We start from the raw sequence: 288,358 nt of genomic DNA, 5'->3' as shown, positions 1-288,358 counted from the left end.
AAAGGATTACTCAGATGTATATAATATTGTATTAGGTGCTTGACTTAGTATGAATGGTCTAACTTAGATTAGATTAATCCTATCTAATAAAAGAGAAACATGGTAATTGGCGTACGACCGCTACCCTTCCCATTGGCTAATCAGCAAGATATGCAAATTAACTGCCAGCCAAGATGGCGGCCAGCAGCCAGGCAGCTTGAAACTAACATGAGGCTTGCTTGCTTCAGTGGCGGAGGACTCCAACGTTCCCGCCTGCCGCTGCAGGCCTCTGAGCCTGCAGTTTGAAACATAGTTACAAATATAGAAGCTAAACAAAACCCCAGACACCTGCTTTAGTCCGCTGGGCTTCAGCCAGCAGGATCGCAACATTGTAAGCAAAGGCCAGAAACCTACTTCCAGCAGCGGAGGCCTAAGAGCTGGAGCCAAGCCTCAAAGCTAAAGCTGGCCCAGAATAAAAAAGAAAAAAAAAGAAAAAAAGGAGCGGTTGGGAGCTTCAGTCACCCCCAGCCTGAAAACAGCCCTCAGCCCCTCACCCAGACTGGCCAGGCACCCCAGTGGGGACCCCCACCCTGAAGGGTGTGTGACCAGCTGCAAACAGCCATCATCCCCTCACCCAGGCTGGCCAGGCACCCCAGTGGGGACCCCCACCCTGATCCAGGACACCCTTCAGGGCAAACCAGCCGGCCCCCACCCATGCACCAGGCCTCTACCCTATATAGTAAAAGGGTAATATGCCTCCCAGCACCGGGATCAGTGGAGCCGCGAGGCCTCCCGGCACCGGGATCAGCATGACAGGGGGCAGTGCCCAAACCCCCTGATCGCCCTGCGGCTCTGTGTGTGACAGGGGGTGGGGCCACAACCTCCCTATCCACCCTGCTCTGTTCGTGACAGGGGAAGGCGCCCCAACCCCCTGATCAGCCCTGCTCTGTGCCTGATAGGGGGAGCTCCCCAACCCCCTGATCGCCCTGCGGCTCTGTGTGTGACAGGGTGCGGCGCCCCAACCCCGATTGGCCCTGCTCTGTGTGACAGGGTGCGGTGCCCCAACCCCCCTCCCCCCAAGGGCCCTGCTCTGTGACGGGGTAGAGCCATAACCTCCCCATCGGCCCTGCCCTGAGTGTGAGAGTGGCGGCGCCCCAACCCCCTGATCGGCCCTGCTCTGTGCGTGATAGGGGGCAGCGCCCCAACCCCCCTGATGGGCCTTGCTCTGTGAGTGACAGGGGGCAGTGCCCCAACCCCCTAATTGGCCCTGCTCTGTGCGTGACAGGGGGTGGCGCCGCAACCTCCCCATCGACCCTGCCTTGAGTGTGACAGGGGACGGTGCCCCAACCCCCCAATCGGCCCTACCCTGAGCGTGACTGAGGGTGGCATCACAACCTCCCAATCGCCCTGCTCTGTGCATGACAGGGGGCGGCGCCCCAACTCCCCAATCGGCCCTGCTCTGAGCCCGACCAGGGGCTGCACCTAGGAATTGGGCCTGCCCTCTGCCACCCGGGAGCAGGCCTAAGCCAGCAGGTCGTTATCTCCCAAGGGGTCCCAGACTGCGAGAGGGCACAGGCCAGGCTGAGGGACCCCCCTCCCCCCCAAGTGCACAAATTTTTGTGCACCGCGCCTCTAGTATTAAATAATGATGTTTCCAATATGATATGTAGAATTTGCATTAAAACAATAGAAGAAAGAGATGAAGGCAATCCAAATGTCCATTGCCAGATGAATAGATGAGAAATGTGTCTTATATACACAGTGGAGTGCTGTGACGCCTTAAGAAAGAAGGACATTGTCACATGCTACCATGTAGATGAACCTTGAGGACTAAGTGAAATGAATCAGTCACAAAACAACAAACCTGTATGGTTATATGAAGTATCCAAAGTAGTCAAAATTGTAGAAACAGAAAGTAGAAAGGTGGTTCCCAGGCTGGGAATAGGAGAGAAGGGGAAATTAGTACCTCATGGGTATAGGTAGGGTTTCAGTTTTGCAAGATGAAAATGTTCTAGAGATCTGTTGCAACAATGTGAATACATTTAACACTACTGAACTTTACACTTAAAAATGGTTAAGATGGGCCCTGGCCGGGTATCTCAGTTGGTTAGACCATCATCTCTCTACGCTAAGGTAGTGGGTTCAGTTAGGGCACATACTAGAATCAACCAATGAATGTGTAAATAAGTGAAACAACAAATCAATGTTTCTCTCCCTTCCCCTCTCTCTCTAAAAAGAAAAATAATAATGAATTTTTAATGGTTAAGATGGTAAATGCAATGCTATTTTTTTTTAATCACAAAAAAATAATAGAAGAAATAGAAGTGGGTAGAAGTATATATTGAATAAGTTGACCAAGAGCTGACAATTGCAGAGGCTGTGATGAGTATATAAGATTCATTATAAAATATATATATATATATATATATATATATATATACATGTATACACATATATAAGTATCTATAATAAAAAGCCCAAAATTTATTTATTTATTTATTTATTTTTTAAATGTAAAGTCTTTTTATTTTTTTTAAATATATTTTATTGATTTTTTTACAGAGAGGAAGGGAGAGAGATAGAGAGCTAGAAACATCGATGAGAGAGAAACATCGATCAGCTGCCTCCTGCACATCTCCTACTGGGGATATGCCCGCAACCCAGGTACACGCCCCTGACCGGCATCGAACCCGGGACCCCTTAGTCCGCAGGCCGACGCTCTATCCACTGAGCCAAACCGGTTTTGGCAAAAAAGCCCAAAATTTAAAAGTTCCTTACTTCTGGGTAATATTTTCTTAACATCATTTATAATCACACATCAATTTTTATCCAAAATTCAAATAGTTTTTCTCTTATGAAAATTTTATATTTTAAATGTTAACTGTCAAAATATAAGGGAAAAAACCTAACCTAAACAAATAAATTAAAAAAAAAATACAAACAAAAAAATCTGGCAGTATCTTGACAACAGATATGACAGTAGAAAAAAAATTAAAAATCATCTAAAATCCCACCATCCACTGGAAATATTTTGGTGTATATCCTTCCAGAATATTTAAATGAAAAATAGATTTTAATGTCAGTTTGTTACCATCAGATTACAAGAACCCATACTTAACTAACACATCATATGGAAAATGACTCTTTCCTTGTTTATCAAGAAAGTCTTTCAACAGATGTATAAATTATCAATTACACAATATACAAAATTATGTGTTTATATATAGGCTTTTTTTCTTCTTTTTGGAGGGAACCCGAAGCTTTCATAAGAATTTCAAAGGATACCGTGACTGAAGTGGGTTGAGATTATATATTCTATTCAAACAAGCCTTTGCAGCCAGTCATTTCTTCATTAAGAAAAAAACTTGAAGGCCTTTTCAAAAATTTTAATTAAGGCCCTGGCTGGATAGCTCTGTTGGTTAGAGTGTCGTCCCACTTCACCTAGGTTGTGGGTTTGATCCCTGGTCAGGGCACATACAAGAATCAACCAATGAATGCATAAATAAGTAGAACAACAAATCAATGTTTCCCACCCTCTCTCTCTCAAATCAATAAATAAAAAATCTTGGGTGAGTGGAGGTGGAAGAAGGTATATATGGGAAATAAATGGTTATGAAAAAAAATGAAGGGAAAAAATCTTTAAAAAGTAAAAATAAAATTGTAATTCAACATTGAAATTAATAATACACATCTTTACCAGGGAAAATAATCACCTAATGCCAGATTTTATTTGTTCTATTACCAATAATTTCTTCCTTTCTCTAATAAAAAGAAGCTTGGTTTTTTAAATGTTTTTAAGATTGCCCTGGTCAGTGTGGCTCAGTTGGTTGAGTGTCGTCCCATGCACCATGAGGTCAGTGGTTCAATTCCCAGTCATGGCACTTGCCCAGGTTGTGGGCTCCACCCTCAGTGGGGGGAATGCAGGAGGCAGCCTATTAATGTTTCTCTCTCATCCATGTTTCACTCTTTCTCCCTCTCCCTTCCTTTCTCTAAAAAATCAATAAAAAACATATTTAAAAAAATGTTATTAAGCCCTGGTTTGGCTCAGTGGATAGAGCATCGGCCTGTGGATTGAAGGGTCCCAAGTTCAATTCCAGTCAAGGGCACATGCCCTGGGTTCGAGCTCGATCCCCAGTGGGGGGCGGGGGGTGTGCAGGATTCTCCTCATTGATGTTTCTCTCTCTCTCTCCCTCTCCCTTCCTCTCTGAAATCAATAAAAATATATTTTAAAAATGTTATTAACATTGATATACATTATATAAACTTAAATGCTTTTGTATTTTTCAGGTAACTAATGTTTTATTGTGTTCATGCACTAATTTGTTGTTAGCAATTACCCTAATACTTTAATAAAATATTCCTTTAGGTGGTATTGAGTAAAAGTTCAATAAGAGAGTGGAACATCATCCATGAGCTGCCTCTTGCACACCCCCGACTGGGGATCGAGCCCGCAACCCCGGGCGTGTGCCACGACAAGGAATCGAATCAGTGACCTCTTGGTTTCTGGGTTGACACTCAAGCACTGAGCCATACCAGCCAGGCATTTTTCTTGAATTACTTAATCCAGCAAACCTTACTCTTTAGCTACACTATTAAAATAATATACAAATTTCATATTAAATGCTGTTCTCTTAGTAAATAAAAGTTAACTCCATTATAAAATGTTTTGTTATTGCATAGAATGGTTATATAACAACTTATCATTTCTTCCACTCATTTAATCATTATTCCACATCATCAAAGAAGGCAAAACAGGCAAGGAAAACTTGACTAGTAGCTGAAGCTTTGCTTCAGATCCCAAAGTGGAAATGCCAATAGGCTAAGACTTCATGGGGAAGGCTCCTTTTTCCAAAGCTAATAAAACTTAGAGACCTGCACATCAAAACCACTCAGATGGACTTCTCTGAAAGTATCTGCTTTAACGATCTTCAAGGGCAACTACCAGCATCAGTAGAAAAGGAACCAGAGAACCGTAGCTTCCAGGGTTTCAGTGGAGGGCTTGGGGACAGGGTGGGGAGAGCTGCCTCTTGGCTGTGTCCTACAAATCACATGGAACGTCAAACATGTACCTTGCCCGCGTTCAGCAAAGGTTACCTTGGCCCTGCGGCTCCCCCAGCAAAATGGCAAGAATGTTGTCTGGACCTTGTACAGAGCCGTCAAAACCAGCGGTCTGCCTCCTTCAGGGTGAATGAAGTTGTTGGACACGGAAGGCTTCCACTTAGAGGCAGAATGCAATGGGTGTGGTGAGAAAGAATACGCTCTTTGGCTGAATCTCTAATGTTACTGACATGGGAACAAGTGACTCTCAAAATTAACATCTCAAACAAGTACGCCTCTCCTTTTTTATTCTACTCCCAGCAAACGGATACCCATCAAGCCCTCCCGAGAGGAGAGGGGAGAGAAGTCAAGATCAATAAGCTCAGCGGTGGTGAGGCATCTGTTTCAGCACAGCCCGCGACATGTGGCCACTGCCTTTCCCAGACCAGCACGTCTGAGGTGCAAGCAGAGAAACAAAAGCGCCAGGGATGTGCTGCCTGATGGATCAGCCCAAGTTTCCCCCGGCTTTGTCCTGCCTGCGAAGAAAGGAGGTGGCTTTAGACCAGCGGTTCTCAACCTGTGGGTCGCGACCCCTTTGGGAGTCCAACGACCCTTTCACAGGGGTCGCCTAAGACCATCGGAAAATACATATATAATTACATATTGTTTTTGTGATTAATCACTATGCTTTAATTATGTTCAGTTTGTGACAATGAAATTGGGGGTCACCACAACATGAGGAACTGTATTAAAGGGTGGCGGCATTAGGAAGGTTGAGAACCACGGCTTTAGACAATTGTATAGAACTAGCTGAGTCAAGTGAAGAACAAAACAAAACTATACTGCAGGCTACCTGAACTCTTACCTTGTAGATTTCAGCCACTTCAGGAGCAGTCAATGTGCCCTAACATTTTCTTACTGAGAAAAAAATATCTGGGGGCATCAATATTCCCCCAAACAACTTAAAAATACTTATAAAACATATTTTCACATGAGAAAGGAGACAACTGCTTTATGTTTACAAAAAGAAAAAAATGGATTTTATATCTTAAATAGAAAAAAGGAGAAGCAATCCTGAGCCCGCCAGCCTCAGCCGGCCCGCAGTGCGTTCACTAGTGACGTGTACCACCCGCTGCTTTCCCGGCATCAAGCCCACACTTTAGTCCGAGTCTCTCCAGCCGCCGCAGCCAGCCCGGTCGCTCGGCCGCCCCGCCCCTGCAAGGGGAGGAGCCACGGCGAAGCGATTTAATAGGGCTGGTTGGACCCCGGCCCGCGACCTGTCTGAACCAGGAGGCGTGGCCATCCGTAAACGGGGGCCCAGGAGGCGGGGCCATCCGTAAACGGGGCCCAGGAGGCGGGGCCATCCGTAAACGGGGCCCAGGAGGCGGGGCCATCCGTAAACGGGGCCCAGGAGGCGGGGCCATCCGTAAACGAGGGTCCAGGAGGCGGGGCCATCCGTAAACGGGGCCCAGGAGGCGGGGCCATCCGTAAACGGGGCCCAGGAGGCGGGGCCATCCGTAAACGGGGCCCAGGAGGCGGGGCCATCCGTAAACGAGGGTCCAGGAGGCGTGGCCATCCGTAAACGGGGCCCAGGAGGCGGGGCCATCCGTAAACGAGGGTCCAGGAGGCGTGGCCATCCGTAAACGGGGGCCCAGGAGGCGGGGCCATCCGTAAACGAGGGTCCAGGAGGCGTGGCCACGCCGCCAGCGGATGTGGAGCTCCTCGCGAGGGCGCAGGGCGACCCGGGTCGACGGAGAAAGCCGCTTGCAGGGGCCGGGCCAGGCCTGTGCTGGATGAGTGAGCGAGCAGCGCGGAGCTGCGGCCCCACCTGCTAGGCCTCAGGTACGCGGCACAGCGGCGGCGGGGCCAGCAGCCTGACTGTGGCTCAAGAACCGGCGCAGAGAGCATCATGGCAGAGCAGGTGGACCTGAGCCGGGCCCAGGTGTGCGGGATCCTGCGGGAAGAGCTGTACCGGGGTGATGCCTTCCATCAGTCCGAAACACATATCTTGATCATCATGGGGGCATCGGGTGACCTGGCCAAGAAGAAGATCTACCCCACCATGTGGTGGCTGCTCCGGGATGGCCTCCTGCCTGAAAACACCTTCATCGTGGGCTATGCCCGCTCTCGCCTCACGGTGGCTGACATTCGTCAGCAGAGCGAGCCCTTCTTCAAAGCCACCCCCGAGGAGAAGGCCAAGCTGGAGGAGAGGAGTTCTTTGCCCGCCACTCCTACGTGTCTGGCCAGTACGATCAAGCAGCCTCCTATGAGCACCTCAATGACCACATAAACGCCCTCTGCCAGGGGTCCCAGGCCAACCGCCTCTTCTACCTGGCCTTGCCCCCCACTGTCTACGAGGCCGTCACCACGAACATCCGAGAGACGTGCATGAGCCAGACGGGCTGGAACCGCATCATTGTAGAGAAGCCCTTCGGGAAGGACCTGCAGAGCTCCGACCGCCTGTCCAACCACATCTCCTCCCTGTTCTGTGAGGACCAGATCTACCGCATCGACCACTACCTGGGCAAGGAGATGGTCCAGAACCTGATGGTGCTGAGGTTTGCCAACAGGATCTTTGGCCCCATCTGGAACCGGGACAATGTCGCCTGCGTCATCCTCACCTTCAAGGAGCCCTTTGGTATTGAGGGCCGCGGGGGCTACTTCGATGAATTTGGGATCATCCGGGACGTGATGCAGAACCACCTGCTGCAGATGCTGTGTCTGGTGGCCATGGAGAAGCCGGCCTCCACGGACTCGGACGACGTCCTTAATGAGAAGGTCAAGGTGTTGAAATGCATCTCAGAGGCGCAGTTGAAAAATGTGGTGTTGGGCCAGTACGTGGGCAATCCCAAGGGGGAGGGCGAGGCCACCAAAGGGTACCTGGACAACCCCACGGTGCCCCGGGGATCCACCACTGCCACCTTCGCAGCTGTTGTCCTCTATGTGGAAAACGAGAGGTGGGATGGGGTGCCCTTCATCCTGCGCTGCGGCAAAGCCCTGAACGAGCGCAAGGCCGAGGTGCGCCTGCAGTTCCGCGATGTGGCCGGCGACATCTTCCAGCAGCAGTGCAAGCGCAACGAGCTGGTGATCCGTGTGCAGCCCAACGAGGCCGTGTACACCAAGATGATGACCAAGAAGCCCGGCATGTTCTTCCACCCCGAGGAGTCCGAGCTGGACCTCATCTACGGCAACAGATACAAGAACGTGAAGCTCCCCGATGCCTATGAGCGCCTCATCCTGGACGTGTTCTGTGGGAACCAGATGCACTTTGTGCGCAGTGACGAGCTGCGGCAGGCCTGGCGGGTCTTCACGCCGCTGCTGCACCAGATCGAGCGCGAGAAGCCGCAGCCCATCCCCTACGTTTATGGCAGCCAAGGTCCAGCGGAAGCAGATGAGCTGATGAAGAGAGTGGGCTTCCAGTATGGGGGCACTTACAAGTGGGTGGCACCCCACAAGCTCTGAGCCCTGGGCCCCTCCCCACCCCCTGTTGGTTTCTGCCCCCCCCCCCCCCCCCCCCCCCCGCCTGACCCCACATGGAGGACTTCGGGACCATAGGCCTCAGCTTCACATTCCCGGCATCGGGCCCAGCTACATTCCTCAACCACCGACACTCGCGCTGTGACCATCCCTGGCCACCACTGGCCCCACCTGAGCCAGCTTCTGTCTACGGGACTGAGCCCGAAGGGAAGGAAGAAGAATGGCCCTTCCGTTTGTCCCAGGCTCCTCCTAGGACAGGAGTCAGGGACGAGGGGGAGGATCAGTGGGTGGGCCTCACTGGGCCAGTGGCCGGCCGACCCCTCCACTGGCTGTGGGCAGGCTCCTCAGAGCCCGGGGAAGGGCGCCAGCGTGGCCATACCAGTGTCAGGGCCAGTCTACATTCCTCATCACCCGCTGGAGGGGACTCCATGCTGCCCAGCAGTCGCCCATGTTTTGAGCCCCCTGACTGTCCCTGTGCCCCGCCAGGCCAACTCTGCACTCCATGGCCCACCCGCATAGGTGTCCCTCTTGCTACTAGAAAAGCAGAAGCAGCAGGTGGGATGCTCCACCTCCGCCCTTCCCATTAAATCCACAAACACACCTGGGGGGAAAAAAGAAAAAAAGAAAAAGGGAGTGACAGTTACATGGTGTTTATTTAATCAGGGGAAGAGACTCATCACTGTGACATCCGGTATTAGTTTTCTATTTCTGTGTAACAAAATGCCACAAATTTAAAACTCCATGGCTTAAAAACACCATTAACTCACAGTTTGTAGGTCAGAAGTCCAGGCACAGGGTGGTTGCATTCTCTGCTCTGGGTCTTTTCCAGATACAGTATCTGCGTGATATCAAGATATCAGCAAGTGCCCCGTTGGCGTGGCTCAGTGGTTGAATGCCGACCTATGAACAAGGAGGTCACGGTTTGATTCCTGGTCAGGGCTCATGCCCATGTTGCAGGCTCGATCCCCAGTGTGGGGCATGCAGGAGGCAGCCAATCAATGATTCTCTCTCATCATCATCTCTCTCTCTCTCTTTCTCTCTCTCTCCTTCCTCTCTCTGGAGTCAATAAGAACATTTTTTTTTTAAGATGTCAACAAGGGCTGTGATCTCACCTGGGCTCAAAGTCCTCTTCCAAATTCACTGGGTTTGGGGCAGGATTACTATCCTGGCAGCTGTAGGACTGAGAGCCCCATTTTCCTGTCGGCTGTGGACTGGGGACTGAGTTCAGCTCTTCCTAGCCGCCCTTCTACACACACAGTTCACAGAATGAGGAAACATGTTGCTTTCTTCCAGGCCACCAGATGCATTTCTCTCATTTCCCCTCCTGAGATTGGCTCCGAAAATCCTCTGCTTTCAGAACGCTCATGTGATGTGGTTAGGCTCACCAGCATAATCTCCCTTTCTTAGGATCAACTGTGTCATAGAACATAACTTCATCCGACAGGAAAATCCATCCCAGTCCCAGTGCCAGGAGGATGCGGGGGGTGTCCACCAGGGACTGAAGTCTTGGGCGCCACCTGGGAGTTCCACTGGCCTGACTTGCTTTCGCTACACCTGTCACTGGAGGAACAGCTGTACTTAAGGAGCAGGAGGAAGAAGAGGACCCTGAAAAGGAGATAGAGATAATCAGTCAGAGAAAGACTGGGAGGAACTGAAAAGTATGATTGACTCACATGAGAGGCAGGATAGCATGATGATTAAGATCATGGGCCCTGGAGCTGGGCAGTTGCTCCACCATACACCCACCAGCTGTGTGCCTGCCTTTGTTCTAGGGGCATTGACACTTTACAGTCACTTATCTGAAAGGGCTGCCAATGGCAATAGCTATCTCACAGCACTGTTGTAAAGATTAAATGAGTAGATGTATGTAAAACTGGTAGATAAATGTCTCAGAGAAAAATAAGCACAGTATAGGAGTTGACCAATATTTGAAAGGATTAAATTACTTTTGTATAATACTAGCCAGTCAAAAATATGATTGTCATTCTCACTGGAAAATGAAAAACAATTTTTTTAAGTCCTCACCTGAGGACATGTTTCCATTGATTTCAGAGAGATGGGGGGGGGGGGAGGGGTCAGGGAGAGAAAGAGAGAAAAACATTAATTGGTTACCTCCCATAAGCACTCCAACTGGGGATGGAACCAGAAATCTAGGCATGTGCCCTGATGGGGAATTGAACCCACAACTTTTTGGTGTATGGGACGACGCTCCAATCAACTGAGCCACCTAGCCAAGGCAAAAAGTTATTTTTATATCATCAGCTCCCACCTAGCACAGCCCCAGTGACATAGTAGACCAGCGGTTCTCAACCTGTGGGTCGCGACCCCTTTGGCAGTCGAACGACCCTTTCACAGGGGTCGCCTAAGACCATCCTGCATATCAGATATTTACATTACGATTCATAACAGTAGCAACATTACAGTTATGAGTTAGCAAAGAAAATAATTTTATGGTTGGGTCACAACATGAGGAACTGTATTTAAAGGGCCAGAAGGTTGAGAACCACTGCTTTGGTATGTGGGCCAACACTCTAACCACTGAGCCATTGTCAAGTATTAGGTAGCTAGCCTAGTTCCTTTTCCTGTATTAGCTTTTATTGTTGAAGCTCAAAAATGTCTAAACGTCTCTGGTATCAATGGTATGTGAAAACATAAACTACAAAGAAAGAGGTTATTATGGCATTAAAATTCCAGATACTCTGAGATTCAAACTCTTTGCAATGTCATAATATCGTAAGAGATATTGGGAAGGACAGAAAGTACGGAGAACTCACTCTTGGTGCATGTCAGAGCTACACACGGTTCAGGGTCCAGAAAGTCTAGAATGCTGTTGCACTATTTTCTGCTGATAAACACGGGAGGGGCTAGAGAAAGCGTCCGAAGGTTGAATATCACAGAAGTGAGTCTGTTGTTTGGAACACAGCTGCCTGCTTAAACTTGATCTTTAGACACTAGCTCACACTCTACCTGTTGACATTTTGTGGCCTTACTACTGAAGAGAAGGCTACTTTGAGAACAGTCTTAAATCTTCCATGTATAAATTAGTGCTGTTTGCATTTACTCTCAGGGAGGTAGCTTCGTCCACCTTTAAACAGAAAGAAAAGAAATGAAATATCTTAAAGAAAAATGACCTTTTAAGTATGCCTACATAAAAATAGAAATTTTTAAGAGGCATGGGATGAAAAATGGACCTGAGTATTAAAACTACATTAATATGCTTGAGAAATAGAAAGACAGGTAGTTTTTTCACTTGACTGCTGCTAATGCCAAACCAATGTTTTTAATATTAACAGCATTGAGAAAATGTGAAATAAAGCTGTGAATGCTCATGTCAGTCACGTATTTCCACCTTATTTTTCTACATTCTTTTTTTTTTTAATTCTCGCCCAAGAATATTTTTTCTATTGATTTTTTATTAGAGAGAGTGGAGAGAAGGGGGTGGGGGGGAGAGAAACATTAATGTGAAAGAGACACTTCAATTGGTTGCCTCCCTTATGTGACCCGACCAGGGTTGGGGATTGAGCCTGCAACCGGCTGAGGTACATGCCCATGACTGGGAATCAAACCTACAACCGCTCAGTCCAAGGACCGATGCTCCAACCACTGAGCCAAACTGCCCAGGCTGTTTTTCTACATTCTTAACAGCCATTCTGCATCAAAGCAAAAATAAAAATAAAAATAAAAATCCTTCTTGTGTTTCCAACTTTTCATCTTGGTTTGGAGGTTCTCCAGGAGGCATTTCTTGAAAGCAGGCTACTCTCAAACTTTAAAAAGATGCTTGAAAGATGTTGTTCATTTTTTTTTTAATAAATCTTTATTGTTCAGATTATTACAGTTGTTCCGCTTTCTTCCCCCCATAGCTCCCCTCCACCCAGTTCCCACCCCACCCTCTGCCCTCCCCCCCCCCCCCCCCGCCCACTGTCCTCATCCATAGGTGTACGCTTTTTGTTGCCGGGTCAAAGGTCATACACATGGAAAATGTAGCTATTTCCATCCACAACATGTCCCTGTGTTCGGAAAGGTCTCTCACGACTTGTTCACGCTCTACTCAGAAAGGGTACGGAGACACGTAACGGCTTTTTAAAATAATGTGTCCTCTTATGTTTAAAATGAGGATTTCGCTACCAAAAGTGAGGAGAAAGCAACACTACAGCTGCTCTCGACCCTCTCGCCCTTCAGGTGATAGTTGTGCGTGGGGATGCAAGCTGGTTTGCGAGCCGTTGACGAAGCTGTCTGGGCGGCTCGCCTGGTTCGCGGTTCCGCCGGCTTCCCAGGGGCCATCACAGCCTTGCAGGGGCCGTCTCAGCCTCACGCAGCCTCACCAGGGCCATCACAGCCTCGCATGGGATGTCACAGCCTCACAGGGACCGTCGCAGCCTCGCATGGGACATCGCAGCCTCGCAGGGGCTGTCGCAGCCTTGCAGAGGGCGCCGCATCCCACATTGGGGGTGAAGGTGCGAGTCAGAAGCTCCTCTTGCTGTCTTTCCTGCTGCTCCCTTGTGTATCGCCGATGCTGTAAGATTCTGAGAGCAGTCTGCAGGTGCTGGACATCATACTTTAACTGGTCATCACGAAGTTTGGCATTCTGTCTTTTGTTGCGAGGCTCCTTGCTGGACAAAATCTCCAGGTGTTCTAGCTGGCTGAATATCTGGTATGCTTGCTTGGATTTCGTTTTCTACTAAGTGCACAGACTGCTTGTCTGCCGTCTCCCGGCGTCCATGTGAGACTGGATCTGGTGGACCTGCTTGTGCGTTTGCTGGTACAGAGGTTCCATGTTGCCGGCCCAGCTGGGTCCGGCTCTGGCTTCCTCCGAACCTGAGTCTGCTTCTTGAGTGTGTCCCTTATGGATGCGAGGAGTTGAAATCTGCAGTTTGTTGGGTTAGGCTGCAAAAGCGCAGGTGGTTCCTTTTGTGCCACTGGCACAGCTTGGGTGGGGATGTAAATTGAGTAGGGCGGGGTCTCAGAGAATCACCAGGGTGGAGCAAACAGCAATGGTTGTCGTCAGCATTTCTACAACTCCTTGCCTCTCTGCGACTCTGCATCTCCGTGTCCCCGAGTGCCGCGCCCCCACAGCAACAATGATCCCTGCGAGCAGCTCTGCGAGAAAGCCACCCTCGCTCTCCCACCCACTGCAAGACAGTCCTACCTCTCCCCGTAGGGGTCTGGGACCTCAGAATCTTGCCCCAAACAAGCTCAGTGGATTCGAGAGCTTGTATCCCCTTCCGATTGAAAACAAATGCGCATCCAGTTGCAGCCTGCCTGGTGCGCGCCTCCGTACCTCTGTTCTTGGCGCCTCTGCACCTCCTACTCAATCTCAATGTGCTTCTTTCTTTCCTTCCAGTTGTAGAACTTCCACTGGGCCAGCTTTCCCATGGTTCTGGATGATAGCTGTTTTGTCTTATAGTTGGTAGTTTCAATGTTGTTGTGGGAGGCAGCACGCACAGGTCTATACCTTATGCCACCATCTTGGTTCCAGATGTTGCTCTTTGTAGTGTCGTGAAAGGAGATGACTGAGTATGGCGAAGGAAGGAAAACTCAGCAATTCATTGCACATGCATTTGTTGAGCACCAACAATGTAGTAGGCAGTAAAGCACCACGTAGCAATTTCGAGCTAGTGGTGATTTTAGCTATGCCCCTCTGCCCAGAATACTTTTCTCAATGATTCAGGTTAAACCCTCTAGAATCCAGGAGGGAAGGAGAAGGGAGAATCCTTATTTGAGACAGACTTTCATGGGGCGACAGTGCTACTCCTCTTGGGGATGTAATATTATGTTCTTCAAGTGTTCTGGAGTGAAAATGAGCATGGGCCTCCGGATGGGTCCCACCGAGGTAACAATGCCCACAACTCCAGGACATGGAGACAGAGCAACTTCTCTTCACCCTAGATCAAAGTCCTCTTTCCTGAGATAAAATTGCCGTGATGTTTCTTGGCCTGTGTTTCTGGAAAAGAAGAATTCTTTTCAAATTTTGACACCTGCTGACTTTTGTAGAGAAGATGGTAAGGTTTTAACAATTATACTTTTTCCTCTCACAGTTTGTAAACTCTTCTCTGTGATGCAGGGGCGTGGACACCTGAAATGCCCTTTCCCCAGGTTGGGATTTAGTGGTGTGGCTGTTACTTGGGGCATCCCTAAATGAGTGGCAGGTGCTATACCTTAGCCAGTGCCATCTCCCAAGGCCCTTCGTTTTTCAGTAGGGTGGGCTAAACCCTGGAGCAGCAGCCTGAAATCCACAGAACAGGCTCAAACCGAGATTAGGACACTGAGTCACAAAGCCACAGTCTCCTCAGATCCTTTTGGGGGCTTGCAGGAAAGGAGTAGAGGGAGGACAGGAGCATGGCTCACCGATTTAGCTTCAGCTGGCAGCTCCCTCATTTCCAGATTACAAGAAACACTACACACTGTTTTGTCTCTGGATTCAAGGCTGATCAAGAGCATTAGTAACCAGAGCTTTCATGCGATGCTTTGACTGAGCTAGGGCATTGCAAAATGTAATACCCTGCTTTTTTGTAAGCAGTTGCTTGCTATAGCTTCAATTCCAGAGTGCATTGTTTGTCCACGTACCCTGGTGTTCCTAAAGTAACGGTTTAGATGAAATGAGGGCCAACTGCTAGCATAACTCACCTGCAAGGCAGAAGAAACCTCTGGAACACGAAGGCAGTTGGCATCTTCCACGGGTGAAGGGGAGCTCTGAGTTTCATTTATAGCCTTTGGGTGATCATTTAATACCGCAACTGTTTAACCATAAAGGTCAGGGATTCAAAGACATCCTTCAGGCACAATCTTATTTCCATATTTTCATTATTACTTCTTTCTAATTTTGCTTTTCTCTTGTCACTGAAAATTTGAAAATTTTAAAATTAAAAATGTAATAACTATCCATTTTCTCCCTAAAAATACACATCTAGAAAGAGATCTAAAGATTAGATTTCATCAAGCCTTTTTCATAGATTTTCATTTATTTATATATTTTTTATAAATGAATGAGAACAGCAGATGACAGCTGTTGTGTTTTTGATTTGTAAATCATGTCCTCTTCTAGAAAGTCACTGGCATTTCTTCAAGGACCAAACTGATGCCAAATTACTTTCATGTGTATCAGCTCATGTATTATGTAAATGTTCATACCTGTAATACAAAAATATATCAACTTTCTCTTGTATATTATTCGTCACTGTCTAGAAAGAATCAGATAAATTGTTTTCTAAACTCGAGACATTCTTCAAGGCCTTAAGAAAATAGGTGCCAACTAGACATGCTAACAAAGAATCTGACAGAGTAAAATGTAATGGCAATTAAAATCACTATGATTTATGGAAAATGTGATTCTCAAAAAAAATTACAATTTTTCTAATCTTAAAATCTTGTTTAGTTTGATTCAGTTATTCATGAATGCTCAGCATTGATGTTTCAGTAAGCTTGTTACTTTAAGAAATGCCCATTTCCCTGAAAACCTCTTGATTTGAGGGGAGAGTGTAGGTTATATTATGCAATCAGTTCCCTCGTGATCATGGATAGGGAGGGGGAGTCAGAGAGAAAGATGAAGGATGACACTTTTTTTATTGGCTTGAGTAACGGGAATAATGGTTTGGAGCAGTTTTGGGATAATATCAAATGCTTAATTTGACAGTATTACCTTGAAATGCCTGTTGGCCATACAGGCAGAGATATCAAGAAGGCATTTGGATATGTATCTGATGTTCAAAAGATTCAGGCTGAAAATATAAGTGTGGTAATAGTGACTGATATTGAATGTGTGTGTGTGGATTAGAAGATGTTGGTAAGGTGAGGAATAAGGGTCAGAAGGAAGGGCACAGGTATACTGCTCCAGGTTGTTAGAAGTGCCATTTTCTGTTAGGAAATACAGATAAGATAGAGAGATATTTGGTTTTCCGTGTTTTTATTATAGACATTTATTTAACTTGAACTGGAGATAATCCAGGAGTCTATGTAGTCTAATTTGATCCTTTTATAAGTGAGGAAGCTGAGGTTCCAGAATGGCTAGCTTGAATTAAATTAGGTAGCTATAGAGAAGACTATAAAAATAAAGGCACAGCTCCCTAATTCTGATGTTGACCAGTCATCCCTAAACATAAAAAGGAAAAACAAAAACTTGAGTGGTCACATTGGCTCTAAGGTTAAGTGGGAATTCTTATCTATTTGGGGGAAGGATGTGATGTCCAGTGTGGATTAAGACTCTCCCAATATTTTCAGGCTCAGCATTTTATTTTATTTTTAAATCCTCACCTGTACATGCCCTTGACCGGGAATTGAACCCGTGACCCTTCAGAGCTCCAGGGTGACAGTAAGGGCTCAGAGGAAGGCTTTATGGTGTGTCATTGGAGCCTGAGTTTCTTGCCAGTCAGGATTTCCTTATCATGCAAAAGAGCAAGCCATCTGTCATTAAGGTCCTAGTTCAGGACCATAGTAGTTGACATAAGAAATCTTCTTCCTTTCACCCCAAGACAATGTACGCAAGCCACTGATTTTTTTTTCACTTTTATTTGTTTGTTTATTTATTTTCTTTATTAAATTATTACATATGTGCCCTTATCCCCACATTACCACCCATCCCCTCCACTCATGCCCTCACCCCCCCTGTTGTCTGTGTCCATTGGTTAGGCCTATATGCATGCATACAAGTCCTTGGGTTGATCTCTTCCCCTTACCTCCACCCTCCCCTACCTTCCCTCTGAGGTTTGATGGTCTGATCGATGTTTCTCTGTCCCTGGATCTGTTTTTGTTCACCATAGCTAAGATTTGGAAACAGCCTAAGTGTCATCAGTAGATGAATGGATTAAAAAACTGTAGTACATTTACACAATGGAATACTATGCTGCGGTAAAAAAGAAAATTCTTACCATTTGCAACAGCATGGATAGAACTGGAGAGCATTATGCTAAGCAAAATAAACCAGTCAGAGAAAGACAAATATCACATTATCTCACTCATTTATAGAATATAATGAACAGCATAAACTGATGAAGCCTCTGATTTTTGTGTGACCTTCAGAAGCAACCCCATTAATGGCTGCAAACCTGTTGAGAAGTAGGTTCAGAGATAAGATTAACTTCATTCAAATGACAAAAGTTTTCAAACTTAGAGTCATAGCAGTGATTGCCTGATGTTGGTGAATTGTAGCAAGCTTTTTAGAAAAATGCAAAGAACACAGCAGGAGTGAGCAGGAACCAAGAGGAACCTAAATTCATCATCCACCTTCCCGCAGAGTGGGGCTCCATCTCTAAGGTTCCTCTGGGTTCCTGCTCACTCCTGCTGTGTTCACAGCTATTTCAAGTCCTTCAACAGTGCCTGCTGCACAGGATTGCTGGGAGATTGAATGGCAAACTGTGCCTTGTATGTGGTTAACATTCAATAAAAAGAACTGATTACCATTCTGTCAGTCTAATATCCAAGAAGCATTACTTCACCATAATGGTTAAGGCTAAAGTTCATCCAAGTGCTGATTTCAGACAGCTGTGTGTTAAGAGCCAAAACATGTTATGAAATGTGGAAAGTTATCAGTGCACTTTGAACCTCGGTTATCTCACTGAAGTTTCACTATCCACTTCCTCCTAGCCTTTCTCCTAATGGTTCCACTGCGCAAACTGGAACAGGTATAACTTAACTAAAAGAATAATCAATTACATTTACTTCAAAATGAGTTAGAAGCTGACTGTACAGACTTCTAGTGTCATTCTCATAGACTAGAGGCCTGATGTACGAAATTCTTGCAAGGCCGGGGGCCTCTGCTGCCTCTGCCTCGGCCCCCACCCACTGCAGCTTTGTCCAGAAGGAAGGACATCTGGAAGGATGTCTGGTCTAATTAGCATATTATGCTTTTATTATTATAGATACTCTAGTAGGGTGCTACTACAGTATGACAAATGTATGGAGAGGAATCGAAGTCACAGTATTCAAACGGAATGATGATTTGGAAAGCAGGCATTTTTACTGAGATGTGTCTTTACTTCAACTAAATGTTGAACACAGCCCAACAGTAATTGTGTTTTGATTCTCTATATTAGAGGAAGGGAGTTGATGGACAAAAGGGAGACATTTATGTAGGAATGATACCTTCTGAAATTCTTTTATGGTATAGAATCTATAGAATAACCTTCCTTAAACAGACTGTCATATGGTCCTTAGAATCTGCAGTGGCATTGATATTACTTGTTCAATGAGTGTTTAAGATAGCACCTGACATATGTTGAATAAATATTAATTCCTGCTTATAAAATGGATCAAAATCTTTTACTATGAAGTGTCTGAACCTAAATGTGTTTCATTTGCTACATTTCACAGGGATCAGTTACTCAGGTTTATGTTTTCTGAGTATGAACTTTCTGATATAAGAACAAAGTTCTTCACTTCATATGTATGTTCTTTACTTGATGTGTCTAACACAGTCTTGAAAATATTTTTCTTTAATAGAAATCCAACAAACCTACTTATTTTTTCAATTTATAAGTCTGAACTTATATTACCATCTCACTGAGTCTCACATCTGAGATATTTCCAGACACTACAAAACAAAACAAAAAATAAACAAGACCTCTGAGTACATAATACATTTTCCTTTCAGTTGAAGATTAAGCCATGTTTTATTCAAAACACAAAGATGGAAGCACCACAAGTTTAAGTTTGATCCATTTATTATTTGGTCACTTATGGGTACATCCTTACATTTCTCTACCTGAAATCCCAATGATGTTTTTTTTATTTGCAACATGTGTCCTCCTCCAGTTTCCCTGTGCTGAAATATTTGTCATTGAAATATGAGGTATCTCTGAGGAAACAGTGGTGATGTGTAAGATGAAATGTTTAAACATTTCTTACATCACGTAAAAATTCCTTGTGAAATGCTACTATAGTCCTTCATTATATTTAAAGAGCTTGAAATTTCCATTTTATGTACAATAGGGAAAAGAAACACGTGAATTATATAAAAATTTAAGTGTAATTAAAAATAAAATGTATCTTAAGCATTTATAGTACAAATTTTGCAAAACTTCACATGAACCACGCAATCTTAGAAATTATTGTAAAACTGCTTTTGTTCTTTTTTCTCCATTTTCCATAAGGCAATTGCTCAGGTATTTTTCTCTTTGTATTATATAAAATTAGCCTTCAGCTAAAGAACAGTGATAATAAATGAGGACCGCCAGAGCCTCAAAAGGTGATATTGAAGGGGAAAAAAAGGTAAAAGCAGAAGTTCAAACATTAAAATTCTAATTAACATTGGATGGAATCAACTTAAACCTGGTAAATCAATTTCCAAAAAACCAAGTACTTATTCTCCTTTACTTTTATATCCAATAACTGCGTCAAACCTAACATTGATCTTCCGTTTTAAAACTGCCAGGAAACGCTCAGGAAAGATCCTAAAAGAAAGATATATATATAAAAATATAATTACTATCAAGTGCATTTTTAAGATATCTTCTCTTAAAATACTTTTATCATGCATCATGTCCATGTTCATTTTAAACAAGATTAAGAATTTTAACACATAGTCACTGCTACATGTTCTTTCCAATTAAATCCATTTTCTTTTCATTAAGGAAAAGAAAGGTTTAACTCTTTAGAGTAGAAGTGACTTGAAATATTTGTTTTTAAAAATAAATATATTCTATATTTTTCAAAAGATCTGTGAGAGGTGTATAGAACTGAATAGTTGAGATGCTAAAGGCTTTATTAAAAAAAAAAAAAAACACACACCTGACATTAGAAAAGAAGTGAGAATAGGAACTAATTTTATACTTTACAATCCAGTATATTATCAAAATGGCCCACTAAGAGACTGGGGAATCAGAACTGCTCAATAAAATGCAGACAATACACTTGGTTTTCAGTATAATGCTGAACAAGTTATTTAACTTTTGAGTTTAAATTCCTCACATGTAAATGGAAAAAATTAACACCTACCCCACTGTGTTATTTGAAGATTCAATGTGTTAATATAAGATGCCTTACACACAGTGATAGACATCCAGTAGGTCTAATTTTTTTCTCCCCACTCTACAGTTAAAAACATTGAGGAACAGGTCATATTCCAATGAGTCTGAGAGAAACTAAAGCGACTATGTAAGTCAGTAAAACTATATACAGACACCTGCCTGGATGGCATTCAAATACAGTTTGGAAATTGAGCACTGAACACTCATAGTCAGAGGAAAATCAGGCAATGGTAATAGTGGTAATTATAAAAGTAACAATGATAGATAATATTTATTGAGTATTTACAGGGTACTTAATACTTTAAATGCCTTATTTTATCTATTCCTCATAACCCGACAAGTCTTATTGTTGCCTCCATGTGACAGATGAAGAAACTGAGCTTCAAAAAAGTTCATGTTCACGTTGCAAGCAAGTCACACAAACACAGCTTCGCCTAACTCCAGAGCACAAACCTTGAGTCTCTGTGTTAAAGGTTTAGGAAACAGAATTAGCTTATTCAATCAGCAAACATTTTGATGCCTGGAATGTGTCTATCTACTCTTCCAAGTGCAGGGGATATAGTGAGGAAAACAGGCCAAATTCCTTCCCTCACAGAGTTATATTCTAAAGCATTGTAATCACTGAGTGTCTACTTCGGTGATGTGACAAGTCGAATGCTAAACACCTCAAAGGTTTTAACTTGTTTACCCACCAAGGAGATGCTCTGGCTTTACTACCGAAACCTGTAAAGTATGTTCAACCATAGTTCCTTAGCAGAAGGGGCTAAAACCCTGACATCTGCCCTAATGCTTTTGGTCTCTTACATTTTTTTCTGTCTCTAGGTCTGCAGTTCTCAAAGTATGATCTTTGAACCAACTGCTTGTGGCAATTGCCTGTTAAAATACAGATTTCTGGGTCCCAACTCAAACATCCTATATTAAAAACTCAAGAGGTGAGGAATCTATTTTTTAAATACATATGATATTTTAAATTTTCTCTTAGAGAGGGAGGAAAGAAACATCAATTGGCTGCCTTTTGCATGTCATCTACTGCGGATTGAGCCCACAAGCTGGGTATGTGCCCTGACCAGAATCAAACCAGTGACCTTCTGATGCACCGACCAGGGCAGGAATCTATTTTTTAAATTGACTTCCCCAGTGATCCTGATACCCTACTACGAGGGAGAAGCTGGACTCTAGGAATAGGAAGAGTATTTTTGTTTTTTTTTTAACCTTAGCCGCCTCTTCCGTTTCCCCTCATTACCTGACCAGCCTCACTGTCACACAGCTTTCCCAGATGAGTGATGAGACAATGTTTATGATGAGGCATTCTTTAAACCAAAGCGTTCCAATCTTGACATTACATTAGAATTACCGGGAAAGTGTTGTATCTCTCAGACACCAGGCCACACTCCAGACCAATTAACTCAGAATCTTGGGGAGTAGGTCTCAGGCACGAGCATGTTTAAAACTCCCAGGTGAATTCCAATGTGCACCTAAGTTGAGAGTTACTGCTCTAAAGAAATGCTTTTAAATCTAATATGCATGCAGATCACCTGTGGATCTTATTAAAATGCAAATTCTGATTCAGGAGATCAGGATATTCTGTATTTCTAACAAGCTCCCAGGTGATGTGGATGCTGCTGGTCCGTGGACCACATCTGAGGTAGCAAGGCTCGAGGACCTCTACAATTATTTAGCAATTCCTGTGCTTCAGTATGATTTTGCACAAAAATAAGGGCTCAATGATTATCTGTTGTATATTTAAATCCTATATAATAAAAGGCTAATATGCAAATTGACTGAACGACGGAACGACCAGTCGCTATGACGCACACTGACCACCAGGGGGCAGACGCTCAACACAGGAGCTACCCCTTGATAGTCAGTGTGCTCCCACAGTGGGAGGGCCGCTCAGCCAGAAGCTGGGCTCATGGCTGGTGAGCACAGCGGCGGTGGTGGGAACCTCTCCTGCCTCTGCAGCAGTGCTAAGGATGTCCGAATGCTGTCAGTCAGACATCTCCCAAGAGCTCCTGGACTGAGAGAGGGTGCAGGCCTGGCTGAGGGGACTCCCCCCGCCCCCCCCCGCAAGTGCACAAATTTCATGCACTGGGCCTCTAGTGAATAAATAAAACTTAACTATGGTCTCCTCCAATATCATTGTCCTATTATGTACTAATGTTTAAAAATAGTCTTTCTTCATATTTATTCATTTATAAGACTTCCAAAATATTTTTAAAAATTAAATATAAAAAAATTTAAAGAAATTTCTTTAAAAAAAAACACATGTAAAAACTTGTGGAAGCCCTGACCAGTTTGGCTCAGTGGATAGAGCATCGGCCTGCAGACTGAAGGGTCCCAGGTTCAATTCTGGTCAAGGGCATGTACCTTGATTGCAGGCACATTCCCAGTGGGGAGTGTGCAAGAGGCAGCTGATCGATGTTTCTTACTCATCGATGTTTCTAACTCTCTATCCCTCTCCCTTCCTCTCTGTAAAAAATCAATAAAATATATTTTAAAAAAACCCAAAAAACTTGTGGAAATTATTCAGTTCATTTACCCAATTGCTACACTAATCTTGCTTCAATAACTAACAAATGTAGTTTAAAAATTGGTGGATTCTTTAAACCTATTATTTTTGTTAATTCCATTTCATTGTACTCTACAAAGATTTGGTCTTAAATCTGAGTAAAAACATGTAGGGTGAATATTCATAATGCTGGCAAACATAACTGTTGCTTACCTTTCCACCACTGTTATAGCGCTTATAGAAGATGGAACAAAAATCATTTTCTGGTTTGTCAGAACTCCCTTCATCAGCTTGCTCACCACTTCCTCAGGTTCCAGGGTGGGTCCCAAACTGAAATCAGAAGCAAATCATTTCACAGAGGCTTCAGCTTTAGTTTAGTGCTAAACAAATACTTATGTTACTATGGAAACCGTAACCTAACTGACTTGTGGCATCTAGCCCATTCTAGATACTCAAAGATGGTAGCTGCTTTGGCCCTAACAACAACAACCATTTACATAGTGTTTATCATGTACTGCCCACTGTGCTAAACATTTTCCACAGGTTATCTCCTTGAAGTTTTACAACACCCTATGAAGGAGAGGCTATAGTCCCTATTATGCAAATGAGGAGTATAAAGGTAACTAAGACTCAAAAAATAATTTAGCTAGATTAAGACTGATAAATTCACTTTTAAATCTTTAGAAGCTTTGAGAAAGAAGTCAGACACCATTATGCAAGTGTTATTATATACTAAGATGTTTTAGTGAATAATTTCTTAAGTGTCAAGGAATTAAAATACAGGAATGTGTCCGGCTCTGGGTCCTTGATGTCTATATGGAACCCTAATATGGCTTTGATGGTCTAACTTCACCACTTTATTAGGTCTTTCTTTCATTTCCAGAGTTTTTACTTAGTTCCATGTTACATCTTCACTGTGTAATCAACCACCCTGGTATATGTTCTACTGAGTAGCATGCAATCCCTAAAAAGTGACCTTTGTTATCTGGGTGTTAGAATAAATGCACTTAGGATGGAGTTGCACAAGAGTTTGTCCTGAGTCTTTAACATTTTACTAATGATTTAGAAAAAAAGATACATAATTAAATAAACTTCTCAAATTTGCCAATGTCACCAAACTGGGTGACTAACATTTTGGGGACACAGATGTTAAATTTTGTGATTAGTTAAGAGAAGTGATACAAAAAGAATTGGATGAGATTCCTTATGAACAAATACAGAATAGCCCATTCAGACAGATAAAATATGCAGTAAAGGTGGGACAAATGAGAAAAGTAGTATTGTACCCAGCCGGTGTGGCTCAGTGGTTGAGCTTTGACCTATGAACCAGGAGGTTGCAGGCTTGACCCACAGTAGGGGCATGCAGGAGGCAGCCTATCAATGATTCTCTCTCATCATTGATGTGTTCTCTCTCTCTCTCTCTCTTTTTCCCTCCCTCCCTCTCTCCCCTTCATTCTCTTAAAATCAATAGAAAAAGTATCTTCAGGTAAGGATTAACCAAAAAGAAAAAAGAATAAGGCGAGGGAGCTCTTTATATATCAACACAGAAAGCTAACAACAGCATATTGGTTTTTATTTTTGTGTGTGTACTTATGGTATTTTTCCTTTTTAGTAAATTTTATTTTTCAATTATAATTCACATTCAATACTATTGTGTATTAGTTTCAGGTGTACAACATAGTGGTTAGACAATCATATAGTAATTTACAAAGTGTTCCCCCCAATATTTCCAGTACCCACTTAGTGCCATACATAGTTATTACAATACTAGAGGCCCAGCGCACGACTGAAATCGTGCGAGGAGGTGCCTGCCTCCCGCTATGCGAGGAGGCACCCCACAGGCCACCGCAGGAGTCAGGCGGGACTGGTGCCACAGGCAGCCGGGACCTGTGCCTGACTTCCGCCCCAGGCCCTCCTGGCCCCCCAGCTGTGTCCGCTCTGGGCCCCGGAGTCACCACACCGGCTCGGGCAGGCCCCCCTGTCTCTGTCTCCATCTCCACTCTGGGCCTCACCTGCGTGTGCAACCTCCTCCTGTCTGGTTGTGACCCATTACGGTGTCCTGGCCTAATTTGCATGTTACCTCTTTATATATATAGATTATTGACTATATTTCTTATGCTGTATTTTACCTCCCATGACTACTTTGAAACGACCAATTTGTACTTCTTAATTCCCTCATCTTTTTTTTAAATATATATTTTATTGATTTTTTACAGAGAAGAAGACAGAAGGATAGGGATTTAGAAACATCGATGAGAGAGAAACATCGATCAGCTGCCTACTGGGGATGTGCCCACAACCAAGGTACATGCCCTTGACCAGAATCGAACCTGGGACCTTTCAGTCCGCATGCCAACACTCTATCCACTGAGCCAAACTGGTTAGGGCTCCCTTACCTTTTTAACCCAGTTTGTTTTCTTATATTCTTTAGTTCCACATATACGTGAAATCATGTTATTTGTTTTTGACTGACTTATTTCACTTAGCATAATACCCTCCAGAACAATCCATACTGTTGCAAATGGTAAGACTTCATTTTTTTATGGCAAGTAATATTTCACTGTATATATGTACCAGAGCTTTTCTACCCACTCATCTATTGATGGGCGCTTGGGTTGCTTCCATATCTTGGCCATTGTAAATAACACAACAACAGCATATTGTTAAATAACAAGGGCAGCTTACAGAATAGAATGTATGTTTCCATGTATCAGAAAAAGAAATGCATTAAATTAAGAAGTGTAGACTCTTAAATTGGGAAGCTATAATTTTCTTAATTCTTCCAAGTTACTATTTGTCCATAAAATGAGCATAGTATACTTATCTTGCAGAGCTGTTAGAAGGATTAGGGCAGGGTTAGGCAAACTATGGGGCCAAATTTATGAGAAGTAATTTATGTAAAGTATCCAGACCTAGTAGGGTACCTGTATTTAGTAGGCCTTCAATAAATACTTTCAATAAAATGATCTCTTGATATCCAAGTTCATTTAACAAAAATAATTCTTAGCAGTCAAAAATTAGTCAGAACACCTGATTACACTTAATTCCAATAATATAGTAAATTATAAATTTATAAATAGCAAACTAGTTTCTCTATAGTGTTCTAGATGTGTAAATATAAGAACCAACAGCTCTGGCTGGTATGGCTCAGTTGGTTGGAGCATCATCTAGTACACCTAAAGGCTGCAAGTTCAATTTCTGGTCAGGCACATACCTAGGTTGCAACTTTGATACCCAGGGGGACTCGTACAAGAGGCAATTGATTGATGTTTCTCTCTCACATCAATGTTTCTCTCTCTCTCTCTCTCTCTCACTCTCTTTCCTTCCCTCTCTTCCTCCCTACCCCTCTCTCTGCCTTCCTTTCTCTCTAAAAACAATAAACATATCTTTAGGTGAGGATTAAAAAAACAACAACAATAAACTACACCTTTGATGTACTTTAAAGGAGAATTTCAGTTCCAATATTAGTAAGACACAAATTATTTTGAATAGTCATTTAGAGGTTGATTCAGTTTCGTTCTTTCAGAAAGGTTGTCCTCTGTGCAAAAAGGAAAAAGTTTGGTCTGTATCTCAGTTCTGCTACTTTTACAGGCAAGTTACTTGATCTCTCTGAGCAAAATGTTGTGGTGAGGTTTAAGAAAATTACAGATTTTCCCAGCTGGTGTGGCTCAGTGCTTGAGCATTGACCTATGAACCAGGAGGTCATGGTTTGATTCCTGGTCAGGGTACATGCCCGGGTTGCAAGCTTGATCCCCAGTAGGGGGCGTGCAGGAGGCAGCCAATCAATGATTCTCTTTCATCACTGATGTTTCTACCTCTCCCTCCCTCTCCCTCTCTGAAATAAATAAAATTATATTTTTAAAAAAGAAAATTACAGATTTTATTTAGTGTACAAAATATAAACTAGTAAGATCTGTCTGTCCTCGAATCAGAGCTAAATTTCTAGATTAAAACCAACTTCACCTTAGGCAACCACTCTAGTATCTGGTTATCTTCAAAGGGGTTCATGGGGCAGGACCAAGCCCCAGACCTTTTCTTAGCCAGGTCATATTCCTGTGACTCGGTTAGAATCCTGTGGGCTTCTATTCCTTTCCCCCCGCCCAACCCCCCACCCCTCCAGCAAGCTTCCCAGTTATTTTTCAATTGTACTAGTAGAGTTTTGCAAAAGAGGGCACCCCAGCCCAGACCTACTGACACCGAACCTGCATTCAGAAGATCTTCGGGAAAACTGAGAGGTACATTCAAGTCTAAGCTTTGTGCAGCCCTGTTCTGGGGGCAAGGGTAAAAAATCCAATTATAATTTTTAAAAATATGCTGTCTGTTTTTAACTGCTGAAGGACAGTTTGAGAAAAACTTGACTCAAATATATTATTTTAGTACCTAAATTCTGAAATAATGGAGGAAATTGGCAAATTCTATCCTTGGGCATGATACCTCTTCCTCTGACACCCCCTTTCAATTTAGTGAACTATTTGAATTAATTTTTATTGAGACATAATTGAGATATCCCATGGTGTAAGTTTAAGGTGTACTACGTGCTGATTTGATATAGTTTCATATTGCAGTATGATTATCACTGTAGCATGAGCATAATTATGTCATGTCACATAATTATTATTTCGTTTTTGTGGTGGGGACAGTTAAGATCCAACTTCTTAGCAACTTTGAAGTTTTTAATACAGTACTGTCTATAAACATAATGCTGAGGGAAGTGAGCAGTTTAGTTACTGTTTCTAGAACCCCACTTGTGATATATGCTAGTTACATACAATTTAGACATTTAATCTGTACATAGGGAAATGTCTAGAAGGATGTTCATCGAAATGTTGAGTAGTTTCCACTGTATAGAAGGTTTTAAGAAATTTCAAAACAAAACCTTTTTATTTGTACATTCCTGTGTGTTGGAATTTTTTTAAAAGTATACATTATGTTTAGAAAGACATTAAAGCTATTCCCAAAGACAGGACACATTAAAATTAACCTCAGAGCAGATCCTTTCAATTTTACTTTTTAACTAAGGAAACATGATAGTCTGGTACTTCATTCAGAAGATTAGCTCTAGATTACCAAAGGAAAGTGTTTCTCACAGTGTGGTCCTCATTTATCTCCATCAAAATGACCTATGGAGCTTGTTAAACATACACAGTTCCAAATCCCCAACCCAACTACTAACTACCCCATCCCAACCAAACTGAATAAAAATCAGCATCCCTGGGGGTGGGTCCTCTACATGGTTCCCAAGCACTCATGTTGAAATGTGTACCTACTTAAGTCAGGAACCACTGCAGCAGTTCTCAACCTGTGGGTAGCGACCCCTTTGGCAGCCGAACGACCCTTATACAGGGGTCGCCTAAGACCATCCTGCATATCAGATATTTACATTACGATTCATAACAGTAGCAACATCACAGTTATGAAGTCGCAACGAAAATAATTTTATGGTTGGGTCACAACATGAGGAACTGTATTTAAAGGGCCAGAAGGTTGAGAACCATTGGCAGTGATGGCGAACCTATGACACGCGTGTCAGAGGTGACACGCGAACTCATTTTTTTGGTTGATTTTTCTTTGTTAAATGGCATTTAAATATATAAAATAAATATCAAAAATATAAGTCTTTGTTTTACTATGGTTGCAAATATCACAAAATTTCTATATGTGACACAGCACCAGAGTTAAGTTAGGGTTTTTCAAAATGCTGACACACCGAGCTCAAAAGGTTCGCCATCACTGGCTTAGGGGAAGGAAAAAAGGGAGGAGTAGCAGGTTCACCTGTGTCATTCATACGAACACTTGTATACATTCTCTCCCTCTTTCTTTGTCTCTACACCTGTTTTCACACAATCAACAGAGGTGAAATTGAGATGAGCTAAGCTAAGGGCATTGAATACCAGGTATTTAAAGGATTAAAATACTGAAGAAACCCCACAGAATGGCTCATTCTCATGTAATCGCCAACCTTTTTATCTCCATTTCTGTCTCAACTTACCTGGTACTTGGGTTTTTGATGAAGCCAGTGTTTATGAAATTAGGGCAGAGACATGATGTTTTGACTCCAGTTCTTCCTAAGGCCACCAGTTCATCAGTCAAAGCTCTGTGAAATCCCACAGCAGCAAACTTGCTGGAACTGCAAATACACAGAGAGAGGTCGCTGCATTTTCAAGAAATAACTCAAGAAAGCTGCTCCTTCTATGTAATTCAGAGATCTGTTTTCCTTAGTGAAGTGCGGCCCCCTGCCGAGAAGCGTGTCCAGCACCTGGATCTCAAAAACGCCCAGCCCAGACCTACTGACAGAATCTGCATTCAGAAGATCCTTGGGGAAACTGAGGCACGTTCAAGTCTAAGAAGGCCTGGCGGGTGTGGCTTGGTGCTTGAGCATTGACCTAGGGACCAGGAGGTCACTGTTCCATTCCTGGTCAGGGCACATGCCCCGGTTGAGGGCTCAGTCCCTAGTGGGGTGCATGAAGGAAGCAGCTGATCAATGATTCTCTCCCATCACTGATGTTTCTGTCTCCCTCTCCCTCTCCCTTCCTCTCTGAAATCAATAAAAATAAAAAAAGAAGCAGTGACTGCACCCCAACATCATTTATCAGAGTGACATCTGAGTAGATTTAAATGTTTTGTTAGGAAAATTGGTAGGGTGCTTGTTTTGTTGTTGCTGTTTCCATAAAATTTAATGACACTGTAGGCTGCTCATTATTTAATATGTTCATGAAATTCATTGGAAAATTTTCCTGCATTCTTCCTTTAAGGCTCAGCTGGACTTCCTCAAAGAGGCCTTTCCTAAACCGTGGTCTAAATTATTTCCCCATCTATACTAATAAAAGGGTAATATGCTAATTAGACCGGGAGACCTTCCGGACGTCCTTCTGGACAAAGCCATGGTGGCGGGGCCGAGGAAGAGGTGGTTAGGGGCAATCAGGCTGGCAGAGGAGGGCAGTTGGGGGTGAGCAGGCCAGCAGGCAGAGTGGTTAGGGGCAATCAGGCAGGCAGGCAGGTGAGTGGTTAGGAGCCATTGGTCCCAGATTGCGAGAGGGATGTCCGACTATGGGATCGGGCCTAAACCAATAGTCAGACATCCCCCGAGGGGTCCCAGACTGGAGAGGGTGCAGGCCAGGCTGAGGGACACCCCCTCCCCCCCACCATGCATGAATTTTGTGCACTGGGCCACTAGTTATATAATAATCTTCAGTTTTCCATCAGAGCACTTTTGGAAAGAGAAAGGGCATTAATCATATTTTAAGTGGACATTATGCTTCCAGTTAGATGTTTAAAAAAAACAATTTTATTGAGATATAAATCACCTACCATATAGACCCATTTAAAGTGTATAATTCAATAGTTATTAAAATATAACATTAATTTTAAAAAAATATGTAAACAAATATATATAACAAAATTTTAAATTTTAACCAATTTAAAGTGTGCAAAGTTCAGTGGTATTATCAGATAGATTGTTTTTCTATAAATCTGTATGGATTAACAATTATATAAAGTAGCTGTAAATTCTTATAAATTAACCTGTGCTTTGGAAAATACAAAGCTGTGGAAAGTTCTCTTTAATTTTATTTTTTATTGATTTTTTAGAGAGGAAGGGGGAGGGAGGGAGGGGAGAACAAAGAAAAAGAGATAGAGAGATGTGAGAGAGAAACATTGATCAGTTGCCTCACACCCTGACCAGGGATTGAACCTGCAACCTGGGTATATGCCCTGACTGGAAATGGAACCTACACCTTTGGGTGTACGGGACAACGCTCCAACCAACTGAGCCACAACTGGCTGGGGCCCTTTTTTTTTTTTTTTTTTTTTTTTTGAAGCTTAGATAAATATTTAAGGTTTAAAAAGAAAGATTGCTAGATTAAATTATTTAAAATGTAAATCTTCTCTACCAACCTGCCGGACTCGTAGTTGAATGGATGCCCTTCTGGAACTGCTGGTAGCTAACTTGCCAAAGAGAAGGAAAGCCTGCCTGAGACTTTAATCACAGAGGCAAAAAAGTCCTCTTTGGCCTGGGCCAGTTTAAGTTTTGTGTTCCTTGCAGCTGAAAGAGTCCAGGCACGGCACCTTAGTTGCCGGGAGCCGGTCCATCCTTGCTGTTTCAAGGGACCTGGCATATATGGCATACTGTTCTTGATATGTTTGCTCACCTTCTTGGCACTATGTGTTTTGACCAGGGTCACCTCTCTGAGAAAGGTTGTTTCCCCGGGTAGGGATTTTCCCCTGAAGTTAGGGAGGGAATAAAACCCCTTAACTAAGTGCCAGGCAGGTAATTAATCACTTTAACTATGAACAATCATGCTTAAGCTACATAATCTTTACTCCCTGGAATGGAGATGGGAAACACCCTAACCTTTGGAATAGAGATTGATAGGATTGAATCAACTGGTATAAATACAGATGTAACAAGACAACAGGACACAGAACTTAGAAGACAGAACCTGGACGTGGAACCTGCACGGAACCTAGAGACAGAACCTAGAGTGGGAACATGGCGAAAGATCCTGGACAGAAACTGGCAACAGAACCTAGAGACAGAACCTAGCGAGAGAACCTGGCAGAAGAACCTAGAGACAGAACCTGGCGATAGAACATGGCAAGAGAACCTGGTGACTGAACCTGGCTGGAGAACCTAGCGAGGGAACATGGCTACAGAACCTGGCTGGAGAACCTAGCAAGAGAACATGGACACAGAACCTGGCTGGAGATCCTGACCAGAACTTCGCTGGAGAACCTACAGAACCTGGCAATAGAACCAGGCAAGAGAACCCAACCATGCTGATCAACTGAACGCTGCCTCCGAGTCATTCCTTCTTCGCCGACTCCGTCCACACCTTTGGGGACCCCTGGACCTGCTGGGGTTGGACCCCAGTACTTGGTGACGGCAAAAACATCAGGGAAGGAGCCTGGACCCTTAAACTTTGCAGAGGAGAGTAGACCTGTTAACTCCTACTTTTTGTGTGACAGAGAAGTAATTTATCTTGCTGAAATCACTTTTATTTTGAGCCATTCTATTTCATCTGTTGAACTGGTAATCTAATTAAACAAATGGTCACCAAAACCAGTAACACATTTTAATTAGATTTTGATATGATACTGGGGAAAGAGCAGCAGATGATAATCAGCTGAGAGGAACTTCAACCAGGTTTCTGGGTAGAGAGCACCTACCTGAGTTTCCCAATGAAAAAATGAAATCAGTCTAATGAAAAAATATAATCCTCTCAACAATAAGGGGAAAAATGTAAAAAATATATAAATGTTAAAAAAAGAGTCCAGCCCTAGCTGGTTTGGCTCAGTGGATAGAGTGTCGGCCTGTGGACTAAAGGGTCCCAGGTTCGATTCTGGCCAAGGGCACATGCCTGGGTTGTGGACTTGATCCCTAGTAGGGGGCATGCAGGAGGCAGGTGATCAATGATTCTCTCTCATCATTGATGTTTCTATCTCTCTATCCCTCTCTCTTCCACTCTAAAATATATATATATATATATATATATATATATATAAAGAGTCCAGACAAATGGACCCAACAATAATGGATAAATTAAATAAACAGTTGCATACCATGCAGGAATTGAAGATGATGTAGCACATATACATTTATTAACAGGCAAAAAGTTCATTTTAAAGTTTTAAAAAAGCAAGATCATGTATGTAGGTTTTTTTTAATGCATGCCTATATATCTGCATTGAAAATGCTCTAACCAGGCCAGTGTGCTCAGTGGTTGAGCGTTGGCTCGTGAACCAGGAGGTCTCAGTCTGATTCCTGGTCAGGACACAAGCCCAGGTTTCAAGCTAGGAGGCAGCCGATCAATGATTCTCTCTCACTGATGTTTCTATCTCTCCCTTCCTCTCTCTGAAATCAATAAAAACATATTTAAAATAAATAAATAATTAAATAATTAAATGCCCTAAAAAATTATAACAAATGCTTACCAGGGTTTTTTCTGCATGGTGAAATTATCAGTATTTTTTTTTTTTTTTTTTACTGAAGTGTATTTTCTGATTTTTTCTTAAGTGAATCAAGAATGCAGGAATATATTAAAACTCAGAGTTAATGATCTTAAATGTGTTAAAATAATTTTATGGTTTTGAACTTTAGGTTGAGTGTGTTTTTTTTCTGCACTTTGTAACAGTATATCAAATTTCTTATTCTTAGTAATCTGAATTAGTATTTCTTATTCCAAATTACTTTTTTAAATAACACTTCATTACAAGCTAATGATCAGAACTCAGTTTCACCTTGTCTTCCCACATGCTAACTTTCATGCTTATAAATTGGCTATTTGAATTGACAAGATGTATTCGCCAGAGTTTCGCAGCACCAAATTGCTTTCTTTTTAAAAATCAAGACACTTTTGGACAAAATACTTAGTGAGCAGCAAAACAACGTAATCAAAGGATTAACCTCTCTCATCATGAAGTCAGTTTTTCCATCTTGCTTTTTTTTTCACATTAATCATTTTAAAACTGTTGAACTATAAATCCAAAAGAAATTGACTTTTTTTTTCTAATATAGGTGATTAGAGCTGTAATAGATGCCTTTGCCATGGCTGTAGCAACTCAGGATAATGACAGCTGAAGGCTGGATTACAGGGCCTAAAACAGGTAATTCTAGGTCCCCTCTTATTTCATTCTAACAAATAGGAGCAGAGCACATATGACTCATTCCACTAGGGCAGCGGTTCTCAACCTGTGGGTCACTACCCCTTTGGCGGTCAAATGACCCTTTCACAGGGATCCCCTAAGACCATCCTGCATATCAGATATTTACATTACGATTCATAACAGTAGCAACATTACAGTTAAGAAGTAGCAATGAAAATTATTTTATGGTTGGGTCACAACATAAGGAACTGTATTTAAAGGGCCTGAAGGTTGAGAACCACTGCACTAGGGCAAAGCATTTTGGAAGCTAAAATGAGAGGTGGGTCCTTACCATTTGTGTGAACAGAGAGAAGTGGAATTGGAACAGAAAATCCATAGGAACCCTCCTGTTATTGAACACTTGCAAAATTCCAGATACTATGCATCCTGATGAGTTAGTTAGTTGCTATGGTTAGCATTAAGTTATGGATGAGGAAAATGACGCATATATAAGTTGAGTAACTTGCCAAAGGTCACAGCTAGTTAAGTGATTAAGTCAAGATTCCAAACATCATTATTCATAGTAATCATGCCCTGTAAACAATACAAATGTTCATCAACGGTGGTAGGATAATAAATTATTGTCCACTTATATGATGCAATACTAGACGGGCAGAAAAGTGATTACACTACAGCTACCAACAACAACATGGATAAATCTCACATAGTGTGCTTCCATGTATATAAAGATAAAAAATAGGCAAAAGTAATCGATGGTATAACAAGTCAATATAGGAGTTTCCTCTGGGAAGGAAAGAGGAATTGGTGGTTGGGAAGAGGAACTTCTGTCAAGTTCTGTTTTTGACCTGCATGGAGGTTAAATAGCTGTGTCCACTTCGCAGTAACTCATTGAGCTGTACACTCATGATTTCTGCATTTTTATAAGTGTATGTTATACTTCAGTTTATGTTTTAAAAAGCAGCATCTCAGTTTAACCACCCAATTGGTGATAACAACTGATAAACATTGTTTTCTGCTGGGTGAAGTCTTCTGTGTGTCTCTGTGAAAGCTCTGCCATTGATCTGATATTGAGCAAAAACCAGAGTCAACTGAATTTAAGATAATTGTGGTCAATAAGGATCACAGACTGCGTCTCAGGCCAGTGAGAGCTGAGGGTCCAAACAGAGCCCTGCAAGCACAGCACAGGTCAGTCCCCAAGCTGGAAGTGTACAAGCCACCCGTGTAGCTGCAACCTGCCTTTTAAGGAGCCCAAATGGCGCCCCTGTGTGAATTAGGAAAGGCCACTTCTCTTCTCAAGCTATTTTACTGCCTATACATCCGGAAAATCATTCAAGTCTAAAAGGACCCGAACGTGAGCCGCGCCCCCTAGAATTGTGTAGCGCACAACTTGCACAACTGGGTATGTTGTTCCTGCTCCGACAATACCTGGTAAGAACCTTTACTTCTGTTGACAGCACCATCACTAGTCACCACAATAAATCTGTTTCTCACACAAAGCACATTCTCGCTTGACTTTCACTGTAAACCTCAGTGGGGCAGAACCAAATCAGAATCAGAAGAACGACAATATTTACTATGGCAAGGGAAGGAGGAAGCACAACAGGCCCTGTTGCGTTCCCTAATTAGCTGGAACTAAGACGGAATTTGGCAGGACGGTGGCATGTCATGTGCTAGCTTAGCAGCAGCACTGGCGACTGTCTTTCATCAAGGAAGTAAATGCATATACAACCGTGTTAGCCCTTGATGGTAGGGGACAATCTCCTAACTTAAAACTGACTCTGAAAGAGGTAAGACAAGGACTGTAGATCTGTTCTGTGGCTGCCTCAGCAGTTATTTCATCTTTTTTTAAAAAAACTCAATCCATGTCTATATTTTATTTTTTAAAACTATTATAAAACAGACAAACGGTCAGAAAGGAAGAAAGAAAACATAGATGAACAAAAAGAATAAAATAAAAACCATTTTTATTGCCATTACCTAAGATTAACCACTCTCTAGCTGTGGTTAGATAAATGGTTTGGTATATATCTTTGCAAACTTATGTATTAATTTTCTTTGTTGTTAAGCCTCACCCAAGGACATTTTTCCCATTGATTTTTTTTTTTAAAGAGAGAGTGAAAGTGAGGAAGGGAAAAGAGAGAGAGTGAGAGAGGGAAAGAGAAACATTGATGTTGAGAGAATCACATCAATTGGTTGCCTCCCATACACTCCCTGGCCAGGGCTGGGGATTAACCTGCAACCCAGCCACGTGCCCCTGACTGGGAATCGAACCTGAGACCCTTTGGTGCTTGGGCTGACACTCTAACTACTTATCTACACCAGTCAGGGCTAAAATGATCAATATTAACTTCTGTTCATGGTATTGCTCTTATTTTATAATCCCTTGCTGCTAAAACAGGTAAGAAATGTTGAAGCAGTTGGCTTCTATTTGGATAATTTCCCTGTAGCCACCTCTAGAGTGGTCAACATAGTAGAGGGTTAATGGTTGATAATGTTGTTGCACAAGAGACTTTGTGCAACAAAGCTAAGCATAGCAACCAACGAAAAAACACATGTTCACTTACCAGTAAGCCATTAAAAAGGGAACTGTAGTATGCCCAGCTGCTGAAGCCACAGTGACAATATGGCCATGATTATTCCTCATCATCGCTGGAAGAAATGCCTTGGTGGTCTAGAAATAGTTATTATAAAACAGAAAAAAAATTTATTTCTGATTTGCAGACCCATTGGGAATATTTTGAAACAAAGATGCATTCTGTTAACATTGTTCCTGACATAAATTAAAATACCTAGATTAAATTGCCAAATGTGGCAACATAAGGCAATTGGATAGGATGCCAGATTAGAAAAATTAAAAATACTGAAAACTTTAAGAATCCATTTCATTTAAATTGCCAACAACTTATGTCCACTGGTCCTCCACCTTTTGTTAATGATATATTCTATCGTAATGTGAAATTGTTAGGAAAGAGTTTGCCGTAAAAATATTGAAGTGAACAGCAATCTTCCAATAGTCACTGAATGATCCACACAATACTTACCGAGGACCTGCTATGTGATGGGGATTCAGCAACACGTAAGACAATACCATACATTCCAAAAGAGGCAGGAAGATAAGCAAATTCCTAAGTCATTAAAATACAGACAGGTGTACCCTGGCCGGTTTGGCTTGGTGGATAGAGCATCAGCCTGCGGACTGAAGGGCCCCAGGTTCGATTCTGGTCAAGGGCACATGCCAGGGTTGCAGGATCAATCCCCAGTAGGGAGCGTGCAGGAGGCAGCCGATCAATGATTCTCTCTCATCATTAATGTTTCTCTCTCTCTCCCCCTCTTCCTTCCTCTCTGAAATCAATAAAGATATTTAAAAAAAATACAGATAAGTGTCAACAACTTGAGAATGTTAACATAACATAATACTGCATTTTGACCAACTAACTCCAATATTCTTTTGAGATTACTCATCCCAAACTCCCATCCAAGAAAACATTCAGGGGCCCTTTAAGGAACTGGCTATTTGGGCAGTAGACCCCTCAGAAACTGTGTGTGTGTGTGTGTGTAAGACCTTGAATGGTGAGTTTCATAATAAAGTTTGCGTTTGGGGCCAGGATATAACGGGAGGCCTGGGTCTCATAAGAATCAAAAAGCAAACTGGGTTTCCCTTTTATAGAACCACAGCAGGTAACTTAGAGTATCCCTAATCCCTTCTTCATCTTTAAACAGACAGAGACATGAGAATCTAGCTTAGAATTAAAGCATAAATACCACCTGAGGTTTATTACTATTTAATATTATTAATATTTTTGAGGGGGGAGGAAAAATAACTGATGAAATTTGGTTGTAGCAAAAAGGAAAATGATCTCACCCTAGCCGGTTTGGCTCAGTAGATAGAGCATCAGCCTGAGGACTGAAGGGTCCCAGGTTCGATCCTGGCCAGGGGCACGTGCCCGGGTTGCGGGCTCTATCCCCTGTAGGGGGCATGCAGAAGGCAGCCAATCAATGATCCTCTCTCATCATTGATGTTTCTATCTCTCTTCCTCTCCCTTCCTCTCTGAAAGCAATTAAAATATATTGAAAAAAAAGAAAAAGGATTTTTTTGTATATTATCCCTGGTACCTAACTAAAACTTTAGTACTGAGTTGATATGTCCTTATCTCTAATGAAAGCTTCACTTTAAACTTAGTCTTTGAGTCTTACAAGAAGACTCAAAGAAATTGTAAAAGAAATCATACTTACCCAGAAATGTGCAAGTACATTAACTTCAAAAGTCTTTTCAATTTGAGGGTCTTGTGTAGCAAACAAATCTGATGTATAGACCACACCAGCATTATTTACCAGAATGCTAACATCTCCAACTTCTGTCTTCACCTTCAAAAATAAAATAAGAAAAATATCTGCATCATTAAGAAGTATGCAGGTAGGTTTGCATGCAATGATTACTTTAAAAAGTGTGTGTGTGTGTTTTTTATTAGCTGTGGGAGAAGTATGTAGTTTTGAATCTATGTGCCAACATGAAAAAAAAAGAACCTTTTAATATTAGGTACTTAATTTCAAAATAACTCTGCTTGTACATTTTCTTTTGCAATTTAGTCTCTTGACTTTGCTCTATTGATTATAGCTCTGGAAGCATTTGGCTAACAAAAACATAACCAGTGACAAATAAGCAGCTTTATTTTTTAAAATACTACTTTAAAAGGTAAGAAAAAAAAGGTTAATTAATTGTCAAGTGCAGGGACTATTATGAGGAACTCTGTAAAACTGATTACACCATTTAACTACATCCTCTATTCATTTTTATGGTCACTCCATTCTATTGCTCTCCAACCTTTCTCCATGAAGTTGCAGTAGGCTTAAGGGCTAGCAATGCAAGAATATCTTATTCAATATTTCAGGCTGCTTGGTGGATGGAACCATAGTCACAATGCAATTCGTTATACATTGTGTTCCAAACAAAAGCAAGCCTCTATTAATAGAGCTATCCTTATTTAGATATTGCTGTGGTGTCTTGGGGAACTGAGACAACTAGCCTATTAAAAGCTTTCACATATGTAATTGCTATGCATTTTACAGAATTTCACTATCTGATTTAACTCTCACAATGATCCTATGAGATAGCAACTCTAAGTATGCTCATTCTACTGAGAAACATGAAACCCAGAATGGCTCACTTTCTTGCCAGAGGTCACATGGAGCTGGGACTCTCCCAGATATTCTGACCTCAGAGACCATGACACATCTCAAACCTCAAACAGAGGGCAAGTCAGGAGGGTGAGGCCCATCCCCACCCCAGAAGGACATCAGTTCCTCAGACAGACTGAGTTTCATCAGGTTGTATTAAATTGTTAGAGTCAAGCTAAGTTATTTTGGTCCTTAATCAACACATTTTTGTACCTATATCCACATCTCTAGCACAATAGGAAAATTGTTATTTCGAATAATGCTCCTAAGTTATGAGAAAAACAGGACACTCTCTGTGATTGAATTGATGAAGCTGCTGTAGTGCCTCCAAATTAACATGACTCAAACTATAAATTACTGTTTCATATTGCCAAAGTATTTGCTCAGACCCCCTGATCCTTCCTTCATCCTCCTCATCGTCACCCATTGTCTCCCCCCACGATGAGAATGTTGACTTGAACATTTCTTAATAATGAAAGCGAGCCTAGAGTTTTATTGTTTAGGTGGCGTAAAAGTATCCTGATATCAAAACAGCCACATCAAAATAGCTACCTCCAAATATCTGGTAATCATACGTCACTGTGTGTACTCTGTTTAAACACACAGTGAGTTCATCCTAGGACAATTACAGTGAAAACACTATGTTTTAAATACATGGAATGGTTTCAAATAATAAAGTTATCTCTCCCAGAAAAGCCTATTCCCAAATGAGTCTGGAAACGAATGTGTTCCCTTTAGTAACTAGCATTCCTAAATCCCCTTAATATTGGCTGATAACAAAGTTATATAGATTATATTGGTGGTTCTATTATTGTTAGCAGAGGTAGCTAGATGTTCATAAAGGTAAGGAGCAAAAGGCACCAGACCTTATTCAGCCCAATAAACCAGGGAGCTGACACGGGCAACAAGCCTGCCTGCTTCACTAGGAAGTTACAGCTTCACACACTCCCCGGGGTATCCTCTACCCTCCGAGACCGAGTACCCCCAAGCAGGCCCCCATTTCCACTGGCAACATCACAACACTAATAACTAATTCTGACCAAGTGACTACTGAGCACCAGGTATTGTTCTAAAAACTTTACAAATCATTAATTCGTTTACTCCTCATAATAACCCTATGAGGTAGGGATTGCTGTGATCCCCATTTTATAACTGAGGAAAGTTGGGCGCAAAGAGGTTGGGTAACTTGCCCAAGGTGATAAAGCCAGTATTAACGGGAAGAGCACTCACCTCTATGAAGGAAAATCATTATTAATGTAAGTAAACCCGTTATTGTGAGGAATGCAGATGTTTCTTACCCAAAGGCCTTGATCTTACCATACTCCCTTCCCGGAAGGCCATTTCCCACCATTAGCCTGGGTAATGTCTACAGATTCTACTGACCTAGGGAAGGCCTAACCAACAATAGAGGCATCAGTTTGAAATAAAAGATTATAATTTAAAATAGAAGTGAAAGATGTCCTCAGAACTAAAATTCAAGAGGTTCTCAAGTCTTGGAGGAATCAGAATATCCAGGGGTGAGGTCCAGGAAGGTCTATTTTAAGGAATTTGCCCAGGGTAATTTTACTGGCCTTCCTACTATCACCACATTTGGTTAACAAGCATATTTATGAATGTGCTCAGAAGAAACCCCATTATATATAGCACAGCTCAGTTATGTATAGAGGAGGCAAATACTGCTTTATAGAAATAGGTCTATGCTCGAAGACTGATGAACAGTTATCCTATCCTCCTAACTGAGTTCTTTGACTGGAGTTCAGAAGACTCTGTTAGTGATTCTGCAGTGTCACCCAAGGATTTACTGGTATCAGAATCAGATGGTGAGGAGTGGGTGCAAGGGTACTAAACATTCAAATTCCTGGGCCCAGCCCTCGACCCACTGAAAGAAAACTTCTGGGGTGTCTATTTTTATTTAAACAAGCTCCCTGGAAGATTGCGTAACACATTAACGTCTAGGAACCTCAGTTCTGGGCTTTAGTTCTGGGTCTGCCACTAGCTAGCTGTACAACTTTGGGCAAATCACCAACCTCTGTTAGTTTCTCCTCATCATGACTGGGTCATCTCCAAAATCCCTCCTAGCCCTGTCACAATATGATTCTAACCAAATGTGAAATGTTACCTTCTTTGCCGAACTGTAAATATCTTCCCGGTTGCTGCAGTCTACCACAAAGGCATGCGCTTGTGCACCCAGTTTCCTGCATTCAGCAGCTGTTTCCTCAATTCCATGCTAGGAAAAGCAACAGAGAGGCAGGAGAATACAATAATGGTGAGCTAATTATATCAACAGCTGAAAATAATTAAGGAGAGTCAGATTCTTTGAACTGGGACTGGGCAAGAATTCCATTGACACATTTTTGACAATGCTTTGAAGAGCTTCTTTTAGTTGGAAGTGAATTTAAAGCAAGCTTTGAAAAATAAGATAAAAATCTTAAAATACTAATTTTGTATTATTAATTTTACATTGTGAATATATATATGTATATATATATATATATATATATGTATATTCCATATTAGGCTTTAAAAAATAACACTAAGCTTTTTTTCTTCTCTGTCACTAAAAGCTACTCATGGACGTCAATTTTCTGGCTGCAAAATAAATAAGGAGTTAACTATAATTCATTCATTCATTCATTCATTCATTCATTTCTCCAACATTTTAATGTGTAGGTCATATTCATGATGCTTAGAAGAACCCTGTGGACACAAATATGAATGAGTCAGAGTCCTAACCTCAGTGAGTTCAGTGTTGTAGAAAAAAATAAAATAAGTATAATAATTAGGTAGAACCATACGAAATTCTTATTTTTAAATTTTTTTGTTAATCCTCACCCAAGAATATTTTTTTCCCATTGATTTTTAGAGAGTGGATGGGAGAGGGGGAGGGAGAGAGAGAGAGAGAGAGAGAGAGAAACATGTATATGAGAGAAGCACATTGTGCCCAACCCAAGCTGGGGATTGAACCTGCAAATGAGGTACTTGCTCTTGACCCGGAATCAAACCCGCCACCCTTTGGTGTGTAGGCCCATGCTTTAACCACTGAACCATGCCAGCCAAGGTGAAACTTTATAATTGCTTTAGAATAAAGGATTGAATATTGGCAGTCTCATATGGCTCAAACTAATATATTGTGTAAGTATATTAACAGAGCTACATAGAGTTACGGGGCACGCAGAATTCCAGAAGAGGAGGTACCTGAGTTGGGTCTTAAGAGTGAGTAGAACAGCTATGCAAAGAGAGGGCAGGGCACGCCAGGCAGAGTGTAAGGAAAGGAGAAAGATCCTCTGGGAAAGCATGAGGAGATTGGTGATGCTGGGTCATAAGGTTCAAGGCCAGCGGGAGCCCAAATTAAAGGGCATTATATGTCATAGTAAGTGTGCCCTATTTGGCATATACCGTGTGGCAGACCTTGTGCTTTGTGTGCATTATCTAATATAATCCTTCCAGCCCTCTAAGGTAAGTACTATTATTTTATCCATTTTTCAGAAAAGGAACCTTAGGCTCTAGGGCAGCGGTTCTCAACCTGTGTGTCGAGACCCCTTTGGGGGTCGAACGACCCTTTCACAGGGGTCGCCTAAGACCATCGGAAAACACATATAGAATTACATATTGTTTTTGTGATTAATCACTCTGCTTTAATTATGTTCAATTTGTAACAATGAAAATACATCCTGCATATCAGATATTTACATTACGATTCATAACAGTAGCAAAATTATAGTTATGAAGTAGCAACGAAAATAATTTTATGGTTGGGGGTCACCATAACATGAGGAATTGTATTAAAGGGTCCCACAATTAGGAAGGTTGAGAACCACTGCTCTAGGGAGTTACCCAGGATATTGGGTAAGTTATCCATGAAGAAGTAGAGAAGTCAGATGAGTCTGTCCACACCCTACCAGACACTTCCTTAACAGCACCAGACTAGGCTGGGCCTAGTTCGTATTTTTCATTTATATGTAATTATTTAATGTCTATTTTCCTTACTGTAGTAAGGGCATCTGACCCTGCTCCTGTTTGACCTGTGTTCCTAAAATCTAGGCAACAGATACTCTGGAAATACTTGTTGATAGCTCTCTCAATTAGCCACGCACTGGGTTGGCCTTGCCAATCATCTAGCTCAACATCCCATGAATTCCTGTTTACAGCATGGTAACTAATGGTAAGGTATGGCATTTCAGGCCAGCAGGTGCTTCCAGGAACCTCTTTGTACATCAATGACAGCCAAGTACAAGTTAAGATTTTAGCCCTGGCCCATGTAGCTCAGTTGGTTGAGCATCCTCCCATGCACCAAGAGGTCACAGCAGGCCCGCGGGCCAATCCCTAGTAGGGAGCGTGCAGGAAGCAGCAGATTCATGTTTCTCTCCCTCTCCCTTCCTCTCAAAAATCAATAAAAAATATATATACATATGTAAATATACATATAGATACATATATAAATATATATATATTTACTTTTTTTTTGAAGAACAAAAGGTAAGATTCTAAGTACCCCTCTCTTCCTTAAGCCTAGTCTGGTAAAAATTACATTCAAGTTTTTCTTTTTTGTTGTTTTTAACTAAAATGTGATTTTTAAGAAAATATATTTTATTGATTATTTTACCTAGAGGAAGAGAGAGGGATAGAGAAGTAGAAACATCGATCAGCTGCCTCCTGCACACCTCCTACTGGGAATGTGCCCGCAACCAAGGTACATGCCCCTGACCGGAATTGAACCTGGGACCTTTAAGTCCGCAGGCCGAGGCTCTTTCCACTGAGCCAAACCAGTTAGGGCTAAAATGTGATTTTTTAAAAAGTACTCTTGGAAATTACTATGGCATAGTAATGTTTCCTGTTGGGTATCTTAAACCCACTTACCTCAGTTAACTGCAGGTAGGATTTTTTTCTTAATAGGTACAAACCTCTTACTCTTTTGTCATACTAGCTAAAACTATTACTTTTTCCATATGATTAAGATTGAGGGGTCAGTGAAATCAAGTTGAGGAGGAAATTACAAATGACTTTCAGGGCAAACGTGAGCATCAATTTACAATGTCAAATGGGCAGCAACTGAGAATCTTATCCGAGTCTAGGTCCATTTATCACATGATCATAAACACATTAATTAATCCATGTTTCCCCCCCATCTATAACTTGGCAATAGTAATTTGTTCTACCTCCTTCACAGAGAGGCTGTAAGGGGTTGTTGCCTGCAACATGCACACATGTCCACAGGTTACAGGTACCAGAAAGGAAGACAGTAAAGCACCATTATTACCTTATTTATATCCCACAGAACCAGTTTGCTTTTAAGTTTGGCAAATTCATAGGCCGTCAGTCTCCCGATTCCATGCCCAGCTCCCGTAATCAGGACGATTTCTCCAGTGACTGACTTCCTCTTCTTAGGAATAAAAGACTTCAGGAGAGATTCTAAGATGAAGACGAGCAGTAAAGGCAGAAGCAGGAGGCAGTCCAGAACGAATTTTATCATTTTTGTTGCTGCGAGGACTGGGTATGTTTACCAATCACTCTAAATTGCTGAGGGGGGGTGGGAGGGTTGTTCCGTCTAACCCTAGGGAGAGTAAAAGCCAGAGCAAGGCAGGGCTTCTTTATCAAAGAGAAACAAACAACCCTGAAACCGTTCCTTCCGCTGGGCTGGGCTTGGTCAGGTCCTTCGCAATTGGCTCGGACTGCAGCGCGGAGCCACTGCTCGCCGGCGCGGAAATCTGGGAGGGACAAGCCGGAGGAGAGCAAAAGCCCAAGTCGTCTTTCACCCACTCCCTCCCGACCTCCCGAGCCCGAGGGTTCGTAGCCGCCTGTTTTCCGAAATTGGATGCATTCCTCTTAAAGTTACAAGGGTAATTGGCAGGGTCCGCAGCCCAGATGCTTCTTTGAAATGTGATGGTTGCCCATTACTACTAGTTAGCGATGCAAATATCGTTGTCTGTCTTAAATAAATGAACCTGGGGGAGGGCCAGTCGTCCTGCTCCCGGCTGAGAAATGATGCTGCATCACGTTTTAGTTTGGAGGACAGAGGAAAACTTGTCCTTTCTTGGGACAACAATAATCAAGACCCAGGAAATACCAGGTCATATTAAAGGGGATTGTTTCCACAAGGAAGAGCTGTATATTTGCCAGCGGTTTTCAACTTGTGGGTCGCGACCCCATTGGCGGTCGAACGGCCCTTTCACAGGGGTCGCCTAAGACCATCCTGCATATCAGATATTTACATTACGATTCTTAGCAGTAGCAACATTACAGTTATGAAGTAGCAACGAAAATAATTTTATGGTTGGGTCACAACATGAGGAACTGTATTTAAAGGGCCAGAAGGTTGAGAACCACTGGATAACCCCTTTCACTCACCCTATTAGAATTTGTGAAAAAAACATATGTTACGATTTAGGAATTGTATATTTATCCAGGTTAATAAATCACTGCCCACAGAATGGGTAATAAACTAGAAAGAAAATTTTTGTCTCAAAATTGTAATTATGTGAGTATTCAATATGTCACTGGTGATAGTTGTTTTTTTTTTAATCCTAGTGATTGGTTATTGAAAGAAAAGACCAAACTCTGGGCTTGTGTGCAGTAAGAGCTTAATATCTCTTGCATGTATTTTTTCAATTCCGTTTTTGACAGTAATTTTATTGGGACTTTTTGCAATACATTACAGTCTCTTCTTAGGAAGAGACTTTTGTCAGGAGGGGAACTAAAGGTTACCCTTTTATGTTTAAGAGGCAGGAAAACCGCAAGAAATGGAAGTTGCCAACGAATTCATACTCCTTCCTCTTACTTCAGCAGCCCTACACTGTGAGAGGGAGGAAGGGGTTGTGACAGTCCTGCTAAGGCAGAACACTGTGGAGTTCTTGGAAGTTCTGAATCTCAACTGCAACTCTTTCTTATGGCCCCCAAATCCAAGTTTACAAAGGTACATGCATATCAATAGAAAGTTTCCAGTTTCCAGAGCTTTTTTCTCCATCTATTATTTCATTTGATGTTCAAAGAGCCTTCTAGGAAATACAGAAAAAAAAGTTTTTCTCCTTATTTTATAAATGAATAAATCAGTTAGATTGACTATTAAAGCTCCCACAGCAAGTAAAAATGTGAAGCTAGATACAGGGTCAGTACTTATTAAACTTTTTTTGCCCAATACCTATAGGAAGAAACCACATTTTCCATGGTGACCTAGTACATGTATGTGTTTGCTTTTGGATATGTTGACTTTACTATATACTGAGGCTCAGACTATTTTTTCTATTAAAAATTCGTATTAAGTAAAAACTGGGTAGTTTTCACTCACTAAGTTGACCAAGGAAAGAATCCAAGAAACATTCATCCCTGAATCCCAAGTGTGTATGTGACTTCACCTCCCTGAGCATGTGTTCTAATTTGTAAAACTGGGATGCTACTAGTACTTACTTACTATACAGGATTCTTGTGAAGTTCAAAAATGTTAACATAAAGCACAGTACTTTATCTACTGTTCAACTCTATATAAATTATAATTAACACTAATATAATTATAATCTGAATGGTTTTGTGAGTGATGATTAGCTACTGATCTGATACAGTGGTAAAGTACATGACTTTATTACAGTATATTCGTGGTTTTAAAAATACCTGTTACCCTGGCTGGTGTGTCCCAGTGGTTAGAACATCTGCCCTCACACTGAAGGGTCTTGAGTTCAATTCCCCATCAAGGGCACTTACTTGGGTTGCAGGTTTCATCCTGGCCCGGATTGGGCGTGGGGTGGGGCGGGGGGGGGGGGGGGTGGAGGGCAGTTCTGCAGGAGACAACAAATGTGTCTCTCTCAAATCAATGTTTCTCTCTCTCCCCCCTTTCTTCCCTCCCTTCCACTTTCTAAAAATCAATGAAAATATATTCTTGGGTGAGGATTAAAAAGAAAGGAAAAGAAAAAAATTTAAAAATACCTTTCATTAGGAGAGTTTAACATGTTTTATATGTGCAACATCTTAACTTCATGCTGCCTTCCCACCTATTGAAGTGGCATTAAAAAGAATAAGGGGTTCCTCAACAATGTTTTGAGCACTTACTATGTATGGCCAGGCATTATGCTGAATGTTCACATAACCTACACGGGTCACTTTATCCTCTCCATAACCTTAAGCAGTAGGTTCAGTTAGGAACTCTGTTATACGAATGAAAAAATAAAGGATTAAGAGAAATTCAGCAAATCATCTGAGATCATAGTATAAATGGTAGAGCTGAATTTAAGCCTAGGCCAATATGACTGTGCTAGATTGCCTTCTTTCTTAGGGCAAAAAAGAAAAATTAATCCAGTTCTAAATCACTGTGAAAATCCAAAAGGATCAAAACTCCCACTATTCATAACCCCAACAGCATTCATAACACCTCCTTCTCATGTGATTAGATCGCTTAACTGACTAATTAGCAGGCAACAGAATGCAGCTGTTAAAACAATGAGTTTTAATTCCTATCAAGGGTTTTATTAGTTACGAGAGGCCCACTACACGAAGATTCGTGCAAGAATGGGCCTTCCTTCCCCTGGCTGCCGGCACCGCCTTCGCTCTGGCCTGGAGCCGCCTTCCCGCCTTCCCACACTGCCCAGAGGCCCCGCCCCTGGCCGCTCAGCTCCTGTGTATGTAAATTAACCTGCCATCTTTGTTGGGTTAATTTGCATACTCCTGATTGGCTGGTGGGCGTCATGAAGGTATAGTCAATTTGCATCTTTCTCTTTTATTAGTGTGGATGTGATATCTGGTTAATTAATGACCCTCACCTGAGGTCTTAGTTATTTCATCTGTAAAATGGATATAATAATAACTGGGTGTGGGGGGGAAGCAGGTAAGAGATCAACCAAAGGACTTGTATACATGCATATAAGCAAACCAATAGACACAGATACAGATACTAGGGGGGTGAGGGCATGTGCGGGGGAGGTGGGGGTGGGTGGGGGGAGGTCAATGGGGAAAAGGACATATATGTAATACTATATGTAATACTTTAAACAAAACAAAAATAAATAAAAATACTGCTAAAAATGCTAAAAAACAAAACAAAAAACCCCACCAAACAAAAAGTAACAGCTTGGTTTAGTAAGGGAGATATTTAAACGGCACAGAGCATGGCATCTTACATACAGATGTGCCCGGTGAGTGGTAGCTGTTACCATGGCGGAACTGGTCTTCTGTAAGGCTGTGGCTCGATAGCATCCTAGTGGATTCAGGACAAAAGGCCACCCTACTTAGCAATTGCCCAGCCATTCTTCTCCCCATTGCTCTAGAAAACGCTGAGGAAGCACATCCAGAAGTGATAGCTGAAGGAGGAACTTCAAAGAGCTCTCCTGTCATCTGGGATAGAAGCCTCCACACTTGGCTCTGTAGTCTGGATTTGAGAGCTGGAGGGACTTAGATGTTAGTTTGTCCAGCCACATCTGGTTTTTCTTTTTTCCAAGTAATGAATCTATGAATTCAAAGTAATGAGGATATCTGGTTTAAACATGATTCAGCAGGGCAAATATTAAAAACGCACAGCCTGACTTTTGTCTGACTCCTCAGATCAACGACGTTTAGTCCATTTAGCTGTCTATTACAGAGGTGACTTAAAAGCCTCTAATAAAGGCTTTCAATGCCATGTCCTGGTTAATCAATAGTAGACATTATCAATCAGTTTTCTCCTGTAACAGCTGAGGTTGTAGCTTACTCTTTCCCTAATTCCCTCCTCCCTCTACATACAGGGTATCTCAAAAAATGTATACAGGTTGTACACACGTTAACAGCTGGTAGCTCAATTGATGTTGCCTTTCAGATTTAACCCATTGGAATTAATAATTATTCAAAGAGTGTATACATTTTTTGGGACACCCTATATATTCCCAATATAATTATGTCATTATCTTTGCTACTTTTATAAGGTTATATTTTAAACGTTTACACTTTTTTTTTTCTTATTCCAGCAACTACCTGCTGAAATTATTGGCTTCAATTTTATTTATTTATTTATTTATTTATTTATTTAAAATATATCTTTATTGATTTCAGAGAGGAAGGGAGAGGGAGATAGAAACATCAATGATGAGAGAGAATCGTTGATCCGCTGCCTCCTGCACACCCCCTATGAGGGATGGAGCCCGCAACCCAGGCATGTGCCCTTGACTGGAATCGAACCCATGACTCTTCAGTCTGCAGGCTGACACTCTATCCACTGAGCCAAACTGGCTAGGGCGGCCTCGATTTTATAAGAGGAGGGTATGCCCTGTTCTTTTCCTTAGCTGCCCATTTCTACCTTCCAGCTCCCATTTTCTGCACATTTACTTTCACAGTGCCTGGACTGATAATATGTACTTCCCATTTTGTAACTGTAACATCTCCTGTGCTTGGTCTATTGGTTGACTCTGAAAGCTGAGTCAACAAATAGCGTTCATATTCTTAGGACTAAGGACAGTAGCCTTCCTCAGCGTGATGCTGCTCATCGGGCTGGACCAGAGGAAATCACTGCCATCTCGAAACTGTTCATCACTGACTGGCCTTTGTGAAGCTACGGCGGCAGCATCGTGTCAGAGCAAACGCTCTGCAGTTAGGGTGGAGTTCTAGCTCTGTTACACTCTAGATGTATGAGTTTGGACAGGTCATTTATATTCCTTGTGCCTCAGTTTCCTTATCTATAAAATATCAGTAAGTACCCTGTAGGATTGTCAAGAGCATTAAAAGAGTTAGTCTTTATCAAGTATTTAAAAAAAATGCTGGTCCGTTGAAAGTATATGAATTTCCAAAAAAAATCAAAGACTGGCTTGGCTGGTGTGTTTCCGTTGTTGAGTGTCGACCTATGAACCAGGAGGTCATGGTTTGATTCCCAGTCAAGGCACATGCCCCAGGTTGCAGGCTCAATCCCCAGTGTGGGGGGTGCAGGAGGCAGCTGATCAATGATTCTCTCTCATCATTGATGTTTCTATCTATCTCTCCCTCTCTCTTCCTCTCTGAAATCAATAAAAATATATTTTAAAAAAATCAAAGACTGGCTTTCTCATCTAAGAGGCAAATCTGGAAGTAACTAATGCTGCAAAAAGTTGTTCCAACAAAGTTATTCTGTGCCATGGCCCCTTGCTTTTCTTGGAAGATTTTTCAGCTGTTATAAGATTGTTATTTAAGGGGCCTAAACTCAGACGTTCCCACTTTCTCTATTTAGAATTGAACAAAGATACAATTAGCTCTCCACTGTCATTTTCTCTCATAATCTGCTTTATCCCACATTTTCTCATTTTGCAGGCTATGGGAAATGAAGCAAAGGTCCTCATTACAAACTGCACTGCAACATAAAATGCACAAACTGTCATTTTTGAAAGTAGGTGAAGATCCATTTAGAAATCTCAGGTCATAGGTTCATTTCTTAATTCAGTAATTCATTTATTGAAAAACAAAGAATTTTACATAATTTCTTGGGTACATTTTTGAATTGTTTTTTGATTTAAACATAAACATTAAAACTTATCCATAAAAATGGCCCTTTTCTAAAACAAATGAATAAAAAAAAATGCCATTATTATACTGCAGAAAGGCGGAAAGGAATTCTTTTTCTTTTCTGAATTCTTCTTTTTCTTTATTCCCTTAAGAAACTATTTTATAAAAAAAAAAAAAAAAGAAAGAAAGAAAAAAAGAAACTATTTTATTACTAAAATACTATTGAGGGGTGACTATCAATTCTACTTAATTCAGTTCAACAAATGTTACTACGCATTCTGTGTGCAAGGCACCATGAGGGATGTGAAGCATAGTTTTCTGCCACTTACCAACATTGTGAGGCGATTTCATCACTGTGCGAACTTCATGGAATGCATTTACCCAAACTACTGTACTCCTACGCTACATCATATAGCCTATTACTCCTGGGCTACAAACCTGTACAGTATGTGATTGTACAACACAACGTGAGATGAAATCAAGTACAACAGAAAATGATGCAATCACGAGACTGTACACATGAGACTGCTGCCAGAGCAACACAGCACACTGTTACAGCAAACATTGAATAAGTAGAAAGAATACACATTGAATTAGTGCAAAGAATACACACCAAAAATAACCATAGAAAGTATAGAACAGTACGTATATAAATCAGTAATATGGCCATTTATTATCATTATCAAGTATTATGCACTGTATGTGATTGTATGTGCTATACTTTTATACGACTGGCAACACAGTAGTTGTGTTTATACCAGCATCACCACAAACACGAGAGTACTGCGTTGGTCCTACAACATTTAAGACAGCTGTGAGGACATTTTCTGTTATGTGTATTTTACCACAATAAAACAACAAAAAGAAACAACTACAATGTCACTAGAGGATAGGCATTCAGCTCCATTAGAATCTCATTAGAGGCCAGCATTTTATATTCAGTCCATCATAGACCAGGTTTTTATGCCCTGCAGGACTATAGAGAAAAAGACCTCTATCTCCTTAAGATTCTGCAGTCTAAGAGAGCACAAACCAATATATTACCCCGGGAAAACAAACACATATTTGAATAGAAACTGAAAGAAAAAAGTGCTATGGGCACATAAGGTTTACTGGAAGATTGGATTTGAATTGTGTGTAGAGGGTGTGTAGGATTCTAATAGGCAGGGTAGGGCATTGGGAGGGGCATTTCAATTCTCTCCTAAATCCAACTAGGGAAAAAAATTGTGTTGTTCCATGTAAGAAATCTTCATTTTCAACTATTGCATTCTATTTTAAGATCATTAAACTCTTTTAAAACCATTCAATATCAAGTTGACTTGCTTCATCAACAACTAAGCAGACTGAAGGAACTCCCACCCAATTGGGAAAGAAAGTGTATTGATATTCCAACCTGGAGTTTTTAAAAATTGTGCTTCATTACTGATTAATGGGTCAAGGAATTGATTTTGTTGTGAAATCAATTTAGAGGGTCATACCAGTATTAAAAAATACATAATATAAAGAAAATACCATATGATATAGTTCTGGGTAAGTATTCTGGTGAAACTTTTATATCAGTTTCATAGAGGTAGATGGGGTGGAGGAATGTGTGTCTCTGTGCATGTTTGTGTGTATGTGCACCTGTTTATACTAGTTACTTGAGAAGCAACAGAGCAAAGTGCTAAGAGAATAGACTGGAGCCAGATTACCCGATGTTGAACCCTTACTCGCCAAATACTGTCTGTGACTGTGTGCAAGTTACATAATTATTTCATCTTAGTTTCCTTGTCTGTAAGAGGGAAGCTGATTTATTGTCTAATTGTGATTATTGTGAAGATTAAGTGAATATTGTGAAGAAATCTTACCTAATAATAGACAAACATGTAAATTGACTGTACCTTTGCTACACTAACCAGCCAATCAGGAGAGTATGCAAATTAAACTAACAAAGATGGCGATTAATTTGCATATGTAGGCTCCAAGTGGTGGAGCGAAGCCTGGCGGCCCCGGGGGCTAGAGGCCGGCAGGAGCAGCGAAGCCTCACGGCCCCGGGGCCAGCTCCGGCCGGAGCCCAGTCAGAGCGAAGGCCTGGGTGCCGGGTGCCGGAGGAAAACCAGTGCCAGCAGCCAGGGGAAAGGAAGGCCTATTGCACGAATCTCTTTGTGCAACAGGCCTCTAGTAATATTTATAAAATGCTCTTAATAGAACTTGATACATGGTAAACTGTACATGTGTGACCAAGAGTCTCAGGCAAACATTTTGAAAGCCACTATTTTAATTAACTTTAAATTAACCCAAATCCTTTTTTTTTGTTTCAGAAGCATTTAAAGGAAACTAAGTTTCATTTATTGCACTGCCCATGAACCTATTGACACTATTAGCCAAACTTTATTTACCCAGATGTTTTATTTTTTTAACATTTTCTTGTAATATATTTTTCCTTTTTTTAATTTCAAGAAAAACGATTTTAAATATAATAAAATGTTACATGCAATAAACATTAGTATTTCAAGAAAAACTATCTTAAATATAATAATGTTACATGTAATAAACATTAATATCTCAAGAAAAATGATTTTAAATATAATTTTACCTGGATGTTTTAGTTATTTCCTTTTCGATACTGTACTCGGCTGTTTCAAATCAGTGCAACGACTATTTTTGAGGATCTTCTCTGTGCCAGGCACATATTTCTCTTTCTGAAGACTCCTTCTCTATTTCTAACTCCTTCACGAAATTCTCTTTTACTTTTATTTCAACTCAGTTCAGCAAGCATTTGAGTTTCTGTACGTGCAAAGCAATAGGTGTGGAAATATTAATACTTAGAAGAAGCAAACAGTCCAATGGGTGAAACACATTTGCAAAATGATGAATGCTGGGCCGTGTAGAAAGTACTATAGAGCCTAAGGCTGGGGTCAATGGACACTCCCAGTAAGCAGTAGTCACTTCTCCCTGTGCAGGCTGGGGAATGCATCACAGGCAAGTTAAATAGGAGTCCGGCACATTCATGCGGAGGAAGACAAGGGAGAGCGCTTGCAGCAGGTGGCATTAGGTGTGCAAGGGCAAGATGAGTGTGACATGGCATGTTCTGGGAACCATGTAAGATTCCAAGGCGGGGAGATGGGAGAATAGACAGAGGAGATGGATTGAGGCCAAGTCTTGGAGGGCTTTCTATGTTAAAGACTAGAGTAGGATACTATCCATTTGGATATCAGGAATATTGATACATTTTAAGCAGTAGGGTAATCCTTCATTCATGTAACATATTACTACACACTGCCCTTTGCCATGACTGAGATAGGTTCTGGGCTTAGGAGGGCGGAGCGACACCGTAGCAGAGGTTAAGAGCACTGATTTTGGAGCCACATTCCTAGGGTTGGAATTCTGGCTCTATTGTGACTAGCTTCATGACTTGGACAAGTTAGTCAATCCCTCTGTACCTCATTTTCCTCACCTACACAATACAGATAAGAATAAAATCAAACTTTTAGGATTGCTGTGAGGATAAATTTATTAATATACAGAAAACACTTAGACACTCACTATCTGTCCTTTCAAATCTCTTATCCTAGTGGACAATGTAGAAAATGAAGTAATAATTCATATGAAAATATAATTACAAATTTGCTATTATAAAAATTATATGAAAGAATCAAGAGAGTAACAGGGAAGGTTGGAGGGATGCCTTCTTTATTTAGGGTGGCCAGAGGACGTGATATTGAATCTGAAGAATCAGTCAAACACTCTTTTCTCTAGACCAGTGGTTCTCAAACTGTGGGTCGCGACCCCTTTGGCGGTCGAACGACCCTTTCACAGGGGTCGCCTAAGACCATCCTGCATATCAGATATTTACATTACGATTCTTAGCAGTAGCAACATTACAGTTATGAAGTAGCAACGAAAATAATTTTATGGTTGGGTCACAACATGAGGAACTGTATTTAAAGGGCCAGAAGGTCGAGAACCACTGCTCTAGACATTTAGCTCAAGCCCATAACTTCAGTTTCCACCTCTCTGATTGTGTCTTAGTCTGTTCAGGTTGTTGTAACAGAATACTGGGAGGCTTATATAAACAACAGAAATGTATTTCTCACAGTTCTGGAGGCTGGTACGTCTAAGATCAAGGTGCCAGCAGATTTTGCACCTGGTGAGAACCTGCGTCCTGGTTCAGAGATGGCTGTCTTCTCTCTGTGTCCTCACAGGTCAGGGGGACTGAGGGAGCTGTTTTGTAAGGTCACTAATCCCATTCAGGAGGACTCTGCTCTCATGATCTAATCACCTTTCAAGGCTCCAACTCCAAATACCATCACACTGGAGATGGAGTTTCAACCTATGAAGGTGGGAACACACAAATATTTGATCTGTTGCACAGTGACTCAGAGATGTACTGCTTTGGACTTGACCTTTCTCCTGAACTTTATACCTTTCATCCAACTTCCTGTTGCACATTAATACCTTAAGCTCTCTCACAACCGCATGCTCTAACTAAACTCTATCTTCTTTTTTTTTTTCATATATATTTTTTTATTATTAGTTAAGGTATTACAAATGTGTCCTCATCCCCCCCTTTAACTCCCCAACCTCCCTAAACTCTATCTTCTTAAAGACTAAGGAAAATGCCATTCCAACAACTTATTTTCCACTCATATTTTTGCCCAAACTCTAAAATGTGTAATAACGAAAATTAGCCAAAATAACATATGAGCTATGAAAAAATATGGAAAAGCAAAGTCATCTAGTTAAAAAACTACTACTTTATCAAAAGGTTAATTTCATTATGTAACTATATAAAAAGCTCACTTTTGTTCCTGGGTTTAGGAGGCCTCAAGGATGAGAGAGTAGAGAAGCGGAGGCAGCTTGATGTAATGTACTATCTTTAAAATATTTTATTTCAGGATCCATAGAAGTAAATATGTTTTACACTGCAAGTCACACATTTGTGCAAGTGCAAAGGCCCTGAAGCAGGATGTGCCTGGCATGTTTGAGGGAAACACATATGGCATTTGAAGTCAAACTGGCCTGGGCTTTCTGACCCTGTACCTACCAGTCAAGGCCTAGGACAAAGAACTAAATATTCGTTTCGAGGTGTTTTGTTTTGTTTTATATTTTTAGCTTGGAGACAATTAGATTTAAAAAATAGTTTTTAAACTTTATGCTTCAATTAATTAATGTTTAACTATGTCTTTGGGAGTTTAACTATATATATAAAAGGCTAAGTGACTAGCTGACCGGCCACCGGCTGACTGGAAGGTAGGTATGACACTCACTGACTACCAAGGGGCAGACACTCAACACAGGAGCTGCCGAGTGACAGTAACTTTGCAGAATGCCCTCTTGCACTCCGGGACCCTTCGGGGGGTGTCGGAGAGCCGGTTTGGGCCAATCCCTCCAGGCCAGGCTGAGGGACCCCACCTGCCAAAGGGGCCCTGCTCACCCCGCAGAAGCCAGGGAGGGACCGTGGGAGGTTGGCTCAAGGGGGTGTCTGGCTCATCTCACCCAGTCCTGCCCCACTGGCCACCTTCTAATTTATTTCCTTTAAATGTGCACGAATCTGTGCACCGGGCCTCTAGTATTAAATATAATTAACCATGTTGATGTTTAATATGCTTCAAACCCACTCTCCCCCCACACCCAGATATCACACATTATCCTGGAGATCCTGGTTATCCAGGCCTCTGTTTTGCCCTCTGGTCCATATTTTAACCCTCAGTGGAGAGTCAGTTACTTAAGGCCCAGTGAGTCCCAGTAGGTTCATCATTTGTGATAGGAATACCATAACTCTAGTGTGTACAGTGCACCTCCTCCCTGGGAAACTGTTTGAAAGAGGTGTTTACTTTGTGGCAGGTTTGTTTAAAACTCATCTCCTTATTCTCCAGTCACACCCAATGCTCAGGGTAGTGCAGGTGCATATCTTTCATTCAGTCTTCAGCGTTTTCGTTGTGATTTTTTGTTAGTATAAGTGATTAAGGAATGATATTTAAGTGATTTTCTTAATAGTAGGGCAGCAAATAACATTTGAATAGTATCTGGAAAGATAACCAAAATTTTATTCTTTTCAAAAAATAGTACATTTTTATTAACCTGGAAGAGTAAATCTAATTCAGTGCCTTATAGTATAAAGGTGATGCGACTATGTTGATTGAATCAAGGAAAGGAGAGTCAAATATGTACAAAAGGTAATAATTTTTAAAAAATATATTTTATTGATTTTTTACAGGAAGGAAGGGAAAGGGATATAGAGAGTTAGAAACATCCATGAGAAACATCAATCAGCTGCCTCCTGCACACCCCCTACTGGGGATGTGCCCACAACCAAGGTACATGCCCTTGACCAGAATTGAATCTGGGACCCTTCAAAGTCTGCAGGCCGATGCTCTATCCACTGAGCCAAACCGGTTAGGGTGGTAATAATTTTTAAGAATAATTTCCGAGTTCCGGAGAACCAAGATGGCGGCATAGGTTAACGCAGGAGTTTGCTGCTTTGAACAACTACTTCAAAAGTGAAACTAAAAGACGGAACGGACATCACCCAGAACCACTGGAACGCTGGCCGAGTGGAAGTCCTACAACTACGAGGAAAGAGAAACGCATACGGACACTCACAGGAGGCGCAGTGCTGAAGTCAAATTCTGAGGTGCGGAGTGCGTGGAGCGGGCTGGCGGCGGAGGGCGCGGTTGGCGTTTTCAATTGGGAGGGAGTCGCAGACTCTGAGCTCCAGATACAGGCGAGTCTTTAGGGACCCAGACTGAAACGGGAGAAGCGGGACTGCCTGGCTTCGGTCAGAGCGAGTGCAGCTTTCTCTCCGAGGTTTGCAGCAGGTGCTGGGACTCAGAGAGGCAGAGCCACTGGGAACAGGACTGAGAGCCGCCATAACTGCTCTCTCCGGCCCACCCTGTTGATCCTGTGCGACCCGCCCCGCCCAAGCCCTGCACAGAGGCATTTGCCGGATAGCCTCAGGCAAAGGCTGGATTAGCACCTCCCTAGAGGACAGAAGTTCTCTCACTGAAGACACAGCTGATTCTCATAGCCACTTGGCCTGGAGGTCAAACCCTCCCTGGAATTAGCTACAACAATCAAGATTTAACTATAAGACCACGAACAAAGACCACTAGGGGGTGCACCAAGGAAGCATAACAAAATTTGGAGACAAAGAAACAGGACAAAATTGTCAATGGAAGATATAGAGTTCAGAACCACACTTTTAAGGTCTCTCAAGAACTGTTTAGAAGCCGCCGATAAACTTAATGAGATCTACAAGAAAACTAATGAGACCCTCGATGTTATATTGGGGAACCAACTAGAAATTAAGCATACACTGACTGAAATAAAGAATATTATACAGACTCCCGACAGCAGACTACAGGAGCGCAAGAATCAAGTCAATGATTTGAAATGCGAGGAAGCAAAAAACACCCAACCGGAAAAGCAAAATGAAAAAAGAATCCAAAAATGCGAGGATAGTGTAAGGAGCCTCTGGGACAGCTTCAAGCGTACCAACATCAGAATTATAGGGGTGCCAGAAGATGAGAGAGAGCAAGATACTGAAAACCTATTTGAAGAAATCATGACAGAAAACTTCCCTCACCTGGTGAAAGAAATGGACTTACAGGTCCAAGAAGCACGGAGAACCCCAAACAAAAGGAATCCAAAGAGGACCACACCAAGACACATCATAATTAAAATGCCAAGAGCAAAAGATAAAGAGAGAATCTTAAAAACAGCAAGAGAAAGAAACTCAGTTACCTACAAGGGAATACCCATACGACTGTCAGCTGATTTCTCAACAGAAACTTTGCAGGCCAGAAGGGAGTGGCAAGAAATATTCAAAGTGATGAATACCAAGAACCTACAACCAAGACTACTTTATCCAGCAAAGCTATCATTCAGAATGGAAGGTCAGATAAAGAGCTTCACAGATAAGGAAAAGCTAAAGGAGTTCATCACCACCAAACCAGGATTATATGAAATGCTGAAAGGTATCCTTTAAGAAGAGGAAGAGGAAGAAAAAGGTAAAGATACAAATTATGAACAACAAATATGCATCTATCAACAAGTGAATCTAAGACTCAAGTGAATAAATAATCCAAGGAACAGAATGAACTGGTGATTATAATAGAATCAGGGACATAGAAAGGGAATGGACTGACTATTCTTGGGGGGGGAAAGGGGTGTGGGAGATGCGGGAAGAGACTGGACAAAAATCGTGAACCTATGGATGAGGACAGTGGGTGGGGAGTGAGGGCGGAGGGTGGGGCGGGAACTGGGAGGAGGGGAGTTATGGGGGGGAAAAGAGGAACAAATGTAATAATCTGAACAATAAAGATTTAATTTAAAAAAAAAAAGAATAATTTCCACAACTTTAAGCAATAAAACAAAACAAAAAAAGAAAACACAAAGAAAAAGAAAAAAAGAATAATTTCCACAGTAATGGAAAGTTTTAGCAAACAGTGATCTATAAATCTGATGGCCAGTAAGAAAACACCCTATAAGGAAATTGCCTAAGTTTGTGCTCTGAGGAAAGTATGTCAACAAATTCATCAATGGGATGATAAAGTTGTCAAACCAGATATATGTTAAAGCAGTTGGTCTGGATATATAGACTTCTTTTTTGCCTCATAAATGAGACCTGAATTTGAATCTGGATTTCTTATCTAAGAACTTATATACACTATGCAAACTGTACAATTTTTAATCCAGGATTTTTTAACAAAAATACGTTTTATTGATTTTGGAGAGGGAGAGGAAAGAGAGAGAAATACCAAATGCCAGAGAATCATTGATTGGCTGCCTCCTGCACACCCCCCCCCCCCCCCCCCCCCCCCCTGAGGATTGAGCCTGCAATCCCAGGCATGTGCCTTGACCTGGAATGGAATTGTGTCCTCCTGGTTCATGGATCAACGCTCAGCCTCGGGGCCAAGCTGGCCAGGCTAATCCAGGATTTGATAAAGGTTGGCGTTTACACCCTGCCCCAGAATTTAATGCTGATTTTAATCCAATTTGCCTACAGTTTTCTGTAGCTCAGTGACTCAGCATATACCTTGTACTGAGAGAAAGAGGTTCAGAATCGTTCCTATAGTCGCCTCCTTTGTTTTGTTCTAACTTGTTTTCCTCCTCAGGCTACTGTGAATATTCATCAAACCTTGATTCATTTAACAGGAAAATATCCCTCTATAGAAAGAGGAGGAAGTAAATAAAAGAGCATACAGGGTTATTTGTCCTTGGTTGTAGCCCTGAGAATTACAGTGAATTTGCTTAATTCAATTCCTCTTTCCCACTGTTGAGCAGTCTACTTCAGTGTAAGCAAAAGCACTCAACACTATTCCATTTTGTCGCCTTTATTCTCCGCAGCCTTCCAAGCCGCGAAGGGGTACACCTTGGATTTTTCCTGGAGCTGCCAGGGCCCTTTGTTTTATGATCTCTCCTGTGTGAATCCCAACCCTTTGTGCCCGTCGGGCCCTTCCAGGGTTTGGAAGAACTTCACTTCTGCAATTACTTCCTCTTCCTCCCGTAGGAGTTGATTTTTAAATTGCAAATAGTTCTCTGCCTGTAAAGCAGGGCCTCCTCCAGAGCCCTGGGGGTCAGCTCTGTGACGTTCTTACGAAATAAGTATCTAACCATCCAGGAGGAAACATTTTTCTGCTATGTTGAGTAATGAGATTCTGTGAATTAAACAGACTAAAAACAAGCAAATAAATAAACAAAACAACCCCACACACAGACTAGCAAGAGAAGAGGCAGGAGTCCACAGAAAAATGTGATTCAAAGAGGAGGGTAGAAATAGCGTTTTAAGAGGGAAAGGGGTGTGAGAGAAGGATACTCCTGGGTAAACAAATGGCTTTTAGGTGAAACAAATGGAGCCTTAGGGAAATGCATGGGGATGGGATAGTTTTGTGACAATGTCTGTGACCATCTTCCCTAGTTGTGAAACTCCCAAAACTCCAGGTGAGAGGACTTATGACTGCTGGGTTTTGAAGGAGGCTCTGGTTTTTAGTAGATAAGGGAGTTACAATTTAAAAAGCCCTTTTTGGTTTGGCTTAGCCTGGTTGGGGGTGAGGAGTGGCTAGCAATCTGAATCCATGCCAGCAAGTCCAGTGTACATTCTTGATAACCTATAATTAAGTCATTAGAGTGGGGCCTTGACTTACGAGTTTAATTCGTTCAGAGACCGAGCTTGTTAAGAAGCTCGTTAAGGAGCTCATTAACTCAAATTACTCTGTCAACTCAGTGCGAAAGGAGAGACAGCTAGTATCTCAAGAAACTCGTTAGTTGGGACACTCACAAGTCAAGGCCCCACTGTACCTCTTTCCCAGAAACTGGTCTCGCAGAACCTGTTAAAGAGGCCATAAAACTGTGAACAGTGCACTGCCCCCGAGGGAGGGTTATTAACACTTTTAAAAATCTGCAGACATGAGACCAACACATAATAATGCTCAATATCTAATGGTAACATTCTAATGTGTTACAGGTAAAATAAAACTATATACCCATGCACTATTTGAATGTGGATTCCTCAGAGTGACTACCAGCAATTTGTCTATTTTCCCAAATAGGCCTGTGAAGCAGGGGATCCCTCGGGGGTGAGGACGACGGGGCCCCAACGCGCTAGGGCGTCTGCATGCACGACCCGGGGACCAGGTTCATTGACGCAGATCCGTTTAATTGAGGAACTACAGGGGTATATATAGCATGAGGGGACCAATCAGAGGGAGACACGTTGCTATAGGCGACCAATCAGAGCGAGACACTTGCTATAGGCGACCAATCAGAGGGAGACACATTGCTATAGGCGACCAATCAGAGGGAGACACGTTGCTATAGGCGACCAATCAGAGGGAGACACGTTGCTATAGGCGACCAATGGCTGAAAGGCTGGGGTACTATGCATGTGGCTCTAGGAGTTAGTTCAGGCGGGCATTGCTACTTCCTGGTGTGCCAAGGAAGCATGTCATGGTGGAGTGTGCTCACACCATTGCAACAGCCACAGCGCTGAGACATACTTCCTGAGCTCTACTACATCTCCCCCTTCCTTTCTAATTAGCGCCAAAGCAAAGGAGTTGTCACTACTCAGAAGGAGATAGAAGGGTGGCCTTATAGACGGGCAAAAGGAGTAGCAGAGGCACGTGCCACTGGAAACTGGGAACACTAACTGGCATGCGAACGCCAGGGTGAGGTATCACAGTCCACAGTCCTTATCTGTGTGCACCCGTGCTATTAGCTGTGATGATAGCACACATTAATAAGAATAATGTTCCTGCCGATGGGTTCCCCTCTGGCGCCATGCGCGCGGCTTGGTCTTGTAGAGCCTTGATGTCACCCCAGGTGATGGGGTGAGCCCGTCGGTGTCTAGGTCGTCTCCGCCGTCGGGGCTGGTTCTCTTCTATGGTCAGGTCCTCCATTTCCTCCACGGGGGGCGATGGTGGCGATCTACGGCTCATCGCTGGTGGTGTAGGGTTTGACGTCACGAGCAGGGATCCACGCGGGACTTTTGTCGCCTTCTGGAAAAATACAAGCAAACCCTCTCCCCTGGGTTAAGAGCGGGTCGGGGCCTTTCCAGGCTCCAGTGAGTGGGTCTCTCCACCAGACCAAAGGAAGAGGTGTTGGTATGTCCCGGAGTCCTCCCCAATGTTTATACATAGGGGTTAATCCATGCTCATCAAAATGAAAATAATTGAGGGTAGTTAAGGCTTGGGTTGTAGGGTAAGAACTAGTTTGTCTGCTTCTGCGTTGCCTAGGGAAAGTGGGCCTGGTAGGCCAGTATGAGACCGTAAGTGTTGGATATACCAGGGCTGTTTATGGTTCTCTAGGATGTCCTTTAAGAGTTTGAGGCTCTGATCTAGCGGGGTATCTTTAGCTCTTAAGGTGGAATACCCTATATTTTTTGCCGTATGCACTGCGTAAGCACTATCTGAGAATAAATTGACTGGACTATTTTGACAGTAGAGAAGGGCGTATATTATAGCTCTGAGTTCTCCTACTTGTGCTGAGCCTTGATAAGTATATCTAAGGTAAGTGGGGTTGGTGGAAGTTTTAGGGGACTTTATTATTGCTGCACAATAATGCTTCCCCGTGTCAGTGAAGGCACTGGGTGCCCTTTGAGGGACCCGTTGACAGTTGAAGGTGGAATGCGGGAGTTGGTGCCCGTTGCAGCAGCTGTTGACAGTTGACGGTGGAATGGGGGAGTTGGTGGTGCCTTTTGTGAATCCCACCGACAGTAACAAAACCATGACGTTTTGGGAGCTGAGCCCAGGGTGGAGGGAGGGATGGAGACAAGGCTTCCGGGCGACGGGGACGGAATGTCAGAGAAGGGGGTAACGGTTTTTCCTCGTGGACCTCAGCGGGTCGAATCCTTTTCAAGACCTTCTCCCAAGTGGAGGGGTCCCAAATGGGGGCCTTGATTAACCACAGATTGGACTGTAATAGATACTCCCAATGAGTTTGGAGTTCCTTTTCAGAGACCTTAACTCGCCTGCTCTGCAGTAAGGCGTGGAGCGCGCGCTTGTGGCGCTCTCGCCGAAGGGGGAAAGTTTCCCATTTTACTGTAGAGGGTCGCTCACCCGTCCAGCCATTCCGGGGGCCCCACGTTCGGGCGCCAGATGAAGCAGGGGATCCCTCGGGGGTGAGGACGACGGGGCCCCAACGCGCTAGGGCGTCTGCATGCACGACCCCGGGGACCAGGTTCATTGACGCAGATCCGTTTAATTGAGGAACTACAGGGGTATATATAGCATGAGGGGACCAATCAGAGGGAGACACGTTGCTATAGGCGACCAATCAGAGCGAGACACGTTGCTATAGGCGACCAATCAGAGGGAGACACATTGCTATAGGCAACCAATGGCTGAAAGGCTGGGGTACTATGCATGTGGCTCTAGGAGTTAGTTCAGGCGGGCATTGCTACTTCCTGGTGTGCCGAGGAAGCATGTCATGGTGGAGTGTGCTCACACCATTGCAACAGCCACAGCGCTGAGACATACTTCCTGAGCTCTACTACAGGCCTGCACATGGAAACGGGGGTGGGGGTGGAGTGCAGTGCTTGCGGATGTGATGTCCCCATACATCTCCTGGGGTGAGAAGGGAAGGGGACAAATGGCCAGGGTTGGGGTCTCATGAATGAACCCTAGTCTCTGCCTCAGTATGCCTTTAATCAGGACAGGAAAAGCTTGATGGCATGAATGGGGAATCCTGTCTGGTGTTTCCTTCAGAGCAGTGGTTCTCAACCTTCCGGCCCTTTAAATACAGCTCCTCATGTTGTGACCCAACCATAAAATTATTTTCGTTGCTACTTCATAACTGTAATGTTGCTACTGCTAAGAATCGTCATGTAAATATCTGATAAGCAGGATGGTCTTAGGCGACCCCTGTGAAAGGGTCGTTCGACCCCCAAAGGGGTCACAACCTACATGTTGAGAACTGCTGCTTCAGTGGGAAGAATACTGGGGTCTTTCTCCAAAATTGGTAGACAATGTCCACATGGGACTGGTTTGGGCTCAGGGAAAGAATATGAGCTGGAGTTCCCCAACCCTTTCTTAGTGACCCTGCCACATGATCCATATATTCCTAGCTCTTAAGGAGTTTTATTTTCCTCCATGTGCTAGTATGGCACTTTGATTTACCCCCTCATTAAACACTAATGTCCCACTTTGGACATTGTTTCCTAGTAATCCTAGACCAAAGCTACAAAGAGAATTCCAGCTCTCTGAGAAGCTTTTGACTGTTCCACACACAATCTCAATAAATATTCCAATGGCTGGGGTCCAGTGGACTACCAAAACTTTACTAGTAAAATCTGTGTTGAGACTAATTAGAGACTTGGCCATTAAAGAACTTTACATTCAAAAAGGGCATGCAGATTCTGAAAGGGGAGGAGAGGGTCTCTTCAGAGAGAGAATTAAACTTCTTTTAATTTATAACTTGCTCAATTAATTTATATTTGACCAGTGGTACAGGCCAAGTGGCTGAGTCATTGTGAGCTAGCAGTCTACCTTTAGCAAGCTATCCATAAAGATGGAATAATCAATTATATGCAAATCAAATTTTTTTTGTACCAAAGGAAAGCCCTTTAGGAATGCCACTGTATTTAGAAATTCTTGTGCATTTTTTTTAAAGGAAAACCTATGATTGCTGGAAGCTGGTCCATCCTTGCTGCTTGACACAGTCGCTGCAGGGAAGAAACATCTGCACAGCATATGTTTCAAGGGACCTGGCATATATGGCATACTGTTCTTAACATGTTTGCTCCCCTTCTTAGAGCTATGTGTTTTAACCAAGGTCGCCTCTCCGAGAAAGGTTGTTTCCCCAGGTGGGGATTTTTCCCTGGAGTTAGGGATTAACAGGACTAAGGAAGGGAATAAAACCCCTTAACTAAGTGCCAGGTAGGTAATTAATCACTTTAACTATGAACAATCACGATTAAGCTACATAATCTTTACTTAGGATAATCTCCTTCAGTTACTTCCTTGTAGCTTAACAGAACAATAGAGTAGTGACCTTGGAATGGAGATAAGAAACGCCCTAACCTTTGGAATAGAATGGATAGGATTAAAATCAACTGGTATAAATACAGATGTAACAGGAGAATAAGAACAGAACCTGGCTGGAGAACCTGGCTAGAACTTGACTGGAGAACCTGGCTATGCTGATCAACTGAACACTGTCTCTGTGTTATTCCTTCTTCGCCGACTCTGTCCACACCTTTGGGAACCCCTGGACCTGCTGGGGTTGGACCCCAACATCTGGCACCCAATGTGGGACTCAAACCCATGACCTTGGGATTAAGAGTCCCATGCTCTTCCTGTCCTGGTGCATGGTGGTCGGACGAAGGAATTGTTGGAAAATTTTCTCGGAGGTAAAAAATGTTGTTAGCCCAAATAAATTGAGATTCTCAGGGAATGACAGAGTTTCCTGGAGGAGGAATGGAGGCTCAGCATGTTACTCTGTGCCTGACAGAGGCAGTAACTAGGGCAGATGCTGACAATTTAGAAAATATGGAAGGTGTAAGCTTACAAGCAGTAACACTTGCAGATGGTTCTACCACTTATATACAGCACAATTCTAAAGATGGAAAACTCATAGATGGCCAGGTCATTCAGTTGGAAGACGGTTCTGCTGCTTATGTTCAACATGTACCCATACCTAAAAGTTGGGACAGTTTACGTCTAGAGGATGGCCAACCCGTGCAGTTAGAAGATGGAACTACAGCCTTTATTCACCATACCTCCAAAGATAGTTATGACCAGAGCGCATTACAGGCAGTTCAGCTGGAAGATGGCACCACGGCTTACATCCACCAAGCAGTGCAAGTCCCACAGTCTGATATCATCCTACCAATTCAGGCTGATGGTACAATGGCAGGTCTGCATACTGGGGATGCCACGATTGATCCTGAAACCATCAGTGCTTTGGAACAGTATGCAAAGGTATCCATTGATGGAAGTGAAAGTATAACAGGTACTGGAATGATTGGAGAAAATGAGCAAGAGAAAAAAATGCAGATTGTCTTACAAGGACATACAGCAAGAGTAACTGCTAAATCTCAAAAGAGTGGAGAGAAGGCATTTCGATGTGAATATGATGGATGTGGAAAATTATATACAACAGCTCATCATCTTAAGGTTCATGAGAGGTCACACACCGGAGACCGGCCTTATCAATGTGAGCATCCTGGCTGTGGGAAAGCATTTGCAACAGGTTATGGATTAAAAAGTCATGTCAGAACTCATACAGGAGAAAAGCCATATCGGTGTTCAGAAGATAATTGTACCAAATCCTTTAAAACTTCAGGAGATCTACAGAAACATATCAGAACTCATACAGGAGAAAGACCCTTTAAATGTCATTTTGAAGGCTGTGGTCGATCTTTTACAACATCAAGTATCAGAAAAGTGCATATTAGGACACACACAGGAGAAAGACCCTATTACTGCACAGAACCAGGATGTGGAAGGGCATTTGCCAGTGCAACCAATTATAAAAACCATGTGAGGATACACACAGGGGAAAAGCCATATGTGTGTACAGTCCCTGGGTGTGATAAAAGGTTTACAGAATATTCTAGTTTGTATAAACATCATGTTGTTCACACTCATTCCAAACCTTACAACGATAAACACTGTGGGAAGACATATAAGCAGATCTCCACGCTGGCCATGCACAGACGGACTGCCCACAACGACATAGAGCCAATCGAGGAGGAGCAGGAAGCCGCCTTTGAGCCTCCGCCAGGTCAAGGTGAAGATGTTCTTAAAGGGCCCCAGATCACATATGTCACAGGTGTAGAAGGGGATGATGTTGTGTCTACACAAGTAGCCACGGTAACCAAGTCTGGGTTGAGTCAACAGGTTACACTCATATCCCCGGATGGGACTCAGCATGCCAACATATTTCAAGCTGACATGCAAGCCATTGGCAGTGCCATCACAATGGTAATGCAGGATGGCACGCTCATCACAGTCCCTGCTCACGATGCAGTCATCTCCTCAGAAGGGACACACTCTGTTGCTATGGTAACTGCCGAGGGTACAGAAGGGCAGCAGGTTGCAGTTGTGGCTCAGGACTTGGCAGCACTCCACACTGCATCGTCAGAAATGGGGCACCAGCAGCACAGCCATCACTTAGTAACCACAGAAACCAGACCTCTGACCTTAGTGGCAACATCCCATGGTACCCAGATTGCAGTTCAGCTTGGAGAACAGCCATCTCTGGAAGAAGCCATCAGAATAGCATCCAGGATCCAACAAGGAGAAACACCAGGGCTGGATGACTAATCCCGAGAGCAATAAAGCCAGGGGAGCCTTTCATCTTCAGGCAGCAGAGCTCCAGGAAGCCTGGGGCCCAGGAAAATGATAACTTTTCCATTTCTCAACACTGTACACGTTTTTATGCAAGAGTGGAGAACATTTTATTCTTGACACTTTTGTGTGTATAACCCTTGGAATAGATTTCCAAATTGAGTCATTATGTACAAGGAAGTATGAAATTAGAGCAATCCAGTAAATTTTCACATTACTCTTTTATCACATTGCAGACTCCTAGAGTCTTTATGTAAGACAGTGAAGTCTTACCAAGACTTAGGGTGGATATTTAACTTACTGTGATAAAAAATAAAATAAAATAAAGGCTATATCTAAAATGTCAAAGGTTCTATATGTCACACAATCATAATTCCAAAAGCCATCATGGATAATAAAGAATGTAAAGCCTTTAAATATTTCCCCCGGTTAGTAGAGTGTCTGCAGCTTTTGTTCTACTGTATATTTGTCTGTTTTTATTTTTGTCTCATGGTTTGAAGACTGTTCATTAAGGCTTCCATTCCTGTTAATTACCAGCTCTTCACGCTGAAATGCTAATTATATTAGCACTACATTGGATTATGTATAAAATTACAAAGTTTGGTTACTTAAAATTAAAAGGCTAAATCCAGCCCTAACTGGTTTGGCTCAGTGGATAGAGCGTTGGCCTGTGGATTGAAGGGTCCTGGGTTCGATTCTGGTCAAGGGCATGTACCTTGGTTGCAGCACGTCCCCAGTAGGACGTGTGCAGGAGGCAGCTGATCGATGTTTCTAACTCTCTATCCCTTTCCCTTCCTCTCTGTAAAATCAATAAAATATGTTTAAAAAAAAATAAATAAAAAGCTAAATCCAGTAAAAAAAAAAGAAAAAAATAGAGAACCTGGCAAGAGAACCTGGCTAGGCTGCTGATCAACTGAACGCTGTCTCCATGTCATTCCTTCTTCGCCAACTCTGTTCACACCTTTGGGAGCCCCTGGACCTGCTGGGGCTGGACCCCAACATCTGGTGCCCGAACAGGATTCCTCTAGGTAAGCCCCCCTGCACTCGGGATGGATAGGACTCCACCGTAGGGTGCTGCAGACACCCCTATAGAGGATAAGTAGGGTAAGAGGGTGGATAGTACAGAACTTAGATTGAGAAGATGGGCCATACTGAGTCTAAAGAAAGAAGACTCTGTATTGATCTTTTAACACATATGTTTGCTACCAGAGGAGTTAAGGTTACTCCCAGTCAGACAGAATGTTTTATACAAGAAGTCTGTTCATGGTTTCCTGAGGAAGAAACTGTTAATTTAGAAACTTGGACTGAAGTAGGAGAGCCATTAAAGACTTATTACAGATACCATGGATCTGAGAAGGTCTTGGCAGATACTCTTTCCCTCTGGAATTTAATTTGTGACACCTTGGCACCAGAGGCAGAAACGGTTGAACTTTCTCAAACTTTAAATAGTCCCTCGGCTCCACCTAGAGAGAACACATCATTATTGTCTCCAGTTCAATCTAAGAGCAATTTAGCTATGCCTACTGATTGGAAGGAGAATAAATATCATAAACATGACCCTTGGTCCTTTCCAGTCAGTAGAGAGGAGAAAAGCCCTCCCATTCAAAACAGGCTCCCTAAATTAGAAAGGAAGCCTGTGGCTCCTATGAGCTCCATGTCTAAATTTCAAAGGGCGATAAGAGAAGCTGAAGCTAGTGGAGATCTTGAATTCTCACTCTGCTTCCCAGTCGTGTATGAGAGTGAGTGGGACGAAAACCCCACCTGGGAGCCTATACCTTACAAAATACTTAAAGAATTAAAATTGGCCTGTTCTGAATATGGACCTCTAGCTCCTTACACTCAAACCTTGGTAGAAGCCCTAGCCAGTAAATGGATGACTCCTTATGATTGGTCACAGGTTTGTAAAGCCTGTCTCTCAGGAGGCGATTACTTATTATGGAAAACTGAATATGATGATCTTGCTAAGAGAGCTGTAGCCACTAGCAAAAATTCCAGAGGAGGAATAACCCTAGACATAATATTAGGAGAAGGTGATTTTATCACGGCTCAGGAGCAAATGTATATGCCAAAGAGGCACTTATTAAAGTAACCGGTTGTGCAGCAAATGCCTGGAAATCCCTACCTTGTACAACAGGAAAAACAATTACCCTTAGAGGTTAAACAGAAGCTCAAGGAACCGTATCAGGATTTCCTTTCTTGCCTCATACAGGCAGTCAAGCGAGTAATTACTAATGAAGAGGCAGCCGATATCCTAATCAAACTACTGGCTTTTGAAAATGTGAATAATACCTGTCAGGCTTTATTAAGGCCAATTTGCAGAACAGGAACTATAAATGATTTTATAAAACAGTGTGCGGATGTAAGTCCAGCATTTATACAGGTTGTAGCTATAGCTGCAGCCCTCAAGGGGGAGACATACCCTCAATATGTACAGGGCACAGGACAAGCCAGCAATAATACAGATAATAAAAGAAATATGAACTGCTACTCTTGTGGCCAATCTGGGCACTTCAGCAGAGAATGCCCAACTAAAAATAATAATACTCAGGCCAGATGGCGAGCTCCTCAACAGCCTGGAAATACATCAGGGAATAATATTAATCCTCCAAAAACTGTTTGTTCCCGATGTCAGAAAGAATTCCATCGGGAAAAGGAATGTAGATCAAAATACCTTAAAAAATGGTCAGCCTTTAAACTCTACAAACCACTCCCAAGGAGGTTCTATCCCATCACCTCAATCAGGAAACTTGAGAGGAGGCCAGCCCCAGACCCCTGCAATAAAAGGGGCATCAACCCTCAACCCCTTTGCAAATTTCCATCAGTCAGCGACCTCTTCAGGGCCACCCAGGCAGTGCAGGATTAGACCTCTGTTCCACCACCCATGCAATACTAACCCCAGACTTACCAGTAGCAGCCATTCCTACAGGAGTGTCTGGGCCGCTGCCTGAGGGAACTGTAGGTTTAATATTAGGACGGAGCTCCACTTCATTACAGGGGATCTTAGTCAATTGCAACAGGTTCCCTTTAACTTGTACACTGACTCTCAATATATTGTTAAATTATTTCCTCATATTGAGACCGCCTCTCTCCCACAAGGAAGAGCAGCCATTTTCTCTTTGTTAACTCAGCTACAAACTTACATTCATAAATGAGAAAAGGCTTTCTGTATTGGACATATTAGAGCTCATTCCTGCCTACCAGGACCCTTAAGTGAAGGAAATTATCAGGCGGATTTACTAACTCACCCAGTAGTTTGTACAGCTCTAGAAGAAGCCCAGTGGTCTCATGCCTTTCACCATCAAAATGCTTCTGCTCTCCGTCTATATTATCGCATATCTATAGAAGCTGCTCAAAGTATTGTGCGTGACTGCGGCCATTGTCTTACTCATTTTCCTAGCCCTGCTACTGGAGTTAATCCAAGAGGACTTAGACCCTGTGACTTATGGCAGATGGATATTACTCATGTCCCATCTTTTGGCAAACTTTGCTATGTGCATGTTTGTATTGATACCTTTTCTCATGTTATACTTGCTTCTGCACATACAGGAGAAGCCTTTAAGAATGCAAGTCAACATTTATTCCAATGTTTTTCCTACCTAGGAATACCACCAAGGGCACTTAAAACAGACAATGGGCCTGCCTATACCTCTAGAGCTTTTAAAAACTTATGCTCTACATTCAGCATCGCACATACTAGAGGAATACCCTACAATCCTCAAGGCCAAGCAATAGTAGAAAGGGCTCACCAAACTTTAAAAACACAAATTAAAAAATTACAAGAAAATGAGTTTAAATATTCCTTTCCTCATCATGTTCTACAACATACTCTATTTGTAATTAATATACTAAATGTAGATTCTGAGGGAAATTCCCCGATGTACAGACATTGGAACCCTGATCTAACTAAACCTAAAGCCCTCGTCAAATGGAGAGACTTGCTTACAGGAGCCTGGAAGGGACCTGATGTGCTTTTAACCTGGGGGAGAGGATATGCTTGTATATTTCCACAGGACGCAGACTCACCTGTGTGGATTCCAGACCGTCTAGGCTAGTCCGACCTTATGTCTCACCACCCTGTGTCTCTGCCTCACCCTCCTCATCCCCGGTATCATCCATATCAGCCGACCCAGAGGGCACAGCTGACTCCTCCCCGGACAACGACACCACCATCAAGCGCTGCCCTGATGGACCCTTTGATCCAGCCATTCAACGGGCTGACACTTCAGGAAGCCCCGTAACCAGCAACGCCACCCGCTAGCCATATCAATGAGGGCAACCAAACCACCGACTTGGGGACAGCTGAAATCCTTGACTGGAGAGGCCAGCAACCTTCTACAAGGCTCCATGTGCACTCCATCCACTATGTTTATTGCTATACTCGCTATCATTGCTTGTCAGTCTTCTTCTGAGTCTTAAACAACCCAATCCGAGAGGTGGCCCCTGATTTACACGCGCTGTCATTTAAAAAATAAAAATGGGGGAATTTGCCCGAAGCCGGTCTATCCTTGCTGCTTGACACAGTCGCTGCAGGGAAGAAACATCTGCACAGCATATGTTTCAAGGGACCTGGCGTATACGGCATACTGTTCTTAACATGTTTGCTCCCCTTCTTAGCGCTATGTGTTTTAACCAAGGTCACCTCTCCGAGAAAGATTGTTTTGCCAGGTGGGGATTTTTCCCTGGAGTTAGAGATTAACAGGACTAAGGAAGGGAATAAAACCCCTTAACTAAGTGCCAGGTGGGTAATTAATCACTTTAACTATGAACAATCATGCTTAAGCTACATAATCTTTACTTAGGATAATCTCCTTCAGTTACTTCCTTGTAGCTTAACAGAACAATAGAGTAGTGACCTTGAAATGGAGATAAGAAGCACCCTAACCTTTGGAATAGAATGGATAGGATTAAAATCAACTGGTATAAATACAGATGTAACAGGAGAATAAGAACAGAACCTGGCTGGAGAACCTGGCTAGAACCTGGCTAGAGAACCTGGTTAGAGAATCTGGCTATGCTGATCAACTGAACGCTGTCTCTGTGTTATTCCTTCTTCGCCGACTCCGTCCACACCTTTGGGAACCCCTGGACCTGCTGGGGTTGGACCCCAACATATGATTGCCTAAACGCCCCCTCTAAATAGTTGTGCCATTTTACATTCTTACCAGTATTTGTGTAGACATTTTCCCCTCCGCCCCTGTTAATATTAGGTGAAAGTGACCTGTCCCTTTTGATAAATTCAAGTTAATTCTTAAAAGCAAACAAGTAAATAAGATATTGAATTCAATATAGAAGATGCCCACCCCAAACTAGTAACAAATGAAATGCATATATACTTCAACAGATAGAAGAAATGGGAGGTAGGGATAATTATGGAGATAAAATCCAGATAGCTCTTATATGCTTCCTTGCAGCATTGCTACATATGCAGTAGTTTTTGATTTGATGTAATTCCATGTTTTTAAGTTCTTTCTCTAGCAATAACTATTGATGCGAGGCTAGTTTGCGACCTTATGGAACTCACTGAAAGGAAAAAAATCACTGGCATAAAATGTGGAAACAAAATGTGTTTTGTTCTTTAACTAGCCATTAAATAAATTTTGTTTCTTCCACATAACAACTCTAACAGAATATCAATGGAAACTTTGGGAAACACTTATTTTCAATTACAAAAGAACATTATTTGAATCCTCTTTCATGAAACACACAGTAGCATTTGCAAAGGTCTCCTTGAACAACTTTCTCGTCTAATTAAAAACCCAAGAGTCAAGAAGGCCTTCTTTTTTTTTTTTTTTTTTTTTTTAATAAATGTCCCATTAGAGAATGCTTTTTCTTTTGGGCTTTTTGAATGTCATGACATGTGCAGTCCCACCCTGTAACGATGATTACATTCAGAACTTGCTTGGCTCTTTGTACAATAGACTACATTTGATTCTTGTTTCCTGCCTCGCTGATGCAAGCTCAAGCTACGCTACAGATATATTTATTATGTAGCTATAGCTGCACTATAGCTTGTGAGGACAGTTATTGCATGGACTATTGCATAGAGTGTGGTTGGGAAGACTTTTGAGGAAACCTGTGCAGAGGTCTCACTGTGGTAGTTCTGTATCTCTTGGAATAGCCCTGTAGCTTCACTAGTATAGTAGTGAAGGGAGCAGGTAGGGAAGAGAGAACTTGATTTACTGAGCACTTATATGTGCCAGATATCCTGCTAGAAGGACTGCATAAGGGTTTTTATATTTCTCTCCATTTATGTCTAATGGGCTCCTCATCTTCATTCAGATCTCAAGCCTTACTTTTTAAGTGGAGCCTTCCCAAACTTGACATCTCCCTTTCATAATTCTCAGAGCATCAGAAACCTCCCTTCATAACACTGATCACAGTTACAATTGGACATTTATTTGTGTGATTATTCTACCAATGTTTTTCTCCCCAACCAGGCGGTAGATTCATGAGGGCAGTGCTCTTGATTGGTTTTGCTCAACATTGTATCTGCAGTACCTACCACAGTACTTACATGCATCAGGTGTTTAAAAAATATTTATTGAACAAATGTCTGGTTAGGAATTTGAGTGTATAGTCAGACAGACTTAAATTTGAGTCCTGATAAGGTAAGGCTGAATAATGACCCCAAAGAAAATCAGGTCCTAAACCCTGGAACCTGTCATGTTACCTAACGTAGAAAGGGGTCTTTGCAGATGTAATTAAGGCCCTAGATAATGTGAAGATCATGAAATGAAATCACAAGTATCCTTATAAGAGAGAGTCAGAGAGAAGTGACACAAACAGAAACGGGGAAGGCAGTGTGACTACTGGGAGCGATGCAAAAGCACTGTGGCCACAGCCCTGGCCGCCAGCGGCCACCAGAAGCTGGGACAGGCAAGCAAAGGACAGTCCCCAGGAGTGTGGGCCTGATGACAACCTGATTTGGCACCATAAACTGAATTAAAACTTCTGGTCGCCAGAACTGTGAGAAAATAAATTCCTCTTCTTTTCCACGACCAAGTTTGTGGTAATTTGTTACAGCAGCCCTGGGAAATACACACACCTGACTTTACAGATTATTAGATAGGCTGTGTGTTCTTGGGCAAGTTACGTATTTAACTTCCGGAGTCTGTATCCTCGACTCTAAAGCAGGGACAATTACAGGAGCCCTCGGGATGAAATGTGGCAATAGGTGTAAAGAATAATTGTTACAACTTTTGTTAGGCATTTAGCAAGAGTTACCTTCTTTAATTCTCATAGCTCTAGGATGTTGAGTACCCTATGTCCTCATTTCACAGGTGAGGAAACAGGCACAGGGAAGGTAAATAATGGGTCCAAGTTACATGGTCAAAGTAAAAAAATATGATGAGAATAATACTTTTGAAATATTTTTAGATGTGTTTTTTTTTAATATTCTGTGTATCTTATTGCCCTGGGACACCCCATCCCTTGACATAATAGTTTCAGTGTTTCAAGGGGGAGAACAGATATGAATTAGAACAAAGAAGTGACTGTCAAATGGGAATGCTGAGTCTCTGGCACAGGATTAATCTTGAAAGCTAGGCTTTGTCAAGGGAAACAGGGTTTTTAATTTTCCTTCAATATGCATTCGCTTATTAAGAAACAGAACTGGTAGGTATGAAGTCTCCTATGATTGAAAGAATACAAAACATAGAATAAAAGCCTTGCCGTAAGGGAACAGAAAGAAGGAAGCTGGTTACTTCTGAACCAGAGGGTTATGGGGAAGAAGTGAGAGATGGCAGTAGCGGAGTAGTCAGAAGCTAGTTAACCTGACTTTTCATTCCAACCTCTGGCCTGTTGTTGCTGTTTATCCAGTTCTAACTTTAGAGTATCTACCTTTCTACGTTGTGAGGAATAAAGTTTGGTGGAGGTTTAATGGCTTTTCATTGCACTTGGGATAAACTCCCAATTCCTTACCATGGCCTTGAAGACCTTAAATGATTTGGCTCTTGTGCCAAAATTTTTACATAAAATAAACCCAACCACAGTAGTGTAGCCAAACAGGGGCTCTCTTCCCCACCCCTCATTAGCCCAGAAGCCACAAAAGACTCCAGGCTCCTTCTTGCACTCCATTCTGCCACCCACGTGTGTGGCTGGTCTTTATGATCTTAATATGGCTGCCCCTTCTCTAGGAATTGTGCCCTCATTTACAGCAGGAATAAAGGAGGGAGGGCAAATGAGCCAGTCTCTTTTCACCAGGAAAATAATAGCCTTTCTAGAGACCCACACAGGAGGCTTCACCTTCCATTCAGGATGGTCAGGGAGGGTCATATGGCCCCGTTAGCTGCAGGGAGCACAGGGAGATCATTTTTTCACTGGACACATTCTACACAGGACAGAGAAGAAGGGAGAATGGGTAAATGGGCATGGGGAAGCAGTGAATTGTGTCTGCCATGCTTCATCACAGATCGTGCCCCCCAGCTTTCTACTGTGCTTTAGCACATTGACTTTCCCATTCCTTGATTATGGCCAAGTCCTTCCAACCATAGAGATGTTGCATGTAGAGTCCCCTCTGCCTGAAATGCTCTTTCCACAGCTTTTCCAATGACTTGCAGTGTCATGTCTTTAGGTATCTCTCAAATGTGTTCTCCTCAGAAAAGCCTTCTCTGACACCCCTCCCCTATAATCCCAAGTAGTCACTGCTGCTTGTCATTTTTTCCCACAGAAAGTTGTCTGTCTCCTTCATAGCACTTCTCCTAATCTGCAATTCCTAGAATATTTACAGTTTATGCCCATCTCCTAGAAAGTAAGCTTCATGAGAGCAGGACCTTATCCATCTTGTTCACAACTGCATTCCTGGCACATAGGGCAGTGCTTGGTAAATAGTAAGTAATCAGTAAATACTAGTAGTTGTATCCTATATAATAAAAGGCTAATATGCAAATTGTCCCCTCAACTGGGAGTTCGACCAGGGGGTGGGACTGGCTGGCCAACAGCCTGCAGCTCCCCCCACCCCCACCAGCCCTGCCCCTGGTCCCTCCACCCCCGATCTGGGGCGAGGCTGGCCAGATCCCACCCATTCCAGTAATCGCATACACTGCTTTCCTATTTAAAAATATGTATTTCTCAGTAGTTTTTGCTTGTCTCACCAACTATTATGATACCCTTTTTGAAGTTGGTATGTGGCTTCTAAATAAAAAATAAATTAAAAACAAATAAAAAACAAAAGCCATCACTTAAGTTCTGATGACACCCATTTAATTTGGGATGTGAGTAAATGGACAGTTATATAAAACAGTAAATATTTTGAGATGGCATTTTGGTTCTGCCCAAGAGTGGACTGCAGCACATACTGGGTAAGTTCTAGCAGACCTGGGAGTACAGTCTGTGAGGGGAGGAATGCAGGAGACCCAGCTGTCTGAACTAATAGTGTTGCAGACCCATGCCATGGACTTGGTTTTGTTTGCATAGTTGTGTGGGTCTTTAAACTAACTCCACTCCAACCTCCCTTAAGGAATGTAGAGTTAGAAGACTAGGGTTCAGAGACATTCCCATAACTCCTTTCTGTTTTTCCCAATCTTTGAACAGATGTTTTGTAACTCACTGCCTTACCTCTCTCCTCCCTAATGTCAGCAGACTTTAAAATGAGCTGAACCTTTTATTTTTAAAAAAATATGTTTTTATTGATTTTAGAGAGATATAGGAAGGGAGAGACACCACCTATACTGACTGGGAATTGAACAGGTGACCTTTTGGTGCATGGGAGGACATTCAACCAACTGAGCCATAATGGCTAGGGTGAAATGAGCTGAACCTTTTAAACAGAACCTACCTAATACCTTTCCATCTTAAGCAGAGGTTGATGGTTGTTGACAACATTGACATCAACACTATCTGACCAGAGAAAGCTAAATCCAGATATTTTTTAAAAAGCAAGTACAACACACACACACACACACACACACACACACACACACACACACACGTACACTGGAGAGGCCCGGTGCATGAAATTCGTGCAGGGGGGGCGGGCGGCGGTTGTCCCTCACCCAGCCTGCACCATCTCAATCTGGGACCCCTCAGGTCCAACTGCTGGCAGTTGGACATCCCTCTCACAATCCAGGACAGCTGGCTCCTAACTGCTCACCTGCCTGCCTGATTGCCCCTACTGCTTCTGTCTGCCAGCCTGATCCCCCCTTAACTGCTCCCCTGCTGGTGTGATTAACACCTAACTGCTCTCCTGCCAGCCTAGTCACCCCCAACTGCCCTCCCCTGCCAGCCTGGTCACCCCCAACTGCCCTCCCCTGCCAGCCTGGTCACCCCCAACTGCCCACCCCTGCTGGCCTGATCTCTCCCCCAATTGCCCTCCTCTGTTGGCCAATTTGGTTCTGATTGGTTGGTTTCTATGTCAGTCAGTATCAAAAGTTGTGCCTCCTAGGCAGCCATTGGCTCCTCACAGTTGACCCATGATTTGGCTCTGATTGGTTGGTTCCTATGCCAGTCAGCATCTCTGGGCCTATCAATGGGGCCTGATCAGAAAGGCGAGGCTGATCAGCAGCTTGGGTGGAAGCCTGGAGAGAAATGGAGGCAAGTGCTGATCAACAGCTGCCACAGAGGCTACAGATCAGACCCTGCTTCTCTCTTCAGGCCTCTCTCCAGTTCTGATTGGCAGTCCCTTCATCAGTGGGTGCTGGGTCACCATGGCAACCCAGCACTGACTGCAGGACTTACTTCCAGTTGGTTAAGCCAAAAGCAAGTACATTTTAATAATAATACTTCACTATCCAAAAGAACTATCAAAGATAAAGCTGTAAAGACACATTTAATTCAGTAATACCACTGCATGAGGTGAATTCTACTTCCTTGAAACGGAAGGCTGGAGACATGTTGAAGAGTGGAGTGTGCTAAGGGCAAGGCGCTGAGGGGTGTTGAGGGGTGTTACAGGGGTGGGTGGATGACCTATGTGATAAGGCCGTCTGGGTTTGTTAATTGGCGCTTATCGGTGGAGAAACAAATTTTTATTTTTAAAGCAGGAGGCAGTTGTGCAAGTGGAAGAAAGGTGCCCCTTAAGTTGGACCCTTATCCTTCCGCCCGGGGCTGGGAGGTAATACAGAGCCATATTCCCCTGAATGTTTGCTTTTCAAAGGCGGGGGCTCTCAGGTCCTTGAGAAACAGTTCTGGGTGGCCGATTTGCAGCACCAAGGGCAGAGAAAGGATTTATAACAGCAAGCCTTCTACAGAAGGGTCCTGGGCCTCCCTGCCAATCACCAGGAGTGCTGCGATTGTTGAGGCTGGCATTGAAAGCGGGGGTGGGGGTGCGGAGGGCGTGGGCGGGTGTTGTTGCTGGGATCCTCCCAGGGACGCCGTAAGCTGCTGGAAGCCGCAGTGGAGCTTGGCCACGTCCCCAGGCGCAGTGGTTTGGATGGAGTCGTCACACGACAAGAGTTCTGCAGTCTTCAGAGCTGTGCTCCTTCAAGTTGGATGACTCTGGCTCTTAAAATAGAGGTTTCATAATGTCTGTCGATGACACACCATTGTAACATCTCATTATGTACTTAAAAGTTAAATATTTGCCACATTCATAAGATAAATCCTGGTTTGGTTACAAGTTGTTTTTCCAAATTTCAGTTGGGCAGTTTATCTGATTTTTTTTTTAAGGGGCTCTTTTTTATTCATTTTAGAGAGGGAGGAGGACAGGAGAGGGAGGGAGGCAGAGCATCCACCGGTTGCCTCCGGTGCGCACCCCGCCCGGATGGAACCCGAAACCCAGGTGTGTGTCCAGACCCGGATGGAGCCAGCGACCTTCCGGTGCCGGGACCACCGTCCCACGAACGGGGCCGCCGGCCGGGCGGCTGGTCTAATTTCTGCCTGGGCGTCGCCCCTTCGATCCTGCTCCGGGCCGAGTGCCTGTTTCACAGATGGCTTACTCCTCCGGTTTGTCAGGATCACCCCGGGCAAAGTGTTGCGAAATGTAGCGACTGCAGCGCATAACTGGTAAAAAAGTAAGAGAAGAGCGCCAGCCCCGCTGACCGCACCCCTGGCCTCCCTCCCTCCCTTCCCTGCCGCCGCTTCCCCGGATATGACTAGGACGCGCGTGACTCAGTACATCAGCTGTTTGGAATCCTTCCTGCCCCCCAAACAGGGCAACAAGCTCCTCCTAACCCCCTTCCCTTCTTTCTCTCTTCCCCTTCCACTTCCTCGCCTTCTTTCACTCTCGCTATTCCCTGCCCCGCGCCCCCACGACGCCTGCGCGGATTGGGAGATCCGAGAAGGCGCGCGCGACGCAGCCCGACGGTCTTTGCTTTGCGGCAAAACCGTAAAGCGCCATCACGCCCCGGCGGTCCCGGCTCCGGCTCCGGCCTGCTGTTTCCCGGGCTGCGGGGGCTGGGAGCTGCGGCGTCCGCGGCCGGTCTGGCTACTCTCACCCCCTGGGGGAAGCGCCGGACCGTTATTTTGGGAGGGCTCCTGGTCCCCTAGGGCTTATGAGATTAGAGTCTAATCATTAGACCCAGCGACTCCCTCCGGGAACGGGAGGGCGGCCGGGTCCTAGTGCCCCCTGGCTCCCGGGGCCGGGGCTGTGGGGTGGGCGGAGGCTGCGGCCCACGCTGAGAGCGACCTCGCCGCGTGAAGCCGTGCGCGGGGCGCTGATGGCCGGACGCATCTTGGAGAGGACTTTAGCCACCGTGTCTCTCTCTGTGGCCTTGGCCTCTGTGACTGTCAAGTCCTCGGGCCTTTGCGGCATCCCGGAGTGCAGGTATCGCCCTCCCTCCTCGTGCTGGCTCCTCCCCAGGCCTTAGGTGCCGGTGGGAACCAGCTTCCCGGCGGGCGGCTTCTATAGGCTTTGCTGGCGGCTCGGGTTTTTCTTTTTTTTTTTTTTTTTTAATATTTTTTATTGATTAAGATATTACATATGTGTACCCTCTACCCCCCCTCTCCCCGGTCACCCCCTCACCCCCCCGTTGTCCGTGTCCATTGGTTAGGCCTATATGCTTGCATATAAGTCCTTTGGTTGATCTTTCCCCCTTGCCCCCACCCTCCCCTACCTTCCCTCCAAGGCCCGACAGTCCAATCAATGCCTCTCCGTCTCTGGATCAGTCCTTGTTCATCAGTTTATGTTGTTCATTATATTCCACAAATAAGTGAGATCTTGTGGTATTTATCCGCTCTCCAGTTCCATCCATGCTGTGGCAAATGGTAAGAGTTCCTTTTTCTTCTTCCTCTTCTTAAAGACTACCTTTCAGCTTTTCATATAATGCTGGTTTGGTGGTGATGAACTCCTTTAGCTTATTCTTATCCGTGAAGCTCTTTATCTGACCTTCCATTCTGAATGATAGCTTTGCTGGATAAAGTAATCTTGGTTGCAGGTTCTTGCTATTCATCTCTTTGAATATTTCTTGCCACTCTCTTCTGGCCTGCATGGTTTCTGTTGAGAAATCAGCTGACAGTCGGATGGGTACTCCCTTGTAGGTAACTGACTGTCTTTCTCTTGCTGCTTTTAAGATTCTCTCTTTATCTTTTGCTCTTGGCATTTTAATTATGATGTGTCTTGGTGTGGTCCTCTTTGGATTCCTTTTGTTTGGGGTTCTCTGCGCTTCCTGGACTTGTAAGTCCATTTCTTTCACCAGGTGGGGGAAGTTTTCTGTCATTATTTCTTCAAATAGGTTTTCAATATCTTGCCCTCTCTCTCCTTCTGGTACCCCTATAATTCTGATGTTGGTACGCTTGAAGTTGTCCCAGAGGTTCCTTAGACTATCTTCATATTTTTTGAATCTCTTTTCTTTTTTCTTTTTCGGTTGGGTATTTTTTGTTTCTTTGCATTTCAAATCTTTGACTTGATTCTTGGGATCCTCTTGTCTGCTGTTGGAGCTCTGTAAAGTATTCTTTATTTCAGTCAGTGTATGCATAATTTCTAATTGGTCCTTTTTCATGACCTCCATGGTCTCACCATACTCCTTGAGGGATTCATTAAATTTATCGGCGGTTTCCATAAAATTCTTGACAAACCTTATAAACGTGGCCTTGAACTCTATATCCAGTCGTCTGGCCTCCTCCGTTTCTGCCAATTGTGACCTGTTTCTTTGTCTCCGCATTTTGGCTGCTTCCCTGTGTTGATAGAGTGGCCTGCGCGCCAGGTGTCCTGTAGGGCCCAGTGGCTCAGCCTCCCCAGTTACCTGGGGTGGACACTCTTGGTGCACTCTTGGTGCCTCGCTTGTTGTAGGATCACTGGGAGGAATTGACCTCCAGGCCAATTGGCTGTGGGAAGCAGCTGTGTCTGAAGTGGGAGAATGGACCCCTTCTGACCACTGGGTACAGTGGCTCCTGGATCTAAGGAGGTGCTAATTCAGCCCCTGCCTGAGGCCACACAGCCGGCCACGAAGAGGCTCAGCTGTGAAGCAATGCAAGCCGCTGCGGGGCCTTGGGCCTTCTCTTGGAAGTTCCGGGTCTGGCTGGCCCGGCTGCAGTTAGGTAATTATCAGGTTGCAAAGGGCCGGGGCATTCACATGCAAAAGCCTCTGCCGCAGCCTGGGTGGGGCGGGGTCTCAGGGAGTCAAAGGGCGTAGAAAGAAGCAATGGCTGATTCTCCACGCCCGGAGTCGCGCGTCTCAGTGTCCCGGCAATGGCTGCAAGCACCTCCGAGGGAAATCTGCCCCCAAGTTCGCCCGCTGCCGCCTGAGAGAGCAGCCTCTCCCCGTATGAGACCTGGGTCCCCAGAGACTTCCCGGAACCGGAGATCAGAGCAGTCGGGAGCTTGTGATTCAAAAAGACAGCCGCGTCCTCAGGTGCCACCCCCTTTCCGCGCGCGCGAGCTGCCGCCGTACCTCTGCACTCAGCCTCCGCAGCTCCTCTGGCTCTCAGCGTGCTTTTCTTTTCTTCTAGTTGTAGAAATTACACTCAGCCAGCCTTCCTGTTGTTTTGGACGATGTTTGCTCCGTCCTTTGGGCTAATTTTCAATTGTTGTGGGAGGCGACTATTTCCCGGTGTTTATCTATGCCGCCATCTTAGTTTCTCCTCGGGTTTTTCTAGTTGCGTAGAGACACGCTTTCAGAACGGCTCAGAATGTGCTTCTCGGCCAGCGGTTCTCAACCTGTGGGTCGCGACCCCTTTGGCCGCGGAACGACCCTTTCACAGGGGTCGCCTAAGACCGCCCTGCATATCAGATATTTGCATTACGATTCGTAACAGTAGCAACATTACAGTTATGAAGTAGCAACGAAAATAATTTTATGGTTGGGTCACGACATGAGGAGCTGTATTTAAAGGGCCAGAAGGTTGAGAACCACTGTAAGCCTTTTGAGGTAAAGCTGGTGCCGTCCTTCATAAGTCACCATCGTTATTGTCCCCAGAGCGTTTAAATAGCACTTGTTGGGGTGTGGTGCTGTCCTGTGCTATTTTCTTCTGGTTAATACTTAAAAACATCATTATTCAAATGAATACATGCACACGGTTTAAATGCGTGGCCCGTATAATTGGTGTACAATGGAAGCGAAAGTTGTCATTCTTCCTCTGAACCTCACTGTAAATAATGTTTGTATGTATGATCTACCTCTTTCTTGATTTGTCAACTCTGGATAAATTTAGGGATTTCTTGTGCCTCACACTGCCTCCTGCTTTTATTTTACTCTTTCCAGGTTTTTATTCTTCGAGTCCATTGTTCAGGAAACACACAGTGGCTACTGAATTATCATTCAAACTTAAGACCTGTGCATTCTGCTAGCCATCTCCATGGAATTGTAAATGTTGACAGGAACCTTTTCTTACTCTTAACTACTCTCTTTAGTGGAAACCTTTTCTTATTTTATAAACATAAAAACGTTTTGAAACTATAAAAATGATAAAAAATTATCTTTTTTCTCCTGAATTATCTGTTTTGGGTACGTGGTTCTATTACCATTTGGTTCTTTTTCCTTTTTTTTTTTTTTTCTCAAACATCTAGTGGACACTGGTTATCTACTTATATTTTGACACCAGTTATTCATCTATATTTTAATGAACATTTCAAATATACATTAAAATGTAGATAATAAGCATTGTTTTCTCTGAATGGGAGGACTGATTGAATATTGCCCCATGTACCAGGGTGCCTAGACTGAAAGGTTTCAGTGTGTGGGATAAGGTAGCAGTTGGACAGGCTGGGAAACTCCCTCCTGCCCTTTTCCCCTAGGGTTTACGCTAGTGGAGCAACTTATTTGCTGAGCATAGCTGCTTTAACTTTACTTCCTCAGTATGTTGTAGAAATAGTAAGCCCCAGTTTCTATTGTGCTAACACCAATCTATAATAATAAAAGCATAATATGCTAATTAGACCGGACAGCTGGATGTCATTCTGGACGTCCTTCCGGAGGAAGCCATGGCGGTGGGGGCCAGAGGCGGTTAGGGGCGATCAGACAGGCAGGCAGAGTGGTTAGGGGCGATCAGACAGGCAGGCAGAGTGATTAGGGGCGATCTAGCAGGCAGGCAGGCAAGCGGTTAGGAGCCAGCGGTTCCAGATTGCGAGAGGCATGTCCAACTATCTGGCAGTAGGACATCCCCCAAGAGGTCCTGGATTGCGAGAGGGTGCAGGCCGGGCTGGGGGACCCCCCATGCATGAATGTCGTGAACCGAGCCTCTAGTATAAAAGACCTAGTTCTTAATTTTCTTTAACTTTTGGCGTTATCCTAATCTAACTGTTGCTGACTGTAAGGGAGGGAAGAGGACTGATTTTCATGGTTACTGTCCCACTGTCCATTTAGGACATTTGAACCCACTTATTTCAATCTTGAAACCTCTCAGTGTCCTCTTGTAGAAATGGCATCTTTTCCTCACCCTTTTGTAAATATTCTCAAATATGACTTGCTCTACTTTGGTTTGTAGGTCAGTATCATTCCACCTACTTGAAATCTTTCTGAAATTGGTTGAAATCTCATTCACTGGTGGTGTCCTAGTCTCTCTTCTTGCTGTGGATGTTGTTGCCTTTTATACATCTGTCTACCTCTTCAGTGGGATTTGGGGAGGGAAGGAATAAACATCTGTGTTCCCTGGAAGTCACATGCTGTTTTTGATAGATGCCACTAGAATAATGTGAAATTGCTTGGCAGCTTTTCTTCATTTTTATAATGCTGGGAATCCTAGGGGAAGCAGAGTATATCTAAAACCTGTGACTGCTTACTGGCTTGGAAGAAAAAGCCAAAAGTTAAGCCAACAAGTATGTGGAGTATCTTATATTGCAAGGCATCCTGGAAGAGACATAAGAAATTTAGCATTTAGAATTTTACTACCCTTTATTAATTTGGGTAAATCCAGAAAGTCATAGTTTTGTAGTTGGTTTTTTAAAAAATATATTTTTTATTGATGTCAAACAGGAAGTGAGGGGAGAGAGAGAAACGTCCATTGGCTGCCTCCTGCATGCCCTCTAGTGGGGTTTGAGCCTGCAACCCCAGGTATGTGCCCTGAATGGGAATTGAACCATGACCTCCTGGTTCATAGGTTTACGCTCAACCACTGAAACACACTGGCTGGGCTGTAGTTGGTTTTTGTGGTTTGACTAGATGCAGTGGTTCTCAACCTTCCTAATGCTGCGACCCTTTAATACAGTTCCTTATGTTGTGGTGACCCCCAATTTCATTGTTACAAATTGAACATAATTAAAACAGTGATTAATCACAAAAACAATATGTAATTATATATGTGTTTTCCTATGGTCTTAGGCGACCTCTGTGAAAGGGTCGTTCGACCCCCAAAGGGGTCGCAACCTACAGATTGAGAACCACTGAACTAGAGAGTTGCAAATGCCTATTTTCTAGAAAAAATAAAGATAGTATATAAAGATGTGAGTGCTTTCAAATTTTCCATCAGGATTTATCAGCAATGTATGGAGAATGGTGTATATTTTATTCCTGTGACTACATATAAATATATATGTGAGCTAAAAATGAAGTTGAGCCCTAACTGGTTTGGTCCAGTGGATAGAGCTCTAAACAATAAAGTCCATTAAAAAAAAGGGGGGGGGGGCAGATAGTAACCTTGGCTGCTTGCTTCAATTCAGAGACAGATACATGGAAAATAAACTTGATCTTATTAAAAGAAAAGTTGAGAAGGCTGAGAAAGGATAGTGTTTCAAGAAAGAATGATTTGAGTATCATAGGATTAAAGGAGGTGTGGGGGCCCTATTGAGAGTATGCCAGATGTTCAAGGCCACTCTGAGCATGGGAATCGTAATCAGGGTGTCCAAGGACTATACACAGGTACAAGGATGCAGAAATCTATGCACTGCGTAAGCATGCTCTTCTATAACCCAGATGATTGGTATCACTATATATAAAGAAGCCTCTTTTGTCTAAGTAGTATAAAGTTGAAACTGACCAGCCAGTACGAGGCTGCATTATCTGCTGGGTACAGTGACAGCTCGCGGCTGCTCAGATAATGGCTGTAGGAACAGAGGCTGCTGCTACTGTGTTGGAAAGATGTATTGTTACCTAGCTGGTGTTTGGCTATCTACTGTATAGGACTTAAAGAACTGTTTTGTCTGGTGGCTCCTTGTTAGCAATGGCTACTTGGGCTACATGGCCACTGGCTTCTACAATAAAGATTCTCTTATACACCCACAACTTCTCATGGCTTCTTCATCTACCACCCAGGGTTCAAGAATGTCCAGCCCCTGGCAGAGGGGCTCAGACCCAACAATTAGTGTAGTAGGGCAGGATCAGGACCTGTGCTTCCAACAGTGGTGCAGCAAGTAGAGAATAAAGGAGGAACCTGCTCTGACAGGAGGTCTTGGGAAAATTTTGATGAAGGCTTCTAATAGTTTGGCCAAAATTATCCGCTATGATTTGTGAAGGTAAAAAGAAAAGTGAAGGTTGTATTATGAAGTTATACGAATTTGTTGAAAACAAAATACTTAATTCTGTTCTAAAACTTAGTGTGTGTGTGTGTGTGTATGTGTGTGTATACACACACATATATGTATATGGTTATAACCTAGCTTATTTAACTAATTTAAAATTTTAAAGATGAAGCTCTAATCAAGCTCCTTTTCACTAATTAAAACAAAAGTTTGGTTTCTACACAGCATACAATGTTGAGCTACAACAGACATGCTCCCTGTTCTCCATTTGCTTAAAATCAGGTGGCACCCTAATAAATGTAAAATCCCAATTGTGGTAATTCCATGAAAAGAATAATGGAGCTCTGATAGCACACAGCAGGGGAAACTTACTTCTCCTAGGGAGTTAGGGAGATAGACTACCCTGAGGAAGTGAACCTTGATCTGAAGGATGGGTTCAAATTAGCTAGGTGGAGGAGGAAGGAAAGCTATAGTAGGCAGAAATAACAGCGTGTGGCTTTCCATATTGGGAGGGAACATAGAAGCTTTTATGTACTGGGGTCAGCACAGCAAAATCATAAAGAGTTGAAGAGGAGTGTGGTAGGGAGTCCTTGAAATGCAGGTTAAGAATTTTAATATTTCTTCATGTAAATACAATGACATACATTGACCAAATACATAAATATGATCTTTTGTTTCTCCTTTTCTTTGGTGTGTTTGAGTATTGTCTCTCTCTCTCTCTCTCTCTCTCTCTCTCTCTCTCTCTCTCTCTCTCTCTTTCTCTCTTTCTTTTGCTTGCTTTTCTCCTTTCTTCTGTTTCCTTTCATATCTCTTTTTTCAACCTTTTCCCCTTTTCTCTCCCCTTCTCCCCTTTTCTGCCACCCACCTCTTTCCCCTCACCTTTTGTTCCCCCTCAACTTCCCTTTTCTGTCTCCCTTTCTCCTCTCCCTTTTTCCTTCCTCTTCTTTTCCTAGTCCCTCCCCTTTTCCTCACCTCTTCCCTTTTCCTTTGTCTCATATCTGCACTATATTCTCTAATCCACATTTAGAACCTGATAATATAGATTCTTTTACATTTTTCTCATTCTCATATAATAAATAGTATAGACATTTGTAGTAGACAGAATAATGACTCCCCAAAGATGTCCACAGTCCTGAAACCTGGGCATATGTTGCCTTACATGGCAAAAGAGACTTTATAGATGTGAGTACGAGTTTCAGAAGGGACGAGTGTCCTGGGCTAGCTAGGTGAGCACAGTTTAATCATGAGTCTTTAAAAATAGAGAAGTGTTCCCAGCTGTGGTCAGAGAGGGCTATCACTACTGAAACGGTCAGAGAAAGATTCAGTTGGTGCTGGCTTTGAGGATTAAGAAAGGGGAACATGAGCCACAGAATGGGGTGGCCTCTAGAATCTGGGAAAGGCACAGAAAAGGCCTCTAGAATCTCTGTAAACGGATGCAGCCCAGTCAGTATGCTATGTTGATTTTTTTTGTTTTTGTTTTTGTAATTAATCACTATGCTTTAATTATGTTCAATTTGTAACAATGAAATTGGGGGTCACCACAACATGAGGGACTGTATTAAAGGGTCTTGGCATTAGGAAGGTTGAGAACCACTGGTATAGATTGATGGTAGCCATTCTGACAGCTGTGAGGTCATATCTCATTGTGGTTTTAATTTGCATTTCTTTTTTTTCCCAAGTTCACTTGAAAGTATTTATTTATTTATTTATTTATTTATTTAAATTTCTTAAAGTATTCCAAAGACTATTACACATGTCTCCTTTTTTCTCCCCCTTGACATTCCCCCAGCTTCCCCCACCCCCCTGTGTCTTGTGTCCATTAGTTATTCTCATATGCATGCATATAAGTCCTTCGGTTGATCTCCTACTCCCCCCAACCCTCCCCAGGGTTCCCACTGTAGTTTGACATTAGCTCAGTGCCGCTCTGCCTCTGTATCCATTTTTGTTCATCAGTCTATAATGTTTCTTATTATCCATAAATGAGTGAGTTCATGTGGTATTTTTCTCAGCTTCCCAGGGGCTGTCTCAGTCTCACAGTGGCCATCCCCGCCTCACAGGGGCCGTCCCCGCCTCACAGGGCCTCCAGCCTCACGGGGGCCGTTTCAGCCTCACAGGGGCTGCCTCAACCGCACAGGGGCCATCTCAACCTCACAGGGGCTGTTGCAACCTCACCGGGGCATCTCAACCTCAATGGGGCCGTTTCAACCTCACCAGGGTCGTCCTGACCTCACCGGTGCCGTCTCAACCTCACTGGGGCATCTCAGCCTCACCGGGGCCGTCCCAGCCTCACCGGGCCGTCTTGACCTCACAGGGGCCGTTTCAACCTCACCGGGGCCGCTGCAACCTCACCGGGGCCGTTTCAACCTCACCAGGGTTGTCCCTACCTCACCGGTGCCGTCTCGACCTCACCGGTTCTGTCTCAACCTTCTCGGGGCTGATTCAACCTCACAGGGGCCGTTTCAACCTCACTGGTGCTGTTTCAACCTCCCCAGGGCTCTATGTTGATTTTAACCCAGTGAGACTTGTGTCTGATTTCTAAATAACTATAAAATAATAAACTTGTATTTTATTGAGGTATAATCAACAGACATATCACTTTTAGTGTGCAATATGATACAATATTTGTATATATTGCTAAATGATCACCACAATAAGTCTAACACCTGTTCCTATATATAGTTACAGAAATTTTTTTCTTGTGATAAGAACGTTTAAGATATATTCTCTTAGCCACTTTCTAATGTGCAGTACCATATTATTCACTATCGTCACCAAACTGTATATTACATCCCCATGACTTATTTGTTTTATAGCTGAAAGTTTGTACCTTATGACTCCTTTCACTCATTTTGTCCCCGCTCCCCATCACCAACCCTGCCTCTGTTCTTTGTTTGAATTTGGTTTTTGTTTTGTGTTTTAGATTCCACACATAAGTGAGATATAATATTTGTCTTTCTTGTCTGCCTTATTTTACTTAGCAAAATGCCCTCAAGGCCCATCTATATTATTACACATGGCAAGATTTTTTTTTTTGATGGCTGAGTAATATTACACTGTGTGTGGAATATTTTCTTTATCCATTTATCTGTTAATGGACAGGCACTTAGGTTACCATATCTTGGCTTTTGCAATAATGCTGCAATGAACATGGGGTTGCATACATATATCTTTCAAATTAGTGTAAATACCTAGAAGTGAAATTGCTGGATCATATGGTAATTCAATTTTTTAAAATTTAACATTATTGTTGAAAGTATGGTAGTTATATTTTTAATTTCGTGAGGAACCTTCATATTGTTTTCCCTCCTGGCTATACCATTTTATATTCCCACTAACAATGCCCAAGCATTCCCTTTTTTTCATATCCTTGACAACATACTCATTATTTCTTGTCTTTTGATATTAGCCATTCTGACATGAGTGAGGTGGTATCTCATTGTGATTTTGATTTGCATTTCCCTGATTAGTGATTATGAGTACCTTACATGTATCTTGTCTGTCTGTATGTCTTCTTTGGAAAAATATCATGAAATTTTTCCTGTGTTTTTTTCTGAGAGTTGTATTTTTTGATCTTATGTTTGGGTCTTTGTGTTGGGGTCCAACCCCAGCAGGTCCAGGGGTTCCCAAAGCTATGGATGGAGTTGGCGAAGAAGGGATGACACAGAGACAGTGTTCACTTAATCAGCAGCCTAGCCAGGTTCTAGCCAGGATCTCCAGCCAGGTTCTGTGTTTATTGTCTTGTTACATCTGTATTTATACCAGTTGATTTTAATCCTATCAAATCTATTCCAAAGGTTAGTGCCTTTCTTATCCCCATTCCATGGTTACTCTATTGTTCTATTAAGCTACAAGGAAGTAACTGAAGGAGATTATCCTAAGTAAAGATTTTGTAGCTTAAGCATGATTGTTCCTAGTTAAAGTGATTAATTACCCGCCTGGCACTTAGTTAAGGGGTTTTATTTTTATTTATTTATTTTTAATTATATCTTTATTGATCAGATTATTACATTTGTTCCTCTTTTTTCCCCCCCATAACTCCCCTCCTCCCAGTTCCCACCCCACCCTCTGCCCTCACTCCCCACCCACTGTCCTCATCCATAGGTGCACAATTTTTGTCCAGTCTCTTCCCGCATCCCCCTCACCCCTTTCCCCCCCAAGAATAGTCAGTCCATTCCCTTTCTATGACCCTGATTCTATTATAATCACCAGTTCATTCTGTTCATCAGATTATTTATTCACTTGATTCTTAGATTCACTTGTTAATAGATGCGTATTTGTGGTTCATAATTTGTATCTTTACCTTTTTCTTCTTCTTCCTCTTCTTAAAGGATACCTTTCAGCATTTCATATAATCCTGGTTTGGTGGTGATGAACTCCTTTAGCTTTTCCTTATCTGTGAAGCTCTTTATCTGACCTTCAATTCTGAATGATAGCTTTGCTGGATAAAGTAATCTTGGGTGTAGGTTTTTGGTATTCATCACTTTGAATATTTCTTGCCATTCCCTTCTGACTTGCAAAGTTTCTGTTGAGAAATCAGCTGACAGTCGTATGGGTATTCCCTTGTAGTTAACTGACTTTCTTTCTCTTGCTGCTTTTAAGATTCTCTCTTTGTCTTTTGCTCTTGGCATTTTAATTATGATGTGTCTTGGTGTGGTCCTCTTTGGATTCCTTTTGTTTGGGGTTCTCTGCGCTTCCTGGACTTGTAAGTCTATTTCTTTCACCAGGTAGGGGAAGTTTTCTGTCATGATTTCTTCAGATAGGTTTTCAGTATCTTGCTCTCTCTCATCTTCTGGCACCCCTATAATTCTGATGTTGGTACGCTTGAAGCTGTCCCAGAGGCTCCTTACACTATCTTCGTATTTTCGGATTCTTTTTTCATTTTGCTTTTCCAGTTGGGCGTTTTTTGCTTCTTCGCATTTCAAATCTTTGACTTCATTCTTGCGCTCCTGTAGTCTGCTGTTGAGAGTCTGTATAATATTCTTTATTTCAGTCAGTGTATGCTTAATTTCTAGTTGGTTCTTTATCACAACATCGAGGGTCTCATTAGATTTCTTGAGGATCTCACTATATTTATCGGCAGTCTCACCAGTCTTTTTGAGGACCTTACTAAGTTTATCGGTGGCTTCTAGACAATTCTTGAGAGACCTTAAAAGTGTGGTTTTGAACTCTATATCCTCCATTTCTGTCAGTTGTGTCCTGTTTCTTTGTCTCTGCATTTTTTATGCTTTCTTGGTGCACCCCCTTGTGGTCTTTGTGCGCAGTCTTGTTGTAGTTAAGCCTTGATTGTTGTAGGTAATACTGGGGGGGATTTGACCTCCAGGCCAACTGGCTGTGAGAATCAGCTGTGTCTGCAGTGGGAGAACTTCTGTCCTCTAGGGAGGTGCTAATCCAGCCTTTGCCTAAGGCTATCCCGCAAATGCCTCTGTGCAAGGCTTGGGCAGGGCAGGTCCCAGGGGATCAACAGCGCGGGCGGAGCGAGCAGTTATGGCTACTCTCAGTCCCGTCACCAGAGGCTCTGCCTCTCAGAGTCCCAGCAACCGCTGCCAACCTCGGAGAGAAAGCTGCCCTCGAGTTCCGACCAATGCCAGACAGCCCCGCTTCTCCCGTTTGAGTCTGGGTCCCCAGAGACTCGCCCGGAACTGGAGCTCAGAGCCTGAGACTCCCTCCGGATTGAAACAGACAACCGCGCCCTCAGCCGCCAGCCCGCTCCGCATGCACCTCTGCACCTTTGTATTTTCCGCACTGTGCCTCCTCTGAGTCTCGGTATTCTTTCTCTTTCCTCCTAGTTGTAGAATTTCCCCTCAGCCAGCCTTCCTGTGGTTCTGGGTGATGTCCGTTCCGTCTTTTAGTTGTATTTTTGAAGTGGTTGTTTGAGGCAGCAATCTCCGGTGTTTACCTATGCCTCCATCTTGGTTTCTCAGTTAAGGGGTTTTATTCCCTCCCTAACTCCAGGGAAAAATCCTCAGCTGGGGAAACAACCTTTCTCAGGGAGGTGGTCCTGTTTAAAACACATAGCATCAAGATGGGGAGGAAACATGCCATATACGCCAGGTCCCTTGAAACATAAGCTGTGCAGATGTTTTTTCCCTGCAGCGACTTTGTCAAGCAGCAAGGGTGGACCGGCTTTGGGCATCTTTGACCCATTTTGAATTAATGTTTGTATATGCTGCCAAGTAAGGGTCCATCTTCAACCATTTGTAGATATCTAATTTCCCAGCACCACTTGTTGAAAAGACTGTCTTTCCCCACCGAATGTTCTTGGCATCCTTGTTGCAAAATCATATGACCTTATGTGTGAGGGTTTATTTATGGGCTTTTGGTTCTATTTCATTGGTCTTTTTGTCTGTCTTTATGCCAGTACTACACTAAAGCTTTGTAGTAAGTTTTAAATCAAGAAGTATGAGACCTCCAACTTTGTTTTTCTTTTTTCAATATTGTTTTGGTTATTTGGGGACCCTTGTTCCTAATCCTGGAGGAAAAGCTTTCAGACTTTCATCAATAAACCAAAAAACTGTGGTCATTTCATATATGGCCTTTATTATATTGAGATAATTTCCTATTATTCCTATTTTGTTGAATGTATTTATCATGTAAGGACATTGAATTTTGTCAAAGGCTTTTTCTGCCTCAGTTGAGATGGTCATTTGTTATTTTTTTTTTCTTCATTCTGTTTAAGTGGTATATTACATTGATTGATTTTTGTATGTTAAAACATTTTCCACTCCAGAAGTAAATCCCATTTCCTCACGGTGTATAATCCTTTTAATGTGCTGTTGAATTTTGTTTGCTACTATTTTGTTGAGGATTTTTGCATTGATATTCATCAGGGGTATTGGTCTATAGTTTTCTGGTAGTGTCTTTGTCTACTTTTGATATCAAGGTAATAATTCTGGCTACATAGAATTTGGAAGTATTTTCTCCTCTTCAATATTCAGAAGAGTTTAAGGAGCATTGGTGTTAATTCTTCTTTAAATGTTTAATAGCATTCACCAGTGAAACTATGTGGTCCTAGCTTTTGTTTGTTGGAAGTAAATAAATAAGGTTTTTGTATCACCTTTTAAAATTATTTATACAGCCCCATTCAAATTTCACCACTTGTTCTGCAATTTTATTTTCCTTTATGGTTTAGGAACCAACCCAGGATCAGTGAGTGCACTTAGTTTTCAGCATTTTGAAAAACCCTAACTTAACTCTGGTGCCGTGTCACATATAGAAATTTTTTGATATTTGCAACCAGAGTAAAACAAAGATTTATATTTTTGATATTTATTTTATATATTTAAATGCCATTTAACAAAGAAAAATCAACCAAAAACATGAGTTCGCGTGTCACCTCTGACACGCATGCCATAGGTTCGCCATCACTGGTATATTTATATTTTCCAGTTATTCCTCCTTTGTGCTATTTTTGTCATACACTTTATACATGTGTGTTAGATTGTAGGCTGCTCTTAAAGTACTTATTTCTTTATGTATACCTAAATAATAATCTTTTACATTTGTTCTTATGGTTGAATATTCATAATAAACTTCTATTCCCCAACGTTTGTGCTAATAAAAGTAAACTTCTGTCTTTTTTTCTCAACTAAGATAAGTGCAGTATAGCCAGGCTGGCGTCGCTCAGTGGTTGAGCGTTGACCTATGAACCAAGAGGTCATGGTTCAATTCCTGGTCAGGGCACATGCCTTGGTTGAGGGCTCCGTTCCCAGTATGGGGTGTGCAGGAGGCAGCCAATCAGTGATTCTCTCTCATCATTGATGTTTCTATCTCTCTATCCCTCTCCCTTCCCTCTCTGAAATAAAAATAAATAGATAAATAAAAATAAGTGCAGTATAGGTTCCAATTAATAGAGTTTAGGAATATTTTCCAAATTTTCATATTTGAAAATAATCTTTCATATGTGTTGAACCTTTATACTAATATTCATCAAATTTGAATTTTCTGAATTTTAAGCCTTTGAAATTGAAAAGTATGTTTTGGGGTCTTTGAATTATACACACACACACACACACATATACATATACATATGTATATATATATGTGTATACACACACATACGTACACACACACACACACACACACACACACACACACTAGAGGCCCGGTGCACAAAAATTTGTGCACTCGTGGGGGTCCCTCAACCCGGCCTATGCCCTCTTGCAGTCTGGGACCCCTCGGAGGATGTCCACCTGCTGGCTTAGGCCTGCTCCCTGGGGGATCGGGCCCAAGCTGGCAGTCAGACATCCCTCTGGCAGCCCAGCAGCCCTTGGGGGATGTCCACTTGCCAGCAGAGAGCAGGCCTAAGCTGCAGTCGGACATCCTTAGCAGTGCTGAGGAGGCGAGGCTCCCACCACCACCGCTGTACTGGCAACCGTCAGCGTGGCTTGTGGCTGAGCAGAGCTCCCCCTGTGGGAGCACACTGACCACCAGGGGGCAGCTTCTGCATTGAGCATCTGCCCCCTGGTGGTCAGTGTGTGTCATAGTAACCAGTCATTCCCAGTTGTTCTGCTGTTAGGGTCAGTTTGCATATTACCCTGTTATTATATAGGATAGAGGCCTGGTGCATGGGTGGGGGCTGGCTGGTTTGCCCTGAAGGGTGTCCTGGATCAGGGTGGGGGTCCCGCTGGGGTGCCTGGCCAGCCTGGGTGAGGGGCTGATGGTTGTTTTGAAGCTGGCCAAGCCCCCTCCCCCGCCCCTGTGGGGACCCTCACCCCATGGAGGTTTGGCCAGCTTGGGTGAAGGGCTGATGGCTGTTTTCAGGCTGGCCACACCCCCTTTAGGGTGGGGGGTCCCCACTGGGGTGCCTGGCTAGTCTGGGTGAGGGGCTGAGGGCTGTTTTCAGGCTGGTCAAGCCCCTTGGCGATGGAAGCTCCCAGCCTCTCCTTTTTTTCTTTTTTCTTTTTATTCTGGGATTTATTTACCTTCTATAATTGAAACTTTGTAGCCTTGAGAGGAGCTCAGAGCCGGCCAGGGCAGGTGGGAGGGAAGCTTCTTGCTCACTCCAGCTCCGTGGCCACAGCCGGCTGAAAGCAGGTATCTGGGGTTTATTTACCTTCTATAATTGAAACTTTGTTGCTTTGAGTGGAGCTCAGAGCCCGACATGGCAAGCGAGAAGCTTGGCTTCCTCCATCATTGGGGCAACCAAGCCTCCTGCTTGCTCCAGCTCTGTGGCTGCCGGCCGCCATCTTGGTTGGGTTAATTTGCATATAGGTGCTCTGGCTGGTGGACGTGGCTTAAGGTGTAGCGAGGGTACGGTCAATTTGCATGTTTGTCTTTTATTAGTGTACACACAATAGAGGCCCGATGCATGAAATTTGTGCAAGGGGCTCAGCCCTCGCATCCGTGACTTGCGTTGGCCCTCGCAGCTCCGGCGTGCCTTGGCCCTTGAAGCCTGGCTTTGTCTGGAAGGTCATCTGGAAGGTCATTTGACCATCCGGTCTAATTAGCATATTATGCTTTTATTATTATAGATACATATATATTTATTTATTTAAAATATTTTTCTTTTTTCCCTCTCCCAGAAGCTCATTTTCATCGTGTGGGTTTCATCTTAACTCCAACATCATGTCTGGTTCTAATGGTGCTAAAGAGAATTCCCACAAGAAGGCTCGGACATCTCCTTACCCCGGTTCAAAAGTTCAACGCAGCCAGGTTCCTAATGAGAAAGTAGGCTGGCTTGTTGAGTGGCAAGACTATAATCCTGTGGAATACACTGCAGTCTCTGTCTTGGCTGGACCTAGGTGGGCAGATCCTCAGATAAGGTGAGCAAATTAGCTGGCATTGCTGGGTTGTAAGACTGTTATAGAAAGTAATGGCTGTATTTGTAAATTATCATTTTGACAGCTGAACTATTTTTATCTAGTGCCTGATTTTATTATACTTAGTTTCCACATTTGCTTGAATTCTTGCCAAAGCTAGATAGTCCATATTCATTTATTTTTTTGAGATTTCAATGATGATCATTCTAAGTGGGTCTATTTTGTTACTGAGTATTTTGTTTTATGAAATGACAAGTAGTGTCTGTTTTCATTTGTTCTGTCTCAGTTATCAATAGAACATCTTTTGTGGTTGTTTTCCAACATAGCTAGACTTGTGTTTGAAGAGGGGAAAATATTTTTCAGAAATATTTTCCAAATTACTAAGAATGGCGTGATGATAAAATTAGAGCAGTGTAAAAAAACAGAAAAGGGATTGATAAAGGAGAGAAGGAGGAAAGCAAAATAATTGAGCAAAAAGTGCTTTGACTAAAGTCACTAAAGTGCTACAGTGACTCATATTTTATACTTATATTCCTTTTAGTAAATACAGTGATAAGTTTTAAAAAATTTACTACCTTTGATCTAGGCACTGCACTAAATGTTTTATAAGCATTATTTTATTCTTACAAGTATTCTGGAAGGCAAACAGGGTTATTATTTCTACTAGTTTTGGGACCCTTTTATATATTTGATGGGTGAATTTATTGTAAATCATAGTCCTCTTGAGACATCATTTAGTCAGTTAAGTAAAAAGTTTTGCTAGTTGAATAGATCCAGTATTAGTTCATTAGGTTGTTAAACTTTACCACTGTTGTCATTTGATTTTGACCCACAGTTTCCTTATTTTATCCAAAGATGTGTTTGTAACTTTGTAATAGTACTTGGAATATGAATTAATAATAAAGCTCACCTGTGGAAAAATTACTAGCTTTAACTTGTTTCATTTCCCGGATTTTAGAGGATGCACATATATATATGCATTATAAATACACATTATGCACAATTAAAATTAATGACATTGGCAGGGGTTCTATATAGTGTAAATAGAGGAAGATCAAATACATTTTCTTATTTTTCACTCAATTTTTTAACATTTGAATATATATCACCATCTAAATTGAGCTTTATTACTAACGTTAATGCGTTAATAATAATCAAGTTTGTACTTTTTCTATTTTAATGGTAAATTTTTGGAGCCCCAAGAACATTGTAATTCTGGTTTTATAATTTTATAATTTTAACCACTTAGTTCTTTTTGTTTGTGTGTTAGGTGGAAGATTGGTTAGAAGTCTTAAATGTTTGGATTATTCAAATTGGAAATTATTCCCAAAACAGAGTACAAATATTTTGTGCTCACTTACTGGAATTAAAGCAAGAAAAAAGTGAAACTTATATCAGAATTGTCCAGAAACTATCCACTGCTATACAATTCTTTATTCACTGACAGTGCAATTATGTCAGTGATTTCATAATGGGGAGGAAAGTAGTTTACTTATACCCATTTTTAAAATGTTTTTGTTGAGGTCTGGCATAAATGCAGTAAACTACAAATTTCTTAAGCGTGCAGGTGTAGCTCAGTCAAATTTTATGTTTATGTAGCTCTGTAGCTAATACCCAGATTAAGTTCTAGAACATTTTCAGCATTCCTATTTTAATTTACATTGTATTTATTATGAAGCTTGTGGGGTAAATTCACTGTTTTGTGGGTTTACTTTGATAAAAATTACAGTCAGTGTACATTTGAAGAAATTAGAGACATCAAGATACCAGAAGGAGTCTTACTTTTAGAACCACATAGAAATCATTAAATGCCATAATTTGCCCCCAGACAGTTCCTTCTTACTAATAGTAATACAGTGGGGCCTTGACTTAGGAGTGTCCCGACTAACGAGTTTTTTGAGATACCAGCTGTCCCTCGGCTGATTTTTTGCATTGAGTTGTTAGAGTAATTTGAGTTAATGAGCTCCTTAACAAGCTCGGTCTCGGAACGAATTAAACTTGTAAGTCAAGGCCCCACTGTATAGACTTTTTGTAGCATGTGGGAGGAAGTCAGTTCTTCTGCCATGAGTCCTTCACAGTTTGATTATGTTACACATCCTTGTATTGAAAAGTGTTTTGGTTAACAGATTTTTTTTTTCTCAGAAACTGTTTTGAAGGAGTCAGATGGATTTATAAATGAAAACTAAGTCTTAAAATTTTTAATTTCAGGGATACTACTTATTATAAATAACAGGTTGGCATTATTAAGCTGTTGGTAGTACTCGACTATTATTTCTTATTTTGCATCGGTATTCTCGTTACAGTGAAAGTAACTTTTCTCCCAAGTTTAATGAAAAAGATGGGCATGTTGAGAGAAAGAGCCAGAATGGCCGGTATGAGATTGAAAATGGAAGACCTAGGTAGGTACTGGGAATGGAACTTTTTATAATAGTGGGTCTTTAAAAGGTAGAAAATATAATGAACAATTATCAAGTGCTTGTATGTGCCAGACATTGTACAAAAGAATTTATATATGTGATCTAATTAAATTGTCGCAATAACTCTGTGGGTTGATATTTCTAGTTCCATTTACAGATAAAGAGAGAGAATGTTAAGTGATGTTGCATATAGTTCATAAGTGGCAGAGGCAGGATCTGAGTCCATCTTTTTGTAACTCAACCTTGAAGGTAGAAATAATTGAATAAGTTAACAGAGAAAGGATTGAAAATTGTATGTTATGTAATTATTTATTAAATGTGATAATGCCTTAAAGTAAGAATTATCCAAACATAAGAGTAAAAATAAAAATAACCCAATAATGTAATATCAAAAATCTTTGTATACTTTTAAAAAGGATTTTTCTACACAACTCCAAAAATTTCCATTTTCTTTAAGAAGGCATTATAAAAGTTGAGGAGAAATGTAAAAATTAGCACACCCCAAATAAAACAAAGGGAGGCTCACAGTTTTGTAATCATGATTCTCACCTTGCAAAAATGTTGCAATTTGTGTTCCTAGTTTCTCTAGGACAAGGAAATTAATAGTTATGCTCCTCTTGCTGCAACCTGGTCCTTCAGTTTTGCTAAATTCTTTCTTTGCTTATAACTTATTCACTTTTGTATGTTATTGGATCTTTTTTAAGTCAAACTGTCCTTGTATTTGACTTATTCCTTAGGTTCTTTTCTTGGTAAAATATATTAAAAGAGACGTACACAGATAAAAGGATAGGCAGCAAAGCCAAGTAGCATGTTGCTTTAGTCCAGACTCTTGGACTAATAGAAACCAACTCTAGTTTGCCTAGAGCAAACAGTGAGATTTATCTTTAGTCTAGGCCCTATAGGATCATTTCAAGTGGCCCAAAGTAGAATTATTGTCACCTGGCCAGGTGTTTTGTCTTTCTTTCTTTATCTGCATGTCTTGCTGAAATATTTCTAAGTCCAGTACAAAATAAGATAAAAATTCATTTAATTTTAATAACAGACCAGAATAAGAAGAGATGGTTGAAAGAAAAATTTTGGCAAGTTATTTGCTTTTATCTACTAGGAGGACAAAAGATACAATGTTACAGAGGTTAAAATTGTGGATTGGGGCGTTTTATTGATGCATAATGATGAAAGTTGAACATTTAAGGAATATTGATTGGAAGAAAAACACTCAGGCATGAGTTAGGTTTATCTGACAGATTTTGTAATATTGGGTTGTGGCATTAGGTTAAATGGTAAGTTGCATTTTTATAAAATAGTTTTCTTTAAAAATTGAATACTTGAAATTTTGAGATGTTTAATACTACTGCATTATATGCTACAAAATACATATTACTGGTAATAAAAATTCAGAACACACTGAGGGAAAAATGGACTTCAAAATGTAACAAAAAATATTTTAATGGAAAGGGTTATAGGAGAGTGGAGTAAAAAAAGAGGCTGATGAGAAAGTGAAGAGAAATGTGAGCGTCCTGAATAAGTGGTCATTGCTGTAGAGATAGATGGTTAGGTGCAGAGCATTTTATCCTCCAAGATTTAAGAGTCCAGTAACGTTTTAGTTTGAATTTAGGAGTACAGGTGACAAGTTCTTATATCGTAGAACAGCTTTGGAAATGATCCTGCTCCTGGATCAAGTCCAGAGCTGAAGACATGCATGAAGAAAGTTCAGTAACAATCCATGTAAGGCAATATGTGCTTTCAGTACAGATGTGTGATAGTGCTACTGAATTAGGGAGGGATACTATTTTCCTTTTATTGATCTTACTACCTTTTATTGAGTCATATCAAGTTAGGTTAAAAAAGATGAACCCATTTAGTTGATTTTTCTTTTTTCTTTTCAGAAACCCTGCAGGACGCACAGGATTGGTTGGCCGAGGGCTTTTGGGGCGATGGGGCCCAAATCATGCTGCAGATCCCATCATAACCAGGTAAGAACTAAAAAACATTTTAATAGCAGAGAGCTAAGTGATTGAAAAAATACAGACTACAACCATGTGTTTACATATACAGATATAGGTGTATGCACATATGTATACATGTATTATGTGTTTGTATATACTAGTATACATGTTTATATATGTTTGTATATACACGTTTATATATGTACACATACAAACATACATATGTACACACATAAAATCTATATGTTAAAAGGACTTTATGTAAAATTACAGTGATGTGATATAAGTGTGAAGCTGTAGTTTGTTGTATGACTAGGTTAGGCATTATCTAAACAAAGTTAATTGACCAAGATATTTATTGAGCATCTATTTGTTCTCAGAATTGAGTAGGTGCTTTGGAGGATATAAAAAAGTATAACAGTTCTAAATTTCTGCTCCCTGTCATTAAAGAGCTATGGCTTCATTTGCAAGATGGAAGATATGAAATAAGAAAACATGTCTAAGTAACATGGGTGATACAGGATGCTTTAGAGCAGCGGTTCTCAACCTGTGGGTCGCGACCCCTTTGGGGGTCGAATGACCCTTTCATAGGGGTCGCCTAAGACCATAGGAAAACACATATATAATTACATATTGTTTTTGTGATTAATCACTGTGCTTTAATTATGTTCAATTTGTAACAATGAAAATACATCCTGCATATCAGATATTTACATTACGATTCATAACAGTAGCAAAATTACAGTTACGAAGTAGCAACAAAATAATTTTATGGTTGGGTCACAACATGAAGAACTGTATTAAAGGGTCGCGGCATTAGGAAGGTTGAGAACCACTGCTTTAGAGAATTAGAAGATTGCATGTGGGCAGGATGATGGTAAACTGGTGTACCTGAGAATGGCGTTATGAAGGAGGTAGATTAGAGTTGAACTTGAGGCCTGGATGGCGGACAGGAGGAGGTCTAAGAAAAAGCCTTGTAGTAATACCTATTTGAGTATTGAGAGACAATGAAAAGACCAGCATGGTTAGATTCTTGTAGGAGAATAGTGAGTGGTACATTAAACTTAAAATTAACTTTTATGCAATTCTCTTGTGGAGAATATTAAATGCCAAAGTTAAGAAATGTGAACTGGAGACATTGAAGGTTTCATAACAGGGAAAAGGCACTCTCTTTCCGAGGCAGATCTATCTGGTAGGCTAAATCATACACTGAAGGTTCCTTGGTGAGCAGAAATCAGAATAAAAAAGATGAATCTAATGTTTAGATGGACTTAGCATAAGTTTCTAGAAATCATGTTTCTAACACATCTGGAATTTTCTTTCATCTCTGTCATTCTTAAAATTATTTGTTCTTATTTTTTAGGATTTCTTCACTGACCAACTCTCTTCTCACATGTAGTTGTTACTTTTCCTCTTTAAGTAATGCAAATAATCTCAATATTCTTACTTTTTTAGTTTTGATATTTTAAGGGCCTTTCCTTCTCATAGGAGACTTTGTTTTTCTCTCATCTGAGATATAATAATGATTTCATAATTTAACTCTAGGAAAGTAGCTTATTTTTCTTATTTTCAGGTTATCGGAAGGGGTACCAATACTCACCCCATCTGATTCTTTTACTTGCCCTTTCTATTCCTCTGCCGAAAGGGATCTTAATCTTAGTCCTTTATATTGCACCTCAGTTTTATCTTTCATCTATCCATTTATCTATCTTCCATCCATCCATCCATCCATCCACTCATCTAACTACCTACTTACCTACTCCTGGATCAAGTCCAGAGCTGATTGAACCCAAAACCTATCAACATGCCTATCTATTCATCTAATTTACTTTAGAAACTACAGTTTAAATGAGATAGGAAGAGTAATATATTCTTATTAATGAATATAAATAAAATAATGTAAGTATTAATGGCAGTATCAGTTTCTTCCTAATTTTGGTGAGGCTTGCTAAAAGCAGGAAGGTGTGAAACATTTGAAGGAGGAATGCTAATAAGGGGACAAGAAGCAGCAAAAGAAGCCAGAGAATTGAAAGTTAGCCTCTAATTAGCTTATCTTTATCTGTGGTAGACCAAATATGAGCTCTGATTAAACATGGCAATTCTATGTCATGTTTTTTGAAATGTAGACTTTATGAGCATAACTCTGCCATTACACAGATGAGAGAACTGAAGCCTTAGAGATGATGGTCCAGGCTATAAAAGAGCCCACAAGTGGTGACATCTAGCTTTCAGCTGTACTCCTAGGTTGATGTTCTTTGCTGTGTCAGTAATGCATATATTAAACGATGAGCTCCTCTAAATAGAGGAGTGGTTGTGGGAAGGGAAGGAAGCAAAGAATGAAAGATGTTGAAAAATCAACAAGACTAAACAAATTATTAAAAATATAGCTCTACTCTAGGTATTTTGCTAGGTGTTAATAGTTTTTCCATTTGTTTCTGACAAAATTCCTCAAAGAAGGTATTAACACATCTGTTTTGTATACCTGAATGGAGACTCACTGAGGGTAAATGACTTGCCTAAATCTTATAGATCTGAAATTTGAATCAGGTATTTGGCTGTAAATATTGTGCTTTCTCTCTCTCTTTTTTTAAATCCTCACCCGAGGATATGGTTGGTTGTTTTTAATTGATTTTTTGTTTTAGAGAGGGGGGAAAGGAGAGAGAGAGACATCAATGTGAGAGAGAAACGTTGATCTGTTGCCTTTCGTAAGTGCCCCTACCGGTGATTGAACCCACAACCTAGGTATGTGCCCTGATCCAGAATGGAACCTGCAACTTTTTGGTATACAGGACGACATTCTGACAAAGTGAGCTACCTGGCCAGGGCTACATTCACTTTCTTAAACACATTTTATTTATTTTTTTATCCAGTGAAAGATATTGTAAATAAGTAATTTTTTTTTTAAAGCAACAGACTAGGAACTCTCTGTGTTGAACACATCATTTTATTTTACAACTTCGTTTCTCCCTTGTGATTTGTCTGTCTGGCATCCTTAAAAACAGATGTGACCTGGTGGTGTGGCTCAGTGGTTGAGTGTCAAGCTATGAACCTGGAGGTCAAGGTTTGATTCCTGTTCAGGCACATGCCTGGGTTGTGGACTCGATCCCCAATGGGAGGTGTGCAGGAGGCAGCTGATCAGTGATTCTCATCATTATTATTTCTATCTATCTTTCCCTCTCCCTTCCCCTCTGAAATCAATAAAAATGTATTAGTTTAGTATTAGAAGTTCAAAATCTTTCTCTTTGCCTAAGGGAGTTATTAGAACAATTTTTGAAATTGGGTGGAGGGAGGTAAATGTGGTGAGGGTAGGACAGGGGAAGGGGGAAGATTTATCAATATCTCTGGGGAAGAGGCTGTGGTTAGAAAAAGTGCATTCTGAAATTACCATAGCCTTGATACTATTTAAAAACACCATATACAATTCAAAACTTAAAATGAAACTAAGGATAGAGTGAGATATTTTTTAAATAAAAAAGGACCATAAAGATTGAGAATTACTACTTTTGAGAACAGCTAAATCTGTATCATATAATCTGCTTTTCTGATAACTGTAAAAAGCAAATATTACCAGATCTTTTATACTACTTGTAATTCTTAAAAAGGATCCATGGACTTAAAAACAAAAAACTTCTGTGACCCTTCCTGTAAATTCTGTCCTGGTTTTAAACTTATTTTTTTGGTTGTATTTTAGTACTGTAAAAACTGTTTATATTTTGAATTTTCATTATGAAAGTAGACATATTTCTAAAACAAAATTATTTTTTGGTAAAAAAAGCTGATTTTGAGGTAAATTTGTGTGTACTCTGTTATAAAGAGAAATACATCTTTATAACTTTGACTCAAGCTTGAGCTAGAATCTTGGCTTTTGTTCTAAATTGGTTATGATCGTACATTACTATTTACAGGTGGAAAAGGGATAAAAGTGGAAATAAAATCACCCACCCCATTTCTGGGAAAAACATCTTACAGTTTGTTGCAATCAAAAGGAAAGACTGTGGAGAATGGGCAATTCCAGGGGTGAGCATTAAATCAAATTAATGTTTCAAATTCTGTTTAGTTTTATTTGCTTTATTTACCACAAGATCATTGTGTATGGACCTTTTCTACTCCACCTATCCTCCATCCCTCACCACTTCAATTAGTAATTATTTTGTCATTCATCACTGCAATGAAATGTCATTGTCAGTAACAACTGTAGGATAATACATACAACAAGGCTGTTAGAATCTGAGTCTGCATTTGAACCCCTTGGGAAAGAACATGGACTTTGGTGTTAGACCTAGGCTTGTATCCTGGTCTTTCCACTTTTTTTTTTTCTTTCTGGTCTTTCCACTTTGAGATGAGTGATATGGAGTTCTGACCTCATCTACACTAATAAAAGACAAAGATGCTAATTGATTGTACCTTTGCTATGCCCAAGCCATGCCCACCAGCCAATCAGAGTGACTATATCAAATTAACCCAACCAAGATGGTGGCCAGCAACCATGGAGCTGGAGCAAGCAGGAGGCTTGGTTGCCCCAGCGATGGAGGAAGTCAAGCTTCCCGATTGCCCCGGCCGGCTGTGGCCTCCAAAAAAGGCAACAAAGTTTCAATTATAGAAGCTAAATAAATCCCAGATACCTGCTTCCAGCCAGCATCCACTGGGAGCTTGGGTGACTGGAGGCCGTGGCCAGCCTTCAGACAGCCATCAGCCCCTCACCCAGGATGGCCACACCTTCATGGGGTGAGGTTCCCCGCTGGGGGGCTTGGCCAGCCTGCAAACAGCCATCAGCCCCTCACCCAGACTGGCCAGGAACCCCAGTGGGGACCCCTACCCTGAAGGGGCTGTGACCAGCCTGCAAACAGCCATCAGCCCCTCACCCAGGGTGGCCACAACCTCATGGGGTGAGAGTTCCTGCTGGGGGGGGGGGGTTGGCCAGCCTGAAAACAGCCATCAGCCCCTCACCCAGACTAGCCAGGGACCCCAGCAGGGACCCCCACCCTGAAGGGGTTGTGGCCAGCCTGAAAATGGCTCTCAGCCCTCACCCAGGCTGGCCAGGCACCCCAGCAGGGACCCCCATCCTGAACGGGCTGTGGCCAGCCTGCAAACAGCCATTAGCCCCTCACCCAGGCTGGCCAGGCACCCTAAGGGTGACCACCCCCCCTCCCTGGAGGGGCTGTAGCCAGCCTGCAAACAGCCATCAGCCCCTCACCCAGGCTGGCCAGGCATCCCAGCGGGGACCCCCACCCTGAAGGGGCTGTGGCCGGCCTGAAAATGGCCCTCAGCCCCTCACCCAGGCTGGCCAGGCACCCCAGCGGGACCCGCACCCTGGGCCGGGACACCCTTCAGGCCAACCAGCCGGCCCCCACCCATGCACCAGACCTCTATCCTATATAATAAAAGGGTAATATGCAAATTGACCCTAACAGCAGAACGACTGGGAATCACTAGTCACTATGACACACACTGATCACCAGGGGGCAGACGCTCAATGCCGGAGCTGCCCCCTGGTGGTCAGTGTGCTCTCACAGTGGGAGCTCTGCTCAGCCACAAGCCAGGCTGACAGTTGCCAGTACAGCGGTGGTGGTGGGAGCCTCTCCCGCTTCCTCAGCATTGCTAGGATGACCGACTGCAGCTAGGCCTGCTCCCCGCTGGCAAGTGGACATCCCCCGAGGGCTCCCAGGCTGCCAGAGAGATGTCTGACTGCCAGCTTAGGCCCAATTACCTGGGGAGCGGGCCTAAGCCAGCAGGTGGTCATTCCCCAAGGGGTCCCAGACTGTGAGGACACAGGCTGGGCTGAGGGACCCTCCCGAGTGCACAAATTTTTGTGCACCAGGCCTCTAGTCTTTATAATAAAGATCATCTTATCTACTTCATAGGATTACTAGAAATAGCATGCAGAGCAGTGGTTATACAGTAGGTACTCACTAATTTGGGTCCCATCTCAGAAATCAACCCCTACTCCAAGCCCGAGGTAAGATTTTTAGCATTTTTTGTTGTTGAATTGTGATAACTTTAGACATAGTAAACTATATAACTTTTATTACTTAATAATTCTTACAGTTTTAAAATTTTCCATATCAGCAGGAAGAGTGTACTTTGACTTCACATCAGTGGTATATATTTTTATTGATTTTAGAGAGGAAGGGAGAGGGAGAGAGAGATAGAAACATCAAATATGAGAGAGAATCACACCCCACACTGGGGATTGAGCCTGCAACCCAGGCATGTGCTCTGACCAGTAATTGAACCATGACATCCTGGTTCATAGGTTGACATTCAACCACTGAGCCACCCCAGCAGGGCCCAGTAGCATATTTTAAGTGACTTTTAAAAAAATGTTTATATGTGTGGCAGAGAGTTTTATATTTAATGCCCTAATGTTAAATGGAGATTTTTTTACAAGAGGATGACTTTTTATACACATACTCCTATTTGCAAGAATTGTTTTTTCTTTGTAAGATAAAAATGTAATGGAAATGAATATCAGCTGACTGTGATGAAAGCCTAGGCCAGCCCTGGGCAAACTATGGCCCGCGGGCCGGATCCGGCCCGTTTGAAATGAATAAAACTATTGAAAAAAAAGACCGTACCCTTTTATGTAATGATGTTTACTTTGAATTTATATTAGTTCACACAAACACTCCATCCATGCTTTTGTTCCGGTCCTCCGGTCCAGTTTAAGAACCCATTGTGGCCCTCGAGTCAAAAAGTTTGCCCACCCCTGGCCTAGGCTAATTATTACAAGCCGAATAGTAAAACTTTGCTCATACTGAGTATAAAACGCAATAATGATTTTGTCATAGGATTTTATATTTTTATTCTCATTTGAAATTCCAATTAGTCAGGCAATTGTTGTCACTGATATCATTTTGAGAGTCATTCATCTAATCAGTATATTTTGTCATCTAACAATGCAGACATTGAGGATGCAACAGAGCAACATGAACAAACATCCCTGTCCTCTTGGTGCTCACACTGTAGTGGGGGAGACAGATAACATAAGATAAATAACTAATTATATCTTAGAAGGTGATACATTTTAAGGAAGGACACTAGGACGTGTTGGAGATTTTGCCATTTCAGACAGAGAGGTTAGAGAAGGTCTCCCTGAGAAGACCTTTAGTAAAGATCTGAAGGAGGTGAATGCGTGAATTATGTGGATATCTTGAGGAAAAGCATCTTGGACAGAAGTAATATAGCAGGTGCAAAGTCCCTAAGATGAGAGTATGTCTGGCATGTCTTAAGAACATTGAGGAGGTCAGTGTGGCTGGAATGGACGATGGGGAAAGTATCAACTTTCTGTATTTTTTCTTGCCTCCAGGCCTGCCTTCCTTAGCTGGAAAGGAGTCTGATTCGCTCAGTTTACCATAGGCTAACCTTGGTCTAATTACTGTAGTCAGATATATCTGAGATACCCTGATAGGCTGCTTCTACTAGAAACACATGGTTTAGGGAAGAATATATGACGGAAGAATAGGGATCATATTTATGGGCAGATAGACCAGTAAAGATCCATGCATTACTCAGTAAATATTTGTTAGATAAATTAAAGCTTATTACTTTTCTTACTTTTTTTTTCTTTTTAAAATGTGCTCTTAGGGAATGGTGGACCCAGGAGAGAAGATTAGTGCTACACTGAAGAGAGAATTTGGTGAGGAAGCTCTCAACTCCTTACAGAAATCCAGTGCTGAAAAAAAACAATTAGAGGAACAGTTGCACAAACTCTTCAGCCAGGAACATCTAGTGGTAAGAAATGGTGGGTCCCAGGAAGGAGTTAGTCCTATGCATTAGTGAGACTTTCTTAAAGTTCACCTGGAAATCTGGTAGATCATTCTCTGAATAAAGTGAAATATTGTATGTTTGTAATACCTGTTCTTAAAATAACTTAAAGTTGTAGTACATCTACGCTGTAAATAGATTTATTTTTATAGCCCAACTTTAGTTCGATTACCTCATCTATATATATAAAAGGCTAATATGCAGAGTGCCTCCGCAGGAGTTCAACTGGGAGACTGGGAGTTCAATTGCTCGCTATGACGTGCGCTGATCACCAGGGGGCGACGCAGAATGAAGGAAGGCCCCAGCCAGCAGCCAGGGAAGAAAGGCCCCGGCCAGCGGCCAGAAGGCCCCGATTGGCCCTGATCACGGGCCAGGCCTAGGGACCATACCCATGCACAAATTTTGTGCGCTGGGCCTCTAAATTATTATAACAAATTTTTTTCTCTTAGTTTTTGGTTCAGACTAGGTGTGAGCTAATGTAATACTGAGCTCACCCATCCAACAGAAAACATTAATTTTTTTTTTGCATGAATTCAGCTCTTTTGAAAGGACATTTACATTTGAAATTATGTTATTCAGGGCTTCTCTAGTTTATAACCATTTAAATCTCATGTCTGTTTTGTCTACATATCCTTTGTAAAAATTTAAAAATCACCTTATAAGGTATATGTACACTAATAATAAGGAAAGGACCGATTTTCTTTTTTTTGTTGGCTTTTTTTATTGCTTTGTTTTCTTTTTAGAATTAGGATTTCTTAATTATTTATCTGTATCATCCAGTTCACATTTGTGTTAGCTAGATCCAAATATTTTCATGTATTGATAGTTTAAATATTAGTCTTTACTAACTTTACTTATATATCTCATTTAACAGATACTTAAATTATAAAGACTTTTAAAAAAACCATATGACCCAAATATTATTGTTACTAAATTCTGAAATTAGAATCTGAGGTGTTGAGGGTTTTGTGAATTTTAAAGCTGCCTCAAAGGTTCTTGAGAATATTGTTCTTTGGGAAATTTAAAATAAGCATAAGGAATGCTATATTAAAGGTGTTAAGGTATTTATATTTTTTTTATTGTGGTAACACATAAAATTTACTATCTTAACTACTTTAAGTGAACAGTTATCTATACTAATAAAAGCCTAGGTGGTCCTCTTGCCCTCGTAGGATGCCTTCATGTCATCACAAGATGGCCGACAGGGAAAGGCAGTTGTGGGCAATCAGGCCAGCAGGGGAGGGCAGTTAGGGGCGATCAGGATGGCAGGGGAGGGCAGTTGGAGGTGATCAAGCTGGCAGGGAGGGCAATTGGGGTCAAGATCAGGACGGCAGGGAGGACAATTGGGGGTGACCAGGCTGGCAGGGGAAGGCAGTTGGGGGCGATCGGGCCTTCAGGGGAGCAGTTAGATGTCAATCAGGCCTGCAGGGGAGCACTTAGGGGTGATCAGGCTGGTAGGCAGGTGAGTGGTTAGGAGCCAGCAGGCCTGGATTGTGAGAGGGATGTTCCCCAAGGGGTCCCAGATTGGAGAGCGTGCAGGCCGGGCTGAGGGACACTCCCTCCCATGCACAAATTTTGTGCACTGCGCCTCTAGTGTTAATTATATGCATGTTTCTTTGGAACAAGATATTTACATTGCTGTTTTTAACGACAGTTAACACGCTTTTGCTCCACGAATTCCTGTTTCACCCTACACTTTTTTTTGTCTGCCTCCTCATAAAAATAGATATATAAGGGATATGTTGACGATCCTCGGAACACTGATAATGCATGGATGGAGACAGAAGCTGTGAACTACCATGATGAAACAGGTAATTTTACCTATGTTTATTAAACTGACTGAGTTAGAGGATCAGTCTAAGTCTAGCAGCCTTCTAGGGCATAATTAAATCTGGACTATTTTAATAACTTAAACCAGTCAACTACTAAGTATGGGATTATATTTAAAATTGTTGATATTAAAAGAATACATAGAAAAAAAGCCTTGCCCCAGCTGTTTTGGCTCAGTAGATAGAGCATCAGCCTGTGAACTGAAGGGTCCCAGGTTTGATTCCAGTCAAGGGCACATACCTTGGTTGCAGGCTCTATCCCCAACCCTGGTGTGGGAGGCAACCAATCAACCTGTCTTTCTCACATCGATGTTTCACTCTCTTTGTCTCTCCCCCTCCCTTCCACTTTCTCTACAAAAAATAAGTCAATAGAAAAATATCCTCAGGTGAGGATTAGCAGCAACAACAAAAAAGAAAGCCTTAAAAGTATTTTCTTTAATCCATTGGTAGTATATAAAATTAAGATTGAATTTATGGACTAAAATTATGTGCCTTAAAGTTATTAAATTATATAGTGTGAATCCATTTGTATAAAATAAAAAACAAAAGCAACTGGAGATTTGGGTAGGAAGTATGGCTAGGATAAAATAACTCTGATTTATATCTGTCTTACTGTTTGAAATAATTTTATAACAAGCGTGTTTCAACATAAACATAATTCAAACCTGTGGAGAATTTTTTGTGAGTTTATTGGATCCAAACTGACAATTGGCAGGAAGCAAAGTCTTGGCGGATTGAAAAAATGCTCTGGAAAAGTGGCATTTTGATAGTAATGTTTCATACATTACTATCAAAAGAGGAGTTGTAAGTGGGTTACATGAAACTTGTTGGTTATAGATTAGGGATTGGGAGGAAGCAAAGTGGGGGAAACCTCCAGGTGAGAGCACTTATTTTTAATTTATTAATGTAATTGATAAATATTTTCTTTTTTTTATTTGGTGTCATACTTAGAAAATTCCACTTATCCTAAGCCTATAAAACAAGTCACCAGTTATTTTTTTTTCACATTTTAATCCCTAATTGCTCTGGAATTTATTTTGATACAAGGTTTCATGCTTATTTAGTATGAATTTTATGATAATATTCTTGCTTTCTAAAGAGAAAAGCTTTCTTACTGGTACCTCCACTTAAAATTTAGAAACTTGGTTAAAATTTGGGCATTTGGAAAATTTGGAATATCCTAGTTTTTAATTCACTTGGCCACTTAAGACGATGATTGTTTACTTATTTTTAGTAAGAATACTTGAAGATACAGTTTTTCTGAAAAAGAAATGAATAAATGAATTACTTTTTCTTGGTGATGTTTTTTCTTTGGTAACCAGGTGAGATAATGGATAACCTCAGCCTCGAAGCTGGAGATGATGCTGGAAAAGTGAAGTGGGTGGACATCAGTGATAAACTCAAGCTTTATGCTAGTCACGCTCAATTCATCAAACTTGTGGCAGAGAAACGAGATGCACACTGGAGTGAGGACTCTGAAACTGACTGCCACGGGTTGTAGCTCACAGCCTCATGTAAGCCAAAGGCCAACAGAGGAGCATGTACTGCAAAGAAGGCAGTATCACAGAACTCAAACGAGCAAGCAGGGTTGGTCACTTGGAAATTATTTTATTCACTTTTAAAACGATTTTTTTTTCATGTAGAAGGTTTTACATCAGAATAAAATTAGTAAATATGGTGAAATATAACATGGTATTTTCTGCTTTCCAGTCAAAAGAAACATAAACAATCATATTTTATATATATTCAATTTAAGCATGCTTTTAACCAAATTTAAACAGCTTCGATGCTCTGAAGAATTGTAATCTGAATAAAGATAAATTTCTGATGAGCCCTGACTTCTGCTTTCCATTTGGTTCTTGTTTGTCAGTTTTTTTTTTTCTGTTCCCCTTGCTCTTCTGTGGTCTGAAGGGTGTTCCTGCCACATCAAATTCCTTTAGGAGGAGCACCACCATCATGCAGTGTGAATTATCTTTTAATTATTGGCTTAACATCTTGCTTTACATGTACTTGTTGAAGCTGATTTAACAAATGGAAACTTTATTCTTGTCTTTAGAGCCGTCAGTTTTATGAGGAAATTTCAGCCCTCTTTTAATTAATAAAGATCAATAAATAAGAGCTGATATTCTCATTTTCAAAAATTCTGAAGTAAAAATATGTCCAGCTTGGTTAGTGTGTCTCAGTGAGCATCAACCTATGAACCAGAAGGTCAGGATTCGATTCCCGGTCAGGGCACATGCCTGCATTGCAGGCTTGATCCCCGTAGCAGGCTCAATCCCCAGTATGGGGCAAACAGGAGGCAGCCGATCAATGATTCTCTCTCATCCTTGATGTTTCTTTGTCCCTCTCCCTTCCTCTTTGAAATCAATAAAAATATATTTAAAAAAATATGTCCAGGACATTAGTAATTTGAATTAATACGTGTATTTATTTTATTCCACTGTAACTACATGTTATAAATGAATTAAAATAGATGTTTAAAAAGGAACTGAAATCAGACAGACAGAGGGAAGTCTTTGGGGGTCAGTGCTTTTGTTAGGTTAGGCATATTAAGGACTGAAATAGGCTTTTGAGGGACTCACTGTTAATATAATTCTCAGAGAAAAGGAAAAGAGATGGTGTTTAGGATGCTCTTGGGAGCAGGGAGGAGGAAAGACAACAACACTGCCTTATCCCATGATAGCAACTCCTGCCAACCTGAAATGGGGGTCTGTCTCAATTCCATCTTCATTCTAGTTGGACTACAGATGGGCATTTGACGAAAAGGAGGTTTGGGGGTAGAGACATGGTTGTTGTCTTTTCTTTAGACCATCATTTGCTTAATCTAGTTCCCTTAATATAAATTTATGTTGCTATGGAAAAAGCTCCTAGATTTATTGAATTTCAAGTCCCGCCTGCGGTTGCCTTGGCAGGGCCAGACCAAATGATTTTTGCAGGCCTTATGTGGCCTGTGGGCCTGATCCCCTCGCCCCCCGCCCCCCTCCCTGCACACCCTCCTGCTGCTTAAGACATTTGAAAACAGTATTAGGCTTACTCTGTAGCTAGAGGACAGAACTAGGGCTCAGGTAAATCACACAGTTTGGGATTCTCTCCCCCCACCCCCCTGCCCGATTTAGTGTAAAAACTCCTTTGGTGGTAAAACTGGACTGATCTGACTGGCAGGAAGCTTTTTCTCCTCGAGTGTGACTGTCAGTTTTGCTGAGAAACATTAGAATGTTTGGTTTCCAGATGCTTGCCTTGAACCCCCCTGGAAGAGTTACAAGGTTTATGTACAGTATTAACTTTCTAAAATCTGTGAAATTTGGGGTCAGTACTTTTGTTAGGTTAGGCATATTAAGGCTTGAAATAGGCTTTTGAGGGACTCACTGTTAATATAATTCCCAGAGAAAAGGAAAAGAGATGGTGTTTGGGATGCTCTTGTGCCTGAAAAGGATGACATTCTCATTGATGAGGGATAGGATGACCTGCTCCCAGCATGAAAGAGTCTGATCTACTTTTACTGTTTGGCAGGAAGGAATTGCTTCTTTCTGGCACCATATAGAATTCTCTAAAATTGAAATGGCTTACAAAAGCTTTTGAGAAGGTTTGAGCAATTTTCTCAAGAATGGCATTTACTTATGTTTGATAGTGTTTTTTTGTTGTTTTTAAAGATTTTTTTATTGATTTTTTTTTTTTTTTTAGAGAAGAGAGGAAGGTAGAGAGAAATATTGATGTGAGAGCAAAACATCAATCAGCAGCCTCCTGCATGCCTCCCACTGGGGATAGAGCCTGCAACCCGCCCTGACCCCTGACCGGGAATCGAACTGGCAACTTTATAGTGCACCGATGTCACCCACCCAACTGAGCCATACTAGCCAGGCTGTTAAACAGTTTTGATACATTTAAACTGACATTAGTAAAGATACTAGTTTATATTAATACTTTATTTAAAGAATTACTAAAGCACATGGTCTACAGATAAATTTTTTGTGGCACTTGGGAGTTTTCACTGGAAAATTTCAAACTTTGCGAAAAGATAAAACTGCTATTATAAATTATAGATTGGATCTAAGTAGATAATCTTCTGATAACTGAGTATCCAGCACCATCTATAGTAGAGAAAGACGGGATTAAAATTTTAGTTTAAGACATTTCTGAAGGAGTACCTACTACTATATCACTAGGCAATATTGGTTGTGTATTTTTCTTTTTTAAATTTTAGATATAAGGAATATTTTTGTTTTTTAGAGACATTTAAATACATAGTAATAATAGATGCCATTGATTGAATCTACACTATGTCACTTAATCCTCACAGCAGTACTGTGAAGTTAGGTAGTATTATTCCCATTTCACAGATGAAAATGGTATTTAAAACGAGTGCCCCAGGTTTATTCACTAAGGGATAGAACTAGGTTTGAATCCTGGTCTGCCTAGTTCAAAACTTACTCTCCGTCTACCACATTCCCAACTAAGGTTAGGAAGCTTTTATGATTTAAGTATACAGTTTGGACTTCATCTATTACTTAGCAGTAATGTTACCCATATGTAATACAGTATGGTTTGTGACTTAAAATTAAAGGCCATATCTGATTTGACTAGCATTGTTGAAATGGTTTGCGTAATTTGGCCCAAAGGCAATTTATTTAATAATATCTTAATCTAAGGATTATTAGTGTTTGTCTTGCCAGCAGGTATTTTTGAGATTAGAAAGCATTTGAAATTCAAATGGAAGCATATGCTAAACTTACATAAGAGCATAACTATCTAAAAATCTAAATATTTGGTAGCTAATTTGAAAATTCGAACCATGTTTAGAGGCTAAATGCTACTTTGTCTTACAGTATAAGGGCTTAAGTGATTGGTATCTGTGAAGTTTAACAAACTGATTTTAAAATACATACTTTGAAGAAATCATTAGTATTAATTTGATTTTGTTTACATCTACTTCTGTTATACTAGAGGCCCGGTGCATGAAATTTATGCAAGGAGGGGGGTTTCCTCAGCCCAGCCTGCACCCTCTCCAATCGGGGACCCCTTGGGGGATGGCCGACTGCTGGTTTAGGCCCGATCCCTGTGTCCTGATCCCTAAACCAGCAGTCGGACATCCCTCTCGCAATCTAGGACCACTGGCTCCTAACCGCTCACCTGCCTGCCTGCCTGATTGCCCCTAAACCCTCTGCCTGCTTGCCTGATCACCCTGAACTGCTCCCATGCTGACCTGATTGCCCCTAACTTATCTCCCTGCCAGCCTAGTTGCCCCTAACTGCCCTCCCTGCTGGCCTGGTCGCCCCCAACAGCCCTCCCCTGCCAGTCTGATCTTGCCCCCAGTGGCCCTCCCCTGCTGGCCTGGTTGCCCCCAATGACCCTTCCCTGTGGACCCAATCGCCCCCAATGGCCCTACCCTGCCAACCCAATCGCCCCTAACTGCCCTCCCCTGCTGGCCTGATGGCCCCTAACTACCTCTGCCTCGGCCCCCACCACCATGACTTTGTCCAGAAGGAAGTTGGACATCTGGAAGATGGCCAGTTGACCTGGTCTAATTAGCATATTACCCTTTTATTAATATAGATTATATAGGATAGGATTGCAAAAGTGCCAGGGTGGGGGGCCTTTTTCATCAGGAGGAGATGCTGTTGGCAGACAAAAATACATAATCCCTATATCTGGACTGATAGCCAGCCATATGCACTATACTGCCAAACCGGTCATTAAAAAATTGAACCGCTTTCTTACACCTTACACCAAACAGCTGTTGCCCTTAAAACCCCTCCTCAGCTCCCACCTTAGGTTCTTCTTTCACAGTTCACCCAGATTAGGTTCTGATTGGTCGGTTTCTATGCCAGTCATCATCAAAAGCTCTGCCTCCTAGGCAGCCATTGGCTCTTCTGGGAAATCCAGAGTGGCCCTGCTGACAGCTGTCTCTCTCTCTGGGCCTCTCTCTGGGCCTGATCCACAGCCTCTGCAGCACCTGCTGATCAGGCCCTGCCTCTCTCTCTGGGCCTCGCCAGCAGCTGTAGCAGTTGGTGATCAGGACTTGCCTCTCTCTGGGCCTGATCCGCAGCTGCCACACCTGCCTCACCCCGCCCACCCTTCCCCTCCCCCCCTCCCCCCCCCCCCCCCCCCCGTCACCCCACCTGCCTGCCTGCTGCCTGCCTGCCTGCTGCCAGCCTTGTGGGCCACCAGGGAGGGACTGAGAAGTGCTCCATGCACTTCCTGGTGACCTGTCATCTGTCTGGTTGTTTAGGTTGTGACAGCCCTAGGCTATTATTAGTATAGATCAGTGGTTGGCAAACCATAGCTCGCGAGCCACATGCGGCTCTTTGGCCCCTTGAGTGGGGCTCTTCCACAAAATACCATGTGCAGGCGCGCACATATAGTGCGATTGAAACTTCGTGGCCCGTGCGCAGAAGTCGGTTTTCGGCCTGGGTGAGCCTGTTTTGAAGAAGTGGCGTTAGAAGAAGTGGGGGTACGTTCGCTGAGGTCGACCCCTCAGATTGAGGACGTTTTTAGCAAAGGCCAGTTTAGGAGTACCCTAATCTAATATAATAAAAGAGAAACATGCAAATTGACCACACCTCTGCTACGCCCCAAGCCACGCTCACCAGCCAATCAGAGCGATTATATGCAAATAAACCCAACCAAGATGGCGACCAGCAGCCACGGAGCTGGAGCAAGCAGGAGGCTTGGTTGCCCCGGCGATGGAGGAAGTCAAGTTTCCCGATTGCCCTGGCCGTCAGTGGCCTCCGCTCAAGGCAACAAAGTTTTAATTATAGAAGATAAATAAATCTCAGATACCTGCTTCCAGCCAGCCTCCACTGGGAGCTTGGGTGGCTGGGGGCCGTGGCCAGCCTTCAAACAGCCATCAGCCCCTCACCCAGGATGGCCACACCCTCATGGGGTGAGGCTCTCCGCTAGGGGGCTTGGCCAGCCTGCAAACAGTCATCAGCCCCTCACCCAGACTGGCCAGGCACCCCAGCAGGACCCCCCCACCCTGAAAGGGGTGTGGCCAGTTTGAAAACGGCCCTCAGCCCCTCACCCAGGCTGGCCAGCCACCCCAGTGGGGACCCCCACCCTGAAGGGGCTGTGGCCAGCCTGAAAACAGCCATCAGCCCCTCACCCAGGCTTGCCAGGCACCCTAGGGGGGCTCCCACCCTTAAGGGGCTGTGGCCAGCCTGCAAACAGCCATCAGTCTCTCACACAGGCTGGCCAGGCACCCCAGCGGGGACCCCCACCCTGAAGGAGGTGTGGCCAGTCTGAAAACGGCCCTCAGCCCCTCACCCAGGCTGGCCAGGCACCCTAGTGGGACCCCCACCCTGATCCTGGACACCCTTCAGGGCAAACCAGTTGGCCCCCACCCATGCACCAGTCCTCTCTCCTATATAATAACAGGGTAATATGCAAATTGACCCTAACAGCAGAAGGACTGGGAATGACTGGTCATTATGACACACACTGACCACCAGGGGGCAGACGCTCGATGCAGGAGCTGCCCTCTGGTGGTCAGTGTGCTCCCACAGGGGGAGCTCTGCTCAGCCACAAGCCAGGCTGACAGTTGCCAGTACAGTGGTGGTGGTGGTAGCCTCTCCCACCTCCTCAGCAGTGCTAAGGATGTCCAACTGCAGCTTAGATTTGTGCCCCCCTGGCAAGTGAACATCCCCCGAGGGCTTCTGGGCTGCCAAAGGGATGTCTGACTGACAGCTTAGGCCCAATCCCCCGGGGAGCGGGCCTAAGCCAGCAGGTGGACATCCCCTGAGGGGTCCCAGACTGCGAGAGGGCACAGGCTGGGCTGAGGGACCCACCCGAGTGCACAAATTTTTGTGCATCAGGCCTTAAGTTAATAACAATGTACCTACCTATATAGTTTAAGTTTAAGAAATTTGGCCCTCAAAAGAAATTTCAATCATTGTACTGTTGATATTTGGCTCTGTTGACTAATGAGTTTGCCGACCACTGGTATAGATTATTAACTTACCAATACATACACAATCTGAAGCTATTAAACTCTTAAAATAAAAATACTGAAAATGTATAATAATGCTAGAAAGGAGATTTCACTAACCTTATAGAACTTGTGGCACAGTAGTGAGAGAATTATTACTGAAAAAATAAATGATACAGATTATAGTTATTATATGAAGGTAGTTTTTGCCATAATTTTTTCTTCTCCTCTACCCACATCTCCCATATTAGGGTTATTTATTGCTGATGGATTAGCATTGGTATAATCTTGTATATTAGGAGGTAGAGAATAATGTGATTCTGTTATACTGATACATTGAATCCTCAATTGTCTTTTTTGCAACACAGACTTAATTCCTCCCACTCGGCTCCTGATGGCCTGATGAGAATATTAAAAGTGGTAGGAACCTTAGCCAATTTGGCTCAGGGAATAGGACCTTAAAAGTAGTAGGAGCCTTAGCCAGTTTGGCTCAGGGAATAGAATGTTAAAAGTGGTAGGAGCCTTAGCCAGTTTGGCTCAGGGAATAGAATGTTAAAAGTGGTAGGAGCCTTAGCCAGTTTGGCTCAGGGGGTAGTACGTCGGCCTGCTCAAGGGTACGGACCTTGGTTGCATTGATCTCCAGTCCTGGTTAGGCCTATGAAGGAGGCAACCAATCCATGTGTCTCTCTCACATTGATGTTTCTCTCTGTGTCTTCCCCTGCCTTCTACTCTCTTTAAAAATCAATAGAAAAATATCCTCAGGTGAGGATTAACAATAACAAAAAAGTGGTAGGAAACACTAAATAAGCACTCTAGGGCAGTGAAACTTGTTAGAAGTAAAATGGGTGAAATCCAATTCCTTTCTCAAGATTGGAATTGAGAGTATTTTGATTCGTAGGATTCTCTCTAGGTAGCTTAAAATAAGCATACTGTATATAATTTTGATTGACATTAATTCAGATATTTAAAAAAGGGATACACCTTTTTGGTCTATGTTTTTTGTATATATTTTAAATGAAAGCAAACTTGGGTGAGACTCAAAGTAGAGTTTCAAGGTTTGCAGCCTTTCCACCAAGCGAGCTGATGCTTGTGTGTTAAGGAGAGGTGCTGCCTTGCCATCAGGCATTCTGAGGTTTGGTAATTTCACAGCAGGCTTTGCTTACTGCTGACATGATTGTCCACAAGACAACAATAAGCTTGAGGTAAAATTTACTGATTGAAATTTCTTAACCTAATATTGCATATATTTCTGTAAAAGGAAGTTTTGTTAAATACCATGGGAATTATGAAAAGAATACCTTTTAGTCCTGCAGAAATTATGATCTAAAGATCTTGGAGGAAATTGAGTTTATAATTCATGAGCTCCAATTTGAGTAAATCAGTTGTGTGATTCTGCCATATGTTTTTACGGTTCTTAAGAATATGCTTACCTTTTCTGAGGTTAAATGTCACTTACTTTTATCAGTATAATCATAGAAATTGAAGCCTTACCCCAAGTAACCCCTAAAAATAAAAAAAAATTTAAAAATATTATCTTAAATGTATTAAGTAGATTTTTAGTTTATAAAAGCTTAAAAATTAATATGAACTTACCAGGAGTTGGTTCAAAATAGAACTGATTAACTGTGAGAGAAGAAAAATCAATGATCAGTGCTATCATGGATTTATTTTAACTTAGTACATACATAAGCTAAAATATTTTCTATATGAAAATGTTTTTAATGAAAAATTAATTCCTTTTTACTGCTTAGTTTTTTATTTGCATGATGTAAGTTTTTAAAATGAGAATGCAATATCTAGATTCAAATTATCTTAATTCTGTCAACTATAATAAAAAAGTGGAGAAATTGGTAAAAAAAAAAAAAAGCCACTTGTAATACCAGCAATAGTTTAACATCTTGGCTATTTAGTGACTTGCTTGTTTCACTTAATACTGTTGGTATTAAGAGATGATAATAAGCAGAAAAAAAAAACTGAACAAAAATAAATTCCCTTAATTCACAGAACTATTTTCCTATAACTGCCTTGTAACTGTATTCACTATATCTAAAAGATACAAAATTGATGTGAATGGTTAATAAACTCACTGTGTACACTTCCATACAAGTGCTTACTTATATTACGCAAATTCCCCGTGTGAATGATACTGGAACCGACATTTTAGGACAACTGTGAGTACTTTGCACTGAGGGTTTGCTTACACAACCAGTTTCACTGGAAAAGTATTGCTTTGTAGCGTCCACGTGGTCACTCTGTTTTAGCAGTCTGGCAGCTTGCTCAAAGACCGTTGGCCTTTTGACCAGCAAGGCAAAGCTCTCTATTTGCAGAGCTGCCAGGCTCAGCACTGTCTTGACTTGTTCGTGACCTGAGTATCGTTTGTTCTCTTAGGATGCTTTCTCCTGCTCCCTGACTTAAGTAGGATCACTGGGAGAAGAAAAAAGTATGACCATGAAGATACAGCACTTTCTATAAATTATTCTGTCAGGATTCTTTCCAGGATGGGTTGTGGCCAACAGTGCTTTTAAAAAAATTCAGCCGAAACCGGTTTGGCTCGGTGGATAGAGTGTCGGCCTGCGGACTAGAGGGTCCCAGGTTCGATTCTGGTCAAGGGCATGTACCTGGGTTGCGGGCACATCCCCAGTGGGAGATGTGCAGGAGGCGGCTGATCGATGTTTCTCTCTTATCGATGTTTCTAACTATCTCTCTCCCTTCCTCTCTGTAAAAAAATCAATAAAATATATTTTAAAAAAATGTCAGAAAAACAAAATATAAGTAGATGTTAAGAGTTCAGATCTACTAGTAGGTAAACTGAATGAGTCGTGTCTGAGGAGTCAATATTTTCACTGGAGGGGACCTTGGAGCCAAATATATACATTTACCTAAGGTCATGTAGATAATTTAATTGTAACAATGAGATTAAAATTTAGACTTTCAAATCACAGGCCAGTGCTCTTTTAGCCATGTTTTGATAGAAAGATGAACTTGCTAATTTTTGTAATTACCAATAATTAGTCATTGAAGGTAGTTTCTTAAAACGTTTTTAGTTAGAGATATTTTCCTTTTGGAGCTAGACAATAATGCTGCTTAAACAGAATGGATTATGGGAAGAACACTTAGGTATTTGAACTCAAAAGACTTAGGTTCTTTTTCAGTTGGGCTCAGAGCTACCTGCTTGACCTTAACATTTCTGGGACACTTCAATGTTCTTCAAGATGGTAGACTTTAAATAGTCTATATTGAAGGATCCTGAAAATTTTATCTTGTAATTTTGGCCTAACTTTCTGACATTATTACAAAATACTGCATGTCCCTGATTCTATGGTACCATGATTATAAAATGCACCATTTAGTTAATGAGAGCATTTTGAAGAAAAAGGAGATTCTAGATGAAATCTTGTATCTGCTGTGGTATGTGCCTTGATTTCAGAAGATGTTTAAGTGTGAAAAGTATTTTTTAGACCACGACATAGAATTTTTAAATATCTTTTGTAACTCCACGTATTTATCCTGTGTTTCTGTAAACCAAGATTCTGAATAACTTATTGTATCAATAAAAGGCCTCCTTAAAAAAGTTGAATGATGTGCAATTCAGTAAAAAATTTTCTGTTGGGATTTAGACTTGATAATCTTTAATGTATTAATGTTTATGCTAATGCTTTGTTAGGAGAAATAATCAAGTCTGTTTCACCTCCTCTAAAGCAACTTATTTTGTAACTATTTAGTCTCATGACTCTTCACTTTCACCCTCATCAATAAGAGATGAGGTTGTTTTGTTGATTTATAGTTTGGATTAATTGAGTAAATGAATGTAGAACTGTTTGCAGGCATTGAGTTTTTTTTGTTTTTGAATTTAATAGCCATGCTTTATTTAGTTTCCAAATGAATTGGAATAATAAAGATAGTAATATTCATGATGAAGTGGCTCATCATATGTAGGGTATTGAATGTATAAAACCTATACATTCTATATATATAATGTGTGTATATATATATATATATATATGTGTGTGTGTATATATATATTCTCTCTATATAAAACCCTAATATGCAAATAGACTGAATGGCGGGACAACCAAACAACTGGTCGCTATGACGTGCGCTGACCACCAGGGGGTGCACATGGAACATGGTGGGCGTCAGCCATGGTGGGATGGTGGAGCAGGTGAGTGGGGAACCAGACCACGGTGGGGTCTGGTTGCTGTCATTGGGGTGAGCCTCTGGTGGTTACTGAAAATTCTTTGCTCCCACACACCACGGTCCCGCTGGGCGCTAGCACCTGCTGCCAGCTGGGCCCCGCTCGCACCCACTGCTGGCACCAGAACCACTGCTCGCATCCATTGCGAGCACCCTGAGGGCTTATCCACCTCCCCCTGCTCCTGAGGGGCTATTGGGGCAGCAGCCACCGCTTGCACCTGCTGATGGTGCTGGCCCCAATTGCTTTGTGCCATCAGTGGGTGTGAGTGGTGCTGGTGCTGTCAGCGCACGGGAGTGGCAACGGGAGCAGGGCTGCCTGCAGACGGGGGACCAGGGGCTGCAGTGGGAGAGGCCGGCAGGGGCGTGGAGGATGGGCCAAGACCTGCCACTGTGCCCACTGCAGCCTCATGGCTCACAGTTCCTTGCAAGGTGCACAAATTCGTGCACTGGACCCCTAGTATTTTTATAAACTTTATGGATTAACAGACTAGAATATATTTACCGCTATTATGTCATTAGGTGTCAGGACCTAAAATAAAGAAAACAATCAAATAATCAAGGAGGTGTAATTCAGCATTTTATCTATCTTTTTTATGTTACACATTTTATATTAGCTTGATTAAATGGAAACATGCTTTTTAGAATTCTTAGCATTACTAAAATTATGGCATTGAAATTTGTATTTGCTAATATTTTAAGTAAATCCCTACAGCCAACTCCCCCATTTTCTTTTGTGAGCTCCAGATGTAGTAGGGACTTTTAGGGAAGATCATTAAACTTATGCTTACTGGGTTGGAAAAAGGCTATATTTTGGGATTACTTCTTTATGAGAAAAAACTTTAATGTCATTTCCTATAATTTTAGGAAAGATTATTGTTATGTACATAACTTACTTTTTGGTTTGTGACTGAGTCAGTCTTGTCATTTGTAATTATTCCTCATTCAATACAATCCCTCCAGAAGTAAAATTTAAATCAGCGGTTCTCAACCTGTGGGTCACGACCCCTTTGGGGGTTGAACGATCCTTTCATAGGGGTCGCTTAAGACCATTGGAAAACACATATATAATTACATATTGTTTTTGTGATTAATCACTATGCTTTAATTATGTTCAATTTGTAACAATGAAATTGGGGGTCACCACAACATGAGGAACTGTATTAAAGGGTCGCGACATTAGGAAGGTTGAGAACCACTGCTCTATATAATCAAGAAAATTTCAGGTCTTAGGTAGTTCAGTTTTCAAGAGTATGCGAGATTTGTACATTAAAGGACTTGAGTCAAACAAAGTATCAATAACTAATGAACCCTGTAAGAGAATAATAACCATTAATGCTTATATCAAATTCTCTGATTAAATTGAAATAATTTTCAAGTTTTGTTTTGTATTCATTTAAATGGGAACTTTAAGTATAATTACCTGATTTGGATTATATGGAAAAGGAAGAGGAATTGGAATCTACCAAAAAAATAAAAAAAAATAAATGAGTTGCGAATAGAATAAAATGTGAACATTTTGCTTTGGCTTTTTTTCTCACTTATGCATTCATTTTCTCATCCATCCAGTCATCCATCCATCCAGTAATTATGGAGCAGTTATGTGCTGTCAGAGAGCCCACCTTCTAATTCGTGGAGGTTAGATTCCAAATCTTCATAATTTTTTTCTTTCAAGAGGTATGCTTATTTTGCTTAATTAGTCAAACCTAAAGCCCAGGAATCTGTTCTACATGTTGATAATTCTTGCAAATCTATCAGTTTCTCTACATTCATTCTTTGCCTGATATTTTTTTTCCTGTTCAGCCATTTCATATAGGAAGAGGACACAAATAAATCTTTCCTCTTCAGATCATGGCAATTTTAATTACCCCATAAGCACAGCCACTAAGATCTATTATTAGGAGAAAACGTGGCAAAGGGGAAACTTTGCCTGATAGTTAATACTACTCTGCCACCTGGTGGAAGGAAGAGTTTCCATTTCAAATACCAGTGATTTTTTTTTCCATATAGATTTACACTTAATTTTATAATAGAGATGATATAGACATATCTCTATAATTTTATATAGAGATTCCTATATTCTAATTATAAACCAAGACTTTAGAATTTTGTATTAATTTAAAACAAATCTTACTGAATGTCAGCCCAGAAAGGGGAACAATGCACCTAGATTTGACTAGAATAAAAATAATTAGCAATTAATTAAAATGTAAGTACTTAGAAATTTAGTGGCTAAGATTCAGTTAGGACATGTGAAAATGTTTAAAAAGGATGTTCCAGTGCGGACTGTAACTTTGGTGACAAATTTCCAAAAGCCTACTTGAAGTTGAGAAGTAAACCATTTGAAATTAAATACCAGCAAAGGGAAGGTGTTTGTTACATTTAGATATAAAAACAAATTTACACAGAATCGTATTTATGTTTTAAACATATTTTTAGGTGATAAACAAGACATTAAGCAAGATGCTATCTTAAAATTTGTGTGAACTTTCCAAAACATCATTGCTTAAATACTGTCCAAATTTAACGTTTCCAACTTGTGTTGCAGCCCCATTGTACTGGTCATTCTTCCCCCAAATTGCAAGGTCCTTCTTAGGTCTGTCCCAAGCACTGTGGTTCCCTCTCCCTCACCCGCTTCTCATCCTGGCTCAGATGCCATCTCCCTGTGAATGAAGTCTTTGATCCACAGCCGAAGTCAGCTTTGCATTTGCATCTAGACGCACTTATCAAATCACAGTGTCTTGTTTTTCATTTATGAATTTCTCTTCCTCATCAGACTGTGAACTTATACTCTTCTGTACTTCCAGCCCTCACTATAGACCCCATTAGATAATAGACATTCAGTAAATATTAACCGAATGAATGCTGTTGGCGTCAATAAAAGTATTACATACAGAATAAAGGCAGTTCTATTATGTATTTAGCATTGTTCCGACCTTTATTAAAAAGTGTTATAAGAACTCAGATATTAAAAAGATGAGAGAGGGTCCGATAAGAAGAACAAACCAATTATATTGTTTGACCTGTGAGAAAAACTTAGGAAGAGCTGGGGGGGAAAAAAAGCTTTGTAGAGAAAAGAAAGCAACAATCACCTTTCTTAACAAGGTGATTAAGAAAAAAAAAAAAAAAGAATGGGTCTTATAGAAAGAGGGCAGTATTCTCTTCATGGAGAGTAACTAGCCTCATCATAGTTTAAGTAACTCAGTATAAATACTTTCTTGATGGCAAGAGGAGGAGACTGAAGATTTAGGGGGAAGTTTGCTAGTCCCTTGTCACACTCCACCACAAGCTATGTGGGGAGGGGAGTGTGAGTAGCTGATGCCTGGCAACCTTGTAAAGCTTCACATTTCTCTATTAAAATTTGGAAATTTTTATCATCATCATCCAACTAATAAGTATTCTTCACAATTTGAGATTTCCCAAACCCATACTTACTGGGGGAAATTGTGGAGGTGGGAAAAATGGGATCTGAGGAAAAAATGGTAGTCCTGGGGGTGGGTAAAAGCTAAATCTCTGTAAGAAGAAACACGATGTCAGTGATTGCAGACAATTGCAAACTTATTTTATTTTTTTAAACTTTTTTTATTGCTTAAAATATTACAAAGAGTAGTACGTTTGTCTCCTTTTTTTCCCCCTTGACCTTCCCCCAGCCTCCCCTACCCCGCGGTGTCTTGTGTCCATTGGTTATGCTTATATGCATACATACAAGTCCTTTGGTTGATCTCCTACCCCCACACCCCCTACCCCCAATTGCAAACTTTTAAAATGATGAACATGCCCTTTGAAAATACAACTAGAAGTTTACCTGATCACTGGAACTGCCTCCAGATTGTTCGAGCTTGTAAAAACAATAACAGCAACGAGGTGAAACAACATATGTGGCAAAACATTACTCATTACAAAGAGGTTTTATTCTAACTGAGGGTAGGTACCAAGCTGCTACTGAGCATGATACTCATCAGTAATGTAGCTTCACCTCTGAAATAAAACACGGCTGAGTATCTAATAAGGAAAAGTTGAATTAATTCTGCCCAGCGATCAGAATGGAAATAAGTCTCTTCAGATTAATTAATACTACATGCCTCTTTTTCTTTGAATCAACAATGTTCTCAGCATCTGGAAGTTAAAAGTGAAGGGAGTATGGAAGTAGAAGTTCAGATTTGGTATCCCCAAAAACAAATTTTGAAAGCTCCCTCACTTCTCTGAAAACCCCTCTGTTAAAAAAAATGTGCAGGGAAGAGGGTTTCTTGCCTACTTGGTGTCCTACATATTCAGACTATAACAGACACAGGTTAGACTCATAGGTCTCACTTGGATAGATGTAGAAAGCACGGCTATAGTCAACCTGAGACAGTTTGGGGTAAGGGTATCCTACACAATACAAGCGTGGTATGCGAATTGTCCCCTGGACAGGGAGGTCGTCAGGGGTTTGACCAGGGGGCGGGGCCAGCCAGGGAAGGGAGGGAGGCCCCAGCTGGCAGCCGACAGCCACTAGGGACACTACCAGTGCATGAATTTTGTGCACTGGGCCTCTTGTTATAAATGAAACTCAATTCAAACTGTGTAATTAAGACCTAGGTCACGCCCTAGCCAGTTTGGCTCAGTGGATAGAGTGTCAGCCTGTGGACCAAAGAGTCCCGCATTCGATTCCGGTCAAGGCCATGTACTTCGGTTGCAGGCTCCTCCCTGGCCCAGGCCCTGGTCAGGGCTTGTGCAGGAGGCAACCAATCGATGTATGTCTCTCACATCGCTATTTCTCTCTCCGTCTTTTCCTCTCTCTTCCACTTTCTCTAAAAATCAATGGAAAGATATCCTTGAGTGAGGATTAAAAAAAAAAAAAAAAAGACCTAGGTCACTGCAGAATATTTGTTCTGTCTTGCTAAGTTTATTTAAGAGTTTCCTGTGCTCCAATTAGGACTCTTCAGTGCTCCTGCATTTTTATCATTCTCCGCAGGTCCTGAGGTCGCTCTTATAACTCACTTTACAGACTGGGAAGCCACGGGTTTCTTCCTCGCTCAAGGTCATGCACTTAGCAAATGGCACCATGCAGCTGGGATTCGTATTGGGAAGACCCTTGTGCTGAGGGAAAAACGGGACGTGTCTGGGTCTACAGCATTGCTGGACTCCACGATCCTCTTCTGTGAAATGAGAACATTTAGGAAATGCTTTCTAACCCAGAAATACTGTCTCTAGAATGGAAGTAGAGTGACAACTGGTGGGGAGTACTCACAGGGATGGGCAGAGCAGTGGCAGTGCTCAAAAGGCCAGCCAGGATGAGAAATTCCATTCTGAGGGAGGAGTCTGGAATGAAAGGGTGAGGACAGTGGTCGGCAAACCTCAGCTTGCGAGCCACATGTGGCTCTGTGGCCCCTTGAGTGTGGCTCTTCCACAAAATACCACGTGCGGGCGCGCACGTACAGAGCGATTGAAACTTCATGGCCCATGCACAGAAGTCGGTTTTCAGCCTGGGCGAGTCCATTTTGAAGAAGTGGCATTAGAAGAAGTGGGGGTATGTTCGCTGAGGTCAACCCCTCAGATTGAGGATGTTTTTAGCAAAGGCCAGTTTAGGAGTACCCTAATTAATAACAATGTACCTACCTATATAGTTTAAGTTTAAAAAATTTGGCTCTCAAAAGAAATTCAATCGTTGTACTGTTGATATTTGGCTCTGTTGACTAATGAGTTTGCCAACTACTGGATTAGGAGATCATTATCAGGTTGTTGTTGTTTTTTGCCTACCTCCTATTCCCATTGTAATAGACTGTTTAGTGAGAGGAGTTGAAATCCTGGTCAGGCTAACTTCTGCCTCTAGATTCAGGCTCTGTAAGCGCCCTAGACTGTGCTTTAAAATGCATTGAATGCCTTTAGATGAGACACACATTCTCTGGTTCATAGCATTGCATTCCTACTCTTCCTCATAATCTATTCCAGTGGTTCTCAAACTTCTGGCCCTTTAAATACACAACCATAAAATTATTTTTGTTGCTACTTCATAACTGTAATGTTGCTACTATTATGAATCGTAATGTAAATATCTGATATGCAGGATGGTCTTAGGCGACCCCTGTGGAAGGGTCATTCTACCGCCAAAGGGGTCGTGACCCACAGGTTGAGAACCGCTGATCTATTCTGTTCGGTCCCTGAAGTTATTTGAATTTGTTATCTCTACCCACAGATCTTCAAACACCAGTGTTATATCATGCTTAGTATTGGGGATGTACCTTTACTGGCTCAAATGAGATTCCTTATGTAATATACAGATAAATCCACCTTGAGCTTCTATGAACCCTGTGAGACTCACCATGGTCTGGATGCTGTTACTGACAACTTTAATTTCTCAAGAAGGAAAGGATCTGGAAAAAATCTTGTGAGGCATAATGGGTTGGCAGACAAAAAGCATAATATGAGTAGATTCCATAAAGCAAATCAATGTCGTCTTTACTGGCTAGTTGATTCAGAAAGCAAACCTTTTTATGTTCCTCAATCACACTTAATTTAAATGAACTTACCTTGTGAGTTTCCAGCCAAATAACTGAACTCTAGAATTGAATTTTGGAAGAAAAAGAAACTTCATCATGTTCTTATTAAGACTTGTCCCCAGGATCTGAAGCAAGATGAACCTCTTTATATATAAGTCACTCTTCAACTATTTCATATGTACTTGAAACTGAAATCCGATTTAACTTTGTGCCATTTTATTTTGTCTGAATTTAAGCAACTTATCCCCCTCTCCCTCCTTTCCCCACATCTCTCCTTTGTAGTTTTCTTCCTTAGATTCAAACCCTTGAATTTCTTTTTTCTTTTGTCAACTGAAACTATTAGAAATCATTAAATTCTCCAACACAAGAATATCTTACATTCTTTTACCTAGTGCAATAGAATCAACCCAAATGACACTGTATGTCTTTTTAAAAAATTACCTTTGCTTCAAATGGCCCTCGGAGCAAGAATTCAAGGAGCAGTGTGATCTCCTAGTACCTCTATGCCCATCTAGTATTTAAGCTGTATTACTAATGCCTTCATGGGTATGGGCAATATGAGTCATAAATTTCAAAGCTAAAGTGAATAATTGTTTCCAGACTAGAAACTCCAACTCATAAAGTCTCTCAATTGCACAGAGATAGGATTAGAGACTGATTACTGAGAAAATAACTTCATCCCTTTGGTTGGGATTAGGGTAATGTCTTTATCACAACCCACAATTAAACACTGTGACCACCAAGAATATTAAAGTGCTTCTACAATATGTCATTTAGGGCAGTGATACACATGGGAGCCTGAACAGATAGAAAATGTTAAGCTTCTAAAATTTTCTATTTTTAGATAATATTTTTTATTTCAAAATAAAACATTTTTAGTAAATATTTAGGTAGTGTCTTCAGCATTAAAAATCACTTTTCACTATTCTAAAACATGCAAAACATTTAAAATGATAATTTAGGTCTAATTAATACCACTAAGTACAATTTCACTGTTCCCAGCAAACTCATGAATAGAAACTTGTTTTGTAATTAGTTAAGACCTCTCATGACATTTCTTTAGAGCTACATACAAAAACATTCTAAGTTTGGGATAATTTCTAAAATTATTTCCCTCATTGGAAAAATCTAATAAATAATAATTAGATTTTGACTAATCAAATTGAACTTAATTACTTAGACATGACATGGTGTGATGTGCTCTGCTTAAGAACAAGTGACTCACTGAGCTAAGAAGAGAGAGAAATAAAATTTTGAAGTTAATTAGGGAAGATTATCCTGATAAAAACAAACTCTGCCAGAAGTATCCTACAGATAAAGTTCTTAGGGGCACATTCTCTCAGTGACTATCAGAGATAAATCTCTTACCAACAACAAATTTCTGATTGTTGAAAGAAATGATCAGAGATAATTGCATTGATGTCTTTTCTTTCATGTAAGAAAATATGTAAAAAACCATTTTATTTTCTTTCAAATATTTAAAGTAGAGTAAGGGTGATAAGGTCTTTCAGATCCTACAAACTCTATTATGGTGGCTTTTATATTTTTGCAATCTAGCTTTTACTGTAATAATAGTTACCAAAAATGAGCTCAAATGAGAACACACTTTCTCTTAAGATAAATGTTCTTGCTTCAATTTACAGTAGTGATGTTTACCTCTGATTCTATTGGGCATCAAAGCAATTCAGGAATCTCCACTGTCCGTGTTATCTTTACACTATTTTGAGGACATGAAATGTGTAGAATTTTTACAGGGCCACCCTCTCTCCCAAAAAACACATGGACACCTGCATAAAAGCTAAAGTTAGTTGTATCAAGCAGTGCATAATCCTCTACATTTTCAATTGAATCGATAAAGAACACTTGAATTCACTTGTTCCCTGTTTAAACTTACATTATGACAAAGGACATTCATGAGCAACTACCATTTAACAATTGAACATTAGTTTCCCATAGGAAACGTCTCTCCCAACCATGTTCACACTTGTATTTTTTTTTAACTAATAGGGTCTAGGAAGCACAATTATAATTTGATATGAAGCCTGAGCCCTGGGCTGATCTTTCACATATAGTTCTTTAAATAAATGACTGGAAAAAAAACTTGAACAAGTACTTGGATTTCTATGGATTTTTATTAGGGTAGTAATACATGGAAAATAATACACGTTCACAACAAAAGGGCATTGTTGCATTTTCTCGACATGCACATGGTATTACAGACAAAAGGACGTATCTCATAAATTGATACAGTGTGATGAGTTAAACTGTTTACAAACAGCATACAGCATTTTGCTCATATCAACTTCACTTAATGTTAAAGTCTTATTTCCAACATCAATGTTAAATGGCTGGTGCATAGACAGTTATCAAGCAATTACTCATTGTCTTCTCAGACATGCAAACATTCGGCTAAATATAAATCTACACGTATCGCAGCTGCATGGATTTCAGAAGTGGTCAGCAGAGAGGAGGATGCTGGGAAGTTTGAGTTCTTGCAGATCTTAATTCAAAACAGGAGGTTTTCATCTATGTCTTCTGTAAAAAAGCGAAAACAAAACAAAGCACAGTTTTAGGAAGTAGCCAGAGTAGTACTAGAAACAAACAACATTGGAGCTGAAGGATTAGAACAGGCAGCATGATGGTTCTCATCCTGGGGAGGGCATTGGTCACCTGTGAAGCTTAAAAAAATATATAATTTCAGGCTTCATGCCTGGCTTCCTGAATCAGAACCCCCAAGGGTGGGCCAGTGGCGTGTACATTTAGAAAGCTCTGCAGGTAGTTCTGATGGAGGGTTGAGAACCACTGATAGAGGATGTTGCAGGGAGGCCCAGCCAAGTAATGCCAAGTATACTAATCTGTAAGGGTTGTTAAGATATAATGGAAATAAGTGGAGGTCCAGTGACAAATCAAATTTCCAATCGAGTAATTGGAAAAGAACTTGTTGCTGCACCTACAGAAGAAGACAGACTGCCCCTTACCAGTATGGCCCTCCCTCAGTAATTGTTGCAGACTAAGCTACTACCCTGTCTGGGGCACCAGGTAATTCTCCTGCCCAATATAAATCTTCCTCTCACTCCAAGAGTGGGAAAAATGATGAGTTTGGTATATTTCTTTGGAGCACTGGCTTCATTTGTAAAATTGGGATAATAGTTTCATTACTTATAAACTAATTTATATCCTATATAATAAAAGCCTAATATGCTAAGTGTCCAGTTGTCCGGTTGGCCGTTCAACCAATCAAAGCATAATATGCTAATGATATGCAAAGGCAGTTCAACTGCTCACTATGACATGCACTGACCACCAGGGAGCAGACAGTCAACTGGTTGACCAGTTGCTATGATGTGCACTGACCACCAGGGGGCAGACACTCCAACCAGGAGGTTAGCTTGCTGCTGGGGTCCGGCCAATCGGGACTGAGTGAGACGGGGGTTGGACATGCCTTGGAACCTTCCCACTGTCCCTCCCCGCTGGCCAATCTCCTGTGTCCCTCCCAGCCCCAATCGTGCACCGGTGGGGTCCCTCAGCCTGGCCTGTGCCCTCTTGCAATCCGGGATCCCTTAGGGGATGTTGGAGAGCCAATTTTGGCCCAATCCCACAGGCCAGGCCAAAGGACTCCACTGGTGCATGAATTCGTGTACTGGGCCTCTAGTTTGTTTATCTTCTTGAATATATCTTGAATAGGTTTCTAATATATAACTTGAATGTGTTTATTTTTCATTTCCCTAATGTAACTGCCCTAGTTCAAGCTCTCATCAACTCTTGCCTAAATCTACCACATCATCTTCTCAACTGTTTTTTGGCTTCTCCACAATGCAACCAAAAGAATCTTCCTTAAATATAAACCCAATGAAATCACTCCCAATGAAAACACGTTGGTGATCCTCCAGGACTCCTAGGGTGATGTCTTTAACTGGTTTAGTAGGACCTGCATGATCCAACTTGTTTACCCTATTAGTCCCACTAGGAAGGCTTTCCTGAAGATTAGTGTGGATATATGTCAATAAGTACACATACACATGTTATGTCCTGGGCAGTAAATAAGAAGACTCCACCACCTCTTAAATGAACCCCTTTTTGGACATAGAAGGAAAATGAGACCTGTGGGGGACGAGTGGCATACCCTAATTCACAAAGCCAGTTAATGACAGAGCTGGAATATTTGAGCACATTTAGTTCACATCAAAGGCCATTAAAATTCAGGAAAAGTCTGGCTAAAATTATCATGTCCTTCTGTTGATTTCTCAGCCCAGAGGGAAGGAAGGATATACTTATAAACTGAGACATACCTGTTTTTGCTTTCCCTAAATGTATCCCAAAGCAGTAACTTGTTTACTGGTTCTGACTGAATGTTTCATATGTGCTTTATTGGCTTACTGTGTGATAATTCTTTCCCTTCTTCATAATAACGTAATCACAGCCAAACCACACTGAACAAACAAGACCATTAGGAGCTTTGCAGTCACTGGACTTTAAGCTCTTCCTGCTCCTCCCAGACAGCCGCCCAGCCCAGAGCCTGAGGGAGCCTACCTGCTGAACAGTGGCCACAGTTTCCTTAAATAAACGGTCTCTGTTCATATTCGTCTTTTGCTTTCTTCTTTAAAATCAAGTGCCATCTAAAAGGGCATACACAAGTACGTCCTGCCCCAGCCACGTTATTCCCTCTCCAGAATGGTGGGTGGCAGGGGGAGACACACACACACACACACACACACACACACACACATCTCAATGTGAGAGAGAAACAAGAGAAACATCAGTTGGCTGCCTTTCACACGTGCCCCAACCGGGAATCGAACCGGCAACCTTTCAGGGTACAGGACGATGTCAACTAGCTAAGCCACTCTGGCCAGGCTAACTAGAGGCCCGATGCAGGAAATTTGTGCATGGGGCGGGGGGTTCCTCAGCCCGGCCTGAGCCCTCTCACAATCCGGGACCCCTCACTCCTAACTGCCCGCCTGCTCGCTCCTTACTACTTGGCTCACGGCTCCTTAGCGCTGCTGCACTCGCCAGACATGAGCCCAGCTTCTGGCTGAGTGGCGTTCCCACTGTGGGAGTGCACTGACCACCAGGGGGCAGCTCCTGTGTTGAGCATCTACCCCCTGGTGGTCAGTGTGCGTCATAGCTACCAGTTGTTCTGGTCCTTTCGCTGTAAGGGTCGCTGGGCTTTTTTATATATAGATAACTAATTCATCATATTCTCAGCTCTTTCTAATTTCAAGGCATTATACATGTGCATAAAGACTACTTTAAAAGTGAAGTTCACACAAATTACCTCTTTGGGGGAACTTCTTACCTTTGAGGAACTTAATTTACTGCTTGGTCATATGTTATTCTACATGTATGTTGTGAATGTATGTGTAAAACTTCAGCCTTAAGGATTTGATCTTCACTGTTCATTTACATTGTAAGCAGTTTTGATTTCCTATTTTTAAAAACATCTTTCAGCCCTAGACGGTTTGGCTCAGTGGATAGAGCCTTGGCCTGCAGACCAAAGGGTCCAGGGTTCGATTCTAGTCAAGGGCACGAACCTTGGTTGTAGGATCCGCCCCGGCCTGGGCCCTGGTTGGGGTACGTGCAGGAGGCAACCCACCGATGTGTTTCTCTCCCATCAATGTTTCTCTCTGTCTCTCCCTCTCTCTTCCACTCTCTCTAAAAAATCAATGGAAAAATATCCTCAGGTGAAGATTAACAACAACAACAACAAAAAATCTTTCAAATTTTGATAATTGAAAACATGCTTGCTCATAAAAATCAACTCTAACTTAGGAAAAGAAAAGCAAGTAGATTAAGACATAACCTAGCAAAACAAATGTCTAAATTTAAATTCCTCCACTGTGGGAGTAAAGAAAAACACTCTTAATTTAATTTTTTTATTTTTGTCACTGAAGATGAAGTAATGGGTCACTTTTGGGTTAAAGGAATACTATTGGGATACAACCTGTGATGTAAGACCCAGCTCTTGTTGGTGTGTGGGTGATGAATTCTGAGATTCTTCTGATGTCTCCCATCGGCAGAAGCAGGCTGGCTGCTTTACTCTTCACATATGATTTTTTAAAAGTTTGGTCCAGCCTGGCTGGTGTAGCTTAGTGACTGAGCTTCAGCGTATGAGCCAGGAGGTCACGGTTTGATTCCCAGTCAGGGCACATGCCTGGGTTGTGGGCTTGATCCCCAGTGTGGGATGTGCAGGAGGCAGCTGATGAGTGCTTGTCTCTCATCATTGATGTTTTTCTCTCTCTCTCTCTCTCCCTCTCCCTTCCTCTCTGAAATCAATTATATATGCAATACCCAGGTTAAGGAAGGATATCAAATCCTTTTCTCAGAAGGGCAGCCTTCTGAGATTTGCCACAACTCTCTGGGTTCACATCATTTTATTAGGCTTAACCAACTGCTGAGACCTCAATGCAGGTATCCTCTAAATATTCACACTTGCTACTCTTTGAGCATCATAAAGGGAGTAAAGATAACCTTGCCATGAGAGTACTTTCTCTGAAGGAGTCCTGCCTGGGATGCTGCCACCTTGCAGTTTCTAGGTTTCGATTGGAACACACAGCAGGCCGTCTCTATGAGGGCTACAGGGCTTAGGTTACAGCGGTTCTCAACCTGTGGGTCGCGACCCCTGAAAATACATCCTGCATATCAGATATTTACATTAAGATTCATAACAGTAGCAAAATTACAGTTATGAAGTAACAACGAAAATAATTTTATGGTTGGGGGTCACCACAACATGAGGAGCTGTATTAAAGGGTCGTGGCATTAGGAAGGTTGAGAACCACTGGTAGAGAATGATGATGAATTTACCTTCTTTAATTCCAAAGCAGTGGCCCCATTCCTTCAGGGTGATGTGCTTATCCTTGTTGGGGTCACACTCATCAAAGAAGCGAGTGATGCAGTGTTCCATGGGCACCAGAGATGCTCGCAAAGGAGCAAGCTCCGAATGTGTCAAGACTCTGCAATGAAATTCATGGCAGCCTATTAGCTGAGTAGCTTGTGTGTGAAAGTTAACTCTTAGAATCACCAAGGGTGTCTTCCTTCCACAAGATTGCTGACTATGCCAAATGAATAGTATGCTCATGAAAAGTTGCAAATGAAATAAACTATCTTTGGGTAAGATAGACAGCTTTTGGGGTGTCAATTCTTAAGGTTTCCCTTTTCATTGAAAACTGCCCTTTCCCCCATTCAAATTTGTAGGGGTGCACCCCAGAGATCATGTTTCTGCAAACTGGCCCTACCTGATTGTTCCAGATGTAGCACTTGACCCAAGTTGGGCCAATCAGATTATCTTGGGACTTTAGGATCAAGAGTGAGAGAATTAGAAGAGTCTCAATGGGAAACGTGTGAACTTGGGAGCTGGGGTGTGGCCAGACTCTATTATTTTCAAAGCAGTTTTGTGTTTAAACACCAAACCACCTTTATTTGGCATTTCAGTCTTCTAGACTAGAACCGGGAAATCCCCTAAATCTGTTAGAATTCCCTTTGTCGAGATAACTAGACATTATAACAGGAAAGTGACCTGGTCATGGGAAGGTAAAGAGTTCTTACCTGTCCATAGGATGTTGGTCAAGTTCACTGAACTGCCAGTGTACAGGATACACATACATGTGGTAGTTTTTCTTAAAGTCCCTTAAGAGAAGGTCAATGGAATGGTCCCCAGCCAAGAGTCTCTTTTCATCCAGGTAAATTTTCTTGACCTGGAATTAGGAAGGGAGAAAGAAATGTCATCAAATTATCCCTTGCTAAAGCTTACTTGAAGAGCAATGTAATACCATGACGGAGGAAAACAAGCCCAGGCCATTATATGAGACCAAATGAAATGCCTTCTAATCAACAATAGCCTTTCTTTTTTCTACATAGAATAACAGCCAACAGTAAAACAACTTAAGTTTTCAGAAGAAATTTGTCCTTTTTGATTTTTTTCTTTTAACTACATAATGTTTATTGCATTCCTTAAAACTATGAGAAGATTTTAACTGATTTAGGCAAAATTGTTGATCAGTGAGTGAAAAGCCCACTCGTCCCCCGTTGGCATACTCCATTCTTAATCCTCAGGGTATTGCCACCCACTGCCTGCTCAGGCGCAGTGTCGCCCTAGTGCGATACTGTTTGTCCACCCTGCCTGAAAATTCTGTTTTGTTTCTAATGCTCTCATGGCTCTCTGTGATGAGGTATTAAAGAGAGAGGATAGAAATTATTTTTGGGGAAATGTGTGCAAAACTCCTAGCTTGTGGTGTTACCCGTTATATCACTGAGTAATTGGAAGCAATCAGAACAGAACTTCTAACCATTCCCATGACCGTATCTACCAGCTTCCCTCCTGATCAGTGTGCATGAACTTCCTGTGCTCCTAATCTAAGCCCTCCCCTCACTGGTGCCCAGAGCCCACCCCTTCCCACCCCTCCTCATCTACTCAGGATAACCTATGGCAGTTGGGCACCTTTCCTTCTTCACTGGCTTATTTCCAGAAACACAGGAGATCCTCCACCATCTCCCACTGGGAGCTGGAACTCTTAAACTTACATCCCCCTCCAGCTTCCACCCTATTTCACTGTTTTCCTTTGCAGCAAAATCTCTTGAAAATATTGTTTATACTTGCTGCTTCTGTATCCTTCCTCTTATTCTATTTTGAACCCTGTCCACTAAAGCTTTTTTTCCTCTCCATTCTGCATTAACAGCTCTTGTCAAGGCCAACTATGATCATCACATGCCAGATCAATGGCCAACTCTTAGTCCTCCTCTTACAACCTATAAACAGCTTTGACACAGTTTAGGTGCACCCATCTTCTTGTTTTATTTTTTCTTCATAGCACATTCCATCTCACCTGGCATATTTTATACATTTGCATGTATGTTCATATTTGCATATGCGAATATATACATATGCATGCACAAATCATATATTTCAATACACATGCACATATACACTTATTTGTTAAGAGTCTGTCTTTTTGCCTAGAATGTAAGCTCATGAAGGCAGATATCTTTGTTTTGTTTATGTGCTGTATCTCCAGCACATAAATCAATTCCAGCTACTGGAATAAATTTTTTCTGGGACCTTCTGGAATCAATATTCTGCACATTTTAATATTAATATATTACTGACATTGTGAGTAATGAATTCTCTTATACCATAAATCTATGTCTGGCCTATGAGGGCAAAAAGACATTTAGGTTTAAATAATATGTCTGGGCATGAATATATAAATGCTGAATTGAGGTTCAGCTTGCTTAAACAGAGGTTGCTCTAGGTATGAGTTAGACAGCTCTCCCTCAGGCTACTGCCCTTTGCATTGGAATGGGGTGGTTTAGCATGTCCCATACCTTGTGGCATGAATGGTCACCGCTACTATTCCATATGTGCCAACCAGACTGGGGAGGCAAAGTGGGCTTTTGCTATACGCTTAGGGAGGTAACCCCCTCCCCACCTATGCCCTGACACCTCTTTTCCTCAGGCCTTCTGGGCAGACACGTAGGGAGCTGATCTGTGCATAACTTACTTTATTTCTCTGCTTCTCATTTAAATATCCAGCATGTTCAGGGTTAGGCTCATAAAGTTGCATGAGGATATTCTTGAGCCAGTCTCTCATTCTTAGAGGGAACTGAGTCACTTCAAAGTCCGTACAAGTAGGAATAGCTGTTTCAAGCAGAAAGTAAATCGATGTTAACCTTTGGGTCTTACTCCTGTCCTATGGCAAGTCCTCAGAACAGGAAGCGTGGCGACTGACAATACCCTCCTGGCCCAACCACCACAACATGGCCCTTAACCCTGGCGGCACAGCGGCACTGCCCCGGGTGTTGAAGAAACCTATCAGATGCCAGCTTCCACTCAAAGCAATTCTGATTTGATTGCTCTGGGGTGGAGCCTGGCATCAGGATGTTTCACAGGCTCCAACGGTAGCTTAGATGTGCAGCCAGGGCTGAGATCCGCGTCTCCAGAACCGGAGAGCTGGGACTTAGAGATGGAGGACACGGCTGTTTATCAGGGGAAAAGAGAAAAAGCTAGAGGTTAGCTCTTACTGTGGTCACCATGCGGTACTTTGAAATCTCAGTGGCTTCAAGGAACCAACATTATTTTTTTCAGTTCTGCTGAGATATAATTGACATACAACACTGCACACATTTAAGGTGTGCAGAGGAACGACTTGTCATGCACCACATATTGTGAGATGATTCCACAGTAAGTTTAGTTAATATCCATCATGACCTCACATAGTTACAAAAAAACATTTTTTTTTTAAGTTGTGATGAGAACTTTCAGGATTTACTCTCTTAGCAAGTTTCAAATATGCCAGACAGCGGTATTAACTGTATAGTCAACATTGCATCGACGGTTTCCTTCTTGAGACCACTGCAAGCCCGGAACAAGTTGGCAGGAGGGCTCTCTGCTCATGGCAGTCTCTCTGGGCCTCAGCGCGATGGAGACGCCACCTCTCACCACAGGGAAAAGGGAGCGGGGAGAACCACACAGCAGTTCTGAAATGCTGCTGCCCAGAGCGCACACGGGTGATTTTTGCTCAGATTTCCTTGGACAAAGCAACCGATATGGGTACATCTAAAAGCAAGGGGCCTGAGACATTTAGTCCCCTCCTGGGTCTAGGAGAGGAGAACCGGAAATATTAGTGAGCACTGCTGATGTGGAGAATCACTTAGCGGTGAGGAGATCCAAAGACAATTGAGAATATCCTGGGAAAGGAAGACGATTAAAAAAAAATACAAAAAACTTCTGGAAGAATATGTTGTCATAAAAGTTCTTGGCAGAGGCTTAACTTGACTAGGGAAAAGGACAAATAATTTAGCAAAATTCCAATGATTCATCTCAATTATTAAGTGGATAACATTGTATAGTGGTTCTGAACCCCAGCCACATATTAGAATTGTCTAGGTTACTTTAAAAAAAATGAAAAAAAAAAAAAAAGCCAAGGTTACAACCCAGTTCAATAAAATTGAAATCTCTTATGCTTAAAGCTTGGGCATTCTGCTTTTTCTTCTTCTTCTTCTTTTTTTTAAGTCTCCCAGGTTGGTTTTAATGTGCAGCCTGGGTTCAGGACTATAGTAGCTTTCTCCTGTTTGCATACGTATGAGCACATGTAAGTATGCTGTTCAGATATGCACAGATCCACCCAACCCTCTGAGCAATGGTGGCTGGTGGTAGTGACGGACTCTTACATTTGCAGGCTCCGAAATAATCCAGCTGCAGTTGGTGCCCCTTTTTGGTCCCCTCCAGTCTGCACTTAGTAGCAAACAGATGGCAGGAGCTGGCATAGGTCTGGTTGTCAGTGCCACAAACCTAGGAAAGACAAGCATGAGAAAAAACCCATGTCCCCGAACGCTCCCTGGGAAAACGCTCAGCTCCTTGAAGCTCACTGCGCTGGGCCCCACAGGTGGTCAGGTAGGCGAGGCTATTAAAATGATAACTCTCCCATTGGGCACAAAAAATGACCATTGAACTTCAGATAAGCTCAGTAGAATGAAACTGAAGATGTTCCAAGGATAGAGTGAATTTTAAAATGATTTCTATAGACCAGTGCCATTATTACCTTTCTAGGGCACAGTTGAAATTCTTTGATTTGGCTGCCATTTGTTCCTACTTAATATTAATTCAAATATTAGATGATAACCTGGGCTTTTAGCTTTTTTTTTTTTTAACAAAAAATTTCAATAGCTTCTTTCATTTAAATCACTAGTTGGTGTGCCTTAGAGACCAGTTTGTAGAATGCTTACCTGGTCAAGGAGTCTTGTAGGAGGACAAGTCATTGGATCTTGGCAAACACAGTGGGGTTTTCCCTGTTGGTCAGCCTTGCACATGTGCCCTCTTTTACACTGGAAGTTCATGCAAGAATCTAAGATAAAAGTTTGGATAGAGTAAGCTAAATTGAATATATAAACTCAAATTCATCCAGATAACAAGCTCCACTTTCATTAATAAGAGAAAATTTGGGAAAACTTCAGAAACCATTTTAATGTCAATTTTCAGGTCAGGTCTTCTGGCATAGATTATGTTACACAATAGTCTAGATTTTTCCTACATTTTTTAAATTTAGGAAATTTAGGAAAAACAAACAGCTCTCTTGGCCCGCCTGCAATAGTCATAGTCTGAAGTCTATAGTGCAATTTGTTTAGAAGTTAAATAAGCCATGAGAATTTTGTTGTGTTGAAATTAAAAATATTTGTGATTGGGAATTAGGTTTTTATTAAGTATGGGATCTAAATTTCCTAGTAAGTTATGGATTTAAGAATCAAGAAGGTAGAATTAATTTCTCTCAGAAGCAAAAGGATTTAGATAAAATGAATTCTAAATTCAGTAATATTGCAATAGGACTTCCATTTGGTAAACACACATACTCATAGCTATATAGTAGTCCCCCTCATCTGCAGGGAATACTTTCCAAGACACTCAGTGGATGCCTGAAACCATGGATAGTACTAAACACTTTATACTATGTTTTTTTCCTATACATACACAACTATGGTAAAGTATAATTTATAAACTAAGCATCGTGAAATAGCTTTAAGCTACTATTGACCTTCTGGCAATATGTCAGCCGGGGGAGGGGGGGTGGAGATCATTGGTTTTGGGAGAGCCTGGATCATCATGATGATATTGATGGTTGGATGTCAGGAGCAGATGATGTTCATCATTGGAAAAATTTGATATTTTTGGACTGATGTTGACTGCAGATAGCTGAAACTGGAAAGCAAAACTGCGAATGGGGTAGACTACTGTATATGAAATGTGGGCAAGAGAATGTCTACAACAGGCCCTGACCAGGTAGCTCGGTTGGTTAGAGCATCGCCTGCCTGATATGCCAAGGTTTCGGGTTAGATCCCTGATATGTGCATACAAGAAGCAACCAATGAATGCATAAATAAGTGGAACAACAGATTGCTGTTTCTCTCTCTCTTCATCTCTCTCTCTCTCAAATCAATTTTTAAAAAGAGAGAGAGAATGTCTATAATTTATGAGATCATTTCCTTAGGGAGAACTGGGGAGAGGAGAATTCTGTGAAATAAAGGGATAGGGGTAGCCCAATATAGCCGATTCCATCTCTTCCTTGATATAGTCACAAACAGCCCATACTCACCAACATCGTATACTCTAATGTTGCCTTCAGTTGAACTTTCATCTTCATTCAGTGAGCTCTCTGCTTTTTTGGCCTTTATAATAACAAGAGGAGAAGGTTAAGTCTATTGGCAAGCTGTTACCTATTTTGTATTTCTGATGTGCATACATTCACTGAGCTTTTCATATCCAAATCACGTCAGATCTCAAAAAGAGAAACCAGTCATAACTGTGGAAATAGACAGCAATCCTCTGAGAACAGGAGCTATTTCCATCTTCCTGCACTGGATTCAGGCTCTATCTCTGGGGATTACGCAATAAAAGTTGGAACTAACTAACATCAGGAGCAAAGTTGGAACCTCCCCGTGGGATTGGGAAAAAAAACAGTAGAAATATAATATCATCGTGCAATTCTGTGGGTAAGACATGTTACCTCAGTAATCTCTGTGAAGCTGCTGGCAAAGGTTCCTTACAGTTTCTAAAGTGTAAGAAAATTCCTCTTAGAATGGCAGCAGAGCTCTCAGAAATCGAGGCTGTTGACCTTGCCCACCAAAAGCTGTCAAGACTTCCTGGTGGGTGGCTGCCAAGGTTTTGCACTGAAGCTCCAAATGGTTAAACAACCAAGTAACAATATGCTTCCCCTTACCCGACTCTCACTCTGCTGTCTCCCCATTATCATTTTGTGCCTGTTTGCTTCATGAGGTTTGTAGCTGAAGTCTTTGTTCTTCATCTTTATAACTAAATCAACAGACATTGCTGGATCTCCTGTTATGTTAGAGGCATTTTGCTAGAAGCTGGTAATCCAACTTGATAAGACCTGACACCTACCTGCCCTCAAGGCATTGGAGCAGCAGTTGTCAGTGTCTCCCACCCCTCACATCTGTCAGAGTTTACCATTCTAGTTAGCTCCAGGGACTTCCAACAGCCAGCATCTGTGTCTTTGTGGCTTCAAAACTATGGAATTCTATTTAGCCTGCTCAAAGAACAGACTGCAAGTTGTAGGGAATTAACACCCCTCTAAGCCTGTATAAACCAGGTTCCTTTGATTAGCTTCCTTTCCTTTCCTGTGTCACTTCTCCACTCCTCTTTGTTCCCTGAACTTCTAAAAAAAACCAAAACAAAACAAGACAAAACAAAAACAACAACCCCTCCCCCTTCCTACCCCCTCCTCCTCTCCCCCCTCCCCCACCAACACACACACACACACACACACACACACACACACACACACAAACTGCACTAAGATTCAAGGTCTGCTTCTAGGGGAACCAAAATAAAATAGTCATTTTCAGCCTAATAATGGAGATGCAGAAGAAAATAAGGAACTGCAATGTATTTAGTAATGTACTGATAGAGGTAAGCATGGGAGACTGGGAAAGCACAGAGAAAGGTCATGGCTGCTTCTTGATGAAGCTAACTGCTTTATCAGGCAAGCATCACTGTAAATAATCTCACCCCTTGGGATTCTCCAGGTTCACTGGCATCTTCATTCTCATTCTCAGGAGCTCTTTCTCTTTGCTCCTCATTTGTGATGTGATAGCTATCGGAAGCAGCCCTTTCAGCCTCCTGGAAGGCCTCGCTTGGCAGGAAGTAGTCGTCACGTGCACTGTGCCTGGGGCCATCATCACCACCACCAGCAGCCGGCTCTGCAAGTAAAGCCTCAGAAACAGTCTTCTTCTCCATCTCCTCAGGGTCGCTGATAACTTCAAGGCCAGCTTTTCCCTCTTGGCTCTGCCATTCAGTATCTTGATTGTGCTTCTGGATTTCTGATGCAGTTTCCTCTTCCATTTCTTCACTGGAGTTATCCTCTTCTTGTTCTTGGGGACCCTCCTCAAATTCATCTTTCTGCATCTTGCTTCCTTGAGTTGGTTGGCTGGACTCTTCCAAAATATCATCAGGTCGGGTAGTGTCTTCTTCCTGCTTGCTGGTAGCATGCTCCTGGGGAAGTTCTCCCTCCCTTTCCTGGTTATCACTGTGGGTACCAACTTCGCTTGGCTCTAGTCTCATCCCTTCCTCGTCTCCATTTGGAATGTTTGGATCCTGCTCTTGGTTTTCTTCATCACCCAGGTCTTCACCATGTTTGCTGCTCCTGTTTAAATGATGATGTGAATCAGGTATAAGCTGTTCTTGGTTTTCCTCTGTGTTTGTGATGCTTTCTTGTTGGTTAGAATCAACAGTGGGACTAACATCAGGAGCAAGGAAATCAATATTCTCTGGGAGTTTTTCCTTTTGAGGCTCACTCGTATCTTCTTTTAGGTCCAATGTACCTCCAGCGAGTGCGTCCTCTAAATTCTCACTTAAGTCACTTTCACGTTCCTCTTGATCCTGTAATCCCTGATCTGCTGACTGGTCATGATTTTTCTCCTTTAACTTTTGTACTGAAGATTTTTCAGCCTTAAAAGAAAAATGTTTATTTTGAAACAAATGATAATTTATTATGTACCTCACATTTATAATTCATAAAGCCAACATTTAATATTTATTATTCTTTGTTAATGTTATGACATGTAAACTTACATTTATAATGTTCTTCATATTCTATAGCTACAAGTTTTACCTGAATTTGAATTTTGTGAAATGAAACAATTATATAGCACCTCAATTGAAGGAGTAAAACTCATTAATTCTCACAATTCTTCTAGTGATCGGAGGCAATTGATATGATATAAAAAATTAAACTGAGATGAGAATGAAATAATCCCTTTGGCCATGCTTTGAAATGGAAACCTTTGGAGAATTTGGAAATTATCTTAGCATATGTGACTTTTACCTTATTGTCGGGCTGCTCTTCTACAGATACTATAGTATCCTTTTCATCTTCTGCATCTTCAACCCCTGAAATGGGCACCGTAGTGTCGCCAGGTGTTACTAACAGTTCAGCCTGTTGGATGGAACTCAAGGACTCAGCAGTTGGTTGGGAATGGTCAGATAGGAACCTTGCATTTGTCTGAAAATTAAAAAATTGGTTTGTGTTATTCATGTATAGATGCTAACGTTTAAAATTTTTAGTTAGTCTGTTATTGTCATCACTAGAGGCCTGGTACACGGGATTCATGCACTGGGAGGGAGGGTGGGGGGCATGGAATGCGGGGATTGGCCTGCTGTGGGAGTGCCTCTCATCCCGGTCAGACGAGTGGCTGTGGACCCCCACTCTGAGCAGCTGCTCCCACTATGGGAGCACACTGACCACTAGTGGGCAGCTCTTGCATTGAGCGTCTGCCCTCTGGTGGTCAGTGCGCATCATAGCGACTGGTTGACTGGTTGTTCTGGTTGTTCTGCCATTCAGTCTCTGGGCTTTTATTATATAGGATTATTAATAGCAATAGACTTCATTTCAAAAATAAATTAAAAGATATTCTCTAGAATTTATAAGGATACAAGCAAGTGTCCATAATATAATCTTAAGTGAAAACAGAATCCCAATCATGTTTAAGAAAAAGTTATACATGCAGAGACTGGGTGAAAATAAAGTTTCAATAATAATAAATTTTGAGTTTTGGAATTACTTTCTGTGTTTTTCAAACTTTTACAAAACAATTATACTTTATAATTTTGAAAAATATTGTTTGTATAGCAGAAAGTTGAGGTTAAATTAAGTTAACCATACGGTATAGCATTGTACATTTGCTTAAGTTAATTACTCACTGATAATTAGAAGAAAGGCTGTAAACCTTTTATTCAGTATTTGTTTACTTCCTTAACATTATCAGCCTAAATCCATCAAGAAATCATTTAATAAAAATAATTTAATGTCAACTAATTAAAAAACGGTGGAACAGAACACCAAGTCTAGTAGGGAAGAGTAGCTAAGGCATATTGTTTCCACTAGATGGATGGCTCTGTCTATTTCTAGCAAGATCAGAGGCATGCTCTGGCCAGTGTGCATAGTGGTTAGAGCACTGGCACATGCACTGAAGGATTTAGGTTCAATTCCTGGTCAAGGCCATGTACCTGGGCTGCAAGTTTTATCCCTGGCCCCAGCAGAAGTGCATGCAGGAGGCAGCCAATGGATGTGTCTCTTTCACATCAGTGTTTCTCTCTCTCTCTCTCTCTCTCTCTCTCTCCCTCTCTCTCCCTCCCTCCCTCTCTACCTTCCACTCTCTCTAAAAATCAATGGGAAAAATATCATTGGGTGAGAATCAACAACAATAACAAAAACAGATCTGAGTTCAGAAGCCTGGTTGGAGAAGTTGACTCACCTATTTACTATCTATCTGTAGTTTTGTTCCTCTTTAACCTGTCATCTCTCAAGGTGAAGTAAGCAGAAATATCAGGATAAGGTCAAGTACCCATCAGTAGATGAACGAATAAAAAAAGCTGTGGGACATTTATTCTATGGAATACCATGCAGCTGTAAAAAAAAAAGGGATCTCTTATCCTTTGGGACAGCATGAATGGACCTAGAAAATATTACACTAGGTGAAATAAGCCAAACTGAGAAAGAAAAATATCACATGATCTCACTTATGTGTGGAATCTAATGAACAAAATGAATTGACCAACAAATAAGACCCGAAGCAGGGAGGCATGGAACAGACTGACATACCTCGATGTGAGGTTGAGAGGATGAGAAGAGATAAACCAAAGAGCTTACATACTTACTAGAGGCCCGGTGCACAAAATTCATGCACAGGATGGGGGTGGGGGAGAGTCCCTCAGCCTGGCCTGCACCCTCTCGCAATCCGGGACCGCTTAGGGGATGTCCGATTGCAGGGATCAGGCCTAAACCGGCAGTCGGACATCCCCTTTGCAATCCAGGACCACTGGCTCCTAACTGCTGGCCTGCCTGCCTGCCTGATCACCCCTAACTGCCTCTGCCTGCCTGTCATATCACCCCTAACCACTCACCTGCCTGCCTGATCATCCCTAACCACTCACCTGCCTGCCTGATCGCCCCTAACCACTCGCCTGCCTGCCTGATCAACCCTAACTGCCTCTGCCTCTGCCTCAGCCCCCGCTGCCGCAGCTTTGTCTGGAAAGATGTCCAGAATGACGTCCGGAAGGTCGTTCGGCTGTCCGGTCTAATTAGCATATTATGTTTTTATTATTATAGATATGCATAGCCCATAGACACGGGCAATAGGGTAGTGAAGACCTGAGGGAGGGATAGAGGCTGGGAAGAGGGGGGCAAGAAGGGGAAAATGGGAGATATATGTAATACTACCAACTATAAAAAATACATTAAAAAGATAAGGTCATGTATATTAAAATATGTTATAAATTTTAAGGAGTTACCCAAGTGAAAAATTACTATGGCTAGTAGCAATAGCATGCAGTGGTAATAATACAAAGTGTCTGGTATCTTAGGCAGGTAGTCTCCATGAGTCTTTATTAAAGAGATGCTGTGGACACTCAGATGTCAGGTCAGGTGTAAGTGCTAGTATAAGACTCAGATTCTATTTGGATGGACTAATCTTTATTCCATTAGCAGGTCCTGCAGTACTGATTGTGCAATATAAAGAAAGGCTGGGAGTACAGGATTCATTTTAGATTTGGTTTGCTCTCCTGCTTCTTATTACCAACGAAGAAGAAGGATAATATGTTTTAAAATTTCCAAAGAAGCTATTTGTAAGAGGGAAAAGGAGAAAGAATGACAGCCAGGCTGGTAAGTTGCTGGCAGGGGCACCACGTAAGCCAAGGCTGGAGGAGATTTTAGGCTTGTTAGTGGAGGACTGCTCCAATTTCCTCTCCAATTTCCCCTCCTCAAAATGGAAGAGATGCACAAGAACACGGCAGCTTCTTTCCTTTCAGAAGTTTCTTGAAAATGAAGTTGTTTTATCCTCAGGCTCACATCTATATTTTAAACAACGCACCCTCTGGATATCTGCATGGAATTTGTAACCACACAGAATCAGCCCACTGACTTCTGGAGAACTCAGCAGCAGGGGGAAATGATACAAGATTTCTAATAGACAGGGCTATGAGAAGGTATTTTGAGCATTTTCTAGGTCTGTGTGATAAACAAATTGTCCTAGAAAAGAAACATCTGGAACGTGTCTCTATGCAGGCAGGTCATTCAAACACTTCTTTCAAAGCCTACTTTTGAGGCCCGTTTGCGTAGCAGCAGCAGCTTCGAAGGCAAAACACATTTTCAGGGGAAAACAATGCTTCTGTGGGAGCCCCTTTTTGTGCCGAACATAATTTATCCCTTGTTTGTCATTTCCAAGGACAATGCATAATTTCAGCTGGAGCAGCTCCACACTATTTACACAGGACTCTTGGCTGTGGTCATAGATTGTTTCCTCAGAGCTGCCCGGTCTGGTGGCACGGCGTTTGTCTTTGCTGACACGCCTGTCAGCCAGAAGCTATTCACTCGCTGGGATCGCGTCTGAGAGGGAGGGGCAGCAGGGACAACAGATAAACTTCTTTGTCTATGTAAAGGAGCCCTATTCCTCCATTCGGTGAAAAAGAAAAAAAATACACAAATCCTTTTGTTTGGTTAAGGATGGATGATATGGCTCTTTGGGGGACATTCAAATGGTCGCCAGCCATGGAGAATATATATATATCTTTTATTTTCCACATTATTTTGAGGCTGCTGATATGTGTCAAAGGATTTGATTTGTACAGCTGATTTATTGCTGTGTGAATGGTGGGGCCAGTATATGTGACTGAAAAAAAAAGATGCTTTAGTGCTGTCTATTTTCAGTGTGTTTATTTGAACAACTCCCTAAGGACGAGTTAAGAACTGATTTGTGGTTACCGCACCATTTCCTGTCCCTAACCCCTTGGTTCCTGTTTTTATTACAGACTCAGCATTTCTCATCCAGGTTGTATTTGACCTTGAAGAAAATGTGCCCTCCACGATTTCTCATACGAATTTCTTAAATTTCTCATGCTAATGTGATGAGTTTCCTGAGGAGCATTTATTTCTCCCTGTGCTCTTTTGTATTTGGGCATATTTCCTGCCTAATAAACTGATAATCAGCACTTTCAGCTACGTATATAAGACATCTTACAGAATCTGTTAGTTCTGAAAGAAATATATATATTTAAAGTACCGTATCTCAATTTTCCTAAGCATCCATTCCTCACTTGGGCAAAAAATATGTAATGTGACTAAAACAAACAAAAAAGTTGTAAGCCACTATATAAGAACATTTTCTTTTTAAAAAATTGCCTTTATTTATTTTTGAGAGAGAGAGAGAGAGAGAGAGAGAGAGAGAGAGAGAGAGAGAGAGAGAAATTGATGTGAAAAAGAAACATCAATCAGCTGCCTCCTGCCCCTTGCCAGGGATTGAACCCAAAACCCGGGCATATGCCCTGACCAGGAATTGAACTGTGACCTCTCGGTGTGTGGGATGACCCTCAACCAACTGAACCACATCGGCCAGGGAAAGATCATTTGCTTTTAAATGGAGGATTTCTAAACTAGTATCAGGAGGAAGAGATGTAATAACAGAAAAATAAATTTACCGGGATTGCTGCTGCAGTTCCCAAAATGTACAGGAAAACAAGCACAGTCTTCATGCTTCCAAGACCTGTGAACCAAGAAGATAATTAGTAGTGGTGGGTAAAGTTTCCTTACGTATGAAAGGCTAAAAGATAATCTTAGCAAATATTGAGCGTGATACCGTCCTTTGTATTTACAGGTGATTGCTGTCTTTGTGGACTAACGTGTCTGCAAAGACAGATTAATGACAGTTTTGACCCAACGGTGTCCCTGTGAGGACTCCTTGATTTTTTGGCCCAGCTGTATTGGTGGAAACTGTCTGTGCTTATGACTGTGTGTCCTGGAATGAAAGCTTTATGCAAATCTCGGGTCTTAAGACTTGCGAGTATTCAAAGTGCAGTTAGCAGTCACAAAGTGAAGAAATAGGGTGTGAAAAAAAGTCTCTTTGGTGGTAAAGAAACCCACACATTCAGGGAAGAGTTTTAGGCATGAGACATCGTACTGCACTAAAGGGGCCACCAACACTCACCTAATTTAGAGGTTTCACATTGGCAATCTGTGCGCTGGTGGTGGCCTGCAAAGGGGTTTGGTTTGGTAGGCACTGTGCATTTTAAATTAGTATTGAAAACTCTGGAGGTTTCATGTAAAAGATCCACATATGCAGTTTCTCTTGAACTATTGGCCCTCTCGGCAACAGCAGGCTCTCATGGCGACAGTTGACTAGGTCTGAGTAGACTGTCCTGTGTAAGGGACGCTGACATTTGTATCTGGTTTGTTTCACTTTTGTTACTTGCTTGCATTTTTTGAGTTCAGTTAGTTCCAAACTAACTTTTTCAGTTTAGAGATGAGACAAGTGAAACAAACAGGCTAAGTAAATTGGCCTCTAGGTGAACTCTCTTAAAAGGAGTGGGCAGTCTACAATTTCTTACACAGTATCCTTAAGCCTGGTAATCTGAACTCTGAGATTCACGATACAGTTTTTAATCGCTAATAGAGATTTTCTATCTCTGAAACTCCCAGAAATAGTAGATAACTCTTTTAAATTACTTCTTGCAATCATAGTTTTATACCTACATGTATTACAGAACTTTAAATGACATTAAATAAACCTTTAATGAGGTTTAAAAAGAAAGTGAGTAGTTTGATAGTTACCTCAATATTTTAAGCTAACATGCTTAAATGGATATTTAAAAGAAGGTCTGGGGGCTGGGAGTGCAGTGGAGGGGATCAGTGGGGGAAAACAGAGGGACACCTGTAATACTTTCAACAGTAAAGATAAGTTAAAAAATATATATGCATATGTTTTGTCTATCCCATTTAATCAACAGAGATTTTTGTTTCTTCATCTGATTTATATTTTTCTTATTATTCTTATTTATTTATTTTTTTTTGTAAGCATAGGAATTACTACAGGTATTTGATTTTAACTTCATTAGCAAATAATGTTTAAAAAATGTATTTTTATTGCCCTACCTGGTTGGCTCAGTGGATAGAGTGTCAACCCACAGACTGAAGGGTCCTGGGTTTGATTCCGGTCAAGGGCACATATCTTGGTTGCAGGCTTGATCCCTGGCCCTGGTCAGGGCATGTGCAGGAGGCAACCAATTGATGTGTCTTTCCCACATCGATGTTTCTCTCTCTCTGTTTCCCTTCCTTCCGCTCTCTCTGAAAAATCAATGAAAAAATATCCTCAGATGCGGATTAACAACAACAAGAATATGTATTTTTTATTGATTTTAGAGAGGAAGGGAGAGGAAGAGATAGAAACATCAATGATGAGAGAGAATCATTGATCGACTGCCTCTTACATGCCCCCGACTGGGGATTGAGCCTGCCACCCAGGCATGTGCCCTGACCAGGAATTGAACCGTGACCTTCTGGTTCATAAGTTGATGCTCAACCATTGAGCCGCACAAGCCGGGCAGCAAATAAAGTTCTTATTGAAGAAAAGGAGGTTATAGGTGTGAGCACAGAAACACGCCAGAAACAAATTAGAAGTCATTCTCACCTATCCCACTATTTGAACATCCCGAGGTAGACCTGGATTAGGGAACAGTGCTTTGAAAGGATGGAGAGAAAAGCTGCACATAGAAGGTAATTTGGGATGGAGTATGGAGGAAAAACGCAAATCGTGTATAACCTTAAATAATAATCCATTCTAGTTTTAATAAAAATAACAAGTACTCTGCTTGGAGAGTTTAATTCCCCTAAAGGCCGCTTCTGAAAATGACTATTCATTACTTAAGTAGAAATTCAGAGTACTAACAGTGAAATGTGTGTTACATCATTTATACCTTTAAATAAACATTATGTAGAACTAGTAATGGTGTATAACAGATACCAGATTGTATTTCAAAGTGCCTTGGGTTTATCAGATTTATAACTGGGATATTATCTTAGTTGATTATTATTATTTTTTTTTATTATTAGTTAAGGTATTACAAATGTGTCCTCATCCCCCCCATTAACCCCCAACCTCCCCCCCACACACAAACTCATGCTCCCATCCCCCCGTTGTCCATGTCCATTGGTTTGGCTTATATACATGTATACAAGTCCTTCGGTTGATCTCTTCCCCTTACCCCTGCCCTCCCCTACTTTCCTTCTGGGGATTGATAGCCTGATCGCTGTTTCTCAGTCTTTGGGTCTGTCCCTTTTCATCAATCTATGTTGTTCTCTATAATCCACAAATGAGTGAGATCATGTGGTATTTATCTTTCTCTGACTGGCTTATTTCACTTAGCATAATGCTCTCCAGTTCCATCCATGCTGTTGCAAAAGGCAAGAGTTCCTTTTTTTTTACCGCAGCATAGTATTCCATTGTGTATATGTACCACAGTTTTCTAATCCACTCATCTGCTGATGGGCACTTAGGCTGTTTCCAAATCTTAGCTATGGTGAATTGTGCTGCTATGAACATAGGGGTGCATATATCCTTTCTAATTGGCGTTTCTGGTTTCTTGGGATATATTCCTAGTAGTGGGATCACTGGGTCAAATGGGAGTTCCATTTTTAGTTTTTTGAGGTAGCTCCATACTGTTCTCCACAGTGGCTGCACCAGTCTGCATTCCCACCAGCAGTGCAGAAGGGTTCCTTTTTCTCCACATCCTCTCCAACACTTGTTGTTTGTTGATTTGTTGATGATAGCCATTCTGACAGGTGTTAGATGATAACGCATTGTCGTTTTGATTTGCATCTCTCGTATAATTAGTGACTTTGAGCAGGTTTTCATATGTCTTTCTGCCTTCTGTATGTCCTCTTTCGAAAAGTGTCTATCTAGGTCCGTTGCCCATTTTTTTATTGGATTGTTTATCTTCCTTTTGTTAAGTTTCACGAGATCCCTGTAAATGTTGGAAATTAAACCCTTATCGGTGGTATCATTGGCAAATATGTTCTCCCATGTAGTGGGTCTTCTTGTTGTTTTGTTGATGGTTTCCTTTGCTGTGCAAAAGCTTTTTATTTTGATGTAGTCCCATTTGTTTATTTTCTCTTTATTTTCCATTGCCCTAGGAGCATTATCAGAGAAGAAATTTCTTCGGCATATGTTTGCGATTTCGCTGCCTGTGTATTCCTCTAGTATTTTTATGGTTTCGCGTCTTACGTTTAAGTCTTTTATCCATTTTGAGTTTATTTTTGTGTATGGTGTGAGTTGGTGATCTAGTTTCATCCTTTTGCATGTATCTGTCCAATTTTCCCAACACCATTTATTGAAAAGACTGTCTTGACTCCATTGTATGCTCTTGCCTCCTTTGTCGAATATTAATTGGCCATAGTGGTTTGGGTCGATTTCTGGGGTCTCTATTCTGTTCCATTGATCTATATGTCTGTTCTTGTGCCAGTACCAAGCTGTTTTAAGAACAGTGGCTTTGTAATACAGTTTGATATCTGGTATTGAGATCCCACCTACTTTGTTCTTTCTCAGGATTGCTGCAGCTATTCGGGGTCTTTTTTTATTCCAGATGAATTTTTGGAACGTTCGTTCTAGATTTGTGAAATATGCCATTGGTAATTTAATGGGGATTGCATTGAATCTATAAATTGCTTTGGGTAGTATGGACATTTTGATGATGTTGATTCTACCAATCCATGAACACGGTATATTCTTCCATCTGTTTATGTCTTCCTCTATATCTTTTTTCAGTGTCCTGTAGTTTTCAGCATATAAGTCTTTTACCTCCTTAGTTAAGTTTATACCTAGGTATTTTAATTTTTTTGGTGCAATGGTAAATGGGATTGCTTCTGTAGTTTCACTTTCTGTAAGTTCACTATTGGTGTAAAGAAATGCCATGGATTTCTTAGCATTAATTTTGTATCCTGCTACATTGCCGAATTCATTTATTAAGTCTAATAATTTTTTGATGGAGTCTTTAGGGTTCTGTATGTACAGTATCATGTCATCTGCAAATAAGGACAGTTTTACTTCTTCTTTTCCAATCTGGATGCCTTTTATTTCTTCTTCGTGTCTGATCGCAATGGCTAGTACTTCCAGTACTATGTTGAACAGGAGTGGTGAGAGGGGGCATCCCTGTCTTGTTCCTGTTTTTAGGGGGAATGGTTTTAGTTTTTGCCCATTGATTATGATGTTGGCTGTGGGTTTGTCATATATGGCTTTTATTATGTTGAGGTATGCTCCCTCAATTCCTATCTTGCTGAGAGTTTTTATCAAGAAAGGGTGTTGGATTTTGTCAAATGCTTTTTCCGCATCAATTGATATGACTATGTGGTTTTTTTCTCTCAATTTGTTTATGTGATGTATCACGTTTATTGATTTGCGGATATTGTACCATCCTTGCATCCCTGGGATAAATCCTACTTGGTCATGGTGTATGATCTTTTTGATGTACTGCTGGATCCGATTTGCTAGGATTTTGTTGAGGATTTTGGCATCTATGTTCATGAGGGATATTGGCCTATAATTCTCTTTCATTGTATTGTCTTTATCTGGTTTTGGGATTAGGGTGATGTTGGCTTCATAGAATGAGCTGGGAAGTGTTCCTTCCTCTTGGATCTTTCGACATAGTCTGAGGAGGATAGGTTTTAGGTCTTCCTTGAATGTTTGGTAAAACTCCCCTGTGAAGCCATCTGGCCCCGGGCTTTTGTTTGCTGGAAGCTTTTTGATTACTGCTTCGATTTCCTCCATAGTTATTGGCCTATTGAGATTTTTAGATTCTTCCTGGTTAAGTTTTGGAAGGTTGTATTTATCTAGGAATATGTCCATTTCCTCCAGGTTGTCTAGTGTGTTGGAGTAGAGTTGTTCATAGTATTTTCTAACAATCCTTTGTATTTCTATGGGGTCTGTTGTTATTTCTCCTCTTTCATTTCTGATTTTGTTTATTTGGGTCCTCTCTCTTTGTTTCTTGGTGAGCCTGGCTAGAGGTGTATCAATCTTGTTTATCCTTTCAAAGAACCAGCTCTTGGTTTTGTTGATCTTTTGTATTGTTTTTTTGTTCTCTATGTCGTTTATCTCCGCTCTGATCTTTGTTATTTCCTTCCTTCTGCTTACAGTGGGCTTTTTTTGTTGCTCTCTTTCTAATTCTTCGAGTTGTAGAGTTAGGTCATTTATTCTCATTGTTTCTTGTTTCTTGCAGTAGGCTTGTAGAGCTATGAACTTCCCTCTCAAGACTGCTTTTGCTGTGTCCCATAGGTTTTGGATTGTTGTGTTTTCATTGTCATTTGTTGCCATGATGTTTTTTATTTCTTCTTTGATCTCACTGGTGACCCAGTCGTTGTTTAATAGCATGCTATTTAGTCTCCATGTGTTCGATTTTTTTGGATTGTTTTTGTTGTAGTTGATTTCCAGTTTTATGCCTTTGTGGTCTGAGAAGATACTTGATATGATTTCAATTTTCTTGAATTTGAAGAGACTTTGTCTGTGACCCAATATATGGTCTATCTTTGAAGATGACAAATGTGCACCTGAGGAGAATGTATATTCTGTGGCTTTGGGGTGAAATGTTCTGAAGATGTCAATTAATTCCATCTGATCTAGTGAGTCATTTAGGATTGATGTTTCTTTGCTGAGTTTCTGTTTAGAGGATTTGTCCAGTGGCGATAAAGGGGTGTTTAGGTCCCCTACTATGATTGTATTGCTGTCAATCTCTCCCTTGATCTTCTCCAGAAGATTTCTTACGTATTTGGGTGCTCCTATATTGGGTGCATATATATTTGCCAGAGTTATTTCTTCTTGTTGGACTGCTCCCTTTAGTATTATGAAGTGGCCTTCTTGATCTCTTTTTATGTCCTTCACTTTGAGATCTAATTTGTCAGATATAAGTATTGCTACCCCGGCTTTTTTTTCACTTCCATTGGCCTGAAAAACCTTTTTCCATCCCTTCACCATCAGTCTGTGTGCGTCTTTTTTTCTGAGGTGGGTTTCCTGTAGACAGCAGATATATGGATCATGTTTTCTTATCCACTCATTTACCCTATGCCTTTTGACTGGGGAATTTAATCCATTTACATTTAAAGTTATTATTGATAGAAACTTGTTAGTCGCCATTTTTGTTCTTTACCGCTGCGTTCCTTCTTTGTTTCCTGTTTTTTCTATTTACAGCAGACCCTTTAGCATTTCTTGCATTGCTGGTTTGGTTGTAATAAACTCCCGTAGACCATTTTTGTCTGTGAAGCTCCTGATTTGACCCTCAATTTTGATTGATAGCCTCGCTGGGTATAGTATTCTTGGATTCAGACCCTTCCTTTGCATGACTTTGTATATTTCATTCCATTCCCTTCTTGCCTGATGTGTTTCTGTTGAGAAATTGGTCGCTAGTCTGATGGGGGATCCTTTGTAGGTAACTTTCTGTCTCTCTCTGGCTGCTTTTAAGATTCTTGTTTTGTCGTTGGTGTTTGCCAATTTAATTATTATGTGCCTTGGTGTTGGTCTTTTCGGGTTCATTTTGTTTGGGACTCTGTGAGCTTCTTGGATTTGTGTGAGTTTTTTCCTCCCTATATCAGGGAAATTTTCTGTTACTATTTTTTCAAACAGGTTTTCTATTCCTTGCTCAGTTTCCTCTCCTTCTGGCACCCCTATTATTCGGATGTTGTATCGTTTAGCATTGTCCCAGAGTTCTCTTAGGCTCTCCTCCTGCTTTTTAATTTTTTTTTCTAGAAGCTGTTCTGTTTGGGTATTTTTTTCTACCTTGTCTTCTAGCTCGCTGATGCGGTCCTCTGCTTCTTCTAGTCTACTGTTGATGCTTTCTATTGAGTTCTTTATGGCAGTGATGTCGTTTTTCAATTCTTCATGGTTTCTCTTCATTTCCTCTTGGTTCCTTTTCATTTCCTCTTGGTTCTTCTTCATTTCCTCTTGGTTCCTACACATATTGTTGAATTGGTCTTCCATTCTTTTCATCCACCTTATGGCCATTACTCTGAATTCTTTCTCTGACAGGTTGCTTGCCTCCATTGCCTCCATTTCATTTACTTCCTTTTCTGATGATGCCTGTTTTTCTTTCATATTTGGGTTGGTTCTTTGTTTCACCATGATTTCTCTTCTCAAGGTGTTTGGTTATGTAGTTCTCTCTCTGCTGCGCTGATTCAAAGGCACAAAATACAACACAACAAGGCACAACGTACAAGGCAACAAACTAAATGCATTCACGATATTAATAACCCCAAATAAAGGTGACCCCCTGAGCGAAGAGAATTAGGGGATAAAGAAGAAAAAAGAGAAAAAGATTAAAGAGAAAAATAAAAAACAAAAAGGAGTGCTGAAATGAGATTGGGAAAAGGGAGAGAAGAAAAAAACAAAAAGGCAAAAAAGAATAGTAAGAGAATGAAATAGAGGTGGGGAAGAGGCTATTTGTATGGGGAGAGCAAGGGATTGGAAATTAGATATATAAGTAGGGTGAAATTTAGACAGTGGGTAGAAAGAAGGAATAGGTAAAATCCAAAGCAAGAATAGGGTAAGAGAAACAGGACAACAAAAGGGGAAAAGTGAGGAAGAGAGTTTTGGCTTAAGGGTAAATGTGAGATAGAGAGAGATGATGCTAAAGGAACGATGAAAATAGAGTGTAGAACACTAATCACAAAATAAAATAAAGAAAAATAAAAAAAAATAGTAAAAAATAAAATGACACTTGAAAAAATGGTAAAAGGATAGCAATAATACTGGTTAAAAAAAGTAGTAATTAAAAAGGTAGAATCAGGTGATGAAAAAAATAAAAAATAAAAAATAAAATAAAATATGTTCTTAATGAAATGGTGAAAAAAGAATTAAAAAAAATATATATATATATAAAAATATTCGGAAGTGAAGGTGCTTCAAATCTTCCACTCTTCTTTTTGGCACGCCTCAGTCCTGCCAGGCATTCAGGGGAGTGTTGACCTTCCCTGCGATACACTGTCCCTCCGTGCAGTAAACCACAGACCTGACTTTAAGGCAGGTTGTATTTTTTTTACCAGACTGCCTTTATTTGTGATCGCAAAAGAGACAGTTCGTGGCTCTGCCTCTGGGTGGCAGTGTGTCTGGATTTACCTCCAAGGCTCTAAGTCCTCTCTATCAGTAGGGTTTTGTTTTTTTTGTTTTTTTCCTCTATGGTATTTGGAACTGATTCCGGAAAGACCACTGCCCAGAGCTGGTTCCTTGCCACTGTCCGCTGTTTCCCAGGCTCCCCAAAAAGAACTTTCCCCTACAGGCTCTGTGAATGGCCCCAACTGGGGAATCCCATGCACTGGGTTTAGTAATCAAATGCACGGATCTAAGGGGGACTGTAACAAGAGCCTGATAGTTGTGCGAATTCGCAAGCCTCCACCTTCCAGGTCTGCGCACAGTCTCCGCGCGCAGTCTCCGCGCGCCCACTCGCCCCTGGCACCAAGCAGCCAGCAGATTGGCAAAGTCCAAGGCTGCTCCTTTACATCCAGTCCAGCTATGGGCTCATTTTTAGCGTTCCCTTCTGCCAGAAGCCCTGTGGGGCCCCTTCCCCGCTTGCGGGTCACGCTGGTCCCAAAGGCTGCGGACTCTGTGGGGCGCAGATTCCGCCCCGCGCGCGCAAGCTCGGTCCTCCCTCCAACCCGAACTGCAAACCGCACCTTTAGGGGATGTCCAACCTTTCCGTGAGAAGAAGCAGTGCTCGTCTGAGTTCACGCAGTCACACTGCTTGAGATCCCTTGTTTCCAGGTTAGTAGCTGGTCTCTGGATGCCGGCAACGACCACCCAAGATGGCGCAGTCTCCGCTCTTTAGCTGGCGCACCAGGAGAGGCTTCAGCCATAGTTTCCAACTGTCCTTTTTTTTCCCTGGGGGTTCTCGGTCTTTCCTAGCTGCAGACAGTCTCTCAGCTGAAAATCCTCTGCCTATTCGGGCTGAATGTTACCCGTTTCAGCTGCTCACCCTTATCTGCTCCAGGACAAGGCACAGGACACGTCCGCTTATACCTCCGCCATTTTCTCCCCCCCTTAGTTGATTATTTTAACAACTTCACTGATATGGTAGATGAACAGGCCTAGAAAGGTTATGATAGGTCACACTCAGGGTCAAAGAGCTGTTAAGAAGAGGAATTGGATTGGAACACAGCTTTCCTGGCTCCTGTTCTGGTACTCTCCCAGCTCACTTGTAAATAAAGATCACCATTTACCTCTTACAGAAAGATGTTGGGAGTGAGAAAAACAACAAATAAATAACCCCAAACCAGTATTGGAAGAAATTCAGAGTTCACTTTGAATTAAGGAGTTCCAAGCATTTTAAAGTTTAAGGTTTTTGCTTATGTGGCAAATAAATATTTTTCTGCATTGGGGGTAATAAAAGGCTGATCATAGAAGATTGGCTGGTTTATTTGATAGCAAAAGTCCCTTTCAATAATGCTTTTTAGTCCAAACAAGGTCTTTGCATAGAAATTAAAGTTCCCTTGAATGAAGAACATGTCTAAATAAAAGCTTGTAGCATGTTAGAAATGGTCTTTGGGAAAGTTATGTATGTGGATAGACCAGTGAAAGACTTACTGGGAGGAAATAGCAATATTAAGGTGAGAGGTAGTCAGGGCATTGAATTTTGGCTGTGGCCTTGGAAATGGAGAAGTGAAAAATAAACTCAGTTTGTACTGGCCCCTGAGAGTCAATTTTAAATTTTCAGAAATTTAATTGACTATTAAATAAAGCCATTATTAAAAATTAAATTACACACACATATATACTTAAATTAATAATATCAAACAAAGGAAATAAATACTCAAAACTCATCACTTCACACGTATTATGCTACATTTTACTGTTACTTACTCTCTTATGGTTATTTATGCCTGTTGTATCTGTATGTGGAAATACTATATAATGTGCTACTGCGCATCTGTTCCCAATTTTGTTCAGTGATGTCATGCTAGTAGTTTGAAATTAGCCATAGTGGGAGGATTATACCGTGGAAATCATCAAGTGCTGCTCAATTTCTCTCCATCCTTCCCCAAAGCTGATTGCTAAACATTCATCAGCATATTAAGTTGTACACTTGAAACCTGTATGGTTTTGTTAACTAAGGTCACCCAAATAATCTCAATTAAAAATATTTACCAGCATATCAATGGAAAATATTTAAAAGCAGAACAGATAAGATTTAAAAACCACTTGGATATTGTTGGAAGAAGAGAAGGAAGGGTCTTAGGCTATCACATTTCTAATTTGGGCAAATGGGTAAATGGTAGTATTAATCACTAAGATAAGGAATTAATAAGAGGAGGATTGGGTTTTAGGAGAAAGGTGATGAATTCGTTTTGGACTTGTTGAATTTGAGCAGAGCTATACTTGAATAAGTGCGTCTGCAGGTAGGCATCGAGCGGGGGGTTAAATATATATCTTGGGTGCTGTGGGCATGAGAAGCTATATAATGAGTAGAGCAGAAGGCCGAGGCCAGAAGCCTGGTGAGTGAAGACCATTAGGTCCATTAGAGGATGGGAGGGGCTAACGATACAAAGGATGAGAGACAGGAGTTTCACATAAGAAAGAGAGTGTTAAATGTCCCAGAGAGGCCAAAGTAAACAAGGCCAGGAAATTACCCCCTGCGGTGGGAATTACAGAGGTTACTGGAGAGTTGTGGGAGAGGAGTTGTGGGGCAGTAGTGTTGGGAGAGCCAATCTGTAGTGACTGAGGAGTAGGTAGACAGTGATGAAGTAAAGACAGCGGGTGTGAAGATGGCTGTCTATGAAAGAAAGGAGAGTAAGGGGAAAGTGTGATCACAGGCAAATTTTATTTGTATTAAAATGTAGTCATCCAAGTGCTTTTTATGCTTACAGGAAAGCAAAAGAAACCCAAATGAGCCCAGCTGGCATGGCTCAGTGGCTGAACATCAACATATGAACCAGGAGGTCAGGGTTCGATACCCATCAGGGCACATGCCCGGGTTGTGGGCTCCATCCCCAGTGTGGGGTGTGCAGGAGGCAGCTGTTCAGTAATTCTCTCTCATCATTGATGTTTCTATCTCTCTCTCTCTCTCCCTCTCCCTTCCTCCCTGAAATCAATAAAAATATATTAAAAACAAGAAAAAAAGAAGCCTACATGAAAAGATAGAGGAGAAGAGAGGAAATGTGGTAAGCAATGATTGCCCCAGTGACCCACAACTCCTGGGCGGTATGCCCTGGACTTTGGCCTTGGCCTTGTGACTTGCTTTGGCCAATGGGACATTAGCGAGCACCTTGCCAGCAGAGGCTTGGCAAGCACTTGCACACTAGAATTTGTCCTCCTGTGAAAGCCACCCGCCATGCTATGAAAAAGTTTGGACTACTGACTAGCTCAGGCGTTTAATGATAAGCAGCCATGCAGAGAGACCACTTGGGATGGCCCAGCCGCGGCTGAGCTCCCAGCTTGCTGGAGCCACGTGAGTAGTTCCAGACAAAATCAACAGAAGAACCACCCAGCTGAGTCCAGTACAGACCACAGAATCATGTGTAAATAAGGGAGCTGGTTTTAAGCCATTTAGCTTGGGAGTGGATGGTTATGCAGGAATAGACATCTGAAATAGGGGAAAACAGCGAAGTTGCCTGAATCATTGTGTAGCTAATATTGCACAGCAGTTCATGACATAAACTCTGAAACAGAACTTCCTAGACGCTAATACTGAATTTGCATAATCCTGAGTAAATTATTTAGTTTTTTTTTAAGCCTCAGTTCTTTACCTGTACAGTGATGGTGAGGATAAAGTGAGGTGATAGAATCTCAGTAAGCCCTTGATAAATATTTGCTGGTCTAATGTTAAAGCACAGGTGGAAGGTTTAACTCTGAAGAGAAGGAGGGATTCTTACTTTCTTTTCTTTTTTTTTTTTTTTTCCAGAATACACAGAGAAAAGCTTAACTGTAAGGATGTGTTGAGACAAGGCCCCAGGGATATCAATTCATTCAGTCAGACGTGGCTACTCCTGCCTTATATTTATATAGCATTTTATAGTTTATAAAATATTTTCTTATATGCTGTCTCATTTGATCCAATAAGAAAAGGAGAGTAGATAACATTTAACTATAAGAAACAGAAGTTTGGAGAACGTAAATTTTTACTTGGCTCAATGTGCAAGGGTATGAGGTGAGCAAGAACTAGACACCACACGTTGGACTCAGAACCCAGGGTTCTCACATGGTTCAGCAGAACAAGCTGCAGACTAGAAATCAGAGGTTTTGACTTTGGGCCCTGGCTTTACTAAGTACTACTTTGAGCAATTACTTAATGTCTCCAAACCTCATCTATAGAAAAGAAATGACAATTCCTTCCAGTGTCTAAGGGAGCCAATGAGGTGGGGGAGCTCTTTGTAAACTCTGAAGTAACACAAACATATAAGCGATGATTATTCCATTGCTCTGCCTGGTGCCTCTCATTAGTGTTATCACTATCGTCACCTACGCCGTGTAGTAAGTGACGAGGGAAATGAACCTTTAGTGTTCCCTTGCTTTTGCTCCTCTCTCCTTTCATGTCTTCTTCCCCTTGCAGGGTTTCAAGCTGCCCAGGCCTCCTAGGTACATAATATTTTCACATTTAATTCACTCATTAAACAAACTCACTTGCCTTATATTTCATGCATTTAAATTCCATTTTTTAAAATATATTTTATTGACTTTTTACAGAGAGGAAGGGAGAGGGATAGAGAATTAGAAACATCGATGAGAGAGAAACATCGATCAGCTGCCTCCTGCACACCCCCCACTGGGGACGTGCCCGCAACCAAGGTACATGTCCTTGACCGGAATCGAACCTGGGGCCCTTGAGTCCACAAGCTGACGCTCTATCCACTGAGCCAAACCGGTTAGGGCTAAATTCCATTTTTTAAATATGCATCTCATCTATACTTAGAATATAAGAATGTTCCTGAATTAATGTCTTTCTAGTCTCAGGTAAGAGGTATTTTCACCGTGGCTTTAGCCCAAAGGAGCTATTAGATAGAATGCTGAGAATCTTGGCATAGCTGTGGGAGAGACATATTAATACAAAAAGTATTGGGTTTGTCCCATGACCTTCAGTGGCCAGCTGTGCAGGGTTTTTGAGAGTCAACCTCAACATTTCCTGCATGGCCCCTGATCATATACTGTGTCCCAGGATGGAACTATTTTCAGGGGTCTCATGTTTATTTATATTTCCCTCTGGTAATTGAAAACAAGACTTACAGACAGAATATGGTTGTCACTTAGAATGATCCAAGTGGGAAACTACCTCAAGGTGTCAATTATAAAACAGATGCCTGCGTTGTATTTTTGAAGATAAGACCTTGTGGAGCAATCCAATACCTAGAATGGAGAAGGCCTTGAGTTTCACATTGTCCTTCAAACCAGTCACTGGGCATTTCTGTCTCATGAGCTAATTGTATTTGCCACACACACTGATATAATTAATTTCCCGGCCTTTAGCTTCTTATTTTAAGAATTGAACAAATGTGCTGGGAAACAAGAGATATTTTGAAAACAACTGTCATACTGAAGTCTACAAGGAGGCTTAATTAGCTGATGCTTGCAAAGTACTCTGAAAATGAAATCCATGACGTTCTTGCTACACTTGATCTTAGCCAAAAGGCCGAGAAGCGATGATGACGTTCTTGCTAAGTATGATGAATATAGTTTATTCTTGGATTAGTAAAAAGTCATATACAGTATGTCCCCCAAAATATATATACACTTTAACAGCTGATGGCTCAAGTTTGAAAAAGAAATGTATTTTAATAAACACTGCATTTATATATTTCAAGACATTCAAATTTGGTGAGCACTTTCTACAAAAGCAGATTGTTATTTCTGCAGAAAGAGCAAATAAAATTCTAGGAGAAAAATGCAAAAATTAGACACATTTTATTTATTTATTTATTTATTTATTTATTTATTTATTTATTTATTTTTGGTTAATCCTCACCTGAGGATATTTTTCCATTTATCTTTTAGAGAGAGTGGAAGAGAGGGAAAGACAGAGAGAAGCATCAATGTGAGAGAAACACATCAACTGGATGCCTCCCGCACACGCCCTAGCCAGGGCCCAGGCCGGGGAGGAGCCTGCGACCACAGTACATGCCCTTGGTCAGAACTGAACCGATGACCCTTCAGTCTGTAGGCTGATGCTCTATCCACTGAGCAAAACCGGCCAGGGCAAAAATTAGATACATTTTAAAATGCAGGGTTATTATTCTTAAAGGTTTAAACATACAGTGTTTATGTGAAATTAGATAAATATTATTTTGCCCAAATGTATGAACTTATTCAAAGGCAGCGGCATAGCTGAAAGAACATTTGGTATAGGACTGGAAGATCTAAGTTCCAGACCTGAGCTACCTTAAGCCAGCCAAGAGACTTTGGGCAAGTGACTGGTTTCTTTATCCACACAACAGGAAAATGATAGTACATTTTCTATTTATTTAGGGTTGTTTTGAGATCCAAATGTGATCATATAGTCATTTGGTAAATTTTACCAACTGTAAAAATGAATTGAAAGATATCATTTATTTGAGACACTCCTATGGCAAAAAATGGCATAATAACCCAAATAATTACTACTTTGCAGAGACTTGAATTGATTTCTTTATTTGGTAATTTAGTTATTTCTTTCTTTCCTCTGCACTACTGTTTCTTTTCATGGGTAGAGAGAGGTTAAAGGTGAGAGATGGTGGGGGAGCTCTGAGGAGAGCCTTTTCCTTCTGTTAGGAGCAGAGTGCCAAACATCAAACTTTCAGAGAACCTCACCTGGAGTTCTGAAAGGTGACAGCTAAACCGCCTTTCTTCAGTATGGCCTTCCTGGGGGAAGCCAGGATTTGGAATTTCAAATGCCGGGAGTTCTTCAATTGGCTGGAACCATATACCACCCAAACAAATGTCCAGATGGAGCATTTGGCATGGCTGAAATAGTTTTCCCATTAAGAACCAAACGTCACGACCATCAACTCTACCCAAGTCATGTGGGTAGCTGTCTGGAGACAATTTTGAACATTTCCCCTTAAACATGTGTAAACTCTCTGGTACAGCAAAGACGGCTGTAAGTTCTTCACTGCTCTTGCGTGGAGGTGGAGTTGAATTTCCCTTCCCTTGAATCTGGACAGGTCTTAGTGACTTAGTCTGTCAAATTGTTGCGACAGAAGTGATTTCAAAGGTTGGTTTGTAAGAAGCCTTGAAGTTTTGACCTGGATCACTCGCAACCCTTATTTTGGGAGCCACAGGCCACTTTGTAAGAGACTGGAATGCCACAGAAGACACTGTTCAACAGTCCCACAGATCCCAGCTTTCCATCTGTCCTCACAAAGACACAGGACGTGTGAGTGGAGCCACTTCAACTCTCTAGAGCAGCTCCGCACCTCTGGGTGACCTGCCCAAACTCCTGACCCACAAAATCCCGAGACATTATGAAACGGTTGCTGTTTTTAGTCACTAAGTTTGTAAGCAGCAATAAAGAATTGGAATAAACATTAACTATCTTGAGTGAAATAGTACTTAAGTATATTCTTTAGTAGTAGAATCACTTATGTTCATCAAAGTCTTATTTTATTGAAAAAGTAGGTTTTTATCATTGACTGTTTAATATGGTAGCTAATGTGATGGCTTAGACTAGAGTGTTTGAGATTTTAGTACATGCCAGGTACAATGCTAAGCACTTCACCTGTGTACATACATGTATTCCCACCTGTCACCTGATCTCCACATCATGTCCATCCCGTGAGAGCTTCTTGAACATCCCTCTGTGCCACGGTGCCCAGTCATGAGTGACAGGATGTGAGAATTTCAAATGGATGGCTTTCCAGGGACATTCTCAAACATCTCTTTCTCTAGCTCAGGAGAAGTTCTACATTCTCCTCTTCTATAATGTGTAATTGAAGGATTACTTTAATTATATTTAGAGGATCCCCATGACTTATCTTTGGCTAGATTGTGCAATAGCTGTGTTTTCACACTTCTTCATCATGCCTTTCCGAATTCCTCATCGTATTGTACTGCTCACCACTACTGACCTCGCTGGATCCCATTTCACAACTCCGTATGGAATGTGTTCATGGAGGCATACTCTGATCTCTCCCTCAGGCATTTGCTAGCCCTTCAGAAAGTCTCCGTCACACCCTGCCCTGTGGTGTAGACGAAGAAATTATTTTGGTTATATTTATTTTTCTTTGCTCAAATTGTATTATGGTATATGTCCTCTCATTTCCTCTCTATCTGTGAAGGCAGGATTTTCTCCCCCTCTCCTTTCTGTGTATTCTTTGGAGAACAGGCATTTGAGTATGGCCAGACATGGATGTACGACGAAACTAAAAAAGGTCTCACTTGGTACAAGCTCCTTACAAAGCCCTGTACTTGATTTTGATTTTTTCCTATTTTTTTTTTTTTAAAAAGAGAACCCCACACATTGTGTAGATCCTGTTCATAAATTCTGAGTCCACTCCTGAGTAATGCTAACCTGAAGGCCTGTAGCATTTGCTGCAGGACTTAATAATATCTGAGTGATTTTCTGCATAGTATTAATTGCATGACAACTCACCGTTGGAAGCCTACTTTATCACTGAAATGACCAGAAACATTAATCTTATTCTTTTTCTGCCAGCTCTCCTCTATACCCCCTAATTTATTTTATTCTCTACCTTCCCGGAATTTCTTTTCCCTGAATGCCAGGTTCTTAGCTTTCTCTTCTGACTGCTCTTATTCGAATGTCCCTTATTTGTTAAACTCTGCCAACATAAAATAAAACCTCTTTGGATTCGGTGGAAATTGTCTCTCTTCTTTTTTTAAAATATATTTTTATTGGTTTCAGAGAGGAAGGGAGAGGGAAAGAGCTAGAAACATCAATGATGAGAGAGAATCATTGATGGGCTGCCTCCTGCATGCCCCCCAGTGGGGATCAAGCCCGCAACCCGGGCATATGCCCTTGACCAGAATCAAACCTGGGACCCTTCAGTCTGCAGGCTGATGCTCTATTCACTGAGCCAAACCAGCCAGGGTGTCTCTCTTCTTTTGTTAATAGAGCAAGTTGGTTGTTAAGTTCTGCTAAAGTTGGGAGAGGAATTTCAAGTGCTTTCAGCTCTTTGAATGCACGAAGAATTATTTACTGGGGTAGTTGTCTCCCAGGATTAAGAAAAACAGCAAATCATACCTAAAAACAGTTCCAAGTAGCCTCATTCTCATGGTGTTGGGACCCATGGGGAACAATGGTGGGCTTTGATGAGTAGTTCTTGTGTGAACCACTAATGAAAGCACTCAGTCCAGGCAGCAGTCCCTCCAGGATTCAGCACGCGGTGGGCACTTCTCATTTGCATTGGTGAGGGGCAACACATTGCAGAGGAGAAGCAATCGGGTGCCCCAGTGGTGCAATGTTACTCATTACCTGCCTTTTCTGAAAGAAGCAGAAACAATAAACCCTAACGGATTTCACCGCTGGGGATTGAAGAATTCTTTGAAAATAGGTTGGAAAGGCTAAGCTTATTTATGCCTGACAGGGGTAATGCTAGAAAATTCATTAGAGCAAGGAGAGGAGACAGCTGGCCTGCAGCTGGGAATCCTGTCTCTCCCACATGGGGAAGGGAGTTTCTCTTTGTATATCTAGATATTTTTCATGTGTTCCCCCAGATTCACTCCACATCCACTCTCCAGCCGTATCCATCCTGAGCTGTCCCGGGGCCTGTGTGAATTGCATAATCAGGTTCTCATGCCTGAAGGTTTATGTTGGGTCTGGCCAATGGGGAGATATTTGAGGAAAGGAGATTAAATCAGAATATGTATTTCCCCAGCTCCTTCTCTGTGACTGAGTCCCTCTCCTGAAGGTCACAGCCCCTCTCAGTGACCTCCACGCAACATTTTCTGTCTGGGTTCAGAAATTGCTCCCATCCCTGGATCCTACAAGCTTAACTCTTACTAGCCTGTTCCTATAGCCCCTTGTAGCTGTTCCATATCCTGCCTACACCTTGGTAAATAATCCTTTAATTACACTCTCCTCCAATCTTTAAATTTTTTTTGCCCGGATCTATCATTTCCTTGCGGAGACCTGGACCAATACCACTCTTGATTCAAAGTTTAGGATTCAGGGTTTGAAAATTTTCAGATCTCCTGCCAACAAAGCTGCCTCCTGTTCCTCAGTGCTGCCCTGTTTCAAGTCTTTCTATAGTTGCTGTGGGACCTACCTGGAACCCTAGAGATGGTATCACAATTATTTTAAGACAAAGACATTTGAGATTCAACAGATGCAAAAGGAAGTTTTTTGGAGCTTCCCCTATTGCACTAAAAGTAGAAACTTCTGAGAATTGAGAACTGCCGTAAATTTCCTTTGGAGCGGCATCTACTCCCAGGCACAAGAACACATGAGAAAACCTACTGTGAATCCCTTTACAGGGGAAGTTTATGACTCAGAACAAGACAGAAAGACCATCTATACATCTATGGAAAAACGTCACAAACTCTCTTATCTCCCATTGGGTCTAAACATCCATTTGTATTTCCTAAAGAAATATTCTTGTTCTTTCCACAGAAGCCGTTTCTCCTCCCTCCCTTTCCCCTACTAAGTTAGATATATAAGCATCCAACTTTAACAGTTTAGGGAATTAGTGCTTTTGTTGGCTCCTATGGGCATTTGAATAAGTCATTTTCTTCTGTTGACCTGTCTCTTGTCAGTTTAATTTGCAGGGCTCAATTACTGAGCATAAGAGGGTAGCGGAGAACGTTTTTTCTTACCGACATTGCCTTAGTGGGTGCACATTTTCCTTTTTAAAAGGAGCATAACAGGCCTCATCTTGGGGAAAATCAAAAGCTATAAGGCATTAAAATGTGATCAGCACTCAGTGAAGATGCTTTCACTGATATAATCACAAGGTTTGAAGGTGCTTGGAATTAAAGAGATTTAGAAGGAGATATGGGCAACCAGCTCTGAGAGCATTTTGTGTTGGAAGAAGGCATGCTTCACTCAATGGTACTCCCATTTCTCCTTTCATGCAGTCCTCTGCAGTATGAGGAAATGACTCAGCACAGAACGGTATGACACTGGATTAATCTGGAATCTTGGGAAGTAAATTAGTCTCTCTGTTCTTTTCTCTTCCCAACCCAGAGGGAACTCAATTCATTAGTGCAATTTGACTGAATATTTTAACATTGTTCTAAAAGTACCGGGTTTGGGTGGTTAGTCTTAGAACATGTAGAAATTTGTCTAATCAAAAGTAGTCTAACGAGCCAAATTGAAACAAAGCTGTATTTTGGGTAAATAATACTATGCAAGGCAATCTGTTGTTAATTCTTTTTGGACAATGACTAATTTTGTTTTCATGGCACTAAAATGTGCACACCACATTTAAAAACTAGGCTATGAATCCCTAGAGATATTAGCCCTCTTATCAAGATGCTGGGAAGCTTAAGGGGAGTCAGCCACCTCCAGCCATAACCACAACCTCAGACCTTACTGTGGCTGTCATCCACACACATGGGATTTGAGAAAAAGAAAACAACAAAGAACCAAACATAAGGGAAGCATGGGCTAGAAATTGTTTTCAGATCACAAGAAGACATCAATTAGATGTTTTTATCAGTGAGCTGCTGCTGGTACTCCACCCGCCACTTCTCCCTTGCATTTCTAAGAAACTACTAAATGCAAGATCACTAGGAGTACCAAGCTTTAATCCCAAACCTTCCCCAATTGAAACAAATCTTCTAGTATTCCTCTACCTATATTTTAAGAAATTACTGAAGGGGGATTCCAAAATGGCAGTGGAGTAAGTGGAAGCTACTCTGACACATTCCTAGGCCCAAACTGGAATTACAACTAAAATACAGAGAAAGCATCCTGAATAATCAATTGAAGACTAGCTGGAAAGAACCCTGATAACCAAGGAGGGAAAGTGGAGACCACATAGAAACTGGTAGGAAAGGCAGAGGCACAAAAGGGCTGGCTGGACTCCCACAGACAGCAGCTCAAGTTCTGTAGGGATATCTCAGCTGTGGGGGGTTCCCACTGAGAGCTCTGGGGTCTAAACCCCAAGCTGGGTTCCCAGTCCAGAGCACCAGAACTGAGAAAGGTGTCCACAGAACATCTGGCTGTGAAAAGCAGCAGAGTTGCTGTCTGCCAGAGAGAGATGGATGGAAATGCATGTACCCTCTTAAAGGGCCAAGGCAGAAAATTTCATGTGCAGCCACTCACCTTGGGTCCAGCAGAGAGAGGACAGAGTAAACTGGAGCTGTGTGAGCAGAAGCCAGGGTTGCAGGCTCTGGGGTTAGAGCATGGAAGGTGGACACACTGGTTTACTGTGCCAAGTCATTTCCTCATACTGCAGAGGACATCTTTCTGACCTTTACCATCTAGGCAGCTTTTGCCTGGGGGTGAGGATGAAGCAATTGCCCACCTTATTGGAAAAACCCTTGCCCCACTCTGTGGAGTTTCTGAGGCCCACTAAGAGACTGGGAATAACAATCAGCCTGCAGGCAGAAGCAATGACCCTATCCTGTTGGGAAACCTCCCAGTCCATTCTGTTGTTGATAGCCTGAGGCTAATCAGGACTGAATAACAATCAGACTATAGGCAGAGGCAGGTCTCTGGAGGCTTTGAATATTTTCCTGATCTAATCTGGGGCCCAGGGCTAGGACAAGCAGACCTTGGTGTACATCTTGGTCCTTTCCAAAGGCAGCCAGCCCCAGCAGAGGGAGACAAAAGCTGTGGATTGCTGATTGCTCCAAACAGGGTACTCAGGAACAGTGTCGGACACTGGGAATCAGAGCAGATCTATCTAATACATAGACACAAACTCAAACAGGCAGCCAAATGGGGAGACAAAAAACAATCCCAAAATGAAAGAACAAGAGAATTCTGCATAGGAAAAGCTAAATGAAATGGAGATAAGAACTTTAGCAGACATAGAGTTCAGAATAATGATGGCAAGGATGCTCAATAGTATGAGAAAATATATAGTAACTATGAGGAATGACATAGCACTAATAAAAAACAGTGGAAGGAATACACAGAAGATTCGGGGAAGCTGAGGATTGGATCAATGAATTAAAAGACAGGATAGAAAAAAAATCATTCAATCAGAGAACCAAAAAGAAAGTAAGAATTAAAACCAGGACAACTTAAGGAAGCTGTGGGACAACATGAAATATAACAATATTTGCATCATAGGAGTACTAGAAGTAGAAGAAAGTGAACAAGGAATAGAGAATGTGTTTGAAGAAATAATGGCAGAAAACTTCCCTAACCTGGGAAAGAAAAAGTCACACAAGTTCAGGAGGCACAGAAAGTTCCAAGCAAGAAGAACTCAAACAGGCACACACCCAGACACATCATAATTAAAATGCCAAAAATTAAAGATAAAGAGAGAATCTGAAAGGCAGCAAGAGAAAGCAGTTTGTTACCTACAAAGGAGCTCCCATAGGCTGTCAGCTGATTTTTCATCAGAAACTCTTCAGGCCAAAAGGGAATGATATAAAGTATTCAAGGTAATGAAAAGCAAGAATTTGAAACCACTATTACTATATCCAGCAAGGCTATCATTCAAAATAGATGGCAAAATAAGAGCTTCCCAAGCAAAAAAGACTAAAATGAGTTTATCACCACCAAACTAGCACTGCAAGAAATGCTAAGGGACTGCTGTAATGAGAAGAAGAAAGAGAGAGAGAGAGAGAGGGAGGGAGAGAGAGAGAGAGAGAGAGATACAGAATTAAAATGGCAATAAATAAGTACCCATCAATAATAACCTTAAATGTAAATGGATTAAATACTCCAATCAAAAGACATAGAGTAGTTGAATGGATATAGAATCATGACCCAAATATCTATGCTGTCTACAAAAGAACCACCTCAGAACAAAAGACTCACACAGGATGAGAGTGAAGGGATGGAAAAAAGTTTTCCATGCAAATGGAAATGGAAAAAAAAGCTGGGGTAGCAATACTCATATCTGACAAAATAGACTTCAAAATGAAGGCCATCACAAGAGACAGTAAAGGTCACTACATACTACTAAAGGGATCCATCCAACAAGAGGACATAACCCTGGTGAATATATATGCGCCCAATATAGGAGCATCTAAATATATAAAAATACATCTGGAGGACATTAAGGGAGAGATAAACAGCAATACAGTCATAGTAGGGAACTGTAACACCCCACTGACTTCACTGGATAGATCTTCCAGACAAAAAATTAACAAGGAAACAGTGACTCTAAATGACACACTGGATCAGATGGGTTTAATTGACATTTATAGAACATTTCACCCCAAAGCTGCAGAATATACATTCTTCTCAAGCATACATGGGTCATTCACAAAGATAGACCACATGTTAGGACACAAAACAAGTCTCTATAAATTCAAGAAGACTAAAATTATATCAAGCATCTTTTTAGATCACAATGGAATGAAATTAGAAATCAACTACATTAAAAACACTCAAAAACATTCAGACACATGGAGGCTAAATAGCATGTTCTGAAACAATGAATGGGTTACCACTGAGATCAAGAAAAAAATAAAAAAATTCCTGGAAACAAAGATGAACACACAACAACCCCAAATCTCTTGGATGCAGCAAAAGCAGTCCTGAGAGGGAAGTTCATAACACTACAAGCCTACCTCAAAAAACAAGAAAAATTAATACTAAACTATTTAACCCTATAATTTAAAGACTTAGAAGAGAACAATAAAAAAAAGCCCGGAGTGCCTGGCCAGTATGACCCAGTAGTTGAGCATTGACCTATGAACTATGAGGTCACTGTTCAATTCTCAGTCAGGGCACATGTCCAGGTTGTGGGCTCAATCCCCAATGTGGGGCAAGCAGGAGACAGCCTATTCTCTCTCATCATTGATATTTCTCTCTCTCTCTCCCTCTTCCTTACTCTCTGAAATCAATAAAAAAATATATATTTAAAAACAAAAGAAAGAAAAGCGTAAGTAGAAGAAAGAAAATAATAAAGATTAGAGCAGAAATAAATGAACTAGAGACTAAAAAAACAATACAAAAGATCAATGAAACCAAAACCGGGCTCTTTGAAAATATAAACAAGATTAATGAACTGGTAGCTAGACTCATCAAGAAATAATTAGAGAAGACCCAAATAAATAAAACGAGAATGAAAGCAGAGAGGTAACAACTGACACCACAGAAATACAAAGAATTGTAAGAAAATACTGTGAGTAACTATATGCCAACAAGCTGGATAATGTGGATGAAATAAACAAATTCCTAGAAAAATGCGATCTTCCTAAACTGAATCAGGAAGAATCAGAAAACCTGAATAGCCCAATAACAATAGGTAATATTGAAGCAGTAATAAAAAAACTTCCAGCAAACAAAAACCCTAGTCCGGACAGCTTCACAGGGGAATTTTACCAAATATTCAGTGAACTAACACCTATCCTCCTGAAACTATCCCAAAAAATCCAAGAGGAAGAAACACTTTCAACCTCTTTTCATGAGGCCAGTATTATCCAAATTCCAAAACCAGATAAACACACTACAAAGAAAGAGAATTACGTACAAGCCAATATCCCTGATGAACATAGATGCTAAAATCCTCAACAAAACATTAGCAAATAGGATCCAGCAATATACTGAAAAGATCATACACCATGACCAAGTGGGATTTATTCCAGGGATGCAATGCTGGTACAATATTTGCAAATCAATAAATGTGATATAACACAGAAACAAACTGAAAGACAAAAATCACATTATCATATCAATAGATGCAGAAAAAAATAAACAAAAATCCAACAATCACTTTTGATAAAAACCATCAGCAAAGTGGAAATAGAAGGAACATATCTCAACATAATAAAGGCCATATATGACAAGCCTACAGAGAACATCATACTCAATGGGCAAAAACTAAAACCACTCCCCCTAAAGACAGGAACAAGGCAGGGATGTCCACTTTTAACACTCTAATTCAACATAGCACTGGAAGTGCTAGCCATAGCGACCAGATAGGAAAAATACATAAAAAGCATCCAAATTGACAAGGAGGAAGTAAAACTCGCATTATTCGCAGATGACATGATATTGTACATAGAAAACCCTAAAGAAGCTACCAAAAGACTAGATTTAATAAATGAATTTGGCAATGTAGCAGGATACAAAATTAACACCCAGAAATCGATGGCATTTTTATACACCAATAATGAATTCTCAGAAAGATAAATTAAACAAATAATCTCATTTATCATTGCAACAAAAAAATTAAGATACTTAGGAATAAACTTAATCAAGGAGGCAAAAGACCTATACTCAGAAAACTATAGGACATTGAAAAAAGAGATAAAGGAAGATATAAATAAGTGGGAGAATATACCATATTCATGGATTGCTAGAATTAACATTATTAAAATGTCCATACTACTCAAAGCAATCTACAGATTCCATGCAACCCCTATTAAATTACCAAAACCATATTTCACAGATCTAAACTCCAAAAATTTATGTGGAACCAAAAAAAGACCCCAAATAGCCACAGCAATCTTGAGAAAGAAGAACAAAATTGGAGGGATCACAATACCAGATATCAAGTTATACTACAAAGCCACTGTAATCACAACAGCCTGGTACTAGCACAAGAACAGGCATATAGATCAATCAAATAGAACATTGACCTAAGCCATTATGGACAATTAATATTTGACAAAGGAGACAAGAGCATACAATGAAGTCAATACAGTCTCTTCAATAAATGGTGCTGGGACAGATACAGGTAAAAAAAATGAAACTAGACCACCAACTTACACCAAACACAAGAATGAACTAAAAATGGATGAAAGACTTAAATGTAAGATGTGAAACCATAAAATCCTAGAAGAAACAATAGGCAGTAAAATCTCAGACATCTCTCATAGCAATATGTTTTTGGCTACATCTCCTGGGGCCGTGGTCGGCAAACCATGGCTCGTGAGCCACATGCGGCTCTTTGGCCCCTTGTGTGTGGCTCTTCCACAAAATACCACGTGCGGGCATGCACGTACAGTGCAATTGAAACTTCGTGCCCATGTGCAATATATTTTATTGATTTTTTATAGAGAGGAAGGGAGAGAGATAGAGACTTAGAAACATCGATGAGAGAGAAACATCGATCAGCTGCCTCCTGCACACCCCCCACTGGGGATGTGCCCGCAACCAAGGTACATGCCCTTGACCAGAATCGAACCTGGGACCCTTCAGTCCACAGGCCAACGCTCTATCTGCTGAGCCAAACCGGTTAGGGCAGTTGTTTGGTCTTTGTAAAAGGTTGGGGAATTCTCTTGATTTAACTTGAGAGTTAAAAATGATTCCAATGTGCTAAGAGAGTGTGAAGATCTAACCACACCATGTCTTGAAAGCAGTCACAGGTTTTCATTGACCCATACTTAAGATTCAATTTTTCTGACTTTTGTAGATCTCAGGCCACGTTCCTACTGGGTCCCTATTATTTTATTATGAATGATTAGTAACTCAAGTGGAATCAAGTATTTAAAAATACTTTGCTTTCAGAGCTATTTGAGAGTCACTCTCAATGGTAGATTCTTATCCCCCTTTATTTACTTTTATTAACAGTACAGGCATAGCACTTTTATTTAACCTAGGATAAACTTCAACCTATTAAAACAACAACAATAAAATAAAACATTTACCACTTCTCACTCTACTCATAAATAATGTATTAGTTGACTGAATGCTCCTTCTAAAAATTTTGCCCATTTTTTGGGGGGAGGATAAGCTGCAACTCTGGGTTTCATACCTATTTAGTGGATTACAATGATTGCATAGCCGTGATAGAGATGTGATTAGTATGAGGTTACTAATTTTATTATTTCAGCAATTATAGACTTATGCTATGTCCTTGTAAAATATGTATTTCCATAATTGACTATTTTGATAACTGTCTCCATTTTTCTCAATTCAGTGTTAGAGATTTTGGGAGACACTTCTCCCAGCAGCACTGCATTTCTTCATTATCCTCAAGCAAGCAGATTGGCTGAAAGGGTGGCACAGAACATTAAAGATGTCAGAAACAGATTATAGGAGGCTTAAATAACTCACTACCTTTTTTTCTTATCTAACACTACATTCCAAGTTCAATAAGAGAAGTTATCTGACTGAATAAAAAATGGGTGTGCAGAGAGTGGTTCAGAATTTGTTTTGCCCATTAAATGAATCCTTGAAAAATCCTCAGAAAAATTCCGCATTAGATATGAAAGAATTCTTCCTTCTTATGGGAGTGGTGGTAGCAATAGATCATGACCACTGTTTCTAAGCCAGGCAAGCCAAGGTCACTGCAACCTTTCTGTCTAGTTGCCTCGGAGGGAAGGCAGAACACAGGCACATCCCCTGCTTGAAACCTCTTTGTTTTGCTTCCTTTTACATCAAAAGGATTGGCTCTGACCATGGGAGAGGTTGTAATAGGATTTTCACCCTGACAGGAGGTTGTAATTAGATTTCTCAGCAGGCCTACAAGTTCTGTCCCTGGAAAAATAAGGAAAGGGGCCTGAATATTTTTCCTGTAGCTGGAGAGGTAGCCCAGGCAAGCGTGCAGAGATTGGTCTGAAAGGCACAGGCAGAAAGGGCTACGTGTGTGTCCAGCACCTCCAAGACAGAGTGCATGGCCCTTCAGGTGGGGGTAGGAAAGCCGTGCATGTAAGAGCAAATATTCCTTGGACATTTCATTTGGTAAGGAACATAGGATATTTCTGTGAATGAAACCCTCTGATTCCTGGTGTCCTAAAATTTCTATCTCCCAGAGAAAGGGAGGGCACTTAAAGTTTGGAACACCTTAGAACATCACTCTCCATCTAGATTTAGAAGTGAATTTGCACACAAAACCCCAAAATAGGCTTTGTGTAATCTGGTTCATTTTGAGTTCTTATTTGTAACTAGAGGCTCAGTGCACAATAATTTGTGCACTCGTGGGGGTCCCTCAGCCTGGCCTATGCCTTCTTGCAGTCTGGGACCCCTTGAAGGATGTTCACCTGCTGGCTTAGGCCTGCTCCCTGGAGAATCGGGCCCAAGCTGGCAGTCAGACATCCCTCTGGAAGCCCGGCAGCCCTCGGGGGATGCCCACTTACCAGCAGGGAGCAGACCTAAGCTGTAGTCGGACATCCTTAGCGCTGCTGAGGATGCAGGAGACGCTCCCACCACCACCGCTGTACTGGCAGCTGTCAGCCTGGCTTGTGGCTGAGCAGAGCTCCCCCTGTGGGAGCACACTGACCACCAAGGGGAAGCTCCTGAATTGAGCGTCTGCCCCCTGGTGGTCAGTATGTGTCATAGTGACCAGTAATTCCCAGTCGTTCTGCTGTTACGGTCAGTTTGCTAATTACTCTTTTATTATACAGGATAGAGGCCTGGTGCATGGGTGGGGGCTGACTGGTTTTCCCTGAAGGGTGTCCTGGATCAGGGTGGGGGTCCTACTGGGGTGCCTGGCCAGCCTGGGTGAGGGGATGATGGCTGTTTGCAGCTGGTCACACCCCCTTCAGGGTGGGGGTCCCCACTGGGGTGCCTGGACAGCATGGATGAGGGGATGATGGCTGTTTGCAGCTGGTCACACCCCCTTCAGGGTGGGGGGTCCCCCCTGGGGTGCCTGGCCAGTCTGGGTGAGGGGCTGAGGGCTGTTTTCAGGAGCTCCCAGCCTCTCCTTTTTTTCTTTTTATTCTGGGATTTATTTACCTTCTATAATTGAAACTTTGTAGCCTTGAGAGGAGCTCAGAGCCGGCCAGGGCGGGCAGGAGGGAAGCTTGGCTTCCTCCATTGCCAGGGGCAACCCAAGCCTCCTGCTCGCTCCAGCTCCGTGGCCACAGATACCTGCTGGCTGAAAGCAGGTATCTGGGGTTTATTTACCTTCTATAATTGAAACTTTGTTGCTTTGAGTGGAGCTCAGAGCCAGCCATGGCAGGCGGGAAGCTTGGCTTCCTCCATCATTGGGGAAACCAAGTCTCCTGCTAGCTCCAGCTCCATGGCTGCCAGGCTCCATCTTGGTTGGGTTAATTTGCATATAGTTGCTCTGATTGGCTGGTGGGCGTGGCTTAAGGCATAGTGAAGGTATGGTTAATTTGCATGTTTGTCTTTTATTAGTGTAGATTGGTTCCATTTTAGTTTCTATAATAATTTCTACAAGTTTAAGTTAGAATAAGATTAGGTCAGAGTAGATTTTTGTATTTGATTTCTAGTCAGTTTCTATAGCTTTTAAAGAACATGAATATAATTAATTTAGACCATTAATTTAAATTTACATATAATATGGTAAATGTTATTTTTGAAGTTCTGCATGTTGCCTTGCCACTTAAATCTACTTACCCTAACAATCTGTCTCCACTGAGCACTTTGTGTCTCACTATACCTCTTCTCTCTCTTTACTTTCCTTCTCTTTCTTTTTCTCTCAAGTGTTTAAAAAGCTGTCTGACCACTGAACTTGAGTGGCCACCCATGCCTCCAAAGGGAGGAACAGGCTTGGGGGCTATTGTTTTTCCTCTCTGTATTAGCCATATCAATGACTCCTAGGACATTTCAGTGCTGGGGGTTATCGCTCCACGTCCTTCTAATTGAATTTTCCTCATTTTGCCTGAGTTCCTCTCCAGTCATTGGCTCCTTGGTTGGCAACCTCAGCCAAACTTGCAAGTCCTCCTCCTTTCCTTCTGGACCAAGGTAACTTGCTTCAGCATGTTTGGTTTTCAAGGCAGATGGGTAGTACTTAATTGTTCATCCTATCTGGTCTCAAGGTGAAAGACATACCACATACCCTAGAAGAAGGAGAGGTTTCCCCCATTATTTTATTTTTCTTTCCACTATTGGCATATCACTTCCTGGAGTATGTACATTCACACTTCCAAATAAGGACAGGTATCTTCTGTTGAATTCGTTTATATCAGAGGAAGCCTGTAGGCTGCTATTTTTAGTAATTACTCTAACTATGAAAAAATTTTCTTTCAGGGAAATGTAGTAAACAAAATGATTATTTTAAGTGCTTCATAGTCATCCTTAAACAGACCATTCTCCTTCACCCTATCTTTATATGATAGCCAAAGCCTTCGGTATCAGAGAGAAAATCCTTTAGTCTTATTTTGGCTAACTTATACCTGTTATTACCTGATCTGGAGTTAACACTGATGCTTTAGGGCTTTTAGAATATTAATGAGTCTCTAGGGAGAGCTTTACAGCTTGGGGTTAAAGTCATCTGAAGGATTAAAAAAGATGCTCTTCTATTTTGAGTTCTCGGTTGAGTCACCACTATCTGACATCAAGATGTCCAGCCCTGTGTGTGTATATAATACACTCAGTCTCAAAGTACAGACTTTTCTGGAGTTCTGACCTTCATTCTTCCTAACTGAACCTTTCACCATGGGGGTCTGAGCTAGCGTTAAACATGGGTCATGCCTATAGGAACTTTAACTCTAACCAGAATTCAACAAAAATGGTAAAGATACACATTAAATCAAGGAAAGGATAAATATCTATAGTGCTCAGGTAAGAGGACATTATGGGGAGTTGCTTGGGGTCTGCATTTCTCACTACTTTGCCCTTTGTGCAGAGGAGCTGACCTTCTCTTTGTTCCTGGAATAGGCCATGACCCCTCCTGCTGCAGGGTCTTTGTGCAAAGTGTTTACCCTCTCGGAATCCTCCTGTCAGCATCCACTCACCCCAACTACCACCACCCAACATATACCCACCCCCACACCACAGAGTTAACCTTGTTTAACCTTTGGATCAAGGAAAGCCATCACTGACCTTGAGCAGAGGTCAGGCTCTTCACATACTTAGAACAAAAGTGCTTTGCCTTCTTAGCACTTACCTCAGTGTATAATTATATAAAATGCACATTAGATATAATTTGAAAATTTTCACCCCCTAAAATCACGCTATAAAAAAGAGGGACTTGTTTTTATATTCCAGTCATTCTGAGGTCTCTCACATTAAAGGCCATTTTCTCAAGTACTTCATTTTGAACAACAAAGTACCATTTCAAGAAAACAGCCTAAGATGATCTCTAATAATGCTTATTTATGTTCTTAAGATGGTCACCATGACAATAAAAAAGGAGATAAAGATATTGAAAGCAGTTTAGTAATTATTCTTGAGGTATGACTTCATTGCAAATGTTGGAACTGAACAATTTTAGAAAGCCACACTTTACAGACTACAGTGGATTCAAATAAGCCCTTTTTAAAGAGCCCTGGTAAAAGCGACCGAGTAAGCAATTACATGGAGAGATCCTTGCCAGGGAATGAGAATGCCTGCGTGGGGATCCAATGTGCGGCGTCAGCAGCTTTCCAAGATGTGCACTACAAACAACATCCAGAGGATTGATGACATACTTGCGTGAAATAAGTACAGAGAGTGGATCCAGTGAGCAAGGCACTGATGTTAGAGTTGCATATAGAAAGCTTTAACGAAATTATTTCATGAAATATGAGAATGTTAATCAGGATGAGAAGCATCTTTTTTACTCTTTATACATGTGGGGAAAAAAAAACCCATTTCTTTTTTTTCTCTTTGGGAATTCAGTGGTTCACATTTATACAATAATGCTTACGAGGCCTTCGTTTACAACTGGGAGAGTCCAACTTGGAAAAAGCCATTCTTATTAGAGTTAGACCTCATGATGAAAAATATTAAGAGAACTACTACACTCTGAGCAGTTAAAGTCACTATTATTTCAGTTAATCCTACAATCTTAAGAATTTCCTGTTATCTCCATTTAACAATTAGGGGGAAGTGAAGCTTGTCAAGCTTAACAGCCAACCATTACCACTGTTCAGATACTGTTATAAGAGCCTCACATACACTATCTCATTCAATTCCCAAGATGACTTTATGACTATTGTTATCATCGCTATTTTACATATTAGAAAACAGAGGCAAAACCTAGAAAGTATGAGGGCCAGGATTAGAGTCCAGGCCGCCTGCCCCAGAATCCCTCTAGATAACCACCATACTGTCACACGTCGTGAAGTCGGGAGGAGGCGGTGGGAACTGGGAAAATGGATTTATTCCGGGTGTGAAGGATGTGCTATGAAGGGAGGTCATTTTTCTTTCTCTTTCAGTGTCTTCCCAGTTGTTTTTCCCTTGCACGCCACAGTAAACTGGTCGCTGTTTTAGTAGTTTCCTTGTTCATTTTCTTAACATCTATTCATTGAATCTTTAAAGGAAGCTTTTAACTGCTGCAATTGGTATACATAACATGGTTGCATAATAGGAAGGAAACAAGCCAGGACTAGAGACTACATTTCTAAAGAAGGATTTTAAAGCAGGCTAAGAGTTATTTCACAGAGTGGTCACGAAACTCGAGTCTCTCCATACCCTTTCATTGCTATGACGACAGGCGGCTCCTGCTACATGTAGCCAGAAAAAGCAGCTGACATTTCAATGATAGGAACATGGGGGGAGAGGTTTACAAAAACCAAAACCAAACCCTCTGGTTTGAATTTCAGTTAGAGAGGAAAACTACCCCCTAGAGCAAGTCAAAACCCCTATTCTTGCCTTTAGAAAAGATAAGAAAGGAGAAATGCTGGGGCCGTCTCCCCTGTCCAAGTAGGCCAATAAAAGAGAATTAACTGCAAAGCAGCATTTCTTCTCACTCTCCCTAATGGCAATCCGAAACAGAAAACTCTCTTTGGTTTCATTTGACTTGGCCATTAAGAATCAACTAATTGATGAAGCATTAAGACTCACAGTTATACATGCTTCATGTTGAGGCCCCCAGGGGAATACAGTAGTGTCAGATTTTTATTTTTTTTTTCATTTCTTTGGGTAAAAAAAGATAATTCATTTAAAGAATATTTCTTTCTTGGTCCCCAGTTTTACTACCAGAAAAATCACTCCAAGTGCATAACCAAACACTGTGTGTTCAGTACTCTGTCAGGAGCTATATTTAGCATTAAAAAAATTCATTTAATTCCTACAAAAACCCAAGTTGTGGGTTGTATTATCACTATTTGCTTCATAAATGGGCAAGCTGAGTCTTGGAGGTGTGATGTGACTGCCAAGCTCACATCACAACCTGTAAGGGGCAGAGTCAGGATTCAAATCCAAGAGTGCTAGACTCTGAACCCATGCTCTATCCATGCTGCTCTGCTGACTCTGAGGCAGAGACTTGGCATTGACATTTTATTACACAGCAAAGCTTGTACATACAAGGAAGAAACCCCCAGGGAAAACCTGGTGCTAATTCCCTTTCCACAGGGTTCCAATCAGGACATGTAGGTAGGCTAGTGCTTTAATATTAGCTATGATCAATTGATCACTTCATATGTACCAGGAGTAGCTGTTTTCTTCACTAAATTATTACAACGTGTTTCTAATGTTATGATCCCCACTTCCACAAATGAGGGAACTGAGGCGCAAAGAGTCCTTTGTCCAGAGCCTGGTAAAGCCCAGATGTGAACCAGGTCGGGATGCTCCCAGAGTCTTATTCACTTTATTATACCACCTACCCACAGTCGCTCTGTTCTCCAGAATTCTACCTTTTTAAATATATATATATTTAAATATATATATATATATTGATTTCAGAGAGGAAAGGAGAGGGAAAGAGAGATAGAAACAGCAATAACATCAGTGATGAGAGGGAATCATTGATTGGCTGCCTCCTGCATGCCTCCTACTGGGGATCAATCCCGTAACCCGGGCCTGTGCACTTGACGGGAATCAAACCCGGGACCCTTCCATCTGCAGGCCGATGCTCTATCTACTGAGCCAAACCGCCTAGGGCTGTCTACCTTTCGATGCCCAGGACAAAAACCAGGCTAGCCCAAGGTGGACCACCATTGCAGACTCAGCTTTTGGGGAAGATGCCCTGTGGGCCCTGCATAAATGAGACTCTGGCCTAGTTGGGCATCTCTTGGGCAGCTAGGTCTACTGGGGAAATTCTCCTGGATATATGGGGTCCCCTTCTCCTTCGCAAAGGGTTGTTGCAGAATGATATGTGAGGTTAAAGGGCACCTGAAGTCTTTTAACAACAGTTTTTTATGTTCTTGGTGAAAAAAGATTCCCAACATGTTTGGAACATTGTGCTAAACTTCACTAAAATGGCAGTGTTTGCATAGTCTTACAAATCAACTGAATAAAAATAACACCCAGGCAAGAGGAAAAGAAAATGAATAGTTTTTTGGAGTCATCCAGATACATCACTATTTATTTTATTTTTGTCATTGCTATTTATTATTTTTACTTAGTTGATAACTGAAACTGCTCACGAGAAACTATTGGGGATTATATCCCAAAGGACCTGGAAAGGAAATCCAATACTCTAATTGCTAAATGGCTGTACAGAAAGTTCCTGAAAGAAAAAAGGCAAGATTTATTAATAACATGTACATATTCTTTTCCAAAATGTGGAAAGCAGCGTTAGTTGATTGGATGATAAGTAGATGAAACCCATGGCTTGGCTTTGCTAGATCTTGTCGAATGAAGAGAAATTTGTACTTAAATCTTCCCAAGATGGGCGTCCCCCCCTCTTTTTTTTTAATAGTCCTCATTAACAATGTTCATAACCATCAAGGTTTAGCGGAGAACTGAAAAATCTGGAATCCATGAAAAGGTGCAATTAAAAAAAAAAGATTTCTGCTGCGTTTACCAAGGGAACATCTCTATTCATTGTACTTCGGCCCTGGGCCAGAGGAGAGCTCAGCTACAAGGCCAAGGTGACATATTTAACCTCTTTGCAGATTAAAGGCTGTACGAGAGAGATACTCTTTCTGCAGTCCCTCTTGGTTATACTATCAACAGTATTGATCGGCAGCTGAGAGCATGCTTTCCTCCTGCAGGGTGACCTCTAGTACCGGGAGGAATGAGTGAGCATGACTTGCATTTTAATTTTAATTTTAGAAGATAGAGCAAGAAATGATAGTGCCTGACAATATAAGAGCTGTCATAACCTCTTTAGCTCTTTGAGTCCCCTCCCTCTTTCCCCCTTCTTAAATAAGACATCATTGGGAATTAGAGAAATTTTATGTAAAAATGAGAGAAGGAAACAAGAGACAATTTGTCATAAAACTATAAGAGTGAATCAGGAAAGGAAAAATAGTCACAATAACTAAAAATTAATCAAGGATGAATACAGTATTAGGGATTTGTCTACCTTTTGGAAAAGCAAAATGGTCCATTTCTACATTGCTGTTAAGTACAGACTGGGGCAATGGTGGTGATGAATAACTTCACATGATTTAGATATGGAAAATGCACAAATTGCTTTGATTTGAAAGTTTTTAAAAAGACTTTCATTATGATTTATTTAGTATAATTAGTAAAGTATTTCTACAAAACACAGCTCAGGGTTCAGACTTAACCAAGATCTGAATGAAATTCTAGCTGACAATAATTCTACATTTCTATTCTTGCTCTATACTAAAACCATCATTTATTAGTACTTGCTATTTAATCTTAGAGAAGAAAAGGAAACATGAATACAAGAGTTAAAATTCCCTACTAAGTAGCTTTTCCGTAAATCATACAAAAGTTTAAAAAAAATAAATGAATGGCTTTGTATTAGGCAAAAATCTTAGATATTTTTATCAGATCATGCAAATCAGTTAAGCACATGCAATTAGATGATCGAGTAAACTTGTTAAAATTTACCTTCAGGTAGGCGGCTGGACCCAGAGCCTTAGCAGAAAATGGAAGTTGAATCCCCTCTTTGCACACAGCCAGTGAATGAAAGTTTGACAAATTCCCAATACTCTTTAAATCTCTTCCCTCATTAGCTTTGCTTCTTTGCACAGAAACACATTTGAGCCTATTGGAGTTGCAATTCTGCCGCTCTGTCAACTAGTCAGGGTCTGAGGTGACGGACCAGTTAGGAGGTGGCACCGGGTGTATTTCAGACTGTCATCGCTTTTGTTGCAGATTCCTGCAGTTCTCTGGCAGGCTGGCCTCTCGCGAGGGAGCGATGAGCTTTGTGAGCAGTGCAAACCAACAGGGAGGGAGTTAACAGTCTTCCCCTCAAGCTCTTGTTCTCAGAAGCTCATAACTTGGCCAGAATATAAGCGCTTGGCTCTTTATGCATTTTTCTTCCTCCAAACAACTCTAAAAGGTTTTATAAGCAGGATCCCTTTTTAGGGGATTTTTATTTTAAGACTTTGGAAAGAAACTCCATGCTGTTCTTTCTTCCTAAAGGAAATTAGGGGTGGGGGTTAAGAAAGGAGAGGAGAATTGTAGCAGATGCATTTCCACATTGCTTAATTGGAAATTATTCTCAGGAAAACAGTCTGAATTTTAAGAATAGCAGGGTACTTGAGATACTTTAACCTTTCTGTAAATGACCTTCAGAAATTTATGTATGTACAGAGCACCACTCCTTCATATTACAGATCACTTGTATGCTGATTCACAAATGTTGCAGGTCATAAACTATTCTTCCCCAACACAACTCCTTACGGAAACCCCTTGTATAATGATTGGTTTATAAGAAGGATTTTTCCCATAAGTAGGCATGCATTTAGTTTTGATTTGACATTCTTGTTATTTATATATGAGTCTGATCTCCTCTACTGCTACTTCTACATTTATTGCACATTTATAATGCTCCAGACACTGTGCTAACATATTTGTTATTGTTAATCTTCACTGGAGGATATTTCCCGTTGATTTTTAGTAAGAATGGAATGAAAGGGGAGAGACAGAGAGAAACATTGGCGTGAGAGAGACACATTGATTGGTTGTCTCATGCACACACCCATCCAGGGCTGGGGATGGAGCCTGCAACTGAGGAATGTGCTCTTGAATGAAATTGAACCCGGGACCCTTTGGTCTGTGGGCCAACACTCTATCCACTGAGCCAAACTGGCTAGGGCTGTGCTAACATTTTTTTAAAAAAATATTTTTATTGAGTTCAGAGAGGAAGGGAGAGGGAGAGAGAAATAGAAACATCAATGATGAGAGAAAATCATTGATTGACTGCCTCTTGCATGCCCCCTACTGGGGACTGAGCACTAAAGCCTGGCATATGTCCTTGACGGGAATCAAACCTGGGACTCGGCTGGGGCTGCTAACATTTTTTTAATGCATTATTTTAGTTGGTCCTCACAATCTATATGAGGTGAGTATTAGTATGTTCCCACTTGAGGGAAGTGTGTATAGTGGTAAAGTATGCATGCTTTGAGGCCACGCATCCTGGGTTTGCATCCTGGGTCATACACTTCCTAAATGTATGACCTCAGAAAAGGTATATAACCTTCCTAAGCTTCAGCAGCCATATCTATAGCATGGGGCTGTGTTGAGTTATTCAACCTCCAGGCTATAATACCTCCTGAGTGAGCCATGAGCTAGTTGAGGGTAGAAATGTGCCCCCTCTCTATTCTCCATGTGCCTAGCACAGTGCTTTGCATACTGTAAGTGCTTCATCAACATGGGGTGAATGGTTGTAATGTAATTTAATTTAGATTTCCTACATTTATGCCCAATTCAGGCCAAAAGCAAACCAACAAAAGTAAATAAAAACCCACCTCCAGTTCTAGGTAAATCTGCCTTCAACAATTGCCTCCAAGCACTTTAGAAACCTTTGCCCTGTTTAATTTTCAGAACACCACAAGAGAAAGGTAATGAGAATTATCTCTCTTTTGCAGTTGGGGAAATTTGGGAGCAGAGGAAACTGGGCAATTTGCCCAGGAACTGAAAACAAGTCATGGCGCAGCTGGGAAGAGTCTCACGCCTCTAGAATCAGGATGACTTGTTTCAAGCTGCCTTTCCAGGCACAGGATGAAATGACGTGATGTCCTTTTGCCTCAGACAATGGGATGTTTTTCCTCAGCCTAGGTCTGGGGTGTGGACAGTCTCCTTGGAGAACAGATCAAAGGGGTAGGCTGTATTTGACTTTGTTTCTCTGCCTCTGTGCACATCTGGGTCTGAGAAGTGCGGGAGACACAGACACCATTTCCCCAACACTCCTGAGGGCCACCGGTGTGGCGGGACTATTGCAGGGTATGCAGGACAAGTATTTCTCAAGATTTTGCCCAGTTTAGCTAAGGGAAATTTTTCTTGGACCCACAATGTCAACTCCTTATTCTACTACCATTCCCCACTTATTTGAGATAATTCTACGAGATTTATTTTAGGTGATTTATTTTAGGTCAGTGAGAATATAGAGAAAGTTTTAGCTAGAGGGCAATGGAAAAAAAGATTTGACTGACGAACATATTTTTTCTAATACAAAAATTGGTATTTTATGTTTCTATGAAGTGACAGAAATGAAATTTCTTATAGAAATTTATGTTAAGATAAAAAATAATTTGGTTAGAGAAAACTGGATTTATCTCTTACTAGTAAATGTAAGTATGTACCTAGGGGGTTCATTTGTAGATGGCAAAGCTTGAGAATTTCAACTCTGTTAACTGAATGTTTTCTCTAGGTCTTATTAACTTACAACACTGTAGTTCTTTTTTTCACTGTATTGCTTACAAATAGAAAATATAAATTTTTTAAAAATCCTAACCCCAGGATATGTTTTCCATCATTTATAGAGAGAGAAGGAGAAAGAAGGGGGGGGGGGGAGAGAGACATAGATGTGAGAGAAGCAGTGATCATAATCAAACCCACAACCTTTTGTCGTATGGGACGATGCTCCAACAAACTGAGCCACCTGGCAAGGGCACAACAATTTTGAAACAATAAAAGGACCTTGAATCCATAATGTCTTTTAAGTATGGTTTTATTTTGGGAATGTTCATGGGCAAATATCCAAACTCTCATTGTTTCTTGCAGCTGTCCTTTATAAAATACAGCTCATGAAGCTGAGGACAGTAAACCTACAACAATACTCATTTAACAAACAAAGTTGTAGCTCAGATTTAGAAGCTTATCCAGTGTCTAAATGTGATGGGAGAACTTTGAGTAATAAAGAACTTGTCACATTACTGCATGTGAACTGACCTCTATAACATCAGTATTGGGGAGAAGGGTTTCATAAAGTCAACAACAAAGCGTACATATTTTTTAACCTTCTAGTGCTATGAGTCCCTTTGAGAGTTTGTTGAAAGCTGTGGGTACGCTCCTAAAGACTCGCTATGAACTCCTGCACTCAGGGGTTCAATGAAGCTAAGAGCTTCTGATTCAAGTGAAGGACTAGAGAACCCAAGAGTCAATCCTCAAGCATTGAATGAGGCTTTTTGTTATACGTAGCACAAGTTTCTGGGTGACATGAGAGAATATCATTATTCCTGCCTATTAAGGGTGTAAGAGGCAAGGCATGTACTCCTTGTCAGAAGAGGCATGGCTCCCTGGGAGTAGTGGAAATTCCCAGGAGGTAGTGAGTATAGATGAAGGAAAGTTGCAATGAAAATAGTGTGGATAATTACCTTGGCCAGGAGCCAGCATGTAGGACCCTCCTTGCTTATACCATGTACTAGTTTTCTAGGGATACCATAACAAAATACTGCACAGTGGGTGGCTTACATAACAGAAATTATTTTCTCACAGTTCTAGAGGCTAGAAGTCCAAGATCAAGATGCTAACTGGGTTGGTTTCTCCCAGACTTCTTTCCTCTGCTTGCAGGTGGCTGTCTTCTCACATGGCCTTTTCTCTGTGCTCATGCACCCCTGGTGTCTCTTCCTCTTATTATAAGAACACAAGTCTTATTAGATTAGAGCTCCAATTTACGACCTAATGTAATCTTAATTAACTCTTTAAAGGCTCTATCTCCAAATTCAGCAACATTGGGGGTTAAGGTTTCAACATATAGGATTTTGGGATGGTGGTGGGGGACACACAATTTAGTTCATAACACCTATAGGAAGGACCCTCCTCCTTGCTTACACCATGGGCTAGTTTGCTAGGGCTACTATAACAAAATACCACTCACTGGTAACTTAGATAACAGAGTTTTTCACATGGTCTTTATTCTGTGGTGCCTGTAGCCTAAGCTCTTCTAAGGACATCAGTCATATTTGTTGACCTAATTTAAAGGTCCTATCTCCAAATATCGTCAATTTCTGAGATACCGGGGATTAGGACTTTAAAATAAGAATTTTTGGGGAACACAATTCAGTTCATAACAGGAATCATTCTTCCTTTTCCTTGAAGAATAACACATGTTTGTAGCCATAATAAATGTTGGAAGTCTGACAGCCTTTATTTCATTCTGTCCCTCTTCCTGCTGGTATAACATTCTCAAGAAATTGTTGGTCTCCTGTGTACTCTATAGGGGTCCAAACCATCAGAAAAGAGGGTTCTTTCTAGATAAGTCCATCTGTATTTCTGGCTTTTGCTGAGAAGGTTGACCAGATCCATGGGTCACATTCACAAACCTTGCTAGCAGAAGGTTGTCCAGCTATACCCTTGATGTTCTTTCGCTATCTGAAGGCTGAGAATTTTCAAAATCATTAAGTTCTGGTTCATTTTTGCTAAGTAGCTTCTTCCTCCACTTATCTCTTCCCTCTCACATTTTACTATAAACAGCAAGGAAAAACAGGCTCTGCCTCCCATATGTTGGAAATCTCCTTAGCTCACTATTCAGATTCATCCCTTACAAGTTTTGCTTTCACCCAACAGTAGAAGATAATTAAGCAAAGTTCCTGCTGATTTATAACAAGGGTTGCCTTTTCTGTAGTGTCCAGTAACATGTTCATCATTCCCTCTGAGACCTCACCAGTATTACCGTTAACATTTATATTTCTACCAACATTTTGTTCATGATAATATATGCATTCTCTAAGATAGAAGATTTCTCTGTGGTTCTCAATTCTTTTGTTACAGTTAAGCCCCTCTTATACTGGGGAAATGGACCCAACTGTGGTCGAGGGTAGCCTAGGGTACGGGGCAAGTTTATATTAGTAGTTAGGGTATGGGGCAAATTTATATTAGTAGTTGGGGCAACGGGGCAAGTTGATATTAGTAGCTAGAGCAACTGGGCAAGTTGATTAATGAATACCTTGGTAACGGGGCAGTGTTGATTAATGTATCCCAGGTAACTGTGTGTGTGTTTAGCCAACCGTTGTATGGTTTTTGGGAATAAAAGGCTGGCATGGAACCAGGGTCGGGGCTGTCGTAGGAGAACACGCCTATGGCAGCCGCTGGCCAGCTTTCAATAAATCCTCACTTGCTGCTTAAGACCTAATTAGAGTTGGTGGTCTTACTCTTGCGAACATTGGTTCATAACACTTTCTAAGCCCTCACCAGAATCTCCTTTAATGTTCACATTTCTATCAACAACCTCTTTAAGGAAATCTAGACTTTTTCTATCATATGCCTCAAAATTCTTCTAACCACTACCCATTATCTAATTCCAAAGTCACTTCCACATTTTTGGGAATTTGGTATAGCAGTGCCATTTATCAGTACACAAACTTCTATTAGTTCCTAACAATTGCCAGAACAAATAACCAAAAGTTGAATGGCTTCAAACAATAGGAATTTATTTTTTCAAAGTGCTAGGGGCTAGGAATCTGAAATCAGCAGGCACAGGCTCCTTAAGAATGCTTTAGGGTATAATCCTTCCTTACCTCTTCTTGGCTTCTGGTGGCTTCCAACAATCTCTGGCATTCCTTGGTTTGTAGCTGTATCATTCTAATCTCTACCTCTGTCTTCACATGGCTTTCTTCCCGCATGTGTCACCTCTGAATCTCTCTGTCCTATTTTCCTAGAAGGACACCAGTAATTGGATCTATGGCCCATCCTCGTATCTTAATTACATCTGCAAAGACCCTATTTCCAAATAAGCTTCCATTCACAGGTACCAGGGGTTTGAAGCTTGAACATACCTTTCTGAGGGACACATTTCAACCCACTACAAGCTTAAGTTGCAGATTTGACTCTAAATTTCTAGTTGACCAAAGGAATGAGGTAAATATAATTAGTGGTAGAATTCATAGTGTAAAAAATTTCAGAAAATACATGCAAGACACTAGGTAAAAAAGCAAATGGTACCCTTACAGCATCTTTGCAATATCATGTTTGTTTTAGATGTTTCCTATAGCGTCCCTTGGTGGATAGGTAATGGAAAAGGGCTGAAGTGCAATTAAGTAAAGACATTTTGTGAGACAGTGACAAATGATCTGTGATATTTGTTCTTCAATATTGACATAAGCAAAACTCAAAACTCAAGAAAACAAACAAAAAACACACAACAATGCACCACACCAAAAACAACAACAACAAACCCAAAAAAACTAACTGCTATTTGTAATAATTCTTACCTTTGGTCTGTGGAGTCAGTTTGAACCTAGTTGTCCCAGCTAAAATATATATATATATCACTTTAATTCAGAATTGATAAATTCTAAATTGAAGGACAATAGGAGTTGAAGTTCAATGTCTGCCATTTTCTTGTACCTCCAATCTTTTGTGCTTACCTCCCTATCAGGTGCCAGACTAACAAAGTATATTCAACAGGCCTAATAGGATCGTGCTAATCACTGATGCCATTGAATACTACCAGAAATAAATTCTACTACCTGGCAATCTAAATTACACCAATCAAACCCTTGGAAGATAAAGCCCATGTTCAAAATCCTTCTTTTCTCTGGAAGAGGTATGGTAGAGAATTGATGATTCAGAGAGCAATTCCCAGCTCTGAGACTTTCTAGCTGTGTGACCTTAGGCAAATTACCTAACCTCTCTGTGTCTCCATGTCTTATCTGTCAAATGAGGATGATAGTAATACCTACTTCATAGGGTCATTTTGAGGAAAAGAGGTGCTTTGTCCAACTGTGACTGGACTAGGGTTTAATAAATAATGATGATGATGATGAAGGCCATCAATATGGAAGCTGAATGTTGCTGGAGATTGTCATGGAGCCTTCTGTAATAGACATTAGAACGCCTCCTCTTTTCACATATACTCTGTGAGGGATGACGACGTTCATGCAGCGGGATGAAACACATCCTTTTAGTCAAGCTCTGTAAACACAGCAGCTGCTCACATCAATCCCTGGAGTCCTATGTCCCTGTCTTTTTTCAGACAGAACTCTCATTGAGTTTGGGAAAACAGGGGTGGACTACACACTAGCAATGCGAACTGATGCCGCTCTCTTGTTCCGACCTTACCTTGGGAGAGACTTTGAGCCCAATCCGTCAAATTGCCTGGTGTGCCGGTCTCTTGTCCAAGGGAGCTGCAGCTGGATCTCTTCATATTTCTGTGCATTTGACCTGCAGGATGTGTCTCGTTTACCAAGACTGGAGTTTATATTCAGGCCTTCTCACGGGTGAGGTCACTTTGCAGTTGCTGGCCAAAAGCTGCCCCACTCCAAATCTGTCTGATGTTTTTCTGGCTCCCGTGTTAAGTTCCCAGAGCAAGACGTTTTAGACTAAGAAGGACTGTTTGTGTGATGAAGCAATCCTACTCCGGAGATTTGTTCCAGTGGCTGTGCTTTCTTCTAGGTTTTGAGCAACAGCATTTGTATTTTTGTAAATATTTCAGTTGTGAAAGAGACCTGAGCTGTTATAGAGATTTCGTGTGATTTGGATGTACAGGTGAGAGCTGGTGATGCTATGCTGAAGCTCTAGCTGTAGCAAATGGTAGGGGAACCAGGCTAGGACTGGTCGGAGTTTTCACTGGCATTAATAGGCTGGCCACTCAAATGGAGACAATGTGAACAATTTGTACCATGTCTGTTCTCTCTAGTATTTCTCAAAAATTTCTTTCATTATCACTGTCCCAAGGGGTTTTTTGAATATTTTTTTTCCTGTCTCCACCCTCCCCCCACTCCATGAAGTTGCAATACCACAGATATACTGTATATCCATTTATGTACTATATCTATAACTGTAGCACATATATATTTTAAAAATAATAGGATTTTTCACCTCTCCCAAGAACCAATTTTGTCCCCTTGACTAATGAGCGTCACCAACTGACTGAAACACAACTCACACATAAAAATGTGCAGATTGAGAGAAACTAAGATGGCGGCATAGATAAACACCGGGAAATAGTCGCCTCCCACAACAATTGAGAAATATCCCAAAGGATGGAGCAAACATCGTCCAGAACAACAGAAAGGCTGGCTGAGTGTAATTTCTACAACTAGAAGAAAAGAAAAGCACGCTGAGAGCCAGAGGAGCTGCAGAGGCGAGGTACGGCAGTGGCTCACGCGCGCGGAAAGGGGGTGGCACCTGAGGACGCGGCTGTCTTTTTGAATCACAAGCTCCCGACTGCTCTGAACTCCGGTTCTGGGAAGTCTCTGGGGACCCAGGACTCATACGGGGAGAGGCTGCTCTGTCAGGCGGCAGCGGGCGAACTTGAGGGCGGATTTTCCTCAGAGGTGCTTGCAGCCGTTACCGGGACACTGAGACGCGCGACTCCGGGCACGGAGAATCAGCCATAGCTTCTTTCTCCGCCCTTTTGACTCCCTGAGACCCCGCCCCACCCAGGCTGCGGCAGAGGCTTTTGCATGTGAATGTACCTAACTACAGCCCAGCCAAGCAGACCTGGAACTTCCAAGAGAAGGCCCAAGGCCCCGCAGCGGCTTGCATTGCTTCACAGCTGAGCCTCTTCGTGGCGGCTCCGGCTGTGTGGCCTCAGGCAGGGGCTGAATTAGCACCTCCTTAGATCCAGGAGCCACTATACCCAGTGGTCAGAGGGGGACCATTCTCCCACTTCAGACACAGCTGCTTCCCACAGCCAATTGGCCTGGAGGTCAATTCCTCCCAGTGATCCTACAACAACCAAGGCACCAAGAGTGCACCAAGAGTGTCCACCCCAGGTAACTGGGGAGGCTGAGCCACTGGGCCCTACAGGACACCTGGCGCGCAGGGCCACTCTATCAACACAGGGAAGCAGCCAAAATGCGGAGACAAAGAAACAGGTCACAATTGGCAGAAACGGAGGAGGGCAGACGACTGGATATAGAGTTCAAGGCCACGTTTATAAGGTTTGTCAAGAATTTTATGGAAACCGCCGATAAATTTAATGAATCCCTCAAGGAGTATAGTGAGACCATGGAGGACATGAAAAAGGACCAACTAGAAATTAAGCACACACTGACTGAAATAAAGAATAATTTACAGAGATCCAACAGCAGACAAGAGGATCCCAAGAATCAAGTCAAAGATTTGAAATACAAAGAAACAAAAAATACCCAACCGAAAAAGAAAAAAGAAAAGAGATTCAAAAAATATGAAGATAGTGTAAGGAACCTCTGGGACAACTTCAAGCGTACCAACATCAGAATTATAGGGGTACCAGAAGAAGAGAGAGGGCAAGATATTGAAAACCTTTTTGAAGAAATAATGACAGAAAACTTCCCCCACCTGGTGAAAGAAATGGACTTACAAGTCCAGGAAGCGCAGAGAACCCCAAACAAAAGGAATCCAAAGAGGACCACACCAAGACACATCATAATTAAAATGCCAAGAGCAAAAGACAAAGAGAGAATCTTAAAAGCAGCAAGAGAAAGAAACTCAGTTACCTACAAGGGAGTACCCATCCGACTGTCAGCTGATTTCTCAACAGAAACCATGCAGGCCAGAAGAGAGTGGCAAGAAATATTCAAAGAGATGAATAGCAAGAACCTGCAACCAAGATTACTTTATCCAGCAAAGCTATCATTCAGAATGGAAGGTCAGATAAAGAGCCTCACGGATAAGAAAAAGCTAAAGGAGTTCATCACCACCAAACCAGCATTATATGAAATGCTGAAAGGTATTCTTTAAGAAGAGGAAGAAGAAAAAGGAACTCTTACCATTTGCCACAGCATCGATGGAACTGGAGAGCGGATAAATACCACAAGATCTCACTTATTTGTGGAATATAATGAATAACATAAACTGATGAACAAGGACTGATCCAGAGACGGAGAGGCTTTGATTGGACTGTCGGGCCTTGGAGGGAAGGTAGGGGAGGGTGGGGGCAAGGGGGAAGGATCAACCAAAGGACTTATATGCAAGCATATAGGCCTAACCAATGGACACGGACAACGGGGGGGTGAGGGGATGAGCGGGGGGGGGGGGGAGGGGTAGAGGGTACACATATGTAATATCTTAATCAATAAAAAAATATTAAAAAAAATTTGGATATTAAAAAAATGTGCAGATTACTGTGGTGTAATCAATTACTGTGGGTGGAGAAACTTAGTCATAAATGTTTCCCTATTGAACTCTATAAAATACTTATAATAGTATTCATTACTCCAAAAAGTTTATGAAGGAACCAGTTGGAATAACTTTTTGAAAACATTATAGTTGCTTTTCTGAGGAAATGCAATATTTTAATGATTACAATTTTTTCATCTTGTTAGCACTTCTCATGTTGTGTGTTAATAGTTGAGATTCAGCAAAAATAGCAAGACAAATATCTCTTGCACATGCTTGCAATAGCTTCTCACTGCCTACCAAGTCCATTCTAAACTCATGAGCCAGGCATTCAAGGCCATGTGCCCCTGTATGCATTATCTTCCTTCACTCTTTCCTTGCTTTGTAATTTCCTGCCTTGATGCTTTTGCTTGGTAGTTCCTTCTGCCTGTAACCTTCATCCTTAATTCCTATCAATTTTTCAATGTCCAACATAGATGTGTCCTTTCCAAGAAGCCTTCTCTGCTACCTCTGATAAGAAGTTATTCTTTCTCTGGGTGTCAATAGTATCTCTCTCTCTCTCTCTCTCTCTCTCTCTCTCTCTCTCTCTCTCTATATATATATATATATATATATATATATATATATATATCCTATATAATAAATAGGTAATATGCAAATTAACCCTCACGCCCTCACAAAGATGGCTGCCTACGACCAGGCCGGCAGGGGGGTTAGTGAGGGACAACCAAACAACTGAACAGCAGGCTGCGTGGGGCAACCACGTTGGCAGGGGGGCCGTGAGGGGTGACCAGGCTGGCAGACAGGGGCAGTTGGGGGCAACCAGGCCAGCGGGGGGGGGGGGCAGTTAGGGGTGACCAGGTAGGCAGGCAGGTGAGCCATTAGGAGCCAGTGGTCCAGGATTGTGAGAGTGATGTCTGGATTGAAGAGGGTGCAGTGTGGGCTAGGGGACCCCCCGCCCCGCCCCCAGTGCATGAATTTCATGCACTGGGCCTCTAGTATATATATAATTTATCTTTATTGTTGAGAGTATTACAGATGTCTCCCATTGACCCCTTCCATCCAGTTCCTGCCCCACCCCAGGCCTTCACCACACTATTGTCTGTTTCCATGGGTTAGGCATATAATTAGTATATATTTTTAAATGTTAAAATGTAATTGGCTTTATTGACCAATTTATGAATTGGGTAGCATTCCACTGAGCAAGTAGAAAGGAGCTTCAAGGAGCTACAGAAAAGGAAAGGTGTTTAAAGGTGAGACAAGGAAGTAAAAAACTTAAAAAAGGATTGTTTCTGGAGAGGTCACCTCATTTGGGGGGACAATGGGATCTATTAGTCAGATTACCTCACTGATGCAGATGAGAACATTCCAGATTAACCACTTAAGATGACGTTCCTGGGAGAGGCTGAAACTGAAATCAGGTTAGGTATTAGCATTAGATCTTGGTTTCAATAGCTTATTTTAAAAAAGATTTTTTATTGTAGTAAAATACATATAAGATGAAGTGTACCACCAGACACATTTTAAGTGTACAGTTCAGTGATATTAAGTATACAAATACATTAAATATACAAATAAAAAATACATTCATGACAGCGTCCAACCATCAGCAAGCACTACCTAGCTCCATAACTCTCCATCTTGTAAAACTGGAACTCTGTACCCATTAGACAATAACCCCATTTCCTCCCTCCCCTCAAAGCTGGCAACAAGGTTTCTATTTCTGTCCCTATGATTTTGACTACTCTAAGCGTCTCATATGAATGCAACCATACAGTATTTACCTTTTTGTGACTGGCTTATTTTACTTAGCACAATGTCATCCATGTTGTAGAATGCATCAGAATGCCTTTCCTTTTTAAGGCTGAATAATGTCCCATTGTACGCATATACCACATTTAGCTTATTCACAGTGACAGGTAGCATCTGTCAATAGACATAGTATTGCTTCTACATTTTAGCTATTGTAAGTAATTGCTATGAACATGATGTACAAATGTTTCTTTGAGACCCTGTTTTCAATTTTCTTGGGTATATACCCTGGAAGGGTATTGCTGGGCCATATGGTAATTCTATTTTAAGTGTTTTGGGGAATAGTTATATTGTTTTCTACAGAGGCTGTAGCATTTGTATTCTCTGCAACAGTGCATAAGGGTTTCAATTTCTCCTTATCCTTGCCAACATTTGTTATTTTGGGGATTTTTTTTTTTTATGATAACCATTCTAATGGATGCTGCAGGAGCTGAGCAGGGCTTTTGAGGGTGGAACATTGTGAACCTCACTCATTCATAGGGTCACCAGGAGTTGAGCCAACTTAATGGCACAGAACACACACACACACTCTAATGGGTCTGAGGTGAATAGCATATTTTTTTATGAAGTGCTCAGAGCACCTGACACAGAGTAAGTGCTATGTGCATATTAGTCCTGCACTAGAGTGTACTGACTCAGAAAAAGCAGCACATCATCTGTCGCCCTTCACGTCCTATCTCTGGCTTTGTCCTGTGTCAGAGGGAAATAACATATTAATTCAATTTGGGGGTATTTATCACTTTCATCCTGTAATAGAGTTATATTATACAGCTTACCGCTCCCCTATTAGATAGTATTTTAAAACTGAGATTATTTTTTATATGACCTTGCTTTCCTTCAGTGGTAATTAAACTCAATAAATATATGTAAAATGAGCATTTTGTGACTGTTGATTGCTTCACCCACCAGATCATTCCTTCCCACACTCCAAAAGTTTCAGATCTACTGGTGTGCCAGTTGAAGGGCACAGACTGAGAAAAGGCCAATCGAGTTAAGGAAGGGTAATGAGCAAGGGATGGTCAGGCCTCTCATGTGTGTGCATCAAACCTCCCACCAGCTTTAGGTCAAATGCTGAGCTTTTTACACAGTGACAATTGCAAATTTAATACAACACCGATTGACCCTTGTTTTAAGGGAATGCTACTGCCCCACCCTGTTAAATATCATGCCAGTTTTCTAAAAAAAAAGAAAAAAAAGAAAAAAGAAAAAATTGGTCTCACCTTCTAGAGAACTAAGGAATAAATGATTCCCAGGTTACCCAACTTGAAAGACGAAATCTGCTCCTTTGCCTGTTTGTGTGTGCAAGCCGGAAAGCTGTAAAGTGGCCACAGGAGGGCAGTGTGAACCAAGGTCCTTCTTTCACAAATGAATGGAACCCATGAGTCATTTTCTCTCCAGCTGAATGCATGTTCTACTCTGAACAAGTCAATTGAATAATCATCCTTCTTCCAGCTGATTGTCAAAGGATGAATGTGGGTTTGCCCTTGATGTGTTCGCAGAGAATATAATCTTCAACTCTCCGCTGTCCAATCATACCATAAACCCGACTGGAAGAAATATTTATGCAGGAGGGCCTGGAGGACATGCAGTCCCTCTCCCTCAATTTTGCTAACATTATTTTACTTTTGCATCGGAATCCAGAGAAAACTGAGTTCTCTGATCACCTTGTTTTGCTCCATTTAGAATTGTTTATAGTTAACGGCAATTTGGCATCTTGTCATAGGCCTCTATTGAGGGATGGTGTAAAAAACAGCTGTTTGAAATGTAGTATATCAATATAAGGACGTCATCTACAAATTCACAGTGTTATGCTTTTGAGAAGCCAATTTTGCTCAAAACTCAGAATGAAGGAAAAGCTGTTTGCTTTTACTTACGACTTTGTAAATGTTTTGACTTTTCATGCTCATCTCTTTTCTTTGACTGCTGGGAGGCTTTTGTTATTCAACTGATATTCATGGAGTGGCCATCACATGTCAGGCGCTGCCGAGATACGATGGGGCACACAAAGGGAGGATTACCGTCTTCATGGAACCTCCATTTCGGTGGGAGAGACAGATTGATATTCATTAGTCGCTCAGATGAATGTGTAAACTACTAACTGAAAAGTGCTATTGAAGAAAGGAAGCTTCGTACCAGGAGAGTGCAAAACAGCAGGTCTGGCCTTAATTGGAAAAAGTGCCCTTTGAACCCAAGGATGAGTAGGAGTTACCTGAGAGCAGGGTGGGGCACTAGCAGTCCTGACCAGAAGGGGACAGCAGTGTTGTGCATTCTGGCACCTGGCAGAAGAATTCCAGGGGGGCGGCGGGGGTGGGGACCGGTGCTGGAGTGCAGGGGAAGGTGGGGCAGGTTTGGGGCAAGGCTGAGGGGACGGCGAGGTGTTGGCGGTTGCACTAGCACGTGTGTTTCTGCTTGCTAGTCTCACCCAGGCTTTTGTTTTACCCTCTATCTCTCGTCTGTGTTATCCTCTCATAATAACTCCACTTTTGTGGAACAGATGGACACAGGTGGACACCACTCCGGGTGAGCCCACGCACTGGAGAACGCAGGTCGGCTTTGCTCTGCGGGCGGCTGTTATTCTTCCTCTGCAGCACATCAGGGTCCAGAGGCAGAGAATTCTTCTTAGAAGTCAGATTTGTTGACAATTTCGAAATAGCCATTTCAAATAGCCTCCCGTTCTGTAAAAACAGTATCGCCAGCTGCCTCTTCACTTCAGGAACAAAAAAGCCCAGTGAATAAAAAGGCAGTATTTTAAAGTTGCTTTTCTGATTATAAATCTCCATTCTGCCAACTTTTCTGAGGATTAGAACGTGTTGGTTTAAGATTCCTAGAGGAAACCTGGGTTGTTAGCTGTTCTTCCCTTCATCTATGGCCCCTGCTCTTGATATAGAGGTAAACCAAAGCTTTAATGGGAACAAAACAAAACATATCAATGTTGCTTACCTTTCCTAATCAGGAAAAGGTCTATTTCTGAGCCTTTACTCGGTGTGGTAAAACATGTTTCATTTAACAGAAGGCGGGGAAAGGAAGAAAGAAAAACTGAATTGGAGATACCAGTTGAAGCGGTTACACGTAGGATTACCCACATTCTCTCTTAGCTGGACTGAGCCACTTCCGAAGCCTCAAGGCACACCAGACACATTGCTGCCGCAGGACTGGAGCACCGGCTGCTCCCGCTATCTGGAAGTCTCTTCCTCTGTGTAACCACAAGTTAAGTTGCTCACCTACTTCTAGTATTTGATTGAATGTTACCTTCTCAATGAGACTCACTTTGATCATCTTATTTAAAACTGATGACATACTTGAGCTTCTGATTCCTTTTACCCTATTCCAGAACTTGACAATTTATGACCCTTTGTGCAAATAAAGTTTTATTGGAACACAACCATATCCATTTGATAATGTTTTGACTGTAGCTGATTTTGCCCTACAACAGCAGAGCTGAGAGACGGTGTGGCCTGCAAAGTACGTGGTGGGTCTTCAATAAGTATTTGCTGAATGAATGAACGCATGGATGGATGGATGGATGAATATGAAGTGTTCTTCAGAGATTAGACAGTTATAGTTCATTATTATTTCAATATATCTACAACTTTTCAAAAGGGGAGGTTATGCATCCTACCAGCATATATTCTCAACCTAACATGTGGGAAGTTGTGAATATCACAAGACTTTCTCCGTGACTGCAAGGAGCATGCTCTTGTAAGTTTGCCTCTGAGCCTTATATACCTGCTTACCTCTCCTAGAACACCCACATGATTCTAAAATAAACACTAGAGGAAAAGGCTTTTTTTATTTTTTTGAAAGTAAACATCTTTTGCAGCTCTAAGACATTGCTTTTGTTGGGAAGTGCTATTTTCATGTGCAGACAGAGGAATGGCTATTTTTACATTACAGCCAGACAAGACTTAACTTTCGAGCTAAATGGGTAGGTGTGTTTTCAAACGATGTCTTTATTTTATCTAAAGAAGAGGGGAAATGGATAGGCTCACCTTTTGACCAAGGAAATAAAAGCTTCAGCCTTCCAGTTCCTCAGCAATTGAGAACATTTTTTTTTTTTTCATATGGGTTACGTCTTGATCTCATCAGCAAACACTAATCTATATAAAGTAGTCTCGTTGATTTATGCAAAATATCCACATAGTCACTGCAAAAGCATTAAGGTTGGATTGTATCTAAGCAGAATTCTGCAATTTATTTTTCATGTCTGCTGACTTTAATTCCCACTTCTGTGGTAGCTTTAAAAGCACAGCGATATCAACCTCCTTATTGTTTTTAGGCAGTTTGTGAGGGTGAGCATGAGCCAAGAGCTATGTATAGCACAGCAGGGCCAACCCATGACAGCCAGCCTCAACTGGGTGACTGCGCATTTCACAAATTCTGGAGACATTTAGATGGGCATGGCCGGGAAGGTGCTACTGGCATCTTCATGGTACTTAGCATCAGCGGCAATGCTGCTAAGCACCCGACAATGCCTAGGATAGGGCCTCCCTCCCCACTTACATGCGACAAAGATTTTATCTTGTCTAAAATGTTAGTAGTGCCAAGGTTGAAACACTTTGCCCTAAACATAGTTAACGTTTTCCCCTTTCCTTTTAAAGCCATTTGCTTTCTTGTTGCCTTGGCGATGTCATCACATGCAATCTAGGGTTAATAGTAAGCGCTCATTTCTTTCTCCAGTGGGAGGGGATCATGACTATGCGGCACCTTAAAGCATTCAAAGTCCCAAAGGGAAACAACTGTCACTATTTACCTAAGAGAGAATGGTATGTCTCTGGATTTCATAGCTGTATTGTCTCAGGGCTGCTTTTTAAAAGTTTAAATAATTTAGGAAAGCTAAAAACCTACAGGTTAGCTGTCCCTTTGTGAGGTCAGAGAAAGGCCACAGAACACAGGATGCAGAAATCCATGTAAACGAATCTGCAGCTGACAAGCTTGCTTTTCTTCGTCTTTTTGTGGCTGTCCCATTTCAGTGTTTCTTCTCTCTGTCCTCATCCCCGGCCTCCCTGGCTTCTTTCTCCCCTCGAAGGGTGGCTTTGCTCAACCTTCTCATTCCTTCTCCCTTAATTCTCTGGTATTTCATCAACTTTCGTTTGTTACTCAAGCATTCCCTTGGAGTCTCACCCTTCACCCAATAGCTTATCAGCATTTTTTCCCCTGAATAAATACAGTGCTCTTACAAGGTGAATAAACTGTTCTTCATATAAATATGAATATAAATATAAATATAAATATAAATATAAATAATTTCCCCTTGAATGTTTAATAATTTTATGCCACCTAGCCCATCTCAGTTCAGTAATGGCTAAATAGTAATTAGTACAAAATGAAAACCAGAGGAAAAAATCACTTCATGGAATTATTTATTTGGGGCAGAAAAGAGAACATTCTGACTTTAAACCAGGTTCCTAATGTCTAAGACACCTAAGTCCTCAAACTATATATATATTTTTTTGGGGGGGGAACCTGTGTTAGTTTGCTTTTTAATTTTATATAAGTTTTGGGTTATGGGGCATAAGGCTGGCATGATGGTTGTGACTGCTACATAAAAGGAAGACCCAAATGATAAGCCTTAGGGATGGACCCTCCTATCTTATACCTATCATCTCTCACAAGAGTTTGTGCAAACTAAAAGCATATATCTTAAGATGGGATTGTGTGCATGTCCACATAGGTGTCTGATGAATTTTAGAGGAGGTTAGTGATTAGGATGTAGCACAGAGCTCTTCTACTGAGCAAGCTGGAAACACTTTAGATGTAGAAGATTGAGTTGGTCATTGGTCCTTCCCATTAGGTTATTTCTTAGGTTTTTATATATTTTCTTTAAAAAGGAGAGATAGCCTATCTGTATCAATTAAATTCAAGAGAAAGTGTAATTTACTTTCCATCTGCACTCACATTAACATCCAAAGTCTTTGTCTTGGCCTATAAGGTCTAGAAGCTATGGCTGCTACTATCTCGCCAACTCATTTCCGGCTACTCTTCAGTCGCTCACTCACTCTTTCTATTCCACTCTCTGGCCTCCTTGCTGCTCCTCAAACCCTTCTGACACCTTCTGGCCTGGGACCTTTATTCTTGCTTTTTCTTCTGCCTCAAATGTTCTTTCCTAGTTTATCCATTTGGCTCACTATCTCCCACCCTCAAGTCTTTGTTCTAATTTCTCCTCAGTGAGACCGCTTTTAACCATGCCATTTAATATTGCAAACCACAGCTTTCCTTTTCCCCCTTAGCGCTCTTGATTCTTCTTTCTGGCTCAACATTTCTTCTTCTTCTTTTTTAAAATATAATAATAATAATAATAATAATAATAACAACAACGATAATAATTTAACAACCTAAGTAATTTACTTGTTTATAATTCATTGTGTTTATTTCCTGCCTTCTCCTGCTAGGATGTACGCTTCTGAATGGTAGGAAATTGATCTGTTTTGCTTACTAACATTGCTCAAGAGCCCAGAACAGTGCCTGGCTCACAGTAGCCATTCCAGACATATTTGTTGAATAAGCGAAGGGTTGGTTAAGCACAGGCAGGGACAGAGCACTATAGTTAGGGCAGAAGCTTTTATGAGGAATTTACAACTGTCAAGAGGGCAGCTTGAAGATACCATTAACAAGGAAAGAGAAGAAGACAAACAGCCTTGCTGGAGGCTACCTGAAAATGCTTGGTTAGGGTCACTCATAAACAGCTGTCTCTAGGGTATTTTAGGAGTGTGTGTGTGTGAGAGAGAGAGAGAGCGGGGGAGGGGGGAGAGAGAGAGAGAGAGAGAGAGAAAGAGAGAGAGAGAGAGAGAGAGAGAGAGAGAGAGAGAGAGAGAGAGAAGGGAGACAGAAGGCATTGCAATGGTATTGCTAAGAAACTTCCCATCACTCACTTGACCTCTCAGACCGTATACTCACTTTCGTGCTCATACCTGTAGCACGCCATCTGGTTTTATTTTTATAGCCAGACAAAGATGACAAACTCAAGATATCTCTGGATATAACCAGGGCCACAATGAGACAAAACAACTTCATTTTTACCAGACACAAGACAAAGATGAGTCATCAGACAAAACAAATGTACTTTTCCAAACCCACCTGTTCCCCCTTGGGAAGTTGTTTTAACTCGATATTCCAGTAGCGCTGGCTGAATTAGGAGACCGAATGGAAATGTTATTGGAAGAAGGTAACGTCGCATTAGTTTATGCTCTTCCCCAGCATGAGGACGCTCCCCGTGAGCACAGCTCTGTATTGATTTGGAGGGTAGGAATCAGACTGCCTGGGCGCTATTCGTTCACAGCTGTGGGACTTAAGCAGTATTATCTAATCTTTTTAACCCTCTGTTTCCCCATCTGTAAATAGTACCATGAGATCATTGTGAGGATAAAATGAATGAATATAGATGTAAATCACAGTGCATTCATAAAGAGTATCTCTTGGGCATGTCCTACTGTAATATAGGTAGTCAGACTGCCGATATTAAAATTCTGGCTTTACTACTTAACGTGCCATGCAACTTGGGGCAAGATGCTATACCTCACTTTACTTCAGCTTCATTTTCAAGAAGCAAATTATTTGTCTCAAAAGATTGTTATGAGGATCCCAAAAAAAAAAATAGTTTTGGCAAACAACTTAGGAGAGACCTGACACATAACAGTGAGGAAAAAAAAGCACTTATATATTATACATACTTGCCAATACAATTACTACTACTATTACTATTATTATGGGAAGGCTGGGAACAACAACAACAACCCCTAAACTTTATTCTCAAGAAGACATCTGTTTACAGTTTTTAAAAACACTTTCCCTCACCTTCTTATCTATATTCCTTTGTTTAGCACTCAGGTATAGTCACTTATCATTAGAAATTGGTCAATGCTATTGAGATACTGAAGTATGGGGATACCCTTCAGATTCTTGACTCTAGAAGCACTCATGGAGTTTCTTGGATTGTCATTTGAACAGCATATTTGAGGGCAAAAGACTTTGTTTTCCAGTTTATTTCATTTCTACTTAGGCTTGGTGACCCACTGAAAATAATGGAGGAGATAAGATCTGGATATAATTGAAGAATAATTAACTGGTTACTGTGGGAGAGATTATGAGTTGACTACCAATATCTATTTTGTCCTTCTTTCTGCAATATTAAAGCTGCTGGGTCATAGCTGGGCACTCTCTGCTTTTTAGGTCAAGACTCTATTTCCCAGATTCACTTGCAACTAGCTATTCCTTTGTTTCCCAGATTTTACTGAATCTTGTGGCTAGCTATTCCTTTATGACTAAGTTCTTGACAACAGAAGTGATATGTGTCTCTTCCAGGTTACACCCTTAAAGAAGTGGATAATGCATAGTTCTTTTTTCTTTTCTTTTCTTTTCTTTTCTTTTCTTTTCTTTTCTTTTCTTTTTTCTTCTCTTCTCTTCTCTTCTCTTCTCTTCTCTTCTCTTCTCTTCTCTTCTCTCCCTTCTTTTCCTTGCCTCCCCTCCCCTCCCCTCCCCTCCCCTCCCCTCCCCTCCCCTCTCCTCCCCTCTCCTCTCATCTTCTTTTCTTTTCTTTTCTTTTCTTTTCTTTTCTTTCTTTTCTTTTTTTTTCTTCCTTCTGACTACTTGGGATGTAGATATGATGGAGGGCACAGAGCAGCCGTTTTAGACCCAGAGGTAGAAGGTTCTTAAAGAGAATGACAGAGATCATCATCTCTGGACCTTTATGTATGAGACAGCAATACACTTTTCTCTTGCATTAGCCACTAGATTTTGGGATCTCTTAGCCTGCAACAAATACAGTCAAATTAACTCAATAAAAATGACATTCTAACTCAACTATAATCATAAAGGAAGACAATTTCAAACAGTCTGAATGGAATAAAGACAGGTTCAGAAAGGAAATACATCAGTCTTTGAGGGAGATAAATTTAAATTCAAGAGATCAAATAAAAATGTGAACTTTAAAGCAGTTTCCAAGTCTCCCCCTCACCCCCACCCCCCCAACACACACATTTTGTACCATAATGAAAGCCCTGCTCTAGGGATCAGAATAACTCAGTCATATTTTCAATGTTATCAATTACCAGGTGTCTTTGGATTTGTGGTTAGATACCATTTCATATGTCTAGAATTCAAACAAGTATCAATATGATTATCTAAATAATTTATGTTCAGTCCATAGATAGAGTGAGATAGACCCTAACATTTAGGATAAAAGATAAGTAGATTACAATGTCAGCAAGAGGTCAATATAAACACAGCAGGGAATGAGGTGCTCAAGACTTGCAAGTTTGAATTATTTATTGTGAGCATGTACTGCTTTTATATTTAAAATAACATATATATTTACATAAATATACATAAAATTACATGGTAAGGTTGCAATTGATTTTCCACAATATTAGAATTAGCCTTCAATTTAGAGGTAGTTTACTGCTCCATAAGAGTAAGCCCACACACCCTCAGGAAGTTAGCATGTTAAAATATAATACATGAAAACGAGTCAGTACATCGGGGAATTCTCATGATAACCGAAGTTGAAAGAAGCAGGCTCGTGGTGCAATGTTAAATCCAAATGGAGGCAAGTGAGCCTGCTGTAGAAAGGGATTAAAAGTGGGTCTTTTTGCCCAAACCAGTTTGGCTCAGTGGATAGAGCATCGGCCTGCGGACTTGAGGGTCCCAGGTTCGATTCCGGTCAAGGGCATGTACCTGGGTTGCAGGCACATCCCCAGTAGGAGATGTTCAGGAGGCAGCTGATCGATGTTTCTAACTCTCTGTCTCTCTCCCTTCCTCTCTGTGAAAAATCAATAAAATATATTAAAAAAAAAAAAAGTTGGTCTTTTCTTTAGCATGGTCATGGCCAAAGCATGATTCCATGGTACAGGCCGTGATTGTGATTCACTGGGGAGGATCTAAAGAGAAGGGAGCCTCTATCAGGCTAGCATGGTGTCATAACAATGCCTGCAAGAATGTCCTGTGCTTTCCTTCTGTAAACCTTTGCACTGAGAGTTGGGCTCTTGGGTAGACCCACCATGTCAGAGGAAATAATACCGTCTCTGTAGGCCAGGTTTGTCTGATATTTTTATGCCTGACATTCTAGCCTGTACATAAGTCTCTCAGGAGTTTGTTTGGTATGGTTCAATACTTGTAAATCCTTTTATCTCTAGGTCAATGAATTAAATAAAGGTTTGAAACCGTTAGAGCTGAGACCAGGTCACTCAGTAAGAGCCATCCATTGAGATTTCATCTGAAATAGCTGTCCTTGGGTTCATATAACCACTTCTGCTTTTATATTTTGGAAACATGGTTTTATATGATTTTAGCAGTTCTCAATTTCAATTGGGCATATAAAGAAAGGAAAGGTTATATTGATCTTGAAAATAGATGATTACTGCACTACATACCAATTAACCTGGGGGGGAAATACTTATAATACTGAATCCTGTCAAGAATGCAGAGAAATTGGATCACTCAAATATTCCTGGTTAAAATGCAAAATGGGTCAAGTACTCTGAAAAACAGTTCGACAGTTTCTTGTATAATTAAGCATATACTTATCATATAGCCTAGCAGTTGCCCCAATGGGCATTTATCCTGGAAAATTGAAAACATGTTCACACGAAAACCTGTACACAAATGTTCTCAAAGCTTTATTTATAATCGACCTAACTGGAAACAACATAAATGTCCTTAAAAAGGCGAATGGATAAACAAACTGAGGTAAATCTATACAATGGAAAGTTACTCTGAAATACAAAGAAATCAACTACTGATTGTTGGATCAATTATTGTTGATGGGTTCTTTCTAGAAGTCATTTAAAACTAGCAGTTAACTAATAATACAGTGATTTTTAAAATCTGAGATCCAGTTAGGCAAGACCAGACATCAGCTTGGATGGATCTCAGGGCATTATGCTAAGTAAATAAAGGTACTCAAAAGATTACACATTGTTTGATTTCATGGATATAATATTATTGAAATAACAAAATTATAAGAATCAGATTAGCAGAGAACAGATCAATGGTTGCTAAGAGTTAGAAATGGGGATGGAAGGAAGGTGTGGCTATAAAGGATATCATGAGGGTGTTCCTTTGTGGACACAGAATGTATTTGTGATAAGATTTCATAGAACTATATGAAACAATGAGGATATGTGAAAGCTAGTGGATTTTGAGTAAAGTCTGTAGTCTACTTCAGTGATTTTCAACTGGTGTGCCGCAAGAATTTTTAAAATATACAATACCTGGCTTTTTAGTCAGGGGCACTGATCTCTTTTCCTTTAGATTGTGAAGTAAAAAAATGACAACAGCCAACACAACAATAGTTGTCCAGTGTGAATGAATCAAGATTATATCTTTTTTTTTTTTTTTGTCAGATTGGCAAAAAATATAACATACTTTTTGGTGTCCCACAGAATTTTAGTAATTAGTTTATGTGTGCCATGAGATAAAAAAGATTGAAGTCGCTGGTGTACTTAATAGTATTTCTGGTTTTGATAATGCACGATAGTTCTGTAAGGTGCTTCTTTTGGGGCAAAGGGTTCATAGGACCTCTCTACTATTTTTGTAACTTCTTGTGAATCTATAATTACTTTAAAATAAAAAATTAAAAATAGTGATTACATTAGCTCACCAACTATAACAGTTTATTTTTAATCTACTTATTTTATTTTATTTTATTTTTTTATTTTATGAGGAGGGGGAGCAGGTCAAACTGTTTTAATCAGAACAGTTCTGCTTTTATCTGTCTATCCCTCTGGGAAGATTTATTCTGAATAGAGAATTTCTGAGATAAAGTTTGTAAACCACTTCTAAAAGGCTGTGGACATTTTTTGAGACAATCAAAATCAAATCATGCGCCACAGTTTAGTTTTTAATCAAGAAGAGGAGGCGTGGTGTGCTTTAGAGGGCATTTCGGTTATTATAACAGAGGGCTACAGATTTCAAGTGGAGTGATTACAAGTGACCACATATTTTAGACATGGTGTCAGAACTGGTTTGTTATAAAATTGCAGCTGCTAATGTTAACCATAGCTTATATAGTGCTTGCTGCAGTGCAGGGAGAAGAAATTATTGATGGATTCTTCCTAGAAGTCTTTTAAAAAAAGCAGTTAGCTAGTAGCGCAGTGATTTTTAAAATCTGAGGTCTGATTAAGCAAGACCAGACAGCTATAAAACTCCTTAGCTTAGCACAGAATTTGTTGCCAACATAAACTGTATCTCTACACATTCAAAAAAATCTTTATTTGCTGTCACGAGATTTTGTCCTCAGTTAGAGGACAATCTGAGGTGGCCGTCAACCACTCCATGTAGAAGTGTTTCTTGTAGCATCTGTGGAGGCGAAGCTTTCCTGGTAGGATCTGACCAGAGGTGGCTGGACCCTTCGCTCTCCAGGCCCCACATATCTACCCAGAGCCCCAGTAAGCCTCTCCTTCCGGTGACCGAGGCCTGATGACTGGTACTTAGACGGGGCCTCTGAGTAATTGCAGGGTTGGCCTTGTGGTTGTCTTCCAGGAAATGGCAAGTACCACTTGGCCTAGTGTGTCCCCGCAGACTACACTCGGGGACAGCAGGAAGCAGATGCCATGTAAGGACATCCTGTAGCAGCTGTGGACAACTGGAAGGCGGACATGTTCTCTGGCACCATCGCCGGTTCCCCTTCCTCAGTCAGTTTGAGGCTTATCATGAAGTGAAACTTGTGTTTCTACAGTGATCTTCCAAAGGACCTACGTGAACGTTCACACTAGAATTGGGAAGACTTGATTTTGACCTTCCTCTACTTACAGTGACTCTGAGAATGTTTTTTCAGCTTTTTCAACACTATTATCTTACTGCCAAGTCTCCTGGAAAGTTCTTCAAAGAGTTTCCCTGCTTTCATCATTTATTTGAGAGAACAGTAGCTTTATTAGCTTGTGGCCAAAAACAAATTTTAAAAATATAACCAGGGTTATTCTCAGGGTTAAACTTATCAGTTGCAGAAATCCAACTTCTCTCTGAACTGTTAAATTTGAATGTGTCGTGTGAAATTGGAGCAGGAGAGCAGGAAGTCTGTTGTTTGTGGGGAGACAAGTCAGACAGGATCTTCTCAGGTGTCCTCACCGTCTATTGCTCTTGGCTACTTGTCCTGTTTTCCTATCACAGGAGGAAACTTGAGGGAGTTATAATGTGAAAAGAGGCCATAGCAGGAAAAGCTTTGGAATGCCCTGGAATACTATGGGCCATTAACACGGAATTAGAGTTAATCCAAATGATTTTCAGGAATTTCCACAAATTATTGTTGAGTACAGAAAACAAGATGCAGGGGAGTGTGATGCCTTATGGAGCACTCAGCATTGGTCTCTCTTGTGTGCAGGTTGAACATTAGGCAGGGGCAGTGGCTAAATCAGCATTGGTGAATAGGAGCATAGGCTGGGCACATGCATAGCCTCTCTCCCTGACACAAAGCCACTTCCTCCATTTTCCCATTGTGCTAGCGGTGGGTGGCTGATGACAGAGGATGGCTAATGTCCACTGGCCAAGTGATTTTTGTCTACCTGGTTGTTTGGTACCCCTTCCATGTTGGTGCTCTTGGGTGTTTACATGTATTACGTGTGTTATGAAGCTTCTCGAGCCTTGCTTTTAAGAGAGAATCTTAAAAGCAGCAAGTAAAAAGCAGTTAGTTACCTGCAAGGGAGCACCCATATGACTGTCAGCTGATTTCTCAACAGAATCTTTGCAGGCCAGAAGGAAGTGGCAAGAAATATTCAAAGTGATGAGTAATAAGGATCTAAAACCAAGATTACTCTGCCCAGCAAAGCTCTCATTTAGAATTGAAGGTCAGATAAAGAGCTTCACAGACAAGAAAAAGCTAAAGGAGTTCATCATAACCAAACCAGCATTACATGAAATGTTCTGTATTCTTGAAGAAGGAGGAGGAGGAGGAGGAGAAGAAGAAGAGAATAAAAATACAAACAACAATATGGCAATAAATACACATCTATCCACAATTGAATCTAAAAATAAAAATAAATAAATAAGGAATCTAATGAACACAATAAACTGGTGAATAAAATACATTAAGAGGCATGGAAAAATGGAATAGACTGACGAATCTCAGAGGGAAGTGAGGAGGGAAGATGGGAAGAGTTTAACCAAAGGTCTATCTAATATGCATATATGCGTTACCTGTGGACACAGATAGGAGGGTTGTAAAGGCCTGGGGTGAGGTGGGAACCATGTGGAGAGAGGCAAAGAGGAGAAAATGGGGGACATCTGTAATACTCTAACAATAAAGATTAAAAAAAATAGTAGTATTACTCAATGAAGTGCCAAGGATCCTCAATGCCTCAATTTAAGAATCATTGTATTAGAGTCTGTTATAAATATCATTATTTGACCCTTTTTAATAATAGTTCCATTTTGCTAACATTGTTTGTTTCCAATATACTGAAATTGAAACTGGACAAAAATAGTTAGAAAAATGTTTAATTAGCATAAAAATATCTTCTTTGATCTTTATGTGTGTATTTTTAAAATTTTTATTGAATTTTCAATAGTTTTTCAATTTATTTAGTGCTTTCTACATGCCAGGAACTGTTTTAAGCATGTTGTTTGTATTATTCATTTAATGTTCACAGAATCCCCATGACATATTCATTAGTATTTCCACTTACAAATGGGGAAACTAAGGCATAGGTTCCTGCAACTAATAAGTACAGTGCTGGATTGTCACTAAAGTTGTCTAACTCCTGAGCTCCTGGCTTACTTCACTTGCAATACTGTCTTCAGTAAATACCAACACAATTAATAGAATAATGTCCTGATATTGTCCTACACTAATGAAACTAGAACACAGAAAACACCTTTTCCTCACAGAAAACTGCAGAAGTTCTTATTGACCCATATTTTAAAGTTTCTTGTTAAAATACTTTGGAAAAACTTGCTGCCTTGAATATTCAAGGTCTTCCAAGTTCATGATTATCTGCTCATAAATTCGAGGAGAAAAGATGATTCATTCCTGCTTAAATTAAAGTGCAGCAACTTCTTAGCAAAAACAGGCCCGGGTTAGCTGATGACTAAATCTAAATGCCACATAGAATATGACTTTTTATTTTTAGGGGCCCCAGGAAGCAAAGATATCCAGGTACAAACACATTGCCAGCCCTCAGTGGGATTTGCCAGACAGCATAACTTACGCACTTTATTTTGAGTATAAAGAACTTGGTCTTTTTGCCCTACAAATGTCACACCATTTGCTTTCATACCATGTCCTTTTGTCTGTGGTTATTACTTTCTTCTAAAGTACATGGATAGAAACTTTTGCTTGTACGAAGGAAGCTTTTCCAAACTCCTACTTCCTTTCCTTACCACATTCCATAGTAAAACAATAATTTTTTTAAAAAAATCTCAAGTTGCCTTTCCTCTTTCTACAGCTATTTTAGTATTTCCAGGACTTGAACACACACACACACACACACACACACACACACACACACACACACTCACCCTGCCCACAATCACCATCTCTTAAAAAACAGTCTTGTGAGCTTATAATTTCTCTATTCTGCAGTTTTTCCCCTCAAGTACTGTAACAAAGTTACCTGCCAGGGCATAAGCAAGACAGGCTGCTTACCATTAGTTAAACTCTAGGTCATTCTTTTTTGACTTAAAACAATATGCTAGCATATAGGCCTAACCAATGGACACAGACAACAGGGGGATGAAGGCATGAGTTGGGGGCATAGGGGGTAATGTGGGGATAAGGACACATATGTAATAACTTAATCAATAAAAAAAAATAAAAAACACACACAACAAAAACAAAACAAAAAAACAAACAAAAACAATGGTGCTGTGAAGCTTGCAATGCCCAACATTGAGAAGTGGGTCCCCAGGGCAATGTGGATATTGCAGATTTTGTTTAGAAACAACAGTTTGACAAAAACCACTCATCTTGTGACACATGCTAACCTATTCCATCTCGTTAAAACAATGCTGGGGACCCTGCAAATTGATTTCCCAACCAATAGTTAGCGATGACCCACCCACATTTTGTCAGGTCATGTGGCATCCCTAGCATCTCAGGATGGGGCTTTCCACTGGGCCCAACATCGGAACTACTCGTGGAACTTTTCAAAAGTACAAATGCTGGGTCTCATGTAGGTCCCACTAAGTCAGAATATCCAGGGAGTCATGAGGCAAGTTTCAGGAACTTTTCGCTTGACAGCTATGGGAGCGCAGTTGGCCTGGGGGAGTGGCTAGAATGGGTTCGTTTGTCACTGAGAAGTGAGATAAGTGAAGTGCAGGGGTGGATCCAGATTTTGGGAAGCCTGAAGCCTGTATAATTTTGGAATTCTTTTAAAGAAAAATAATACAAAATTAGGTAAGAAAAATAAATGTTTTTGTAGAATGAGAAAATAAAGCACAACAAATTACAAAGTTTAAAAAGCTTACAAATTTCACAAACATAGAAAATTCCTCAAAATATTTTTATTAATTAATGCCTTACATGGCTCTTGGATTCTTTTTATTTTACATTCATTCAATTCATAGTCTGACTTATGATTAGAGAGGAGAGAACAAGTATTTGGTCTTTCCTTTGGCATAGTTGATTGAAGTTTATTATTTATTGATGATAGTTGAGAAAACTTCCTTCTAGCTTCCCAACTTGCTACTGAAATATCATGTAAAAGTTTTAGGTTGCTGTCTGTATTAGTTTTCCAGGGCTGCCCTAACAAAATAGCACAGACTGTGTGGCTTAAACAACAAACATTTATTTTCTCACAGTTCTGGAGGCTGAAAGCCCAAGATCAAGATGCAAGCAGGTTTGGTTTCTCCCGAGGCCTCTTTTCTCGGCTCACAGATGCTCACTTTCTTGCTATGACCACATGTGGCTGCACCTCTGTCTTAGTTGTCTGTGTCCTAATATCCTTTTCTTATTGACACACCAGTCAGGCTGGATTAGGGCCCACTCCAAGGACCCCATTTTAACTCAATTACTTCTTTAAAGGCCATATCTCCAATACAGTCACATTCTGTGGTACTGAGGGTTAGGGTTTCAACATATGAATTTTGAAGGGTCTCAAATCAGCCCATAACATTGTCAAATTTGGAAAAAAGATCTCTCAAATTTCTTTCATTTATGAGTATAAAGATGTCACTATATTAAACTTTTCCCTGTGTAATGATTAATTGTAAATACTCTGAGTTGGTGACACATTAAACTAGTTGGTGTCTATGTCTTAATTATACTGATTTATTGTTATATCTTTGTAGATGTCAAGTCAGCAAAGAGAAAATTGAAAACATTTTTCAATGATTTACTTTTCCTTATTATTTAGATTTTCAGGCCAAATAAGTGTCTACTAGTTACTTATATTTGAAATTTATCGCTTTCTCTTAATTAATTTTTGCTTTTGGTATAATCTGAAAAGGATATTCCAGTTCTCTTCTCAACATTGGATTTATTTTAATGTATTTCATTCTCGTCTTTACTGCTTTTGTGTTATAGTCAATTAATTTTTATTTTATACTTTTCTTTAGTTATAGATCAAATGAATTTAAATTATAAAAGAAGTTATGCCTTATATAAAAACCAAATTAGAAGATTGTAATTTCTCACTGTTTAAAAAAAAAACAAACAACCTAAATTTCTTGCCACTTGCATTAAAAAAAAAAAATGACGTATGGCCCCGACTGGGTGGCTCAGCTTGTTGGTGCATTGTCCCGTGCACCAAAAGGTTGTGAGTTTGATCCCTGTTAGGGCACATACCTAGGCTGCAGGTTCAGTCCCAGGTCAGGGTGTCTTTGGGAGGCAACTGATCTGTTTCTCACTCGCATAGATGTGTTTCTCTCTCTCTCTCTCTCTCTCTCTCTCTCTCTCTCTCTCTCTCTCCTCTCTCTCCTCTCTCTCTCCCTCCCTCTCTCTAAAAATCAATAAAAAAAATCAATAAAAATCAATAAAAACAATAAAAAAAATAAAAAAAATCAATAAAAATCATTGAGGATTTGACATAAATAATGTATGGTGTTTTTTAAAATTGTATATACTGCTTCATTGAGTATATAATCTTGACAAGAAAGAACTTCTGCTTTGAGAAGATATAGATGACACCTGAATCCCCCACTACCATTTTGCCTGTCTGATGTTAGAAGCCCTTTTACAGACTAATTTCTGTCTCCTTGCATTTCAATCCTTGCTTCTCAATGGCGACCCACATGCCTCTGGGGCCGTCTCTTGAACTGGCTCTGACCCTGCTGCTTGGTGAGGCCAGGTGAGCTGGTTCCGTGTGTTAGCGGTATTTCCGGAGCCATTTCTCCACGGGGACAGCTAACAATAACTCCGCTCTGCACAGAAACCAGCGTGAACCACATAAATATCCCACTCGGCTCAAAATGAGTGTATCCCCATCTCACCTTTTATTTTAACTAGACTCCAAAAGTGCCTGCGGCCATGCAGCGTCGGTGGACATCAGGGAAGTCAGAGTGGAAAGAAAAAACGACGACTCCGCTGATTGTGGTTAAAATCTGTCACTTTTGCATATTTCAGAAAATCACATGACCACGTGAACAAATTGTTAGGGCCCCTCCCAGGGCTCTGAACTTTAAGCTTTATTGTCTTCATGGAAATCAATGGCATTTGAAATTTCCATCTAGTACCATGGTTCCCAAGCACTTGTCTTCGAGTTAGTGCCAGTCCATGTCAAAGATTTAAATACTATAAATGAAATGAAAAGGATAGAGACAGTGATATATATGTATCACTAGGGTTGTCAACTGTGCTCTCTTGAGAAAGACTGTAATTTTTAAATGAAAGTATATTCTTCCTATTTGGTGTTAAAATATGCTTCCTTATTTGAAATATGTGGTGACAATAGAAAGCAAAAGGTAAAATTTGTAAACTTATGTCAGTCCTTTTACCTTCTGGCTAGATGTCTTCACTGTCTGCATGTATGCACAGGGGAGGGAGAAACATGGAAGACTCCATGGGACAATTTAGGGGCAAGCTTAGTGCATTTGTCTCTTTTGCCGACATTCTTTTAACCAGAGCTCAGTCCCATGGATCCACTCCAGATGCACGAACAACTGGGAACCATGTGTCCAGAGCGAATGCTTTGGTGAAGGTAGCATTTTCTCTATCACACCATCTTTTCTCAGATTCTGATAAACTTTTAAGCAGAAGTAAGAAGTGATCATGTTTTTAGGCCTCTTGTCTGTTTCATTACCTTTTACCACATACAGTGACAACCTCAACACCTAGTGTATTTGTTTTCTACTGTGATCTACCAAATTATCATAAATTTAATGGCTTAACACAACACTAGCTTATCTCTCTGTTCTATGGCATGGCTGGATTCTCTGCTCAGGGTACTACAAACCCAAATCAAATGTTGGCAGGAACGTGCGCTTGTCTGGAGGCTCTGAGGAAGAACTCACTTCTGAGCTCATTCAGGTTGCTGGCAGAATTCAGTTCCTGGCAGCTGTAGGACTGAGGTTCCCATTTTCTTGTGGCTTCCTCCCTCTGCAAGCCAGCAACGGTGCACTGATCGCTTCTTATGCTTTCAGTGTCTCTGCCCTGCCCCCTCTTTGACTCTTAAGGGCTTGTCTTTTAAGACACCTTCAATTTGGAACAGTTCCCACTCCTAAGTTGCCTTGGGCCCACCCAAATTATCTAAGATAATTTCCTTACTTTAAGGTCAACTGAGTCATAACCTTAATTATACATGCAAAGTCATTTTTTTTTTTTTGCCATGTAAGGTAACATATTCATGGGTGTAACACTGGGGGTCAAAAGTCACAGGGGCCAATATTTTACCTGCTACACTTAGTATCCCCCAGGGAGAGCCTTCCTTTTCTTTTTACTCTTTTTCCAAATACACTAGATTCCACTCCTCCCGCCCCCCCCCCCCCCCCCCCCGCAGCACTTTGCCAGCCTTGCAGCCAGAGGTTCTGCATGTCACCATGTTTTCTCCTCTGGTCCAATTGCAGGCACATGCAGAGGAGTGGGCTGGTGTCTCACCATGGGCCGGGTGGGGACTGAAGGGGTGGGGAGGAGTCTGGTGCTGTACATGGTGGTGGGACACTGCTGAGCTTGATTCTTCCCTATTTAAAAAAACAAACAGGCCTTGCTATGGAGTGGGGTACATTTTCAATTTCACTCTCATTCTTATCCTAACCCATGGGACCATGAAATTAAATAAAAAGAAAAGATCTCAAGATAAAAATGATTTTTCTAATACTAGAAAAGACTATTTCTGGAATTCTTTAAAAAATAAGAAACTCATCCTCAACAAAATCTTAGCAAATCGGATCCAACAGTACATCAGAAAGATCATACACCATGACCAAGTAGGATTTATCCCAGGGATGCAAGGATGGTACAATATCCGCAAATCAATAAACATGATACATCACATAAACAAATTGAAAGAAAAAAACCACATGGTCATGTCAATTGATGCAGAAAAAGCATTTGACAAAATTCAACACCCATTTTTGATAAAAACTCTCAGCAAGGTGGGAGTAGAAGGATCATACCTCAACATAATAAAAGCCATATATGACAGGCCCACAGCCAACATCATACTCAATGGACAAAAACTAACACCATTTCCCCTAAGAACAGGAACAAGACAGGGATGCCCCCTCTCACCACTCCTGTTCAACATAGTACTGGAAGTGTTAGCCATTGCAATTCGGCAAGAAGAAGAAATAAAAGGCATCCAAATTGGAAAAGAGGAAATAAAACTGTCCTTATTTGCAGACGACATGATATTATACATACAAAACCCTAGAGACTCCATCAAAAAGCTACTAGACTTAATACATGAATTTGGCAATGTAGCAGGATACAAAATTAACCCCAAGAAATCTGAGGCATTTCTATACACCAATAGTGAACTTTCAGAAAGAGAGATTATAAAAACAATCCCGTTTACCATCGCACCAAAAAAATTAAGCTACCTAGGAATAAACTTAACTAAAGAGGTAAAAGACCTCTACTCAGAAAACTACAGGACGTTGAAAAAAGATATAGAGGAAGACATAAACAGATGGAAGAACATACCGTATTCATGGATTGGTAGAATCAACATCATTAAAATGTCCATACTACCCAAAGCAATCTATAAATTCAACGCACTTCCCATTAAAATACCAACGGCATACTTCAGAGATCTAGAACGAACTCTCCAAAAATTCATCTGGAATAAAAAAAGACCTTGAATAGCTGCAGCAATCCTGAAAAAGAACAAAGTAGGTGGGATCTCAATACCAGATATCAAGTTGTATTACAAAGCCACTGTTCTCAAAACTGCCTGGTACTGGCACAAGAATAGGCATATGGATCAATGGAATAGAATAGAGAGCCCAGAAATCGGCCCGAACCAATATGCTCAATTAATATTTGACAAAGGAGGCAAGAACATACAATGGAGCCAAGATAGTCTCTTCAATAAATGGTGTTGGGAAAATTGGACAGATATATGCAAGAAAATGAAACTAGACCACCAACTTACACCATACACAAAAATAAACTCAAAATGGATAAAGGACTTAAATGTACGACAGGAAACCATAAAAATTCTAGAAGAATCCAAAGGCAACAAAATCTCAGACATATGCTGAAGCAATTTCTTCACTGATACAGCTCCTAGGGCACTTGAAACTAAAGAGAAAATGAACAAATGGGACTACATCAAAATAAAAAGTTTCTGCACAGCAAAAGAAACCATCAACAAAACAATGAGAAAACCCACTGTGTGGGAAAACATATTTGCCAATGTCATATCTGATAAGGGCCTAATCTCCAAAATTTATAGGGAACTCATACAACTTAACAAAAGGAAGATAAACAATCCAATCAAAAAATGGGCAAAGGACCTAAATAGACACCTTTCAAAAGAGGACATTCAGAAAGCCAAGAGACATATGAAAACATGCTCAAAGTCACTAATCATCCGAGAGATGCAAATCAAAACAACAATGAGGTACCATCTCACACCTGTCAGACTGGCTATCATCAACAAATCAACAAACGACAAGTGCTGGAGAGGATGTGGAGAAAAAGGAACACTTGTGCACTGCTGGTGGGAATGCAGACTGGTGCAGCCACTATGGAAGACAGTATGGAGTTTCCTTAAAAAACTGAAAATGGAACTCCCATTTGACCCTGTGATCCCACTTCTAGGAATATATCCCAAGAAACCAGAAACACCAATCAGAAAGGATATATGCACCCCTATGTCCATAGCAGCACAATTCACCATAGCTAAGATCTGGAAACAGCCTAAGTGCCCATCAGTAGATGAATGGATTAGAAAACTGTGGTACATCTACATGATGGAATACTATGCTGCTCTAAAAAAGAAGGAACTCTTACCATTTGCAAGGGCATGGATGGAACTAGAGAGCATTATGCTAAGTGAAATAAGCCAGTCAATGAAGGAAAAATACCACATGATCTCACTCATTCATGGATAATAGAGACCATTATAAACTTTTGAACAATAATAGATACAGAGGCAGAGCTGCCTCAAACAGATTGTCAAACTGCAGCGGGAAGGCCGGGGAGCGTTGGGGGGCAGGAGATAGGGGGGTAAGAGATCAACTAAAGGACTTATATGCATGCGTATAAGCATAACCAATGGACATAAGACACTGGGGGATAGGGGAGGCTAGGGGACTGTCTAGGGCGGGGGGATAAAATGGACACATATGTAATACCCTTTGTAATACTTTAAGCAATAAATTAAAAAATAATAAACTCATGTTTCATATACTAGTACATTCATATCCCAGGAGGTCTCCAGAAACCTGCAAACCTCAGCCCAAGGTATAGCATAGCACTGGTTTTTCTCCTCTGCCCAATTGCAGGCGTATGCGTAAGTACATTAGGTACACATTTCTGGCATACCTCGAAGCAAGCTGATTGCCAAAATACAGGGCTTGTAGGCAAGAACAACTTGTTACATGCTCCTTTGTAACCCTCAGGGAGCTTTTCAAGTTGCTATGAACATATTAAAATTTGATAAGGTGTAGTGTTACCTTCAATTTATAAGCAAATAAAATTGAAAAAACAAAATCATAAAATGAGGCAAGTGTGTGTTAGAAAAGCTATAAAGATCAGAAAATAGCAGATTCATGCCATGTATTTGGAAAGTAGTTTTACTTGTTATGTCTACACTCCAGCATGACTTGTTGTAAAAGGGTCTTTTCTGTGTTCTGTGCCACTAGTTTATATGTTTTAAGATAGCATCACATAAACTGCTTCCCATAAAAATAGCATTTTCATAGAAAAACAGTGTTTTTTATAGATAATTATAATTTCTGCGTTGTCTTTCAAAACTAGACACACCATTTGACTCAAAGTTAGAGACTGATCTCGAGGTAAATACACAGAACTCTAGCAGGAGTAAGTATCTGAGTGCCACTGATCACCTTGGCAGAGAAATATTTGTTACAATTGTGTCGAGTGTCAATGTAACTCTCTGAGATTTTTGCTTTTCATTAAATTGTCTTAAGATTCTATCAATATAATGAAGATGCTTATTTTTAATTTTTTAAACAATTTATTGTGAAATAGTCCCAAACTTATAGGACAGTTGCCAGAACAGATAAAAGAATCGCTATATCCCTTTCACCCAGATTCCTCGAATGTTATAATTTTATTTCATGTGCTGCATCACCCACACTCATTATCATTAGCCTGTTTCTGAACCTTTGGAGATTAACTGCAGAAATGATGTCCATCACCCCTAGATACTCCCATGTGTATTTCCTAAAAGTAATGACACCCTCATATAAAAACAACCCACAGTTCTCCAAATAATCATGTCAACGTTGGTAAAATACAACTGTCTAACCTTAAGACCCCATTCAAATTTTGCCAAATGGTTCTTTTCCTTTTTAATTCAGAATCCTATCCAGGAAAAGGAGCTGTACTCAGCTGTCTTGTCTTTTAAGACACCTTCAATTTGGAACAGTTCCCACTCCTTTTATAAAAAACTAGGGGCCTGGTGCACGAAATTCGTGCACTGGGTGTGTGTGTGTGTGTGGGGAGAGTGTCCCTCAGCCCAGCCAGCCCCCTCTCACATACTGGGAGCCCTCAGGCGTTGACCCCCATCACCCTCCGATTGCCTGATCGGCCCCTTGCCCAGGCCTGACGCCTCCGCCAGAGGTGTCAGGCTTGGACAGGGGACCCCCATCTCCCCCCGATCACTGGCTCTGGCCCCCGCCCAGGCCTGAGGCCTCTGGCCCAGGAATCATGCCTGGGCAGGGGACCCCCATCTCCCTCTGATCGCTTGCTCCACCCCCCGCCCAAGCCTGATGCCTCTGACCCAGGCTTCAGGCCTGGGCAAGGGGACCATCATATCCCCCCAATCCCCTGCTCCGCCCCCACCCAGGCCTGATGCCTCGGCCAGAGGAGTTGACCCTCATCACCCTCCGATCACCAATCACCGGATCGGCCCCTTGACCAGGCCTGAGGCCTCCGGCAGAGGTGTCAGGCCTGGGCAGGGGACCCCCAGCTCCCCGCGGTTGCAGGCTCCGCCCCTGCCCAGGCCTAACGCCTCTGGCCTAGGCGTCCGGCCCGGGCAGCGGGGACCTGCAGTGGCAGCGGCGGGCGCCGTGATCGTGGGCTTCGCTTTAGGCCCAGGCAAGGGACCCCTAGCTCCTGGGACTGCCAGCTTCGACCGTGCCCAGCTCCCATCGCTGGCTCCACCCCTACTTCCTGCTATCACTGGCCAGGGCGGCAAAGGCGCCTGATTCTCTGATCATGGCTGGGGGCAGGGCAAAGGTGGCCCCAGGGCCGCCTTTGCCCTGCCCCCCAGCTCTTAGCTCCCCCCTGGGTTTCCGATCACTGTCAGTGGCAGGGGGCTTCTTCCTGCTTTCCCTTTCGCCTCCCTGCATTGTGCCTACATATGCAAATTAGCCGCCATCTTGTTGGCAGTTAACTGCCAATCTTAGTTGGCAGTTAATTTGCATATAGCCCTGATTAGCCAATGAAAACGGTATCGCCGTATGCCAATTACCATTTTTCTCTTTTATTAGTGTAGATTTTTAAAAAATTGATTTCAGAGAGAGGAAGGGAGAGGATGAAGGAGATAGAGATAGAAACACCAAAGATGAGAGAGAATAATCGATTGGCTGCTTCCTGCACACCCCCTACTGGGGATCAAGCCTGCAACCCGGCATGTGCCATGACCAGAAATTGAATTGTGATCTCCTGGCGTATGGGTTTATGCTTGACAGTTTTAAAAAGCTGAAGCCTTACATTCCATAGGATGATCTTCAATGGGGTCCATTTCTCTGTTCTTATAACCAGATGACCAGACGCAGGCCACCTGCTGTTGGCAAGTGTACCACTGGAATGACACTGCTCTCCTCAGTGCCTCACGTCAGGGGGGCACGTGATGCTAACCCATCCTACTGCTGCTGGTGTTGACCTCGATCACTTGGCATGTTGCTCTCCACCAGATTTCTCCACCTTAAAGTCCTCACTTCCGGTTTGCAGTTAATTAATATTTGGGGCATATATAAGGGGGGCTATTTGGACATTTTGCTAATATCCTGTACCTCATCCAATATATGCCAACATCTTCAACAACCATTGATAATTTCTGTCTCAATCAACTTCCTTCACAATGGTTGCAAGATGGATATTCTCTGTTTTCCACATTTCACAGCAAAATGGAAGAGATGCGTTCATTGGGGAAGGCATGGGGAGGCGGGTAAGGGAATGGAGCCTCCATGCCCACTCTGGGTGCACCACCCTCCCAGCACTTGGGATTTGCAAGACATTTCAATGAAAATCCCTCTCATTGGATAATAGAATGACCATTCAATTAAGTCAGGTAACTGTAGAGCAGGCACCTCATTCATCTAGTTCAGCTCTTCTCTTTCAAAATGAGAAAGCGGAGGCCAAGGGAAATGAAATGACTGTTGCTGTGGCACCGGCACTAATTCATGTAGATGAGGCCTTAAGTGGGAAGGAGAAGAACACTGACATTTAAGTGACTGTTTGGGAACAGACACCATGCCGAAAGAGTTTATATTCACCATCCTGTTTTACTTCCTACGAATTTTTTAAAAAAATATATATTTTATTGATTTTTTTACAGAGAGGAAGGGAGAGGGATAGAGAGTCAGAAACATCGATGAGAGACAAACATTGATCAGCTGCCTCCTGCACACTCCACCGGGGATGTGCCCGCAACCAAGGTACATGCCCTTGATCAGAATCGAACCCGGGACCCTTCAGTCTGCAGGCCGACGCTCTATCCACTGAGCCAAACCAGTCAGGGTGCTCCTAAGAATTCTTGCAGGTGTTATCTCCATTTCACATCTGAGCAAATTACAGCTTGTCACAAGCCATAAAAATAGTAAGTAATAGAGCTGGATCAAGCTCCTGTGATGCCAGCAGCAATTAGCTTTTTACGATCCACTATAAACAATAAATATTACACTGTAACCCAAATACATATGCAAAGTGAAAGAAACCTTTAAAAAACATATTTACCATGTGTGGTGTCCTATTCTATTCTTTCATGACAAAAACACTGAAATTGATTTTATGATCTATTAATGGGCTGTGACCTAAAATTCAAAAACACAGCATGGTATTTTCCCTGTCCTATTAATTATATTAATATTTTGGAAGACCCTTCCTGTTCGAAGCTTCATCAGATCTTACATACCAAAAGTAAAAGGGATCCTATCTTAGCTAGTCTTTGCTTATTTCAATTCATAGTAGCTCATGTAAAACATTGTAGCTTAATTCTTCCTGTGGCCTTAGATATTTTAGCTTCTTTCTCTCTCTTTCCCTTCCTTCTTTCTCCCCTCCCGCCCTCATCCCCCTTTACCACATCCCTGTGATGGGGAAGATACAACATTAAAATTGAACCCTGCTATTTTCTGAACTGAAGGGTGGTTTGTTATTTGAGGAGAGTCTAAGCCCATGTCTATAATAGGCAATTGTCGGCAAGTTATCCACTGATTTACATTTGGCTTAAAACGCTCTCCGAGTGGGTGTTTGGGTGGTGGTAGTGGTGGAGTTGGGCTGTGTATCACTTACCCTGGCAATACTCCATGGGACAGAGTGTGCTTGGGTGGTCTGGCATTCCTAACCCATTTCCTGGTGGGTGCCATGATGTGCCCATTGGAGTCACATCCATTCACAACTCTTCCTTGAGTGACAGGAATTAGGGACTTCAATTTCTTGGCCCATTGTCGGATTGCTTTTAGAACCCAGTAACGCCCTGGGTCTGTCAGTGGTTATGCCGGAGTTTAATTCTTATCGGCATCGATAGTCACCTGGGTTTCAGGAACTGCATCAAACACGTCACACCCGTCATCCTTATTGAATCCTCATAGCAGCCCTGTGAGGGGGTAATTATATCACTGCATATTAGCAAAAGACTAGGTTGGCAGGTGACTTTTGTTCAGCAGGCACCTAGAAGGGTAGGGGAGGGTTGAATCAGAGAATGCAATGAGGAAGGAAGTGGTAGAGATGAAGTTTACACACACACACACACACACACACACACATACACACACACACACCCCAAAAATAAAAGTTTTGCTGTCCAAGTTAAGGCTGTCTTGCTTTCTTCTTTTTCTGACCTTGTTTGTCTGCAAGGGGATAAAGTATTACATTGTATAAATCTTTATTTGTGGAGGAATGATTTTCAGTGTTGCCAAATAAAAGATTTAAGCACCAATTACTGTGGCAGAAAACTAGCATGAATTGCCAGCGTTTTGCGATGATTGAGAAGAGCTGAGTACAGGACATTTAAGTCACCCTCACAAAGTCAATACGGAAAGCAGAAAAAAAATCCTTAAAACCCGGGACATGCCCTTGGTATTCAGGACATCTGGCAACCTGATCCCCGCCATGTCTTTGGCCCTGCTTCTCTGTGACCTTCCCGTCATGCTCAGGGTCTCGGGGTTTTCAAAGGGGAGTGGCCCAAGGTGAGGCTGGAGTGTAAGAAGTTCCAAGCCAGATGAAAGAGTCACTCTTCAATAAAGGGATTTTTTTTTTTTTTAAAGAGTCACTCAAAGGTTTGCATCTAGCCCCAGCTGGGTGGTTCTCCTGGCTGGAGCATCATCCTACACACCAAAAACATTGTGAGTTCGATCTCAGGTCAGGGTGTGTATGGAGGCAACCATCAATGTCTCTCTCTCTCTCTCTCTCTCTCTCTCTCTCTCTCTCTCTCTCTCTCATAAAAACATATCCTTGGGTGAGGATTTAAAAAACAGTTTGAATCTAAGTAGTGGCATGATTAGATGTGCATTTTAGAAAGATCACTCAGGCATCGGCGTGAGAGGTTTAGGAGCAGGGCCCAGAGACTGGAAGCAGGTAAGTCTGTTAGGAGTCATAACATTCAGTCGGAGAGAAAGAATGAGACCCATTATACTTTTGTTTTCACTAAAGAGTAGTAAGTTACTTATAGTATTGAATAAAATACCTGTCACAGTTTGGGGGTCTTATTTAAAAGGCATCACTTTGCCAATAATCCTAGGACAATTTGGTCAGTGGCAAAGGACTCGGACTTAGTGAAAAACCATGACATTCATAATAGCTCCCCCTATAAAGAGTTAGGTGTGTGTGCTGGGCACTGAGCAGTGTTCCATGTGTTACCATCACAGTGTCATTAAGGAGTAAGCAGTTAATTCAGCGCAGTGGCTAAAAGTCAGGTTCTAAGGTCAGAATTCTGGGTTTCAAATCTGGGTTCTGTCACTTAATGGTTGTGACACTTTAGGATGTAGTTTCTTTATCTCTATGATGTAGATAACTGTGTTATCATGTGTGATCATTTTAAGGATGATGAGATAATAAGCTTAGATTGTTGTGTATATATAAGTGCTTAATAAGTTAGCTATTATAACACAATTATACAGATGAGGAACTGAGTCTTAGATGAGGTTACACAGTAAGTGACAGGTAGGGGTTGACCCAGATATATCTGACTTCAAAGCCTCTAATCTTAATTAATGCTCTCTAATAGCTCTCAATATCTAAAACACAGTTTTTTTTTAAAAAAAGGGGAGAAAATATATGCAAATGAAAAGAGAACAGTTGAAGTATTCCTTTTTTCATAGGAAGAAACGTTATGTGGTTTAGTAACTGTTGTATTTGCAGTCATAATAAGACGATGGAGCCCTGACCGGTTTGCTCAGTGGATAGAGCCGTGTGAATTGAAGGGTCCCAGGTTCGATTCCAGTCAAGGGCATGTACCTTGTTCGCGGGCACATCCCCAGTGGGGAGTGTGCAGGAGGCAGCTGATCAATGTTTCTCTCTCATCGATGTTTCTAACTCTCTATCCCTCTCCCTTCCTCTCTGTAAAAAAAGACAAAAAAAAAAAAAAAAAAGACAATGGAAGCTAAGACTGCCCCAAAGACATGTCTGTTACTTGAGGTCAGTTATAATGTCTTTTTAAAATAAAGATATTTCAAAGACATTATGCCAACTGTAGACCTGAGGGAAATGGAATAAGAAATTCTAGAAGAAATGGTTGCCACTTAAAAAAATAAACAACTATGGTTGCTTTTCCTCAAAAATTATAATATAATATTTGTTTTCCCAATTGCACGGACATTAATTCAACAGTGGACAATGGAATTGAAGGTGTGTTTTTTTCTCATTTTTTCTTGTTAATCCTCACCAGAGGATACTTTTCCATTGATTTTTTTTTTTTTTTTTTTGAGAGAGAGAATGGAAGGGAGAGTGAGAGACAGAGAGAGAAACATTGATGTGAGAGAGCCAAGCCGGCTAGGGCTGAATGGAAGGTTTTTGCCTTGAAAGCTTTCACCAATCAAAGATGCCGGGCTGGGATGTTATACATCTGCCCCCACAGAGACGCACGACTAGCCTGCCTTCTGCTGGTTTGTAAACCAGTCTGAGTCAACATGAAGCAATCTGAGTTGGGACATTCTCTCAGGCTCTGTACTGCTATTGTTATTCTTGCCTTAGTTTTGGCACTTGGCTCAGCTACTGTTTATCTAAATTTAAGAAAACAGGAAGAAGATGGTTCAAAGTCATGGTAATAGAGTAGCCACTAGGTTGAGTTTCATTCCAAAATTCTTTCCTTAGGGACAGAATAACAATCCTAATTGAGGGTTTCTTAGATAACTTGTTTAGTTACTAAATTGATATAGATATCTGAATACAGATCTTACATTTTGGTTTCCATAATCAATTGAGGTCTATGTTTTCTTTTGGGGAGCCCTTATTAAAGCCATAGTTTTAACTTATCAATTTACAGGATTTGAAATGATTTAATTACTTTTTCTCTGTAACAGCTTTATTGAGGTGTAATGGACAATAAACTGCACAGATTTAAAGTGTACAATTTGATGTTCTGACATATATACACCTATGAAACCATCATCCTAATTAAGACAATGACAAGTAACCATAAAAATTTCCTCATAATACTTTATAACCTCTTCCTTCCATGCCTCCCCCCTCCCAGGCCCCATGAAGCCACCGACCTATTTTCTTTTACTATAGATTAAAATGTATAGCAGGCAGAATTTTCTTTTATCCTCACTTGAGGATATATTTTTATTTATTTCTTTTTCAGAGAGAGAAAGATGAGAGAGAGAGAGAGAGAGAAGAGAAAGAGAGAGAGAGTAAAAGAGAAAGAGAGAGAAACATCAATCAGTTGCTTCCAGCACAAGCCCTGACTGGGATAAAACCCAAAACCTGGGTATGTGCCCTGACTGGGAATTGAACCCCCTTTTGGTTTATTGGATGATGCTCCAACCAACTAAGCCACCCAGCCAGGGTCCATTTCTTTTTGAGTGAGCTTTGGTGGTTTCACACAATCTATCCATTTCATGAGAGTTATTGAATTTATTGGCATAATGTTGTTCATAGTATTCTCTTTTTAAACTTTTAATGTCTACAAAACCTGTAGTATTTTCATCTCTTATTCTTTATATTAATAATTATGTCTTCTCTCTTATTTATCTGATTAACTAGGCCAGAGTCTTATAAATTTTATTGAGCTACTCAAAACAACAGCCACCAAAAGAAAACAAAAACCCAGATTTTGCTTTCATTAATTTTCTCTATTTATTTATTTATTTTTTTACCAATTTCAGTTCTGATCTTTATTATTTCATTTCTTTTGCTTAATTTGAATTTAAGTTTTTTCTTATTTTTGTAACGTCTTAAGGTGGAAGGTGAAGTCATTGTTTTGAAACCCTTTTCTTTTCTAATACAGGAATTTAGTGCTATACACTAAACACTAAACACCAGTGACGGTCTGCAATTTTTGATAAATTTTTGTGTTTTCCTTTAATTCAATACATTTTGAATTTCCCTTTGGTTTCTTCTTTCATGCATTGATTATTTAGAACTGTGCTCTTTAGCTATTACAGTACCTGCATCATAGCACATGTCTGGAGCTCAAAACGATGCTGAGTTCAAGTACCAAAACTTTCCGCTAGATATATGACCTGGTTTTCTATTTTGTCTTGCACAGCTGACAGAAAACAGGTCATTGAGAGCTCAATCTTTTGCCTTTACATCCTTTTGCACATCTAAGTACCTCACAATAAATTTTGGTATTTTAAATAATCTATTTTAAAAACTTAGTTTGAATAATAAATTGCACATTTTAAAACTTCATGTCAGTGTCTGGGTCAGAGAGAATTTATGGAGTTACTATTTATAGATTGTTAAAGACACCTCTCAGAGAAATATCAAGGCTGTTGTATGTGGACATTTCTGGGATTATAGCGCAGAAACTTTAATACCCACCTAAGGAATGACAGGGGTCTTAAATAGGCAGTCATATTTACTAAAGAAACCTAGAGTTTTCTTAGATTGCCAACCTTAGTAAGACAAGAAATGTCAGGGTGACAGAGTTTAAGTGGCTCTTTTCAGATATGTTACACTGATTCTCTATATTTAAAATGCAAAACAGCCTCCCACAGCTATTTAATTAAGTGAAAGTAAGTCTAGTCCCTTTGGAACCAAATGGTTCAGTGAGCAAACGCGTATCAGCAAGTGGAGGGAGAGGAGGAAGTTATTATGTGCTTCACAGACACGGTGACATGCTATAACCCTATATCAGGGATCCTAAACAGTGATTGGTGGAGAAAATTATCAAACTGAGTTTAAATTTCGGCAGGTACGAAATTACCATGCAAAAGTCTAGGACAGTGTGCCACTCAGTCTCCAAAGAAAAAGATAAGAAATCCTGGATTTTCAAAGTCCCTTTGAAGGCTTTTAAGGTAAGATGAAACATCCTCTTTACTCAGAACCAATAGATACCTTTAGAAAGAAATTTGAATTTCAGAGAAGCCAACTAGACTTTAAGAAGTGAATAACCCTGTATGATTAGATTTTTTTCCTCCTCTTTTGACTTGTCAAATCAAGAGTTTGTTTTAAAAGATCTTGAGAAATTATGTGGCAAGCAATACTGACTCCATGTAGCAAAATATTGCATTACTAAAGAGTAGGTTTTTTTTTTAAAAAAAAAAATAGCCAGAGTGTTAAAATACCAGTTGCTAATAGAAAGAATATATGTAAGATGAAGCAGATATTTTAAATCTAAAATCTTAAAAACAGAATAAGTGATTAAAATATTTCATGCATAACTCACTAAAGTGCCATTACTGTTATTTTTATTCAGAAACCCAGTTTTGAGAACCTTGAGCCTAGTTAAATGAATTTTTTAGTCTCATCAATGCAATGTAAGACATGATGGGATTGAATGAAAAAGAAACAATCTCTTCCTTTTTTATTTATTATTTTAAAAAATTATTATTATTGTTTTTAATTCTCACACAAGGATATGTTTTTATTGATTTTCAGAGAGAAAGGAAGGGAGAGAGTTAGAAACATTGATGCAAGAAGCATCTATTACTCATCTTCCGCATGTGCCCTGATGGGATCAAACCTGCAACCTAGGAATGTGCCTTGACTGGGAATTGAACCCACAAACTTTTGGTGTATGGAACGATGCTCCAACCAACTGAGCCACCTGGCCAGGGCTCTTCCTCTTTTAAATAGTAACAATAGTAACATTTAAACACTGATTATGTTAAAAAATAAACACGAATTTGATTTAGCACATTAGGTTATATTTATTTCAAAGTTTGTCTAATCAACTTGGTGATAAGGCCCATGTCTGTCTTCTAGGGCTCTTTATCTGGCTCATATTAGATCTTCAAATGCTTGTTGAATTCATGAATGGATCTCAGTTTACATATAACTTCTTGGTCTCTAAAAAAACCCTAATGTTTGACCTAAAAAATTAATTTTTTGCCAGTTGACATTAGGGCTTTGAAAGCTGTACCAAAACACTTCTACTCAGAATAGCTAGAGATTCTGACTTCTGTCAGGCTTTTCCATTTTACAAGATGATAGCTTTGAAAAAAGAAAGATACATTACTAAAAAATTGGCAAACTGAGGTGGAAATTTGATCATTATCTGGTGCTTTGGTTAATTTTGTTAAGAAATTAGGTAAGGCAGATTTTAAAAACCCATCCTGGGCTTTCAAACAGGGCTTTAATTAGGCTTTGCTTTTCACTTACAAAAGTTGTCCAAAATAGGTAAAATTTCTAAATCTCATTTAATTTGTGACATGAAATAATCTGGAGGGGGTACACATAATTGTTAAGACTCTGTTTTCAGGCTGACAAAATTAAGGGCATTTCTTTTTCTTCTTTCAAAAAAATATATTTTTATTGCTTTCAGAGAAGAAGGGAGAGGGGAAGAGATAGAAACATCAATGATGAGAGAGAATCATTGATCGGCTGCCTCCTGCATGTCCCCTACCGGGGATTGAGCCTGCAACCTGAGTATGTGCCCTTGATCGGAATCGAAACCAGGACCCTTCAGTCCACAGGCCGATGCTCTATCCACTGAGCCAAACTGGCTAGCGTGAGGTTATTTCTATAGGAATCTTTCAAGCCATTTATCTACCTGTGGAAACAGCTGAGCATCATCATGCATCATTCAATTGTTCTGGAGCGGATATGAAAGGGAGCTAATGTGGTCAGATTTCTGGATTGCAGTTTAGAAACGGGCTGCACATAACCCCGGCCTTCACTACAGGTACCTTTCCAGGACACCATGGCTCCTCCAAATCACAGTGTAGACTGGCCTTCTGCAGACTCTCTGTAATAATTAGGGTTGCGACTGCAAAGTACAGTATAATTCCTGCTTGCTAAACAGCTGCCCTTCAACATCCACGCCAGAGCTCTGCATTATGCTTGTCCTGAGGTCACCTACAGCATTTTGGAAGGAGGTCTTGGCTTTCTGATGCGGCTACAAGAGTAAGCACTCCCCCGCCCCCTCTCTCAGTAGCCCTGAAACAGTGCCCTTTCTCCTGTGAAGAAATGCCACTGACTCTATGGCAGTTGATGTTCATGAAGGCTTTATTATGTTTCCACTAACAACATTAAGTCCAATAAAGGCTATTTTATAACATGCAGCATTAGAAACTATAAACCCAGTGGGAGTTCATGAAATAGGAGTAAAACTCTCCTTTCCTTTCTACAGTAATGGAATCATTACATCAAGCAATCCAATTTGCAATAAATGGGAATTTAAATTTTTGATTCACATGGACTATACAATGCCTATTCCAATGTATCAGAATGTATATTCGACCATTTCTGAATGTAAATTCTAACAGGAATAAACGGTCATATGTTTATGAGTCCCTCATAATAATTGCTATTATTTATTAAGAGATTGCTCCATACACAGGGCAGTGCCAGGTATTGCTTATATTAGTAAGTATTCATTCATCAACAATATTCAGAAAAGGTCTTTTTCTGTGCTCTGTATTGGACTACAGTGATTTCCAAGACATTCTCGTGGGTCTCGGGAGCGCTCAGTAGGGAAGAGGAACATGCAGGTAGCCAGGCTATTTTAAAACAGTACAGTAAACACTGAGAGGCTCTCTGTATACTTTTCTTAATTGTCTGGCTGAAGTGTTTTTTTATTCACCTCCAGTTTTGAAAATCTGACTATTTTTGTAATTATGTTCTCTGTGTATTTCATCCGAAACTCCTCATCTACAGAAATTGGATCTCTGTGATCATTTTCTGAATTCATTAACTGTTTTAACAAATTTAGGTTTTTAGCTTTGGAAAAAAAAAAAACCCACCAAAAACAGTACAATAGGCTACCAGTGAGGTGTGTAGAAGCTGCTGCATGTAAAAAAGAGCCACTAAGCACGCTCAGAAATGGAGCCATAGAAGGCTTCTCCGAGAAGATTTTTCTGCTGAGATGGTTGGGGCAATCCCGCAGTGCAGGCATTACTGTTACCCCAGATGGAGGAAACAAGGCCGAGTGAAGTGTTTAAATTTCTCAGACTCACACAAGTAGCAAAGCAGCAAAGGTAGAATTCGAGCCCAGGTCTCTAAATCCAAACTCTATGTTCTTTCCATGAGCCTAGGCCCCCTCACGCCCGTCCCTTATAGTAGCAGAACGCAAATGGATGAATTTAGAGAGGGGATGATAAGTGCTTCAGCTTTTAAACACAATCTTAGTACCATTAGTTAATACTTGATTAAAACTATTTGGAAGGGACAGATATTACTACCTTTAAGAACAGCAGAAGGACACAAATTATGGCTATGACTTTGTGGCTATATGACTGCTCCCCTTCACTGGCAGAGGCAAAAAAGTCTAGACCAGTGGTCCTCAACCTTCCTAATGCCACCACCCTTTAATACAGTTCCTCATGTTGTGGTAACCCCCAACCATAAAATTATTCTCGTTGCTACTTCATAACTGTAATTTTGCTACTGTTATGAATCGTAATGTAAATATCTGATATGCAGGATGTATTTTCATTGTTACAAATTGAACAAAATTAAAGCATAGTGATTAATCACAAAAACAATATGTAATTATATTATGTGTTTTCCGATGGTCTTAGGCGACCCCTGTGAAAGGGTCGTTCGACCCCCAAAGGGGCTGCAACCCACAGGTTGAGAACCACTGCTCTAGATGGTTCCATTGGTGCTGAACCTGATGATGCCTGTACATCTCCACGACCACTCCAGGGATGTTCTGGAACACGGAGTCCTGGCAGCTGCCTTCTTATGCTTGATAAATACTCCTTGACTGAGGAAAAGGCAAATGCTTACAAACCAAATGATACATTACTGTGGTTATTCTTTTTTGTTCTGTAAGCAATGTTTTGCTATTCTCTTTTTTAAACAGCCATTAACTAATATTTTTTGAAGAAAATGAAGATAATCATCTGTTTTTGCATTTGGGCAGCAGCATGGGCCATTCCAGTGAGTATGCCATCTTCAGGAAACCTCCTTATTTGGCTATCCCTTTTAACCTAACATAAATATAGAAGCCTTTGCAGGTAAGCTGAGCCTAAACATTCAGATTTGCATGAAAGACTTGACAGGATATCTTTGGGGGTCTCGACAAAGCCAAACATGACTCCAAGTTCATGCCCCTATTTCTCCAATCAAAACTCATGCTGCTCAGAAGAATTCTTATTTAAAAATTCATTCAGATCAATTTACATTCAATCCCCAGAAATCGTGAAGATTTTGTTCATCTTTGCTCATGTGCCCTGAACTGCACTCTAATATCAATGAAACCTGTATTGCTTAGAAAGTTTTCAAGAAAGAAAAGTAGCATTCTTTAACATAGAAGAAAACTAACATTTTACTCAGAGTTAATGTTTATATGCTCACGGTAGAAAATTTGGAAAATAAAAACAACACCAGCAAAGAAAAACTAAGAAAATTCAACCATTTGTAATTTTATTAGCCAGCTGCTATGGTTAACATTTTTTACATGTTTTCATAATCCCAAATGCTTTGGTATTAATGTAGTTGAGAATTTTCTCAACTATTTCAAATGTGCTCCTGAGGACACATCATCTATAACTTGGTTTTTCTTATGCACTGGTTCTGGGCATACCAACTATCCTCCTGGGGGATTTGGCCAGGATTATACTTAGGGTAGGTCTTGTACTTTGCAAGAGGCTTATTGTAGAGAAACACCCAAGATCTACCCTCTTATCTTTAGAAAAGACTGTTCCTCTTCTGTAGTTGAGATGAATGGTCTGGTTAATTCTTCAATAAAATTGGCAACACCGTTGTGAAAACGATCTGTATGCCCATTTAAATTCCATATAAACCCTATAAAAAGTCATTTCTCTTTTCCACCTAATTAGAGCATATGTTGGCCTTTGTGTTATATCCCCCCCCCCCCCACCCTTCATTTAGGGAAAAATGTGTGTGTCTGTGTATGTGAATGCACACAAAATAAGAATGTTTTTGATTTTCATAGGTTCCTCAAATCAAGTCATTGGAGAGACATGCTGTTGGCCAATCTGTGAATTTAAGTCTTCCAGCAAAATTAAAAGTGCCAGTACAGGTATAGGGTATAAGATGTGTTTCTAAGGTGTTTTTAGGTTTCATTACCTTCCAAAAAATTGATACTCAGCTTTTCAGTTTCACGATGATATTCACTATTTATTTTGAATTGTTTCTTTTTCAGGATGAGTTATATGCTAATAATACCACCAAAGAAAGTGGTGTCCCTATGCATGAAAATGAAACGGGAAGGCAACAGTATACCCAAGATGGTTACAAAGTAGAAGGAAATGGCCCTGAGTGGGCAGGGGTAGGAGGGGAAAGTTCTGCTACACATTCCATGCCAGTAAATGAAGAGGGGAATCCTGGGGATCAGAATGGGGGCACAGAAGAACCAGAAGCATATGGCCATGATGGAATACATGGTATTAGGGGACAAGTAAGCACTGTTGACATGACTGGCGCAGCAAATGGGAGCAATATTAATGGAAATACTGATGAGAATTTTAAAAATGGGGATGTTGGAGGTGCAAGTCAGAGTGAGAATGCCACTGTGGTTGACGAAGATGAGCATCAAGTATCTGGAAGCGGTAATAGTACAGGCCGTGAGGATGACATAAATGGGAATTCCTGTACGAATGAGGGTGATACAAGTGCAGTAACACCTCAGAAAGAAGGTGAGAGAAATGGTCATGAGGGGGCAGGGGGAACACCAGGGGGAAACGGAGCTGGCAATAGAGAAGACGCTGGCCTCGATAATTCTGATGGGAGTCCTAGTGGGGATGGAACAGATGAGGGTGAAGACAAGGGCTCTGGTGATAATGAAGGTGAAGAAACAGGAAATGGAAACGATGGCACTGATAACAGCCAGGGCCAGGAGGGCCAGGGTCATGGAAAAGAAGGCGGCAATGATAATAGCTTAGGTAAAAATTCAATTAGCAGTGAAGATGATGACCCTGAGGACAAAGAAGATCCCCACGACACGGATGGAGACCATGTCTCCGAGAGTGAGGAGGATTCCGATCAGATCCCAGAAGAAAATGATAGCCCAAGAATGGAGGCCATCCAAAACACCAATCACAGAGAAAACCATGGTGTGGATAATGGAATTACCAAAGAATCAGAGCCAAGTACGAATGGGAAGAGCCAAGATAAGGTTAGTTTGTGAAGTTGATTTTTTAAAATAGCAGTTTAAATTCTCTCTTCTACCCAACTAATGGTAGCACAAAAAATAATCCTGACAAGCATTCATGTATTTTCATACCTAAATTACTTGACTATTTGATGGGAAAGCCAGAGTTCTTACTAGATTTTGATATCCAACATTTAAAAAAATACTTTATCAATTTTTTACAGAGAGGAAGGGAGAGGGATAGAGAGTTAGAAATACTGATGAGAGAGAAACATTGATCAGCTGCCTCCTGTACACCTCCCACTGGGGATGTGCCCGCAACCAAGGTACATGCCCTTGGCCGGAATCGAACCTGGGACCTTTCAGTCCACAGGACCATGCGGTATCCACTGAGCAAAACTGGTTAGGCAATATACAACAATTTAAAAAAAATCAGATATTTCTGAAAATTTGGTTAAAATTCTAGAAAAGTCTTATGCTAAATAATGTCTGCACCATAAAAGTTCCTACTGGGTGAAATATGTGGCTGGGTTGTTATATTACCCAAACACTAGAGCACTTTCAAGTACTGAATCCAGCACACTTTCACAAACAGATGTTTCTGAAGTACTGGAATCTGACCTTCTGTTTCACGGGTCAATTTTCTCAGTCAGTGTTCCTCAGACCAATGCAATTTTGCAGTATAACATTTACCAATTACCCATTCTTCTATCCATTATTCCACAGGGAACAGAAATTGGAGGTCCCAGCAGTGGCAATAGAAACAATATTACCAAAGAAGCTGGGAAAATCGTTGGCGATAAAGAGAGTAAAGGACAACATGGAGTGATTGTGGGCAACGGAAATGTCCAGACACAAGGGGAGACTGACAACATGCAAGAACCTGGCCAGAAGTCAGAACCTGGAAATAAGGTTGAACACAGCCAAACAGGCAGTGAGAGTAACAGTGATGGATATGATAGTTACGAGTTTGATGATGAATCCATGCAAGGAGATGATCCCAACAGCAGCGATGAGTCTAATGGCAATGATGATGCCAATTCTGAAGGTGACAATGACAGCAGTAGCCGAGGAGATGCATCTTATAACTCAGATGAATCAAAAGATAATGACAATGACAGTGATTCAAAAGGAGAAGGAGATGAGGACAGTGACAACACATCAGATGCTAGTGATAGTGACAGTAACGGCAATGGTAACAATGGGAGTGATGATAGTGAATCAGACAGCAGCAAAGATAAATCAGACAGCAGTGACAGCAGCGATAGTAGTGACAGCAGTGACAGCAAATCAGACAGCAGTGACAGTAGTGATAGTAGTGACAGCAGTGACAGCAGCGATAGTAGTGACAGCAGTGACAGTAGTGATAGTAGTGACAGTAAATCAGATAGCAGTGACAGCAGTGACAGCAGTGACAGTAGTGACAGCAGTGACAGCAGCGATAGTAGTGACAGTAGTGACAGCAGTGACAGCAGTGACAGTAGTGACAGCAGTGACAGCAGCGATAGTAGTGACAGTAGTGACAGCAGTGACAGCAGTGACAGCAAATCAGACAGCAGTGACAGTAGTGACAGCAGTGACAGTAGTGATAGTAGTGACAGCAGTGACAGCAGTGACAGCAGTGACAGCAGCGATAGTAGTGACAGCAGCGATAGTAGTGACAGCAGTGACAGCAGTGACAGCAGTGACAGCAAATCAGACAGCAATGACAGTAGTGACAGCAGTGACAGTAGTGATAGTAGTGACAGCAGTGACAGCAGTGACAGCAGTGACAGCAGCGATAGTAGTGACAGCAGCGATAGTAGTGACAGCAGTGACAGTAGTGACAGCAGTGACAGCAATGATAGTAGTGACAGCAGTGACAGTAGTGACAGCAAATCAGACAGCAGTGACAGTAGTGATAGTAGTGACAGCAGTGACAGCAAATCAGACAGCAGTGATAGTAGTGACAGCAGTGACAACAGCGATAGTAGTGACAGCAGTGACAGCAGTGACAGCAAATCAGACAGCAGTGACAGTAGTGATAGTAGTGACAGCAGTGACAGCAGCGATAGTAGTGACAGCAGTGACAGCAAATCAGACAGCAGTGACAGTAGTGATAGTAGTGACAGCAGTGACAGCAGCGATAGTAGTGACAGCAGTGACAGTAGTGATAGTAGTGACAGTAAATCAGATAGCAGTGACAGCAGTGACAGCAGCGATAGTAGTGACAGCAGTGACAGTAGTGATAGTAGTGACAGCAGTGACAGTAGTGATAGTAGTGACAGTAAATCAGATAGCAGTGACAGCAGCGATAGTAGTGACAGCAGTGACAGTAGTGATAGTAGTGACAGTAAATCAGATAGCAGTGACAGCAGTGACAGCAGCGATAGTAGTGACAGCAGCGATAGCAGTGACAGCAGTGACAGTAGTGACAGCAAATCAGATAGCAGTGACAGCAGTGACAGTAGTGACAGCAGTGACAGCAGTGACAGCAGTGACAGTAGTGACAGCAGCGATAGTAGTGACAGCAGTGATAGCAAATCAGATAGCAGTGACAGCAGTGATAGTGACAGCAGTGACAGCAGTGATAGTGACAGTAGTGACAGCAGTGATAGTGACAGCAGTAAAAGCAATGAAAGCAGCGACAGTGCATCTGACAGTAGTGATGAGAGTGACAGCAAGAGCAAGTCTCCTAATGGCAACAACAATGGAAGTGATAGTGACAGTGACAGTGACAGTGAAGGCAGTGACAGTAATCACTCAACCAGTGATGATTAGAATAAACAAAAACCTCACAAGATTTCTTGTGTGAAAAGTTTGGTGAGTGACAGGAAATAAAGATTTCCAAGAAAGTAAGGAGAAGGGAGAAGAAAACAGAAGGCATGTAAAGAACCACAGGATTAAGCCAAATGGATGGATTCAGTCCAACTCCCAACTCCCTCAGAGAGAATCTGAATGTGTGACCTTGGGTACATGCGTGTTAAAATATATCCTGAAAAGATTTTGCTAAAGTTGTACATCTAAACATAAGAAAACAATTAAAGTATTATTTAATACTTTATACAGACATCTCAAGTAATCATGTACTACAGGATAATCTCAATCCAAATGCCAAGTGCTTTAGAATGTGGCAAGTAAACACTTCTTATAAACGGCTGTGACTTAGCCTTAATCTTTTGAGTAATTATATTTTCTGAATAGATGGTCTGCTCACTGCTGAGTAAAGGATGCTGTCACTATACCCACCTTGGCTACTAATTCATTTACTTATCCCAAGAAATGCATCTGTAACAAAAAAAAAGCAGCAATATTTTAACCTTTTTGGGAATAATCTTTGTAATTATTGAATAGAGCAATTCCAAGTTAGGGAAATTCTAGAGTGTTAGAGAGGAATCGAAACATTGATTTAAACAAAACCTGATACTTAGTATTGCATTCCTGCAAACCACTGGAAATTTAGCACAAAGTCCCTAAAACTACTGACAAAACTGGTGCAGTGCTTAGAACAGTGTCTCGCCTCCAGGAGCCACTTTCCAAATAGTAATAAATAAATGAAGACAAGAATGGACTTTGGGTAGGGCGGAGTGGGGAGGGATGGTGGTGTTCAATTTTGAACTCTGTTAAGTGAAATCAGTTGTCTTCTGCCTCAATCTCACAAAGTCAAACTTGGTTCACATTTCCCTTTTAAACCTCCACAAACCAAAACTTCCAGATCAGACCTTGAGACTCTCTTCTCACTATTAATCTCTTTAATAAAGCCAACAGTTGCTGGTGAGTAGTGTTTGGAAACGACTCGTTTTTATTATTATTTGAGTCTTATAGTATGTAGCTAAAATCTGAGCATGGATCTTCAGCCTTTTCATGAATGAGGGTAATTTTTAGTTTTGGGATGAAGCCCAAATGCTAGAATGTGAGGATCTTAAAAATGTATGAACCTAGAGTCTACAGTGGTCGGCAAACTCATTCGTCACCAGAGCCAAATATCAACAGTACGAATGAAATTTCTTTTGAGAGCCAACTTTTTTAAACTTAAACTATACAGGTTGGTACATTGTTATTAACTTAATAAGGCTTAGGAAGAGCCACACTCAAGGGGCCAAAGAGCCACACGTGGCTCGCGAGCCGCAGTTTGCTGACCATGGGCCTAGACTAGGCCCTAGCCTAGACTGTCATATTTCATAGGGTGGAGATATACTTTATTACTCAAACTAGGACACTTTTGAGAGTAAAAGGGGTGCTATCATAAATTACTTGGGGACAGGAGGTGAAAATTGGACTATCCGGGGACACTGGAGATACAATGAACATAGCCATAAAACTTTAGGGTATATTTTCAAGATTTAGTAGTGATGATTTTTCATTTCCCTCTTTTTCCATGTAGGCAATTATTTCAGGTTTGTTCTATTTCAAAGTTAAACATCTATACAGGGAGGTTTTGAATGCAACTTTTTAAATGTTAATTTTCAACCAGGCATTAGTTGACAATGTATGCTCTAAGATCAGGCTTTTTTTACACAAAGAGTTTCAGTAGGTTGTTTTTTCTGCCTCCTTCCTCCCATATACAAGAGTTTCTTCGTTAAGAGATCAATACTGCAAGGAATATCTCTGAAGGCTTTAAAACACTGCTATTCATAAACTACTTGATAGCTCAAAATACTGTGAAATTTCAGGTTTCAATATATGCAAATCATATCAATCACTTCAAACTTCTTTTGTGAAAGTATGCTCTAGATTTTCAACTCCTTTAAACTTTAGGTTATTTTTTTTAAAAAAGTGTATGAAGTGCTGCTTCTAGTATCTGTCCCACCTATTTCAAAAGGTTGTGATGAGCACTCAGTCAGGCAATGGATGTGGAACTCTTTGTAAGTTCTACAAGATATGTAAATGACAGGTAATGAATTTTGGTGTTATAATAAACATCTGTTTATATGATTGTCCTCAAAGAAATCTCCCTTTATCTTAATGGGTTTGCATAACATGTTATAAAATTAACTTTAAAATAAATATATCTTTATTGATTTCAGAGAGGAAGGGAGAGGGAGAGAGAGAAAAACATCAATGATGAGAGAGAATTATTAACTGGGAATTGAACTGTGACCTCCTGGATTATCTGTCAACACTCAACCACTGAGCCACACTGGGCAGGCAAAAATGAACTATTTTTAATTGAAAAAGTAATATATGTATATACACAAAATAAAAAATTCAAACACTATGAAAAGTATACAAAAATATTAAATCTCTGCAATCCTAGACTCCCAGTCCTCTATTTCTCTTCCTTAGAGGCAATCCCCATGACTAATATCCTATTGAACTCTCCAAAAATATTTTATACACATATAAGCATATATGTCCCCTTTTTAAAACACATGGAAGTCTACTATACACAATGCACTTTTTAACCTAAGAATGTACCTTGAATAGAACACAGATTGATAATCTGTGTTGTATTTCATTTTGTGAACTGCCATAAGTATTTAATCTCTGCCTATTTTTCCATTACTTTCTGAGCCATTCATGGAGTGAACTCCTCAGGTGTCACCAGAGTCTAATGGTCCAAGCTGCATACATTTTCAGCCAGTTCTAATAAAGATTTCATCTTAAGAAGTGTTCCCGGGGGTGGAAGATGTTCAGAACTTAAAGCTGATGCCAGAAACAGCGAAGGAAGACTATAATCCTGATTTTCTTATGTAATGAAATTGGCATCAGCCTCTGGACCTTTGAGGCAAAAGTGGAGACACTTTAAAAGAATGTCTCAAGAGTAGACCCTTTGTACACAGGAAGTCTGCTGTTAGAAAACACAATTAGCTTGGGATCATTTTCTGGAATAAAGATTAATAAGCTATCTGCTAATATTGTCCACAAGAGTAATTTTTTAAACTGCAGGTTGTCACTAATTTTTTAAAAATATATTTTTATTGATTTCAGAGAGGAAAGGAGAGGGAGAAAGAAAGAGATAGAAACATCAATGATGAGAGAGAATCATTGATCAGCTGCCTTCTGCACACCCCCTACTGGGGATTGAGCCCACTACCCAGAATGTGCCCTTGACCAGAATCGAACCTGGGACCCTCAGTCTGCAGGGCGATGCTCTACACACTGAACCAAACCAGCTAAGGCTTGTCACTCAGTAAGTACTGATATCAGTTTAGTGACTTATGATCAAAATTTTATAAAATGAAATAATAAAAAAGGAAAATCATAGTGCATCAGATGTAGTGTTTTATGAAACTTGACATTTATCTCTATATACGTATTAGAGGCCTGGTGCATGAATTTATGCACCAGTGGGGTCCTTCAGCCCAGCCTTCAGGATTGGGCTGAAACCAGCTCTCCAACATCCCAAAAGGGGTCCCGGATTGCGAGAAGGCACAGGCCAGGCTGAGGGACCACAACGGTGTATAATTGGGGCCAGGGAGGGACACTGGAGGTTGGCCAGCCAGGAAGGGACTGTGGGCTCCAGGGCATGTCCAGCTCATCTCACTCAGTCCCAATCAGCTGTACCCCAGCAGCAAGCCAACCTACCAGGTGGAGCGTCTGCCCCTTGGTGGTCAGTGCATGTCATAGCGACTGGTTGACCCATGGACTATCTGCCCCCTGGTGGTTAGTGTACGTCATAGTGAGCGGTTGAGCAGCCTTAGCATATCATTAGAATATTATGCATTGATTGGTTGAATGGCCAAGCAGACGACTGGACACTTGGTATAATAGGCTTTTATTATATAGGATATACACACATATGTCTAAGTATGCTTATACCAGGACATGATGTAAAATGTCATTCTGGAAGGAGAATCCAAGGTGGCGGCATAGGTAAACACCAGAAATTGCTGCCTCGCACAACCACTTCAAAAATACAACTAAAAGACAAAATGGACATCATCCAGAACCACAGGAAGGCTGTCATAGTGGAAATTCTACAACTAGAAAGAGAAAAGCACACTGAGACTCAGAGGAGGTGCAGAAGTAAAGTGCATAGGTGCAGAGGTACAGAGGCGCACACGGAAAGGGCTGGAAACTGAGGACGCGGTTGTTTTTTTCAATAGGGAGCGAGTCTCAATCTCCCAACTGTTCTGAACTCCAGTTCCGGGTGAGTCTCTGGGGACCCAGACTCATACAGGGAGAAACTGGACTGTCTGGCATCCGGCAGAACTCGAGAGAGGCTTTCTCTCAGAGGTGCTTGCAGCGATTACCATGGGACACTGAGACCTGGGGCTACTCCTGGCAGGGCTGAGGACCAGCCATAGCTGTTTGCTCTGCCCTGTTGATTCCCTGAGACCCTGCCCCACCCAAGCTGTTCCCAGAGGCTTTTGCATAAGAAAGGGCCTGGCCCTTTGCAATCTAAAATTACTTAACAAACTGCAGCTGAGTAAGAGAGACCCAGAACAACCAAAAGAAGGCCCAAGGCCCCACAGCAGCTTGCATTGCTTCACAGCTGGGCCTCACCTGAGCATTTCCAAAATCCAAACAAAGATGAGGAATCTGCAGATCTCTCAATGGCTCCTGCTGGGTAGCCTCAGGCAGAGGCTAAATTAGCACCTCCTTAGAGATCCAAGAGCCAGTGTACCCAGTGGTCAGAGTGGGACCATCCAGATTATAGCTCCTCAGATCCATAAGGGACACTCAGGAGACAGACTCAGTGAGCACCAAAGCCCCACTAAAGGAAGTCTTGCTCCATAAGTCTCCAGCACAAAAGTTCTCCCACCACAGACACAGCTGATTCTCACAGCCAATTGGCCTGAAGGTCAATTCCTCCCAGTGATACCTTGTTGGTGTCCAGCCCCAACAGGTCCAGGGGTTCCCAAAAGTGTGGACGGTGTCGGCGAAGAATGAATGACACGGAGACAGCGTTCAGGTGATCAGCAGCCTAGCCAGGTTCTCTAGCCAGGTTCTGTTTTTATTCTTCTGTTACATCTGTATTTATAACATTTGATTTTAATCCTATCCATTCTATTCCAAAGGTTAGGGTGTTTGTTATCTCCATTCCAAGATCACTACTCTATTGCTCTGTTAAGCTACAAGAAAGTAACTGAAGGAGATTATCCTAAGTAAAGTTTATGTAGCTTAAGTGTGATTGTTCATAGTTAAAGTGATTAACTACCCACCTGGCACTTAGTTAAGGGATTTTACTGATTTATTACCTTCCTTAGTCCTGTTGATCCCTAACTCCAGGGAAAAATTCCCACCTGGGGAAACAACCTTTTTCAGAGAGGTGACTTTGGTTAAAACACATACCACTAAGAAGGGGAGCAAAGATATTAAGAACAGTATGCCATATATGCCAGGTCCATTGAAACATATGCTGTGCAGATGTTTCTTCCCTGCAACGACTGTGTCAAGCAGCAACTATGGACCGGCTTCCGGAAATACCTACAACAATCAAGGCTTAACTACAACAAGACTGTGCAAACAGCCCACAAAGGGGTGCACCAAGAATGTCCACCTCAGGTAATTGGGGAGGCTGAGCCACTAGGCCCTATAGGACACCTAGCACAGAAAGCCACCCTATCAACACAGAGAACCAGCCAAAATGCGGAGAGAAACAAGCAGGTCACAAATGACAGAAATGGAGGAAAACAAACTGCTGGATATAGAGTTCAAAACCACGGTTATAAGGTTTTTCAAGAATTTTCTAGAAACTGCCGATATATTTAGTAAGACTTTCGAGGATATGAAAAAGAACCAACTAGAAATGAAGCATACACTGACTGAAATAAATAATATTACACAGAGATCCAACAGCAGAATAGAGGATCACAAGAATCAAGTCAAAGATTTGAAATATGAAGAAGCAAAAAATACCCAACCAGAAAAACAAAAACAAAAAGAATCCAAAAATATGAAGTGTAAGGAGCCTCTGGGACAACTTCAAGTGTATCAACATCTGAATCATGGGGGTGCCAGAAGAGAGAGAGCAAGATATTCAAAACCTATTTGAAGAAATAATGACAGAAAAATTCCCTTACCTGGTGAAAGAAATAGACTTACAAGTCCAGGAAGCGCAGAGAACCCCAAACAAAAGGAATCCAAAGAGGACCACACCAAGACACATCATAATTAAAATGCCAAGAGCAAAAGACAAAGAGAGAATCTTAAAAGCAGCAAGAGAAAGAAACTCAGTTACCTACAAGGGAGTACCCATACAACTGTCAGCTGATTTCTCAACAGAAACCATGCAGGCCAGAAGAGAATGGCAAGAAATATTCAAAGTGATGAATGCCAAGAACCTACAACCAAGATTACTTTATCCAGCAAAGCTATCATTCAGAATTGAAGGTCAGATAAAGAGCTTCACAGATAAGAAAAAGCTAAAGGAGTTCATCACCACCAAACCAGTATTATATGAAATGCTGAAAGGTAACCTTTAAGAAGAGGAAGAAGAAGAAAAAGGTAAAGATACAAATTATGAACAACAAATACATATCTATCAACAAGTGAATCTAAAAATCAAGTGAATAAATAATCTGATGAACAGAATAAACTGGTGAATATAATAGAATCAGGGGCATAGAAAGGGAGTGGACTGACTATTCTCAGGGTGGGGGAAAGGGGTGTGGGGGTGCAGGAAGAGACTGGAAAAAAATCGTACACCTATGGATGAGGACAGTGGGGGTTGGGGGGTAAGGTCAGAGGATGGGGTGGGAACTGGGTGGAGGGGAGCTATAGGTGAAAAAGAGGAAAAAAATGTAATAATCTGAACAATAAAGATTTAATTTAAAAAATTACATATATATATATTAAAAAAAAAATACCTGCTCAGCCCTAGCTGGTTTGACTCATGGATAGAACCTGGACCTGCAGATGGAAAGGTCTATGGCAGCGGTTCTCAACCTGTGGGTCACGACCCCTTTGGGGGTCGAATGACCCTTTCACAGGGGTCGCCTAAGACCATCGGAAAACACATATATAATTACATATTGTTTTTATGATTAATCACTATGATTTAATTATGTTCAATTTGTAACAATGAAATTGGGGGTCACTACAACATGAGGAACTGTATTAAAGGGTCGCAGCATTAGGAAGATTGAGACCACTGGTCTAAGGTTTATTTCTACCTCAGTTGCTGGCTCCTACCCAACCTGGCCCTGGTCCGAGCTATGGCAGGAGGCAACCAACTGATGTGTTTCTCTCTCATCGATATTTCTGTCTTTCCCTCTCTCTAAACATCAATGGGAAAATACCCTCAGGTGAGGATTAAAAAAAGCAAACCAAGGTGGGTAACCTGGTCAGAAAGTCAAATCTGAAAGCTGCTCCTCCCAGGGGTTCTGGAATGAATGTCCTTGAGCATCTCCAGGAAGGCCTGTGGGGATGGTGCCTCCACATTCTGGAAGGTGTTCTGGACTCTGCCGAACAGGATGAAGTATTTCACCTGCAGATGAACCTGAAGTGGTTCTCATCGAACAGGATGAAGACTCCAGGGAAGCGTCTGGGGTAGGACAAGCCATAGAAAGACATCCTGCAGGTTCGGGAGGTACCTTCATCCTGCAGGTAGTTGTGGAGTTGTGAGCGCATGCCCACAGGCAGAACAAAGGGGACAGGCTGCTCCTCCAAAGCTGCAGCCCTGGACTCTCCGACGCTGGGCTGGGCAGGACTCTGCCAGCCATGGCCCTCGCTTTCCTCAGTCACGTCTTCTTGCAGCTGCTGCTGCTCCCAGATCACCTGCTCGTCAATCTCCTGGACCACCCGGGAGAGCTCGTTGAAGTTGCGGAAGATCTCGCCATCTCGCAGCTGGATGCGGCGCATGAGGTGGATCTCTCACATTTCCTTAGAGACTCCCGTGATCTTGGTGACCCTGGCATACTTCCCATGGAAGCTGAGCATGGCAATCATTAGGCCGAAGACATTGTAGTTGCCTTGGAAGGGGCCTGGCCGGATGAGGTTGTCCGGGTGCTCGGCGGGAGGTAGAAGCGGCGGTAGATCAGGCAGTCATACTGATATCTGTCCTCCTGCGTCAGCACCAGCCGCCATTCTCCCCTAAGTCTCGCTGTTAAAACCTTTTGGTGGTCTCTATTGTTGCACCGCAGGGCGAGCCTGTCCTTCTGAATCTGCATGTGGCGGTCGTGGGGCCTGCTGTGGCGGCCTTCCATGCATTCCACCGTGGCTGGTTTCCTCTCCGTCAGGCGAATTCTGAACGAGAGCTTGAATTGCAGTGGGCCATCCACATGGGTGTTAAGGGAAAGCCCGTAGGTCCAACCAGTAATGCATAAACCGTCCACCACGACATTCAGCAGTGTTCTATAGCCCTCAGTATCTAGCTGCCACAATCCCAAAATGTTTCTGTATGGGAAAAGCTTCGCATAGACTTCTCGATAAGACATACCCATCATCTCCAGGTTCTGCAAGTTTTCACGAACGCCAAACTCCTCGTGGCAGCGCCGTCTCCATATGCTGTCGGTATGCAGGATGTGGTGGAATTTGGTGCAGGCCTGGGCCAGGCTGGGCAGGTCGGGGTGCCAGGAACCGAGGAGAAGATCTTCACCAGCATCTCTATGGGCAGATCCTGCAGCAAGCAGTTCCGGAGGGGGGGGGGGGGGCGGCGGGGGCGCCATGGGGCTCGCTATTCATCCACTCCCCGCATTGCACCACGCTGCTGTGACCCCCTCGTCGTGCTTCTCTGCCGGGGTCGGCTTGCCTTAGGCTGCTGCCTTCTCAGCTTGGCCCTGGTGCTCCTGATGAGGGCACTCCTCCATGCCTCCACGTGTAACAGCCACCACAGTGTGGGGCTGCTAAGCCTCAGCTGGGCTTTTAGCTGGTTTGGTTAGGCCCCAGAGTCCAGCCACACCCACTAGGGCCTAGCCACGCCCCCTCAGAGAGGAGCCAATTGTAGGCCTTTAGCAATACTTTGAAAGAAACTCATACCCCATAACAGTCACCTCCGTTTCCCAGTGCCCCCTCCCTGTCCTCCCGCCCTAGCTCCAGGCAGTTACTAATCTGCATTCTGTATGGATATGCCTCCAGGGATATGCCTATGGTGTAGGGGTGGGGGGGTGGGGGTGGGGGTGGGCATTTCACATAAATGCAGTCATAATATCTGGTAAAAAATAAAATAAAATAAAAAATAGAAAAATAATAAATTGTCATTCTGACTGTTGGTTGTCATAAAAAGATTTGACTGCCATTGGTTTGGAAAAGCATTATTATTGCTAGTAATCATTTCATATTTACTTTTCACATTCACATTTCTCCGTACAGCCAAGCTTCTTTCCCTCTTGGAAGCAGTGTTTAAAGGATAAAATAAACATAGGAGTAGCTGTGTAGGTTTAGCGAGTGGGGCAGCAGTGGTTTGGGGATGGGTTTTGGACTGATTTGTGCTGCAGTAAAAGAGGCAAGGTAACAGCGTCATCTTTAGAGCTGGCTCTCAGAGGTCCATCTTGATCCTGACCCTGGAATTCCTTCCACACCTGCTTAGACCACAAATAAGGAAAGGTAGTAGGGTGTGTGTTTTGTTTCGTTCGTATAAAATCTATGTCTTAAAAACAGATTATAAAAAGATAACCTTTAGAGAGTCATACCTCACCATATAAATACATTTAAAGTTATTAACTGGGATGGAATTTCCCAGAATTCAAACTTGCTTTATGGTTTGTAATGGAAGTTTTGAAAAACTTTAGACCAAAATAACCAGGAACAATTTTCCTCTCCCTAAAAGGAGCAGGAACAAAATGGAATAGTTCGGTCATAGATGAAAATATCATTGTGTTCTCACAGGGATCCATTCACTGCTGCTCGCAGGCAAATCCTCCAGAGAAAGAAACAAGTCAACAATACAATGTTCCCAAACTCTCCGTTCTGAATAGAGATCTTGGGTTCACATGCTAAAAAAGGGAGAGAGAAAAGGAAATAAAAAAGAAAATTCCTATGGGGCACTCATGTAGCTCAGGAAAATGGTGTAGTCTAAAGATCACTAACACAGTAGACTCCACGCGTTTTCCATTAGTTGGCAAGTCCACTCCAGCACGAAGCACTGCATTTACAGAGTGCTTTATCCCAGCTCCCTCCTTCACTTCCAAGTCCATTATTTTGGGCATTGCCATTGGGTATACCCCTCCTTTCTTTATCCTTTCCCTCTTTTTCTCTCTAGTATTTTTTTCTCTTTGAAGAGATGAAGATATGTCTGGGGAGGAAATACTTTGTCCTTTGCAGAATTTACTTCCCAGGCATCTCCCTGGGTGAGGCCGCAGGCAGACCCCCCAGGCAGAGTTTGCTGTGTTGAGCTTCCCTTTGCCAGCTCCTATATCAGCGGTTCTCAACCTGTGGGTCGCGACCCCTTTGGGGGTCAAACAACCCTTTCCCAGGGGTCGCCTAAGACCATTGGAAAACACATATATCATGACATATTGTTTTTGTGATTAATTATTATGCTTTAATTATGTTCAATTTGTAACAATGAAATTGGGGGTCACCACAACATGAGGAACTGTTATTAAAGGGCCACGGCCTTAGGAAGGTTGAGAACCACTGTCCTATATTGTAGACAACCAGCTGGGTTCCAGCTCTTGTCTTCCTAGTACTTTCCTTAATGGAAACCACTGACTGTTTCCTTGCCACTCTAGTTCCACCTCCCTGTCCTCAGACCAATCTGAACTGGAGGCAGACACTCAGGCTCTCACAGACCAACATTTAGCCTTGCACCAAAGCCCATTTACTTCTTGTCTTTTTCTAATAGCCTGATTCTGGAAGGTGGACTCTTACCTTGTCCCCACATGGCAATACCCTTTGACCTTTCTCACTGGGCTTCCACATGGCTTCCTCATCGCTCTGTGGTATGCTGATTAGAATTTTCCCAGCCCAGTCAGCCTGCGGATGACCAGAAGCAAGCTGTTGTCTGACACAGTCAGACTTATTGATCCAACCCAAGGAAGGAGATTGCGCATCAGAGCAACCTCGGGCATCTCAGCGAACAAAGGAAAAGATAGAACTACTATAGGGTTTGGGGAAAGGGTGGAATTTAGATAATATTTAAAAGTGTTGGAGAGGCTCAAAGCAAAGCAAGCTGTGGCCAAAGGGGTCAATGTCAGGTTTGGACTATGAAGTAAATGCAGGTTCCCATGTCCTTGGAAAGTGCAAAGTTAAGATGGATGTGGACTGTTGTAGCCCGAGACCCCTTATTTGACTCTCTGCTCCTACGTTGTAAGTTGAGAATGGTTCTCTGTGTCAAAGTACCTTAGATTCTCCAAGCAAATGTGAGGTGTTTTATTTTTACTGACATTTTAAAAAGCAAAATATCTGATAATCTATGGTTCTAGAATAAAACTTCCAGTAATTTATAAATCAGGAATCATTTAAAGTAGGAGGTTGTTATGACACTGTACAGCCTCAGTGTCCTTGGGAGAGATGTCTTCTGCTAAGTTTGCAGCTGACTGTGAGTCCACTCTAATAAAGGGTGGGGAGATTTTTACTCTCTCAGCCCGAGCTCATTTATACTTTCTCAGGAAGTATGTTTCTGCTAAAACCAAGACTCTGCTTATCTTGCTAGTCTTTTCCCCCAATTCTGGCAGAATTCCCAGATGTCCACCTGCTCTTTGAATATTGCCCATTCCAGCATCCGTTGGACTTTGCATTACTCCCATAAATTGTGTTTCTGTCTTGCTGATTACTCTCTATACCCTGAAAACACATTGTCATTTCCTCTTAGTGCCAGTGTTCTGAACACAGATTTCCCCCTGTTTAAACCTGAGGATGGCATAACTTTCCCACTGCCGTTTCTCACCTGTCTCATGTAGACCAGAGGTCCATGTTCTACCTCCGTCCTGTCTATTTCATTCTGCTACTAGGAGCTCATCCCTAATTGGTCAAGTTCTGGTATTTAACAGTTCCCATCTCTAAACTGAACTCGAGTCTTCTTCTAAATTTCCAGGTTGTTGTGCACTGATTTCATAGATTTTTTTCCTCCCCCAGGAGCCTCTCTGACCCTGGGTTTCTGGTTTGTTGACATATTTCTCCTCACCTTTTGTGGTTTGTCTGAAGGACAGTTAAGAGCCTGATGTTATTAATGGGTTCTGGGCTTTATCTTTTGGTAAAACTCAAATATTCACCTGTCATTACCTGCCAATTGCTGGGACTGAATTTCATTTTGAAGAAGGTAAATGAGTAATGTAGCCAGTTTGTTCAACCAAAGAATCTTATCCCCATCTTCTTTTCCATTCTGACTAGACCTAAGACAAACAAGATAAGAGCACCTCCCCCCCCCCCCCCCCCTATGAACAATCAGAAACAGAAAAATAAATCCACAATAGTCTTCATGGCTCTCCAGTGGTTCTCAACCTTCTGGCCCTTTAAATACAGTTCCTCATGTTGTGACCTAACCATAACATTATTTTCCTTGCTACTTCATAACTGTAATGTTGCTATTGTTATGAATCATAATGTAAATATCTGATATGCAGGATGGTCTTAGGCAACCCCTGTGAAAGGGTCATTCGACCGCCAAAGGGGTTGCGACCCACAGGTTGAGAACCGCTGTGACAGTGAAAGCCTGATATCTAGAATCAAAATGGTCATTGATAAGTAAGTTTATCTTAGACTTATCAGGTAGGTAAACAACAGCTCAATAATATTGGAGTTGTGTATAGATAAATTTGGTTACACGCTTTCTTCCTTGTTTTAATTACCTATCTTCAGAGCAGTGCTTGATGGAGAAATGTTCCCATCTAGAATGTCTGTGGCTAGAGCTTTGGCAACATGATTGCTAATTCTAACTTATTAGAGCTCTTGAAACAACTTTTTCAACCTACATTTGTTTATAATATTGGTATCAATGCTAATCAAAGTGTGACCAGTGGAATAATTACAGCCTATAAACAATTTGTTAGAGTTAAGAAATAGAGAAATTGAGAGTAAACATCTATAATCTTTATAGCAACTTGACACTGCATGAAATTCAAGTGTGATAATTTTTCTAGTAATTCATTTTCATTGTATTTCTATAGCAGAAATTCAGGAAATGTGTGGGAATGGATACTTAGGGTGGGGAGTAATGGTAGAAGGAACATAAGGTTGGATTAGGCCAAATTTATTGATATGTGCTTGCTAAGTAGAGAATATGCATTTAATGTTGCAGCTTGGTGGTTAGAAAGGGCTCTAAGGGCTTGGTTGATTGGTTGACTGAAACATGGACCAAAGGTGGCTGTTAGTGAGTGAAATGGAAATGTTTGGCTCCCCTTGGTTTGATGTAGAGGAAGGGATTCAGAAACTTAGGGAGATGGGGATACTGGAGTGGATTTGTCATTTAAGATGTATTTACCTACTCTGGGAGGGTCCAGCAAACACAGCTTTCATCAATACTCTGAGAAAGGAACTTGTTCTTCTCTGAAGGCCAGACCTTACATGGGATCCTTCAATTTGAAAACCTAAATGCAATAAGGGTAATGGATCTTGGAGGCAGGGTCCAAGCGACGGTCCTCAACTGTAAAGACCAGTTGGTGTGGTTACAGTAACAGACAGCAGCGTCAAAACAGTAATCAGAAGTCTGACTTGCACAGACTGGTGGCATTGACTAGTTAATCATGGTGTTCCTAGAAGTGAAATAGATGGTGAGCTTACGAAATTCTTACTTTCTATGTATAAGCAGAAAAATTCTACATCAAGTGAACAAAAGTCTAACTCAAATAAAAACAGAGACGGGTATACAGCCCCTCAATCAATTCCCAGACTTGAGATGCTGCGTGCAGATCCAGAACCCCTTGAATGAAGGGGAGACCAGATCCCCTTGAGGAAAACCCCCAGTCTACTACCAAAAATTTACACCATTAATATTTCTCCCAAAGAGATCTATGACATTTCATGAGGGAAACCATACATCAATGCAGGAAAGGAAATAATCGGACCTGTGGGGACTACTGGACACTGGCTCCGAACTGACACTAATTCCAGGAGACCCAGAATGTCACTGTGGCCCATCAGACAGAGTAGGGGCTTATGGAGGTCAAATGATCAATGGACTGTTAGCTCAGTTCCATCTCATGGTGGGTCCACTGGGCCCTTAAACCCATCCTGTAGTCATTTCCTCAGTTGCAGAATGCATAATTGGAGTAGACATACTTCATAGTTGGCAGTATATACATACTGATCTCCTGACCTGTGGAGTAAGGGCTATTATGGTGAGAAAGGTCAAGTAGAAACACTAAAACTGACTCTACCTAGGAAAATGCTAAATAAAAAACGAGGCTTCATTCCTGGAGGGTTTACAGAGATCAAGTCCCATCATCAGGGACTTGAAAGAGTCAAGGGTGATGATTTCCACCACATCCCCATTCAGCTCTCCCATTTGTCCCGAGCAGAACACAGACGGATATTGAAGAATGACAGTGGATTGCTGTAAATTTAATGAGGTGGTGACTCCTAGTGCAGCTGCTATACCAGATGTGGTTTTAATGCTTAACCAAATTAACGCATCCACTGGTATCTGGTATGCAGCATCGCTCTGACCATAAAGATGACCAGAAGCAGTTTCTTTGCAGCTGGTAAGGCCAGCAATGCACCTTCACGGCCTACCTTCACTGTACCTATAAACTCTCCAGATCAATATTACAGTGTAGTTTGCAGGGATCTTGATTGCCTTTCCATTTCAGAAAGTATCATACTGGTCCATGGCATTGATACACGGATGACATTATGCTGACTGGGCAAGGTGAGCAAGAAGAAGCAACTGCTCTAGATTATTGGAAAGACATTTGTGTATCAGACGGTGGGAAATAAAGCTTTCTAAAATTCAGGAGCCTTACAAAAATTCAAGATCTCAATGGAATTTCTAGGGGTTCTGTGGTGTGGGGCATGGTGAAATGTCCCTTCTATGATGAAAGATAAGCTGTTTCATCTGGCCCTTCTTATAATCAAGAAAGAGGCATAATGGCTAGTGGGCCTCTTTGGATTTTGGAGGAAATATATTCCTCATTTGAGTGTGTTCCTCTGGCCCATTTACTGAGTGACCCAAAAAGCTGCTAGTTTTGAGAGGGGTTGAGAAGACGACAAACTCTTCAACAGGTCCATGTTATTTTGCAAGTTGCTCTCCCACTTGGACTATATGATCCAGCAGATCCAATGGAGATTAAAGTGCCAGTGGCAGATGGGGATGCTGCCTGGTGCCTTTTGCAGGCTCCTACAGGAGAACTGCAGTATGGGCCTTTAGGACATCATCTGAAGATAACTGCCTTCTTTTGACAAAGGGCTCTAGGCCTATTACTGAGCCTTTATAAAGATTGAAGACTTGACCATGAGTTACCAAGTACCCTGAGCTTCCCATCATGAACTGAATGTTTTCTGAACCATGAAACCATAAAGTTAGGTATGCATGGCAATACTCCATCATCAAATGGGAGTGGTGTATATGTGATTGGCCTGAGCTCTGAAGGAACAAGTAAGTTATTTAAAGGAGTGGTCCAAATTTCCATGATCCCCACTCCCACTACACTACCTTCTCTCTCCCAGCCTATACCTGTCCTCATGGGGCATTCCTTGTGATCAGCTGACAGAGGATGAGAAGATTCAGGGATGGTTTACAATGGAACAATGGTTCCATTGAACTGGACATTCTACAGATTATGCAGGTACCACCCAAAAGTGGGCAGCTGCCTGTCTGTAATCTCTTACTGGGACATCCCTTAAGGAGAGCAGTGAAGATAAATCCTCCCAATGGGCAGGACTTTGGGAACCTTGTTCACTTTGTTTGTAAAGAGAACATATGTATGGCTATATACCAATTCGTGGGCCATAGCAATGGTTTGGCTGGTTGGATGGAAGAAGTATGTGGATATATCTACCCGAGTGGCCCAAAATCGTGAAGATATTTGTGTCCCATGTGAATGCTTACCAAGAGTGATACCAGAGAGGAGGATTTTAACAATTAAATGCATGGAATTATCTATTCTGTGAATATCAGTCAGCCTCCCTCCCCAGCTACCCTTGTCATAGCCCAAATGGGCTCATGAGCAAAGTGAACACGGTGGCAGAGGTCATGCACGGACTCAGCAACATGGACTCCCACTCAAGGGCTCACCTGGATTTGGCCACCACCGAGTGCCAGGAACAGAGACTAATACTGAGCCTGCATATGGCCCCGTCCCCTGAGTAATTAGCCAGCTCCTTCTATTATGGAAAGGGCAGTATTTTGTTCTGACTGGAATAGACACTTACTCTGGATAGGGATTTGCTTTGTCTGCATGCAATACTTCTAGCAAACCTACCATCCATGATTTACAGAATGCCTTATCCACAGTCATGGTATTCCACATAGCACTGCCTCTGAGCAAGGAATTCAACACACACACACACACACACACACACACACACACACACACACACGAAAGAAGTGCTACAATGGAATTCGCTGGTCTTACCATGTTCCCCACCACCCTGAAGTAGTTGGCTTGATAAGAGTTGTGTGGAATGGCCTTTGGAAGACTTTACATACTTTCTAGGGCTGGGGCAGGATTCTACAGAAAGCTGCATGTGCTTGGAATCAGTATCAATAATGGTGCTGTTTCTATGATAACCAGGATTCGTGAGTCTAGGAAACAAGGAGGTGGAAATGGTAGCAGCATCACTCATCATTATCTCCAGTGACTCATCAGCAACATTTTTGCTTTCTATACCTGTGACTTTATGCATTGTTGGCCTAGAGGTCTTAGTTCCAGGGGAAGAATGACTCCATCAGGAGATACAACAATGGTTCCATTTAACTGGAAGTTAACTCTGCCACCTAGCCACTTGGACCTCTTCCTTAGGCTCCTGAAACAACAGGTAAAGAAGAGAGTTACAGTGTTGGCTGAGGTGACTGATCATGATTACTAGTAGGAAATTGAACTATTTACTCCATTATGGAGATAAGCAAGAGTATATCTGGAATTCAAGAGATCTATTAGGGTGTCAGTATTACCATGCCCTGTGATAAAGGTCAATGAAAAACTACAGCCACCCAATCCAGGCAGGGCTACAGATGGTCCAAACACTTCAAGAATGAAGGTTTGAGAGACTCTACCAGGTAATGAACCACAACTAGCTTACTGAAGGCAAAGAAATCACAGAATGGGTAGTAGAAGAAGGTAGTTATAAATACCAGCTGTGACCACATGACCAGTTATAGAAATGAGGATTGTAATTGCCATGAATATTTTCTCCTTGTTTTGTTATGAATATATTTATGTAATAACAAAGCAAATATCTTTGTTTTCTATCTTATTTCCTTATCATGTAACTTAAGATATATTGACTTTATATCAATATTTAAATATTTTAAATTTTGTATCATGGGACTTCTTGGCCTCTGTAATCATGTGAGACTACTCCTGTAACACAGCTCCTCTTATATATCTTTATATATCCTTTGGTTCTGTTTGTCTGGTGAACACTTACTAATACAGCAGGAGGCAAGGAGGGAATTCTGAGTAAGATGAACCACTGATTAGAAACATAATTTGTTAAGGGTTGGAATAAATAGATGAATATACCTGAAGTATAGAATTCATAGAAAAGTTATAAAAAAGATGAGATGGAGAGATAAAAAGGAAGTACTGTAGGGCAGTGCTGGTTGCTTCATTTTGACTATTTTCTTTTTTTTTTTTTAAACCTAAAACAGCAATTTCAAATGGTTCTTCTTAAGTAATAATAAATATGAGGCTGGACAAACCTATTCATTTCTTAAAATTACACAAAGAAAGAAATATTATCTTTTTACAAAGGGTCTCATAGGAGTCTGTCTGGCCCTAATGATATTAACAGACAATAAAAAGAGAAGTTATTAGGGCCACCTAGAGAAAGAAGAGAGAAGGAAGTTGAAAAGCAGAAGAACAAAATGCAAAATTTTAAAAAGTTAAAATTAATTAATTAGGGGAGAAGTAGCAGTAGATAAGATTATTGAAAATAGGATTAGGAGATAAAGTAAAATGAGCACATAGATCACAACTGATATTTATGTATGCATTTTTATGTGTTTAGGAAAAGAACCTAGTAGACTAATATATATTCTATTGGTAAAAGAAGGAAGGAAGATTTTTTGTCCTACTTTCAATGAAAATATAGGAAAGCTTTGAGAGGGTTAACATTTTTCATATCTGTATTTAAGTAGACATCTCTAATTTGGTTCAGGTGGATTCTTAAATATACAGATCAAATAAAAAACTGAGGACATGATAATATCACATAAAAGTTAATGCATATCTAAATGAACTGTTTACCTGTCTATGTAATAATAATTATTGTTGTCAAAGGTGTTAGTGATTATTATGCTCCCTCTCATCAAATTCAGATACCCAGAGTGGCAAAACACAGTTGATATAACTGCTATGTGAATAAAAAATCAATTTTACCACCACCTTTCTTATTATCCTTTGTCATATTGATGATGAATTTGTGAATACTTTTGTACATATAAATTAAAATTAAAGAAATATAACACATGCATAATCCAGTTTGCCAAAATTACATTCTTTTTAAAAAATATCTTTTTATTGATTTCAGAGAAGAAGGGAGAGGGAGGGAGAGATAGAAACACCAATGATGAGAGAGAATCATTGATCAGCTGCCTCCTGCATGCCCCACACTGGGGATTGAGCTTGCAATCTGGCATGTGCCCTGACCAGGAATTGAACTGTGACCTCCTGGTTCATAGGTCAACGCTCAACCACTGAGTCACTCCAGCCAGGCCAAAATTACATTCTTTATTAGCAAAGTGAAATAACTATGAATAAAAGTAAGAATAAAGTAGTTGAGAGGAAATATGCTCTACATACATGTTTGTGTTCAGAACCAACACTATATGTCTGTCATTTCATGGTATCTGAGATGCTTTGACACCATCACTTTATTGATCTTATTAAATGGTATTAACAGAGGTTCTCACACAACTCTGTCATGATTGCCACTGGTCTATCACAGACAGTCAGATGCATCTAAAGAGACTTTTACCTTAAAATTGAGCTACTCTTTTCCAGACCAGTCTTTTTCATTTTACAAATTGAGAGTTGACTCTTTTGGAATCCTTTCATTGTCTCATGGAGGTCTGTAGAAAGGAAGGCTCAAGTAGGACAACTTGGAGAACTGATGCTGTAAATCTATTCTAAGCATTATTTTAGGTTGGCAAAGAAAAACAATGGGCATGATGTACTCAGAATTATTCTTTTTTATTTTACTACCAATTTTACTCAAGATCAGAACATTCTGAGGTCTCCAGATTGGAAAAGATTCAATTTCTGTGGTAGACTGAAATCAATCTTTTTCAAATAACTAAGTTGCAGAATTTTAAGTTCCCAAACAATCTCCAAATAGGAAAGTTAAAAATATTTTTATCCACTCCCAAGCCTCAAAACAAAGAATTAATTTAACCTTCATTATGGAAAAGAGATAAAAAATTTAAAAAAAACTCAAAAAATTCTGAAATAAAAATATTTACAGTCTTAAGATTAGAATGTTGGCTTAAGATTAGAATGGTAAAATTACATTATAAGCTCACAGAAGAGCTATTTTTAATGATCATATTCAATATTAATTTTCTAAAAACAGAAAATTCATCTTAAAGACTTTTTATTATGAAATATAATATACATACCCCAAAGTATTAAACAATTATACAACTTTAACAAACCTTATAAAGCAAATGCTTGTGTAGGCACTAATTAGGAGTTTTTCATATTGTTTTGGTTTTTGGTATCATGAATGCATAAAACTCATGGGTTTAAACATACTTGATATGTGACTTATTTTTTAAAAACATATTTTAAAACTTTTATTGTAAAATAACTGCACATACAAAAAGTTCCTCAAAATGAGTCTATAGTTTAATTAATTGTTATAAGGTGAATATTCTTGTAATCACTAACCAGCTCAAGAAGTAGAACATTGCCAGTCATCCCAGAAACCCTTCATGTGCTCCACCCCAACTAAACAATTTTTATGTCTCAAAAAGTAATAACTGAATTGTGCAGAAATCACTTCCTTGATTTTTAAAGAGTTTTATCACCAAGTGTACAAACCTAGAACAATAACCTAGTCTTTCCTATTGAAAAACAATTGCTATGTATTTTAAGTCTCAAAATAATTTGTTATGCTTCTATTTCTTCTCTTCCTCTTTCTAATAATTAATCTGTTGAAGACCCTTCAGTATTTGAATTGTAGAGCTGCCCACAGTCTATATTTTACTGATTACACACATGATGCAATTCCAAATACTTCTCTGTTATCTGTATTTCTTTCAACTTGGCAGCTGGATCCAGACATTTAATTGCCTTGGATTTGCTCTGTTTGGCCAACTATAGGTAATATTGTGTTGTTTTGTCAAGAAGGAGATAGTTTGATTGTCTCTCTTTTTTGTGAGTCATTGATGTGCAATACCCAGATTTATTAATCAATTAGGGGATGTAAAATGATGAATTCTATCATTTTCTTTTAATATGTTAATTGGAACTTTATAAAGATTTGTTTTCTTTCATCTCTAATTTGGGTCAGTTTTTATGGGACTGGACATATGCCTCATTCTTTCCATTTATTTACGGTATTTATACATAATATAAATTGGACCCTGTGATCATCCTAAGGTGACCAATTAGTGTTTTATTTTTTATTATAAACATGGATTTAAAAAAATTTGATAGTGCAAGATTAATGAACAGAAACCTCATTTAAACTGGAGTTGGGAGGGCTTTATGGGAGCTCTCATGCTCTACTACTCATCATCAATTACTCCAAACATGGGGAGACATATTTTCCACCTCCAACAGGAAAATGTTTTCTACTCTACTACTCAAGCAGGAAGCAGGATCTTCCTGTCAGGCAATGATTCAGCCAATGAAAGACTGTTACAACTCAGCCAATGGAAAGCCAATTACTTCCAATGGTCTTTTTGTTTATAACAGCCCATCTGAACTTCCCCTTTTCTCCATAAAATAACATTTCTCTCCTTTGTTCTCAGGACTTTTGTGTAGTTTGCCATTTGACCACATATTCAATATAGCAATTCTTTGTTGTTCCCAAATAAAACCATTTTGCTGGAGAAATACTTGGATGTACATGTATTGGTGTAAAGTCAGCTACAGGTTTCCGTCTGAGGTAGCTAGAATAAGTCCTCACTTAACATCTGTCAGTAGTTTCTTCAACTTTAAATGAAATGACATATAATGAAACCAATTTTCACATAGGCTAATTGATATAAATAGAAATCATGTTCCTATACCACCCCATCAACATTATAATGACATAATGTTGAATGAAATATTGTTCAAGGATCTGCTGTATTATCTATTTTAAAGATTACACTGTTCCATCTTTGGTAGTGGAGGCCTATTTAAGTTGGCTGTTGAGTCTGTAATAGTCTTTGATAACTTTCCTGTAATCTGGTATATGAGGATGTGCCAGACTTACCTTGTACATTTCTTGCCACAGACCTGGAATCAACTAGATCCCTCAAAGATCCTAGGCACTAGGGTGCAATATGGGTGCTAGGGACACTAACTACTATTGTGTTTGTCATTGTTTTTAGATGTATATAGGGACAGAGTTAAGCTATACATGGTGTGTGTGTGTGTGTGTGTGTGTGTGTGTGTGTGTGTGTGTATTGTTTATATAATTCCTGTGAAATTTCTTATTTTTTCCATTTAAATTCAGGATTACAGGATTTTTTACTTTCTCACTACTGTATCAAATCTGTATCTCCTTTCTTTGACATTGAGAATCCTAATTCTCAAGGACACATTGGTTACAAGGAAAAAAATAATTTATAATTAATAATTTACTTTATACCACAAATAACACAAAAACCATCCTATCTAATAAAGAGGGAATATGCTAATTGACCCTCACACCATTGCAAATATGGCGGTGCCCACAGCCAATAAGGAGGGAATATGCTAATTGACTGCCCCGCCCTCAAAGATGGCAGCACCCACAGCCACAAGATGGCTTGCAGGGGAGGGCAGTTGGGGGGCACCAGGCCTGCAGGGAAGGGCAGTTGGGGGTGATCGGGTCAGCAAGGGAGGGCAGTTGGGGGCAATTGGGCCAGCAGGGGAGGGCAGTTGGGGTGATTGGCCCTGCAGGGGAGCAGTTAGGCATCGATCAGGCTGCCAGGGAAGTGGTTAGGGGTGAACAGGCTGGCAGGCAGAAGCGGTTAGGGCAATCAGGCAGTCAGGCAGGCAAGTATTTGGGAGCCAGCAGTCCCGGACTGTGAGAGGGATGTCTGACTGCTGGTTTAGGCCTGATCCTAGCCTAAACCTGCAGTTGAACATCCCCTGGGGGGGTCCCAGATTGGAGAGGGTGCAGGCTGGGCTGAGGGATACCCCCACCCCCCAGTGTGCAAATTTTGTGCACTGGGCCTCTAGTTTTCAAAATAACAATATTATCATGTGTTTTTATTACAATATTAATATGTGTTTTTCAATCTCCTCATCTTTTAAAAGTTGTACTATATCTATATTAAATATATACCAGTAATACTATATGCTCTCTTTTTTAACCTAATTTAATTTTATTTCTAAAAGTAACTATGTTTAATGCTTACCACCTATTCTTATGACAATTTCTTTCTAGTCATTTTGGTTGTCTGAAGCTTATTCTCTAGTAGATTCTCCAGAATGGTTCGAGAAAACTATATTCCCTGAGTACTTGCATGTTGGTTATAGTTTGTTTGAGTCCTTTATACTTGAAAGTTAATTTTGCTGACTATAAAAGCCTTGATTTACATTTTTTATCTTGAATGTCCTAAATATGCTATTCCATATTCTTGTGGCATAAAACATTGTTGTCAAGAGGTCTTATGGTAATTTACTTTCTTTTCCTTGTAAGTCACTTGCTCCTTTTGCCTATAAGCCAAAAGGATTATTTTATTTATCTTTTATTGGATTATGTTTTGGAGTTTGTGGGTATAACCTGTCATGTAGTGTGGTAACCAGCCTTCAAAATGGCCTCAACATTTCCTCTGCTCCTTATATATTCATTCTGTTCCTCACATCCAAAGGTAGGGAGTATTTTTCCTTCTGAATTTGGGATGCCTTGTGACTGATTTGACCAATCGAATGTGGAGAAAGTGATATTCCCAGCCACCTAGTGAGAAAACCAAGCTACAGAAGAAGCCATGTGAAGGAGAACAAAAATGCTCACAATAACAGCTCCTGCTGAACCCCCAGTTAACAATCATGTGAGAGAGTTATCTTGAATATTCTACTCCAGTTGAGTCTCCAGACTCATAGCTCCAGTTATGAGAGATAATAAAATGGTCATTGTTTTAGGATACAAAGTATAGGAATGGTTTTTAATACAGCATTAGGTAAATTAACATTTAGTTTGCTGTAAATGTTGTCCATGTTTTTTAGTTTTGTTATGTAGTTGCTTTATCTGTTTGTATTTGGGGATTTGGAGAGATTCTAAAACCATGTCCTGTTATACCTTCTGCCAAAATCTTCCCAGAATCTGCTCTGACATAAGATTATAAGGTTCTTCAAGGATAGACCTCAGTCAAGGACTATGAAACCACCAGGAAGTGTAATTCAGAACCAGAACAGAACATAGGGAATTTATAGCTTCCCCATGTGAGCTTGGTTTTCTAATCAGCTTTAGAAGGAAATAAACTCCTTTCTCCTCAGTTTCTGACCCTTAATCCCTTGCAGTTTGAATTGAATAAATTAAGAATCCTTATAGCCCTGGCCAGTATGGCTTGATGGTTGGAGCACAGCCTGAGTACCAAAGGGTTGCAGGTTCAATTCCCCATCAAGAGCTGGTGCCTGGATTTCAGGTTTGATCCGCGGCCTGGTGGGGACAGGTGTAGGAGGAAACTGATCGACGTGCCTCTCTTGCGTCGATGTTTCTCTCTCTCCCTTCCTCCCTTCCATTCTTTCTAAACATCAATGAAAATATATCTTCTGGTGAGGATTAACAACAACAACAACAAAATCCACGTGTTTATATTAGTTTCCTGGATAAAATTGGGCACCCAATTCTCTATAACCAATTTTATCTGGTAAGAGTATCAAATAAAATTTCCAACAATAAAAAACTTTAAAAACAAATCAGTGAGTAATGTGGGTACTACATATTTTGACCCATAATTTTAAAACCAATCAGTTCAGTCCTTTATAAGTATTTATGGAGCAATTATGAGCCAGGAACTAGGTATTAGGGCACTGAGTATGCATCAGTAAGCAAAACAAATATCCCCAATCTTGAGGAACTTAAATTCCAGTGACATACAGTCTTTAAATATTTGTTCACTGGTTGTCCTATTGTATCTTGAGCAGGCTCCTTTGAAGTGCCAATTCCACTTTTAGATCCCTACAATAAATACACTCCCTGAAGAGTCTTGATAAGTAGCATTTTATCCTTTTCATTAAATTTTCAGTGATGATAGAAAGTCCATTGGGGAGAAACCAAGATGGTGGCATAGATAAACACCGGGATATAGTCGCCCCACACAACAATTGAAAATTATCCCAAAGGACGGAGCAAACATCGTCCAAAACAACAGGAAGGCTGGCTGAGTGTAATTTCTACAACTAGAAGAAAAGAAAAGCACGCTGAGAGCCAGAGGAGCTGCGGAGGCTGAGTGCAGAGGTACGGCGGCGGCGGCTCGCGCGCGCGGAAAGGGGGTGGCACCTGAGGACGTGGCTGTCTTTTTGAATCACAAGCTCCCGACTGCTCTGAACTCCAGTTCCGGGAAGTCTCTGGGGACCCAGGTCTCATACGGGGAGAGGCGACTCTGTCAGGCGGCAGCGGGCGAACTTGAGGGAGGATTTCCCTCAGAGGTGCTTGCAGCCGTTACCGGGACACTGAAACGCACGACTCCGGGCACGGAGAATCAGCCATAGCTTCTTTCTCCGCCCTTTTGACTCCCTGAGACCCCGCCCCACCCAGGCTGCGGCAGAGGCTTTTGCATGTGAATGTACCTAACTATAGCCCAGCCAAGCAGACCCGGAACTTCCAAGAGAAGGCCCAAGGCCCCGCAGCGGCTTGCATTGCTTCACAGCTGAGCCTCTTCGTGGTTCCTGCTCTGTGGCCTCAGGCAGGGGCTGAATTAGCACCTCCTTAGAACCAGGAGCCACTGTACCCAGTGGTCAGAGGGGGACCATTCTCCCACTTCAGACACAGCTGCTTCCCACAGCCAATTGGCCTGGAGGTCAATTCCTCCCAGTGATCCTACAACAACCAAGGCACCAAGAGTGCACCAAGAGTGTCCACCCCAGGTAACTGGGGAGGCTGAGCCACTGGGCCCTACAGGACACCTGGCGCGCAGGCCACTCTATCAACACAGGGAAGCAGCCAAAAGGCGGAGACAAAGAAACAGGTCACAATTGGCAGAAACGGAGGAGGCCAGATGACTGGATATAGAGTTCAAGGCCACGTTTATAAGGTTTTTCAAGAATTTTATGGAAACTGCCGATAAATTTAATAAATCCCTCAAGGAGTATAGTGAGACCATGGAGGTCATGAAAAAGGACCAACTAGAAATTAAGCATACACTGACTGAAATAAAGAATAATTTACAGAGATCCAACAGCAGACAAGAGGATCCCAAGAATCAAGTCAAAGATTTGAAATACAAAGAAACAAAAAATACCCAACCGAAAAAGAAAAAAGAAAAGAGATTCAAAAAATACGAAGATAGTGTAAGGAACCTCTGGGACAACTTCAAGCGTACCAACATCAGAATTATAGGGGTACCAGAAGGAGAGAGAGGGCAAGATATTGAAAACCTTTTTGAAGAAATAATGACAGAAAACTTCCCCCACCTGGTGAAAGAAATGGACTTACAAGTCCAGGAAGCGCAGAGAACCCCAAACAAAAGGAATCCAAAGAGGACCACACCAAGACACATCATAATTAAAATGCCAAGAGCAAAAGATAAAGAGAGAATCTTAAAAGCAGCAAGAGAAAGACAGTCAGTTACCTACAAGGGAGTACCCATCCGACTGTCAGCTGATTTCTCAACAGAAACCATGCAGGCCAGAAGAGAGTGGCAAGAAATATTCAAAGAGATGAATAGCAAGAACCTGCAATCAAGATTACTTTATCCAGCAAAGCTATCATTCAGAATGGAAGGTCAGATAAAGAGCTTCACGGATAAGAAAAAGCTAAAGGAGTTCATCACCACCAAACCAGCATTATATGAAATGCTGAAAGGTATTCTTTAAGAAGAGGAAGAAGAAAAAGGAACTCTTACCATTTGCCACAGCATGGATGGAACTGGAGAGCGGATAAATACCACAAGATCTCACTTATTTGTGGAATATAATGAACAACATAAACTGAGGAACAAGGACTGATCCAGAGACGGAGAGGCTTTGATTGGACTGTTGGGCCTTGGAGGGAAGGTAGGGGAGGGTGGGGGCAAGGGGGAAGGATCAACCAAAGGACTTATATGCAAGCATATAGGCCTAACCAATGGACACAGACAACGGGGAGGTGAGGGGATGAGCGGGGGGGGGAGGGGTAGAGGGTACACATATGTAATATCTTAATCAATAAAAAATATTAAAAAAAAAAGAAAGAAAGTCCATTGGAAATTGGTTTCTTTATCAGGGGTGGACAACGTCTGGCCAGTAGGCCCTATTAGGCCCACAAAATCATTTGGTCTGGCCCTGCCAAGGCATTAGGAGTGAGTTAATTAAATGTTTGACTAAATATAGCAGGCTAATTTTTAAGTTGATAATTTTGCATAGCCCATGAGTAATGTTATAAATACCCAAATGGCCCTTGGCAGAGAAAAGGTTCCCCACGTCTGCTTTAGAAGCTACCCAGCTAGTCTTCTCCTTAAGCCAACTCTGATTTCAAAGAGTCACCAGAGTTAAATCCAAAATATGGCAAGCAGTTAGGGGAAATAATGAGGTATTTAGATTTAATTTACTTCTGGTTAATAACAAAAGTTACTTAGGGTGGTACTTTAATATTTCCAGTCAGCACAGAATTCTGTAAGTGGATATTTCATTAATTAGTAAAAAATTTGGATCTGCCCTAGCCGGTTTGGCTCAGTGGATAGAGCATCAGTCTGCGGACTCAAGGGTCCCCCGGGTTCTATTCTGGTCAAAGGCATGTACCTTGGTTGCGGGCACATCCCCAGTACGGGGTGTGCAGGAGGCAGCTGATCGATGTTTCTCTCTCATCGATGTTTCTAACTCTCTATCCCTCTCCCTTCCTCTCTGTAAAAAATCAATAAAAATCAATAAAAAATATTTTTTAAAAATTGGATCTGTATGTATATATGGGGGAAGGGAAATGAGAGAGAAAGCAGATGAGGAGTAGAGGTGGTTAAAAGGGAAAGAAGGAAATGAATGAAAGCCCATATTTTCAACACCAACAATTTAGGCAAATCTAGTATTTTAGTAGGTTCTCCTTGTACAACCTGGTAATGTACATTAACAGGAAACTTTCTACCCACTCCTTGACTCTCCTTTTCCCATCCTTGTGTCTGCTGGGATCTATCAGTGGGTGGAAGATATTGTCATTGTTTATAATGTTCATAAGACTGCATGGATGTGAATGACATATATTTAGAAATCAAAATAAAGCTTTAGGAAGATCTTCAATTTAATGGAAACTAGTATAGTCATTTGGGAACCACAAGAGCTTTTTAGGGAAAATCTGCCTCTGCAGGCTGGAGGAAGTGTGGGTGTGCTGGAGTCCCAGTGACACCTTGTGATGTCAGTCACCCCCAGCCTGAGGTTGATTGGCTATGAAGAGCTGAAGCAGAGTTTAAATTCCTGCACCATCAGAGAAGTGTTCACAACATCAACAGAAGAGTGGTTTTGTTGGGCATCAATTTCCTTTGTGAGAACTTCAGCCTGATCATTGAGATTTTTTGGGACAAATCTTTGTGAACTGAAGACGGTAAGATATTTTCATGGTTTAATTTTTAAAAAATGACTTGTGCTGTGTTGTTTGAAAAATATTAAAAATGTGTACATGTTGAGAGGCATGCCATGTGGAGAAAGATGGGGAAAACTGTGCCTTGGGTAAAAATGATTCCCATTTTTAGCCTGTTGTTTATGCCATAGTAAATGATGATATTAAAATGACATAAGTCAATAGAGCCAAGTGTTTTTCTCAGTAGTACTTTAATCAGATCTCTGCGTAATACTTTTGGAAAGGAAGGTTTACAGAACTGGAGGCAGGTGGAAAGTCATTTAGAAGTTTAGCTTTAATTAACAAAACAAATCAAACTTTTACATTTAGGTTTCATGGATATAGTGAGGTTCATGACCTATAAGACATTATGAAAGAATCTATAGTAGACTGGAAGGACTTTCAAAATATGGTGTTTTAAGTGAAAAACCATTTAATGCCATTCATCTGTAGAGCATTCAATAAAATTCATTATTAACTGAATAACTGAAAGAAGATACTAAGACCACTGAAATAAACTAAGAGTGTGATTCTTATAATGCTTTTGTATTGTTTAGTTGGGTATTTATAGTAACATGATGCTTTGCATACTGTCAGAATTCAGTAAATGTTGAATACAACTGTCTTTTTAAAACATTTTTCAACCAAAAGACTTGTCTGCATGCATATGAACATAACCAATGGACACAGACAGTAGGGGGTTGAGAGCATGTGCTGGGGGGTGGGAGCGGCTGCAGAGACGTCAATGGGGGAAAAGGGAGATTCATGAAAAAGAATTTCAATTAAAAAATAATAATAAATGACAGCTTTTAACTGGTGAAAAAATTTTTCTAGTGTAGAATACTCCTGTCCATATGTATTTTTTAAATTATATTTTTATTGAGTTCAGAAAGGAAAGGAAAGGGAGAGAGAGAGAGAGAGATAGAAACATCAATGATGAGAGAGAATCATTGATCCACTGCCTCCTGCACACCCCCTACTGGGGATCGAGCTCCCAACTGGGGCATGTGCCCTTGACCAGAATTGAACCTGGGATCCTTCAGTCCACAGGCTGATGCTCTATCCACTGAGCCAAACCAGCTAAGGCTCCATATGTATTTTTGTTTGCTTCATTTAATCCACTTGATCTGTGTCGGAAGTGTCTGTCTTCCATGATGGAGAGCAGGGGCTATGGTCAGGCAATGCATTCTGGGTGACATATAGAAGAGTCCATGTGTCATAGCAATGCTTATAGAAACCTGTCTTTTTCAAGAGCAATAACCTCTGGTAAACCATACATTCTGTTTAATTGATGGCCAAGAAGACTATTTTACTTTGATATGGTTGGTTACAACATGTGAACAAACAAACAGTTTTCTAAAGGGCATTAGTCAGTTTACTTACCAATCCCAAAATAGTGATGTGGACCAATGTGCCTCAGATGCTTAGAGGTCTTCCAAATCTAAATTTATATTGGAACCTAAAAGTTATAAAACTGTGGTTGAAGGCATATGATATGGGATTGATTGTAACTGATCTCAAGGCATTTATAATTGGAAAGATCGGACTTTTAAAAATTGATTTATTGGTTTGTTTTTCTGAATTCCTGATAGAATTAATATCCTGGTCAAACTGCACTTTATTTTCAAAGAGTAATAATCAAACAAATTCTAGCTAATGTTCTGGTTAGTTGAGTTCTGGGTAATTTTCCTCTTATAAGACCAGCTCATTATTGTTATTATACTCTATTGCACTCTCAGCACTTAGAATAGTGTCTGGCACATACAAGGTACCCATAAGTATTTATTGACTACTAATGAATGGATAAAGTGTTCATTAGTATTATTAAGAACAATCATGCCAAGCCAAAACCAAGCAAATTAAGCATGATAATTTGAGTCAATGATTTTTCAAGCTCTTCTTTCCTTCTTCTGGCCTATCCCTTCATTGTGTAAAGTACGTAAATTCAGTGAATTAAGACATGTATGTTAGATGTGAACATTAACTTTGAGGAAATTCCAGAACAAGTTTCCTTACTTGAGAGCACAAAGAAGTTTAGGCTATACTTGAGGGTAGCCAGAGAGAGAAGGAACTACAATTGCCTTCTCCAGATCCTAATTATTTTCTATCTTTTCAGCTCTAGGAAAACCACTGATGAAGGTTGAAAGTCTCTAATACAGCGGTTCTCAACCTGTGGGTCACGACCCCTTTGGGGGTCGAAGGATCCTTTCACAGGGGTCGCCTAAGACCATCGGAAAACACATATATAATTACATATTGTTTTTGTGATTAATCACCATGCTTTAATTATGTTCAATTTGTAACAATGAAAATACATCCTGCATATCAGATATTTACATTAGGATTCATAACAGTAGCAAAATTATAGTTATGAAGTAGCAACGAAAATAATTTTATGGTTGGGGTCACCACAACATGAGGAACTATATTAAAGGGTCGTGGCATTAGGAAGGTTGAGAACCACTGCTCTAATACATACATATACTGCCTTCCAAACAGGTGGAACTCAAATTGAGGTTGTTGATTTCCTTTTGTTCCATGCTCTTAAGGTAGAATGATAGAGTGTGTGATGTAGGAGTGACATTTACCAATCACCAAAGAAGTATTTGAGGTTCTGGATTAATATCTTTCAGGCTTGTAGCTATTTTGCTAATTTATTACTCAGAATAGGGCTACTGCATATCTGATTGTAGTCTGTGTAGGATGGCAGCAAAAAAGCTTATAAAAGTCTGAAACTCTCATTTGGAAATACATTTCACAAAAGAGTAATATTTTAAAAAATAAACAACAGTAATTAAATATCTTTTTTAAAAATATATTTTTTATTGATTTCAGAGAGGAAGGGAGAGGGAGAGAGAGATAGAAACAGCAAAGATAAGAGAGAATCATTGATCAGCTGCCCCCTGCATGCTTCCTACTGGGGATCAAGCCCACAACCCAGGCAAGTGCCCTGACTAGAATCGAACCATGACCTCCTGGTTCATAGGTTAATGCTCAACCATTGAGTCATACCTGCTGGGCAAGATCTGACTTTCTTTAATGCTTGATGACAGGTGATATTCTTTGGGAGGCAATGTCAGGTTTCTCAGGACCCCACGGTATATTTTATTCTACTTTATCAGACTTCCATTTGAGAAATTATTACTTTAGTTCAGGATGTTAATGGTATTTCTAGAAGCATAAGCATATTGTGTTTCATGATAGTCCATTCCTGAGAAACTTGACCACTGGAAGCATATATTTCCTTTGTAAAAAAACAAAACAACACAACAATAACAACAAAGCACCAGTAACATTCATTGGTGTAGAGCATCTCCTCATTTTTTTGTTTTGTTTGTTATTTGGATAAGAGAGAAAAGAAAATGCAAGAAGAGAACTTAGTATTCATTGGCCTTTTATTAAGGCTGGAATATTTTCTAGTTTTCAGAGCATCAGGAGATCACCACCCTATTTGAATTTCACTTTGAAAATTAAAATGGCGAGCAGCCTACTTTTCATCTGACCTGTGAAGCCAAAACCATTGGCATGCAGTTATTTTGAGAGTATCATATTTGGGGGAAACTTTCCTTTCCATAAGAAATAAACCTAAGAACTTAAAAAAATGTTTTGAGTATGGAAACCACAGGGAAGTGTAGAGGAGGTAAATTCTAGTCTTTTAGGGACTTCTGCTGGGCCTGAGAATTAAACTGACCTAAGACAGAGTATCAGAAGAAAGCATACAAGTTTTATTAAAATTTTTACATGTACATGGGAGTCTTCAAAAGAGAATGAAAACCTGAAGTGACCACAGCAGAAAGCTATTATACCTTTTAGAGACAGAGAAACAATACATTTGTGAAGAATTGACAAGAAAGGGTGTGGGGCTATGGGCAGTAAATTGTGCAGAAGTGACTGGGAAGATAAGGGTTAGTTTAACAAGGCTTGTTTGTGCCTGAGTTTCATCTCTGGAGATAAGATGCCTTCTTTCCTTATGGTTCAGAGAAGACTCGCTCACATGGGAGTTTGAGTTCCTATTTTCAGAAAGAAAAAGGTGGACTAGTGTGCCCTTCTTGCATCTGCTGTTTCTCAAGTGCCTTCAGCTCAAAATAAGTTTCATGTCAAAGAGGCATATTTGGGGATGAGATGATCTGCTTTCCTTCAGAAGTAATATCTTGTTGAATTAGGCTTGCTTTAGGTGCAGGTAAGTATTTTCACGTTTTCTCAGTTGATATGAGGCAAAGGATTTTAACAAATTTAAATAATATCAAAATACAAGGACGAATATGACCTATATGGAATTAGGCTAAAGAAAATAGCACACAGTAAGGATGGCAGTGTTGAAGAGGGATAATGCTCGTGACAGAGAAGGAGAGGCCCTGCTGGACCATCTGAGCTGCATGAAAGCAGAAATGAGGACTATGCTCAGCCTCCTTTCTTAGGATTTCTATTGTTTTCTTGAAGACATTTAAAAAGAAGATGAAATGACTTCTCAAGCCCAATGCTTCAGACATTATTTAGCATATTCAGACATCAGTGTACACGTCTTTCTCAGATCAAGGGTTAAAATCACCTAGAGTACCTTAGGAACAAACTTCATGCCTATTCCCACCCCGCAGTGAGCTGAATACTTAGCATTGGTATATCTTCAAATCTCCCCAGAGAAACTAATGAACAGCCAAGGTTGAGAATCTCTGCCTGTGATCTTTTGTCTCTAGTATGGCATATATTTAACATTAGAAAAAACAGATAGGCAATAGTGAAGTCTACAATAAACTTGCAGGATTTTTTTTTCCCCCCCCAAAATGTATGGAAGTCCATCTGACCAGTTTGTTAGGGCAAATGACTTTCCTTTTAAACCTTGTCAATAACTCTTTAGCTTCTAGTACTTTCATTTTTTGATATAGAACAAATTGTTTTCCAAGTTACCAGTTCTGGAGGTGTGAAATGAAGCCTCCAGGAAAATGCGGTTTGATTTGGCCTGTTTCTTGGAGCATGATTCACAAGTGCACCCAAGCCTCCAATCTTCCCGAGAGCCTTCAGTACTGTGAACAACACTTAAAAGAATTTAGCATATTCATGTAGAACGTGTGACTAAATGTAGCACAGGAGATATTACGAGCTTCCTGGAGCTGTGATATGAAGCCTTCCATAGTGCATTTCTTGCAGATCAAGAAAAAAAAAAAAGGCAAAACTGATATATTTTGTGTAGACATTATTATGAGGTTATATGTGACTGAAAAGCCAGTGTGTGTGTGTGTGTGTGTGTGTGTGTGTGTGTGTGTGTGTGTGTAGACAAATGCCCACCAGCTATCAATGGTATCCATAAATATAGTTTTTTTGGGGGGAATATATTTGTCAGGTTGCTCTGCTATACCAAGTTGCATAATTATTATGAAAGTGAATGGTCAGAAATTTCTTTAGTCCTTTTTCTTTAAATTTCCCTTCATTTATCATATTTTATGTGTTAGTGAAGAAGTGTTACAGACCTCCTCATTGAAAAGTTTTCAAGTTATCTCTTAGCAGTAAGGTTTATTTTAAACAGCTTTATTGAGATATAATTCACATATATATATTACCTATTTAAAGTGTACAGTTTAATAGTTTTTAACATATTCCCAGAGCTGTAAAACCATCACTGAAATCAATGTTAGAACATTTTCATCACTTCCAAATTCACCTCTTAGCTGTTATACCCAACTCCTGGCCAACCACTTGTCTACTTTTTATCTCTATAGATTTGTCTGTCTGGGATATTCCCTTTGAATGGAATTATACAATATGTGGTCTTTTGTGTCTGGCTCTTTCTCACTCAGTGTAATGTTTTCAAGGTTCGTCACTTTGTAGCATGTATCAGTATTTCATTCCTTTTTATGACTGCATAATATTCCATAGTATGCATAGAGTACATTTTATTTATCCACTTATCAGTTGATGGACATTTGGATGAGTTATGTATGTGTGTGTGTGCATGTGATGAGTTATGTTTTAAATAGGAAGAAACTCTTAAAAAGTTGAAGCTCCTATATTTTTGCAGCCTGGAGAAAAACGTCTGTCTTTCATCGCAGGGAGAGGTGTCACACCCAGCAATGAAGACCAGCATTCTGCTTATGTTCCTTTGGGGGTTGTCCTGTGCTCTTCCAGTAAGTATCAGGATAGGGATTTAGGGACACACACACACACACACACACACACACACACACACACCCTTTAAACCTAAAACTTCACAATTTTCACTGGCTATGAGCCAAGGTGGGTGTGTATGTCCCAGTCAAGATGAAAACAGTAGTTTCTCAGGAAGCTGCTTTCTTTAAAATATCATCCGAGTTATTCTTTATGAGCCGCCATTCATATAGCCACAAGTCTGTTTTCTTCCTCATAAGCAGTGGCTCTCAACGTGTCATCCCTAGACCAGCAGCATCAGCATCAGCTACCACTTGGTTAGAAAGGTAAATTCTTGGGTCCTACCTCAGACCTTCTGAGCCCGAGTCTGGGGATGGGGCACAGCAATGTGTTTTAGCAGGTCTCCAGGTGAGGTGGATGCTTGCTAAAATTTGACTACCATTGGTCCTAATTAAGTAAAGTGTTAATAGCTGCTGTCTTGGAAATTTTTCTGTGGGCTGACCATGTGTACTAAATTTTCTAGGTAGCCAGGTATCAACATACTGAATATGAGAGCTCTGAAGAATGGAAGGTGAGTAGAAATAGGATTTTTTGAAATATTTTTATTTTAATATATTATTAGTATAACCAAATCATCTCCACTGTAAATGTCGAAGCTGTTAATGATTTAATGAACACATCAATAACTTATGACATAGGTAGTAAGAGCTATAATTTCTAGTTCACATAAGGAAATTTAGTTCATATAATGCTTCCTTTCCAACTTACTAGTATAATTTGGCAAGGGAGCATTTTTCCTTTGGCTTTATTTTCATAATGGATGTGTATCGTAGTGCAAGGGGATGGTGACCTGAACCAAGACTGCCCTTGGAGGATTAGGACTAGAAATGTGTCTTACCAGATGTCTGGGTAGGCAGAGGGTCAAGTCCTAGAAAGTGAGAATAGAAAGAATGAGAGGGTACTAGAGTCTTTGGAAGGAAAGCTAATGTTGGTTGAGTGTCGACTCTGACCAACCTGATAGTTATTAACTCTCAGAAACTCAAGAACCATTTCCAGGCATGGTTCTGTGTGCTTCGCATGTATTAACTTCTTCAATCTTCATAGCACCCAATAGACTAGGTGTTGTATTTTACTCTTGTTTTACAAATGGGAACCCCGAGACATAGAGAGTCACCTTGTCTGTCTGGGCTATACAGATAGTAAGTGTTTAGAGCCAGACTTTGGACCCAGGTCACTCTGGCTCCAGAATCCACATTCTTTACCAGGTTGCTCCATCCCTTTCAGGAAGGTGCCCTGTCCAGGAGGGCAGTAGGTTCTCAAGATTGGAACTATGAGTAAGGGCTAAGCCTTAATGCTGAGTAAGAGTGTTTTGTTCATTATCTTGTGTCCTGCCACCTATGATGCAGCTTGGGCACGATGCTGTTAGTGGCAGGAAGATCATGGCAGAGGCCTGAGACGGGGCCCTGCCCCTCCCCGAGGCTGGAAAGCACATTGCAGGATCCTTTCTGGTAATTTACCTCAGACATGTCTTTAGGTTAGTTAATTTAAATCAGCCACCGTAGATCCTTTCACTCCTTCAATCAGACACTCCACGAGTTCTACAAACATGCTGTGCTCTCAAGTCCAGCCTTGGTATGAGAAGAACGCCAGTGTCTGGCTCCTTCCACCCCTTAATTCCAAATAACTGGCGTAGAGTCTGTCGTTGTGCCTGCCTGCAGTGCCACAGGGCAGAGACTTAAGTGAATATAGCTCCTTCTGAGGAGCTCTCTCCAGCCTAGCACTGCCGAGAGGCTTGTGGAAAACCTGTTGATAGCTCCTCCCTGCTCTGCTTTGTACCTTGGGTCTTCACACCCATCTCTCAGCACCTTGGAGCCTCATGGGACTTTGGGATTTTGCCTTGCTCAAGGGGAAGGAGGAGAATAGGTGGAGATAGGGTATCAGAAGTGACTCAGGCATTTTTAGAGTTCTTAGAAAATTAAAGAAAGTGAGATAATCAGAACTATGAGTAATTGAGTTTCAGACTTAGAATTTGTTTTTTCATTGTGTGACCTTATGTGGCGAGAAAGGCTTAATGGCTTTCTCTGTTCAGTTTTGTCTACTATTGAATTTTACAAAGTAGGTGTTTTCAATGGATCATTACTTTAGTTTATATCTTATTGAACAGTTCTCACTATGTTTCTATAGGCATTAGCTGAATTCATCCTCACAGAAATCGTGTGGAGTAAGCACAGTGGTTGCTAATATTCTTAATTTATGAATTTAAGAAAATGATCTCAAACATGGGAAGTGAATTGTCCAAATTCACATGGAGTGACCAACCACTGAAATTTACCTGAGACTTTGGGGTTTCCTGGGACACATGAATTTCAGTGCTAACACCAAGATGTTAGTTTTCAGAGTTAAAACCAAAACCAAGGCACTAATTGAGACTTAAACCTGGGTCCTGAGTTCCTGCGGTGTTTTTCCTCTCTTACGTTTCCTCTAGGCCAGTGGTCGGCAAACACATTAGCCAACAGAGCCAAATATCAACAGTACAACGATTGAAATTTCTTTTGAGAGCCAAATTTTTTAAACTTAAACTATATAGATAGGTACATTGTTATTAACTTAATTAGGGTACTCCTAAGGCTTAGGAAGAGCCACACTCAAGGGGCCAAAGAGCTGCATGTGGCTCGCGAGCCGCAGTTTGTCGACCACTGCTCTAGGTTGTCTGAACACCTCGTTTCCAAGAAAGTAAAATTTTCTCTCTAAGTACCAGATATACAGAAATCTTCCAGGTCTTTTATATCACAAGATTGTTCTCAGGCCATCAGTCATCTCACACTCATTTTTTAGCGATTTCATCATAAAATGTCATTATTAGTCATGTAAATTCAAAATATATACCAAGAAACTTAAAAAAATACATGAAAGTATTCTAAATATTTGTGATGGCATGAATCATCTGTGAAGGTGTAACTTGCTTTCCTTCCTTTTTTACAGGGTCATTTGGCTCAGACACCAGCACCACCTTTGGTAACTATCTCATTTATTTGTTGTCATAAACATCTCATAAAGTAACTTTAACACTCTTCCCATCACCTCAGGCCATTTGGAAAGTTGTAAACCCAAACCACAAGCAATTTATGTGCATCATATTTTTTCCTTTCCTCAGGAATTACTAAACAACTTTTTTTTTCTTTCCTTTTAGGAGAGTAGTGAGTCATCAGAAGAAAGTAAAGTTAGCTCAGAGGAGCAGGTAATTAAACAGACCTTTCTTAACTTTTCAGACTGTTTAGGAATGGAAGGAAATGATGTTAGACTAAATTACCTGGCAACTGTTCTAAATATAATATTTTCTAACTATTGGTTATGCTGACTAAAAAGTCCCATAAAATAAGAAGGGAAAAATGAGTGGGAGAATTCAGATGTAGACATGCTGTTCATTCCATATTTGTTACTGGAGCCAGATTATAGACATTGTGGCCATAAGTATCACCCTAGTTAAAAAGAACACACACACACACACACAATGGACAGAGACTATGTTAGACAAGCAATAGTTCACTCCTTCATTAAAAATGCTGCTTTTGCAATCAGAGCAGTTCAGATAGAGAAAAGTGTTCTGGCTGACACGAATGGAGTGCCTGCTGGGCCTGGTGACCTCCTTCATGTCAGGACTCCGTTAAGGAGAGACTAGGAGAGCCATGAGGAAAATGGAATGAAACAGGGGCTTTAGAAATGACTTTCTCTTTAACATAGTTGTGGTCCTGGGATTGAGAAAAGCTGACTTAGCTTATATCTCTTTAATAAAAAAACTATCTTTCTTCTTTTCCTCCTCTCCCTTCATTTCCCTAAGACTAAATGTCATTACTTTCTTAACTGTATCATTTCTGACCAAACTGAACCCTAAGGGGCTCTGGAGATTCCAGGACTCAGGTTTTTCTCTGCAGTTTTGACCCATGTTTCATTTTATACGTGACCACAGTTGGAAGATGAATTATTAGCTGCCTGGGCAGTCACACTATTGCAGTCTTCTAGCTGAGCCTTTCACTGGGATAATAAGATGTAAACATGGCTTGAGTGAGATAGATACCTTATTGCAATATTTTACTTTCATTTTAGCTAAAGGTTTCATCCTCCTGCCGTAATATATCCACCTCCACCCCCAATTGATTAGAAAAAAAAATTGGGGCCATTTAAAAATCATTCAGTATTTTAAAAAGTTCTGTTTTAAACCAAATATTTTGATGAGTGAGCATTATAAACTAACTCTTTACTTTAAAAAAAATTCTCTGAGAGTTTTATTTAAGGAATCATACTTACAGTATAATTTGAGTTTCATAAATGTGATTCAATAAAGTGTTTTGAGAATTTTTTGCAGCATGAGTGAATTATGCTTATATAAAATGGGAAGACGAGTTTTACCTCTCCTTTCTTCCTTTTGAATCTTTGGTAGAGATATTATGGAGCAGTAAAATTGACCCTGGTTTAGATGAGGGATACAGGAAGAAGAAAACAGAAAGAACCTAGATGGATACTAGATAACACAAACCCTCTATATCACCTCCTAAAGTACTGACCATGTCTGTTAACCTCAAACTCCAGGTAAATGAAGACCCCAGTGACAGTGCCGAATCAGAGGAAGGCCTGAGCCTTGCTGATCATCCATATGCTCATAGGCCAGCAGGTGGCTTCTCTAGGAATGGAGGCAAAGAAGGAGATGATAGAGATGATGATGAAGATGACAGTGGAGATGACACCTTTGGTGATGATGACAATGGCCCAGGACCTGAAGAGACACAAGGAGGAAACTCTAGACTCAGTAGTAATGAAGACTCAGCAGATGCCACAGAGTCCAGGGAAGATAGTGCCTCTCATGGGGAAGACAGTGGCCAAGATACTACCAGTGAGAGCAGGGACCTTGACAAGCAGAGTGAGAGTGAGGAGCGCTGGGTGGGAGGTGGCAGTGAGGGAGACAGCAGCCATGGGGATGGCTCTGAGTTTGATGATGAAGGAATGCAGAGCGATGATCCAGACACCATCAGGAGTGAGAGAAGCCACTCCAGAATGAACAGCGCCAGTGTCAAATCAAAAGAATCAAAAGGAAATAGTGATGAGCAAGCAAACACTCAGGATTCAGGTGAGAGCCAATCAGTGGAGAATCCCAGTAGGAAAATTTTCAGAAAGTCCCGCATTTCTGTGGAAGATGACACAAGTGATCGTGGCAATAGCCAAGAAGAAGTCAAAAGTGACTCCACAGAAAACACCAAAGAAGCTGGCCTCAGCCAATCCAGGGAAAACAGCAAGAGTGAATCTCAAGAAGATAGTGAGGAGAATCAGTTCCAGGCAGACAGTCAAAATGAACAAGACCCCAGTAGTGAATCTAGTCAAGAGGTTGACCTGCCATCTCAAGAAACCAGTAGTGAATCTCAGGAAGAAGTATTGAGTAAGTCCAGGGGTGACAACCCAGATAATACCTCCACTCACTCGGAAGGTCAGGACTCCAGTGACTCCAGTGAAGAGGACAGCCTGAGCACACCCTCCAGTTCAGAAAGCACATCCAGAGAGGAGCAAGCTGATAGTGAATCCAATGAGAGCCTCAAATTCTCAGAGGAAAGCCCAGAGTCCACTGAGGATAACAGCTCTAGCCAGGAGGGCCTCCAGTCTCACAGTGCCTCCACCGAGAGCCAGAGCCAGAGCCAGAGCCAGGAGAGCCAGAGCCAGGAGAGCCAGTCTGAGGAAGATGATGGCAGTGATTCTCAGGACAGCAGCAAATCACAAGAAGATAGCAACTCCACCGAGAGCAATTCAAGCAGTGAGGAAGCTGGCCAGTCCAAAAACACGGAGATAGAAAGCAGAAAACTAACAGTTGATGCTTATCACAACAAACCCGTTGGGGATCAGGACGACAACGACTGCCAAGACGGCTATTAGCATCAGTTCTCCTAAGAAGTGGCTCGCAGGTTAAGGAGTCTTGGAGTTTGGAGAGTAGGGAAAGAAATAGAACTATAACTTATTGATGTTTATATAAGATGGATAACCGAAGGCCACTTCTTTCTGAAAGGAATTGCTGGACATTGTATTTGTTTCTAGGGTGTCACCAGCCATAAAGGTTTAAATAAGTTGGAATGACACCAGAACACACTCAATGAAACTGGAAGCAAGGAAAGGTGTGCATTATAGCTTCACAGCTGAAATAGTTCCTAATTCATGAACCTAACAAACAGTTATTGAAATTCTATTATGTACCAAGCACTGTGCTAGGTGCTAGGGATATTCAGAAGCTCAAGGCTTGTTTCTTGCTCCTGAGGAGCTTATAGGAGGATAAATAAAGCTAAAAAGCTAAAGAGGAATACATATGAGGGAAACAAAAATGAGTGCAATGCTGTGTGGTGAGTGCTATAACAGAGGTATGAACAAAATTTATGAGAGCATAAAAGAGGGCAACCAACTTTGCCTTGGAGAATCAGGGAAGGGAGGGCGCCACAGCAGAGAAGACCCTGGCTCAGACCATTTCATAGGATTTCTTCATTGAAGTTGAGAGAATTTCATTTATTCTTGAGATAAGCAATAGTAAATCCCATATGATGGAAAGTTCAGCTTGTGAAAGCACTTTCAAGTTAAGAACCAGTGTGGAATGTTTGGATTAACAAAACTTTTTTTCAACTAATTTATCATTTTTGACACTTTTTTGTGGCACTCCCACGAACATCACCTCATTGACTGCTGGTGATGATATGGAGGACTGGATGGGGAGAGGGGGAGAAGAAGAGTCCTCTTTAAAAAGATAACTTTTAGCTTTATTTTTTTTTTCTAAAATCAGTCTATGTGCAATGCTAGAAAAGCTGTCTTCTGAGTGCTTTACATATGTTGCACATAACAGAATTGTATCTATAGAATTCAATTGATTTTTGCCAAATATCCTTTGAAATGTTACCTCAACATAAAATATTTGTTTTGTAATAAAGATGATAATATTCCAAAGTTTGTGATTATTTTTTTTATAGTGATATTATTAGGCTAAACAACTCTTCCTTTAAAACATCGCAAAATAGTTTAGTCTCTTTCTTCCATTAAAATGAAAAATTTTCTTAAATTATTTTTTAAACTAGAGGCCTGGTGCAGGAAATTCATGCAGGAGAGGGGAGTTTCCCTCAGCCCAGCCTGCACCCTCTCTAATCTGGGATCCCTCTCACAATCCAGGACTGCTGGCTCCCAACCGCACACCTGCCTGCCTGATTGCTGCTAACCGCTTCTGCCTGCCAGCCTGATCAACGCCTAACTGCTCCCTTGCCAGCCTGATCACCCCCAACTGCCCTCCCCTGCCGGCCTGGTCACCCCTAACTGCTCTCCCCTGCTGGCCTGGTCACCCCTAACTGTCCTCCCCTGCAGGCCTGGTCCCCCAACTTCCCTCCCCTGCAGGCATAATCACCCACAACTGCCCTCCCTTTCAGGCCTGGTCCCTCCCAACTGCCATCCCCTGCTGGCCATCTTGTGTCCACATGGGGGCAGCCATCTTGTGTGTTGGAGTGATGGTCAATTTGCATATTACTTCTTTATTAGATAGGATTAAATTTTATTTATAGTTCAGGTAGCATTTTGATAAAATTACTTTACACGTTGCTTATAATATGCCACATGTTATAAGCCTGTTATAGATCAGGAAAAAGAGAAAACAAATTCTCAACTTTTTATGAGGCCACGCCAAAGGGTTGCAGTGTTTGATTATAACATTAGTTCTTGCTGGTCTTTTAGATTTGTCTTTTGTATAAACTCTAGGAATTATAGGAACACATTCCTTATATTTTTATTTCTTTGGAGGAACCTACTTCACTTCAGCACTTCTACTTTCAGAGTGTGCTTTCAGCCACATTTCTACTTAGAGTACATGGACATTTCTCTACAAATTTATTAAAAGAATCAAGAAGACTTCCTAACTTTGAGTCTGACCCTTCTCATTTTTCACTGTTCCCTCACAATGTCAAAGCAGTGGAGCAGTGGTCACTTGGGGAGATCATATACGCGTATACACATGTACACACACACAGGGTGGGGCAAAAGTAGATATACAATTGTTTGTCTCAAAAATAATACAATTATTAATAATAATAATACAACAATAAACTGTGTTTCATGTACTCACAAGTATATGTACATATATATACATATACATAAATACAGGGTGTTGCAAAAAATGTATACCCACATTTTTCTAATAGCTCAATTGATGTTTCTTTCTTTTCAGATTCAAAGTGTGTATACATTTTTCGGGACATCTTGTATATATAATTTTTTTCTTAATCCTCCCCCTTGGGATTTTCATTCAGCACATCTGGAGTGAAACTCAGAGTTCTATATTTTTTAAATGGATCCAGAAAGATTTGATGTAGCCTATTCACATACCTACATTTGGATTCCCTGACCCTGTGAACTAATTATCTGGTTCTATTAACCTACAGGTTCTGGCCAACCCACAGGTTTTTCTCAGGAGACCTGCTTCATGCTCAGACATCTGGGTACCTGAGGCCAGGTTCTAACCACTCACACTGCCTTACCTCACCAGGAGATTGTATGGAATGAACACCTAATCCAAAGGGAGTTGTCCTCTAGGCTGGCCAGCAGCAGCAGAGCAGGCATGTTGCATAGGCCCTACCAGAACACAAATGATAGTGGATTGAGGTCTAATCTGATCTTCCCTCTCAGATTTGGATATTGAGAGAGGGAGAAGTTAGAAAGTGGTCTGAACAAAAACAGGAGGGAAAGCACCGAGAGGCAGAATAAAGAGAGAACACAGGAGAGCAAAACTGGAAATCACTGAGCTCTGGATGCTGAGGGGCACAATCATAGCCCTCTTATTCTCAAGCTTTGTTCTTGACTCTCTTATTGCTCCAGACCTTCCAGATTTCCTGTGGCATCCTTCCTCATAAGTGCTAATTGTATCCTTATAACACATCCAACTTGCTTGAGGCAGCCTGAGCCAGTCTTTGGTCCCTGCAACAAAAAGCCTAATGAACTCAGACTCATAGACTTAGCCAGCGTTTTGAGGTCATATAACTCCTTAACCAAATTAACTCACAGGTCTTTAGCAGGAAAAACAATGATAAGAATTTCAGCTATGTTCATGATAGAAATAATCTTAAGCAGATGTGGGGAAGTTTTCTTTTAAGTTTCTATCAACTCATTTTATGTACCAGGTATAGATTTTGGTCATCTTGTGATTAGAAGTGGTATAGAAATATTATCCAAAGGAAAGCTAGCTGGCTGTGCTTGGTCTTGAGATTTGAAGATGTAGATGTTTCCTCATGGAGGTCCTCATTGAAGTCTACAGTCAATGGATCTACTTGGGAAGACAAATCACAATCAAAAACCAAATTTTAATTTATAATGGGAAATAAGAATTACAGATCTATAAGGTGAGCATAAATGAGAACAGGGAGAATTATATGACATGAATGCTTAATAGCACTGGGCTAAAATAAGATAATGAATTTATGATACTCCATGGGAAATCTTACAGTTGGAGCTTAAATGCTAGAAACCTGGCTCCTTCTTTCTTAGAAAGTGCTCCAAAGATCCACCATCAAGTCTTGGCTTAGTGACCCTTAGTTTTCAAGCTTATTAGGGCTAATTCACTCTTGGTTAAATGACCCACACTTTCTTTCCATTGAACAGCACAGTCAGTTTGTTTTTTGTGGAGTCCTGGTGGTCTGGAAGCCATTTTTTCTTTTCCAGGTGATTTTGCATATATATGTAGATCTTAAAATGTAGTTTCTAAATAATAATCATAGTTTATTTCTTCTAGTATTTGGATAAGTTGGGCAGTCTCTGCAGCTCCCAAATAAATACAAATTGGTAGGTTTGCAATATATGACCTTTATTATGTTGAGGTATGTTGAATCTATTCCCACTGTTATCCTATATAATAAAAGGCCAGCCACCATAAGCATAACAACCAGAACAACCAGAGACCAGATCCCCTCACCAGCCTGGCCCCGCACCCAAGCAAGTGGTTAGGGGCAATCAGGCAGGCAGGCAGAGTGGTTAGGGGTGATCAGGTAGGCAAACGGCTCCTCGCAGGGCTGGCCCCGTCCCCCAGCAAGTAGTTAGGGGTGATCAGGCAGGCAGGCAGAGTATTTAGGGGTGATCAGGTAGGCAAGCCAGTGGTTAGGGCGATCAGGTTAGGCAAAAGGCCCCTTGCAGGGCTGTCCCCGCCCCCCAGCAAAGAAAGAGGGAGGCCCAGGCCAATCAAACCATCACACCCCATGCCTGTTGCCTGCAGAGGGAGGCCACTGGTAGCAGGGGAGGGGGGGCAGCGCTGCACAGATGGCAAACAGTGGCAGCAGCGGGGGTGGGGTCAGCTGCCTGCAGTCTGGAGAAGGAAAGCCCTGATAGGCCCTGATCTCAGGCTAGACTTGGGGACCCTACCCAAAGGAGTCCTGGATCGTGAGAGGGTACAGGCCAGGCTGAGGAATCCCCCACCCCTGCCCCCCGAGTGCATAAATTTTTGTGCACCAGGCCTCTAGCTTTTTTCATAAATAGGTGCTGGGTTTTTGTAAAATGTTTTTTTCTACATTTATTTATATGATCCCATGGCTTTTATCTTTCCTTTTGTTTATGTGGTGTATCACATTAATTAATTTGCAGATATTGTACCAACCTTGCAACCTAGGAATAATTCCCACTAGATAAATGGTGCATAATTTTTTAATGTATTGCTAAATTCAGTTTAATAATATTTTGTAGAAGATTTTTGCATCAGTGCTTATCAGGGATATTGGCCTATAGTTTTCTTTCTTTGTAGTATCTTTATCTGGTTTTAAAAATTAAGACAATGTTAAACTCATTAAATGAGGTTGGAAGCTTCCCTCTTTTTGAATTTTTTGGACCAGAGGATAGATGTTAGTTCTTTGAATGTTTGGTAAAATTCACCCATGAAACCATCTGCTCTAGCACTTTTGTTCGTTGGGAATTTTTAGATTACTGCTTCAATTTCGTTGGTTATAACTGGTCTGTTCAGATTTTCTGTTTCTTCTTGATTCAGTCTTGGTAAATTGTATGTTTCTAGGAATTTATACATTTCTTCCAGTTTGTCCAATTTATTGGAATATAGTTGTTCATAATATTTTCTTATAATCCCTTGTATTTCTGTGGTATCAGTTATTATTTTTCCTCTTTCATTTCTGATTTTATTTATTTGGATCCTATCTCTTTTTTTTTTTCTTGATGAGCCAATCTAGTTTATCTTTTCAAAGAACCATCTCTTGGTTTCATTGAACCTTTGTATTATTTTTTTAGAATATATTTTTATTTCCACTGTGAACTTCATTATTTCCTTCTTCTACTTACTTTGGGCTTTGTTTGCTGTCCTTTTTCTAGTTCTTTTAGGTGTAAGTTTAGATTGTTTTTTGAGGAATTTCTTATTCCTTAAGGTAGGCCTATATAGTATGCTATGAATTTCCCTCTTTGAATTGCTTTTGCTCTGTCCCATGGATTTGGGGTTGCTGTGCATAAACTTGTTATTTAGTGGAGACATTTATTCTTAATTTCCTCAAAGCTTCCCATGAAGATATATATAAGACCAAAGATTACTAGTAATGATTTTTAAAAAATAAATACCATGGTGATGTTGAAAAAACTAGCAATACTGATGTCCAAAAAAGGAAGCTTGTACTAAAGCCTTTAGCAAACATGATTTAAGGTACAGCAAAACTGATTCAGTCACTGATATTGCCACAAAGCAGTGAACACTGTGGCTGGTACTACTGATCTCACTGGTAATTACTCTAATTCTGTCAATAACACTAATCCTACAATAACACTGGTTCTACTCATTCTAGATGTCACTGCTGCCAGAGACCAAGATGTACCTTGCTTCACTGTATCACAGTTCTCAATTTCAAATCTGTGGTAGATCCATAAAGTTGGAAGAGCTTTTAGTAGGTACCCATGCACTAGTTACAAAGGATCCTAGAAAATACATTTTCAGCCCTAGCCGGTTTTGCTCAGTGGATAGAGCGCCGGCCTGTGCACTGAAGGATCCCGGGTCTGATTCCTGTCAAGGGCATGTACCTTGGTTGCGGGCACATCCCCAGTAGGAGGTGTGCAGGAGGCAGCTGATCGATGTTTCTCTCTCATCGATGTTTCTAACTCTCTATCCCTCTCCTTTCCTCTCTGTAAAAAATCAATATATATATATATATATATATATATATATATATATATATATATATATTTATATATCACTCCAAAACTAAGCTTAATGAGGGAAGGTGTATTTAACCCTCTTAAAATCATTTGTTAAATTTTTGATATAGAGAAGCCCAAATATATTTTCATCAGATTCTCAAAGAAGTTCATGACTAGGTTTCTGGAATCTATTCAATTAAATAAGGGAAATAACACTGACAATCATAATATCTGTCTACCTTGTTTGGTGGAACTATTGCATTCTGGGAAAACCCAGGTCAGTGCAGATAAATAGACTTAGGAGTATAGCATGTTTCATATTATGTGCATTCCTTGCATATTATAGCTAAGGCTATATACAAAGGAAGAGGGTTCTATTTATCATAGAATGTTTTTGATCAAATGAATATAAACTTTAAACTTTTCAAACGTTAATAAGACAGATAATGAAAAATAAACGTTCTCAAAAAAAAAAAAATTAAACCACATAGTTCCTTTGTATTCTAAGTATATTTAGATTTTGGGTTGTATGTAGATGTTGTAGAGAATGATCCCTAATATTCATTCTACTGTTCTTTGTATTAGTGATAGAAATCTTTGTGTAGGGCCCATGACTGGACAGATGCAGACTGCATTTCCCAGGCTTCTTTGCCATAGGCACACATATGAGCCGGAGTGATGTGCTCTGACTCTTTCCTTTCCTCTTCCCATTGACTGGAAAGTAGCAACAAATGTACCAAATGTGCCCTCCTCTTGATTATTTCATGAGAGAGAAATGAACTTCAATTTTATTTAATTCACTGTATTTTGGGGTGTTTTTCTTACAGCAACTCAATCTACATTCTCACTAACACATGTATATATGTGCATATTAACTCGATATAAGTATAATTTAGCGTTCTTACCAGAAACACTGAGTAATATTTACTTTATTTATCTATTTATTTATTTTTTTAAATTAAATCTTTATTGTTCAGATTATTACATTTGTTCCTCTTCCCCCCCCCCCAATAACTCCCCTCCTCCCAGTTCCCGCCCCACCCTCCGCCCTCACTCCCCACCCACTGTCCTCTTCCATAGGTGCACGATTTTTGTCCAGTCTCTTCCCGCATCTCCCACACCCCTTTCCCCTCCAAGAACAGTCAGTTCATTCCCTTTCTATGTCCCTGGTTCTGTTATAATCACCAGTTCATTCTGTTCATCGGATTATTTATTCACTTGATTTTTAGATTCACTTGTTGATAGATGCATATTTGTTGTTCATAATTTGTATCTTTACCTTTTTCTTCCTCTTCCTCTTCTTAAAGGATACCTTTCAGCATTTCATATAATCCTAGTTTGGTGGTGATGAACTCCTTTAGCTTTTCCTTATCTGTGAAGCTCTTTATCTGACCTTCAATTCTGAATGATAGCTTTGCTGGATAAAGTAATCTTGGTTGTAGGTTCTTGGTATTCATCACTTTGAATATTTCTTGCCACTCCCTTCTGGCCTGCAAAGTTTCTGTTGAGAAATCAGCTGACAGTCGTATGGGTATTCCCTTGTAGGTAACTGAGTTTCTTTCTCTTGCTGTTTTTAAGATTCTCTCTTTATCTTTTGCTCTTGGCATTTTAATTATGATGTGTCTTGGTGTGGTCCTCTTTGGATTCCTTTTGTTTGGGGTTCTCCGCGCTTCTTGGACCTGTAAGTCCATTTCTTTCACCAGGTGGGGGAATTTTTCTGTCATTATTTCTTCAAATAGGTTTTCAATATCTTGCTCTCTCTCATCTTCTGGCACCCCTATAATTCTGATGTTGGTACGCTTGAAGCTGTCCCAGAGGCTCCTTACACTATCTTCTTATTTTCGGATTCTTTTTTCATTTTGCTTTTCCGGTTGGGTGTTTTTTGCTTCCTCGCATTTCAAATCATTGACTTGATTCTTGCGCTCCTCTGGTCTGCTGTCGGGAGTCTGTATAATATTCGTTATTTCAGTCCATGTATGCTTAATTTCTAGGTGGTTCCCCAATATAAGATCGAGGGTCTCATTAGTTTTCTTGTAGATCTCATTAAGTTTATTGGCGGCTTCTAAACAGTTCTTGAGAGACCTTAAAAGTGTGGTTCTGAACTCTATATCTTCCATTGACAATTTTGTCCTGTTTCTTTGTCTCCGCATTTTGTTATACTTCCTTGGTGCACCCCCTAGTGGTCTTTGTTCGCAGGCTTATAGTTAAACCTTGATTGTTGTAGCTAATACCAGGGAGGGTTTGACCTCCAGGCCAAGTGGCTATGAGAATCAGCTGTGTCTGCAGTGAGAGAACTTCTGTCCTCTAGGGAGGTGCTAATCTAGCCTTTGCCTGAGGCTATCCGGCAAATGCCTCTGTGCAGGGCTTGGGCGGGGCGGGTCGCACAGGATCAACAGGGTGGGCCGGAGAGAGCAGTTCTGGGGGCTTTCAGTCCTGTCCCCAGGGGCTCTGCCTCTCTGAGTCCCAGCACCCGCTGCAAAGCTCGGAGAGAAAGCTGCACTCGCTCTGACCGAAGCCAGACAGTCCCGCTTCTCCCGTTTGAGTCTGGGTCCCTAAAGACTCGCCTGTATCTGGAGCTCAGAGTCTGCGACTCCCTCCCGATTGAAAACGCCAACCTCGCCCTCCGCCGCCAGCCCGCTCCACGCACTCCGCATCTCAGAATTTGACTTCAGCACTGCGCCTCCTCTGAGTGTCCGTATGCGTTTCTCTTTCCTCCTAGTTGTAGGACTTCCACTCAGCCAGCGTTCCTGTGGTTCTGGGTGATGTCCATTCCGTCTTTTAGTTTCACTTTTGAAGTAGTTGTTCAAGGCAGCAAACTCCGGCGTTAACCTATGCCGCCATCTTGGTTCTCCAGGGATATATCTTTTTCTACTTTATTTATTAATTGAGGAAAATGTGTTCTTCAATTGTGCTCTCACATAATTTTTGCATACTCAGTAGTCTTTAGTTATCTAGAAGAAGTTGATTTTTAGACTGTGAATTACTAATGAGGTGTACAAAAAAGACAGAAAAGAATCAGCTAAAATGAATGAAATATTTAGCCTTTGCAAATATGGAACTTGGAGAGAATTCCCCAGCATATATATTATTCTTTGGGAAAATGGATGTTGTGCCAACTGCTAGATACCATCTAGGAAATTTTTATGTTGAGGACTAAAATTGTTGGTCAGAATTTCAAGTTGTGATGATTATTTAAGTACAATATGCAAATCTGCCTGTTATGAATGAATGCAATGAAAATGAGGTACGAATGTTAGCTTGCTTTCATTTCATTGTAAGCTGTCGAATAGTATCAGTTCTCAGCCCTGGCTGCACATCACCTAAGGAGCTTTAAAAAAAAAAAAAAAGTCTTTGCCCAGGCTGCCTCAGGGATTCTGATTTAATTAGTCTGGGTTTGGGCTTTGGCATTGGTAGTTTTTAGTTAAAAGGCTCGGATAATCCTGAAGTGTAGCCAGCATCGAGAACTGCCGCTATAATAGAACAGTTAGTTCTAGAAATGCTGGGCCATCCTTGAGTCCAAGGTCTGGGTTCAATTTTGGAGACAAAACACTAAGCAAACTCGGATCCCATTTTGTACGATGAGTTGAATTCTTCTGTCAGTCACACAGGCGTGGCTGCTTCCTCTGCCAGCCCGTAAATCGGCCCAGCATTTGAGTAACTGGAGCATTTATCTCTCATCATCTCCTGGATGGTGATGAGTTAAGACATAACAAGTCATCAACAAAATATGCAAGGGTATTTTTGCTATTTGGTAAAAAGGTCAGTCAGAATATAGCATCTCTGAGTTTTGCTCTCCTTGGCTTTCTATCAGCATCTGTCTTGTCCTCAAAATAAATCTTACTTAAGCTCTTGAATGGTTTCCCTCTGTCCTTGCACTGCGATTCAACAGATGGAAGAAATTATAGCAGGAGCAACAGCTACAGGCTGCAGAGCTCATGGTCAGACACACAAAACAGAAAGCCTGGCTTTCCTTTGTCAGGAGATCATAACTATTATTTTAAGCAACTGCATATAAATGCAGTGTTTGGTCAGAGACTTCATTGTGTAACTGTTATGAAAGAGACCGTTACCATCCTTTTCTGTAACACAAGCCACCCTTAGAAATTGTAGGTCTAGCAGATTGTCTGGATGTCCCCTGTGGGGTAGGGAGTGTGCAGGAAGTCTGACTGCTACATTGATGTTGGGCCCACATCCACCCCCACCCCAAAGAGAACCTCAAAGCTCCCTCATCTCCTTCCTGGGGTGGGTGTTTCCTTACCCTGTCTTATCCCCTTCACCCCCCCTCCCTCACCCCCAGTCAATACCAAGCTATGGCAATAAATAGTGCCTTTACATAGGTGGAGAAAGGACAAAACTCGCTCTGCTTTAAAATGGCAACAATATTAGTAAGAGGAAGTTTTGTTTGTCCTTTAGATGTTTCACTCTGAGGGTGGACGTCAAAATGCCATTGTCCTTTATCCTGCCTTATTCAGGACTTAAAGACATGAATTACCCTCTTCTTTTTTCTGCTGCAGCTTCACTAAGGGGTAACTCAATGGAACCGGTGACCCCAAGGGATGAAAAGGGACTCAAATAATGGAGGGGATAAAAGAATGGAAGAAAGGGGGAGACCAGAGAGAAGGGACCCCCTCATGCCCATGGGAATTGGATTGCATGTAGGCTAATTGTTTTGAGGGACAAAGTGAAGAACTACTTGTACTCTTCCCTGGAAATTGTATGTGTGCATTTGAAGGGGTAATGTTAAGATTTTCTTTCTAGGAGTAGATCATACCTTCCTGACTTCTCAGATATTAAGGAGAAGATTGGGGGGGGGGGGTGCGGGTCACAGCAAGTTGACATCTGATACACATAAGGTGAGAGGCCAAGGGAAGGTCCAAGAAAGTGGGGCAGGATGCTTCAGACATTGGCCCAAACTAGATTCATGAGGTTCGGAATCTGATACAGAGCGAGGCTACCACAGAAAAAAGGTGAGTGTTCACCATGCCCCAGTTCACCTTGACAGGATTTAGCATGAGGAGTTCCAGCAGTGGATGCACAGCGTGACCTCGGGCCACCACTCTGTTCCCATGCATATTTTTCTATAGTTGCAATTATAGGGATTTTTAATTTTCTCATCTAACTCACACATTTATTTTGTTAATCCTCACCCAAGGATATTTTTCCATTGATTTTTCAGAGAGAGGGAAAGACAGAGAGAAACATCGATGTGAGAGAAACATATTGATTGGTTGCCTCCTGCACACACCCCAGCCAGGGCCGGGGCTGGAGAGGAGCCTGCAACCAAAGTACATGCTCTTGACCAGAATCGAACCCAGGACCCTTTGGTCTGCAAGCTGACGCTC

At 41.2% G+C, this 288,358-nt stretch overlaps 8 protein-coding genes across 15 annotated transcripts; 5 read left to right on the top strand and 3 right to left on the bottom strand.

Annotated features, from left to right (window-relative positions):
- Positions 1-6,910: 6,910 nt before the first annotated feature.
- On the top strand, positions 6,911-8,478 carry LOC308524931 (glucose-6-phosphate 1-dehydrogenase-like; the record flags this gene model as incomplete). Its single annotated transcript, XM_081099546.1, is given in 2 exon segments — positions 6,911-7,222; positions 7,225-8,478. Coding segments are annotated over 2 exon segments (1,551 nt in total). The 5' UTR covers positions 6,911-6,925.
- A 10,582-nt stretch (positions 8,479-19,060) lies between these two features.
- HSD17B11 (hydroxysteroid 17-beta dehydrogenase 11) lies at positions 19,061-44,753 on the bottom strand. The gene is made up of 7 exons (XM_081101494.1): positions 43,994-44,753; positions 40,856-40,963; positions 37,795-37,926; positions 36,126-36,232; positions 28,949-29,086; positions 23,173-23,289; positions 19,061-19,874 (listed from the first exon to the last, which is right to left on the bottom strand). Exons 1-7 carry the CDS (start codon positions 44,204-44,206, stop codon positions 19,784-19,786), a joined length of 906 nt encoding a protein of 301 aa, XP_080957620.1. The 5' UTR covers positions 44,207-44,753; the 3' UTR covers positions 19,061-19,783.
- A 20,180-nt stretch (positions 44,754-64,933) lies between these two features.
- On the top strand, positions 64,934-66,902 carry LOC308521223 (zinc finger protein 143-like; the record flags this gene model as incomplete). Its single annotated transcript, XM_081094128.1, is given in 3 exon segments — positions 64,934-64,987; positions 64,989-65,012; positions 65,016-66,902. Coding segments are annotated over 3 exon segments (1,956 nt in total). The 5' UTR covers positions 64,934-64,942.
- A 10,547-nt stretch (positions 66,903-77,449) lies between these two features.
- Positions 77,450-111,241, top strand: NUDT9 (nudix hydrolase 9). 6 transcript variants are annotated; one of them, XM_081101446.1, is made up of 9 exons: positions 79,175-79,623; positions 79,925-80,063; positions 95,211-95,450; positions 97,751-97,846; positions 99,751-99,837; positions 103,716-103,827; positions 107,395-107,541; positions 109,301-109,385; positions 110,726-111,241. In XM_081101446.1, the coding sequence occupies exons 3-9, from the start codon at positions 95,254-95,256 to the stop codon at positions 110,902-110,904; spliced, it is 903 nt and encodes a 300-aa protein (XP_080957572.1). In that variant the 5' UTR covers positions 79,175-79,623; positions 79,925-80,063; positions 95,211-95,253; the 3' UTR covers positions 110,905-111,241. The 6 variants fall into 6 exon arrangements, with proteins under 6 accessions (XP_080957574.1, XP_080957571.1, XP_080957569.1 ...); XM_081101448.1 differs by lacking the exons at positions 79,175-79,623; positions 79,925-80,063 and adding an exon at positions 77,450-77,621; XM_081101445.1 differs by lacking the exons at positions 79,175-79,623; positions 79,925-80,063 and adding an exon at positions 78,445-78,871.
- Positions 111,242-122,005: 10,764 nt separating this feature from the next.
- SCPPPQ1 (secretory calcium-binding phosphoprotein proline-glutamine rich 1) lies at positions 122,006-126,802 on the bottom strand (the record flags this gene model as incomplete). Its single annotated transcript, XM_081111806.1, has 5 exons — positions 122,006-122,047; positions 122,939-122,971; positions 124,951-125,028; positions 125,321-125,353; positions 126,746-126,802. The coding sequence occupies 5 exons, from the start codon at positions 126,800-126,802 to the stop codon at positions 122,006-122,008; spliced, it is 243 nt and encodes an 80-aa protein (XP_080967932.1).
- Positions 126,803-130,107: 3,305 nt separating this feature from the next.
- On the bottom strand, positions 130,108-191,050 carry SPARCL1 (SPARC like 1). Of its 2 annotated transcripts, XM_081095078.1 has the most exons (12): positions 190,771-190,888; positions 183,373-183,903; positions 148,471-148,535; positions 143,825-144,001; positions 142,510-143,448; positions 141,077-141,149; positions 139,716-139,834; positions 139,161-139,281; positions 137,492-137,628; positions 135,540-135,688; positions 134,799-134,947; positions 130,108-130,529 (listed from the first exon to the last, which is right to left on the bottom strand). In XM_081095078.1, exons 3-12 carry the CDS (start codon positions 148,522-148,524, stop codon positions 130,501-130,503), a joined length of 1,947 nt encoding a protein of 648 aa, XP_080951204.1. In that variant the 5' UTR covers positions 148,525-148,535; positions 183,373-183,903; positions 190,771-190,888; the 3' UTR covers positions 130,108-130,500. The 2 variants fall into 2 exon arrangements, with proteins under 2 accessions (XP_080951204.1, XP_080951203.1); XM_081095077.1 differs by lacking the exon at positions 183,373-183,903 and having other exon boundaries at positions 190,771-191,050.
- Positions 191,051-227,658: 36,608 nt separating this feature from the next.
- Positions 227,659-236,714, top strand: DSPP (dentin sialophosphoprotein; the record flags this gene model as incomplete). Its single annotated transcript, XM_081111698.1, has 3 exons — positions 227,659-227,748; positions 233,007-233,978; positions 234,681-236,714. The coding sequence occupies 3 exons, from the start codon at positions 227,659-227,661 to the stop codon at positions 236,712-236,714; spliced, it is 3,096 nt and encodes a 1,031-aa protein (XP_080967824.1).
- Positions 236,715-270,814: 34,100 nt separating this feature from the next.
- Positions 270,815-276,764, top strand: DMP1 (dentin matrix acidic phosphoprotein 1; the record flags this gene model as incomplete). Of its 2 annotated transcripts, XM_081102518.1 has the most annotated exons (5): positions 270,815-270,868; positions 271,372-271,419; positions 273,831-273,863; positions 274,039-274,086; positions 275,436-276,764. In XM_081102518.1, the coding sequence occupies 5 exons, from the start codon at positions 270,815-270,817 to the stop codon at positions 276,762-276,764; spliced, it is 1,512 nt and encodes a 503-aa protein (XP_080958644.1). The 2 variants fall into 2 exon arrangements, with proteins under 2 accessions (XP_080958644.1, XP_080958645.1); XM_081102519.1 differs by lacking the exon at positions 274,039-274,086.
- Positions 276,765-288,358: the final 11,594 nt, after the last annotated feature.

This window comes from Myotis nattereri (genome assembly GCF_964212035.1).
Source record: "Myotis nattereri genome assembly, chromosome: 1".
NCBI classification, from domain to species: Eukaryota; Metazoa; Chordata; class Mammalia; order Chiroptera; family Vespertilionidae; genus Myotis; species Myotis nattereri.
The sequence above is the reverse complement of the archived record's forward strand: the minus strand, read 5'-3'. Positions and strand labels throughout refer to the sequence as shown.

Coding starts and splice junctions, on each gene's coding strand:
- HSD17B11 (XM_081101494.1), bottom strand. CDS start 44,206: ATGATAAAATTCGTTCTGGACTGCCTCCTGCTTCTGCCTTTACTGCTC. Junction 40,964..43,993: donor TTCTGTGGGATATAAATAAG/GTAATAATGGTG, acceptor TGCTTTTCCTAG/CATGGAATTGAGGAAACAGC. Junction 29,087..36,125: donor CCCTTTTTAATGGCTTACTG/GTAAGTGAACAT, acceptor GTGTATTTGCAG/TTCCAGCAAGTTTGCTGCTG.
- SPARCL1 (XM_081095077.1), bottom strand. CDS start 190,867: ATGCACAGAAATATGAAGAGATCCAGCTGCAGCTCCCTTGGACAAGAG. Junction 139,282..139,715: donor CTACAAGACTCCTTGACCAG/GTAAGCATTCTA, acceptor TGTCTTTCCTAG/GTTTGTGGCACTGACAACCA. Junction 135,689..137,491: donor ATGAGAAGCAGAGAAATAAA/GTAAGTTATGCA, acceptor TCCTAATTCCAG/GTCAAGAAAATTTACCTGGA.
- NUDT9 (XM_081101443.1), top strand. CDS start 79,517: ATGGCCGGACGCATCTTGGAGAGGACTTTAGCCACCGTGTCTCTCTCT. Junction 99,838..103,715: donor GCAGATCCCATCATAACCAG/GTAAGAACTAAA, acceptor TACTATTTACAG/GTGGAAAAGGGATAAAAGTG. Junction 103,828..107,394: donor GAGAATGGGCAATTCCAGGG/GTGAGCATTAAA, acceptor ATGTGCTCTTAG/GGAATGGTGGACCCAGGAGA.